Source organism: Gopherus evgoodei, chromosome 4, assembly GCF_007399415.2.
Source record: "Gopherus evgoodei ecotype Sinaloan lineage chromosome 4, rGopEvg1_v1.p, whole genome shotgun sequence".
In the NCBI taxonomy this organism is placed as follows: Eukaryota; Metazoa; Chordata; order Testudines; family Testudinidae; genus Gopherus; species Gopherus evgoodei.
Genome location: NC_044325.1, coordinates 47,242,049 through 47,528,345, shown reverse-complemented (window position 1 = coordinate 47,528,345; position 286,297 = coordinate 47,242,049). Strand labels below are relative to the sequence as shown.

At 42.6% G+C, this 286,297-nt stretch overlaps 2 protein-coding genes across 10 annotated transcripts; one reads left to right on the top strand and one right to left on the bottom strand.

Annotated features, from left to right (window-relative positions):
* Positions 1-33,344: 33,344 nt before the first annotated feature.
* FOXA1 (forkhead box A1) lies at positions 33,345-38,913 on the bottom strand. Its single transcript, XM_030559235.1, is given in 7 exon segments — positions 33,345-34,817; positions 34,820-34,858; positions 34,861-34,938; positions 34,941-35,121; positions 35,124-35,199; positions 35,201-35,979; positions 38,481-38,913. Coding segments are annotated over 7 exon segments (1,323 nt in total). The 5' UTR covers positions 38,556-38,913; the 3' UTR covers positions 33,345-34,722.
* Positions 38,914-42,808: 3,895 nt separating this feature from the next.
* Positions 42,809-196,866, top strand: TTC6 (tetratricopeptide repeat domain 6). Of its 9 annotated transcripts, none has more exons than XM_030559233.1 (32): positions 42,809-43,273; positions 58,643-58,726; positions 79,413-79,496; positions 91,379-91,600; positions 92,759-92,898; positions 97,629-97,838; positions 110,772-110,931; positions 113,595-113,699; positions 116,493-116,597; positions 118,951-119,013; positions 129,809-130,236; positions 132,017-132,509; positions 135,083-135,212; positions 139,777-139,952; positions 141,346-141,482; positions 148,685-148,854; positions 150,156-150,276; positions 154,134-154,284; positions 155,044-155,126; positions 157,163-157,239; positions 158,783-158,943; positions 168,900-169,034; positions 171,705-171,854; positions 175,633-175,773; positions 176,464-176,577; positions 178,393-178,512; positions 182,980-183,053; positions 189,396-189,606; positions 191,457-191,609; positions 191,828-191,998; positions 193,434-193,659; positions 195,546-196,866. In XM_030559233.1, the coding sequence occupies exons 2-32, from the start codon at positions 58,670-58,672 to the stop codon at positions 195,680-195,682; spliced, it is 4,905 nt and encodes a 1,634-aa protein (XP_030415093.1). In that variant the 5' UTR covers positions 42,809-43,273; positions 58,643-58,669; the 3' UTR covers positions 195,683-196,866. The 9 variants fall into 9 exon arrangements, with proteins under 9 accessions (XP_030415093.1, XP_030415094.1, XP_030415088.1 ...); XM_030559228.1 differs by having other exon boundaries at positions 42,811-43,273; positions 57,540-58,726; XM_030559227.1 differs by lacking the exon at positions 42,809-43,273 and adding an exon at positions 56,362-56,584 and having other exon boundaries at positions 57,540-58,726.
* The last annotated feature ends 89,431 nt before the right edge of the window (positions 196,867-286,297 follow it).

Here is a 286,297-nt window from a genome sequence, read left to right as displayed (position 1 = left end):
CGCGACTCCAGGAGCAGGTCCCGACGCTACTCGCCGCACCGGTCGACCTCCCGGCACCGAGCTGGTGGCAGGTCCCGGTCTCGGTCGACCTCCCGGCGCCGAGCTGGTGGTAGGTCCCGGTACCGAAGCGGCGCCCGGTACCGATCAGGATCCCGGCACCGTGACAGATCCCGGTCCCGATCCCGGTCCCGGCACCGATATGACTCCCGGCACCGGTCCCCGGCACCGAGACGATCCTCCGTGCCGGCCCGCGCAGACCCTTACCATCCGGGGTCGGCCCCACCGTGGCCCTCGAGACAGCCGTCCGTATCCTCCCAGACGGACAGCGGGTATGCGCTGGGCACCGACCGGCAGGCGGCGCTGTTCGGTGATCCGCCGCTGCAAGACCAAGGCCCACAACAGTGGGGATTCTGGACACCCTGGGCATACCATCAGGCCCAGGGCCCCCAGCAGCTCCCTGCTAGACCGGCGACTGCGGAGCGTAGGGCCCCTGAAGCCTCCTTGTCTCGCCCCCCTCCCTCCCCGGAAGGGGAGGAAGGGTCCAAACAGCAGGACTCCGCTGCGGCTCCGGAGGCAGAGGCGAGGGCTGAGGAAGACCCTCAGTTAGACACTCTCGTGCCTGGGGTCTCATCATCCTCCTCCCCGGATGAGGCGGTGGCGGGTACCTCCTCCAACAGTCCCCCCCCGCTGGATCTCAGGGCGCACCAGGACCTCCTCAGGCGATTGGCTCAAAATCTGAGTCTGCAGGCAGAGGAGGTCTCGGAGATAGAGGATCCAATTGTCACCATCCTCTCTTCTGATGCTCCCACCAGGGTCACCCTGCCCTTCATACGGACCATCCAGGCCAACACCAATACTATCTGGCAGTCCCCGGCCTCCATCCCTCCGACGGCGAAAGGAGTCGAGAGAAAGTACATGGCCCCTTCTAGGGGATACGAATATCTACATGTTCACCCGACTCCCGGTTCACTGGTGGTGCAATCGGTGAACGATAGGGAGCGTCACGGCCAGGAGGCTCCGGCCCCCAAATCCAGAGAAGCCAGGCGGATGGACCTCCTTGGCCGTAAGGTGTATTCGGCTGGGGCGCTGCAGCTCAGGGTCTCTAACCAACAGGCCCTGCTGAGCAGATACGCCTTTAACTCCTGGGTGGCAGTGGACAAATTTAAGGAGCTGCTGCCACAGGATGCTCGCCAAGAGTTTACGGCCATCTTGGACGAAGGCAAGAAGGTCGCACGCATGGCCTTACAAGCCTCCTTGGACGCTGCGGACTCGGCTGCCCGTACCCTCGCGTCAGGAGTTACGATGCGTCGCATCTCCTGGCTGCAGGTTTCCGGCCTTCCGCCGGAGCTCCAGCACACTATACAGGACCTTCCTTTCGAAGGCCAGGGCCTGTTTTCTGATAAGACAGACCCCAGACTCAAGAGTCTAAAAGACAACCGGGTCATTATGCGGTCCCTCGGGATGCACACCCCCGTGACGCAGCGTAGACCCTTTAGGTCGCAACAACAGCAACAACGTAGGCCGTTTTCCCAGTTCCGCCAGCGGCAGGACCTTTACAGGCGCCGCGGCAGGAACGGCAGGCGCAGGCAGTCTGGGAACCAAGGGGGGCAGAACCAAGGCTCCTCAAAACCCCCGCCTGGTCCTAAGCCTTCATTTTGAAGGTGCGCCCGAGGGCGCGGTAACAGTTTCCCCTATGGATCCTTCCCCCCCATTTTCCAACCGCCTTTCGTTTTTCCTCCCGGCGTGGTCCCAAATAACATCGGACCGCTGGGTCTTAAGCATGGTGCAGACGGGATACCGCCTGCAGTTTGTTTCATTTCCTCCTTCCCGCCCTCCTTCCTCGTCCCTCTTCAGGGACCCCTCTCACGAGCAATTCCTTCGGCAGGAGGTGCAGACGCTCCTCAGCAAAGGAGCTATAGAGGCGGTTCCGGAAAACGAGAAAGGCAAGGGGTTTTATTCCCGCTACTTTCTGATCCCCAAGGCCAAGGGGGGCCTCAGGCCTATCCTCGACCTGCGAGAACTCAACAAATACCTCGTGAAGTTGAAGTTCCGCATGGTATCCCTGGGGACCATTATTCCATCCCTGGATCCGGGAGACTGGTACGCCGCCCTCGACATGCAGGACGCGTATTTCCACATTGCCATTTGGCCGCGCCACAGACGCTTTCTCCGCTTCGTTGTGGGGGCTCTTCATTATCAATTTGCAGTCCTCCCATTCGGCCTGTCCACGGCCCCGAGGGTGTTTACAAAATGCATGGCAGTTGTCGTGGCGCATCTTCGGCGCAACCGTGTCCACGTGTTCCCTTATCTGGACGACTGGTTGATTCGGGGCACGTCGGAACAGCAGGTCAACAGCCATGTCCGCATGATCACCGCCATATTTGCAAGTCTGGGCCTCTTGATAAACACAGACAAGTCCACTCTGAGGCCCACGCAGAAGGTGGAATTTATCGGGGCCGTCCTGGATGCCACTGTGGGCAGGGCCTCGCTGCCTCTGCAACGGTTCCAGACCATGGCGGCGATCGTTCAACGTTTGCGGTCAGCCCCATTGACGTCAGTGAGGACATGTCTAACCCTGTTAGGCCACATGGCGGCGTGCACTTTTGTGACCGACTACGCTCGGCTCCACATGAGGCCTCTCCAGCTGTGGCTTATCAGTCATTACAGGCCGGCAAGGCAACCTTTAGACATGTTAGTCACAATCCCCCAGAAGGTCTTAGATTCTCTCGGCTGGTGGTTAGACCAGTCCGTATTATGTGCGGGTCTTCCCTTTCACCCCTCTCAGCCCTCGGTATCCCTGACAACGGATGCCTCAGATCTAGGCTGGGGGGCCCACCTAGGGACCCTGCGGACACAGGGCCTGTGGTCCCAGGAGGAGGTGGGGCTCCACATCAACATGCGGGAGTTGAGAGCGGTCCGCCTTGCTTGTCAAGCGTTTTGTCATTAGCTTCAGGGTCGTTGTGTCGCCGTGTTCACGGACAACACGACGACCATGTACTATATCAACAAGCAGGGAGGCACCAGGTCCTCCTCCCTGTGCCACGAGGCGATACGACTCTGGGACTTTTGCGTAGCCCACTCCATTCACCTCAGGGCTTCCTTCCTCCCTGGAGTGCGGAACACTCTGGCAGATCGATTGAGCAGATCCTTCCTGTCACACGAGTGGTCCCTTCGCCTGGACGTCGCTCTCTCCATTTTCCGGAGGTGGGGTTATCCCCGGGTGGACCTCTTCACATCCAAAGGGAACAGGAAGTGCCAAGCGTTCTGCTCCTTTCAGGGCAGGGAGCCGGGGTCGATAGCGGATGCCTTCCTCATCCAGTGGTCAACCCACCTGTACTATGCATTTCCCCCGTTCCCTCTGGTCCACAAGGTCCTCCTGAAGGTGCGCAGGGACAGGGCTCTCATGATCATGGTGGCCCCGGCATGGCCCAGGCAGCACTGGTACACCATGCTGCTGGACTTGGCCATAGCCGACCCAGTTCCCCTGCCCCTTCATCCGGACCTGATTACCCAGGACCACGGGACCCTCTGTCACCCAGACCTGCAGTCGCTGCACCTAGCGGCGTGGCTCCTGCGTGGCTGACTGGTTCCGAGCTGCGCTGCTCCACGCCTGTGAGAGAGGTGCTCTTGAGCAGCAGGAAACCGTCCACAAGAGCCACATATTCGGCGAAATGGAAGCGCTTCTCCTGTTGGTGCGTAGAGAGAAATCTCCGCCCTATGGAAGTTTCGGTAACCGAAATCTTAGACTACGTTTGGTCCCTCAAAGGGCAAGGTCTGGCCTTATCGTCGTTGCGAGTCCACCTAGCAGCTATCTCCACCTTTCACCCGGGTGCGGACGGTCGCTCCGTTTTTTCTCACCCGACGGTGTCGAGATTCCTTAAAGGGCTGGAACGTTTATTCCCTAACGTCCGTCCCCCTGCTCCAACCTGGGATCTTAACCTGGTGTTGTCCCGGCTCATGGGGCCCCCCTTTGAGCCGTTAGCTACTTGCTCCCTGCTCTACCTCTCTTGGAAAACTGCCTTCCTAGTGGCTATCACCTCAGCTAGACGGGTGTCGGAGCTCCGAGCTCTTGTGGTAGACCCCCCATATACGGTCCTTCCACAAGGACAAGGTGCAGCTGAGACCACACCCTGCTTTTCTGCCAAGGTGGTCTCAGCCTTCCACGTCAACCAAGAGATTTTCCTTCCGGTTTTTTCCCAAAACCTCACTCCTCAGGCAGGGAGCAGCAGCTCCACTCGCTGGATTGTCCGTAGGGCTCTCGCGTTCTACATAGAGAGGACTAAGCCCTTCCGAAAATCCCCCCAGCTTTTCGTGGCGGTAGCGGACCGTATGAAAGGGCTTCCTATCTCCTCCCAGAGGGTATCCTCTTGGGTTACGTCCTGTATCAGGACCTGTTATGACTTGGCCCATGTCCCTACGGGCCGTGTGACTGCGCATTCTACCAGGGCGCAGGCGTCGTCGCTAGCTTTCCTCGCCCGTGTGCCCATCCAGGAAATCTGTCGGGCAGCGACCTGGTCATCGGTCCACACCTTTGCTTCCCACTACGCCCTGGTCCAGCAGTCGAGGGAGTATGCGGCCTTCGGAACTGCAGTGCTCCGTGCCGCGACTTCTCACTCCGACCCCACCGCCTAGGTATGGCTTGGGAGTCACCTACCTGGAATGGATGTGAGCAATCACTCGAAGAAGAAAAGACGGTTACTCACCTTTGTAACTGTTGTTCTTCGAGATGTGTTGCTCACATCCATTCCACACCCGCCCCTCCTTCCCCACTGTCGGAGTAGCCGGCAAGAAGGAACTGAGGAGCGGGCGGGCCGGCAGGGGTATATATAGAGCGCCATGGCGGCGCCACTCTAGGGGGCGACCTGCCGGCCCACTGGAGTTGCTAGGGTAAAAAAGTTTGCCGACGAACGTGCACGCACGGCGCGCACACCTACCTGGAATGGATGTGAGCAACACATCTCGAAGAACAACAGTTACAAAGGTGGAGTAACCGTCTTTCCTCCAGCGGAGATGGATGCATGGTAGAAAGGTAACGCTGAGATAGAGCAGCGGACCCGCGCTCCACCGGATGGCCTGAAGCGTGGGTGGGAGGGAGCTCGCCTGCCACCCATCCCCGAGCACCAGGCCAGAGCTCTTAACCCAGTTGATCCGGGCGGAGGAGGCCGCCGAGTACACAGCCTGGCAAGCCTCCGCCCCGCGCCAAGTCCGCCCGGGTTCCTGGACCACGAGGAGCACATCGTCAGCGTACGCCGACAGGACCAGCCGCAGCCCCAGCTCCTGAAGCACCAACCCCGTCAACCCTCTTGCAGAGAAGACAGAGTAAGGGCTCGATCGCCAGAGCATACAGCTGGCCTGAGAGGGGGCACCCCTGCCGCACTCCCCGCTTGAAGCTGACCGGTTCGTCAGGGTCCAGTTGAGCCTGACCAGACACTCTGCAGAAGCGTACAGCACCTGGAGAAAACCCACAAACAGGGTCCGAAGCCGAACGCATCGCAGAGTGCCCAGGAGATACCCGTGATCCATCCTGTCGAACGCCTTCTCCTGATCCAGGGACAAGTGGGCGAACGACAGACCATCCCTACACCCCAATTCCAGAAGGTCCCGGACCAGATACAAGTTATCAAATATGGTGCGGCCCGGGACGGTGTAGGTCTGGTCTGGATGGACCATGTCCGCCAGCACGGACCCTAGCCGCATCGAGATGGCCTTCGCAACAATTTTGTAGTCCGTGCTGAGGAGCGAGACGGGACGCCAATTCCGTAAGTCGCGGAGGTCCCCCCTCTTCGGCAATAAGGCCAGCACGCTCGCCTGCACGAGAGAGGGAGGACCCGCCCTGCAAAGACTCGGCCCAGACGGTGACCAGGTCTGGGCTGGAGAACGTCCCAGAACACGCGGTAGAACTCCACGGTCAGCCTGTCCAGCCCGGAGATTTATTAGTGGGCACGCGACGGAGAGGCTTCCGAGAACTCGGCCAGAGTGAGAGGCAGCTCTAGCTGGTCCCGGTCGCCCATGCTGACCGTACGGGAGCCCGTCCCAGAGCACCCTGCAAGCGTTAGGACGGTCGTATCCGGGGAGAAAAGAGTGGCGTAGAAGGCCCTGGCCCTCTGGCACATCTCTGCCGGATCCATGAGGGAGGTGCCGTCCTCCGCCAGGAGGCAGGTGACGTGCTTCTTGGCCCCCCTTCTTTTCTCCAGGGCATAGAGGAAGCGGGAGCCGCGATCCATCTCCCGAAGGAGGTGGATGTGGGATCGAACAAAAGCACCCTGGGCCCGATGGTCTTCGAGGGCCCGGAGCTCCTCCAGCTTCTCCCGGCACGCTCCGCAGAGGGATGGATCCTCGGGGCTGGTGGCCAGACGCCTCTTCAGCTCCTAGACCTCCCACTCCAACTGCCCTATCACCACATCCCTCCGTCGGCTGGCACCCCGAGTGTAGTCACGGCAGAAGAGCCGGGCGCGCACCTTCCCCACATCCCACCACCGCCGCGCCAAGGAAAAGGCGCGCCTCTGCCCTCGCCAGGCCAGCCAGAATTCCCGGAAGGACGCCACAAAGCCCGCATCCTCCAGCAAACTATTATTAAAGTGCCAATAGGCCGGCCCCGGCCTCTCCGCGCAGAGAGAGGCCATCATGGTGGCAAGGTGTTGATCCGAAAAGGGGGCCGGCCGAATGCTGGAGGAGTGGGCCCGTGAAAGGTGGAAACGTGACAGGTAAATACGGTCCAGCCGGGAGTGGCACGACCGATGAGCCTCCACCCGGACGAAGGTGAATGTCGAGAACGTCGTCCGGGTGGTGGTCGTGCCAGACGTCCACCAGGGAGTGGCATTCGACGATCTCCCGGAGGACGTCCACAGCAGCCGGGCACTGCTTCGATTCCCCAAGCGGTCCCGTTCCTCGAGGGTGGTGTTAAAGTCCCCTCCCAGGACCAGGCACTCACGAGGATCCAGGGAGCGGAGGAAGGGCGGACGCCTGCTGATAAAAACGTAGCCTTTCCGAGCCCGATGTTGGGGGCGTAAACATTGATGAGATAACCACAAGCCCCTCCATGCGGACCCGGAGGTGCAGCAGGCGGACCCGGCACAGCCTCGGCGACCCCCAGCACCTCAGGCCATAGTCGTGGGGAGAACAGGTCGCCACTCCAGCCGCCAGACCGAGAAGTGGCTAAAGTAGGCCCCGTCCCCCTACTCCAGCCACCACTAGCTTCAGAGGGCCGATCCGTATGGGTCTCCTGCAGGAAAGCCACAGAGTACCCCCTCCTCCCGAGGAAGGAGAGCACCTGGCTCCTGCGGAGAACCCAGTTCCTACAGCCCCGGGGTGTGTTAAGGGTGGCAAGGACGATCGGACGCCATGAGGACTATTGCAGGGCTGGGGGGGGATCCTCGCCGGCAGACATGCCCACGGCCTCCGGCATGCCACGCAGCAATCCGTGACCAACCCCAAAGGTGAGTAAAGAGTCATGGAAGAGATACTGACCCACCGGTAGCCGCAGCGCTGCCTGCTTCCCGGTCCTCTTACCCTCCCCCATGAGGGCCCTCGGCCCGGAGGACCTGATGGAAATCCCCCCCGCTGGAGCGCAAGATGACTTTGTTCCGGGAGCCACAGACGTCCTCAAGGAACTCCTGCAGCTCCTCCCTCAGCTCATGGGGGGTTGGGGTCACTGATCGATGACTGTCCCGCAATGGGGCCCCCATCACAGCCCCGTGGCCCACCGATGTGGGCAGGCAGGGGGCAGACCCCGAACGTGGCAGCAGATGAACCGACGCCCCGCGACCCGCCCCGTGCCCAGATTCAAGAAGGGGCAGTGGAAGGAGAACAGCAGCCCTTGGTGGGTCAGGACAGGAAGAAACTAATGAACCCGCTCCCTGGGAGGTATTCCCAGGGGCGGCACTGGCATCACAGGAGGTGGGGGGGACAAGGACAGAGCCACAGGAGTAGGGCGGGGATCAGGGAAGAATCCGGGAAGGAGGTAGAGGCAGGAACCGGAGCCTCCACAGTTGAGACACCGGACAGTGGCTCCTCCTGGCCAGGCTCAAGGATCTGGGAAGTGGCAGGGGACCCCTAACGAAGCCGGGCTCAGCCACTGTGGCACGTGCGGCAGCCTCGGCATCCAGAGAGAGATGTTGGTCAATGGGTCCCCGCTGAGGAAGGAGGGCGGGTCCTCCACACCCAAGAGGGGCACCCCCTGGGAAGCGGGTCTCGGCAGCGGGGCACTGGCCGTCGCCCCAAGGGGCTCGGTGCCGTCAACAAAGTGCCACCCACAGCCAGGTCGATAGAAGATTCCAGGGGACCCTCAGAGGTGGGAGCAGAAACAGCGGTTAGGGGAAGGAACCCGGGGAAAGGGGGGCCGTGGTGAGGTCGCCCAGATCGAGGCCCGCCGGCAGAGGGTCGTCCTCCCCCTGCGTGACCGGGGTCAAACCCAGGACCTCAATCTCCTCGTAGATGGGAGGGAGATCACCAGCAACCACCCCAGGGCCCTCCCTCCAGCACCCGGGCGATACCCACCGCGGCGCTCTCAGAGGCGTCAAGTGGGAAGGGGGCGAGAGAGGCTCCCTCGGGGGCTTCCACGGGAAGGGACCCCGGAGGAGGGCGTGGTGTCAGCCTTCCGGTGCTGCCACGGCATCCCCAGCCGGCACCACAAACGGAGTCATCAGGGGACAGGGGGAAGACTCGACATTGGCGTCCCCCTTCCTGCTCTTCTGGGGGGCCTCCGAATCCGAAGGATGTAAGGAAACTCGAGCCTTCCACTTGCCCCGCTTCCCCTGCACTAAGGACCAGCCCTCCATGGCATCATCCGGGGGCTGGCTAACAGGGGTCGGCCCGGGGGCAAGGGCAATGGCTCAGGGACTCGGGGAGGCAGTGGTGGGACAGCAGAAACCAGGGAGGATTCTCCCTGGGACGAGTCCTCTCCCACGTCCGGCGGTATCTCCGCCACACCCTCCTCCACAGAGGTGGACCGAGAAGGAGGAGGAGGGGCAGCTTCAAGTGCCGGGCAGCCAGGGGGACCGGCTATGACAAGGCCGGCACCTTGCCGGGGCTCGGGGGTCCCGGACGCTCCTCCGTGCTGGGCCAAGCGACAGTCCCTCCGGACGTGCCCCATCGCCCGGCAGAGGTAGCACCGGGCCTCCCCCGTTGAGTAATGCACCCGGTAGTGGGCTCCCTGGTAAGGGACCAGAAAGGACCCCTCGAGCGCCTCTCCGCCACGCGCCGCCGGCAGCAGTTGAAGCTGCACTTGTCGGCGGAACGAGAGAACATGACAGAGGGCAGGGTCCTTGCAGCCCAAGGGGAGAGGGCTGATGACGGAGATGGGGCGTCCCAGGGCAGAAAGGGCGGGCAGCTGGGCGGCATTGGGAAGGAAGGGAGGGATGGAGGTCAAGTTTAAGTGGACCCCCAGGTCTTCCAACGGCTCCAGGGGGATGAACACGCCCCCCACTGCCCCCCACCGCCAGGCCGGTCACTACCAGGACGCCGTGCTTCCTGGTCAAAGTGGGAAAGGGGCCCCAGCCGCTGTAGATGTTGGCGGAAGCGGCAGTCGGAGGAGCAGCGGCAGGCAGGGGGGCCGCCGCCACATGGGCGTACGCCCTGGGGACCGGGGGGAGGGACACCTACAGAGCCAGTGGATGGAACAGCAGGGAGGGATGCCGCAGCCGGTAGCGGGGATGCGGCAGCAGGGCAGTCTCCGCCATGGAGGGCCTGGCCTTTTTAGCGGGGCCCTTATCCTTCTTCCCACCCTGACCTTTCCCACTGGCTGGGAGGGCTCCCCCCGAATCAGAAGGGGCGAGAGACGTGGCAGCAACGGAGGTCTCCCCGCTACTCGCCACCGCCGGTGCCCCAGCAGGGGCGGTGATAGGTGGATCGGCAACGGCGGACGAGGTAGTGGCTTGGGCAGTGGACACGGGGGCAGGTGGAGGAGGGGCAGTGGGAGCATCGCGAGGGGTCTCCCCTGCCCGCGTCCCCCGCCATAAGAGAGCGGGGAGAGGGACAAACAGCGAGGGGAGGGGAAGGAGAGGAGGCGGCCACCCCTCCCCACTAGGCTGCAGGCAGGGGAGGAGGGCGCCAGAAAGGGAAAGCTAAAGGGCGTGGGGAGCAACCAAGGAACTAAGGGTGGGAGGGTTTCAGGGCACCAACGCAGAGGGGGGTTCGGCTCCTCCAGTTGCACTAGGGGAGCGGGGGGGCAACGGTTAGAAGGGGGAGTGCAGTGAACAAGGGGAAACCAAATGGAGAAGGGCACAAGCGCCTGGGAGGGGGCGTGGGAAGCACGGGAGGGGGGACCGAGCAGGGCTGGGGAAGCACAGGGTGGTGGGGAAAGGGCGAGCTGGGATTAGGGTAGAGGGACCACGGTGACAGCTGCAGGGCTGGGGCAGAACTATCAGGCTGCAGAGGGAAATAGGTGGGGTGGACAAATGTGGCAAAGGGGAGGGGGTCAGTCCAGGAGGAGGGGAGAGATGGTGCACTCACAGGCACTTGTGCCAAAAAGTCAATGGTTGGCTGCTGCTGCTGCAGGCCCAAATGGTGGAAGTGGGCGTGGTGAGCCAGGCGAGCAGATCAGTCCCAGAGGCAGGAGTCCAAAGCAGAAGAAAAAACAGCCAGCGGGGGTGGTGGAGGGGGCAATGATGGTGGTGGGGGGCGAAGAGGGACACGAATGGACCGGGGGCAGGCTCCACGCCACACCCCCGGTGCCCCAGCAGACACAGTCCAAACCCCCACCACAAGAGCACAGTCCAAAAATAGACTCAGTCCAGAAAAGCCCCCTCCACAGTGGTCTTCACACAGTCTCCAGCAGCAGGCGGTCCTCTTCTCCTTCCTCTCCTCCTCCGGGCACCAACAGTTCCCCAGCAACAGCCACAGCAGCCCCCAGCAGCTCCAGGTGGTGGTGGTCTGGTGTCCAGGCAGGAGGGACCCCGCTCAGAGGGTGGTGTCCTCAGCAACAAGAGCTGGGGACCCTCACTCCCCCCCTCTGGGAAGCAGGCCAGCAGCCCCCCCAAGGGGCTGTAGGTGGGTAGTAACAGCAGTAACTGAGGTGGGGGGGAACCACCAGCAGCCAGCAAACAGACAGCAGAGAAAGGGGGGGTGGCGGTGTCGATCCCAGCCAGGGGAGCAGCAGGAGCAGGAACAGCAGCAAAAACAACAGCAAACGGTCCAGTGCCCAGCAGGAACAGCAGCAATAGCAGCCCTCTCCTCCTTCCTCTACAGAAGAGCGGTCCTATGGCATCCAGTGGGGTGGGCGGGCTACAGCAGAGCGGTCCTATTGGCATCCAGCGGGGGTGGGCGGGCTACAGCAGAGCGGTCAAAGGGAAATCTGCTACTAGCCCCAGAAGAAGCAGGCATCTGCTCCCTGAGTGACCGGAGCAGGGGCTGTACTTCAGTAGTCAGGAACCTGCTAGAACTAATTAAGGCAGACAGGCTGATTAGAACACCTGCAACCAATCAAGGCAGGCAAATCTGGGCACCTGGGTTTAAAAAGGAGCTCTCACCAGTGAGGGAGAGGATGTGCATGTGCATGTGCTGCTGCTGCTTGCTGCTGCTGCTGCTGCTGCTGCTGCTGCTGCTGGAGGACTATAGGAGTACAAGTGTTATCAGACACCAGGAGGAAGGTCCTGTGGTGAGGATAATGAAGGTGTTTGGAGGAGGCCTTGGGGAAGTAGCCTAGGGGAGTTGTAGCTGTTCATGCAGCTGTTTACAGGAGGACACTATAGACAGCTGCAATCCATAGGGCCCTGGGCTGGAACCCAGAGTAGGGGGTGGGTCCGGGTTCCCCCCAAACCTCCCAACTCCTGAATCAGATACAGGAGAAGTTTGACCCAGACTGTAGGGAAGATCACTGAGGTGAGCAAATCTGTCAAATAAGTGCAGGACCCACTAAGGTAGAGGAGGAACTTGTCACAATGTAAAATTACCCTTTTATCTTATGGATTCATATATTATGTAATATTAAATATGATGATTTTCATATTATTTAATGTACAAATACAAAATAAGCCTTGAAAAATTGTTGGTGCCTGTCACACTCTTCTGAAAACATGAATGTGCTACTGGTCACAAAAAGGTTGGGGACCACTGAATTAGACAAACACCTGTGAGGGATAGTCTAGGTATAGTTGGTCCTGCCTCAGTTCAGGGGACTTAGACATGGCTGGATTTCCAATTAGGCCCAGTAGGCATATGCTTAGGGGTGCCTAAAAATTCAAAGCTTGACACTCCTGGGTCTCAATAGTGAGCTGTGCTGGCTGAGGGGAGGCGGTGCCACACAGCCCCCGCCGAAGCGCTCCAGCCAGCAGGAAAGGTGAAGCAGCCTCTGTGACAGGGGAAGAGGTCAGCAGTCCCCTGCCAGGCCTGAAGGAGCCCAGCCTGGCCAGACCCTGCTCCGGCTCCAGCCTGGTGGATCGTGCTGCTTCTGAGGGGCCAGAGCGATCCCTAACTGGCCCCGGCTGTGCTGCCAGCTCAGCCCAGCAGACACAGTCACCTCCCAGCAGGGCTGGTGATTGTGGCCAGGGGGCAGGGGGTGGAGGAGTGGCTCTCTGGGGAAATTTGTGGGGTCATGGTGGGCAGTGACGGGGTGGGAAGGCACTGGACAGTAGGGAGTTTGTGGTGGGTGCTGGGCAGTGGGGGTTGGGAAGGTCCGTTTTGGGGCACTGGGCAGTGGATGGTCTGTCTGGGGTGCTGGGCAGTTGTGGTGGTAGTCTCTGTGGAGGGGTCTCTGGGCCGGGGGGATGCTGAAGATGCTGTACCAGGGTGTGTCTAAAGTGTAAATTCAGCCCTGGGCTTAGACCTCTATGATTCTATGACAGAAGAGAGAGTGGGAGAAAATGTAGAGGTACCCAGGGAACAAGAGAAGAGGGAATCAGAGCACTAAACAGGTGGTGTGCTTGTGCATTTCTGTAGGGGAAGGGTGGGGGTCCACAGATGGAAGGTGAAATGCATTTGGAAGAAGCCAGTGATAAATGTGGTGCTGTATGTTTGTAGAGATGTGAGGGTTCCAAGCCAGACTGGAGATACATATGTGTGTTAGTTAAAGGTCTGTTCCCCAGGTGTGGCGATATCAACATCATCCTCAAGCTGTTCTGAGCATTGGGGGAGAAAATAGAGTTCAAAGAAATTCTGGGAAAAAGAACAGATTAATAGATTTTAAGGCCAAAGGACCATTATAATCCTCTAAACTGATCTCCTGCATAACACAGGCCAGACCTGGAATCAGTAACCTGTTACAATTTTTCAACACCCTTTTTAAATTGTAAACACCATGGGTACTGACTTCTAGTTTTCCCTGGGGGTACTCCACCCCCACTCCATCCCTTCCACCAAGGTCCCACCCTTCCACCTCCTTCCTACACCCCCACCTGCCCATCACTTGCTGCTCTCTGCTCCCCCAAGTCCCTCCCCTAGCCACCAAACTGCTTTTGACAGCAGCTGCCATCTATCAGTTGTTTTGCAATGTTACCAAACAGCTGTTGGCGGCACCCCTCATTAGCTCATCAGGGGCACCGCTGAACAGCTGTAGCTGGTGGGTGCTGAGCACCCACTGGAGCTCCCACGGTGCTAGACTATACAGTACAGATGATAACTGGACAGAGTATTCTAGTAATGGCCTCATCAATGCTGTATACTAAAGCCAACTCCCTTCTATTTGATTTTCCTGGCTTCTATAGCCACAGATTGCATTAGCTCTCTGAGCCATAGCATCGCACGTGAAGCTCATGTTTGGCTTGTTACCCACCATGACCTCCAACTCCTTTTCAGTTCCACTGCATTCTAGGATACAGTCCCCCACCTGTAAACGTGACATACAATCTTTGTTCCCAGGTTCTACTCTTGCATTTGTCTGTCTAAACCGCACATTTACCTGAGCCCACCTTGCTAAGTGATCCAGATTGCGTTGTATAATTGGTGGAGTAAAATTAATTGGGAGCCTGGAAGGGGAAGTAGAGGTTCTTCGCAATGGGTGAAGGGAAGGTAAAAAAGATAAAGAGGACTTTTCAGAAGAGAAGCAGAGGTACAGTTCCCAGCCAATGAACAGAATTGGAAGGAAGGTGGGACAGAAAAAGCACAAAGGCGTGGAGAGGGAATGTAAAGAGATGAGAGAGAGAGGGTGCAAAGGAGCAAAACAAAACAGGCTACAATGAAAGAAGAGAAAACAGATGAAGCGGGTAGCATGTAAAGGGAGACACCAGTCAGCTCGGCAAGCTGGGAATGGGAAAAAATAAACAGAACCGGGAGAAAGGAGAGACAAGAAGATGTGACATTAGCTAGAAAACAAGGAAATAAAATGGTAATGGAGATAACTAATGAAAGAGTAGGATGGAAGGTGGATTGGCAAAATAGGAGCAAAACAACCCACAGTCTAATGACCTTTGTTTTATTTATTGATGTTATGTATTTATTAATTACTACAGATGATTTTTATTTCTAGCACCGCTGCTGTGCCATGGGGCTTCACAAACATGTAAGGATTGCAAAGATCCTACAGTTTAAATAGCCAAAGTCAGAGAGGTGGACAGAAAGGATGCAACATAAATAAGTGATTGAGCAGTTAATCTTGTTAGCTTGGTTTTGGTATTATGGTGATTTTAATTATACTGTAATCTGAGCTAAAGCAAGGATTATTGGGTGACGTATTGTAAAATCAGTGGGTGGGGACTTGCTAGTGGAAGGCAAGCTGGAAGAAGTGATTTCGGGAGAGATCTGAAGGAGGACAGTGATGTTTGCGTGGCATTCTAGGGAGCCTATTCTTGGCATAGAGAACAGGGTTAAAAAGGTGTGAAGATGTAAGCTTCTGAGAGGCAGGCAGAGTTGGCAGGTCATAATGCATCATGGGGGTGTAGTAGGTGAGGAGAGCCAAATGCAGGCAAGAGCCACTGCACAGAGCACTAAGGGTAAGGTCAAGAAGCAAGAAATCGAGGTTGAACCCAGTAGGGAAGCCAGTGGAGGGCTCATAAGGTAGGGGAGGGACATGATCTGAGTGGCAGCCAAGGAAGGTAATGGCAGTGTGTTGAATGGGCTGGAATGGGGAGAGATCAGAGGCAGAAGGTATATTTACGCTGCAGTGTAAGCCTGGGCTCTCATTCAGGCTCAAGCCCAAACCCACTTCTGTCTATATGTAACCCACGCCCCTCTGGGTGTGGTGTTCTGTCCCATCTAGTGGCACTGAGACCACTTAAAGAGAGAGTTAAAGGAGTCTGCTGTACAGCCTTAGCTAACAGCCAGTTGGCTTTTAGCTCATGCTGTAGACCTTCTAAAAAATCTGGCATGTCTCACATCCCCAGAAAGGGCCTCTCACACCCCTAGAGGTGCGTGCACCCAGGTTAAGCACCACTGCTGTAGAGGCTCATGCACTAAGCTCTAGAGGTCCCCGGTTCAATTCCACCTGCACAACCAGGGTCTGTCAGCATTATATACATCTGCATACGCCAGAATCAACATGCATCTGAGCAGTAATCCGCTAACTGTCTTTTGTGTATCTGCAACAGCAAACTGTCTCACAAGGGCAGAGTTTCAGCATGCAGGGAGAGGCTTGCATTGCAGTTTCTGCAGCAGAAATGTTGGCTGAGGGAAGGAGATAGAGGCCTGCAGAAAGACCTGTTTGAGAGGCTGCTTTCACTTATGACATCCAGAGCACAGGCTCCTGCTGCACCCACATCACGTCCTGAGTCCCTGGTGCCACATGCTGCAGACCAAGAACATTCTATTCAGTCCATGATTGTGAGTGACTAGCAAAGCTATGAATTTAAGCTCCCAGGCTTGTCTTTTGAACAATGCTTTCATAAAAGCCCAAATAGAGACACTGGATTTATGGCTTATTAAAACAATCTATAGCCCACTAAACTCCACCTCCCAGTTGTCCTCCCCTCCCACCCATCCCCGCCCAGTCTTTCCTTTCCTCCCTATCACAGGAGGGGTGTCAACAGGCCACTTCACCTTGAATCGTCCCTTGAAATATATATTAACTACCTATGCTAAACAATCTGTTCCATCTTGTAGTTAGCTGTGACGCTGTGAGGCCAGGTCTACACTGCAGACCTATATCGGTACAACTACATCATCTCGGGATGTGAAAAATCTACACCCCTGAGTGAAGTAGTTGTACCAACCAAATTGCCTGTGTAAACAGTGCTATGTTGATGGGAGAGCTTCTCCTTCTGCCAAAGCTACTGCCTCTCAAGAGATGAATTAACTATGCCAATGGGAGAAACTCTCCAGTCAATGTACTAGCGTCTTCATTAAAGTTCTGTACGTGAAGACAAGCCCGGAGTAAGTTTCCCAAACCAGAAGAAGAGCTTTGTGTAAGTTCAAAAGCTTGTGTCTCTCACCTACAGCAGTTGGTCCAATAAAAGAGATTGTCTCACCCACTTGGTCTCTTCTCGAACTGATTGATATGTCAGACTGTAACATCTCCAAGGTTTCAAGATCCATAAAATAAGATGGTCCCATAAGAGGTCTTGTTATGGTCCTATGGACCCCATAGGTATTTTGTGACAATAATAACAACCTATTTTGTAATGGTTTTCCCCCCAAATGTTGACTTTTGATGGGGGGGGAAAAGAGGAAATATTTTTCACAAACATGTAAAATGTTTGACATATGTATATATACAACAAACTGGACTTATGGGGGGTGCTTGAGTGCAGATGTCTGTGAGTGTTTGCCTATGTCACATGTGCATGTATATTTTATTTCTTACAGGGCAAGTCCAATCACATCATCACAAACCACCCTAAATATAGTGGAGCCAGTAATTCCAATGTACAGTGGGGCTTGAACCTGTAATGTTTAATTGCTGTCACTTCTGCTGACTTCTTTGGAAGCTGAGAACACCACAGCACCTTATAGGACAGGTTGTCAGCATCTTGCAGGATCAGGACCAAAAGTCCCTTGTCTTCAGTGGGACTTATTTTCACCAAAAAGGGACACAGGATCAGGCCTATTCCTGCCAGATGCTGAGTTTATTCAGCCTGCTTTGACTGAACTTGGATCTGAGGGTGCTCAAAATTGGCAGGATCAACCCTTAATGAGGAGGAAGACTTATCGGATCTTCCACTGCTGAATGCTTCATTCATATTAATATGTCTAGGTTTGTTTTTTTAACTAAAAATGATGTATTTTAAATCCTCTTCCCAGAGGAAAAAAAAAAAGAAAAGGACACTCCCCTTGGAATGTAACCTTAATTTGAACCAAGATCAGTGAAAGAAAAGCACTTCGGAGTGCATTGTTCAGTTGCTCCACCCATACAGCCCCTTATCTAACCTGAGTCTCTATTACCAATAGCTTTATAACTTTTGCAGTAGTAAACTTTGCATGCTCTTACATGCTTTAAAATGGACTTCTAGAAAAGAACATGACTATATCATATTTGGAAATAATCTATTAACCCTGCTTTTATTAAACTATTCCTTAGATTGTGAACTCCTTGGAGCAGGGGATTTTCTGTCTTAAATGTTTGGAAAGTGCTGAGTACATAATGGGCACTATTGCAAGTAAAATAAAGAACAATAATAATCCCTGATCTGTGGTGAAGGTGATATTTTAAAAGTATAGTTTTGCCAACAAGTACTCTAAAATCATGAGTCAGAGGCCCCAAATCAGGAGATATTTAATAAATCAAGTTTTTAGCCTGACTTCTGGTTGTTTTTCTTTCATCTTTAGGGGAAGCAGCCACCCCCATTTTGTGTGCAGTTATTGCAGTGTCAAAATGTAACCTTACATACATGCCCCAAAAGCAGGCTTCTCTGTTCACTATTCACAGGGAATTCCACTGAATTACTGCTGTCCTCTGGAGCGTGGGGAGCTGCTGTTCTATTGCTGTGCTCTCACTTACCCTTTCTGGAAAGGATAGGCAGCAGCCCCATTCACATTCTGTCTCTGTGTGTCCCTCCGCCCCACCTACTCCCTACATTCACTTGCCTCCTGTATTTCCTTCCAGTGTGCTACCCATTTTAGTCTCTGTCTGCCAAGGCACATTGCCCTGTGTACCTCCTCAGTCTGCCTCCTGCTCCCTATATTTAGCCGTCTGTTTGCTTCTGGTGCTCCTCTGACTCCTAATTTATTGTTCAGTTTCCTAACACATTCCCCCTCCCTACTCTCCTAGTAAACTCATTCCTGGCATCTCCACATTATCCTGCCCTTTTCGTGGCCCTCACGGACAAGGGCCACCATATTTTGTGAGAGCAGCCTGGGCTCAGCCCGTGGATAATAATGGGAGATGGTGGCCATCTTTTCCGGGGGCAGTGTCGACTTCACCTGCAAAGTGGTGACCACCTCCCTGAGGGAATCCTGAGGTGTTGGCCCTATTGCGAGTGGTGGGAGATTGCGGTCATTTTAGATAAGGGCAACATTGAAGGCAGAAATCAGAAATTAATCAGAATGCTTAAAATAAAAGCAAAATCTTGTGAAATGTTGCCAGATATGGGTGGCAATGCTAAAATGCTGTGATAACTGTAACATGTATCAGTTTTTTTTACTTGTGACCGGCTGCTTTTGTTTTATAAACAATTATGTCAAACACTTGTGTCTTTGAAAAAAAAAAACAGTAAAACAAATTTTCAAGGGAATACTGCTGCCTGCAGCATAGTTGTCACACTGTTATATTTGTAAGGGCTTCTTGGAATTGTTAATCACAAGGAAATTGGAAGGAGGAAGAAGGAAAAAAGTCTAAATAAGAAATATCTAAAAGACACTGTCATGCATGAAACATTTGGGGCTTTCAACTGAACCAGAAGCAAGATCAGGTTTCACAACCAGTCCCTCCTCAGACTTGTTTAGCAGTTTTCAGGGACACTCAAAAGGAGAGTTCAGTTGGTTTCATGCTTGTTACAAATGATTAGCTTAAATTTAGCCTAAAAGCTAGGTTTTGTAAAAATGTTTTTGATGAAATTGAAGATCAATAGAAATATTTTTCGCACTAAAAAGCCTATACTGATTATAGGGTTTTTTAAAAAACAAAAAAACAACAGAATACTTTCTTGTAGAGCTTGCAACTCAGACACTAGGGCCCTAAGGACCTGAAAGTGAAACTGACTTCAATGATTTTCATTGTCTGAGTTGAAGGAAAAGCGAAAAGTGACCACAGAGAAGTGTAAGGGGTATTAAACATTCTTTCTGTTTTAATCAAATAGGGTATTATTAACAGAGATGAAGAGCTGTGTGTGTTTACTATATACTCTTTATTTATTTATTCATTTTTACAGGAACTCTTGAGTAAATAAATAACTCAGTGTGCAGTTCTGTGGCCCTTACACACCCAGTGAGGAATTCCTCCCTCCCTTTGCTAGAACTGAGCAGGCTGTTGTCTCCAGGAACAGGAGAGATGAGCCAGACCTGTCTCAGCATCCAGAGACTGAGTGGTGAGGACAGAGCGGAGTGGGACTAGAGCCCATATTTTCCATGGAAACACTTGCCCTTTGGAAATGGAGGAGGAAAAGTGGCTGGGAAGTTGAGCACCATTGAAGGAGACTTCATCACAATAAGTTTCAATGTGTGACAAGCTTAGAGGCACCTCCTCCCCTCCCCCATTGTTTTGCATCCTTGGCTCTATCTATAGGGCACTAGTCTCCAAAACCTTCAGACCAGTCCCCGCCCTCATTTTTCCAGGGCGGATTATCCCTACTGCTGTAGATTGCAGCCCCCATACATTGGAGTTGGGGGAATTCCTATAGTGCTAAAGGCACAGGATGCCTAATGTCCCTTCTGTATTTCAGAGCAACATGCCCACAGGCAGCACTGTGTTCATGTGCGGTGTAAATAAATAACTAGGGGCCAAATCCTCCAGTCCTTACTCGAGCCAATGTGCTAGTTTCACCCTCCCAGTTAGTCTGATTGAGAGAACTCTCTCAGCAGCAGTTTTAGTGAGCCCCCTCTGCAGCCTATGCTTCTCTGAGCATCAAAAGGAGATGAAGCCTGATTAACCATTTTGAAACCGATCGGATGAGGAGCAGTCCTTACAAAACAACTTTTTATACGCTTTAATTAAAAACGTGTTCCGGCAGCCCGAGCTGAAAGGGGTTTAGAGGGGAGGAGGGGTGGACAGGACTGAGCTGGTTGCTATAACTACGCCAAATCTTTTCACTCCTTGTCTTCCCCAGCACACTCCATCTTGCCCTCTCCAGTCATTAATTCACATGTGTATCTATCTATACCCTTCAATCTGTCCATCCAGACATCTACCCTTGAGCCCACACCCGTAGCTGCTAAGCCTCATCTCTCTCTTTTCTTTTTCTGGCCTTTACTAAAAGACCCATCCTGTGAGATGTTGAGCAGCTCCAGCCCCTATAGAGATCAGCAGGATTTGGTGACACTCAGCACTACCCAGGAGCCAGGCCCATACTAAGTGCTGTCCTCCCACACCCTTTGCTTTCCAAGCTTCAAATTCATATTTTGACAGGGACATAATATTGAATATTTATTTTAGACCTTATGAAAAATTACTCTTGAAATGTGATTTCATTTCTCATAGAATAATTTTGAAGCCCTTGTGTTCAATAATCTTAAAAATAATGTTACAATTAAAATGAGGGTAGCATTTTTTTAAAAACCACTTTTTTTCATTATTGGTCTTTAATTTTTGAAGTTTCTTGTTAAATTGATATTGTCTCAGGTGTGGTATATGTATGCATAGTCCACATAGTCAATAAACCATAGGATCTTGTAGATGAGTATATGTATATTAATGTAGATCTGTATATTACTGGGCATATATACTTACACACTTTTATAGGATTTTAGGTGCAATTCAGTGCTGAATATATTGGGAAAATATATTTTTAAAGAGCTAATTACATTGTCTATATTTCCATTTTTATTTAGTGTTAAAGATATTTGCATGAAAACAGGATTGTTGTACTTTAGAGTAGTTAATCTAATCCTGCTGCTTATTGCATATTGCATAGGGCCAGACTCCACAGTTTATGACATAATAATTTCCACAGCAACTATAGGTAAGAAATATTTAGTCTGAAATAGGTATAATCTATGTAGTTAAAAAGTGTTTTGCTGTATGTTATTTACCTGATTAAGTGGAACTTCTCTCTTCCTTTTCAAAATTAAAATCGATTGCAAAGCAATTTAGCTCATATCTAATAACTACTTTCCACAAAGATTATTTTCCTTGTCATTCTGTCCCATAGCTTTTGTTCTAGATAAGCATTTCCACAAAAAGGAATACAAATTTATCCTTTAGAAAAGTATATTAATACATATTTAAGTGTGCCAGGCTATCCAGGACAGAAGAGACATTGTAAAAACTGCCTACATACATATTTACACTCAATAGACCAAACTGTAAATGCTCTGGTTTATCAGATAAATATGTATTTGCCAAGAAGTTCCGGACTCTTGAGCAAATAATCTCCATTTTACAACCTCTCATGAAAGAGAGAGTCTTCTGTTTTTCTTTTTTTTTTTAGATCCTGTACGTTATGTGCAAAACTGGATTTTTATTATTTTCATATCAAGATGAACTTCAGTAATCTATACAGTACATAACAGAAGTGTTTAAGTACAACAGTCCAAGCAGTTGTTACGCATTATTGATATGTGACTTTGACAGCAACATGTATAGGGCTCAATCCTGCAAGGTGTTGATCAACTCCTAGAGAGACTTAGCAGCATTGTTTATTTATTTCACGTTATCATTTATATTATAGCAGTACTTGTATTTGGGCCATTGTGGTACATGCTGTACAAACATACAGTAAAGAGACAGTCCCTGTCTTAAGGAGTTTACAGTCTCCAATAGGACTTGAAGGCACACAGCACCCAATAAAGCCCATTCTACTTCCACTGAAATCTCTTACAAAACTCCCTTTGACCTCAGTGGTAGCCTGTGATACCCATGGTTCTTATCCTCAGAGCCTGCCTTATGCATGAGCAGTGTAACTGAACACTTAGGGTTCTGTGCAGACTTTGCAGTTCCTGGGCTGCTCTGATTCCACCTTGGCAATGGGACAAGATAGGAAGGGAACTCACCACCCTTTCAGATTGCCCTAACTTCCTGAAAACAGCAAATGGAAAAATAAACCTCTGATTTACTCTGCTGGCAGGTAGAGAGTGGAAATTAGTTGCATCACAATCCCTCTCCTGCTCATTCTCAGTACCCCACGGCACCTCTTTGGCTACTTTAGCACTATAGAGGTGAGACCAGTGTATTCCTCCCAGTAATTGGTTTTCTCCCCATATTGTTCTAAGGGGTAGGGGGAAGGATTTTAAAACTTTTGAACCAGGAGGTAGAGGCAGTAAGATACTGTGTTTTCAATCACTGAGATTTTGCTCTCTGTGTATAGCTTATCCATTAATTCCCTATCTATCTAGGTCCAGACATGGTGCCCATCACAGTGGTATCTGAGCCCCTCCCAAAATTATGCAGTGTAAATACATATTGATTTGTTTCCCTATTTTTCTGTCCCCCGCCCCCTCCATTTAGCAGGAACTTAACTTTGGTTACTTTTTAAATGCCAGAAAAGCCAATGTCCATCTTTAACATTACCCTGGCAACAGAAGACACCAAAACAAAGAAATTCCATGTTAAGATGGGAAAATTTGAGGGATATAATGGTGAAGGGGTAATCTATTCTGTAAGTCCAGTGCAGGCAGGTATTTACCATTAGGTTCCTCAAAAGGAACTTATGCCTTACTGTGTATTGCTGGTTTTTTTCATTTTTCTTAATGGACGGAACTGAAAAGATAATGTGAACCTTAATTAGAATCATCTGGCTTTAATCAGGTTGTCACAAACAATTTTAATGGTCATTTAAATACAGGTTGATTGGGCAGGTTGTTTTTGAAAAAGGGAAAATACGTAAAATGCTTTCATACATACTGCATTTTGATTATTATCTTTAGATGAAAATTTTGGACACTAATATGCAGGCAAACTACCAACGTATTTATCAATTCATTTCCATATTTAAAAATCAACAGTATGGTGAAGCCTGAAGATAAGTCATCATCCCACAAACCCTTATTCCAATGGGTATTGCAGGACTTGGGCCTTACAATACCTGTTATTTGGTGGCAGTTCTATTTTACAAGCCTCTGGAATAGGAAGGAACTTTCTGTTTTAAACATTGTGGTTTATAATATTTGGTATGTATTGGTGCTTGAAAACACAGCTATCAATAAACAATGGAAAGAATATTTTAAAATAAATCACCTTTTACTGAATTAATTAAAATAGCAAGTTTCTAGTACAGCTTCGCTCATTCTTTGCTGATTCGTGATTTTTTTAAATAGTGATTAGTTTAATGTAATAGATTTCCCTCTTTCTGTAAAGCTATTTTATTTATTTTCACTTATCACTGCATAGTGTTCTGTGTAACTTGTAGTAATATGGAAACAGGACAGTTTAAAAAAACAGGACCATTGGTGTCATAATTTTGCTTTCAGATATCCAGGAAATGAGAATGGGGTCACCTCCTGCTTTTTATTAGTACAACTGTTGCATGAAACAGAATCTATGTTGCTTAGGAGTCAACTAGTACCTGTTTCTTATTCCTCACCTGAAACATCATAATCCTTGGTTTGTGCTGTGGCATAACACAAAATATTTCTCATAGACAAAGGGCTCCTTTGTAGCAATTAAGGTCTATTGTGTAAATGCCTATTTAGAGAATGTGTAGTGGAATATGACATTCAGGTAACTAGCCTTGTAAAAATACAATTCTTGCACATAAGTATGTGGTCATTTAATATATTTTGGAGGAGTCATTATATGTAATGAGGCAAATAATATGCACAGTAAAATCTGAATTTTACCAGATGAAATATATTATGTTGGCCTGTATATACTTACCTCAGTGTTATAAATGTGAGGTCTGCTCCCATAGAGGACAAGGGGAGTTTGCCACTGCCCTCAATGGGAGAAAGATTAAGATCCTATTATCTCATGTTTTCTTAGGGTTTTTTTGTTTTGTTTTTTAAATATCTAAGCAACTAAAGTGCTTTACAAACTCTGGGAAAGATATTGAACTCCCTGATAGCCTGTACCCCTTCTGAAGTCAAGGTAGGTGTGGTTCCACATTCACACTTGGGCCAAAAAAAAACAACAACAACTCTCCAGGGCATATGAGAACACAGAGTGGGAATCCACATAAAATAATCCTGTTAAAGTCACCCTATTTCATGAAAGGAAAGATGACAGGGCAGTTTTATTGCACATGGGGAAATCCTCACAGGTCTGGAAGAAGCTCTCTCTACCCTGACCTGATCTCTCCCCCACCCAGCCAGGTAACCTAAACCAGTCCTTGCTTAGGCAAAACTCCCCAGAAGTCAATTGGAGTGGGAGGGGTTTTTATGGGGAGAGGTTTGTTTTGTTTTTCTGGAAGGATGCCAAATCTGGCCCTAGTTTAAAGTAGGAACTGAAGGCCGATTCTATCATATTAAACTGGACAGCAGGGGTGGGTGTGTTAAGAAGGTCTTGGTGACCTAAAGTGAAATTTGGCCAGGGACCCCTGCTCTTGTGAAATGTGTCATGGGGTCGTTAATGGACTGCAAGTGGTCAGGACCTTGGTTTTTATGCCTTATCTAAAGGACAAATTAGCCTAAAGAGACAGTCTCCTGTTTAACTAATATGTTTTATAACCTTACATGAAAGATTTAAATACAAAAGATAACTCCCCTCATGAAAATGAATAATATTTTAAAAGTCTGACTAATACACGGAAGCCTGAAGATTCTAAACTGTCCCTTAGCCGTGGACCTTCCCTTCTGTCCGTTAGATTTCCCCCTACACATGCTCACATTTTCCCCCTAGTACTACCATGAAGGTAACTCCCTTAACACTAGAGAAACTTGCCACCAATTATACAATTATTTAAATGTTAACTTCCAAGGCACTGGAATTTTAGCAATGATCTTTCCCTTCTCCCGACCTCCAAACCCCCACACCTTCATTCCTCCCTTCTTTTAAAATTTATAATACTGTGTCCCCTAAAGATTGTGAGGCCTGGCTTGTTAGGGTCCTGTCCTCCAAGATACTAATCACCCCCAAATCCCACGGCAGCTAATGGGCTTGACTTCCATGGGAGCTGGATTACTTCCCAGGGGTGCTCAGTTCCTTGCTGAAAGTACTCAGTACCTTTTGAGGTCTGGTCCTCCCTCCCTCTCTCCATTTATGACTTGACATTGCAATGGGAATGAGTGATGGTTTGTCACATGAACCTTGCTCCAAAGACATCCAAAGAGTGCTAAAGAGCTGTAGAATAAAGGGACTTCTGTGCAGTGAAATAAGTCCTAGAGCTAAGGAAAAGGTCTTATTGTACTATCTATATTTAAGGGGGAATGGCGCAAGGATGCAGAACTCCCCATGGATTCCCGTCAGTTCTGCTTAGAAATCAATGACACCATATAGCCCTGAGGGTGAGTCTTGAACTCTGAACCCTTCTTTATCCTACCACTATCCGCTATGTGGTGGTCTCCCTGACTTATTCCTCAAATATTTTACTTACATATTTACCTTATACAAAGTCATAATCTTATTTAAACATATTTATGGCGGGGTTGGCGGTGTGAACAGTTGATATCATCTGTTCAAACCACCAAACCCCTCACAAATATAATATATACACACACCACACACACACACACTATTTATTTAGACATTCATCTCTATATTGCCTGGCTTTGAAAGGAAACCTGCTTGAATAACATCCGACAGAAAACAGCCACACTGTAAACAAAGAAGCAGGGAACTCTTTTAATCCCATTTTAATCTAGTCCTTAGTCTTGCCCATGACCAAATGGAGCGGTAGCTGAATTTGATCAGAACAAGGGCTGGCTGTTCCTGTTTTCCCTGGAAGTGTTAACGTTTGATTGAGTTTGTTTACAATCGTTTGCCTCAAACTGTGCCGCATTTAACGGTCTATAACGTTTGATGTCAGGCTCTGTGCTTAGGCACATTCCCACTGCCTTGATCTCTCCTGGGCACACTCCTGAGTTTTGCTCTGCACAGAGGAGCAGCATTTTTACAGAATCCAGTTTCTTGGTTCTAAGGCACTTCTGTAAAGTTGGGTGGTAAGATTGGGTGGCTGCGGGCCATCCAGTGCCATGAGCTGTAGATACATTCATATTGCATTTAAATCAGGAGCGGTTAGCAATGGCAGCTTCAGCCGGATAGGATCCTTTCGCCTTCCTCCTGCCTCAAGCCCTCCTGAAGTGCGGTCCGTTTACATAGGAATTGCTGTAAGGTTAGATGAGGCGGATCCACAGCCTGGTCCCAGACCCGGACTGCACCTCCTATCTCTACGAGAGAAATGTCAGGACCCCAACCTGTTTAGCGTCGGCTCCGCCAGCAAAGGCAGTAATGCGCAATCAGACCACCAACGCGCCGGTCCGCACAACACGCCACTTAATACACGTCTGTAATTTAAACTGTCGGGGACATCCACTTCCAAGCCGATTTTCGATATAGGTGTTTTCTGCTTCCCCCACTTTGCCTTTGAAATGTCTCCACACCCCCCCCCCCCGCTTTCTTCTCACCCCTCTCTCTAATTCTAGATGAGTATTACTTGCTCTTTTCGTTGGCCAAGCACAATTGTGTTATTGGAGATAATGAATTCAATCCCCATCAAGAGTATTAGGAGCGCCTTGGCCCTGTAGTGGCTTTTTCAAACTCGGAATGAAAGGCCGGGAGAAATTCTCTGGGTAGCCTCCCTGATAGCGGCTTTTGAAGTGAAGGAGGTCGAGCATTGTTGTTCAAATTTTTGTCCATAAGGCTGAAGAAAGACCGAGGCTTTGATGAGAAGATGAGAACCGCCTCGTAAGTTGAGCAACAAGTTAGATGGCAGTGTCTTACTGCTGCCTACTGCCTGTGGATAACATATGTCCCGCATTAATAGCGGCTCAAAGGAACAATCGGGCAGGGGGAATACTAGCCTGGCTTACACCGGCTAAAGGTTTTTTCTCTGGACTGCTGTGCCACTGAGTATGGATATTGGAGGGAGAGTTGATGAGGTTCTGTCTTGCATGTTGTTTTTGAATCAAGCATTCTACTTGGCCAGCTGTTCTCGTATGGAAGGGCAGAATGTTTCTTACACATGGGGACTAGATCGTATTGTTTCAAGGCAGGACTCGAGTGCACATTATATAACTCACCTTGACGTCTGTAACGCATAGATTTGCCTCAGCTGTCGGGTGGTTGGTTATCAGTTTGGGACCAGAACTTTTTTTGTTGGGGGAGTGGCTTGTGCAGTGTGTTTGATGTCGAGGGTGATCCTGCATTTCTTGGGCGGAATTTGATTTTTGATAGATATGAAATTGAACGTAGAGCCAGCTAGTGTGTTGCGTCCCTTCTTCGTTTTATATGGCATGGTTACACAACTACAGGCTGTAAGGTATCTCCTTAGCTAAAGCAGCCAGACAAGGGACAAAAGGAAAATGTCTTAGTCACATCAGATAATCTCATCACTAGAAAACTTCTTGCATACATTTGAGTTAAGTTCATACATTCTCTTATTCCAAGCCCCACGTTCCTCCAGCCACGGAAAGATCCCCTGCCCCCACGAGTTTCTTATGTTAACCGAGTCCATTATTACTATGGAGAAATCCAAGAGGAACCCCCACCTCCTAGTCACCAATATGCTTACATTTTTCGCCAGGCATAACCAGAAGGCAATGTATGTCCGCTGTCAATGCATGGCTGGCTGTGAGCACAGAGAGGATAAAGGGAAAGATGTATGTCAGTCACTGCACAGTTCGTTTCAGATTTAGATGATTAACCGGCGAGTATTTGAAAGTCTAGCACACAAAGGCAATGTTTACAATGGCTATAGTGCTGCAGCGCCTGGGCCAGATCCTGCTTCTATTGAAGCCGAAAGGGAGTTTGGCAGTTGACTTCAACCGAGGCAGGATCTGCCCCAGGGGGAGTCAGGCTCCCAACTGCACTTTTGTATCACAGTGTTGTCGTGGCAGTCGGGCGTTGCTGCTCGCATGAATTCGCAGATTCACAAGCACAGAATATGCGCGAGCCACCGCTCTGATGCCACTACAGTGCGGGCTTTATAAAGCCTCCTGAATCAGCATAAACGGAGACAGACCTCCGCGGTCACGAGGCACCCAAGTAAACACTCACTGCAGGGACATTTTAAATGTTCATTAATAACGCCTCGAAGAGAAGAGGGAGCCTAGAAGCCCCTGCCTTCAGCTTAGAAGGGTGATTTCATTTTTAAATAGCGACTAATTCTGCTTTATTTTATCGGTATGAAGTAACAGATCCAGGACAGAATCCGCAAGCAGAAATGAGTTCAATTAAAGTCACCTGGAAGCGTTCTCAGGCGGTCTCTGGGAATTATTGACACCTAGTTTACAAGCCAGATATTTCAGCTCTTTCGCCGCAAATGATTCTTAGCGTCTTCAATTTAGCAAATATAGAGCTAATGGGATTTAAAATGGGGGGGAATCTCCTTTAACTAATCAGTTTTCAACCTGATGATAAATCACATTACTTCAATGTAAAGGCTCGACTTCTAGGGGAGTTTTGCCTGAATTGGTTGGTTTCTGGACATTCGATCTAGTTGCCTATGTACTTGGAATGTAATCGTAGTGCGCTGTAGTTGCGGCGCGTTCTATTCGGATTATAGCTGCTGTAGCGCAAAGAGCTGCAATGCATCATTGCAAAGCGGTTGGTTTCCAGAAACTGATGTTCTTGCCTGTCCAGCTTGCTGGTGATCTCTTCCCCCTCTCCCCCCCGCACCGCATCATGATCTCAGGGCTCCAGCGTAAAGTACATAGTACAAGGCTGAGATTTGGGACGAGTAACTATTTAAAATGTATCCCGTCCTCCGTGTGTGTGTGTGGGGGGGGGAACACTTTTTAAAAGAACAATTATCCGTCTGCGAGAAGCTGTTTTGGAGCAATGCGAAGATTTGGGAATGGTGAGACGCGTTCATTTGACAAATTAAAAAATAATTGTACAATGGTCAACAATTGCACCCAGCTTTCTCTTCAGTTGTTCAATTTTGAAAAGCTCATTTGACAAGTGAAAATGGCCCAGTCGTGCCATAACAAGAAAATTGTGTTTACATTATTTAAATTTCATTTCATAGTTTAGGGGAGAGCAGCGTGAGGGGATTGAAGCCCCCCCTTTTTTTTTACCTCAAACCCAGTTGGATTTTGTCAGGAAACTGCATGTGTTTTAAACCCTAAAGACTGAAAACAAAGGTGAGGGCTGGTAGTGTAAGCTGTCCAAAGTTCAAAGATGTGAAATCTCAATGAGTTTCTATTTGAGGCGAAGAGGAGAAACACAAACAGCATGGAATGTCTTGGGCCAGAAAGTTGCACTATACTGAGAATGAAATGTGAGGTTATTTGGACTAATCTGTCTTTAACTGTTACTCTGTCACAAAGGGTAGAATAATTAGTGGGAAATAACCAGCAAGAACAAAGGCGGTGTTTTTCCTTATCACCCTCCCTTTTTAACTCGTTTTTCAAACTTTTGCCTCCTGAAAATTGACCTTTAGACCTTGGAAATTATAGACAATTGTTCATTCTATAGTTATTAGTTATTACACTGTATTTGCTGGGAAATTTAGACTCCCGTGCTTTGGTTAAGGAGAAATTACCTGACTTACAGCATCACCTGATCGGCATCAAACATTCTATACCCCAAAACTCCCAGTTTAATGGGAGTTTTTGCCTTAGGAACGGAAAATCTAGCCTTAACTGTACACACCAATCAGTATCTATAAGCTATTGTCATGTAATGCTACTTTGTTTATTTGTATATGTTTCCATTGCATGTGTTTTTCCAGTGGAAACAAATTCATATTAAATATATGTTACTACATGCAATGCATGCATATGAATCCTATATCCCCAGAGAACATTCCGCTCTCGGTATATAAAAGGGTAATTCTGGCTCAGCATTAAGTCAAATTAACAACCGAACGTGCACTAAAACAAGTGTGTTTTAACAAGTGTCTTTCCTCTCTTGTGTGTTTTTTAAATAAACTGTTTCCAAATTGAGTATTTTAAAATAATCTAGACCCACTATTGTCTCATAGCAAAAGAAAGTTATTATGTACACTGCTGCTGCAATCAGGTGTTTTTGCATATAATATTGCTGCAATATCAACATCCATTCAATTGATTATTTAAAGGCTAGTTATAGTTACAGCGGGGATAGTTCACTTAGTTCAGGATGCATTGGTTTGTATTGACTGATCATATACCAATAAAAAAGAATCCCTCAGGCCATTTTAAAACCAGACATGGACATATGTTAAAGTGAGATGTGTTTTCTAGGATTTGACCATATTTATACTTTATTGGTACAGCAAAATTTAAAGCTAAAATAACAGAAAATTTTATTTCTCTCGTGATTCCATATAGCGGTTTTTAACTCATTTCTTTCAATAGATATCCACTCTACAATGTTTTTGCTGTTACACATACCAATATTGACCTTATAGATCAAACAAAACCGAAGGGATATTGTTTATTCCTTTCCTAATATCGATGTGTCTTTCTTCCTGCCCATTCGTTGATTCTCACGATTTCATTGCCCTTCAAAGAAAAATAAGGATTTCTCCGTTTTAAAAAGTGATGTAAATTTAGGGCCTGATCCTGATCTCGCTGCAGTTACTAGTACATCTCCAGTCGTCTTCCGTGGGAGCAGGATTGGGCCCAAATTGCTTTATGGAGGAAAAAAAATCTGTATTTCCTTTCAGACCTATGACAATCTGGGCGTGTGTGTTTCTTCTCATTGCTTATAAAACTAGCCAAGGTGCGCTTTACCTAGTGTTTTAAAATGATGAAATGAAAAAATTACTGGCACTCTTAGGTTGTGCCACAAGACACAAATCCGAGCCCGTATTTCGGCGAACTCAAAAATTCCCATTCAAGGAAAGCATGGTCGATTTCCAGATTTGGATCTTTCAAACCATCTAAAATCCACTTAGACCGTTTAAGAGGTCTCATAATAATCTGAATTACTCCCTATTTGCATTTAATTAGGTTAAATGAACCTGATTGTTGCCAGTGGTTTTAGCTTTCTAGCGTGTGGTTGATTAAAGATAACAGCATTTTTAAAAGGCAGAAATTCTCAGATAAACTGGAATAAAGTCCGAAAGTCACAGCGAGACTAATCCTGAATTCACCCCATTTCCTTGGCGTCCTGTAAGGCAACAGAGAGTAAGACACTGGACGTTTAACTATAGTAAAACCATGCTCTATGGAATTAATTTGATCCTGGCAGAACAATAGAACTGGCTGAAAATAAAAGCATGAAAGTGGTGCATTCACTCCTTGCCATGCAGTCCTGCCTCGAGTTCATTTTTCTGCTGTTACTGAAGGTTTCTTGAGCAGAGGTGTAAAGAGCAGAAGAAGCAGGCACCACAGAACTTGAGAGCTGAGCATGGAGCAGAAAATACACGACTTTCCTTCCTTTTGGTGGCTCTGTCTTGAACTAAGCACAAAAGCTGTATTCGCTATATTTAAAATATATGTACTTTGTACACGCTGGCAATGAATAATTTCCCCTCTACTCCATTTATATGGTTCCCCCAGCGTAGTCACTGTTGCTCCATTATAGAAAACAGAGATTCTAACGTAATATCTAATGTATAGCCTGGATATATATTACTATTGATAGTATAGACTGAATTATAGCTAGATACCTAGATAGCCAGATATTATTTTGAACCAGAATGGGCTGGTTAATCATTTTACTACACACCCATAGTATTTCTTTCAGGCCAATTACATCCTGGCTGTATTCCACAGCTAAGGTCTGAATCCTGATATTTAACCGCTGTGGGTCAAAGCCCCAAAGCACTGCATCCATGTTTTCATTTTGAAGTATAGTAATGTCTTATAGCACTGTTCTATGGAGGACTAGGTACATTCTACTTAAAATGGGCTAGATTGTGTTGTAATTACTGGGGTAAAACTCTCTTTGACAGTGAATTAGGGCGACAGACTAGGGCTTATCTGGCCTGATTTGCAGTGGTGTTGAGCAGCCTGCAGCTCCAGGCAGCATAGACAGTGTTATGTGGAGGGGCTGCAAAATAATGTCATCTGGATACACCGCTAAAGATCTCATGTTGCCTACCAGGTGTCGGTTTGCATTTCAGAGTGTTCTACAATACATGATATATCATTTGGAAAACTCATTTTGTAAATTTATATTTGACCAAATAAGTATGTAGCAAAAGGTGGAATTTATTTCATTGTGTGTGTCTATGTCCTTACACACCCGTCGGAGTACGGGCTGATCATTCAGTGAATGATCAAACTATTTTTTTAAAGCCCAGAGCTGCTTGCTTTTTACATATTTTCCTTTCCTTCTTGGCTGGGCCACAGGGTTTGAAGAATTGGTTTTGCTATAGGATTTCTGAGGTCCCTCCAAATTTAGTTTGTCTTCAATTTCCCCGACCAGTCACGGGGCAATTATGTGATAATTAAGAGAATTACACAGTTCTTTTATCTCCTGTTCTTGTATGAAGTAGGCTGATCAAAGTAAAATCTGTTCAAGTTCATACCCTTCGAGATGATGCAGTTCACAAACAAGTGCTGCTTGCTGGGGATCAGCGTTTGCCAGAGCTGTTGTTGTTGTTATTGATGTCAATCTGAGCAAGATCTACAAAGAAGTAGGTGGACTGGAAACTGAGCCTAGTATCTAAGGAGATTAATGATTTTTGTGACTTAGAGCAGCATGTTGGTGTGAAGTTGCATTTAAGAGATTTTCTTCAAGTGTAACAATGACCAACAGTTTAATTCCTAGAAACTGCATCTTTAGAAGAATAGGTACAAAATGTGTTTATACAAAACCACACAGCTGTGTTGCATTCTATACTGCAAACAGTTCTGCTGCATTTCAATACAGAGAGGAATGCACGCTGGCATACATAACAATATCAGCTATGACCAATTAATATTTAGGAACAGCATTAAGAGGGACAAGCAAGTTTTGTTAAATTAGTTATCCACAGCTGGACTCGGAAACATCGGCATAATTTGCAATAAATACAGATTAAATATACAGTAAGGGGGCATGAATGGCATTTAAAATAAAAGCATCCTCTGTTGTGGATTTTTACCTTTTAGATATTGTGTAAAATGTTTGTTTTACTTTCCTAGTAAACAGTACACATACTGAGATAGACTTTCAGTTTCTTTCCTGCCCTAAAATGACAAAAGATTCACAGCACCGGTTAAGATAATTTCTAAACTCTGCAATCTTAAAACTCTAAAGAGATGGATGTTTATGCATGAATATATTTGCTATAGAGAGAGAGAGCTTGTGTGATCTATCTATATCTATCTATCTATCTATCTATCTAATAAATAGCTTTCCTTATTAACGCTAGCATCCCCGTTATGGTTCACAATTTTAGACTTCTTCAACGTTGAATAAGTCTTTCGTTTAAAATTATATGCCTTCATATCCACCCTCTATTTTTATATTTTATGTAAGTCTATTCTATCCTTCACACATATGCAATTGAAAGAAAATAGCAGAAATCATTCATTGTTAACATTTGATTTATTTAAAGTCCTTAACTGCAAATGATCAAAAACATACTTCACAGCTGAAATTCTCAGTTATTTTAAATCAAAATATTTTTCAATTACAATCACATTTATAAAATTAACATTTTTTTTTAAAATTCATGTGTAATTTTTTACTGTTGTTTAAAGCAATTTCGGCCTTAAAGAAAGAAAATATAAACCATGCAATAAATTAAGAACATTGAGAAAGCGAACAGGAATAATAATAAGACCCGTCTGTCTATGCTAACACCGTGTAAAACTGTGGAAAGTGCATTAACACTGGATGAAACAAGCTAACAATGGCAATAATTAAACGGCCATAAAAAAATCTGGATGTGTTATTCTGAAACAGATATAAGGATAGAGCGAGCTCTCTCGCGTCTTTCTTTGCGTTGGGCTAATATTCAATATTTTCTGGAAAAAAATAACGTTGTTATACACATATAGGTCTAGTTTGTACACAATGAAGAGACTCAGATTAAATAATCATATCATTCACATGTTGAAGAGAGTTCCTGATGAATGAGAATCTTCAGTAACAGCTTGGGAGGAAAAAAATCCAACTGACTGTGACCTCTGTAACTTTATATTAAATCCCAAGGCAGGTAACGCTGGGAAATATCTGGCCCAAATTCTGCGCTCCAAAGCGCCCATTGACATCAATGAGAGTGCAGGATCCGGCCCACGCATCTGTGCTGATGCCTGTTCTGCTACCCGAAGAGTATTTTGCAAGTATCAAAAGGATAATCTGAGAAAGCAAATAGTTTTCTTGTCGCTTAGAGATTAGTGTTTTGCTACTTCACAGTATTGTCCTTCAAACCTTTTTAATTAAAAAAGAACCTTATATGTCTACTTGCTTGCTTCTTCATCTCCGTATTGTTAAAAGTATTGCCACATACCTGTAAACTTGCATGAGATTATAGAGCACAGAAGTGGGGAGTGGGTGAGGATGGAAAGCACAAACAAATAGTTTTACAAGCTCAGCCACCTTTTCTTTCTCTCTCTCTTTAAGGTTAATAACACCCTGCAAAGGCTACAGCGATCTTTGGAGGGGCAGAGGCGAGGGGCGGGGGGTATGTACAATAGGGGGTTCGCTCAACTTCGCAGGAGGGCCTGTTTCATAATAACATACACGATGCGTTCGAATACAATAATAAAGTAACAGTCCTTTTGCACGGAGCGTGCGGAGACGCGACAGTTTTGTTACGGGCTAGAGAGAGGGAGAATCAGGCTCGCCGTGCGGGAGGTGACTGAGCAGAGCTAAGACGTGTTTAGCACAGGTCTGGAATACACACCTTGATAGTAGGAAGGCTCCAGTGCCGAGGGCTCAATACTACTCCTACCGGCCATGGAGCGCTGCTCAGGGGCAGCCCGCCCGGGATGCCCGCCCCGTAGAAGAATATTGCAGAGCCTGCTCGTAGGCTTTAAAGTCCAGCTTGTGCTGCTGTTCCGAGGAGGACATGAGGTTGTTGATAGAAAAGGGTGGTTGAAGGAATAATGGGGATCGCCTTTCAGGTGGAGCTGGGACTCGTGGGCTAGAGAGTGCGGCGGGTGAGGGACAGGCGCCAGGGCTGGGACTGAGCTAATGGTAGAGGACGCCGCGGAAGCTGAGGTCTTAAGCTCAGTACTTGCTCCATTGTGGTCCATAGACTGGGGCTGGTGGAAGAGTTGGGATTGGAGACGGAGGTCGCGGTTTCCAGCTGGGCAGGTTTATTGTGACCTCTGTGTAAAGGGGTTGGAGCTGGAATTGGAGGCGCCGGAGTGGTCTTTCCTGCCCTCCTGACCGGCTTTGCCGTTCGCCTGCTTTTCGCATTTGAAGCGCTTCTGCCGGCGAAGGTAGCAGCCGTTTTCAAACATGTTGCCTGAATCGGGGTGCAGGGTCCAGTAGGATCCTTTGCCGGGTTTGTCGGGCGAGCGGGCCACTTTGACGAAGCAGTCGTTGAAGGAGAGGGAATGCCGGATGGAGTTCTGCCACCGCTGCTGGTTCTGCCGGTAGTAGGGGAACAGATCCATGATCCACTGGTAGATTTCGCTCAGCGTCAGCATCTTGCTGGGAGCCTGCTGGATAGCCATTGTAATCAGAGAGATGTAGGAATAGGGGGGCTTGGCATGGGGGTAGCTTCGCTTAAAGGTCTTGGTGTCTCTGGTCCTGGTGAGGTTGGACTGGGCATACGCCATGGGACTCATGCATGGGTTCATGCTGGCATAAGGGCTCAGGCCGTTCATTGAAGCTTGCTGAGCCGACATGGCATTCATACTGGTGGGGCTAAGCGCAGTCCCCATGGCCGTCACCCCGGCAGTCATGCTGTTCATGGCGCTTGTGGAGCCAGCAGACATGCCTGCCATGGCGCCTGGGCTCAGTCCTGCCCCAAGCCCTGTGTTAGCGTAGGACATGTTAAAGGAACTGGATGTCATGTTGCCACTGGTAGTCATAGTGTTCATGGTCATGTAGGTGTTCATGGTGTTCATGGACCCCAGTCCCGAGTTCATGTTGCTGACGGGAACAGAGGAATAGGCCTACAGCAGGGACACAAGATTAAGAGAGGCGGTTAGCAGAAGAGAAGGCAGGACACTCTATGAAAGCGACCCAGTTCATTACACAAGGGGCCGGGGCAATGTCTCCAGGCCTTACACAAAGCCAGAAAGCCGCCGAACCCCAGGAAAGTTACAGCGGCGATTCTAGAGGCGCTCTGACTGTCCGGGGCAAGGCAAGACAAGACACTCGGGCTTCATTGAAACTGATTTGCTTCTACACCTCCAGCCTATTTACATACAAAAGTATAATATATAAAAACGAGTATTAGCTGATGTGTCTTACAAATGGCCAGCCAGCGTGAATACCTTGTTGCCTTTGATATAGGTCACTTCATTACTGTAATACTGAAACGATGCTATTTGTATTTTCAGCTGTTCGTGCACAAGGGTAGTAGGGTGGAAAGGCTAAATCTTTTTACTCAGTGCTTATCTGGAAAAAGCGCTTGTATTTGTATCCCCAACGGCTGATGCAGTCAACAATTACATTGCAAAGTTACGCTAAAGTACCCTCACCTTTTTATACTAAAACAAGTCGCACACACACCATACTTACAAATATGGCAAAACAATTGGGCTAAAACAGGATAGATTTTTCTTAGAATGCGCCCATATTGTTAATGTTTTGATTAGTTAATAAAATTAATACAGCTAATAAAAATGAACAAACTTGTGCATTGTCCGATTAAATTTTAGACAAGGCTGAATTAAATTGCCTAGGTTTTGCTACAAAAGAATCATCATACATATGGCTGCTATGTATTTGATTTTTTTGATAAGCAAGCTAATAATATACCATTACAAGAAATCCAGCAGTTCGTGCTCAGACGGTATTATTTTCTTTAAACATGCCTGAAAGATAACGCGTGTACTTTTTTGTATTATCTAATGTGTCACATTATTTAACATTAAAAACACTTCCCATAGTATAACTACTCTGAATTCTATATAGTGTTTCCTTATGATTGTCTATCGTCTTTTATTTTGTGCAATATAATTACGACTCTGGCACATTTCAGAACTGTTATAATCTATCGCCAAACTTAGTAAAGGTATAGAAACCGGTACTAAATCTAATTTAATAGAAATAGGGCAAGGCCTTTTTAGTTCATTTATAGTTAAGAATGAACAAATGCAACTCTGTTAAGTTAAAGCTATGCTTAATTATTTTGTTGATGGACTGTAGTATTTGCAGCTACTTATTATAAACAACCATGCCTTTTTCTCTTGCAAGCCTGATTTTAATTTATATTGAGATAATTATTTCCCAGAACAGTTTAAAACAGGAATGCGTTTCCCTTATAAAATCTGCACAGTGAGTTTTTATAGTAACAAATAAGGACAAGCTATTGTCGCTAACATAGTAAAAGGGAGGCTTCCAGAACTTTATGGTAGTGAATATTGAATACAGAAAAGCTAAATATTTACTTTCCCCCTTCAACATTAACAATCAGTATATGAGAACACATATACACTCACATATGTGTGCAAATATTTAGTATATATCCCGCATTATAGCCCTACACATGTATAATTCTACTGTGAAGTGTCTCCTTTTTATGTACTAATCTGTGCATGACTGTAGATATTCTCTGTTACTTGCCTAATGCTAAGTGGGTTGTTTTTCACAAACATTCCAGTGTGAAAGCTACACGGCCACATCCACAAATGTGCAAACAGCAATCGCTGTTGTGTTTTAATCCATATTCCAAAGGGAGGTAATTCACCCCGTAATGGTGTTTTATTTGCCTTCTATCATTGTTCATTTGTTTATGTTTGATCCTTTCTTTCTGTTCCTTCTGAGCGTATTGTAAAAATAAGAACAACATGGAAATGCAAAGGGAATGGAGAAAGACACAGGTTCCCCGGTGCCAGCCTGATCTGACTCTCAGCAGCGCCACCCTCCGGTCTCAGGCAGAAGCGCACCCGCGTTTCAAAATCTTGTTGCAAAGTACAAAACAACTGATTATTTTGCCCAGTAAACCACCAGAATTAACAGGTGAGGCCATTGAAAACGGTGGGTAAAGAAGGCCTTAAAATTCAGGCTCGCCCACGATGACGGAAGGCGCTAGTGTTTTTCAAGGGTTTTTGCAACTCGTGGCCCTCACACTGCACCATCTGGGGAGCCCAGGGCTGAGGGCGCTCACAGCTCGGTCACAGTCCTACGCACCGAGCCAAGAGTTTACGGGGCGCTTTTGTGTGCAAAAGTACAAATGACGCCCCTTAAACGAGCTCGCTAACACCCCCCCCCCCCCACTCCGACTCACTCCAAGCACACGCAGCAGCCCCATTATCACGGAAACGCCATTGGGCTATTGGAAAGCGTGGCGATTTCTTTATTGCTTGGCTGGCTTCAGTGTTGGAAAAGGCACGTTTGCACTGGCAGGATCTAGAGTGCAAACCTCTTCCCCCATATTGGTCCCCCCCTCCCCTCGCCCGCTACAGCGGCTCAGGGGCAAACAAGGGAGCTCTTATGATTCACTCACCTCCTGATTGTCGGTGTAGTAGCTGCTCCAGTCGCTAGTTTCATGCCCTTCCATTTTCACAGCACCTAACATCATGGAGCCAACCTGCCCGGTGTAACCATCCAGCCTTTTTGCAAGAGACAGGCAGCAGGAAAGAGAGCGTGACACAGCCCCAGCCTAGCAAGAAGCCAACTCGGGGGCGGGCGGGAGGAAGAGGATTGAGATCTAGTCTATAATAAGTCAAAAAGGAGGCAGGGAGCGGTGTGGGGCGAGACACTTGAGAAAGTGAGGAAGTGCCGGCTGGGATGTGAGAGGAGTTGAGCTGATGTGGATCTTACGTCGCAGAAGTGCCCACCTCCTCCTCCTCCTCTCCCCATTTGTCCGCCGCACAAAGACGTTCGCACCTACAAAGCCGGAGATGCACCTGCAAACAAGGCAGTTCCACTCGCTTGCAACTCCCCCGGGCGTCACTTTATTTGCAAAGCAGTGTAATTGGTTTAAGCTACGGGGAAAGAAGGAGAGACAGATGGGAGGAGGGATGGGGGGGGGTTAGAGAGTAGACGCGGAAAATATCCTCCTTTCAAATGGCCAGTAGAAATGCTAGCAGGGATCGTTGGAAATTACACGAAATAGATAAGGAAGGGCAGCCCCCGCTATTTGAATAGAATACAAAAGGCCACCCAGCCTCCGAACTCGGAGATTACCGGGCTGTGTTTACTAAAGTACAGTAGATGCTCCTTTAACTTGGCGACCGGCATATATTTCAAAGTACTGACTGAGCACTGCAGCCAACACACGCCAAGAAATGAGAACTAGTCTTATGATCATATCACACAATACTTTCCATTCCCCTCGCCTCCCGACTCATCAAGGCAAATAACTTTGGTGCTTCCAATTTCAGTCAAAGTTTTCGAACACGTGTTTCCAAAATTCTATTGACATGCTCATGGACTAAATCCAGTCCAGTCCTTCATACAAGGCTTCGATGTAGCTGTATATTTTATTATTCTCTTTTACTGTGTCACACGTTTAGAAATCATGCCATGTGAGTCACAGCGGTGAGGCATGACGCTAAGCCACCCAATAAACACGAACACCGACTTGAATGCGGATCCACTGACATTAACCTATATTTGACAAACATCAGGTGAGTCACTGAAACCATTTTATACTTTGTTATAGAAAGCATTCAGCCCAGAAGCTTGCTTGGAAATAGTCACCCAGTAACAGTGACAATAATGAGTAGCGGATGCCTGATTAGTAACTTAAATTGTGCATTATTCTGACTTCTCACAAGAAATGCGAGTGCCTGCCTGATAATGGCCTTACTTGGCTAAAAGGTGAAAAAGCACGTGAGCGATCCATCCAGCCCTTGTAGGGGGGTGAACTGGGTGAATTAAGATATCAATTTCTAGTTTTTGTGATTCTCTGATCTGATGTCAAGATCACAGACTCTTCTCGGGTTTCTTAGCAACATCCTTTATGTTTGTCCCGATGACAGAACTTACATTACTTCGTAATAAAAAGCCTTCGGGGAAAGGCAGGGGGCCGGGAATAAACCACTTTATAATTTCCTGGACGTTTGGAAATCGATTATATACGAATTATAGCAAACAGATTAAAAATACACAAGTGATCTGAATTTCTTTACCAGTTGTTTATCAGATGGGACATGTACAACGGCTTTTGGTTGCTTCCACATTTAACTGTCCTTGTATTTTTTTATTAATACTGTGCTAAATTCTCATGCATCACACCTTAGATAACTTTCATATTGAAGTACCTAAAAATAATTAACATTCCAATATATAGTCTCATATATAATATCTCTGCTTTGAAGACATAGGTTTTAAGTTGTCTAGTAAATGCGTTGTTATCCCTTTCTTTGTTCTTTTTCTTTTCCTTTTTTCTTTAAATCTGGCAACAGAATTAAGTTAAATCCTTGAAACAAACAAAACTCTGAAATCAGCAGGCGAGAACAAGGGATGAAAATGTGCCGTTAAAGAAATAAAAAGATAAGGTATTGGATTACAATCCGCTTTTTAAAATGGCCACACTGTGAATAAAAGATTTAGGTTGAAACAAAATCCACATGGAACGTACTGAGACAATATATTAAACAATGCAGGATCTATCTATCTATCTATCTATCTATCTATCTATCTATCTATCTATCTATCTATCTATCTATCTATCTATCTATCTACTATCTATCTATCTAGAGTACTAATCAATCTATGAATTAGTGCTTTTTGAGTATTTGTTTATTTCAATATTTTTGGTTCTGTTTGGATAACATACAAGTACCCACAAATGCACTATGAAACTGGCGGGGTTTTCAGCAGCAAAAGGTCCTCTCTTTGTCAGGTGACTTACAAACTACTCTTCGTTTGTGTGAGATAAGCAAGATAGTATCCTATTTTCCGCAGCAATGTAATTCTAGTGAACAACTGTCTAAATATATTAGCTCCCAAAAGGGATCAGCTAAAACCCAGAAAAGAATGACTGTTGACGCCACATGTTTGCTAGATACACTTGCAAAATTATATAGAAAAGTCACAAGGCAAAGTGCAGCAGAAATATTAGCTGGCTCAAAAGTCAACCTGTTTAAATTACACTCTCTCCCTCCATCTAAAACACATAAGCAATGATATCAGCACACATAACTGATTAAAGAACCAGCCCCTTTTAAATAGTAAGGCAACTGAAAGGCAACTGTAAGACAATTTTGTTGCACTGAAATTATAGGTGTACAGGAGACTTATTTGATTAAACAAAGTCACAGCGCCTCCTGTTGTCCAGCTGTTACGTCAAACTCACATACCTGTTTTAAACACAACTACTGGGTGTAATAGCACATGAACAACTGCAGTTTATAATCTTTTTATAACGGTTTTCACTTCTACAAATCAAGCTGCCTGAGGCAAAGAATCGGCCGCTACTGGAAATTCCTGCAATACCCACTCCCCTTTACTGCAGCCTGCTGTTTGAGAGACTGGCTTCCCATACACTTTCCTGAGCGTAGCGGTGGATCTAACCTTGGGGATCAGGGCGGTTATCTTTTGCGGGGATTTAAAAATGGTACATGTCAATCGATCGCTCTAGCCAGCTAGCTGTTGAAACTCCACGATCTGGACGTCAGCTGGATACTTTTAAGTTACTTTAGGCAGGAAAGAAAGGAGACTCTTCTTAAGATGGGAGTGGGTGACTCCAGATAAAACCTCTTGGGATGAGGCTAGTTGCCGAATGTGTTTGCTAGGCTATAACAGTGTAACCCTGGTTCCTTCCCTCTTATCGAACTAGTGCGGATTATGCTTATTTATAACGAATCCCTGAAATCATTTTCTTCAAAGATCGTTTGTTTTGCAGAGTATTAATACAGAAGGGGAAGCGGCTCTGCTTTGAATTGTCTGACGGGGGTCAGAGTCTCAGTTCCTTTCAGTGATTTCTCCGCATCAGAATTCGCAGGATGTTGCAGATGGGGGGAAGGGGAATAACGGGATTACAATTAGAAAAGTCGTTAATGGAAGCTGTTCTTATAAGCGAGTCACAATTTATCCTACTTATTTTACAGAAAAACACAATATTTGAAGCCAGTTTTGTGCACTATTTCTGAGTAAGGGTACTCCCGGCAGGCCTCAGGTAGGCAAAAAATAACAATGAACAAGGTGAAATTGCATATTTTTGGATATTTGTCATCTCATTTACTGAAGAATATAGTTGGGGAAAATTAGTGTTTGCCATTCACACTAACTTGCCAATATAAAAGTTATTTATCTATTCCAACCTCTCCACAGTTTCATTTCTTCACAAACCCTCTAAACCCAGAAACAAGACTTTAAATTATCAGGAATTATTTAAAAAAAGAGAGAGAGAGAGACAGAGGGGAAAAAGCTGTTTAATTGTTTTCCTAGAACAAAATAACTTTGTTGCTTAATTAAGGAGAGAGTTTGCTTTTGAAATGGACAGGACCTGCAGGTAATTCTTCAGGTTTAATTTGAAGTGGCTTCTTGGTTTTAGCCAAATGAGATCGTCTGATCGACATTAAGCAGATGTTCTGTCAAGGGACACATCGCTAACATGTGCAGCTGTTTCAATCATCAGTCGCTTTCCATGCTGCTAAGGATATTTTTCTTCTACGTTAATGTATAGACTTCGTTTCATTTTCCCGTATATAAATTTAATTGCAGATCTGCACCATAGAATTGGTCATTATCAGAAAGGATTTCTATATTATTAGAGTATTATGGGGAAGGGTTAAAGTTTTTGGTCTAAACTTGGTGATCTATCTATCTGGAAAAAGCAGCTTATTTCTTTTCTACAGAAGAGAAGAAGCAGAAACAGGAAAATCCTATTACTTCCATTTCATACAAAAACGCGCACGAATGGCAATACAACGAAAATCCTGAAGTTGCCAGATCGCAGGGTGTAGAAAGTGTTTCTTTTCAATACTGGGCAGACAACACAAACTGTGAAAGCCTGAATCCTCCTTTCTCAATCCCAGAACGTACTTCGATTGACTTAAAGAGCACCTGAATTCCACTAAATACCAAGACAAAATGCCATTTTATGCAAGGATCTAGACCGAATAAAACCACTTCAGCAATGAAATGTCAACAGTGATGAAAAGGTTCACCATAGCAATTGTGGGGCAAAATATAGCTTCGTGCATTTTAACACCTCCCAGGCCAGCCGAGCATATGAAATCTCTTTGTTTTAAAAATGCCTCAGACTCACACGATACCCATTTTCGAATCTGTCTTTGATGTAAGGGTTGAACTCTGAGTCGCTCAGCAGGAGGAGTTCACGAACAGGTGAGATGCGATAAGGTTGCATTTACTTTCCTCTCTTTTGGGATCATTTACCTGCCTAGACAGGTAAGAACACTTTATTGGGTCAACGGTTTCTTTTAGTCTTTTCCACATGAATTTTCTTGCCTCGGATTTTGTCAGTTAAGTAATTTTTCCTTAACTAATGATCTGCCTTGAAATAATGGAGTGTCTCTTCCCCTAGCTTCTGCTTGTTTTGTTTATCCTGCTAAACTGTAAAAGGAATTTTCTTCTCCTTAAAGTGAACATACAGGAAGTAGATTTTAAATGTCTGGTGAATCACTTGTACAAGTGACATTTAACTACACTACATGGTTCCGTGATTCCACTCACACGGGCAACACCCTTTTTCGTTCTGAATTGAATCCTTTATCTCCTCTGGTGTCTACAGGCAAAAGCCCATTTCAAATACAATGATGCATTTGAAAAATGAATCTCGATTAAGCTATTCAAATGAATCGATTTTTCTACCTTTAATTTCACTCTCATGCAAATAAAGAGGTGTGATTGTAAGATACAGGATTAAAGCAGAACGGTTGTCAACAACCAGGACCTTAAGCGTTATTTCCATATCACAATAAATCCAAACGGAATGGGCACCTATAACTATAGACGGTGACAACATATACAGTTCAGAGTCACTCCTTCAAAGAGGAACTATACACAAGTATAAAGGGGACACATTATATGAGAAATTCTCAAAATTATCAGTATTTTGGAATTCACGTGTTATTAATAATGGGTAAATAACTATTACCCGGATCAGGATTCTGGAGAATTGCCAGGAAGTCTGACTGATGAAATCGACACAAATGTCACCAGGGAATTCGGGTGTTTCGCCTCCATCCTCCTCTCCTACCCCCATTTTTGTCGCGCCAGTTGGGTGACTGACTCGCAGATTGTCCAATAATAGAGTAGTCTCCAACATTTAACCTGTTTTCTTGTATTTTCTCTCTCTCTGACACTCCAAACTAAACAGTATGTTTTCCTAATAGAGGAAGCAAAGAATTTGTAGCGCAGATGCACAAGAATTCTTCCCACCAAGCAGTAGTAGGGGTTCCTCGAGTTCTTTATTTTGAATGAAGCAGATAACTTTGCAAGCTGAAGGTTCACCGATAAGTTATTCGCCTACACAGGGCTCGATCCTGCTCACATTGGAGTCGGTGAGAACAGGATCCGGTCCATCAGATTCATGAAGTATCGAGGGGGGAAAGATATAAAAGAAGACATTAGTTTAGAAAACAGTCACTTCTGGTCCCGATCCTGATCGGTGCTGAGCAGCTCCTGAAAGATGTTGAGATCCGCAACAACACCGCTAAGGATCCGGCCCTAACAACTCCGGATTCTTTAATTACTTGATTGTAACAATTTAGTCACGTAACAAAGTTCTTTGTTTTTTTCACAGTCATGGGAGTTATCGCTTTGCACATTGTTGTAGCGATGCTGTACAGCCAGGAATTTGTTTTATCCTATGATTTGTATTGATGTTTAGCATCCATTCTTTTTCTAGATTTAATTCCGGTGTAATTTAGATATCAGAATATATCTGGTTACATCGTCGACATTCCTGCTCTAAAATCGATCAGAGAATATCTGTGTACTAAACCAGCTACAGAGGGGAACAGATCTTTAAAATTAAAACTACAAATAAATAGTGCTGTCCAATCATTACAATTGGACACAAAGACCCTTGGATAATAAGGAAATGTATGTCTTATTTGTTTAAAGCAACATACTTTTTGGTAAATAGTTTACCATCCAATTAAGCTATGTAGTACATACTTTAAGTTAATTTTTGTGAATGCTGCTAGATATATACATGTTATTTGGATAGTTCAAATTGTCAGGATACCCACATTTATATGTGGCCTGGGGTGGATCCTTTTAAATATGGAAACAGGCCTGTTAAAATACTTTGGCTTTTTTTTCACCAGTGTCAAAAATAAGCATTTATTTTGAATGCTGGGTGTAATGTTTATATATAATTTATGGAACTGTAAAAATAAATGTTTATCTTGTATATTGGGTGCCCTGTAACCATTCTCACAAAGCCAATTTTCAAAACACATTGTTTATTTTGAAAGTTAATAGAGTCATAATTGTTGTGTAGTGTGCTGAAGCTCTGGTGGTCTCAGGATATTAGATACAAGGTGGTGAGGTAATATCTTCTATTGACAGCTTCTATTGATGAAAGAGACAAGATTTCAAGCTTACACAAACCTCTTCTTCAAGTCTGAAGAGCTCTGTGTGAGCTGGAGGGCTTCTCTCTTTCACCAAGGGAAGCTGGTCAATAAAAGTATTACCTTACCCACCTTGTTTCTGGAGTTATCATAACATACTAGCAGTAGCTAAGGAGTGAATTTGAGTAAAACATGCACAAATCCCTATGGTTTCCTATTGTGAAATCCAACTCAAACAACAAACATGATCTTTCAGGGTTCAGGTGGGGCTTTCAACAGAGAAGTAAGGAAGCAAAACAATCACTGTTATTGAACTGGACCTTTAGCCCTAACAAAGGACCTATTAAATAGGCAATATATGTGGTTTTCCAGGCAAAATGTTGAAATCCTAGAATTGCAGCAGGTTTACCTATCCTAGAAAAAGGTTGGCTCAACTTTAAAGGCCATAATAAATCAAATAATTCCATACCACTATAGGCACAAGCTGCAGAACTGACGGTGGCTGGCAGTGCATATGCAAATGCTACTAAGTCTAGGTGAAATGGCTCTTCTTGAGGAAGGGTGGGTTTGATAGCTCACATTTTGGGTGATGGGGATTGTGGAAGGTTCTTCCCTCTCACCCCAGGGCTGACCAGAGGATTCATGGGGCCTCGGGCAAAGCAATTTCATGGGCCCCTTCCATAAAAAAAAAGTTGCAATATTATAGAATGCTATATTCTCGTGGGGCCCAGGACCTGGGGCAAATTGCCCCACTTACCCCCCCCCCCCCCCCCGCCCGGGCGGCCCTATCTCACCCCACTCGATAATTCTCCCACCCCACAGGACTGTGTTGGGACCTTTCTTCCTGGGCTGATGGGGCCTATTCTTTAAGTCAGCTGGGAAGACAGATTTAATTCAGCTGTGTGCCTTTAGCTCTCCGTTAGTATTAGAGGGATGTGTGGTAGAGACCAATGGCTGTCATAAATGGTTGTCCTGGAGTGATTTCAGTTTTGAATTCACAGTAATAGAAGGGTTGAATATAACAAAACACAGGGGTGGTTTATTTAAAGTTCCTCCCTGTCTAATGCTACCAGAAATGCTACTCATGCATTTCACAGTTCATAAAACACAAGACTTTCTGCTACAAAAAATTCAGGGCCCTATCACAAATGAGATAAAGATGAATCTCCTTGAGCTGAGTTAGCAATGCTCATGCACTGTAGATTGTGGGGAAGTATGATCACATATGCAGGAGCAGGTGTGACATTTCATCCATCAGAGGAACATCCTCCACCATCACTAGCCTCTGCAGTGGAACATCTGTAGCCCCCTTTGAGCATGCCAGGTGGAGTCCATGGAGTAAAGGACTTTACTGAGGGGAAGTGAATGTCAGTGATATTTCCTTAGAATAGGAGTCCCAATGAGATTCCATGGCATAGTATGCAGAGGCTGGTTTTGCTTAGGGTTCTATCCAGCTCATTATTGCCCCAGTGACTCCAGGGATCTCCAAGTTCTGTGAACCTCCTGAGCACCACAGCCCTGCTAGCTGTTCCCTATTCTGAAGGTTAGTTCTTCCGTGTAGCTGGCTGCATGAAGCAGATTTTGGCTTTACACAGCTTCCCCAAACCAAGGGATGGAGCTTCTTATGATACTCAGGATCTAGGAAATTACATCAGAAAAAGCACTTACCACACTAAGTGCCTTCCGTTACCTCCTCATGCGGCATCAGTTCTTCCTCAGCTAAGAGGCAGTCAGTGAAGAGTCAAGCAGCATAAGACCCTCCCACAGGCCGACAGCTCCAAAAGGGAGCTCTCTTTAAAGCGAGATTCTGGAATTTACCCAGCTTCAGATTTCTTCCTCTTTAAATGATGAGTGAGAGAAAGCACCCAAAACAGTGATGGAGGGAACCCAAATTTCTCATATAGCCCCTAATCGCTGCTGTTGGGAAGGGTTCTATCTCCCCCACACTAGCTGCAGGATTGTGGACAGAATCCTTTCTTATTATCATCTTAGGGTCGGGGCAAGAGGCCCTTTCCCCATCACCTTTTGCAGGATCGCTATCAGGGAGTCGCTCTCATACCAAACCTCAGCCTCTGCAGGCTCACAAACAGAATCTCCATAATTCTTTTTAGTAACTTTGGCCCTGGACTCTCCAACCTCTCTGTAGTGCTGGAGCCACAGCAGATTTAATCCCCTCTATGCATAGGGTTGACCTTTTAATTGCATAGTCTGCATATATGGGGCTTGTTATGTCCCAAAAGACCGAGCATTTCAGCTATGAAGTCAATGAGAACTACACACACATATATATTCAAGGTCAAAATGTGACCCTAAAGGGAGCAGATGAAATGAACTGGGACTGAAGTCTGGAGAATTTGCCAGGATAACACTAAGAAAGTGGAGAGCAGCCAGTAATAAGGTCAACCTTTAAAAACTAAATTAAAAGTTCAGGGCTATATCCAGCAAAGATTTCTGCAGGGGCTTAACTTTAAACTCCTGCATAGTCTCAATGAATCAGTGCACAATTAGAGCCTTAATAGATAAATAGGATGGCATATTACCTAAGTGAAAATGCTTTATTTTTACTTATTGCTTTTGACTTCTATCAAAACAGGAGAGGCTCTGCCCTACTCACTGTAAGGATTACGACTAACTTGTAAAAGTAAATCAGATATTTTCTCTTAGGGTACATAATAATGACACTTACTTAGATTATGAATGGCACAGTTAAAATCTGCTAGATATAAACTTTTGGTTTGTGTTCACTAAAAGTGGTCGTAATGTCTCATTAAAATATTGCTTGAAAATTAAAGGTCATCATCAAATTTGCAACTTCTTAACCAACTCTGCTGCTGTCAAGGATGTGCCAGTGTTTAAAGAATATGTTTAAATTGGCAAACAAATAAAGTAAAGCCTAAACACTTAGGAGGAAGAGATATTTATTTACAAAACTATTTCTATTGGTATCATGTTGGCAAGCACAGATATTGTGGAACCACAGAGGAGCTTATCAAAGAAGAGTGTGAATATTTGTTGTGAGTCAGAGATACGATATAATGATTAGTATCAGAGGGGTAGCCGTATTAGACTGGATCTGTAAAAGCAGCAAAGAATCCTGTGGCACCTTATAGACTAACAGACGTTTTGGAGCATGAGCTTTCGTGGGTGAATACCCACTTCGTCTGATGCATGATTAGAAGAATTACAGTTTTCTAAGTACCATAACTCTCAGAAGGTGATGGTTTGAGCTACTTAAGGTACTGAAACTGTAGACCCTTACTACTTTGTATTGCTATAAGTAATCCCAATAGGAGTTGATCAAACACTCATACACTGACACTGGAAAAGCTACCAACGCCTTATACTTCAATGGAGCTGGAGCAGGCTTTATAGTTAATGGGACAACTCATAATATGTACTACTCTCAAGAGGTAGCATTTACAGGATTGGGCCCTAAATCAGGTAATTTGAATACCACTATGTATTTTTGCCTGCAATATAAAGTGCATTACTTTACAGTCTACCTTCTTGTAATTCATCAATGATTAAAAACTGCAATGTTGTTGCAAGTATACACAAGCAATGACAATAACATTGTTTTCCAAGGATAGTTTGGGGCTTGCTACAATAATGATACAGGCCAAATATTGATTATGAACTTGCAGTTTCCATTAAGGTACCACACAGAAGACATAATTTAGTTCTAAATCAGGCAATTTACAAGTTTATGAGTGAGCACTTTTGCTTGAATTCATGGACTACATATAATGCTATGGTCATAATAAAATCCCATTTCAAGCGATAATGATTTTGAGGCAGAGCAGGTCTCATTGCAGGACAGATGCCCAACTCAGTCCCTTTTTCCAGTACCACAGATACTCCCTTGCACAGCACAAATGGCTTCACTAAAACACTGCAGATGAGGTAGTCCTAAATTATAACTACTTATCTGATCAGTTTCCTAAGGTTAAACTGGATAGTGGTTTGTTTTGGAATTTATTTAGCTAATTACCACACATATGGATTATGGTATTTCAAGAATTAATACTCACTGTATTTATTTATTAATAAGAAGTTGTCTTTGGGATGCTTATGCTTATTTTATTTGTATATGAGAAAACTGAAATATTAAAATAGTTATTGGTTTTTTAAACAGCAAATATAGGATTACAATCTGAGTAATTTTATAACGTTTTTCTAGTTATCTGGGATAGAAGATGTAGAAGAGAAGCACGGTACTAGAAGTTAGGGGAAATGGATTCAATTATTGAGTCTGACAATGACTCTCTTTGTGGCCTTAGGAAAGCCATAATCACTTTGTGCCTCAGTTTTCCAATCTTTAAAATGGGGATAATGTTACTTAGCCTTCTTTGAGATTATGATTGAAAAATATATACAAGTGATAAAGACTTTATTAATTATTATTAGTAATTGGATAGACAGGTGTGTGTCTGTGCCATCTGTGCACAAAGCACAATTTCTTTTCTTTTACTTCAAATATTTTTTTGTCCTCCTAGGAATGTTTCTTTAAAGTGCTTGTGTTAATTAGAAACAAAGGAAAACTGGTTTGCATTTTCTCTCCAGCCAACTGAACACTTTTTAAAAATCACTTTTCTTTTTAAAAGAACAGAGCCTTCCTTGTAATAGTAGTAGCCTGCTAACCTAGAAGGTACAATTTATGAAGTTAGAAAGCTTAGTGATATGGTGAAGTATAATTTAGAAAAATAATAGTGTGTACCCAGGGACTAAACTATACAAGGTTTTCCATATCTAGCTCTATTTATGTGTACTGAGATTCATCTACTGATTAAATCCTTGGACTAGGCAGGCTACTGAGATGAGGGTTAAACTGTTCAACTAAATGGCTTACACTAAAAAAACAACCTCCTCTAGGCTCCAGGTATGACTGGGATGGCTAAGAGAGATTAATAAGTCACACACTAGCACTTGGGGAAAGGGATATCTCCCTCCTAGTGTCCATGTGTATAGGGGACTCTCCATGCACAAAACTGCAATCTAGGGGTAAGGTGGAGGAGTGTCAGCTGCCTCCATGTCCCACATCCCAAAGGCCTTTCATGGGGTGGCAGATCTGTGAGTAGAGTTGAGGTAGAAGGGTGAGGGCTGTCAGGACGTACATCATCCCCCAAGCTCTGCAGGGATGTCTGGGGAAAGAAGGGGGTTCCAGAAGCTGTATTTTCTGGCAGCCAGGGCCTAAGAGCCAGAGCCTCCTGTGCAGATGGCCCTGGGCTTCTGAAAGTTGTATGGGTCTTGAGGGAAAACAGAGAGTTAGGCGGTAAAAACCATTCCCCCTCCTCCCCAGAATCCTGTTCTGTGAGTTTTCTGCAGAAGGGACAATTAGACTCTTACTAAGTCCTGTCTAATTGCCTGATGCTCCCATTAAAATCAATATGAGTTTTGTCATTGATTTAATTGGGAACAGGATCAAGCGTCTTAGTGCCTATTGCAGCCTAACTATTTATAATAAATTACCTCTATCCTATTGCCCAAAATAAAGAATAATCTTAGAGCAGTGAATAAGTCACATCACTTTTTCTAGCTAGCATGTATACCTAATGAGAAAAGGCTCAGTCCTGTTGTCCTCATGCAGGCAAAACTCACTGACTACAGTGGAAGTTCCGCTTGGATTACATGTTTGGGCCCAAATTGGTGCTTTGATATTTTTTTTGAATGAAAATTGTAACAGTGGCTATTGTATACTCTGTCTAGTGTCAACTCATTAGGGCTAGGAAATACAGATCAGTTTCTTACCAGAATATATGTATGTCATACTTTTCCTACAAAAAGCTACTCACAGTTTTTGATGTGATTGTCCTTAGGATGAGTACCATGGAGACAATTCACTGCAATATCTTCAGCAGCTATATTAATCCAAGGCATGGAGAAAACTATTTGCAGCATTATTTACTTCTCCCTGTCTCAGTGAGACTCATCTGTGTTATTGTTTTATATGTTTTTATTTCAACAGACTTGTACTTTTGATAGCCCTTTGTCTTTATTCCCTTTAAAATGAATCAATGGATCAGTTCGGTCACCAGTTGCAGTCATAGCCATAAGATAAATGTCCTGCTCAATACTATTACTAACTTTTCTGGGGTTTCTTCCCATTACACCTCTGACTTTTGCCAGGCTCTTAATCCAGGCATTTGTTCTGCATTTTCTCTTAGCTGTTCCTAGAATCTGTTACATCAACGGTCTCAGCACTATCTGTATCTGCTGCTCAGTGCATTTGGTTAATTTTCATATCTCTGCTCCTTAGGTAAATTCCTTCTCTTCAGCTGAAAGTCAGAAGCTGAAGAATCTTATTTGTCTCATTGTGTCTCAATTTCTAAAGATGCTCCTGACAGCTCTGAATCCCCTACCAGTCATTTCCATTATTTTTTTTTATTCTAGGGCTCATTCTTATTCACTGTTTCATGTCCATGAACATATGTTTTCTTTGATAGAGTTCTTTCAGTGATCATCTTGTTGGGCAGGATAATCTCAGACTGGCAAAGAGCAAAGGTAGCATGGCCACCCTTAAGCAGACGAAGAAAGGCAAGGTGCTCTCAGAAATGAAAGTGAGAGGAAACTAGGGTGACCAAATGTCCCAGTTTTATAGGGACAGTCCTGATTTTGGGGGCTTTTTCTTATATAGGCACTTATAACCCCCCCCGTCCCGATTTTACACTTGCCCTCTGGTCACCCCAGAGGAAACACCTGACCTGATGAAATCACAAGTGACAGCTGAGAGCCGACCGTTCATATTTTTCCTAAACTGCTCACAGTAGGTCAGCTTCTATCCTTGTCATTCCACATGCAGAACTCCCACTGTTATCATTTAGTTGTAACACTACTTGTTTTTTACATCTTGGCATACATTTTCCCATTCCCTGCAAATTTCTCTCTTAACATTTTATTTTAATTGTAGTTTTTTCCTCACTTTTACCTATGTCATATATAAGTGATCCTCCCCAGAACAATCTCCTTTGGATACTCTCAACCAGGCTCAGTGAGCCTATATACAGCTCTTAAATTTAGACTGAGATCTAGTTTTAGACATTGGATTAAATTTGTGTAGACAGAACCTTTTGATACTATTAAAATCACTGGTATAAAAAACAGGCTTAGGAGATTGTCAACATAGGGTTGTCCCCTGCTCCTTCTGCTTTCACCTTCGTAATGGCACTATCTACCTAGAGGATAAGGGACAACCCTAATATAACTGAAACAGAAGACAGAAAATAACAGCCCAATATGTGCATAATATCATGCTGATGACATCCCAACAACCCTCTTTCTTCTGGAGTTAGTCCATGAAATGCAGACACTGTAGTGTCTGGAATTCAAGTAAATCACTAGGTGATAAATTGGCAGTGCTGCCTTTTGGACTAGCCTCTGAGGACAGCCCTACTCACAAAGGAAACTAAATGATATTTGCTATTTAACTTGACATTAGCCCTACAAATGTTTTGCAATGGTCGTTTTCATCTTTCCATCCTAGGTGCCAAGAGTGCTGGCCCCAGCTAGCTTGCATGGCATTGAGGCCAGGTGGAATAAGGGGAAAACATATGCAAAGTAAATCTTGGGCCTTTCTTGCAGCCCAAACGAATACTTTTGAAGGGAATCCCAGTTTTGCTTGAATCAGTCCCGAGAACAGAACAGATACAGGATGGGCAGCATAGAATGCTAATTTTCTTGCAGTGCTCCACCATTGTATCACAATGCTGACCTGGAAGAAGCAATCTCTAAGGTTTTCCCCTCCTTCCTGAAGCTTCCTGATGCAAATACCAACTTCATTCAGTGCCATCTTCCTAAAGCTTCCTGATGCAAATACCTCTTCATGTTCAGTGCCCTCTCTTCCATCCCCTACAGTGACTCCTGCAGAGAAGAACTATCAAAGATAAAGTGAGATGCTGATTTATTATTTACCATTAGGTTAGTCTGGGACTGAGCTGCTTCCGAGAATCCCAACTATATGGCTCAGCTAATGATTCTTACCTCAACGAAGAAAGCAATCTCTATCAATTTTTGCTTGCATTCCTATTGTGCAGAATAGTAGCGTGATGGCTTGAATGATTAACTAGGTTACTGCAACATAAAACAAATAGCTATTTATTAAAGAGTGTATTGGGGAGAAGGGGAAACAAATTACATAGAAAAATTATGGGCTGCAGAGGGCACCCTACACTGATAGACTACTCCATGCTGAAGTCATGCTCCCCAGAGCAAGTGAAAGTTCTTAAAGCTTGAATCACTTACCTTGCTAGTAGAAGGAACCCTTCCAGTGATCCTGTGTATAATGTGACAGGCTCATGTTCTCTGTGCTTTCACATATCCTTTGTTGCCTGAAAAAAATAAAAATCTACCTTCTCGCTTAGTCTAACTTGAACTATTTGGAAGACACACATTTGTTACTCCCTTGAGCTATAGCAACACAAACAGGTAGAAAAGGCTTCTTAAGGCTATACAGTCAGAAGCAGAATAATCTGAAAAGATACTTACTTACCATCAGAATATTGGTTCTGTGCTTTTCACTACCTTTTCACCACTTGGGTCACTAGTTTGAATCTGGTGCAAGTAACTTATCACAAAAGTTCATTATTATCAGACAGTTACTTGGAGACTATGGAGGGGGGATAGCTCAGTGGCTTGAGCCCTGGCCTGCTAAATCCAGGACTGTGAGCTCAATCCTGAGGGGGCCAGTTAGGGATCTGGGGCAAAATCTGTCCGGGGATTGGTTCTGCTTTGAGCAGGGGATTGGATTAGATTAGATGACCTCCTGAGGTCCCTTCCAACTCTGACCTTCTATGATAAGGTGAAATGAAAGCATTGATTTATAGCAACAATCCACAGACATGACTAGATTATGCAAATTTGCTGCAGCCACAAGGCTCCTGGCAAGTTGTAACTGTGGCTCTATGTTACAAAAGTGAGTCACTTGCCTGCTTATATATTGATGCTACAGAGCATCAGGAGGCTAGGGAAAACTGGACTGTGGATCACCTCCCCAGTATTATCTGGTATGTTTAATATCAGGAGATTATTTTAAAGGGAGAAATTAATAAAGGACTATGGAAAAGCAGGTGCAGGGTATACAAGCCAGTGAATTAGCTGAACTTCAGAAATTTGGTGCTTGGAGCAACCCAGTAAGGTAGAAGTGAGTTAATTAGAATCTTTTTAGAGTGCAATGGAATTGCTGCCTCTCAAGGGAGTAGAGAGTACTAAACCCTTCACCTAAATTCAGATTATGGCAAATTATGTGGGGCTTTGCTTTGTATATTTTTCTAATGCATTCGTGATGGCCATCATCTTGGCCGACACTAGAGACTGAGCTCATCTGGAAGTGTAAATCTCTAGAAGTTGGGCTAAAGAGCCCTGTAGCTGGGGCTTTAGCAAACTCAAATCCTCTGTTGATCCAGCACAGGGGGGACCTGTAACACACACTGACCTTCACCTCTGGGTTACCCAGCAACCTGGTTTGTTTTGTACATAAATATTAAAGTGGGCAAGCACTGTGGTACATAGCAAAACCACTAGGTTGGGAGCCTTCCAAATATTTGCACATTAAGTGAAAATAGAAGGAATAAGCATAAAAACTGGAAGGAAAGGGATTCTGCTTTGTATCTGTCAGTTGGGTTTGAGCGTCTCTGAATTAAGTGGATTCATCACCAAGCACCTGATGCCTGTCTCCTGGATGTTGTGAACCAGAAATGTTTCATCTATGATACTTCTAGAAACCACACTTGATGAGGCAGTTTCTTTGGCACTTCTTGTTGGTTTCTTTCCCCTCCCACCTTAAAGCTAAATGCAGTGACAAACCCTCTTAGAGAGTAGAGAATCATTTTCCATCTTGGGAGTAAACATCTTCCTGAAAATAACAAGGCAATTTCTGGGTTTAGATGGACTATCAAAAGAAAATGGAAGGGCATAAGTGTTCAAATTCATTAATCTGTCTCTGTTCTTTCTCTGGGTTCTGTCTTTTGGGTTCTCTTCTGAGAAATATTGCTCTTCTTTCATTCTGAATGATATATAAACCTTGGTGGTGAAGACCATTTAGATCAATGATGGGCCAGCCTCAGAGATACCCAGGTTCAGTTTGGATAAGTATCTAAAAGGTTTGCTGTTGCATGGGGTCTGATTATTTTAAGGAAGGGATCCCCATCCTCCCAAATCAGAAATCTCCAAAAGGATTAGTGTTAACATGGAACTCTCAGATCTTAGCTATCTCAGGTATAGTGGGTACCTGTATGGATAGGTAACTAGGTTATTATCTACAACCACAGGAACAAGGAAGGCTCCATTCACAACTGTTTTTCTCTACTTTTGACTCATGTTAGCACTGCAAAGTGGATAGAGCTTTGGAAGCAGGAGTGGATTTTGTTCTGTCCCACGGGTGCCCAGCCACCTTTTTAGTTAAATTCCAGTGATCAAAACTTTATTTCTGCTGAAGAATGAGCCAGAAAGAGCCAAGTTTGACCTTCAGCTCCAGGCCGAGTTTGCAGGGCTGGCAGTTAGAAAGCGGTATTTGGACTTTATCTGGAAATCTCTGAGAGGTAATAAATATGAAACCCCATGAATGCCATTTTGACAGTCAGTCTCAGAGTAGAAATGTCATGGAGCCAGTGCACAGCATCATCCAACGCGCAACAGAGTTTTCTTTATACAGAGAAGAAAAGAGACTGAAGGAAAATCCAGGATCAGACTGAAGGTTGCTTGCTCTCGTGGCTGGGAGACATCCGACTCTGGTCGCTGCCCCTCAGCCAGCGGGTAACCTCAGGGGACAGTTCCCACAGCTGGATCGCAGCTACAAGGTTTCCCATTGCGTCCCCACGCGGGGCTGGGAGAAACTCCTCACGCAGCCCAGTGTCCAGACCGCTCCGCCTGCCTCGGAAGCCAGTGTCCCCCTTCGTCGGGTGACCCCAATTAGCATAGCAGGGGCCACATTGGGGGCTGGCCTAAGCGGGCGCAGCTGCATCGACTGCTGGAGGAGCTGGACCCGCTCCGCAGTGAGTCCGGCACCGGTGCCCCGCGCTACTCGCTGGATGAAGCCTGGATCTCATCAGCGCGAACTGCTTCGCCTTTTGCATCCCCGCTGAGATCGGCACAGCTACCGCCGGGGAAATGCAGCCGGGGCCGGGTGAGGTTAATGCGGGCAGGGCGGGAACACCCTCCCCTCCGCCCTCCATCGCCCCCGTAAGGCGCTGCGCTGGACCCTCCCCGGCTGCAGGGGGCGCTCTCGGAAAGCAGGCGCCCCGCGGGTCCCACTCTTCTCCCGCCGGGCCGCACGCACCGAGGCCAGCGGGTCTGTTGCTAGGTTCCCGAGCGCGTCCCCCCTCCCCTCCCTGGCCCCGTGTGTGGGCAGAGCCGCCGCCCGGCGGGAAGGGCTGTGGCTGTGGCTCTCCCTGCCCGAGGCACGCAGGCTGTGCCCAGCTGTCTCCCCGGGGGCTGGTGAGAGCTCGGTCTGGGGCCTCACTGGCCCTTCAGCGCCACGGGCTGTCGTTTAGCCTGCGGGCGCGTTATTTTGTGGGGACGTCGGGGTATGGTGGTGTCTTTTGGGGGTGGCTTGGGCCGGGCCGGGGGACATTTGGGGGCTGGGTGCGTGCTTAGGAGGGGTCCCATTTGGGGGACTTGGGTGGTATATTTCATGTTGGGGCGGTCAGGCTGTATCTCTTTGGGGGTAGCTGGTTTCCTTTGGGGTTGTATCTTTTCCAGATACTCTTTTAAAGGGAAGTTTCTTTAGGGGGATCTTTTTCTTTGCTGGGAGAGGGTAGGCTATTTCTGGAGGGGATCATTTATTATTGCAGGTGAAGGCTCCACCTGTTTTTTTGCGTTTAGGACTCTCGTTTTTAGGCCTTCTCTACACCAGATTTCCAGCAGTTGCTGCTAGCAGCGGCAGCAACGGCTGGTGTTGCTGTAGATAAAGTGCTAGTGGCTGGTCAGACATGCTTAACTGCACATACTGTGAGAAGTCCTGTTGAAATGAGTGGAACTATTCGCAGTTCATAAAGTTAAGCATATGCACAAGTCTTTGCAGGATTGGAGTCTATGTTTGTATATAACATATATAAGCACATTTCTGTTTTGCTTTACAGGCCACATACATTAAGAGGAAATGGCTAGAAAACATGAGCACTTTGGACTAAGTTATCTAGAAGAGCTAAATATGATTAAGGAGCGTGAGGTTATATGCAAGGAATCTCGGCAGGATTTTCTTAAATTCAAACAAGCAGTAGCTACTGCTCATACAAATGTGAGCACTCAGCCCTTACTGGAAGATTTAACACCAGATCGGTCACATCAGTTAGAGCACTATCATCTTCAGAGGTCAGAGAGTTCACATAAGCCTATCATTAATATAAATAAAAATATCCCTAATGAATTAATTGTCAGTTCTGAAATTCACAGAAAAGTAAGGATCTCTCCTGAAGTAAGAGACATGAAAAAACAAATTCATGATCTCAGTATGATGACTCAAAGAAATAAATCTTCTGTAAAAGAGGACAGTGCTGACAAAAATCAGAAAAGTTACTCTGAAAAAATAAATATGGAAAATAGTAGTTGTGGTCATGAAAGTACAAGTGTAAAGATGCCAGTAATAGCACCTTTAGCAGGTACCACTAAAAAAATCACTATGTTAAAACAAGCAGCACCACCTCGGAAGCCTAAATATCGCAGACTTATTCTTTGTCCAAGGCTAGTAAATTATAACGCCCCCATTCTGTTACAGAAAGTCAAAGATACTAGAAAAGTGCAGAGTAGAGCCCATTCTATAAAGATAAACGTTCAGACTGTAAAAACAAATAGAACTGAAGAAGATAGCAATGACAGTAAAGAAAGTGATGAATCTAGTTCTACAGATTCTGATTCAAGTGAAAAGGCTTCTAAAAAGAAAAAGGTTATTAGGAAAAAAGATAAAAAAATTGTATGCAGAGAACGTTCAAAAGCAAGTCAACAAGATTCAGTTGTTGAGCCAGGAAGAGTACTGAGTAAAAGAAGCAGTGTCTCCTGCAGTCATCCAAGTGTGAGGTCTGCTTCAGAGCAGTTGGAAGAGGCTACAGACATAACTAGACCAGACACTTCAAAAATATATGAGGAGAACTTCCAGCAGAGCAAACCAGAAGAGCTTACTTCCACACCAAAGTTGCCTGTGAGAGTGGTTGCAAGGTCTATTGATGAAATAATTGCTTCTCTGCAGTCTACTTTTCAGTCTCCCTCAGACCAGATGATCAAAGAACTCCTGGAGAGTGTTCTTGGCCGGAACTACAGCATAAAAATGGAAGTAGGTGAACCAGAACAAGAGCAATATTTTCTGTTGAGTAAATATACTTTTAGAAAAGCTGTATATTTGTTTTTCCGATCCTACAATGTGTTATAACACAGAGGCCAGACAAAACAAATGGATAAAAACACTGATGTGTCATAGAACTTTGTTCATTGTTTCTTACTGTCAATTTGCAGTGTCCTTTAAAAGTAAAATCAAGCCAATATTAAAACCAGTTAAATATAACTTCATTTAAGGGTGTCTTTTTGGACACTGGCCATATTACATTGCTTATAATCTAGATGGTTTTTCTGTTATCCCTTTAAAGGGATAATCTTGATATTGACAGATTAACAGAAGTGTTAAATGTGTTTATAAGATAACAATATTAAGGGTGTCTGTTTTGAGTTATTGCTTAGTATTGTGAAATCACAGTAAAATTGTTAATATGTTACTGTTAGATTTATTAATGTGGCATTAGAAATTCCTCTCATCTAATGTGGTAGTGTTTACAGTAAAAGACTACAAGGCATCAAGCCTTAAAAAAATGCTTCAGAAGACTGTTAATTGGATACAGAGCCTTTTACTTGGCGATTACTGATTCAGTCCTAAACAGGACAGTGGATATTACTGTCAGATGGCTCTTAGGCCTGTGTGAAATAAGTTGATGAAAGAAGATCTTATTCCATTTCCAAGCGGTCAGGTGATCACATAGAATCCAGTGACCAGGAATAAATGGGCAGGGAGACTGAACTACTCTTTCATGCAGAGGTGGTTGCTTTAGAACAAGGTGAGGCAAATCAGTGGAGCTGTGTGACTGTATGCATGTTATGGCTAGGTAGAGAACATCACTCCCTATGGAATGCAATTATGATCATTACATTCACTTGAGATAACAAACATCATGTAGTTTGATTAAATGCAAAAGTTAGAAGGACAGCAACAATAAGTGTACATTAACTGAACTTCAATTTTAAACAGTAATATATGTGAGCACATCCCATTGTGATTTCCTGTTCAATTTGCATGAAAAATTATTAGTTTTATGCTACAGTACTTTTTTACCTATTTATAAGAACTATACGTCTTAGACCCGATTTTCAAAAGGGCCCAACTATAGTTCCCATTTAGGCACCTAAATAAGTGGCCAAGTTTTTAACAAAGGTCAGGCCCCAGTTTGAGGTGGGGAGGAGAGATTCTCCATTGTTTTCAGTGGGAGTTGCTGGGTGAGAGCATTTTTAAAAATCTGTATAGTGATCTTGAATTCCTTTCACTTAAAACTTTTCATTGACAGGTTCAGGTTAAAAAAAAATCTAAAATGGAGGAGAGTTTTTGCAGGTCTGGTTGTTCTTTAGCATTTTCATCATCTAGAAGATCTGAGCCTTAACAGGGGCATGCTGCTCTAACAATTGTTGATTAAGTTACCTAAAGTTAAAGGCAGTTGCAGCATGTATTTTCTCAACTGAAGTGACTTTTTAAATAAGATGAAGAATTTATCAATTATTTTTAATCTGTTATGCATGGTTTATCTAATATATTGCTGAGTTTTAGTCCTTGCCTTTACAAACAAGTTATGAAATTTGTTCTTTTAGGTGAAATGGAAATATCCAAGAAATACATTTATTGAAATGAAAACAAGCTGTTGTAATTAAATGAGATTTTCTTTATTTACATCTTTTTCCCTTCTTATCTCATTCTTGATTGGCATTGGCTGCTTAATGTTGATAGCTTAATGTACTGTTACAAGGTTAACCACAATTTACCCAGCAGCCTTAAAAGGACACTTGTTACCGGGAAAGTAGCCCCAGCCCAGCAGGGACATGACCCATCAACCATGTTTTCTTTGATTCTGCAAGGGGAACTACAATTGTTATGAATAATAGTTCCCACCATGTTTTGTTGATAATAGAATTTAAATCATAATTTTAATCTGATTGTCAGTGCTTGCTAAGTCTTAATATACTGAGTTACCAAGTTACTATGAGAGGGAGTTTATATTCATTTCAGAAATGTATTGCTTTTGTTCAGTATTTAACAATCTGCAGCTGATCATCTTTATTTTTTACAGTACAATAATTCTTTGGTGGTCCAAATAACCTTCTGGGGTATATGGATGGAAGAAAACCCCGTTTTGTTAGTAAAATAAAAATCTTGTAAAATTACCACAAAAATTTGAGCATGCAAATATTGTTATTAAACAAGAACTGTATAATGAACGGTATCAACCCAACACCAAATATACTTTTATCTTTTAAAATTATGTGTGTGTCTGTCTCTGGGTACTGTGAGTCCATGTCAGAGTGATGGCCAGTTGAGATCTTCTCCATTATGCTTAACAGTTTGGCTAGTCACTTACTGTGCTTCAGAAGTGGGTTGATAAGGGTAGTCACTGTTGACCAACGCTGTTTCCCTTGACATTTACATCCAGTCATGCTATTTATGTTATTTTAATGTTTGCTATTTACATTCTTTATGTTCTAGTTGAGGTTTTAAATTATAGTTCAGACATAAATGACTTTTACTTCTTGGATAGATCTATGTATGGTTCACCATTAATGAGAAGGAATTCTTGTGGAAGGTATAAGATAGCTATACCTGCAAGCTTAAGCGGCAGTGCTGAAATTGACAGCATGCATTTCCCACCAATTAACCACCTTTCATGTATTGCTTGCTGATAAAGTGAGAACAGTTTCATACAGACAGGACTATATGCAGATATTTTAAACTTTCTCTTTTCACTGTTTCCTTGAGGACCAGTTCAACTCCCATTGAAGATAATGGGAGGTCTTTTCATTTATATGATTTGGATTTGAATCAGGCCTTTAAGAAGGAAGGTCAGACTCTTCACATCTTCCTTATTTTCTGGTTAGAGTAGATTTGTGGGCTGGCTCCTACTTGGCTCCTCACTGTTCTTCTGTAAAAGAAACGTAATTTTTTTCATTACAAGTTTGATTACCAGGGCTATTTGTCCATCCTTTTCTTCAGTTTTCTACTGCTTCTGCTTTTTTGTTTAAATACTAAAGGAATGGTAACATTATTTTGGAATGCAAATAAGAGCATCCATTTCAGACTGTGTCCAAATGTCTATAACATCTCTAAAATTTAGTCTTTTCACTGTTGTTTAGGCTCTTATTCTTGCCCATCTTGATAATTGCAACCTCCTTTTCTCTGGTCTTCCTGACATTCACCCTCGCTTCCCTGAGGTATATTCAAAATACTGCTGCTAAGATCATCTTCCTGACCCATATATCTGAACACATCATCCTGCTCTTTGAGTCCTTCCACTGGCTTCACCTTCAGAAGTTCCAGACTTGTTAAGGCCCTTCTCAGTTTAGACCCATCTTTCTTATCTGTATTTGTACTTTATTGTGTTGGCGCCCCATGTCCTCTGCTCTACTAATAATGCTGTTCTTTATACTGCATTGGCCAATTATTCACTTGCTTCACAAGCAGCATCACACAATCTTCCATGCAACCCTTATGCATGGTAAACTGTCCCTGAAAGAGTCTGGTAAGCCACTACACTTTCCTCCAAATTTCTCTTCAATACATGTCTGTCATGATGCTATGGAAAATTACCTGGTGATGATGGCCTAGGGACCTCTGATGTTTAAATTATTTGCTTAAATCTTCTTTTAAAAAAAACCCCTAATCAGCTCCAAATAATCTCGTTATGCAAAGAGATGTTCTATATAAACACATGTTCTTATGCATACATCCGACGAAGTGGGTATTCACCCACGAAAACTCATGCTCCAAAACTTCTGTTAGTTTATAAGGTGCCACAGGACTCTTTTCTGTTTTTACATGTTCTTATTACTGTTTCCCTCATCCTTAGTATGCAGGTCCTTTGTGCTGTTGGTGGCCTGTGATACATACTCTTTGGGGAATTCTGTACAGAATTAATGGCCCCTGCAGATTTCTTTGCTTCCCCATAGAAAAATGATTTTCTGATAGGGAAGCTGCAAGAGCAGTCACGCACCACTCCCTAGCTGTGCAGGTACATCATTTCAGGCACATGGAGCAGCCAGTGGAGAGGTAAATCAATACAAGGCTGGGAACATCCCAGCCAGTGGCTTCTACTCTGATCCAGGATCAGGTGTTAATCCTGGCTGGGTGGGAGGCAGGAGAGAACGGGACTTCTTCCCCTGCAAGGAGTGGCTGGGGTTGCATCAGACCCATGCCCAGAAACCTCCTCCAGCTGCAGGAAGCTCAGCATCCTCCCCTGTTTCTTGCCTCCATTGCTCCTCAGCTGCGGAGAGGAGGAGTCACCGTATGGGGAAGTGCTCCCCCATCCTTCCAAATCAATTTGGAATGGGGAAGTTCACTGCTGGGGCTGTATTACTCCAAGCCTTGGTCTACACTATGAGTTTAGGTCGAATTTAGCAGCGTTAGATTGATTTAACCCTGCACCCGTCCACACAATGAAGCCATTTTTGTCTACTTAAAGGGCTCTTAAAATCGATTTCTGTACTCCTCCCCAACGAGGGGATTAGCGCTGAAATTGACATTGCCAGGTTGAATTTGGGGGTAGTGTGGATGCAATTTGACGGTATTGGTCTCCGGGAGCTTCCAAGAGTGTTCCATTGTGACCGCTCTGCACAGCACTTTCAACTCAGATGCACTGGCCAGGTCGACAGGAAAAGCCCCGCGAACTTTTGAATTTTATTTCCTGTTTGGCCAGCATGGCAAGTTGATTAGCACAGGTGACCATGCAGAGTTCATCAGCACAGGTGACCATGGAGTCCCAGAATCACAGAAGAGCTCCAGCATGGACCGAATGGGAGGTACTGGATCTGATGTGGAGGCTGCTAGGGGCAGTGTGCTGGGAGAGCAGCGGAGCCCTGATTAGGGGGCGGGGCTTACCTGATTAGGGGTCCTATATAAGTAGCCAGCCAGTCAGGCAGCGGCACAGACAGCTGCAGCGGCACAGGAGCCAGCAAACAGAACTGTCAACAGGAGTTTCAGTGGGAGTTTCCGGGGGAGACTAAGACAGAGGAACTGACAAGCTAATTAAGGGATAGGGTGGTGCTCTGGTGCCTGCTGGGGGTTTGTGTGGTGTTGACTACCAGGCTTTAGGTGGGAAGGCTATGACTGATACAGAGGTAGCAGTAAAAGACACAATGAGGATGATCGGATGTAGAAGCTGCGGCATGTACATGATCCTGGAGGGGGTGCCTGAAAAGAGTTTTGTCTGCATGAAGTGCCGCCTGATAGAGCTGATGGAAGAAAAGATCCAAGGACTGGAGATGCAGGTGCAAACTCTCGTTGAGTTTAGGAGGGGGTTTGAGCAGATGATGGAGCACAGACACGAGGGGGCTGAAGGGATAAGCTCAGACGTGCAGATGGAAGCAGGACGAAAGAATTCAGAGGAGAGACTGCTGGGTAAGGAAAGTGGACGGTGGAAGCATGTGACGAAGAGAACCAGGCAGAGGAAAAGACGGGCCAGTGAAGGAGAAATAGAACTCAGGAACAGGTTTGCAGAATTGGAAAATGAAGAAGGGGCACAGCAGGTGGCCACTGAAGGGGAGAGAGCAAGGAAAAAGAAAAGAGCTGATAGTCCTACAAGAGGAGGGGAGGAGTCAATGGAGGAACACCAGATATGAGCCCCAGGAGGATTGCAAGGGGGAATAGGAATCGAGAGGACTTGCAGCCAGTGGGTGTGGGGGATAGACGGGAGAATCACACTGTCACCAGGAAAAGGCAGGTCTATGTGATTGGAGACTCCTTACTGAGAAGAATAGACAGGCCTGTAACTAGAGCTGATCGGGAGAACAGAAGGGTGGTGCTGTCTGCCAGGGGGCTAAGATACAGGATGTGGACCTGAGGCTGAAAAGGATACTAGCGGGAAGCAGGGGAAGAATCCGTTGATTGTCCTTCATGTGGGAACGAATGATACGGCTAGATACTCTCTGGAATGTATCAAGGGAGACTATGCCAGACTGGGGAAGACGCTTAAGGAAATTCGAGGCTCAGGTGATCTTCAGTGGGATTCTGCCAGTTCCTAGAGAAGGGCGACAAAGGTGTAACAAGATTATGGCGATCAACAGATGGCTCAGGCAGTGTGCTATAAAGGAGGGCTTTGGGATGTACGGCCATTGGGAAGCATTTACGGACAAAAGACTGTTCTCTCAGGATGGACTTCACCTGAGTAGAGGAGGGAAATAGACTTCTAGAATGGAGGCTTGCCGACCTGATTAAGAGAGCTTTAAATTAGAAATTTGGGGGAGATGGTTGGGAGATGTTCAGGAGATCTCCACGCCGGAATTTAACCTTGAGAGGGAAGTAAACAAGTAGAGAGGATACAGCCGTGGGCAGAAGAATTGGCATAAGGAGGAAGGGTAGTGTAGATAACAGACTAACAGGTGATGCTGGTGGTAGAATGGTCTGTGCCTAACAGGGTACAGAATGTGAGTGAAGCCAAACGGCAAAAATTAAAGATGTCTGTACACTAAAGCAAGGAGCCTAGGGAACAAAATGGAGGAACTAGAGCTACTGGTGCAGGAAGTGAAACCGGGATATTATAGGGATAACAGAAAACCTGGTGGAATAGTAGTCATGACTGGAGTACGGGTATTGAAGGCTATGTGCTGTTTAGGAAAGACAGAAATAAAGGCAAAGGTGGTGGAGTAGGCATTGTACATCAATGAGGAGGTTAACTGTAAAGAAATAAGAAGTGATTGGAATGGACAAGACAGAGTCTGTCTGGGCAAAAATCACACTGGGAAAGAAAGCTACTAGAGCCTCCCGTGAGATAGTGCTTGGGGTGTGCTACAGACCGCCGGGATCTGATTTGGTATGGATAGAGACCTCTTTAATGTTTTTAAGGAAGTAAACAATAATGGGAAATGTGTGATCCTGGGAGACTTTAACTTCCCAGATATAGACTGGAGGACAAGTGCTAGCAAGAATAATAGGGCTCAGATTTTTCTGGATGTGATAGCTGATGGATTCCTTCACCAAGTAGTTGAAGAACCAACAAGGGAGGATGCCATTTTAGATTTGGTTTTGGTGAGTAGTGAGGACCTCATAGAAGAAATGGTTGTAGGGGACAACCTTGGTTCGAGTAATCATGAGCTAATTCAGTTCAAACTAGATGGAAGGATAAACAAAAATAGATCTGGGACTAGGGTTTTTGATTTCAAAAGGGCTAACTTTAAAGAATTAAGGAACTTAGTTAGGGAAGTGGATTGGACTGAAGAACTTGTGGATCTAAATGCAGAGGAGGCCTGGAATTACTTTAAGTGGCAGCTGGAGAAACTATCATAAGCCTGCATCCCAAGAAAGGAGAAAAAAACCATAGGCAGGAGTTGTAGACCAAGCTGGATAAGCAAGCATCTCAGAGAGGTGATTAAGAAAAAGCAGAAAGCCTACAAGGAGTGGAAGAAGGGTGGGATTAGCAAGGAAAACTACCTTAGTGAGGTCAGAACATGTAGTGATAAAGTGAGAAAGGCTAAAAGCCAAGTAGAGTTGAACCTTGCAAAGGGAATTAAAACCAATAGTAAAAGGTTCTATAGCCATATAAATAAGAAGAAAACAAAGAAAGAATAAGTGGGACCGCTAAACACTGTGGATGGAAAGGAGGTTAAGGATAACCTAGGCATGGCCCAATATCTAAATAAGTACTTTGCCTCAGTCTTTAATAAGGCTAATGAGGAGCTTAGGGCTAATGGAAGGATGACAAACGGGAATGAGGATATGGAGGTGGATATGACCACATCTGAGGTAGAAGCCATACTTGAACAGCTTAATGGGACAAAATCGGAGTGCCCAGACAATCTTCATCCGAGAATATTAAAGGAACTGGCGCATGAAATTGCAAGCCCGTTAGCGAGAATTTTTAATAAATCTTTAAACTCAGGGGTTGTACCGTACGACTGGAGAATTGCTAACGTAGTTCCTATCTTTAAGAAAGGGAGAAAGAATGATCCGAGTAACTATAGGCCTGTTAGTTTGACATCTGTAGTATGTAAGGTCTTGGAAAAAATTTTGAAGGAGAAAGTAGTTAAGGACATTGAGGTCAATGATAATTGGGACAAAGTACAACATGGTTTTACTAAAGGTAGATCGTGCCAAACCACATGATCTCTTTCTTGAGAAGGTGACAGATTATTTAGACAAAGGAAATGCGGTAGACCTAATTTACCTCGATTTCAGTAAGGCATTTGATATGGTTCCACATGCGGAATTATTAGTCAAATTGGAAAAGATGGGGATCAATATGAAAATTGAAAGGTGGATAAGGAACTGGTTAAAGGGGAGACTACAATGGGTTGTACTGAAGGGTGAACTGTCAGGCTGGAAGGAGGTTACTAGTGGAGTTCCTCAAGGATCGGTTTTGGGACCAATCTTATTTAACCTTTTTATTACTAACCTTGGCACAAAAAGCGGGAATGTGCTAATAAAGTTTGCAGATGACACGAAGCTGGGGGGTATTGCTAACACGGAGAAGGACCGGGATATCATACAGGAAGATCTGGATGACCTTGTAAACGGGAGTAATAGTAATAGGATGAAATTTAATAGTGAAAAGTGCAAGGTCATGCACTTAGGGATTAATAATAAGAACTTTAGATATACATTGAGGACGCATCAGTTGGAAGCAACAGAGGAGGAGAAGGACCTTGGGGAATTGGTAGATCACAGGATGACTATGAGCCGCCAATGTGATTTGGCCGTTAAAAAAGCTAATGCGGTTTTAGGATGCATCAGGCGAGGTATTTCCAGCAAAGATAAGGAGGTGTTAGTACCGTTATATAAGGCACTGGTGAGACCCCACCTGGAATACTGTGTGCAGTTCTGGTCTCCCACGTTTAAGAAGGATGAATTCAAACTGGAACAGGTTCAGAGACAGGCTACTAGGATGATCCGAGGAATGGAAAACCTGTCATATGAAAGGAGACTCAAAGAGCTTGGCTTGTTTAGTCTAGCCAAAAGAAGGCTGAGGGGGGATATGCTTGTTCTTTATAAATATATCAGAGGGATTAATATTAGGGAGGGAGAGGAATTATTTAAGCTTAGTACCAATGTAGATACAAGAACAAATGGGTATAAACTGGACACTAGGAAGTTTAGACTTGAAATTAGATGAAGGTTTCTAACCGCTAGAGGAGTGAAGTTCTGGAACAGCCTTCCAAGGGGAGTAGTGGGGGCAAAAGACATATCTGGCTTTAAGATTAAGCTTGATAAGTTTATGGAAGGGATGGTATGATGGGATAGCCTAATTTTGGCAATTGATCTTTGATTATCAAGAGATAAGTATGCCCAGTGGTCGGTGATGGGATGTTGGATGGGATGGGATCTGAGTTACTGCAGAGAATTCTTTTCTGAATGCTGGCTGGTGAGTCTTGCCCACATGCTCAGGGTTTAGCTGATTGCCATATTTGGGGTCGGGAAGGAATTTTCCTCCGGGGCAGATTGGCAGAGGCCCTGGAGGTTTTTCGCCTTCCTCTGCAGCGTGGGGCATGGGTCACTTGCTGGTGGATTCTCTGCTGCTTGAGGTCTTCAAACCACAATTTGAAGATAGGTGATCACATTGGTCCCTTCTGACCCTAGAATCTGTGAGTCTATGATTGCTGTATGGGGAGACGAATCCATGCTATCAGAACTCCATTCCAAAAGACGAAATGCCAAAATATTTGAAAAAATCTCCAAGGGCATGAAGGACAGAGGCTATAACAAGGACCCACAGCAGTGCCGCGTGAAACTTAATGCACTCAGGCAAGCTTACCAAAAAACCAAAGAGGCAAACGGGTCAGACTCCCAGACATGCCACTTCTATCAGGAGCTGCATGCAATTCTAGGGGGTGCCCCTACAACTACCCCACCCTTGTATGTGGACTCCTGCAAGGGAGTGTCACACAACAAGGATGAGGATTTTGGAGACAAAGAAGATGATGATGAGGATGAGGTTGAAGATAGCGCACAGCAGGCAAGTGGAGAAACCATTCTTCCAAATGCCAGGAACTGTTTATCACCCTGGAGACATTACCCTCTCAACTCGGGTTCTTGGACCTTGAAGGGGAGAAGGCCCCTTTGGTGAGTGTGCCTTTGTAAATATAATACATGGTTTAAAAGAAGCACGTTTAATGATTAATTTGCCCTGAAGACTTGGGATATATTCGTGGCCAGTAAAGCTTCTGGAATGCAGTCAAGCAACATCTGTTCTTTATCTCTCTGTGTTATCCTGTTTGAAATAGGGGAATTTTATTAAGGGGACATTCAGAGGTGGCCATTCGTGCTGGGCTGTGTGCCTGTGGCTGAAAAGAAATCATCCCCGCTGTTAGCCACCACTAGCTGCAGATGTTTCAACGCTCACACTATCTTCTCCTTCCCAGAGGATAGCGAAGATTAGAAGGCGAAAAAACGCATTCGCGATGAAATTTTGTCTGAGCTCATGCAGTCCTCCTGCACTGAAAGAGCCCAGGGGAATGCATGGAGGCAAACAATGTCAGAGTCCAGGAAAGCACCAGTGAACACAAGGACAGGAGGGACATGCGAGATGAGAGGTGGCGGGAGCAAGAGGAGCGGTGGCGGCAGTGTGATGAGAGGAGGCAGGAGGCAATGCTGAGGCTACTGGAGGAACAAACTGATATGCTCTGGCGTATGGTTGAGGTGCAGGAAAGGCAGCAGGAGCACAGACCGCTGCTGCAGCCCCTGTGTAACCAACCACCCTCCTCCCCAAGTTCCATAGCTTCCTCACCCAGACGCCCAAGAATGCAGGGAAGGGGACTCCGGGCACCCAACCACTCCACTCCAGAGGACTGTCCAAGCAACAGAAGGCTGGCATTCAATAAGTTTTGAAGTGCAGTGTGGCCTTGTCCTGCCCTCCTCCCATCCTCCACCACCCCATTTGGTGCTTCACTCCTCCACCACCCCTCCCAGGCTACCTTGGCAGTTATCCCCTTATTTCTGTGACTAATTAATAAAGAATGCATGAATTTGAAACAACGACTTTATTGCTTCTTCAAGCGGTGATCAAAGGGGGGAGGGGAGGGTGGTTGGCTTACAGGGAAGTAGAGTGAACCAAGGGGGTGGGTTTTCATCAAGCAGAAACAAACAGAACTTTCACACCATAGACTGGCCAGTCATTAAACTGGTTTTCAAAGCTTCTATGATGCACAGCACACCCTGCTGTGCTCTTCTAACCACCCTGGTGTCGGGCTGCATGTAATCAGCGGCCAGGCGATTTGCCTCAACCTCCCATCCCACCATAAATGTCTTCCCCTTTACTCTCACAGATATTGTGGAGCGCACAGCAAGCAGTAATAACAATGGGAATATTGGTTTTGCTGAGGTCTCACCGAGTCAGTAAACTGCACCAGCATGCTTTTAAACATCCAAATGCACATTCTACCACCATTCTGCACATGCTCAGCCTATAGTTGAACAGCTCCTGACTACTGTCCAGGCTGCCTGTGTATGGTTTCATGAGCCATGGCATTAAGGGGTAGGCTGGGTCCCCAAGGATAAGTATAGGCATTTCAACGTCCCCAACGGTTATTTTCTGGTCTGGAAAGAAAGTCCCTTGCTGTAGCCATTCAGACAGACCAGTGTTCCTGAAGATGTGAGTGTCATGTACCTTTCCCAGCCATCCCACGCTGATGTTGGTGAAACGTCCCTTGTGATCCACCAGTGCTTGCAGCACTATTGAAAAGTATCCCTTTTGGTTATGTACTCGCTTTCTTGGTGCTCCGGTCCCAAGATAGGGATATGTGTTACGTCTATCACCCCACCGCAGTTAGGGAATCCCATTGCAGCAAAGCCATCCACTATGACCTGCACATTTTCCAGAGTCACTACCCTTGATATCAGCAGCTCAGTGATTGCATTGGCTACTTGGATCACAACAGCCCCCACAGTAGATCTGCCCACTCCAAATTGATTCCTGGCTGACCGGTAGCTGTCTGGCATTGCAAGATTCCTGATGGCTATCCTCACTTGCTTGTGAAATGTGAGGGCTGCTCTCATCTTGGTATTCTTGCGCTTCAGGGCAGGGGAAAGCAAGTCACAAAGTTCCATGAAAGTGCCCTTATGCATCTAAAAGTTTTGCAGCCACTGGGAATCATCCCAGACCTGCAACACTATGCACTCCCACCATTCTGTGCTTGTTTCCTGGTCCCAGAATCAGTGTTCCACGGCATGAACCTGCCCCATTACCATCATAATGTCCAAATTGCCAGGACCCGTGTGTTGAGAGAAGTCTGTGTCCATGTCCTCATCACTCTCGTCATCGCGCTGCTCTTGCCTCCTCGCCTGCTTTTGTAGGTTCTGGTGCTGCATATACTGCAGGATAATGCGCGAGGTGTTTACAGTGCTCATAACTTTCTTGGTGATCTGAGCGGGCTCCATGCTTGCTGTGGTATAGCATCTGCAGGAGAGTAGAGTGGCAGCGGAAGCGTGATGATGTTTTTCAGCCCAACTGTACCGTCAGCTGCCAGAGCAGGAGAGCAGAATGGCAGCGGAAGCGTTACGATGGTTTGCAGCCCTATTGTACCGTCTGCTGCCAGCAGCACACAGGACACAACAGCGGCGGCTGAGCTGAGCGGGCTTCACGCTTGCTGTGGTGTGGCATATGGGTGGAAAAAATGCGTGAAATGATTGTCTGCTGTTGCTCTCACGGAGGGAGAGGCGACCGATGACATGTACCCAAAACCACCCATGACAATGTTTTTGCCTAATCAGGCAGTGGGAACTCAACCAAGAATTCAAATGGGTGGTGGAGACTGTGGGAACTCTGGGATAGCTACCTACAGTGCAATGCTCCACTAACCTCTGTACGTCAATGCTAGGCTCGGTACTGTGGACGCACTCCGCCAACTTAATGCGCTTAGTGGGGACACACACAATCGACTGTATAAAAGTGCTTCCTAAAAAATCGACTTCTATAAATTTGACCTAATTTTGTAGTGTAGACATACCCCAAGTGTGCAGGGCAATAAATTGCATTCTCCTGCGTAGGATCGTGACTCTGGGAAATGTGCATGAAATGGTGGATGGCTTTGCAGAGATGGGTTTCCGTAATTGTGGTGTGGCGATTGACGGCACACACATTTCAATTTTAGTGCCAGACCACCTTGCCTCTGAATACATCAATAGGAAGGGATACATCTCATGGTGTTGCAGGTGCTTGTGTATCACTGGGGGCATTTCATGGACATCAATGCAGGCTAGTCTGGAAAGGTGCATGACACATACATCTTCAGGAACAGTGGCATGTACAGAGCCGGGGACTTTCTTTCCAGACCACAAGTTCACAGTGGGGGATTTGGAAATGCTCGTACTAATCCTGGGAGACTCAGTTTACCCCTAACAGCCCTGGCTCATGAAACCTTACACAGGGCACCTGGACAGCAACAAGAAGCATTTTAACAACAGGCTGAGCAGGTGCCGCATGGTAGTTGAATGTGCCTTTGGCTGTTTGAAAGCTCGCTTGAGGTGTTTAAATGGCAGGGCTAGACCTTACCAGGGATAATATTCCCATGGTCGTAGCTGCGTGCTGCACTTTGCATAATGTGTGTGAATCTAAGGGTGAAATGTTTGCTCACATGTAGAGCACTGAGGCAGAGCACTTGGCTGCAGTTTGAACAGACTGATGCTAGGGCTGTCAGAGGACCCTGGGGGCTGCTATTAACATCAGAGAGGCTTTGAGGAACCACTTTGACAATGAGGGGCAGTAATGCATGTCTGCTTTGGAGTTGCTTCCCTGTTGCATCCATGTACAATTTTAGGGCCCAAGATCCATGCAATACAATGCTTTAGGAACCTGTTCCCGAGAGTGAATTGATTGCTATATGCTTTTGTAGAACACAGAATAAAAACACTTTACTATTAAATACCTTAGCCTTATTTATTGTTAAAAAGGGTAAAACTTCACAACGGTGTATAGCTTCAGCTATCATTGTGCAAGCTGTGAGAGGGGTGGAGTGATGGGGAAACTCAGGAGTGCTGTGAAGTGAAAAGGAATGTGTGGGCATAGATGGGGGTGCGGTTGGCAAATAATTGTACATCTGCTGCAGTGGTGCTCAAACTGACAGCTGCAGATTGAGCAGACCCATCAGAGACTTGAGCATCTCTGTATGATCCTCCTTAACTTTTATCATCCGCTCTGTCGCTTGCCTAGCAAAAGCAGCGTTCTCTTTTCTGTCCTGGCCTTTTGGCTTCCCAGCAGTCTTTCCATTCCCTGGTCTGTCTCTCATCACGCTGTATAACCTTGTGGAACATGTCTTCTTTGCTGTTCCTAGGCTTTTTCTTATGTGCCGCAGCCAGTCTGTGAGGTTGCGTGGTGTCTTCTTCAAGGTCTGTGCTGAACAGAAAAGGGATTGTTACATTTCAGCAAACAATTGAAATATTTTAGTAAAAAGGGTATTTTGTTAGTAGAAATCACTTTCCCTCTGAGACTCTAGGCAGGCACACAGCTCCGTGCGCACGCCAGTCATGGTGAGTTTCGGGAGTGGGGGAAGGCTGTTGTGCATATGGACAAAAAGGTCATGGCTTGCAGGGCACCTTTGCAGGGATCTCATTCTAAAATTATCCCACCCTTTTTCATAAGTAGCTAACCTGCTGGCTGACATCTTGCTGCTGAGGGTGACCAGAGAAACCATGGCTCAGCTGCTGAATGCTTGCGGCTTTCACCTCGGTGTATATGCAGCCCAGCTATGTGCTGTTTTGGTCCCAGCTCCAGTGCTCGCTAAATGGCATGGTACAGTTTCCAACAGTGGGGGAACTAACAAGGCTGCAATGCCTTGGAATCTGCGGCAGAGAATTAACAAGTACCTCTTGGAAACCTTCCAGAGCTTCTCCCTGGAGGATTCCCTGCAGGTCTCAACGTCCATCGACACCCTGCTTTCATAAAATTTTGAAACTCCTGAGAGACGAACTGTTGTCCGTTGTCGCTCACAAGTTGTTCTGGCAGACCGAAACAACTAAAGAGTCCCCATAGTTTTTGGATAGTACTCTCTGCAGTAGTGAACTGCATTATAGAGACTTCTGGCCATTTAGAATGGGCATCTACCACCACTAAGAACATGCTTCCTTCAAGGGGGCCAGTGAAGTCAATGTGAATACATTTCCACGGGTTTTCAGGCCAGTCCCAGGGGTGTAGGGGCATCAACTGGGGTGCATTCCTGACACCCTGACATAACATATAAATTCTTGCCTTCTCTTCAATAGCACTGTCCAAACCAGGCCACCAAAAATAGCTTTGTGCAATTTCCTTCATGTGATCTATTCCACAGTGACCGGAATGTAGCTGTTCTAACATTTGTGATCTCAGTGGTAGTGGGATAATGACACATCTCCCCCAAAACAAACAACCAGATTGGATTGATAACTCCATTGTCTTGGACATGTAGGTAACAAGGTTGGGTGAGACTGGAGAGGTTTGTCAAGATTTGCCGTGCATCACCAGGTCCATAACTTGGGACAATACTGGGTCAACGTGAGTTGCCTTCTTTGTCTGAGTAGCAGTGATAGATGTATTCTCTCCCTGTTCAAAGTAGAATATTTCCTTTTGGGCAGTATCTTGATGTTTGACTAGCAAAGGCAACCTTGAGAGACCATTTGCATTGCAGTGCGGAGTGGATTTCGTATATTTGATTTTATATATATGCGCTGAAAGTAACAATGCCCAACGTTGCATACGACTAGCAGCTAATGGGGGGATGCCTATGTAGGGTACAAGAATTGATGTCAGAGGTCTATGGTCTGTGAGAAGAGTAAACTTCCGCCCAAACAGGTACTTATGAAACTTCCAAATTCCAAAAACGATTCCCAATGCCTCATGTTCGATTTGGGCATAGTTAGTTTCTGCTTTGCTTAGAGTGTGTGAAGCAAAAGCAATAAGTCTCTCTTCTCCCAAAGGCATAATGTGTGACACGACTGCTCCTACTCCATATGGGGAGGCATCGCAGGCCAATTGTATGGGTAAGGATGGATGAAAGTGTATTAGAATTTCAGAATTTAGCAATGCATCTTTAGCTTTATTAAATGCAACATTACAGGCTTCAGTCCCACTTCTGCCCAAGGAGTTCATGAAGTGGTTTTAACAGTGTGAGATGAACTTTCCATAATGGTTCAATAGTCCTAGAAATGAGCACAGCTGGCTAGCATTTTGAGGTTGGGGAGCCTCCACAATAGCCTTAACTTTTGCAGGGGCCTTATGAAGACCCACAGCATCAATGATGTGTCCCAAATATTCAACAGAGGGCTGGAAGAATTCACACTTGTCTTTGCGGACTTATAGGCCATACTCTTCCAGTCTTTGTAGAGTAGCCTCTGAATTCTTTAAGTGATCCTCTTAATTTCTTCAAGTGACCAGGATGTCATCCAGATAGCACTGAACTCCTGGCAAGCCACACAAGATCTGGTCCATAGCCCTCTGGAACAGGGCAGGAACATACATTATTCCGAAGGGTAGGCGACAGTATCGATAAAAGCCCCTTGTGAATCACAATAGTCAACAGCTCTTGGGACTTTTCATTGGCATGCATCTGCAAATACACTTGACTCAGATCACTCTTACTGAACTTTTGTCCCCCAGCCAGGCCCGCGAAGAGGTCATCGGTGCGGTGAAGCGGGTATTGCTCTGCACGCAACACCGGGCTGACAGTGACTTTAAAATAACTGCAAATCTGGAGGGAGCCATCTTTGTTCACTATTGGAATGATAAGAGTGGCCCATGGGCTATTGGTTACTGGTATTAATACTCCACTGGTGACCAGGTGCTCCAGGTCCACTTCAATGTTTGGCCTGATGGCATATGGCACAGGTCGGGCTTTCAGATATTTTGGTTGACTGTCAGGTTTAATGTTTAATGTCACAATGATTCCCTTCATACTTCCCAGGTCCTCTCCAAAAACAGCAGCATGTTTCCTTAGTATAGTAGTGTGACGAACTGCGACTGTTCTTACTGTGGTCTGTGAATGCTGAGTGGTGAGTGTTGGCCTGGGAGGGCAATCTGTATTGGGGGATGGGAGACTGGCCTTGAGGGACGATGCCTGAGCATGTAACGTGAGAACCCAGGAAGGGGTTAGAGGCCAGGTGACACCTCTGCCCAGGAAGCTGAACAAAAGCTGGGGGGAGGAGACGCTGGGGAGTCAGAGGGGTTTTCAAGAGCTGGCTGGGAAATGGAGAGAAGCATAGACAAGGCTCTGACCGGGGGGTTGTGGTGTTCCTGGGACCCCAAGAGGGACCTAATTGGGGAGGATCCTGTTGTCTGTGCCTGCAAGACCTGTCTTGGAGTGCGTTCCTGTCATCTAAATAAACCTTCTGCTTTGCTGGCTGGCTAAGAGTCATGGTGAATTGCAGGAAGCCAGGGGTGCAGGGCCCTAATTCCCCCACACTCCGTGACAAGTGGTCAGACTAGTTTCTTCTTTAGTCATTCGGTGCACTTCTGCCCAGTTCAGAATCTTCCCAAGCCAAGACCTACCCATTAAGGCTGGGTAATTACCTCTCATCGCAAATGGTGGCAATTTAGCAGCCTGTCCATTGAGCTTCATCTTAACATCTGTAGTGCCCAACATGGGCACAGCTTCTCCTGTATAAGTCTTCAGAACAGTTTTTGTTACTTTAAGCGGAAGATGCTGTAGCTTTTCTTTATACACGGTCTCGGAGACCAGCAAGACAGCTGCACCAGTGTCCAGTTCCATGTGTATAGATTTGCCATCCAACAATGGGGTTACCCAGTATTCATGTGAGCCCACTGCCAAAGACAAAACATGCAGTGGCACTTCTTGCGATGAGGTGTCACCTTGGTCATCCTGGTTCTGCTCTAGGGTATGAAGGGTTCCCCTTTTGGTCGGCAAGACCACAGGCCTCTTTTTCCTTTGTTTACAGGCACACACAATGTGTCCCTTTTTGCCACAGTGCCGACACACCAGGTCCTTACCCCAGCATTCTGATGCCTAGTGACCCGGCTTACCACAGCGGTAACATTCCTGACTCTGCACAGTTTTGTGCGTAGGTTCCTGTGACACTTTATGCACCTTAGGAGATGCACAGATGTATTGTGCCTCCTTTGTAGCCAGTTCCATGAAGACTGCAATATCAACAGCCTTCTGTAAAGTAAGCTGAGCCTCTGTCAGTAGATGCTTCTGTATAGCTTCACTGTACAGGCCACACACTAACCTGTCATGCAGGGCATCCTTTAACATCTCCTTAAATTCACAGTGTTCTGCTAGCTTTTTTAAAGTTGCTACAAATTGTACAACTGTTTTATCTTCTTTTTGGTCTCTTTTGTGGAACCTATTTCTTTCAGCAATTACCAGTGGTTTTGGGGAAAAATGAGACCCCAGGACTTCCACAATGTCACTATAAGATTTGGTCTCAGGCTTAACAGGGTGTAGTAAGCTGCGTAGCAGGGAGTAGGTTTTAGCTCCTACAACACTTAAGAATATTGGCACCTTCTTCGCTTCTGTAATGTCATTTGCAATAACAAAAAGCTCAAAACGCTCAGTATACACATGCCATTGCACTGTATCTTCCTCAAAAGTATAAGTGTAGTCATGGTTTTAGTTTCAGTTTCACAGTTAATGCCAACAAGAAGCAGCTAAAAGAGTTTGGTGGTAGTTTTTTTTTCTTTCTTTACCTTGACTTCTACTTCCTTCTGTTGCTGACGCAGCACAGGTGTTCTATCCTCATTGCCACTTTGTTGTATCCTTGGGGGCAGCAGGTTTAGGAAGAAATCAGTGGAGACCGGAGAGCTGTAAGCCTTAAAAAGCAACCATTTATTTACACACACTGAACTAACCAAACCAGCCAAAACTGGCAGGGCCATCCCCTAATAATTGAACTCAGTTGCCATAGCAACAGCAAGGGGCTATTACCAGGACAACCAAATATACAACACTAAGTATACTGATAGTGGCCAGTAAATGATAGTCCATTATTGACTATGCTTGCAATATGTGCAGATGTTGCAAAAGGAGGAAGGTTGTGTGTTCCAGCTTGGGAAGATGATGTTATATGTGTTCTATCTGTTCTTATATGTCAGGAGCTATTATCTCATTCCACTGCTTTAAGATTCACTTTTTGATCGTTAGTAGGATGAATAGCAACCTCTTTATATACTTTTATTGGAAACCTGAAGTTTTAAGCATACCTACTACTCAGAATGTAAGTGTTAGTGGGATCTTCATGATGTATGTTCCATGTTATGACTCCCACAGAATGCCAACATGTTTTGGGCCAGCACTTCAGCATGTGTAAATCAGTGGAGCTATCCTGATTTAGTACAGCTGAAGCACTGGTCTTTGGGTTTTCAGGGCATGCCTATTTAGTGAATATAAATAGAATATAGATTAAATATAAATACAGATTTTTCCTTAAACTTATTTTAACATTTTCTATCTTACTGAAGAACAAATGTGATCTCTTGGGTAAAATAAAACTGCTATGTAAAATATAAAATTTTCATACATAGTGAGATATATTTATTAAAGGTTGATAACATGAGCATGACTTTAGGAAGAAAAAAAGAACTGGGAGTTAAACAGGAATTTATTTTAGTTACAATAAATTATCTGCACAGTTCAGTTCCTTGCCTTTCAAGCAGGGAAAAACTAACTATTGCCTTGACAAGCATAGTTTTTCCTTTGTTTGTTGTAGCAAGTCATTGGTGAATTATAAAGGTTGTTGTAATAAACATACATCAGGGTCCCTTTCAGAACATTGTATAGCTTTTCAGATTAAATTTGTGGGGTAGAAGCAGACCCAGTTCTCTTTGTTTTGGCCTCTGGACAGCTTTTTTACTCAACATCATTGATAAGTCACAATTTTGAAAATACATGGTCTCTGATGCTTATTTTCAATGTACTCTCAATGAAATGTTACTTGGTGGATTAAAATTAAATTGAGTATTACATGCAAAAAACTATTTTCATGTATATTTTAAAATCTTCACTATGCTAGATTGAAAATGTACCCAACTGCGTTGTCTTGAAAAATTGTACATTTAACTTGAAAATAAGTGGTATCAATCCCAGTAGGAGTTTTGTTGCTGAAGGGTTCTTTTATCTTTTCTTCCATTTATGTTCTCTAACATGTTTTGTTGAAGGCTTTAATGACCTCTTGCATTTACTTGCGGTTATAAATTGTTTAGATTATAAATGTTTCTAATTTCTTGTGATTTTTAAAGCATTTTAAAGAAATGTTCTGAAATAAAAATATAGCTTTAGCTATAAAACTCACACTAGCTAGTGCTGTCTTTAGGAATTGACCCCAAAACAAAATGGCATATGTTGAGCACAGACATGGTATGGACTCCACACCCCAACCTTACAAGAGGATAAGTAGTTCTGCACGGAGCTGAGCACCCTTATAAAACCCTGTAGTAACTCTTTTGCTGGATCTGCCTGCAGAATTCTGCATGTGAGGTGGTTCCTCAAGAAATTACTCAACATCCTGCTCTTGAGGGCTCTGATCCTGCAAATACTTTTGCATGTGCTTAACTTTACTACCATAAGTAAGTGCCTTGAGGGATTACTCATGGTAGTAAAATTAAGCATGTGCAAAAGTGTTTGTAGGATAGGGGCCTAAGATCATTTGTCCATAAACATACTTACCAGTTTCAAATTAATTAATCAGTGTTTGCAGTGAAAAACAAAACTCATGCTGATGAGAATATATCACTTCGTTGGTGTTTTGTTTTGTAGGATACAAATATAAGTCATAAAATCATACTTAATTTTCTTTCTTCTTTGCAAAGCAGACATCAGCTGAATCTCAGGAAAAGAAGACTGAATCTGAAGCTAATGAAGAAATAGTGACAAGTTTTCAGCAACCGAGCATGGTAAAGTTCAGTGTTATCTAGGAATGTTAAAACATAATAACTTATTATACTTGTGTTTGCTTGCTGTGTTGCTCAGATAGGCAGTTCATGTTTCAAACTGATAAAAGTGAAAGGAAATGAAATAGTGTTTTACAACATTTATAATACTGCATAAAAGTCAAATATGCAGTTCTTTTTCTTTCTTACTTTTTCTCTGTCTCCCCCGGGATCTGATTCTCCTACTACTGGACATATGCAAAATTCCACTGAAATCAATGGCAAGTACTTTTGAGGGCCAGGACAGTACAATACTCTGTACAGGGCCAGCACAAGGGGTCCCTGTTCTTGGTTGGTCCCTAAGCACTACAAATAATAAACATGATTAATCAATTATTCGAGTTAAGTGCTTGTATTGAGTGGGCCCTTGAGTAAATAAAAGTTCTTATATATTTGTGTGTATATTTTATTTTTCTGTAACCTACATTCTAGCTATATGTGGTTACACATTTAAGCTTAGACAAGTTCTTAGTGTTGCTCACAGTTGTAAACTGAGCAGCTGAGAGATATATAATGTATTTGAGTAGTATATATCCTTGTTGTATGTCTCTTTTCAAGTTTTCAGGTCACACATTGTAGGAACCATAGACAAGACCATGCCATCAATTTTTGAGCAAAAATCCCCATTAGTATTAATATTTAATACAATTCATTGTAGTTCCTTTTGGTTACTATTCCACCTTTCTTTGTGAGTTCATTTATCCATAGAGGAATTGATTGCTTTTAGTCTTAACTTATCAAATACTGCAGATACTGTGTAAAATAAATATAGGCAATGAAGGAAAAATTGCACAGCAGGAAACATTATGTTGAGAAATTTGTCCTGTAGGATACAAACATCTGTAGCCCTGTGTCTCATTCAGTTCTGGATGCCTGGGCAGCTTACATCTCTCTGCAGCTCATGGAGGATGATCAGTGCTGTGGCGCTGCCTGGTCTGGCCAAACTCACTGTACTTCTGCTTGCCACCAGATACTCTGCCTCTGCATCAGAATACAGTAGCAGTTTCGTTTGCTTCCGTCCTTACTCCTTTTCTTTTAACTTTTCTGTTGAGTTTTCTGGGCAGTGGGGAGCAGCATTCCTCCCTGGGTTGGTTAACTTCTCTGGTTTAACGCTTTCTGAGTTTCCACTACAGTATCTTCCCTGCTGGCTATTCTGACCCTTACAGGCATGGCAGAGCAGCCAAGAAAGCACCAGGTCAAATCCAAGTGGTGCTCTATAGATGAGGCAGCCTTCTCAGGCTCGGAAGATAGTGAGTTGTGTTCACCTGGCATCTAACCTCTCTTAAGTCCCGTGATTGAGTCAGACAGGCGGGTGAGGGTCACCGAGGCAGCCATGATGCTAATTGGGGAAAAATGGACCAGGAACCCCACTGCAGAGCTGGGAGAGGCTCCAAAAGCAAGGAGGACCCGGACCACTTGATTCGGGTAAATACCAGAGTACCACTGCAGAACAAAAAGGGGGAGGCTTTTGGGTCCACAAGTCCCATCCCCCACACTCGCTAAGTAGGTCAGAGCACCACGGGGAAAGAAGCAGGGCTTCTAATCAGCCCCCTCCCTCCCAAGCTCAGGAAGGCTCTAACAATGAGTTTCCCCCTCCCTGCTCTGAGAGGAAATGGGACCCAGTAGGCAGATTCTGAGACAGACTTCTTGAGAGGATTCCAGACAAGCCACAAAAGTCCTCACCAAATCTGCAGCAGAGCTTCTGTGCTACCAAAGAGCACAGAAAGGTTTAAAAAAAAATCTAAAAAGGGAAAGAAAAAGTTCAAAAAATCCAGGTGATATAAGTTCCCTGACTCCTCTTCCTCCTTCACTCCTTCTCTGAAGAAGGTGAGCTGTCTGCCTCTGAAACCTAAGCAGGTTCCTGTGAGTAAGCCCCAGAGTAAATTTGTCCCCTCAAAAACTTCCCCTGAGATGGCAATAGCCCTTCACTCTGCCTTCTATGAAATGTTTAGGAATGAATGGAGTGAGCCTGATAAGGCCAACCACATTAACAAGAGTGACCTCAGGCTATATAATATTCAAGAACTAAAGGGCTCTATTGCAGACACCCCAAAGGTGGATGCCTCTACAACATCCTTTGCCACGGATATGGTATTCCCTTGGGGAATTCTACCTTATGGACCCCACAGATAAGAAGATGGAGACCACTTTCAAAAGGACTTTGAAGCCTCCTCTTGAGTGTCCCTGGCAACTACCACTTTGCAGGTGCATCTTGTTCCTGGCTGAATAATCTCAAAGCTTTAAGGGCAGAGATCACCCTGACTTTGGCTCCACTTTAAAGAAAGTCTCCCTAGCTACAGTATTTGCAGTTGATGCATCAATGGATGCCATGAGGTGTCAGCCTGATTCATGGCTTCCAGCTCACTAGCTGGGCACACCTATGGCTTTGTCCCTTGAAGGTGGACGCTCACTCTAAACAGGTCCTATGCTTGGCTAAGTTTACAGGCTCCCTCCATTTTGGAGAAAAGCTGGAAAAGGTGGTGGCTGATGACACAACAGTATCCAAACAGTGTCTCCCTTCCCCACTAAGGGTCCTCAGGAGAGAGACTATAGACCAGCCTTCAGCGGGAGGCGCTTCTTTCTCTCCTTGTCCCTTTGCTGGTATCTTTGTGAGGACAATAGATTCCCTAATGGAAAACAGTGGAATTGAGGTCTTGGAAGCAAATCCAGAGGGACCTCAGCCCTCCAGAAAAATCCACTTTACTACAAAAATTGCACAGGCGTCTGCCCAAAGTAGACGCTATGGGGCAGGTTTTCCCATTTCCTAGAGGAATTTTTCATTGACCACAGAAAAGTGGGTCAGGGAAATAGTGAACCAGGGATGCTCCCTAAGTTGCAGGCTACACCCCATGCATTCTTCATCCAGTTACAACGATGCCATATAACACAATCTGATCCAGAATTAATTATCTCATCTTCTGGATATCGGACTAATAGACAGTGTTCCCTCAAAAGAAAAGTTCTCTGGGTTCTACTCCATCTTCTTCATTGTGCAGAAGTATATGAGGGGTATTAGAGCTCACCTCAAAAGGCTCAATTAGTGGATGAAAAAAATGAAAGTTTCGGATGTTGATACTGGCATCTATGGTGCTACCCCCCCATACCTATGGTGGAGGGGAGAAGACTTCTTGACTTCAGTAGATCTAATGGTGCATATTTCCATATTCCAATCACACCATGCCACTACAGCCTTCTGAGATTCACCTATGTCAGGAGACATCAGTACTGAATGCTCACATTCAGCCTGTCCTTGGCCTCCAGGATTTTGATAAAGATATTAGTGGTTATAATAGCCAGATTCAGGTTGCAAGGAACTCACCTGTACCCCTTTCTGGATGACATCTAATCAGAGCTCCATCACAGTCAGCAGTGCACAGGCCCCTACGTTGGATGTTGAATTGCCTCCAGGTGCATGGCTTCCTCATCAGTGCCAAGAAAAGTTTTCTTGTTTCACCCAGGAATTTATTTTCTTGCTCCAGATTCACAGGAGGCCCACCATAGAACTATATCTCAACTGCTAGGATTCCTGATGTTATGCATAGGGATTGCTTCATGGGCAGTCACACATCAAAAGCCTTCATACTAAAGGTCTGGGACCACTCTACAGAACACCTGAAAGATCAAGTATGGCTCCCAACATAGGTGTTCAACTCTTACAGTGGTGGTCAGACCATGACAAGGTCTGTAAAGGCATGCTGATCTACCTTCCAGCTCCTTTAGTCCTCACAATCAACGCTAGCGTGGAGAGCTGGGGAGCTCACTTGGAGATCCAAGCAGCCAATGGCCTCCGAAGGGAAGAGAAAAAGTCTCACAGGATAAACTTCTTAGAGCTGAGAGAGGTCAAGCTAGCACTGAACAGGTTCCAGCCACCCTAAAGGGGAACTACATTCTGGCTCAATCAGACAATACAACTACAGTCATGTATTTAAACAGTTAAAAGGGAACAAAGAATCTGACACTACACACAGAAGCAATAGAAATAATGAGGTGGGTAGAACAGTTTCTCCTTTTCCTCAGGGCGATCCATATCATAGGGGACCTGAACCAAAAAGCAGACTGGCTCAGCAGATGTAGGGTCAACAACTCTGAGTGGTGCCTAAATCAATTTTTCTATCTCATTGTTCAGGTGTTTGGCCTCCCTTCAACTGATCTGTTCACAAAAAGAGACTGAAATATTTCACATACAAGGCAGACCCCAGAGCCATGGGAACAGTGCCTTGTCACACAGTTGGCCACCGGGCCTATTTTATGTGTTTTACCCTTTCCTCTACTGTGGAAGATTGTTCAGAAAATAAAATGAGCACAGGAAATGGTAATACTGATAATTCCTCATTAGCTGAGGAGATGTTGGTTCTCAGACTTGATAGAGCTGACATGAAAGCTCCCACTCCAAGTTTAATGGAGACTGGACATTCTCTTGCAAGATCCTCTCCTTCATCTGGATTTGAAACAGCTCACCTAATAGCCTGGCTATTGAAAGGAAAGTACTAAAAGGTCTTGGTCTGTTCTCCACTGTTATTAAGATATTGCTTTAATTTGAGGGTATCAACACAAAAAGCATACTCTTCTATCTGGTCCGGAGTTGTCAACTGGTGCCAAGAGCACAATGCAAATCGCAGAAATTCAGGAATTCCAACTGTTTTGGACTTTCTACAAGAAGCTGTAGACAGATTAGCCCAGTACCAGTGCACATCAGCTGTCTGCTTTTAGTAGCATGCTATTTGCAGGATCCTTGGGCTCCCTGGCAGACAATCCACAGATTCCTTTGAGCACTGGCAGTCGATTAGTCAGGGCACTCTTTCCAAAATGGGACCTTCCACTAGCATTGAGGGACCAGCCAAGGTATCCATTCCAGTGTCTGACTTTAGTGTTAGCCTTTTTTTAAAATCCATTAAGACTTGCTTCCTAGTAGCTGTCACATTCACGAGGCATGTGTAAGAGCTGGCAGCTTTATCTATATAGGAGCCTTTCTGCTTGTTCCATGAGGACAAGCTGGTGCTCCTTTCTTCCTAAGGTAAATTTCTCCTTCCACACTTCCAAAGTGGTTGTGCTTCCTTTATTATGTCCAAACCCACAAGATACAACTGAAAAGGCCTGGCATACCTTAGATATCAGATGAGCGTTGAAAAATCCATCTTAGGCATGCAGAATCCATGAGAGGATCAGGTTCCCTATTTGTGCCCTTTCATGCGAAATTCCAAGCCCTCCATTGCTATGTGGATTCAACTATGTATTGTGGAATCCTTCAAATCAGAGGTTCCTGTCTTGGAAGGTATCAAGGCTCGCTACATGAGATCATTAGGAGCATCATGGGCAGAACGAACAGGTGTGTGCACTTCAGAAATTTGCAAAGCAGCCACTTGGTCTACAGCTAACACCTTTATTATTCACGTAAAGGTGGACCTTCTGTCTTCTGCAGAAGGTCTTCTTTGACAGGAAGATGCTGCAGGAAGTAGCCCATAAATAATACAAACTTTTGCATGACCTCATAAAAAAGGGGATACTTCCTTCCTACCAAACTTTTGTCTCATAACCCTTCCTACATTTGTTCACTGCTCGCTACTTCCCAGTCACTGAGAATTCTGGGAGACGCTGGGCTTCAGAATAGAAAATTTCTTACTGATAATTTCCTTTCTGCTAGTAGTGTCTCCCAGAGTTCTATCCACTCTGGATAGCTCATGAACGAAGGGTCAGAGATTATGTGGAACCATTACCATATGAACAGTCTTCCTTGTTCTAATGCACATAGTTATTTACTTATCTCTGGAATATTTGTTAATAATGATGTCATGCAAGTTTTATAGCATGGGAATAAGTCATCTAGCAGCATGCGGGAGCAGAGTGGGTGTGGTCAGACCATGTGGCACCAAAACACTGAACCCCCTCTGTGAGCTGCAGAGAGAATATTTTAGCATAAATGTTCAGAATTGTGGGAGCTGCTCCTAGCAGAAAAGGAGTTATTGTTAGAAAATTTCCAGTTTCAGCACAAAATACATCTCAAGCTAAAAAAGAACTACTAACAAATTTTCACCAATTGAAACAGGTGAAGTTTAACGCTATTATGGAGGGGCAGTAGAATTTCCATAGTTTAGATTATAGTTAGCTATTATAAAAAAATCCTATTTAGGTCCCCTTTGTAATTTTGGTTTAAAAAACTAGTTTGGCCTTACAATTGTTATGTGTGTTCTGAAGGCCCTATTTTGAAAAAAGAATATTTGCCAGTATTGGCCCTAGCTTTGTAAAATTTTTGGTAGGGGTCAGAGGTCAAAGGGGAGTCAGGGAGAGAGTCCTCTATATTTGGGAGTCTGGGGAAGGGTGAAGCCTCCCAGGTAGGAATAAAATTGGAAAATACTTGCTAGACCTGCATCCATGCTCCAGAAGGAAAGTTGGCAGCTCAGTAACCTGGACACAATCCAGGGGGAACCCTTGGCTTGGCTTCCCACTCCATTAGGAGAGGTCATAGAATCATAGACTCGTAGGACTGGAAGGGACTTGAGAGGTCTTCTAGTCCAGTCCCTCCAGTCCCCTGCACTCAGGGCAGGAGTTAGTATTATCTAGACCATCCCTGACAGATTTTTGTCTAACCTGTTCTTAAAAATCTCCAATGACAGCTTCCCTAGGCAATTTATTCCAGTGCTTAATCACCCTGACAGTTAGAAAGCTTTTCCTAACATCCAACCTAAACTGCTCTTGCTGCAATTTCAGATCATTCCTGTCCTAATCTCAGATGTTAAAGAGAACAATTTTTTTTCTCTCTCTCTCCTCCTTGTAACAACCTTTTATATACTTGAAAACTGGTATCATGTCCCCCCTCAGTCTTCTCTTCTCCAGACTAAACAAACCCAATTTTTTCAGTTTTCCCTCAGAGGTCATGTTTTCTAGACCTTCAGTCATTTGTGTTGCTCTTCTCTGGACTTTCTCTAATTTGTCCACTTCTTTCCTGAAAAGTGGCACCCAGAACAGGCCACAATAGTTCAGCTGAGGCCTAATCAGTGCAGAATAAAGTGGAAAAATTACTTCTTGTGTCTTGCCTACAACACTGCTGCTAATACAGCCCAGAATAATGTTTGTTTTTGTTGCAACAGTGTTACACTTTTGACTCATATTTAGCTTGTGGTCCACTATGACCCCTAGATCCCTCTCCAGAGTACTTCTTCCTAGGCAGTCATTTCCCATTTTGTATGTGTACAACTGATAGTTGCTTCCTAAGTGGAAGGATGGTGGCTTAGTAACATGGGAAGACCCCTGGGGAGCTCCCAAACCTGGCTTCCCGCTCCAGAAGGAGAGATGGCAACTCAGTCACCTGGGCAATTTTCAGGGCAATTCAAGAGCATCCTCAGGATTTGGCTCCCTGCTCAGCAATTACAGGCCAGTAAGCCTGACTTCAGTACTGGCAAGCTGGTTGAAACTATAGTAAAGAACAGAATTGTCAGACACATAGATGAACATAATTTGTTGGGGAAGAGTAAACATTTTTTGTAATGGGAAATCATGCCTCACTAATCTACTAGAATTCTTTGAGGGGGTCAACAAGCATGTGGACCAGGAGGACCCAGGGGATATAGTGTACTTAGATTTTCAGAAAGCCTTTGACAAGGACCCTCACCAAAGATTTTTAATCAAAATAAGCTGTCATGGGATAAGAGGGAATGAAAGATAGGAAGCAAAGGGTAGGAACTACTCAAGTTAGTTAAGTTCAAAGAAGACTGCGAAGGACTACAAATGGAGCTCACAAAACTGGGTGACTGGGCAACAAAATGGCAGATGAAATTTAATGTTGATAAATGCAAAGTAATGCACGTTGGAAAACATAACATAACTATACATATAAAATGATGGGGTCTAATTTAGCTGTTACCACTCAAGAAAGAGATCTTGGAGTCATTGTGGATAGTTCTCTGAAAAATCCACTCAAAGTGCAGCGACAGTCAAAAAAGCAAACAGAATGTTGGGAATCATTAAGAAAGGGATAGATAATAAGACAGAAAATAACATATTGACTCTATATAAATCCATTGTATGCCTATATCTTGAATACTGCCTGCAGGTGTGGTTGCCTCATCTCAAAGTAGATATACTGGAATTGAAAAGGTTCAGAAAAGGGCAACCAAAATGATTAGGGGTATGAAATGGTTTCCATATGAGGAGAGATTAATAAGATTGGGACTTTTCAGCTTGGTAAAGAGACGATTAGGAGTGGATATGATAGAGGTTTATAAAATCATGACTGGTATGAAGAAAGTAAATAAGGAAATTTTATTTACTCCTCATAACACAGGAACTAGGGGTCACCCAATGAAATTAATAGGCAGCAGGATTAAAACAAACAAAATAAAGTATTTCTTCACACAATGCACAGTCAACCTGTAGAACTCTTTGCCTGAGGATGGTCTGACAGTCAAGACTATAACAGGGTTCAAAAAAGAACTAGATAAATTCATGGAGTATAGGTCCATCAATGGCTATTAGCCAGGATGGGCAGGGATGGTGTCCCTACATTCTGTTTGCCAGAAGTTGGGAGTCGGCGACAGTGGATAGATCATTTGATGATTACCTGTTCTGTTCATTTCCTCTGGGGCACCTGGCATTGGCCACTGTCAGAAGACAGAATACTGGGCTAGATGGACCTTTGGTCTGACCAGCTTTTATGTTCTTATGAGTGAGGGCAGCTCATTAAATGAGCCACCATTTCTACTTCTGGAGCAGTGAGCTGAGTCAGAAGTACCAGGCTATGTTCTGGCTCCCCCCAAAAAGTGCTGGAACGCTGTTATACAGCTTGAGCTCTGGTATGGGCCTTTTTCCTCTGAGTGGTGCCAGCTCCAATCCACCCCCAGGATATTGGTGGGGCCTTGGCCCAAAGGCCCATATAACCGGTACCCATTTTTGCTTGCGCTTGTGAAGGCCTTGTGTTCATTTTGATGACATTTGTCTGTCTATCTGTGACACAATAACATTTGAATTCCAAACCTGATCATTTTCCTAATTTCAGGGCATGCTCTAGGCATCTGTAGCCAGCAGGTTTACAACTAGTATAAGGAAGTATTTTTTCACACAACACACAGTCAACTCATGGAACTTGTTGCCAGGAGATGTTGTGAAGGCCAAAAGTATAAGATAAGTTCCTGGAGGATAGGTCCATCAATGGCTTTTAGCCAAGATGTTCAGGGATGCAACCCCATGCTCTGAATGTTCCTAAACCTCCAACTGCCAGAAGCTGGGACTGGACGATGGGATGGAACACTTAATAAATTGCTCTGTTCTGTTCATTCCCTGTGAAGCATCTGTTCACTGTTGGAAGACAGGATACTGGGCTAGATGGGCAATTTGTTGGACTCAGAATGGTCATTCTTATATTCTTCTCTGAATGATTATTATCTATTTCAGTCAGGAGTGGTAACGGTTGTTTATGATTCTCTTTCACAAGCCAGGAAGGGGATGGGTCAGATTCCCAAGTTTTGGGTTGACTCCTTTAGTGTCCAGAACTAAATGAGGGAATGTTCTGAATTCTGGGAATGCAGGTGGGCTGTTGGATAGTGGGTATAGGCAGCATAATCCAGGCTGTTTGAGAAGGCTTCCTGAGTTTGTCTAATCTTTTCAGAGAAGCAAGATGATAGCTCTTTGTGGTGCTTGATGCCCAGCTCTAATGCAGGTTGTGGGCATTCAGGATTGTTAAAGCACTTTACCACCCTTGGTAGCTCCTTGGCAGTGCAGGCGGAAAGAAAAGTTATTTTGGCCTGTTATACAACCTCAGCTTTGAGGAATTATTGCATTTCATCTTGTCAGAATCAGCCTTTCTCCCCCACCATTAGCACTTGAGTTTCTGCTCTTCTCTCTTCAGAAAACCAAGGAGATCTGTGGGTGATGGGAAGAAAGGTGCCACTTGCAGGCAGACATGTTAGTTGTTGAGGCTAGTGTAGAATGGTAGTGATTCACCAGGTCATCAGCTCCTAATCTTATGGCTGGAGTGCTGTCATCCTTTAGCAGGCTTTGTAATTTTTTGGAATCCATGGCTGAATCAGGATAATTGCTCTTTCTGGTTGCCTGGGCACTGAAAGATCTCTGACCAGTACTTTAATTAGGTGATGGTCTGTCCAAGACAGTGACTGAGTTGTTTTGTCATCTATCTTGACATCTAGGCCAAAGATCAGGTCTCAGGGGTAACTAGCTGTGTTGACTGAACCAAAGATCACCAGTGAAAGTCCTAGGGACGTAAGTGAGGAGATGAGTTTTTGGATCCTTAGTAAGCTTTTTGAGTCTTTTTCTTCCCCTCCTTCATTTTGATATTGTTCCTCTCTTCTCTGTTTTACTAGCTACCTCTTTCCTTTCATTCTTCAGTTTTTTGACTCTAGTACCTCTCTACGCTCTCTCTGTTTCATGGGCAAGCATCTGAGGGTATGTCTACATCTAAAATTTTGCAGCGCTGGTTGTTACAGCTGTATTAGTACAGCTGTATAGAGCCAGCGCTGCAGAGTGGCCACACTTACAGCAACCAGCGCTGCAAGTGGTGTTAGATGTGGCCATACTGCAGCGCTGTTGGGCGGCTTCAAGGGGGGTTCGGGGAACGCGAGAGCAAACCGGGGAAGGAGACCAGCTTCGCCGCGGTTTGCTCTCGCGTTCCCCGAACCCCCCTGCAAACCGCAGGGAAGGAGACCTGCTTGCTCGGGGTTCGGGGAACGCGAGAGCAAACCGGGGAAGGAGACCAGCTTCGCCGCGGTTTGCTCTCGCGTTCCCCGAACCCCCCTGCAAACCGCAGGGAAGAGACCTGCTTGCACGGAGGTTCGGGGAACGCGAGAGCAAACCGGGGAAGGAGACCAGCTTTGCCGCGGTTTGCTCTCGCGTTCCCCGAACCACCCTGCAAACCGCAGGGAAGGAGACCTGCTTGCTCGGGGTTCGGGGAACGCGAGAGCAAACCGGGGAAGGAGACCAGCTTCGCCGCGGTTTGCTCTCGCGTTCCCCAAACCACCCTGCAAACCGCAGGGAAGGAGACCTGCTTGCTCAGGGTTCGGGGAACGCGAGAGCAAACCGGGGAAGGAGACCAGCTTTGCCGCGGTTTGCTCTCGCGTTCCCCGAACCACCCTGCAAACCGCAGGGAAGGAGACCTGCTTGCTCGGGGTTTGGGGAACGCGAGAGCAAACCGGGGAAGGAGACCAGCTTGATTACCAGAGGCTTCCTCAGGTATGCTGGGATACCTGCTTATTCCACGGAGGTCAAGAAAAGCACTGGTAAGTGTCTACACTTGATTACCAGCGCTGGATCACCAGCGCTGGATCCTCTACACCCGAGACAAAACGGGAGTACGGCCAGCGCTGCAAACAGGGAGTTGCAGCGCTGGTGATGTCCTGCAGATGTGTACACCTCCTAAGTTGCAGCGCTGTAACCCCCTCACCAGCGCTGCAACTTTGTGATGTAGACAAGCCCTAAGTGAAGTTTAGTAGAATCCTGATTGTCTGTAGTACGATTAATCAATGCTTTAGTAATGACTTTCACAACTTTTCTTCTGCTGTCAGCATATAGTGAGGGGCAATGTGGGAAAACAGCACAAGAACATGGATTCTTAAAATAATTGTTCTGAAGGATCTAGCTCTTTAAAAGAAGACTCCTGAGAAGTCATAAACATTTAGCCTAAACCCGCCAGTACTCTTCTTGTGTACATAAAAAATCATCATGATATCATAGATATGTTCATGGCTAAAATACCTTGAACTGTTCTGAAAATTAATTTTAGGATTTTAATGATCTTTTGATGATTTTGTGTTTACAGTCTATATTTCAGAAAAGTCATATTACAAGTATTAACATGTCATGTCTACAAAAAAATAAAATTTTAACTTTTTTCTCCCTCTTAGACCAAAGAATCACTTAGTGGAACAACTCCTTTTGAGGCACCAGGAACTTCACATCTACTTTCAGAGGATATGCCTAGTTCTGTAGAAACTGAGGAATATAAATTAAAGTTCTCTTCTTCAGACATTTCACGCTTATATGAACCAGCTTTTCCAGTGCCTAAAATTTCAGAGGATGCAGAGAGAAAACAAAAATCACAGACAACTGTAGCATCGTTTTTAGAGGTAATATTTGTATATCTGATTAATTATAGTCTTAGAGGTGGATTGTGTTGTGCCTCTCTGGTTATGTCTACACTGCAGGTGGGAGCATGCTTCCATGTGGGTAGACTGGCGTGTGCTAGTTCTGCTTGAGCTATTGTGCTGAAAATAGCAGCATAGCCAGCATAGCTGAGGCAGTTGGGGACAGACTACTGAGTACAAACCTGCCTGGACCCCTTAGATACATACTCTATGTAATCCCCAGATACTCTGCTGTTTGTAGTGCTCTACCTCAAGCAGAGCTAGCTGGTTTGTCTACCCATGTCAGGAAGCACACTTCCAATCTCAGAGTATGTCTGTGCTACAAACCTAAGTCAACCTATATTAGGTTGACTGTGTAATTACTGTGGTGGTGCATGTCCATACTACCCTCCTTGGGCTGGTAGTGCGTGTCCTCCCAAGAGTGCTTCCACTGACCTAAGAGGGGCAGCATGTGGAGCTGAGAGCCGGGTTTCTCAGCTCTGCTGGCAGCTCCCTGACAGAAGTCTGGCTGCTCCACAGGCTCCTGGCAGGCTCCCCTGCCTCCCTATTCTCTGTTCCTGGCAGGGAGCTGGGGAAACAATCTGGGGTTTCTCATCCCTTCATTTCCCACCAGGAGCTGGAGGGAAGTGCCTGGGATTTCTCTCCTCCCTGTTCCCCACCGTGAAATTGAATAGATAGCTGATGTAACGGATGCAGTGTAGACACTGCGTCTCCCTAATTACACCAACATAAGTCTTACGCCTTTTGTGAAGGTGTGGTCAGCGTAGTAGGTCACTTACATTGGTGGGAGGAAGGCTATAATGAAGACACTGACATAAGGCAGCTTATGTTGACCTAACTGTGTAGTGTAGACGAGCTCTCAGTATAGACATACCCTCAGAAAGTAAAGCCTGGGGAGGAGCATGGCAAATTTGTGCCTCCCAGATTCTGGATTTCCCCTGGAGCTGATGTAACAAATGGAGTAAGTTACAGCAGTCACTATGGCTACTCTAATTTATAGCAACCTTAACTGTCTGCTATGGTTTGCTCTGAAGAGTAGAATTGCCAGAGTTCAGAGTACTTCAACATGGATAAAAAAATCCATATACTATTTAGTTTCTTATAACGTGGTTTTTACCCTTCAGTTTTATTGCTTTTTAGGCTGTAGCCTCAGACATACTACAGGTGAAAGGAGAAGCAATCATAAAGGCTAAACCCTTTGAAGTTCAGCAAAAGCCATCAGAAGATCTCCAGCAACCGCAATCACTGTCTTCGCTGTCCACATGGACTCCAGAGATCAAGTACCTTTTAGAGTACTTCATTGCTATGAAGTGAATGTTATGGAAAATACTAAACACTGTTGGAAAAAATTAGTATAGTACATGTTTAAAGTAGGCATAGGGCCATTTTCTAAACCCTGGATCTGGACACCCAGAACTTTGGGGAAGTTCAGATCCAAACTTTGTAGCTCAGAATCAACTGTAGTTTTAATTTGCTGTTCATCTTCTTAAAATAGTTTTCAGTTAAAACTTTTTAAACATATAGGGCCAAACTCAGCCCTGGCATTGACTCAGCAGGAGTTGGAGACACTTATGCTGGGGTAGAACTTGGTCCATACAATCCTAAACATAATCTAATTAAAATATTAAAAAACAAACTATGGAAAATACCACAAATGTAATATAAACAATTCCAGATTTTAGCCCTCTTCTTTACTTATGTACTAAGAATTTGTTGACTTGTATTTATATTACAATCAGTGCTTATTATTTCAGATTCAGCAGTAGAGGCGGGTGAAATTTTTTGGATGAAATATTTTTAGCTAAAAAATGTAGATTCAGGTTGACTGATGCTTTCTTTAATTCATGTTAAATTTGCCATATTAAACACAAATTCAGAAAAAGTCTAAATGTTTTGTTTGAATATTTTTGAAATGAAACACATCTTCATATTTTGATTGGAAATTATTTTTCATTTCAGATTTTACTTGCATTTTAATTATTTTAAAAAGGCAAAAAAAATCCACCACTCTCAAGCAAAATAAAATGATTTATTTTGGGTCAAATGAAACATTTCTATCAACCCAAAACTAATTTTTTTTTAGACTTTTTTGGTTCACCAAATTTTTTTGTTTTGGGTTGACTCAAAACAATTTTTTTTTTGGTTCAGCTACTAAACCAAAAAATCAGATGTTTATACAGCTCAATTCAGCAGTTTTTAGTTGAAGAGCTGTAATTTGAGGACAGCTCCTATTTATCCTGCTGTTGTCATAGGTGGCATATGTCGTTCTGTAGCATGTGTGCAGGTATAGAAAGAAGTACAGTTTATACACTAATTTGTCTGATCCTGTTCACTGCATGATAAGTGAGATTCTCTGGTTTTACAGTCTTCCCTGTCAATGAGATCTTTATGGCCAGGTTGATTTTGGTGTACCTTAAGTTGCGCCTCCATTTCATTCTTTATTGAGGTGAAAAAAAAAAGCTTTAATTATTAGCTTTTGTTGGGCCCTGAAAGGTTTGCTGGACACAGAAGAGAGCTTTTTTATGGCAGGCCTAAAGTTTGTAAATGGATATTACTTTCAATTAAGTAGCTGAGACTAGACTCATGGGAAAAGAATGCCTAAGTTTATGAAACAGTCAAATTGGTATTTAAGTGACCCTCTGCATGCCATTGCTTATCTACATGGCTTAAAGATCATTTGGTTAGCAAGATTATATATTAAAACAAATAGTGACTGCAGACAATGAGTATTTTACCTTCAATAAATAGTTATTGTCAGATTATCAATGGTGCAGAAACTGCATGATTTTCTAAAAAAACTTTATTTAGTGCATTAGATGAAGGTAATGTAGGCCACACACATAGTATTGCTTTTTCATGTCCTCTTTTCAAAGAATGATAAATAGTCTTCTTAAGGGAGACTGTGTGCTGTAAAAACACACCTTTACCTGCAACATGCCCCAAATATTTTAGTTTTTATTGCTTTTACTTCTAGCTTGTCCATCTAGGGAAATGATGAACTTCTGTACTAGAAGAGTAAGAACATGACCAAATTAAATTTATACTCAGACTGTTTTTATCTATTTTAAATAAGTAAATGAGAATTTCTGATCAATGTTCTGGGACAAATTTTCAGTTTTTTCACTTTTCTTTATTTACAGAAATTACTGAACCTATTATATTTTAAAGAAAATTTAAGAAACTCTTTGCCCTTAGATGTCTTATCTCTCTGTTATTTTTTAATTTGCAGGTGAATTGTACTGTGGGGAAAATGTAGTTTTATTGCATGGATTTAAATGACAGGCTATTGCATAAATTTATGGAGTATGTACAATATTTCCCCCTTTTAGAAATACTGTGTCAAATCTTTCTTCTCTTCTCTAAAATAAACCACTGTGTAAGCTTCTCTTTGAAATATTGGTCTGCAATTTCACTCTCCTGAATCTAAGCTGACTCTGCTTTCAATCCTACTATACTGCAAAACTTATGAAATCTTGTCCTGAAAATGTCTCTTCCACTGCTTGGGTTTCCAGGGGGTATCCTTTAATCCACACTAGCCCATTCATCTCATGTGTGCCATGCCTGTGAATCCCCTTCTTTCATGGATACTCCTTTCTTTTTTATCCTTTTAAATTTTATCCCAAAGGCTTGATCCTGTACTCTTTATGCAGGAAAAGGTCCTACTGAGTTCAGTGAGCTTTTCTTGGGTTGTAGGGTCTGGTGAAATTTTGCATTGTTGCATTTTGCATTGTTGAGGGAACTAAGGCCTTGTCTACGCCACAAAAGTTGCACTTGTTTAACTAAAATCAGTTTTTAAATTATTTTAGTTAAACTGGCCCAAATGCTTTTGTGGGTGTTGGCTGAAAACTATTTATATTTGTTTAACTTGTGCTTGTACATTTACTGACACATGCTAAATCAGTATGAACCAGATTTAAAATGACAAAAGAGTGTCCGCACAAGGTTTTGCATTAATTTAACTAAATCATTTAAAACATTTCTTTAGTTAAACCTAACCTTTTTGCATAGAATAGACATAAATAGTTTGGTTTCCCACCAGAAGTGGTTTCTCTTTCATATAACAATTAATTAAAACATATTGAAGTATATTCCCAAATTAAAATTAAACTATAGTTTAAGGTTTTTCAGATATTGACAAACTAAGTTGGTGTTGCAGTTTTCTTTAAAATCCATTGATGTCATTGCTGGACTGTATGATAACAATTTTCTGGTTCTTGAGTTGTATTATTTTCTTCTGAGTGGTGTTATATGTTATGCATATCACCTTGCCTTCATTTTCTATGGCTTCTTTATCTTTTCTCTTTGCTTTAATTCTTTTTGTAATATTTTTATATTGTAAATATAAAATAGTATTTTAGAACATGACAAATATGGCTCTGGTTTATACTAACCTCTGTATTTTTCTAATTTCATTGTTGTTGTTAGTGCTGCTTTTCCCCTTCATAAAATAGAAAACATTACATTCTAGTTTGTGGAGTTAGGCACAGCTCTGAGCAAGAGGGTGATGTGTAAGCTTCATGACTCCAGGGGTAGCCCTGTGCGGTATCCAGCAAGTTACTTGGTGTAACTTTAACTTTGAATTTCCAGCATTTTCATACAGATATTTCCCTTAAGTAATTGATAATCTGGAATTAAGTTTGTAAATACTTAATAATTTTGTTTGCCTACTAATTTCCTTAGATCCTAAAATGAAAACAAAGGACAATATATGTAAGAACAATTCGGTGAAAGGACCTTTGATAGAATTTGTAACCTGCACAGGGATGGATTCTGCTCCTTTCTAAAAATCTACCCTCTCTAAAATCCACCCTTTCTCTCACTCACTCTCTGACCAAATGCCTCTTCCCCATTAACCCCCTCATGGGTCTCTGCTACCCATTTTCTTTCTTCATAGTGACAGCTTCGTTGCATCTGGAGGATGATGGGGTGCATGTAACGTGGATACGTGGGAGTCTCTGCATCATCACTTGGACCCTCTTTACTTCCTAGACCATCCTCATTCACCCCAGTTTCCTGTCTGTCAGCCCCCCTTCATCATAGCTGTCTGCATCCTGAACATTTATTAACTCTGTGGAGCCCATAAAATGGATGGACATGCCTTTTAGGTCCTGATACCTTGCCAGTTAATTTAGTAGAAAGAGTCTCATTGATTTCAAGGGGTTTTGGATCAGGATCTTAAATGGTGGAAGTAAATAATTTTAACTTTCCAAAGTTAATCAAAGATATCAGGTCTTACAAAGCCAACAGGTGAAAATGAATGTGTAGTTTATGTGCCAGACTGTTTTGGATTTATGAACTGAAAGAAGTTAGGAAAATGTTCAAGTGAAGATAGCGCCTCATTAATATAATTAACTCCAAAACTTTATAAACATTATTTTCAAAAGAGTTAGGGTTCATCTACACTGCAGGTGGGAGCGTGCTTCCCAGGTAGACAGATGCTCGCTTGCTCGCTCTGCTCAAGGTAGTAGTGTGGTTGGGAGTAGAATGGGTAGCAGCTTGGGCTAGCTGCCTGAGGACCCACCTGGACTCCTTGGGTGGCTAGTCCAAGTTGCTGCTCATGCTACTTGCAGCTACACTGCTATTTTTAGCACTCTAGCTCCAGCAGAACTAGCATGTTTTTGTCTATCCACCTTGGGTATACACCCATAGTCTTATTCATGAGTTTGTGTAATGTTTCAGCATATTTACATACGTGTACAATTTACGGGTCTGATCCTAAGTACTTACACAAATGAAACTCTCAATAAAGCTCATGAAAGTTTGCTTGAGTCAAGAGAGTCTGACTTTGTCCTGTGTTATTAATTTCTACTTTAAAGCTGTTGTCAGAGATTTTAGCATCTTCTTTTCTTTTCTGTTAGTTGTACAATAATTTCTGCTAATTATAGGTATTAAAACTTTAAATACAGTCTGTGTAATTCTAATGCAGTAGTAGAATAATCTGTTTATATGAAATCTAGATGTCAGAAGTCAGTGAAAATGCTAAAATAGTTGGGTTTTTTTTGTCCCCCAGAAGTCAACATTATCCAGTTATTCATCATCTGTGTACTGCTTCCCCTAGTTATGCATTGCCTGCTGATCTACAGCTGGCTTCAAGAGTATATCATACTTTCGACAGAAAAGGGCATTATCTTTTATTTACAGCGAAGGATCTGGACCACCATGGGGAAGCATCACTCTGCTCAGAAAATATTACTTTTGAAGAACAAATAGAAAGAAATAGGTATGAATCTATAATCTGTTTTCAGTTTTATCTTTGGAATTATAATTTAGTTTAAATGAATATTAGTTAAAGAATAACTTTTCTGAAGGCTTCCTTATTTTAATATTATTAAAAAATGTTCTGGAAACAAAATATCTTAATAGATTCTGTATTAGGCTGGCACTATAGACATATTTTAATATTATTGTTTATATTAATCTTTAAACCACAGACACCTATAATTCATATTGCTCAGATCATTAAACATATTGTTTTGCTTTTGACTTTTTAAAACAAATCAATTTTTTAGTCGTTTTTTCAGTAAACATTTTGTGGATTTGGCCTCAGTCTTGCAAATGCTTATGCTCATGCTTAAATTTACAAACTTGAGCAGTCCCATTGTTGTTAATAGGACTACTTAAGGCAGTCAAGTTCCGCATGCCTATATGAATTTGGACTTTAAAGCTCAGTCCCACAAACCCTTACTGAGAGAAGACCTTACTCACACAAGTCCTGATTCTGGAAGCACTTACATTTATGACTACCTTTAAGCATCTGATTAGTTCCATTGATTTCACTGGAAAAGCACAGATTGTGAGTCAACAGGATTACTGACGTGAATAAGGGCTACTCATGGGAGAGTGTGTTGCAGGATTTTAACCTTTAATTTGTGAGGAACTTATTTAAAATGAAGTGACTGTTATGTAAAATATTAAAAAAAAATCTGAGTTAACAATGATAGTACAACATACCAAATAACAGGATGATCTGTCAACAGGTAATTTGTTTTACAAGGAACAGTGATGAAATGTTAACAGTACTCTGCTTTGTTGTCTGCCTACTCATGTTTTATAGTGTTGTCACAACACTAATTTATATCTTTCCAGTGTCATTCAGATTAGTTCCTAAATCTCTTTCTGATTTTCATACAGGTTTTTGCAGTTCCTTTCTCTTACTTGTAAAAAAAAAGTTAAAAATAAATGAGAATTATCTTTCACCTTCATTGTGTAGTGATTATTTTAGTTACATTTTTGCTATACTTATTTTTTACTTACTTTGTTCTGTTGATGCTCAGGAGATTTAGGATTGGACATCTAATACTTTCAGATATTCCTTCACAATTTTCAGACTGGTTGTTTTCTTCATATGGGCTGTTTATATCCCCAGATCCAGTCATACTTACAAAAATAAAAGATCATTTCTGATAAGTTTGCAAATGACTCAAACATTTGTTAGAATGGTAAATAATGACGACCGGTCAGTTCTACAGCAATCTGGATTGCTTGCTAAGCTGGGCTCACTTGAACAACATGCATCTTTAAAAATACAGGCACATGTAAGGTTATACTGCTGGGAATAAGGAATATAGATCATGCTTGCAGGATGGGGGACTATTATTTTGGAAAGCAATAACTCTGAAAGGGATTTAATAGGCATGGTAGATAATCAACTGGATTTGAACTCCACAGGAATATACTGGCAAAGACAGCAAACATTATCCTTGGATGTATATGCAAGATGATATTGCATAGATGTAGAGAGGTGATATTACCACTGTGTATGGAATTAGAGAGACTATTACTGCAATACTGCAGTTCGTTCTGGTGTCCACACTTTTTAAAAAGGATGTTGACAAATTGGCTCAGAAAAGAGCTATAAGAATGGTTCCAGGTCTGGAAAACCTCTTGCCTTATAGTGAGAAATTAACAAAGCTCAGTCCATTATTTTTATCCAAGAGAGAGTTAAGAGGTGGCTTGATCAAGGTCTATAAGTACCCGCATGGGGAGAAAGTTTCTAAAGAGAGCCTTTAATTTAGCAAACAAAGGAATGTGAGATTCTCTGTCACTTGAAGTGTTTAAAAAAGACTGAATATCTGTGAAATATAGACTCGAGCTCAACCAGAAATTATAGACTTGATGCAAGAATCATTTGGTGACATTTTATGGCCTGTATTGTGTCAGAGGTCAGACTTGATGGTCATAATGATCTTTTATAGCCTTAAAATCTGTGAGTCTATGAAAACTCTTGTGCTATCAAGATGACAGTAGTCTTCCTTGAGTATTTTTGTCAGGCTACTGTGTTAGGCCCTTTCTTTCATTTTGATCTATGCAGACTTTTTTTCCTCCCAGTAGACTTGTACTGCTCCTTTTGATTTGGGTATTCACCACAGGTGAAGTTGTCTTAGAACCTCAGTGAGTAAAATTAGCAAAATAGAGATTTTGTGTTTGTTTTCCCAGATGTGGATCTGCCCCAATGAACGTGTTCATCCCATTCCAAATCTAATCGATCATTTCCATAAAGTAGATAAAAAATTCCTAACAGTGTGAAATATCTGACTCTGTTTTTGAATGGTGACAGCTAGGATTTAGCAGGCTATCAAATACGTGGAAATATGCCACCTGGTGAAACTTTGTGAAGTAAATGGTGAAGGAGGAAAAACCTTCTGTAAAGTAAGCTCTCTAACACGTGACAGGTGAAACTTCCCAAGCCTCTAAAGTTTTTTTTGACCCCTAAGGGTCATGGCTAGGAAGACAAGTCATGCTTCTTACTGTTGGCTGCATAACACCCATAAACTAAACTCTATCCTTGGAACTATTCAGTCAGTTCCTTTCAGACTATAATCAGAAGGCCTTCTCCAATTAATGGCTTAATTGATGCATGGAGCTGGAGCTGGATTAAGGGTTTGTGGGGCCTTGGGCCAGAGCAGGTGGAGGCCTTGCCCCACCCCTTCTGCCTGAAATCCCCCCTCCCCTGCCTGGCCCTCCTGATGGGGAAATGGGATTGAGGCATAGGGGCAGCATCACCCGTCCAGCGATCCTGCCAGGGAGTGGGGTCAGGATGCGAGGGCTTGCCCACCCCACCCGCCTGGCACTCCTGCTGGGGAGCAGGGTTGGGGTGTGTGGGCTTCCTCTGCTCCCCAGCAGGAGTGCAGAGTGGAGCAGGGCAAGCCTCTGCACCTTCAGACCACTCCCCAGCAGGAGCACCAGGCAGGCAGAGTGCCCATTTTCCTGGGGTCTCCCAATTGGCTGGGGCCCCTGGGCATGGGCCACGTTCGCCCAGTGGCTAAAACATCACTACATGGAGCATTGGCCTTGTCACCAGTGCTGCTGGTACCTTGTATACTGAAGAGCTCATTTCTCCAAGATCTTCCATCATTGCATCATAATCAGTACCCAAATTGGAGCAGAGTGGTGACCAAGGAGATGATGTTTGCTAGCTGTACTCTAATGGGCTGATGTTCTAATCTGTTGCCAAATACAGTTCTGCTGCAAAGAAGCAGGAGGATAGCAACTCTGCGACAGAGGGTCTGACTTTCCCCCAGTTTTTTAAAAAGCTGGCTGTGTTGGCTGACCCAGTTAGCACTGGGCCAGGAATCAACAAGTGTTGCAGTCAAGTGATAACTGAGCCATGCAATAGGATTGCTGTGACTTTGCAAAGTATGTTGCACAGCTGGTGAAGCATTTATAGCTGCCATCTTGTATTGTCTCCAAGGATCTTCCCTGAGGATGCTGCCAGCTATGGGTCCTACCTTCTGCATGAAAGGATAGTGGTTGAAATGGCCGTGGCCAAAGAAAAGTCCAGCTAAGTATGTGGTACCACACCTCAGAACTCTAAATTTGAGTTATAGGATTCATTTGGAGTAAAGGGTTTACCACTCCATAGCTGCAGCCCTTCCTGTTGTGGTCTGTCTTGCCTTCCTGACTAAAAGGCAGGTTGAGATCCCTCAGAACTAGCACCAGGAGCCTAAAAAGCTAGTTCATGAAGGTGTAGACCTGGCCTGACACCAGGCACTGGCACTCGTTGATGGGGGTGATACAGTACAGAAAATTATTGATTCAGTTTGATGCCAGCAGGTGCACTTGGCCTGCAAATGTCTGCATTCCACTGGGAGGTTCAGAAAAATCTCAGAAACCTATTCCACTTCATAGAGCTTCTTTAGTAACAGGTGGAGACCTCTGTACTGAAGGCAAAGGAGTTGAAAATGCTTTATATAGAAAAGCTTTCACATCAATAGCAGTTTCAGAAGACTCATTATTCCAGTGTATGTGGCATGCAGCTTAAAAAGCAGAAGCCAGAGTTTCCTAAGCCACTAGCTATAATTCCTTTTCCTCCCCCTCATTTTCTTTTCAAGCGACTTCTGGAAAGATCCCAACAGTTTAAGATTTATGAGTCAGAGAATGTTAAGTGAAAATATTTATCAATATATGATGCTTTTGTATCTTGGATGCAAGAATCTAGAACAACTTTTGCTGATTTTAATATTTTCAATAGTTGGCTAGTTTTCTAGATTTCATGCTACTCAATTTGTGTTATGGCCTCAGTTTTTCACTTTTTTATTTACTAGGCATAGAAGTGGCCATTGTATTCTATGTTTATGTTTTATCTATATGTCATTGGTGTTGCTGGAACTACTTGCGTGCTCAAATATTTAAGCATATGCCCGACATTGCTGAATTGAGGAAGTATAGAAAATGGAATCCTCTGGAGCACTGCCATCTTGTGGCACCACCTACTGCTTTGAAGTTGCCTGGTTTTAAATCTTTTTAAATCTATGTGCCACGTGAACCTACAATCTCATAGGTACAATTTGTCCTACACTAGATAAGGCTTGTTTCAGAATATAATTGCACACACTGAACTACTGAGACATGACTAGCTTCTGCATTTGACAAATCCTACAAATACAAATACAAATATAATTGCACACACTGAACTACTGAGACATGACTAGCTCCTGCATTTGACAAATCCTACAAATACAAAGAATCAAATTAGAGTAAACATGTTTTTCTGTGCAATGGATAGTCGAATTCAAATTTATACTGATGTCTGCACTTACAATAACAATAGTTTAGTTCTCTTCATGTGTTGGTGCTAGTTTTACGTACTTAGATTGACGTTTGTTTGCTTGTAACAAAGACCAAGGAATTCTGCAGTGGTCTATTATAGAATTTTATAGTGGGACTGATCAAGAAAACTATAGCTTCAAGTTTGCCTAAGATAGTAATGCTTATTTCATTCTTCTGTTTATCTTATGCACCAATATGTTCAATTTAAACATTAAAAGAGGTATTTTGTCACCCCATTTCCAGCAACATATGCTACAAGAATTATAAAAAATGTCAAAGATATAGTATTGTATTTTATAAAACTCCTTTCAGCAGGAATTTCTGTACTTCTCTGGGAGTGCAGATTTTACTTTTTTGCCAGCCGACAGAAACACAATACCTAGCACTTTCCTCAGTTTGTTTTTGTCTCCAGAAGGTCAAGTCTGTAAGTTATTTCAGGTTATATCAACTTTTTATTGTTTGACATAGACTTCTTAATCTGAAAACTACTTTGATCAAAAGTGCAGTTTTTGTTGCTTATTTCAATTACTTTTTAACTCAGGTGTCAAAAGCGGGTTTTACTCAAGGGTGTTTTATATCTTTTATCACTTTAATTTATATTCATTCTACACAAACTCTCAACAGGAGTCAGAACCTGCAAAATATTAGAAATAAAGAGGAAACTTGAACAGATGAAAGGCCAGACACTTGCCAAAAAGCTAGTTCCCCTCCCCCCCAACAAGTTAAGTAACAGATCTTTAGTTAAGACTTCTATTTGAAGAAAGAGAAATCTCAGATATATTTCAGAAACTGTGCAAGATCACATTACTTTTAGGTCCAAAGCCTTTCTCTCTGAGTCCCTAAGTAAGGATTGCAGCTTCTTTTGCCCCAAAGCTACTTTTTTAGGACTCCTTTTAAAAATTAGCAAAGAGTCCTGTGGTATCTTATAGACTAACAGACGTATTGGAGCATGAGCTTTCGTGGATGAATATCCACTTCGTTGGATGTATTCACCCTCGAAAGCTCATGCTCCAATACGTCTGTTAGTCTACAAGGTGCCACAGGACTCTTCACTGCTTTTACAGATCCAGACTAACACGGCTACCCCTCTAACAGTTTCAAAAATTAATCACTCCAAATTAGAAGGCACTTTGTTTTAAACTGATGCTCAGGTATGCTAAAGCCTCTTTACACTGCTCTGGTAGTGTAAAGAGGTCTTAAAATGGGAGTAAATTACATATAGTGTAAATGAGAATCAGGCCAACTATACTGTATGTTAGTTAGATTACAAAGAAATATGAGATGAAATAATAGAAACTTAATTGTATGAATTCAAAGAGAAAGATTGTTGTAGCTGTGTTGGCCCCATGATATTAGAGCAACAAAGTGGGCGAGGTAATATCTTTTATTGGACCAACTTCTGTTGGTCAGAGACAAGCTTTCAAGCTGCACATGGCTCTTCTTCAGGTCTGGGAAAGGGAGTGGCACAGCTAACTACAAGGTGGAACAGATTATTTAGCATAAGTAGTTAACACAAATATTACCTCATTCACCATGTCTCTGCAAAGAGAAATGTCATTATTAGTTTAGTCTAGTGGTTTTCGATCTGTGGTCTGTGGACCCCTCTGGGTTCGCAGACTATGTCTAAGGGGTCCGTGAAAGGTTGTCGTTACCATAGAACAATGGTTTTCAACCTGTGATACATGGGCCCTGGGGGTTTGCAGACTATGTCTAAGATTTCCAAAGGGTTCCACACCTCCATTTGAATTTTTTTAGGGGTCCGCAAATGAAATAAGGTTGAAAACCACTGGTTGAGTCTGTTCAAAAAACAAAACTGTATAAAGCCAGCAGATGTCACTCTGAGTGTGTACTAATGGGTTCAGAATGAGCAAGAGTCAAACATAATATATATTTTTGTGTATACTTAGATATTTAGCAATAAATTCTCTCTTCTCTATATAAATATATATACTATGTTTTATCATTTTCATTTAGTTATATATTTTTTGTAATTATATTATTTTCATAAAGACCAATTATAACCAAAAGGTTGAGTATTCAGTGTGTTATGAAATCATGACGAAAATATAAATTAAAACAAAAATATAAATATAATCCTTGCTTTCTATTAAGTTAATATATTTAAAAATATGAAGCAGAAATTCTCTATCAGTATAAATTATCAAGCTGAATGCCTTTTAAAAATAGCTACTTAGCTGATAAATATTAATCAAACCTGGAAGAATGAAAATGGTAATGTTTTTTGGGCAACCCCATCATCCCCACTCCAAATCTGTTATCGACGAGCTACCAGGCACAAAGTGAATAGAGGTAGAGAATGGCAACAATGGTTGTTCAACCTTTCAGTTGTATATATATTATGTAAGAAGTGGTTAGTAAATTTTAATCTAAAACATTATAAAAGGTGCAAAACGTATCAAGACACATGGCTTTTTACTTCTTATCTTAAATACTTGAGAATGTCACTTTCTAAAGTCAGATATTCCATTTGTGTGGCATTTGCAGTAGGTGATTTTATAAAAAATAAAAAAAACCCTCCCAAAATCAGAATCCAAATGACAGGATAATCACTTAGGGTATAATCCAAAACCCACTGAGGTCCACAGAAACCCTCCTGTTGACTTTACTGCACTTTGAACTTAAATATGTAATGTAACGTAAAGTATGTGAGTAACTCCATTGACTTCAGTGGGAGTTCTCTTTATGTTTAAAGTTATGCATGTACTAGTTAGGCCTCAGTGCTGCAAACACATGCTTAAATTTAATTCTGTTAAAATAAATGGGGCTACTCACATGCTTAAAGTTAAGCATATGCATAAGTGTTTGCAGGCTCAGGGCTGTAGGTCCAACGTGCATGTGAAACACTAGTGTGGCCCTCTCGTGTCTTCACATAATGCACATCATGGGTTTGGTCTCAGAAGCTTTCCTGAAATCACTTATTTGAGTGTTTGTGCATGTCCTTTCCACTGGGTGTGGGCATGCATAGTTGTCAGAACTTTCTCCCTCAATGGTACCCACTGGGGTGGCTCAAATGCCCCCTGTCACCATATACCACTGCATGCTGGTATAAGAGCATGGAGCTGTCCCCAACCCCCTCAGTTCCTTCTTACTGCCAGTGATGGTTGTCGGAGTAATCTCACACTTGTCTTCATAAGCTTCCCTCACTCTTTTGTATATATACTCTCTTTTATTGTTAGGAAGTTGTTAGTTAGTTAAGTTTGTTAGTTTTAGTGATAGATTTTAGTTGTAGGTGTTTTTGGACTAGTTTTTGTCTTTCGGTACTGGGATCGGTACCGAAATGATGCTGCATTTACCAGGATTTAAATCCTGCCACACTTGCACTAAACCTGTGCGGGTCAGTGGTCCACACACCGCCTGTTTGAAAAGTTTGGGAGAATCCCACATAAGTGACGAAAGTCACATTTGTAAGGGATTTAAGCTCCGCTTAAGGAGAGTTAGAGTGGTGAGGCTCAAATGTTGCTGTTGGAGGCAGCACTTTGTCCCCCATCAGACTTGTCTCATGCAGAGAGAACTCCAAGTTCATCAGCCTCGGCGTGGAGCACACAGGAGGTGTTTGCAGCTCCTCAGTCCCATTTGCTGGTACTGAAGAAAAGACTTACACCTAGGGCTGGCACTTCCATTAGGCATCCCTAAGCGGTCGCCTAGAACGCTAGGATTTGGAGGGCGGCATTTTGTGCACTCCCCACGGGGTGCACGGGAGCTTCCAGTTCCGCTCCTGTCGTGTCGCCGAAGAAGGACCTTCTGCCAATGTGTTGCGGAAAACAGCGGCAGGCAATTGAGCAGCTCAATGATTGCCACTGTCGCCTGCGGCATTTCAGCGGAGGGTCCTTCAGTGGCATGATGGGAGTGGAACCGGAAGCTCCCACGCGCCCTGTGGGGAGCACACAAAATGCCGCCCCCTGAATTCTGCGTATGGCGCCAGAAATGCTGGGGCCGCTCCTGCTTACACCCTCCTCAGGCTTGGTACCTCACATGGGGATGTTGGTGCCAAAGCCTAGTAGAAGTAGAGACTTTAAGGCACAGTCAGGTTAGAGTCTCTCACTGGAGCACTCTTCAGCTAAGAAGAAGGAATCACGACCTCCAGAATTGTGCCAGGTCCATTGAGAGCATCCACTGAAAGATCTCTGCAGCAGAGCCATCAGTCATTGTTGCTCCCAACCATCCCAGAGGCATAAGCAATCACAAGGGACCTGCTTAGCCTTTTGGTAGTGGTGTCCCTGGAGCTGCAAGAAGGTTTACAGTCGGTACTGATGCCTGCGTCACCTTCCTCTCCATGTCAGGAACTCATAGTACTGTTACCCCCCAAGCTTCCACAAAGGCTGGTGCAGTCAAAGGGCAAGCCTCCAATGGTATCCTCAATACCACATCCATCATCTCCAAGCTTGGGCTCCCTATCCACAGTCCCAACTGGTTCTGCACCCCCAATGTCAGACATTTAAGATTCTTCCTTTTCATACTCAGAGGTGTATTCTTCTGTGTCCCATCCAAGTCAGAGGACATACCCTCCATCAGACCTTGGGTCATGCAACAGTCACAGCACGGGTCTCCTCCTCCTCCTATGGAGCAATGGCCCAGTCAAGGTTCGGTTCCAGGCCCATATCAGCAGTCGTTTTGGATACTGTGGGGTGTCCCTGATCCTGCAGGGACCTCCCCACAACCATATCATCTTTTGTCATTGAGCTTACTCTGGGGGCATCGGCACCAAGAGTATCATTCTCCAGTACTGAGGTCACAAAGATGGCTTCCTCATCACAAGTCATGGAGCAGCTACCGCCTTAGAATCCTATGCTGTCTTTTCCTTGTTGCCAGACAAGACTGTTGGGGTGCTTTGACTGAAAGCATAAGCTCTCGCATTGGCACACAGATGCCTCAGCCTCCTGGGTCACATGTCAAGGTGGGTTAACACACCAGGCTGCATCTCAGAAAGCTGCATGCATGGCTAGTGTCGTTGAAATCCCCAAGTAATCATCATTTGGACTAGATGGTTCATGTACCAGTGTCAGTTTTGTGTCTTGAATTGGTGGATGAACCCTCTGAAAGTCTGTGTGGAGGTCCCTTTTATTCCCCTGCTACCAGCCCTCACTTTAGTCACAGATGCATTAGCTCTGGGTTGCAGGGTTCACGTGAGTCTCTGGGTCAAGGTCTCTGGTTGCCTTGGGATCTGATTGCTCATAAAAGTATCAGGGAGTTAAGAGTTGTGCGACTAGCCTGCTCAGCTTTCTTCTGATATATAGAAGGAAAGAACTCGTTAATTTTCACAGACAACTCTGCAATTATGATTTACATAAATAGACAGGAGAGCGCAGTCATGCCAGGAGGCAATTTGCTTCTGGGACTTTTGTATAACCAATTCAGTTAATCTCAGGGCTGCTTACTTTCCAAGGAAGCAGAATACATTAATAGTTTGATTGAGCAGGACTTCTCTGATCATCATGAGCGGTCTTTATGCCCTGATATCACCAGATCCATCTTCTAGCTCTGGGGGACTGCTCAGATGGATCTGTTCGCAACAAAGTCCAACAGAAAATGCCATTGGTTTTGTTTCCAGGAGGTGTCAGACCAGGTTTGTTGCCAGGTGTTTTTGGTTACCCTGAAAAGACTCCCTCCTGTATGCCTTCCTTCTGATTCCCTTGCTGTCCAGAATTTGTTCAAAGTCAAACAAGACCATGCTCATCTCATCCTTATAGTACCCAGCGTAACTTTGACAATACTGGTTCTTGACCCTACTGACCTTATCAGTCAAGCCTCTGTCTCTCCCACTGGATCTAGATGTGATTTTGCAGGACTGCAGCTGCCTGCTCCATCCCAGCCTACAAGTCCTCCATCTGACAACATGGATGCTTATTGCTAATGCATTGTTAGCACAGCTTTGGAGAATCCAGTTCTAAGGATGTCTCTGAAGTGTTTCTGAATAGCAGAAAACCCCCAACTAGGGGTGTGTACCTTAGTAAATGGAAGTGGTTCTCCATTTCATCCTGTCAGAAAGGCATAACCCCAGAGCATGCACCCCTGAACCTCGTACTGGACTCTCATCTATACCTAAAACATCAAAGTTTGGAGATTAGCTCTGTAAGGGTACATCTGGCAGCTATCTCAGCCTTCCGCATCTCGGTGGATAATAAATCTCTTTTCTCCAACCTATTGTTACCAGATTCCTAAAGGGTTTGATCAGATTGTTTGGCAGCCGCCTGCTTTGTCCACTAGTTGCAGGAAGATCAGCCCGTTGGAGCTAGCTGGTGGGGGCTTGGAGCCATGGTGGACTGGCAGCCCCCTTATCAGCTTCCCGCTCCCCTAAGTTTGCTGTATGGCAGCCGCCCAGCAGGCTATCAATTGCCGGCAGTTCAGCTGTCCCTCCCACCACTGCCATGTGCTGCTTCTGCCCTCTGCCTTGGAACTGCTCTTTGGAGCCTGCTGCTTACTGTGCAAGGGGGGGAAGTGCAGGGTTACTGTCAAGGTGTCCCCCTCCTCCCTGCTCCTGCACCCCACTTACCTCATTTCCAGAGAGCAGGGGAGACACAACAGGACTCAGGACAGAGGGAGATTGTTGGCAGGAGCTGCTGTCTCAACTTGCTGATCTATTTAAAAAGGCAGTGTATTTAGAGTGGGGTCAGCATACTTAAAGGGGCAATGCGTATCTCTCTCACACATGATGTGTGTCTCTGTCTACCATACTGTCTCCCTTCCCTCCATTTGTGCTACCTTGTAGAGTGCGAGGCTACATTAACAACAGTGGATTAACCCTTGAGGTCTGAGCCGATTGCTAGTTTATCATTTAGCAGTAAGGCATTCCCTTGGGAAATATCCCACCCTCTGACTTCACCACTTCAACCAAGCTTCACAATCATTATCACTGATTAAATTGTTTGTTTAAAACGTAGTGTGTGTGTGTGTGTGTGTGTGTGTGTGTGTGTAGTATAATCTTTTGTTTGGTGAAAAAAATTTCCCTGGAACCTAACCCCCCCATTTACATTAATTCTTATGGGGCAATTGGATTCACTTAACATCGTTTCGCTTTAAGTCACATTTTTTCAGGAACATAACTACAACGTTAAGCAAGGAGTTACTGTAGTCTTTAATTTTCATGCTAACCAGGCAGTCTTTTTGCTTACATTCTTCCTGGTATCCCATGTGCATAGGATGAGGAGAGACTTAATTTGTTCAATGTGAGAAGGGCTTTAGCTTTTTATCTGGAGAGTACTAAGTTCTTTAGAATCTTCACACAGCTGTTCATTACAGTTATGGACAGGGTTAAGTTTTCTCTTAGAGAATCTCATCCTGGATCTCTTTGTGCATTTGTTTATGCTACCAGTCGCTGGAATATTGATGCATTCTACTAAAGCACAGGCAACTCCGATAGCTTTCTTGGCACAAGTACTGACGATAGGTATTTGTAAATCAGAAACTTAGTAATCAATTTACACTTTTGCTTCTCATTACGCCATTTCCCATCAGTCCAGAGAAAATACCAATTTTGGACAGGTTGTCCTTCAATCACTATTCAGGTAGACTCCAAGCTCACCTCCATGTTTGTCTGCTTGTGAGTCACCGACAGTGAAATGGACACATACAAGCACTCAAAGAAGAAAAAACTGTTACCTACCTTTTGGTAACTGTTGTTCTTTGAGTTATTTTGCACATGTCTATTCCATGACCTGCCCTCCTTCCCCTCTCTATCAGAATCACCTGGTACAAAGAAACTGAGGGGGATTAGGGCAGCTCCGTTCTCTTGTACCAGCACGCAGTAGTGTATGCAACAGGGGGAATTCAAGATGCCCCAGTGGATACCACTGAGGGAAAAGGTTCTCTGACAACTAGGCATACAGTGCGCACATGCCTGCAGTGAAATTGACATGTGCGACACATCTTGAAGAACACCAGTTACCCAAAGGCAGGTGACCATTTTATTCTTGACTTCTCCTCTTCTAAAGAAAGAACTTGAGTAATTTTATTTTATTTATTCCTTCACCTTTGGTTTAATCACAAGGAAAATTAATTTAAAATTTGAATTAACATTACATTACTTTTCTTAATATTTCAAGTAACTGACATTTGAGTAGTTTATTCATGTTTTATTCCACTTTAGAATTTGTTGTTATGGAGTTCCTGTTTCAGAACTATACCAGGATAATCAGAAAGATGGAATTAATGTTTTGCCTCCTCATACATCAAAAAGTCTAACAGAATGGCAAAAAGTAGCTGCCTATTATGTTGAAAAGCCACGACTGGAACTGTTAGGAGAGAAAGTAAGAACCAATTTTTATAAAAATGTACACTGTTAGTGCAGTTTTACAAATAATTACACAGAGCCTGAAAACAAATTCCTAAATTATTTTGCTAGTGTGTGTCATTCAGGAATTAAATGCCACACACTAATGCCACATTTTATGTGTCATTTATATGTTGTAATATGCAGTCTTTTATATGCTGTAATAAATCACCCTCATCCCCAGTTCTTTATGTGAAATATTATTACATGGGAACACAGGATTTTTCCTACTCGATCAGATGTGGTCCTAGCATTCTGTTGCAGTCAGTGGCTAGTACCAGATGCTTCATAGGAAGGGGCAAGAGTCCTTGGAACAGCAGATTTTGGGATAACCTTCCCCAAAAGAGGCTTCCTCGGAGCCCCCAATAATTAGAGGTTGGCTTGTGCTCTGAAATGTGAGGACTTGTATCCCATCCAACACTTAATTTTAAAAATATAATATCCTAGTATAACTCTGGATATTATTGTTATCCATACATTTTTCTAAATCTTTTTGAATCCTCCTAAGATGTTGGCCTCAGTTATATCATGAGGCAATGAATTCCACATGCTATTTGTGCATTTTGCTAAAAAGTATTCCTTATATCTGTTTTAAATTTGCCAGCTTGTTATTTAAAGGGAAACTGCACTGGTTTTGGTTGTATTGAACAACAGATATTTAAGATGGTAAGAAATATTTGTGGCCATATAGAAACCAAAATGTTTGCTTTAAAGTGGGGCTGTCAAGTGATTAAAATATTTAATCTTGATTAATCGCATGATTAAAATATTAATCTAGATTAATCGCACTGTTAAACAATAATAGAATACCATTTATTTAAATATTTTTGGATATTTGCTATATTTACAAATATATTGATTTCAGTTACAACACAGAATACAAAGTGTACAGTGCTCACTTTATATTTATTTGTGATTATAGATATTTGCACTGTAAAAAACAAAAGAAATAGTTTATTTCAGTTAACCTAATACAAGTACTTTAGTGTAATATCTTTATCATGAAAGTTGAACTTACAAATGTAAAATTATGTACAAAAAATAACTGCAGTCAAAAATAAAACAATGTAAAACTTTAGTGCCTACAAGTCCACCCAGTCCTACTTCAGCCAATGGCTGAAGTTTGGTTACATTTGCAGGAGATAATGCTGCCCGCTTCTTGTTTACAATGTCACCTGAAAGTGAGAACAGGGATTTTCATGGCACTGTTGTAACTGGTGTTGCAAGATACTTACGTGCCAGATGCACTAAAAATTCATATGTCCCTTCATGCTTCAACCACCATTCCAGAGGATGTGTCCATGCTGATGATGGGTTGTGCTCGATAATGATCCAAAGCAGATGAACATGTGCTCGGTCATCATCTGAGACTGCTATAACATAAAATATATGGCAGAATGTGGGTAAAACAGAACAGGAGACGTACATTTCTCCCCCAAGAACTTCAGTCACAAATTTAATTAATGCACTATTTTTTTAACGAGCATCAGCATAGAAGCATGTCCTCTAGATTGGTGGTTGAAGTGTGAAGGGGCACACGAACGTTTAGCATATCTGGCACATAAATACCTTTCAATGCCAGCTTCAAAAGTGCCATGCAAATACCTGTTCTCACTTCCAGGTAATGTAAATAAGAAGCAGGCAGCAGTATCTTCCATAAATGTAAACAAACTTGTTTGTCTTAGTGATTGGCTGAACAAGAAGTAGGACTGAGTGGATGTATAGTCTCTAAAGTCTTACATTGTTTTGGTTTTGAGTGCAGTTACGTAACAAAAAAAATCTACATTTGTAAGTTACACTTTCATGGTAGAGATTGCACTACACTACTTGTATGAAGTGAATTGAAAAATACTGTTTCTTTTGTTTATCATTTTTACAGTGCAAATATTTGCAATAAAAAAATATAAAGTGAGCACAATACACTTCATATTCTATGTTGTAATTGAAATCAATATATTTGAAAATGTAGAAAAACATTCAGAAATATTTAATAAATTTCAATTGGTATTCTATTGTTTAACAGTGCAATTAATTGTAATTAATTTTTTCCACAGCCCTACTTTAAAGTTTTATAAAGCTAAGTTATTAAGTACATTGATCATGTCTGAGCCAAATGCTGGAACCTGCCATCTTCTGAAAAGTGATATCATTTGTAATATTGGCAGTGCGTGAGCTATAAGAATCTGCTAGTTGGTTTCTTATCTACTTTACTATTGATTTAGCAATAAGAAGGAAAACTTTTAATATTTACAATTGAAAATGTTTGTTTTGAGTATTAGGGTTTCTTTTAATTGTTAAATGATTAGTAAAACAGGTTAGAAACTTGTAGTTCCTTCATATTCTAGTGCCAAAAATGACCTCACTTTTCTGCATGATAGCCAATGCCAGCTTTAGGTTGAGAAATGCCAGTTAACAGTGAATTTAAAAAATTTAGAGAGCTACACTGAATAGTTTATTTTGGAATAGAAGTGTGTCTCATGTCTTGAAATTTCATTATTCCGGTTGCAGCTTTCCTCAAAAGCATATTAAGTGGACTTTGGCATTTTGACACCAAACAGTTATATTCAGATCATAATAATATAAAGACGTTTAATGTTTGGCTTGATTTTAGTAGCTAACTGCAGTTTGTTGGTTTTGAAGGTTTCTGTTTATCCAGGAACTTTAAAAATGTTTTGGGCTCCAGCTCCACCAAAATTTTCTGCTCCACTATCTTTCATGAAGGAAACCTTATTTCCTACGTATGAGGTAAACATTTTAAATGTTTTCTGTGTATTGCTACCTTTTGAAGATACATACCACTCTTACTGTAGTTATTTATACTACTATTTTTATTAGAGTTTCTGTATTAATATCTGCAGATGATAATATGTGTGATCTGTTGTATGTATTGCATAATTTGCTGTGGTTTTAAGTTCAGTTTCTAGAATAATAGAATTTCCAGTAGTATTTATGCTACATGTTGTAGTCGCCACGTTTAATATAGTACAGTGTTTATTTTAATTGCATTTTAATAAATACTATCTTTCCTCCTTAATGCTTTTATATTCTAGTACATTGTTTTTAAATGTGTGTTTTTTCTTTTAGAAAAACTTATAAACCTACTCTTCATGAAGTCTCTTGTATGGTATCCTATCACTGGTTCCTATTAAAATGTGATAACCCCTCCTCCCCACCCCCCCAGCATTTTAGACAGAGAAGACAATTTTAGAAAATGTCAGTGTGTTTTAAAACTTTGTAATGTTGTGCAATAAAATCTTCATAATACAAACATATTTGGCAGCTAACATGCCATCCAAGCTAATGGACATATCTAGTGCCTGGTGCTGGCACTCAAAGTCATTACTCTGTGCCGGGGCCAGTGGCTATAGAGAAGCCAGCAATCCATATACAATACTCCAGTGCAAGAGATACAGTAAAAAGAGACATTCTTTCTTATGCATAGGAGAGTCTACAGCAGGAACAGACCTGGCATAGTTAGCTCAAATGCCACTCCCTCTCAGTCTCATCATGAGGGGGTACAGCCAGAGTGAGCAGTGCTCTGGCTATCCGTAACTGTTACCATTGCCTGCTGACATAAATTACCAAGGCCATGGAGGAACTGTTTAGAGAATCAGGGAGCACTAGCCAGCTTGGCAGTAGCCTCACTCACTGTCACACCAAATAGATTTTGACCATAACAGACACGTGTCTGCACATCTTAAATGTGAACTAAATAGTTATTCTATAAGAACTTTAGTAGGGCTGTCGATTAATTGCAGTTAACTCATGTAATTAACAAAAAAAAAAGTAATCGTGATTAATCACACTTTCAGTTGCGCTGTTAAACAATAGAATACCAATTGAAATGTTTAAAATATTTTTGAATGTTTTTCTACGTTTTCAAATATTGATTTCAATTACAACACAGAATACAAAGTGTACAGTGCTCACTTTATATTATTTTTTATTACAAATATTTGCACTGTAAAATGATAAACAAAAGGAATAGTATATTTCAATTCACTTCATACAAGTACTGTAGTGCAATCTCTTTATCATGAAAGTGCAATTTACAAATGTAGATTTTTTTGGTTCCATAACTGCACTCAAAAACAAAACAATGTAAAATTTTAGAGCCTACACGTCCACTCAGTTCTACTTCTTGTTCAGCCAATCACTCAGACAAACAGGTTTGTTTACATTTTCAAGTAATAATGCTGCCTGCTTATTATTTACAATGTCACCTGAAAGTGAGAACAAGCATTCATATGGAACTTTTGAGGCCGGTATTGCAAAGTATTTAAATGCCAGATATCCTAAACATTCGTATGCCCCTGCATGCTTCAGTCACCATTCCACAGGACATGCTTCCATGCTGATGATGCTCATTAAAAAAAAAGTGTTAATTAAATATGTGACCAAAGTCCTTGGGGGAGAATTGCATGTCTCGTGCTCTGCTTTATCCACATTCTGCATATATTTCATGTTATAGCAGTCTCGGGTGATGACCCAGCACATGTTGGTCATTTTAAGAACACTTTCACTGCAGATTTGACAAAACACGAAGAAGGTACCTATGTGAGATTTCTAAAGATAGCTACAGCACTCGACCCAAGGTTTAAGAATCTGAAGCGTCTTCCAAAATCTGAGAGGGAGGAGGTGTGGAACATGCTTACAGAAGAGTTAAAAGAGCAACACTGTGATGCGGAAACTACAGAACACACACCACCAAAAAAGGAAATTAACCTTCTGCTGGTGGCAACTGACTCAGATAGTGAAAATGAACATTCATTGGTCCACACTGCTTTGGATCATTATTAAGCAGAACCCGTCATCGGTATGGGCACATGCCCTCTGGAATGGTGGTTGAAGCATGAAGGGACATATGAATCTTTAGTGCATCTGGCACATAAATATCTTGTGATGCCAGCTACAACAGTGCCATGCGAACGTCTGTTCTTACTTTCAGGTGACATTGTAAACAAGAAGGGGGCAGCATTACCGCCTGCAAATGTAAACAAACTTGTTTGTCTGAGTGATTGGCTGAAGAAGAAGTAGGACTGAGTGGACTTGAAGTCTCTAAAAGTTTTACATTGTTTTATTTTTAAGTGAAGTTTTTTTGTACATAATTCTACATTTGTAAGTTCAACTTTCACAATAAAGATATTGCACTAAAGTACTTGTATTGGGTGAATTGAAAAATACTATTTATTTTGTTTTTTTACAGTGCAAATATTTGTAATGAAAATAATGTAAAGTGAGCACTGTACACATTGTATTCTGTGTTGTAACTGAAATACATATGTTTTAAAATGTAGAAAATATCCAAAAATATTTAAATAAATTGTATTCTATTATTGTTCAACAGTGCAATTAATCACAATTAATTATTTTAATCATGCGATTAATCACAATTTATTTTTTTAATTGCTTGACAGCCCTAAACTTTAAATTAGCTATAGTATGTTCCTTAGTAATTGGCATATTGCTATATTTACTGTAGCTGCCTAAAATTTTAATAGTAATGTAAAATTAATTTTAAATATGTTAATATTGCAGAGCAATGTTATTGAGGGTGTTGTAACTGAAGACTTTTCTGCTGACCTTCAAGATGAAGAAGACTCAAAGTCTGAGGATGATCTTGACATCTACAATTATATGGTGGTATGTATGTATCTCAGTAAGATAGCTTTCAATTTAAATTATTCCCAATTGCTTCCTTTTCAAGAGTTAAGGGCTTACCAAAAATATTTTTAATCTTTGGATAAATTTGTTACACTCAAAGAAACTTTGTGTCAGTTAACTGTTTCCCTGTTTTTCCCACTTCTGGTCCCAGCCAGGAACTTCCCTGCTCAGCCCCTGCAACTTTTTTTATCTGAGGCTGCTGTGCTCTGATTGGCTTCTTCCCTGCAGCCTTTCTAGGCAGGCCTGGAAGACCAACCTTCACTGCTCCTTTCCTGGGGCAAGGTGTGGTAGGACTGAGAAGCCTCCAGCAGGGAGCCTCAAAGGGCCCAGTTCACCCTGTCACACTATTATAAAAGTATTATATGATACTGTAGGACTCTCTGTAATGCAATGAACAGTTGTTTTGGAAAGAAGTTTAACTGAAAGGAGTTTAACTTCCGAGGTTTGTCTTCACTAGAAAAGCTGCTTGTGTTAGAACACAATTTTGAGTCATGTTAACTAACATGCTGTTAAGCATGGCTTTACAGACAAGGATCTCTGTGGTTAACATTGTGTCCGCTGGTTGTGGGTAAACTACTGGAACCATATATTTAACCACGACAAGCTGACACAATGTTAAAACATGCCTTGTCACTGCCTTTACTGTCTACTTAAAAGCAGCATTTAACATCAGGTTAACGAATACAACTCCTCAAAGGCATGTTCTAACTTAATTTAATTGTCAAGTAAAGAATATCTCTTTAATTACATCACTGCACATTCTGGCCTTACCAGGAGCACAGCAGGCATACATGCTGCTTCTGGGACAATTGCATTAGCTCACTGGAACACACTTACTGAAAAGCAGTATATACCTCAGCTTCATCCAACTCATGCTCACGTGCAAAACTGTGATGGCAATCTTAGCAGAATTAAGACAGAATAATTTCCCAAATGAATGGACTGTTGACCACATTGTAGGTAATGTGAAGGTAGGAAGGAATATTAGAGACTTTAGCTTCTTATTTACGTGCCTTCAAGATTTAAGAGAGGTAAGTGTGTCCTCATGCAACCTAAGCTGTCAAACTAACTGCGTTTTTGTTTGTGGTAATATTTTATGGTATGTGCTTAATAACATAACTAGAGCTATATTAAGCTACATATCTAACAAGAAAACCAAGATTTGATAATAAGAAATAGGTGTGACATGGCTACTTAACGTTTTCCTGCTTTTGTTTTAATTTTAACTTTGTAATCCTAGCATGGTGTTTGTCATAAACAGATAGCTAAGGGTTAATGTTCTTTTACCTGTAAAGGGTTAATACAGTTAACCAAACACCTGACCAGAGGACCAATCAGGGAACAAGACTTTTTCAAATCTGGGTGGAGGGAACTTTTGGGTGTGAGTTCTTTGTTCTTTGTCTTGCTTTGGTGACCCTCTCGGCTCTGAGAGTGATTTTTTCTATCTCCAGGCTTTCTAATCTTCTGTTTCCAAGTTGTAAGTACAAGGATAGTAAGACAATAAGTTTATATTGTTTTTTTATATTTACATGTGTGTAGTTGCTGGAATGTTTTAAATTGTATTCTTTTTGGATAAGGCTGTTTATTCATTTTTTTCCTTTAAGCAATTGACCCTGTATATTGTCACCTTAATACAGAGACTATTTTAAATGTCTTTTTCTCTCTTTTTTATATAAAGCTTTCTTTTTAAGACCTGTTGGAGTTTTTCTTTAGTGGTGACTCCAGGGAATTGAGTCTGCAGCTCACCAGGGAATTGGTGGGAGGAAGAAGTCAGGGGGAAAATCTCTTTGTGTTAGATTTACTAAGCCTGACTTTGCATACCCTCTGGGTGAGGGAGAAGAGAGATTAGATCTCTCAGTACTTGTGTTTCAAGGACTGGAAGCAGGGAATCTCCTAGGGTTGTCCAGGGAGGGGAGCCTGGGAGGAAGTAACAAGGAAACAAGGGGAGGGGGTCATTTCCCTTTGTTGTAAGACTCAAGGCATCTGAGTCTGGGGGTCCCCCAGGGAAGGTTTTGGGGAGACCACAGTGAGCTAGGCACTGTATAATTCCTGGCTGGTGGCAGCAATACCAGATCCAAGCTGGTAACTAAGCTTGGAGATTTTCGTGCTAACACCCATATTTTGGACGCTAAGGTCCAGATCTGGGAAAAAATGTTATGACAGTTTTAACATAGTTTTTGCATGAATTCATAGCATAAAACCAGCTCTAAAACAGAAAATTTGTCAGGAAGAACTTTCATTCTTATTGAAAATTGTGTAATTAAGAACATAGTAAATGAAGACTCCACTTTTACCAGGCATGGACTTTGATAGACCTATTTTCCTTTTATAGGCAAAAAGCACACTAAGAAGATGCCATTCCTGTCCAGATTTTTGTGCTGCTGAAAAATTAAAGGTACTGTAATTTAGTCACTTTTATTTATTTTTTCCTTTAGATTTTATAGACCAACTTTTATCCTTTTGGTGCTTGATTGTTTCGATCTGCAGTAAATTTTAAGAAGAATACTTCCAGCATAATAATACTATATAAAAAATATTTGAAGTTAACCCTGGGGAGGTTGTGGAATCTCCATCTCTGGAGATATTTAAGAGTAGGTTAGATAAATGTCTATCAGGGATGGTCTAGACAATATTTGGTCCTGCCATGAGGGCAGGGGACTGAACTCGATGACCTCTCGAGGTCCCTTCCAGTCCTAGAATCTATGAATATATGCTTTTCTAATATCAGAGGAGTAGTCGCATTAGTCTGGATCTGTAAAAAGCGACCAAGAGTCCTAAGGCACTTTATAGACTAACAGACGTATGCATCTGACGAAGTGGGTATTCACCCACAAAAGCTTATGCTCCAATATGACAGTTGGTCTATAAGGTGCCATAGGACTCTTTATTGCTTTTCTAATGTTTTCCTTTCTGCTTAATTTAAAAAAAATGAGATTAAATCAAAGTTCTCTTTCAAGTGGATTGTTTGGAATCTTTTAATATCAAAACAGGAAGCTGGAGGTCTGTATTGAGGGTCTCCTGTTGACTTCAGAGGGAATTCGTTTGGGCCTTTATTCATGCGAGTAGTCTTTACCTATTTAATCACATATCAATTGGATGAGATTTATGAGTAAAGGTTTGCTTCTTAGATTCTAAACAGATTGGTATAGCAACATTGTGGGTTTTTTTCTATCTGTAAAGTGCCATGCACATTTAAGGTACTGTAGAAATAAATAATATTTCTAGCAACCTCTCACATAGCATAAGACAGCAATAAATTATGCATATTTTGTTTACCAATCATACAACCTGTGCAAAACTTTGACCTTAACAGCATTATAAGGGTAATATTTTATTAAGGCAGATCAGTTTGTGGACTCTATTTAAGATGAACCTTGTGACGTTATTGATATAAACTGGGACCATATAAAACATGGTTTGCAACCAAGGTCCTGTAGTGGCACCAGATCTTATGTAAAGGGGGTCATGTAAGGTGTCTAAGACCAGGTTATGGGTTGCTGGTTATGATTATGCTGTCTGTATGTCTGTATCATTATGTAGTTGAACTTATAAGTATTGACTGTATACTGTCTGTATTCCAAATTGGTGCTGTAGTTCTGGGTGACATCCCAGATAAGTTGGTGTTAGCTCTGCTTAGCCTGCTTGATGGCCCATTAAGGACCATCAGCTACACAATTGACCCATTGAGAGGAGGCAGATACACCTTGTGACTCAGCAAAGTATGCAGGGACTTGCCCATGTAACTCCAAACTCCATTTTGCTGTAATTTTCCACAGTACGAACAAAGAAGTGTTCTTACCCCTGGAAGTGCCTATATAAGGCTGATGCCTCATCTCCATTTGGTCTTCAATCCTGCTTCCTACCTCTGGAGGGATTTTGCTACAAGCTGAAGCTCTACACAAGGGACTGATGACCCATCCCAGCGGGGGATGTTCTCCAGAGACTTGATTTGAACTTGCAGTTTATTCCATCACTGCTACAAGCCTGAACTAAGAACTTTGCCATTACTGTATGTAATTGCTTCCATTTAACCAATTCTAGCTCTCATTTCTACCTTTTTCCCTTTATGAATAAATCTTTAGATTTTAGATTCTAAAGGATTGGCAACAGCGTGATTTGTGGGTAAGATCTGATGTGTATATTGACCTGGGTCTGGGGCTTGGTCCTTTGGGATCGAGAGAACCTTTTTCTTTTACTGGGGTGTTGGTTTTCATAACCATTCATCCCCAGGACGAGTGGCACTGGTGGTGATACTGGGAGACTGAAGTGTCTAAGGAAATTGCTTGTGTGACTTGTGGTTAGCCAGTGGGGTGAAACCGAAGTCATTTTTGTCTGGCTGGTTTGGTTTGCCTTAGAGGTGGAAAAACCCCAGCCTAGGGCTGTAACTGCCCTGTTTGAGCAATTGGTCCTGAATTGGCACTCTCAGTTGGGTCACGCCAGAACCATGCCAGTTCAGGACCAATTGCTCAAACAGGGCAGTTACAGCCCTAGGCTGGGGTTTTTCCACCTCTAAGGCAAACCAAACCAGCCAGACAAAAATGACTTTGGTTTCACCCCACTGGCTAATCACAAGTCACACAAGCAATTTCCTTAGACACTTCAGTCTCCCAGTATCACCACCAGTGCCACTTGTCCTGGGGATGAATGGTTATGAAAACCAACACCCCAGTAAAAGAAAAAGGTTCTCTCGATCCCAAAGGACCAAGCCCCAGACCCAGGTCAATATACACATCAGATCTTACCCACAAATCACACTGTTGCCAATCCTTTAGAATCTAAAATCTAAAGATTTATTCATAAAGGGAAAAAGGTAGAAATGAGAGCTAGAATTGGTTAAATGGAAGCAATTACATACAGTAATGGCAAAGTTCTTAGTTCAGGCTTGTAGCAGTGATGGAATAAACTGCAAGTTCAAATCAAGTCTCTGGAGAACATCCCCCGCTGGGATGGGTCATCAGTCCCTTGTGTAGAGCTTCAGCTTGTAGCAAAATCCCTCCAGAGGTAGGAAGCTGGATTGAAGACCAAATGGAGATGAGGCATCAGCCTTATATAGGCACTTCCAGGGGTAAGAACACTTCTTTGTTCTTACTGTGGAAAATTACAGCAAAAAGGAGTTTGGAGTTACATGGGCAAGTCCCTGCATACTTTGCTGAGTCACAAGGTGTATCTGCCTCCTCTCAATGGGTCAATTGTGTAGCTGATGGTCCTTAATGGGCCATCAAGCAGGCTAAGCAGAGCTAACACCAACTTGTCTGGGATGTCACCCAGAACTACAGCACCAATTTGGAATACAGACAGTATACAGTCAATACTTATAACTTCAACTACATAATGATGCAGACATACAGACAGCATAATCATAACCAGCAACCCATAACCTGGTCTTAGACACCTTACATGGCCCCCTTTACATAATATCTGGTGCCACTACAGGACCTTGGTTGCAAACCATGTTCTATATGGTCCCAGTTTATATCAATAACGTCACAACCCTTTTCTGCCAGCACTAAATAGGGGAGAGTTTGTGAATAGATTGCAGGGGATGTAACATAGTACCTAGAAGGGGTGTGTGTGTATGGTGGGGAGAAGAATGTGAAAGCAACTGGCAAGAGGTAGGGCTTCCCACTTCCTTGGGAAGTCAGCTCCCAAGCTGGCCTGGGAATCTTGGTGCTCTGGGGTACTCAACACTGGGGCAAGGAGACTCAGCAGTTGCTTACTGAAATTGACATTCTTGTTAGTTTCACTGCTGCACTATTGCTGGACCTGGGAATTTATTTCATTTCAGAAACACAATATGTTGCTGTTTCTGAAACATTTTTTAGGGTTTCTGGTTTGCAAGAAATTTTGAAAAATTTGGTTTTGTTGTTCAGAACTAAACCGAATATTGAAATGCTAAAATTTCTTGGGTGTTATGACCCATGGTTCTCAAACCCAGGCCTGCAGGGTTCATGGTAGCAGCCACGTTTCAACCTTCCAACTAGCAGTCTGCTGACAATCGCTTACCTGGAACCATAAAGATCATCCTCAGTGTGAGGTTTGGAACCTGAGGTTGATTGGCGGAGTCCCAGAGCTGCTGATTGGCCTGCTCCACCTTGCTCTGGACTTTCTGCCTTGTGCTTCCTGCAGCTGCTCCATCTGCTTGATTTCCTGGCATCTTGACCTGGCTTGACTCCAGGCATATGACTTGGAAATTTTTGTGGTTCCTGGCTTCCAGTTTCTTTTCAGCCTCTGAACTTCGGGTATCCTGACCCAGCCTGACTCTAGTTCCTGACTCATGATTCTGATGTCCAGTTTGTCTTCTGTCTCTGACGCCAAGGTGACTCTGGTTCCCAACTTGTGGTTCTGATCTCCAGTTGGGCCTTTAGAGAAGAGAACTTTCCCATACCCTAGTCCCTTACTGAGACACACTCTGATCCCTATCCAGGGACTCTTCATTCACAGGTACCTATCCAGCTGCACTTCCTGGAGGACCCACAACAGATGCCCCACAAACAGGCCCGCATCAATTTGGGAGCAGCGGATAATTTAATGGATGCAGGTACAGCTTGGGTCCTACAGATTCCTGCTGCACAAGATCATGCTTGACATGAGTGAAACTCTTAATGAAACTGTCTTTAGGTCCAGTTGTCGAAGATACTCACCCACTGGAGGCCATTATTGAGAGAAACAGAGAAATAATGCAATTCAGTCTGATCCATTGCCTGGATTTTCCCACATCCTTGGCATCTCCTGGCTGAACTTCATTCACTGGCGAGAGTAGAAAGTCATTTTCCTGTCAGAATTTGGTGGACAGCATGGCCAGGGACCAGTGAATGTTGTATCCAAACCCAAGTTGGCTCATAGGTGTAGTTGCCTGCATTGAAACACGTGCTGGGGGAATGATGGAACTTCCCTCTCAAGCACCACAAATATGTCTTTGAGAATAACAATGCAGAAATCCTCCTTCCACGTTGGGACAATTACTGAGCCCTAAATAAGATAACAATATGAAACCATTACCCACTACCCCGATCCCTGAGTTCTTGGACTATGTGGAGACTGCCCGCATATTCACTAAACTGGATCTCCAGACAGTTTACAGTCTCATCTGTATCTGAGAAGGGGATATATGGAATACTGCCTTTCAGACCTGCTATGGCCATTTTGAATATTTAGGTATGCCATTTGGACTGACTAGTGCCCCAGCATTGTTCCAGCACTTCAGTTACAATGTGCTACAGGACCTACTGGACCAGTTTGTGATAGTATATTTAGATAATATATTGATCTTTGATGATCTGGACCAACACACCACTCATGTCTGTACAGTCCTATAGAGACTACAACAACACAGACTCTATGCCAAACTTCACAAATGTGCATTCGATCAGACTTTTTTCGAGTTCCTGGATTTCATCCTGTCTCCAGAAGGAATCAAGATGGATACGTGCAAGGTCCAGGCTGTTTGCGACTGGTTAGCCCCATGATATGTGCATGACCTGTAATATTTTCAGGCTTTGTGAACTTTTACTAGTGATTCATTTTGAAGTTTTCAAAACAAGCCAATCCTCTCACTGTCCTACTCTGGAAAAATGCCTGGTTCCATTGTTTGCTAGAGGCCCAGCATGGATTTGAACAGTTGAAGCTTGCCATCACCACTGGTCCTATATTGGCCCTCCTGGACATGATATAAGCTTTGATTGTGGAAGCCATTTCTAGTATGGCAATCAAGACAGTCCTCTCCCAAAGGCATGCACCTGAAAAAATACTGCACCCCATCTCCTACTGCTTGAGGAAGCTTACCCCTGCAGAGTGAAATTATAAAGTCTTGGACAAGGAGCTCCTGGCAATTAAGACTGCCTTTGAAGAGTGAGGACACTACTTGGAAGGGATCTGTTTTCGGATCCAAGCATTTACTGATCATAAGAATCTGAAGTACCTGTGCAGGGCCAAGGCCCTAAACCAACAATAGCTCTGGTGGACCCTATTTTTCTCCTTGTTCGACTTTATCTTGACCTACCAGCCTGGAACTAGAAATGGCAAGGCCAACACCATGTCCTGAAGATGTGGCTGTGACTCAGGAGGGCACCAGTCCAGAACCAGCCAATGTTCTCAAGTCCCATAATTTCCTCAATGAGAGTTGCTGCCAGAACCTGCTTGCACTCATCCATTTTGGCTGTCTCTGGAATTTCACCCCATCAGATAGCCATTATCAACTGAAAACGACATGACATCCTGGTGGGGATCACATTTAAAAGTGACTGCATCACTAGGACCTAAAAGATGGTGGTTCTTCAACTGTGCCATGCCTCCACCCTGGCAGGACACTTTATGGCAAGATAAAACCTGATAGTTAATGTCCTGTTTCTTCTGCTGGCCCTGACTGTGCTCCTCAATAGACAAGGGCGGCTCTAGGCATTTTGCCGCCCCAAGCACGGCAGGCAGGCTGCCTTCCGTGGCTTGTCTGCGGAGGGTCCGCTGGTCCTGTGGCTTCAGGGGACCAACGGACCCTCCGCAGGCATGCCTGCGGGAGGTCTGCCGAAGCTGCGGGACCAGCGGACCCTCCGCGGGCAAGTCACCAAAGGCAGCCTGCCTGCCACCCTCGCAGCGACCGGCAGAGCGCCCCCCATGGCTTGCCGCCCCAAGCACACGCTTGGCATGCTGGGGCCTGGAGCTGCCCCTGCCAATAGAGATTTTTATAGCTTCCTGCCAGGTGTGTGTCGACACCAAGATTCCATTCCAGAAACTGTGTGGTCTCCTCTAACCTCTGGATATGTCATCTTGGCCCTGGAAGGAAATTTCCTTAGATTTTGTGGTGCAGCTACTAGAATCCAGTGGTTTCACAACCATTCTGACAGCGACAGATTGCTTTGCTAAGAGGGCTCACTTCATTCTCTGCATGGGTTTACCCTCTGTGGGGAAAACCACCTAACTCTGCATAAACTATGTAGTTTGCCTTTATAGTCTCTAGTATCACATCACTTCCGACTGGGGACCACAGTTTACTGCCTTATTCTGACATGAAGCCCTTCATTAAACAGGAGTCCATATGCACCTGTTCTCTGCCTACCATCCTCAGTCTAAGAGCCAAACAGAAAGAAACAACCAGATCCTCGAACAATACTTATGATGCCACATCAACCATTAGCAGGATAACAGGTCTTCATTGTTTCCCTGTGCTGAGTACTTGTACAGTAAGGCAGACCATTCATCCACAGGCCGCAGCTCCTTCTTTATCAATTGTGGGTAGCACCCTTGATGTCACCATAGCTATCCACATCTTCTGCCAACTCTGCACTGGACTTGGTACAACACATCTATCACATACAAGATGATGTGATGGGATACCTTAAAAAGGTGAAGGAGGACTAAAAAAAACATGTGGACAAGTGTAGACAACAGGGCCCTGCATGATCTGTAGGACAAAAGGTATGGCTTTCTAGATAACACATCTGCAAGGACTGATCGTTTCAGAAACTAGGCCACCGATTCCTTGGCTTATACTGGATATGGCAACAAATCAACCCAGTCACCTTTGAGTTCCAGCTCCTTTGATCCCTTAGAGTCCATCTCATATTCCGTTTCTCACTTCTAAAACCATACACTCCATAGAACCTAATCATTGCTCCCAGCGGTGAAAGTATAGGTCAGGAGGAGTACATTAAGTTGTCAACTCTTAGATCGAGTGGGGCAAATTATGGTACTTAACTGTTTGAGAGGATTATGACTCAGAACAATGCACTTTGGAGCCATCTAAAAACATTCATGCTCCCATCCTGGTTTGGGCCTTCCATGGGAGCCACCCTGAGAAACCTGAACCCATGTCACATGGAGAGTGCCGCTAGGGGAAAGGGTGGTGATATAACCTGTGGGTCTTGAGTCCAGCCCACAGGGTTCATGGGAGCAGGTATGCTTCAACCTTCCAGCTAGAAGCCTGCTGACAGTTCTTTACCTGGGACCCACAAATCCCAACCCCAGTGTGAAGTGCCACCTCTGAGGTCCAGCTGGCAGAATGCCAGAGTGTCTGATTGGCCTGCTGGGCCCACTTAAGTCAGCAGCAGGAACAGGAAGCTGTCTGAACAATTGAGCTCCACTCTGCTACTCTCTCCTCCAGCTTGATTTTTCTGGCATCCTGATCTGGTTTGCTTCTTGGCATATGACTTGTGGTTCTTGACTTCCAGTTTTGCTTCTGCCTCTGACACTTTTTTATTCTGACCCTCTCTGACTCTGGTATTCTGACTCCTGGTTCTGAACTCCAGTTTGTCTCCTGCTTCTTCCCTCCTAGTATCCTGACCCAGCCGACTCTTCACTTCTGTCTTGTGACTGCAGAATCTAGTTCTGATTCCTAGGTCTGGCCCATGACCTGGCCATTGGATTGGAGTTCTCAGGGCTTCCAACTGTAGAACCAGGAACTGAGCCCTGGTTAGAATCGGGGCTTCCGGGTTCCTTGCTGTGGAGCTGAGAGCCCTGGAAATCGTGAGAACCCCTGCTTGCGGCAGGTTTCCTGGACTGCCAGGCTCCCATCTTAACAGCAGGAAGCCTTGAACCCCTTGAAGCTCTGGCATATCAGGACTGCCCTTGAGCTGCGGATTCTGGAAACCTGGGGTACCTGGCCCCAGGTCAGTCTGCATAGCCAGCAGTCTGTGTACATTTTTAAAGTAGACCAGTAAATTGGAATTAACAATGTAAATTCGTATGGCAAAGCAGAGTTTTATTATTGCAAATTATACTTGATTTATAATGATTCAGTTGAAACACCAGCATGAAACAGCTGGTCTGTATCCCCGGATGTAATCAAGTTGTGTTTTTTCTGTTTACACAAAGTATAGCAGTGTACAATTCCCCTTACATTTTTACTTTGATTCCCTGTAGCACAAATTGCAATCCCTGCAACCTCAGGGTGGGGAGACTTTGTCTGGACTGGTGGGGAAGAAAGGGTAGTAGCTCCTTTAGGGGTACCCCCCTCCAGATTTGGGTGCGGGGTAGAAGGCATCACCTCAGATGGTGGGCAGGCCACTGGGGCTAAGATAAACCATTGTCTTCTGCACATCTAGTGGAGGGTATATAAACCTTGTCCCTCCAGTCTGAGCCCCCTCTCATGCTCGGTTAGCAGCTCCCCACCTTCCCATCCCTGGGATTAGCAGAGGACTGGATTTTTGGTCTGCTGTGAGCATTGTGCTCTTCACCTTTTTGAGGACAGGAAAGGGATTTTTCTCTCACTGCCAGAGTTGCTAGAATGGGGTGGGCTTTTTCACCTTCCCCTAGCAACTCAGAGACCTAAAAGGGTAGGCCAGGAGATATGGGTCAAGTTGCAACAGTTTAGTAGGTATAAGGTGTCCAGTGCAGGTACTCATCTCAAAGAGCATCCAGTTTCCTGATAAATCAGAATTGGAAGTGGATTTAGGGGAAGGATGTCACAGTTTAGTGCAACTTCTCCTGTATTTACCCTCTGTGGTCCCTCAATGAAACCCACTCTAATCTCTCGGCTCCTCAGCCATCACCTCTCTTCCTCTTGACTGGAGTTTTTCCAGGCTGTACAGCTCCCCGCCTATATTGTGACATCCCTAGCAAGCCAGATTGCCTTACCAGATGAGGGTCTGTTCTTCGTTTTCTTGCCATTACCACACAGCTCTTTCTAAGCAAGCATATTTAATCTTAAAGTGAAAGCATTACAGAGAAAACGTATTCAAACAACAAAATAATCTATGTGCATGCTAATAAGTTTACCAGATATCATGCCCAACTGCAACAAGGGCTCTGATAGGAGCCAGTCTTTCAAAAGGGGTTTTCTGTGGTTACAAGTTCATACCAGCCTTGACTCAGAATGAGAACAACCATGAATAGTCGAGTCTTTTCTTGATACAGCATGGATCTTTGATCTTGGCCTCATGTAACATTCATCTCCCATAGATATTTCCCAGAAAATCTACTTCATATGTCCCAATAGACCAGTGCTTCTCAAAATCGGGCCGCTGCTTGTTCAGGGAAAGCCCCTGGCAGTCCAGGCTGGTTTGTTTACCTGCCGCGTCCTCAGGTTTAGCTGATCGTGGCTTCCACTGGCTGCAGTTCGCTGTTCCAGGCCAATGGGGGCTGTGGGAAGCAGCACGGGATGAGGAATGTGCTGGCTGCCCTTCCTGCAGCCCCCATTGGCCTGGAGCAGTGAACCGCGGCCAGTGGGAGCCGTGATCAGCCAAACCTACAGACGTGGCAGGTAAACAAACTGACCTGGACTGCCAGGGGCTTTCCCTGAACAAGCGGCGGCCTGACTTTGAGAAGCACTGCTATAGACTATTTTTGTCTGCCACAGTGTTCAGTGTAGTCCTTTGATCATCCAGACCCATAATAATACATGAACTTTGCATTAATACAATATACTCAAAGATACATACACTTGATTCAATAAGGTTTTTCAAGGATAGTGCAGGAAATTGCCATATATTTTACAAACACATTCCCTAAAGTAGCTGGGGAATGGGCTTGGGACTCCTAATGTCTGGTACAAGTAGGACACAACCCACTTTCCCTAGCCCATTGATCCTCATACAAGGGACAGTGATGGGGTCACAGCAGTGGGCTGAGACTAGCTGTGGAGGGGTAGGGTGGCTGATGGAAGCACTCCACCAGGTAGAAATAATTAAGGTAGGAATCATGGCCTACATTTTATCTACAGATTATCATCAGGTAGTTGCCAGAAAAGTAATACATTTTTGGTCTAATTAAACCACATTCCTCTCATCTTGCCTCTCTTTCCATGTGTCTAGGATAAACAGTGTCTCACTAGTGCTGATTCCATGACTGTCTCAATACACGTTTCTATGAATGGTGGCACCACTGGTGTAAATCTTTTGGTTTGAATGAAATTAAACTTGAATAAAAGATATGAGTGCTCCATCTTCATCTCTGGTTCCTTGTAATACTTCACTGTTAAGATTAACATCTTCTATCAGCTTCAAATAATGATGTATTACTGCATAGGCTTACATATTTTCAAAAACACGTTGACAAATGTAAATATAATGTAGTTGTGGTTTTTTAGGTTAAATACTATTTAAAAAATGTTTTGAACAGTATAGCTTCTATGAAATTATGTATCTTTTTAATTATTTTTAAATTAAATCCTAAAATCCAATCTATTAAAATTCTGTAAATATAATACATAAATCTTGTTTCAAATGAACATCAGATAAATTCAGCTTTCTTTTTTCTAACAGATAAGTTTTATTAAAAGACCAGTCTCTGCACCAGATATGTCTGCTTTCAAAGGCAAAACAGTGTTAAAGATTTCTGCTAATTTCAAAACCAGCATGAAAGAGTTGAAGGTTATGAAGGAAAAGATATCTGAGCCAGAGGTTGAGACAGAGATTGAGAAAAGCTCCCCTACTAAGGACCTATTGACTAAAAGCTATGTTGAGCCTTTACCAACACTGGTAGACATACCAATGGAAAGAACACCTATTTTCACCGGACAAGAGGATAGTGATGATGACATGGTTCTTGCTGAGAGAGCTCGAAAAGCTGGGATTAAGTACATTATTTTCCCCAAAAAAAAGAAAACAAAGAAATCAAAGAAAATGATAGACCGTGGAAAATTAGAAGCTATGGCTAAGGAATTAAAACAACCCTCGAAGATTCTTAAAAGGTTTCTTTAATTAATGTATACTGCATTTGTAAACCATTTATTTAAATTTGTGGTCATATTTTTGATTTTTGTATTTAATCTTTTTGAATGTGAAGTGTTACTCTGAAACATAGGAATTATGTTCAGTTCATTAAAAAGGGAATCCTATACTTTAATTAATTAACTTATTTATAGAACAACAATAGCCAGTGAATACTGAAGTTTAAAAAGTAGTGTAGCCAAAAGCTTAGTTTAGTTGTTATAACAGCACAATTTAAACTGAGATTTCTTTCCTCTGAAAGAATAGAAAGAAATCCTGAGGTTACAGGAGATTGAAATCCTAGGCTAGATTACCCTCTTGTGTTCTGTGAGGTTGCACAGTTTACATCCAAGAAAAGGGATTCTCTTTTTACTCTTCAGACTTCATGTATCACTCTAAATATATTCATTATCGTTCCTTATTTTTATTCATTTTATGATATAGGATATAGAAGAGATGTGACTTTAGGAAGTAGTCAAGCATTTAAAAGGCTATAGATGCAGTAAAAGAATGTTAATACTCTTACTTAACAGTTTTGTATTAGTATATGAAATGGACAAATTAATTCGTAAGTTTGATGTATATATCTTCACTTTTGGATTAAGTTGTGTATGTGTCGGCTTGGGAGATACTGAAAAAATATATACGATCTGCTTGTGCACTGATTAAAGAAAAATGTGCACACACTGTATATAAACTGGTGCTCAGTACTGGCCTTTCAGTTCAGTTTCTTCTTCCAGCTAATTGTTTTTCTCTGTAGCTATCTTTCATGGGCTGTTACGAGTTTGTGTTTCTTTTTTCCTCATGTTTAGCTCTTAGATGTTTCTCAACTAGCAAAACTGAGTACAGTGTGATTTACTGTGATGGTACGTTGAAGTGTTGGTTTGTTTTCAAGATAACTTTATAAACAGAGATGCTCTGTGCTTTTTGTTGAGACTGAAGTTTTCATAGCACTTTTGCTGAGAGTCAGGGCTTTCTACCGCTGTATGGTGTGCTGCGCGTCCTTCACCCTAGAGGTGGCTACATTTCAGTGGTTTTGTATACAATTAGATATTCTTTTAATTGGGATTTTTAAGATGAAAGAATCTGGATAAATGTAAAATATTATCTCAACATTCAATTTTAGCACTCTGTATTTTGGTGACAGAGAATATTACAGCTACAGATAAAGACTTCTATATTTCTTTGGCATTGAGTGGCTTGAAATAGGTCTTAAAACTGACACAATCAGCAGATTTTGATGTTGAATGTTGTCGAGACTGTCAGCTTGGAGGCTATGTACTGACTTTACAATGAAATTATCACTCTGGGATTGGTTTTGACACTGTCCTCGGCGATTATTAGCATGTTCCATGCATTACAATTTGGATGATGCACCTAGATGTACATTCACTGGCCTCCTCAGAATCCCATTAGTGTGTCTCATCCATCTATTTAATCTAATCTTATGGATTATTATGGAGCTCTTGAATTTGGTCCTTTTCTCAGTTCTAGCTTTGTCCTTACATACCTCTGTTGAGAACTTTCTGAGGAGGTGTGTGTGCTTGAACTGAGCAGCAGGTACTGTTTATTTTGGTGTGTGAACATCATTTATCATACCTGTGCTCACTTGTGACTAATTTGTAATTATATGGTAATAAATGGCTCTTAGACCAAAAATATTATAGTTATTAATTAAACTAGTAAAGTAGTTAATTCCGTATCATCAATATAGCTAAGACCCTGTAGTTAACGTAATCATTTTTTTCCTTCCTGATTCAGCTCTGTATCCCTTGGAAGACTGCATATAGAGAATAAATTCAGTATCAGAGTATCTCCGGCAGTCCAGTGTTATCGAAGTCCCAGTCTCCCTTATTTGTTAGATTTTGAGAAATTTGCAAAAAGTAAAGGTGGAATTCCAAAAGACCTTGATGTTCGTGAGTGGGTCAGGGGATTCTGGAATACCTGGTTCGATGAGGCTTTCCCTCCTAGTAGGGCTTCTACTGAGGAAAAAGATGCTAAAGTACTAACAGACACGAAGAAGGTGGACTCTGCAGACCAAGGAAAACCTGATCTAAAAATAGATCTAATGGACTCAATGAATCCTGTTTTGGTAGAAGATATCGCTGATATTGAAGATTTGGAAACAGAAATCAATAGACTAACACTGCTGATTGAAAATGAAGGAAATTCCTCAGCGTTTCACTATTGTAGACGTGGAGCAATAAACAGGAAATTAGGCAAGTTAAAGTCAGCCATGGATGATTTGGAAAAAGTAAGTTTAATACAAAGTTTGTTTACTGCCAAGAACTAGGTATTTTTTGTTACCTTGTTGGGCATCTGAGTTCTCCCAGGGCTGGTAGAAAGCTGATATCCAGCTCTATTCCACCACCTTTCGCCTCTCTCCCAGAATGGGATGGTCCCAGGTACATATTCAGAGAATGGAGATGCAGGGCTAAAATACACTGTGCTCTAGCACCATAATGTTTCTTTGGAGTCCGTAATAGCTGTCTCAAGCTAGGGAAGTTCCAAATTGGTCCCTGGCTGAGAAGAGAGAGTGTAGAAAGTTGACAGTAAGTTTTTTTTGTTCTCAGCTGCTCCAAGCACTACTCTGGGCACAGCTGATGGTCAAGCCTTTATTTTCTATAAAGTGAAGTATAGTTATTATGCATTATTAAAATAAATGTTCTTACAATAATTAATATTTATAAATTAACATTGGTATTTGGTATGTTTGTTTTTGAAGACTGTTAAGTCTATAAGTAATTTAGAGGGTACCCACTTCATAGAGAAACTCTTCACCTCCACCCAAGAAACTACACAATCTAAACTAAGCATAACAAAAAGAGGATTAAAATAAATTATAAACAGCAAAAATAAAAAGATAAAATCTGAAGTACATTACTTGAAGGTAGAAAGTGTATTTAACGTAAAAATCTTCACTTACAGCCAATAGCACAGTTCTTCATATTTATATTTATCTTTTACTATATGTTTGTACAGCATCTAACATGTAGGGGCCCCAACCTGCTTGGGGTCCAAGCACTATTGGAATATAAATGTTAAATCACAATAAGGTGACGATGATAATCCATCCCAGCCCCCTCAGTATAAATAAATTCTTTATACATGTTTTTTAATCATCTGTGCTGTCCTGCTCTCTCAAGATCTACAGTGTGAGAAAGTATCAGATGAAGTGGGTATTCACCCACGAAAGCTCATGATCGTCTGTTAGTCTATAAGATGCCACAGGACTCTTTGTGGCTTTTAATGTGAGAAAGGTTTACCCTCCAGTCTGTCTTTGTTGGGGGATCTTATTCTTTATTAATTCAAATTTATCCAAGCAGTGCTCCTTCAATCTCCTTATCTATTTTAGGTATTTCTAAGGTGCCTATCACCAAGACATTTCTTGATGAAATAGTCTTCAGATCAGTAATACACCTCTGCCCCGATATAACACTGTCCTCGGGAGCCAAAAAATCTTACTGCGTTATAGGTGAAACCGAGTTATATCGAACTTGCTTTGATCCACCAGAGTGCGCAGCTCCACCTCCCCGGAGCGCTGCTTTACCATGTTATATCCGAATTCATGTTATATCGGGTCGCGTTATATCAGGGTAAAGGTGTACTGTTTATTTTAGATAGGTTCAGTAATTATAAATTCCACATCTCCATTACTCATCTTTCATATCACCTATTCTCAATATGCATAGATCCAAAGCATGTGAGTAAAAATCTCTTCACCTGGTTTTGATACTTCCAGCAAAAATGTGCCAGTTCTGGACCCAATTTATGTATTGTCTCCAGATTCCAGTAAACATTTATAAAACATTTAACTTTAAATTTGACTGTTACTGTTTTATAATTAAGAAACTCGATCTTTTCCCACAGGCTTTCCATGTAAAGTGATACATAAGTGCAAAGTATGTATTTGTTTAATTTATTTTGATTTATACAATAATATAGGCATCTGTTACAAGCTCTCACTCTTTACAGTACATTACAATACACAATGTCACCTATAATCGCTTAGATATCTTCTAGACTGTCTAAAATTACCTGCACAGGATATTCAGTTTATCCTTTTAATTCTCCATCTTTAACATCCTTTGAAGCCTTAGAAAACAGGTGAACTTTGCTGTGTATCTGGCAGGTTTACAAATCCAGACTCTAGCAGACTAGTGGCAGATTTGTGTACTCATGTAAATTTTCCCTACGCTTATGTTAGCTTATATTATGAGCACCATGAATAAAATGCATAAGAAATTATTTGCTTGGTGAGATCTCATTAATGTGGTAAGATCACAGTAAAATGCTTTCTTTTAAGGAATCAGTAATGTTTTTCATAGCAATAGCAATAGTACAGTTCACATTTGGCCAACACTGACATTTTCTTATAAACTTGGAAATGCCAATTAATTATCACCTTCAGACAGGTCAGCAATGTGCAAGATACTAATTTGTGTTTATCCTCTAGAATTCAAGTATGTTTTACTTGTTAAAAAGTGATAAACTCTGATGATTTCTCTGACTAATACGTATTTCAGACTGAATATTTCTGAAATTCAGGACAATCCTGCATACACTTAAACACATACTTAGTGTGAAACATGAGTGACTTCAATAGGGTTACTTGTGCTTAAAGTTAAATATGCACATAAGTGTTTGCAATATTGGGACTTCACATTTTACTTGCATAATATCTGTATTTCAAATGTATAGAACTGTATACTCTGCAGGGCAGAATCTTTGACATCCTCTGTATTCCAGGAGCTCCTAGCTCATTTAAGAAACTCCTATCACTATCTAAATAATAATCTACTATTTATTTCGCATTTTCTTTTGTAGGCCATAAGCTTAGAACCACTTCTACTTAATGCTTATTGGCACAGGCATTTAATTTACCTCTTTCAAGAAAAAAATCAAGCTGCCTTGGATGACCTGAATTTTATAATTAAATGGAACAAAAATAATGCGGGTAAGTATCTATTGAAATATAACCAAGTTTTTAAAAACAGTTTTTTCTCACAAATGCTGTTTCTTCAGTTGTATTAGACCTCAGTATTGCAAAGACTTATGGACATGCTTAACTTTATGCACCGAGTAGTCCCATTTACTTCAATAGGATTGCTTGTAGTTTGTAAAGTTTTGCATGAGTATAAGTCTTTGCAAGATTGGAGCCTAAATCAGTATTTCTAAAATAACTAAATGTTTTATTTCAATACATACACAATTGTCATGACATTATGCCCATTAATATTTCAGGGAAAGCTGGTAACGACCCTGCCTAAGGACTTCTATTATAAAGTATTCTTTCAACCTGTTTTTTTTGTTTGTGGAAGGAAAGGAAAGGAAAGGAAAGGAAAGGAAAGGAGCTGCAATGGATGCTACTCATAGTGCTTGGGAGCTTCCAGAGCAGCTGCAGCAGCATGGGTGAGGTTGGGGGTGTTTGTGTTCTGCTCCTAGCCTTCCCTCTAGACCCAGGCACTACATGCAACAGGAGATTCCTCAACTCCTTTGGTGGGGAACAAAGAAACACAGGCTTCCCCAACTAGCCATCTGAATCCAGTGTGTGGCCCCAACCACCCATCCACTGTCCTACTAGGGCAAAATATGGGGCAGGAGATTCCCCCCTTCTGGGGTGGGAAGTGGGAGAGAGATAAGCCAGACTCCACCTAGTGATTATCTGGATCAGCAAATGGTCCCAGAGGTTCATTTCCTGTTTTGAGGGCTCCACATGGGGCAGGAGCTCCCCAACTCCCATGAAGGGTGGGAGAGAGAGAGAGAAGGAGGTGGACCAGGCTCCCCAAAACCATCTCCTGGCCCCAATAGCTGGCCCCAGTTGCCTGTGCCCTCCCACTAACTGCAATTGCAGCCTTCTTCTGCCACTAACTAATATTATTCTTGTAGTGCAAATGGTAAAAGTCTGTGCTGTGGTACAGAAGGTACAAGGCTCAGAGTAAGTTAGAAGCATAGAATCGTAGGACTGAAAGGGACCTCAAGAGGTCATCTAGTCCAGTCCCCTCACTCATGGCAGAATTATGTATTATCTAGACCACCTGATAAGAGTTTGTCTAACCTGCTCTTAAAAATCTCTAATGATGGAGATTCCACAATCTCCCTAGTCAATTTATTCCTGTGCTTAACCACCCTGACAGTTAGAAAGATTTTCCCTAATGTCCAAGCTAAACCTTCCTTGCTGCAATTTAAGCCCATTGCTTCTTGTCCTATCCTCAGAGGTTTAGAAGAACAATTTTTCTCCCTCCTCCTTGTAACAACCTTTTATGTACTTGAAAGCTGTTATCATGTCCCCTCTCAGTCTTCTCTTTTCCAGATTAAACACACCCAGTTTTTTCAGTATTCCCTCATAGGTCACGTTTTCTAAACTTTTAATCATTTGAGTTGCTCTTCTCTGGACTTTCTCCAATTTGTCCACATCTTTCCTGAAATGTGGCACCCAGAACTGGACATAGTACTCCAGTTGAGCCCTAATCAGTGCAGAGTAGAGCGGAAAAATTATCTTCTCATGTCTTGCTTACAACACTCCTGCTAACACATCCCAGAATGATGTTCATTTTTTTGCAGCAGTGTTACAGTGCTGACTCGTATTTATCTTGTGGTTCACTATGACCCCCAGATCCCTTTCTGCAGTACTCCTTCCTAGGCAGTCATTTCTCATTTTGTATGTGTGCAACTGATTGTTCCTTCCTAAGTAGAGTACTTTGCATTTGTCCTTATTGAATTTCATCCTATTTACTTCAGACCATTTCCCCAGTTTGTTCAGCTGATTTTGAATTATAATCCTATCATCCAAAGCACTCGCAACCCCTCCCATCTTGGTATTGTCCACAAACTTTATAAATGTATTCTCTATGCCATTATCTAAATCATTGATGAAGATATTGAACAGAACGGGACTCAGAACTGATCCCTACAGGACCCCACACATTATGCTTCCAGCATGACTGTGAGCTACTGATAACTACTCTCCAGGAATGGTTTTCCAACCAGTTATGCACACCCCTTATAATAGCTACATCTAGGTTGCATTTTCCTAGTTTGTTTATGAAAAGGTCATGCGAGACAGTATCAAAAGCTTCATTAAATTCAAGATATACTGCTTCCCCTATATCCACAAGGCTTGTTACCCTGTCAAAGAACGCTATCAGATTGGTTTGACATGATTTGTTCTTGACAAATCCATGCTGACTGTTATTTATCACGTTATTGTCTTCTAGATGTTTGCAAATTGATTGCTTTATTATTTGCTCCATTATCTTTCTGGGTACAGAAGTTAAAATGCTCTGTAATTCCCCAATTATCCTTATTTCCATTTTTATAGATTGGAAAAGGGCAAATATAGTGCCAGTCTTATGGAAGACAGGAGATTCCAGGACTTTTCAAAGATAATTGCTAATGGCTCAGATATCTCTCCTCAGTCAGCTCCTTGAGTATTCTAGGATGCATTTAATCAGGCCCAGACATCTAACTTGTCTAAGTAATTTTTAACTTGTTCTTTCCCTGTTTCAGCCTCTGATCCCAACCTTCTTGATTAAAACTGAAACAAAGAAGTCATTAAGCATCTCTGCCATTTCCACATTTTCTGTTGTTTTTCCCCCCTCATTGAGTAATGGGCCTACCCTGTTCTTGGTCTTCCTCTTGCTTCTAATATATTTGTAGAATGTTTTCTTGTTACCCTTTATGTCTCTAGCTTGTTTGATTTCCTTTTGTGCCTTGGCCTTTCTAATTTTGCCCCTACGTACTTGTATTATTTGTTTATATTCATTCTTTGTAATTTGACCCAGATTCCACTTTTTGTAGGACTCTTTTTTGAGTTTCAGATCATTGAAGATCTCCTGGTGAAGTCAGGGTGGTCTCTTGCCATACATCCTGTCTTTCCTACGCAGTGGATAGTTTGCTCTTGTGCCCTTAATAATGTCTCTTTGAAAAACTGCCAACTGTATTCAACTATTTTTCCCCTTAGGCTTGCTTCCCATGGGATCTTATCTACCAACTTCTCTGAGTTTGCTGAAGTCTGCCTTCTTGAAATCCATTGTCTTTATTTTGCTGTTCTCTCTCCTACCGTTCCTTAAAATCTTGAACTTTACCATTTCATGATCACTTTCACCCAAGCTGCCTTCCACTTTCAAAATCTCAACCAGTTCCTCCCTACTTGTGAAAATCAAACCTAGAAAACCTCTCCCCTAGTAGCTTTCTCCATCTTCTGAAATAAAAAATTGTCTCCAATACATTCCAAGAAGTTGTTGGATAATCTGTGCCCTGCTGTGTTATTTTCCCAACAGATGTCTGGGTAGTTGAAGTCCCCCATTACCACCAAGTCCTGTGCTTTGGATGATTTTGTTATTTGCTTAAAAAAAGCCTCATCTAACTCTTCTTCCTGGTTAGATTCTCTATAGTAGACCCCTACCATGACAGCACCCTTGTTTTTTACCTCTTTTATATTTACCCAGATACTTTCAACAAGTCTGTCTCCTATTTCCATCTCAACCTCAGTCCAAGTGTACATTTTTAATATACAAGGCAACACCTTCTCTCTTTTTGCCCTGCCTGTCATAGCATTTCGAGCTCTTCCTTCTTATTCCCCATACTTCTCACATTAGTTCACAGACATATAAGATCCTGATTTGATTTCCCCTCCAAGTTCTGTCTTGTCTCTCCCTTATCCCTGCTATAACAGCCCATGCTCCGCCCCACATTCCGACTCTTCTCTCTGGTCTCCATATTTTTAACTTACCTGTGGGGTTTGGTCACCTGCCCCCTTCAAACCTAGTTTAAAACCTTCCTCATGAGATTAGCCAGTCTGTATCAAAATATGCTCTTTGCCTTCCTATATAGATGGACCCAATCTCAGCTTAGCAGGTCTTCTTTCTGGGACAGCTCCCATGGTCAAGGAACGCGAAGCCCTCCTGGCAACACCATCCTCGCAGCCAGGCATTCACCTCCTGGGCCCCTACCTTTGACTGGAAGGATCAAAGAGAACACCACCTGTGCTCCCAACTCCTTCACCCTTGCTCCCAGAGCCCTGTAGTCACTCATGATCTGCGGAGGGTCACATCTCACATTCTAAGGAGAACTAAGGAAACATGCTGTGTTTGAAATAAATTGGTGTAGTAATTTTGAAGTTGCTGGAAGTTTTTTGTGCATGCATAGGTTTTTTTATTTGATCTTTTTGCTCAAGCTACAGATTAGAATGTTGTCAAGAAACATTCAGAATAGGCCTGTTAGGTTATTTTACTCAGACTAAAAGGGCTTTGAATATTTGAATCACTTTGAAGTGCTTTATGTTAATCTGAGTTTGTAAAGACTGAGAAATCTTACACAAACTATCTGTCAGGAGGACTTCGGAGTTAGAGGACTGAGCACAGAGCTGAAGTTCCAGTACTTTTGCAGTGTATCATCCAGAGTGAAAAAGAATTGGTCATGCTTTACTTTCATGCTTGTATTATTTTTCTGCAGATGGCAGGTGAATTGTCAATATTTTGTGCTGCTAAATGTTGTATTTTATATTTTATTGGTTCTAGATGCATATCTGTCAAAGGCTGAAATTTACAGAAATCAGGGCAATAATGGATTGGCAATCATAAATTGCTCTTTAGCAGTGAAATGCAACCCCACAGATGATGACATTTATTTCAGGAGAGCTGAGTTGTTGGAAGAGGAAGAGGAATTATTATTGGCAATGGACGATTATGCCAAAGTAGGTTTTTCTTTTTCTAGTGTAACATTATTATAGTAACATCACTGAATTACAGTAACTCCTCGCTTAACATTGTAGTTATGTTCCTGAAAAATGTGACTTTAAGCGAAATGATGTTAAGCGAATCCAATTTCCCCATAAGAATTAATGTAAATGGGGGCAGAGGGGTTAGGTTCCAGGGACATATTTTTAACCAGACAAAAGACTATATTATATAAACACACAGTGTAAGTTTTAAACAAACAATTTAATACTGGTACACAGTGATGATGATTGTGAAGCTTGGTTGAGGTGGTGAAGTCAGAGGGGGGGATATTTCCCAGGGAATGCCTTACTGCTAAATGATGAACTAGCAATCAGCTGAGCCCTCAAGGGTAAACTCATTGTTGTTAATGTAGCCTCACACTCTACAAGGCAGCACGAATGGAGGGAGGGGAGACAGCATGGCAGACAGAGACAGAGATATACACCTGTGAGAGAGAGATGCGCATTGCCCCTTTAAGTACGCTGACCCCACTCTAAGTACACTGCCTTTTTAAGTAGATCAGGAAATTGAGACAGCAGCTGCTGCCTCCATCCTGAGCCCTGTTCATGTTCAGCCCCCCATGGAGATGGGCTCAGTGGTGTGCAGGAGCAGGGGGGAGAAGGAAACCCTGACATTAGCCCCTCTCCTCCTCCCTCCCTCCCTGCACAGCAAGCAGGAGGCTCCTGGAGGGCAGGAGCAGCACATGGCAGTGAGGCAAAGGACAGCTGAACTGCCTGGCAATTGATAGCCTGCTGGGCTGCTGCCACACGGGGAACTTAGAGGAGTGGGGAGCTGATGGGGGGCTGCCAGTCCACTGCCCCACCAGCTAGCTCCAACCGGCTGCTCTTCCTGCAAGTTTTGGACAAAGCAGGCAGCTGCCAAACAATGATATAAGGGAGCATTGCACAACATTAAATGAGTATGTGCTCTAATTGATCAGCAACGTAACAACAAAACAACGTTAACCAGGACGACTTTAAGTGAGGAGTTAGTGTACAAATATTTGGATTTATCTGGCACATAGCTTTCAGAAACTTATATCCTTTTAATCAAACAAATCTTCTGTGTGATGGAGTTAGTACATATTTTCTGTAATTTATCCTGGACAGTGCTTCATAGCTAAATTAAGAGTCAGTTTATAAGGTTGCCGAGTTGGTTATGTGTTGCAGTTTTACAACTGCAGGGAAAAGATTGGCAAAGGAAATTAAAGGACAAGGGAAATATTTAAAACAATGGAAGATAGTTTATACTTTTTAAAAAAAATAGTATATATTCTTTGGTACCTTTTCATTTCAGATTTTTAATTTATAGGGAAATAAGGATAGCTATTATGCAAATATTATGTTCTTCTTACATTTTTCAATGTAGTGTTTTCAATATAATCCAAAAAGAACAGATGCACTTATGAAACATGGAATGCATTTCTTTGAGAAATCAATTTGGACTATAGCTCTTCAGGATTTTACAGCTGTGATTAAGGAAGATCCCAGCAATGTTCAAGCAAGGTAAAATATATAGTCTGCAATTATTATTCGATTATTAAAATAGCATTAAAAATAATATGGTAGCATCTCATCTGCAAACACAAATTAAACTACCATCTCTATGCAGGTGACTCACAGATCTCTGTCTCTACTCCAGACCGGTCTCTGTCTATCCAAACTAAAATCTCAGCCTGTCTCACTGACATCTCCTCATGGATGTCTAGCCATCAGCTTAAGTCTGGTCTACATTACGAGTTTATGTCGAATTTAGCAGCGTTAAATCGAATTAGCCATGCACCCGTCCACACAACAAAGCCATTTACTTTGACATAAAGGGCTCTTAAAATTGATTTCTGTACTCCTCCCCAACGTGGGGATTAGCGCTGAAATCAATATCTCTGGTTTGAATTAGGGTTAGTGTGGACACAATTTGACAGTATTGGCCTCCGGGAGCTATCCTACAGTGCACCATTGAGATCGCTCTGGACAGCACTTTCAACTCAGATGCACTGGCAAGGTGTACAGGAAAAGCCCCGTGAACTTTTGATTCTCATTTCCTGTTTGGCCAGTCAAGCTCATCAGCACAGGTGACCATGCAGAGCTCATCAGCACAGGTAACCATGCAGTCCGAGAATTGAAAAAGAGCTCCAGCATGGACCGTACGGGAGGTACTGGATCTGATCGCTGTATGGGGAGACAATTCAGTGCTATCAGAACTACATTCCAAAAGATGAAATGCCAATACATTTGAAAAAATCTCCAAGGGCATGATAGAGAGAGGCCACAACAGGGACTCAGCACAGTGCCGCATGAAAGTTAAGGAGCTCAGGCAAGCCTACCAGAAAAACAAAGAATCAAACAGATGCTCCGGGGCGGAGCTGCAGACATGCTGCTTCTACGCTGAGCTGCATGCAATTCTAGGGCGGGCTGCCACCACTACCCCACCCCTGACCGTGGATTCCGAGGAGGTGATACTCTCAGCCATGCCTGAGGATTTTGCGGGCAGGGAAGATGATGATGATGAGGAGGAGGACGAGCTTGAGGAGAGCACACAGCACACCGTTCTCCCCAACAGCCAGGATCTTTTTCTCACCATGACTGAAATACCCTCCCAACTCTCCCAAAGTGGTATCCCGGACCATGAAGCCGTAGAAGGGACCTCTGGTGAGTGTACCTTTGTATATATAATATATGGTTTAAGAGCAAGCGTTTTTTAATGATTAATTTTCCCTGAGGACTTGGGAGGCATTCACGGCCAGTACAGCTACTGGAAAAGTCTGTTAACGTGTCTGGGGATGGACCAGAAATCCTCCAGGGATATCTCCATGAAGCTCTCCTGGAGGTACTCTAAAAGCTTTTGCAGAAGGTTTCTGGGGAGAGCAGCCTTATTCCATCCTCCATGGTAGGACACTTTACCATGCCATGCCAGTAGCAAGTAATCTGGTATCATTGCATGACAAAGCCTGGCAGCGTATGGTCCCGGTGTTTGCTGGCAGTCAAGCAACATCTGTTCTTTATCTCTCTGTGTTATCCTCAGGAAAGTGTGTGGAGGAGTTAGTTTGGTTTCTGCTGCTGTACATTAACACGAAAACTGCAGCACTCAACGGGCTTTGCTTGGTATGGGAAAGGAGGGCACTGCTTTTATGAAGGTTGCAGAAGCCGAAAGACTATGGCTTACTATGGCCGCCTGCAAGCCAAATTCTGTTGCCTGGCCCTGCATCTGTGATCTCTAACACCAAAGCTGCAGGCACTCAATATAAGATGCAAAATGCGATCTTGTACTGAAATCACATGTGATATGTAATGTGAATAGTGTTGTTCACTGTGAAAGAGTATACCATTGTTCTGTAAAATATCTTTTAAAATACTTCTGTAAAGTATCTTTTTAAATACTTCTCTCCCTTTTTTCCTCCCGCAGCTGCAAATTTTTCAAGCCTCCCTCCTTGTCCCGAAGGCTATCTCAGATAAGGCGACGAAAAAAAACGCACGCACGATGAAATGTTCTCTGAGATCATGCGGTCGACTCACAGTGAAAGAGCTCATTTGAATGTGTGGAAGGACACAGTATCACAGTACAGGAAAGCGGCCAATGAACATAAGGACAGGAGGGACGAACGTGAGGACAGGAGGGACGATCGAGATGAGAGGTGGTGGCAGAAAGATCAGAGGAGGCAGGATGCAACGCTGGAGCTACTGCGGGATCAAACAGACATGCTCTGGCGTCTGGTGGAGCTTCAGAAACAGCAGCAGGATCACAGAGTGCCGCTGCAACCCCTGTTTAACTGCCCTGCCCCCTCCCCAAGTTCCAAAGCCTCCTCACCCAGACGCCCAAGAACGCAGGGTGGGGGGAGGCTCTGTGCACCCTGCCACTCCACCCCAGTGGACAGCCCAAGCAACAGAAGGCTGTCATTCAACAAGTTTTGAAGTGGCCTTTTCCTTCCCTCTCCCCTCCTCCCACAGCCCACCCGGGCTACCTTGTCAGTTATCTCCCTATTTTTATAATCAATTAATAAAGAATACATGGTTTTTAAATGATAGTGACTTTATTTCCTTTGCAAGCAAGCTGTGCTCAAAGGGGGGAGGGTGGGTGGCTTACAGGGAATGAGTCAACCAAGGAGGCGGGTTTTTATCTAGGAGAAACAAACAGAACTGTCATACTGTAGCCTGGCCAGCCATGAAACTGGTTTTCAAAGCTTCTCTGATGCGCAGCGCTTCGTGGTGTGCTCTTCTAATTGCCCTGGTGTCTGGCTACGTATAATCAGTGACCAGGTGATTTGCCTCAACCTCCCACCCCACAATAAATGTCTCCCCCTTACTCTCACAGAAATTGTGGAGCACACAGGAAGCAGCAATAACAATGGGAATATTGGTTTCGCTGAGGTCTGAGTGAGTCAGTAAAGTGTGCCAGCGACCCTTTAAATGTCCAAATGCACATTCTACCACCATTCTGCACTTGCTCAGCCTATAGTTGAACAGCTCCTGACTACTGTCCAGGCTGCCTGTGTATGGCTGCATGAGCCATGGCATTAAGGAGTAGGCTGGGTCCCCAGGGATAACTATAGGCATGTCAATGTCCCCAACAGTTATTTTCTGGTTTGGGAAGTAAGTCCCTTGCTGCAGCCATTTAAATAGACTCGTGGTCCTGAAGACACGAGCGTCAGGAACCCTTCCTGGCCATCCCACGTTGATCTTGGTGAAACGTCCCCTGTGATCCACCAGTGCTTGCAGCACCATTTAAAAGTACCTCTTGCGGTTTATGTATTGGCTGCCCTGGTGCTCTGGTGCCAAGATAGGGATAAGGATTCCATCTATTGCCCCACCACAGTTAGGGAATCTCATTGCAGCAAAGCCATCTAATATGACTTGCACATTTCCCAGACTCACTACCTTTGGTAGCAGCAGCTCAGTGATTGCTTTGGCTACTTGGATCACAGCAGTCCCCACAGTAGATTTGCCCACTCCAAATTGATTCCCACTGACCAGTAGCTGTCTGGCATTGCAAGCTTCCACAGGGCTTTCGCCACTCACTTCTCAACTATGAGGGCTGCTCTCATCTTGGTATTCTTGCACTTCATGGCAGGGGAAAGCAAGTCACAAAGTTCCATGAAAGTGCCCTTATGCATGCGAAAATTTTGCAGCCACTGGGAATCATCCCAGACCCGCAACACTATGCGGCCCCTCCAGTCTGTTTTTTTTTCCCGGGCCCAGAATCGGCGTTCCACAGCATGAACCTTTAACACCATGATCTCCAAAGCACTGGGACCTGCGCTTTGAGAGAAGTCTGTGTCCATGTCCTCATCACTCTCATCACTGTGCTGCTGTCGCCTCCTCCTCGCCTTGTTTTTCAGGTTCTGGTTCTGCATAAACTGCATGATAATGTGTGAGGTGTTTACAATGTTCATGACTGCTGCGTTGAGATGAGTGCGCTCCATGCTTGCCGTGGTATGGCATTTGCACTGAAAAAAGGCGCGAAATGATTGCCTGCCGTTGCTCTGACAGAGGGAGGGGTGACTGACGACATGGCTTACAGGGAATTAAAATCAACAAAGGGGGTGGCTTTGCATCAAGGAGAAACACAAACAACTGTCACACAGAATGGCCCCCTGAAGGATTGAACTCAAACCCCTAGGTTTAGCAGGCAGTTGATTTCACAGAGGGAGGGAGGAGCAAATGAATACAAAACAAATCTGGTCGAATTCTTGTTTTGATCCACTCCATCTATCTGATACATCTTAGGCTGGCAGCAGGCGGTGCAGTATAACTGCTTGCCATTGTCATCTCGTGGTGCTCAGCAGAAGATGCTGCATTACATCTGCTAGCCATCATCATCTCCTGGGTGCTCGGCAGAAGATGGGAATGACCTGGCTGAGTCACTCCTATGTCTGCCCAGGTGCCCTGACCGACCTCACCGAGCTTGGCTAAAAGAGCACCCAGGAGTATGATGACGATGACTACCAGGCGTAATGCACCATCTGCTGCCAAAAGGCAATGAGCTTCTGCTGTGTAGCAATGCAGTCCCATGTCTGACAGCACCCAGGAGACATATGGTGACAGTCAGCTGAGCGGGCTCCATGCTTGCCGTGATATGGCGTCTGCAGAGGTAACCTAGGAAAAAAGGTGTGAAAAGATTGTCTGCCGTTGCTTTCACAGAAGGAGGGAGGGAGGGAGAGGGGGGCCTGATGACATGTACCCAGAACCACCTGTGACAATAGTTTTTGCCCCATAAGGTATTGGGATCTCAACCCAGAATTCCAATTGGTGGGGGAGACTGCTGGAACTATGGGATAGAATACTCCTGGGAAAATCATTTTCCAAGCCCATCACTTTATTATGTCCCCCCCTTTGAATTCATTCACTACCTCCCTCTTTATTGTTTCAAACAGAAGCTTCTTGTCTTCACTGTCAAGATCTTTAGTGAGCTATCCCCACCCTACCTGTCATCACTCAGTCAGTATCTAAATGTCTACTCTCACCTCTGATTGACCCATGAAGTTAACCTCTATTGCCCACTTGTTAAATTTGCAAATAAGCACATTTGTGCTTTTGCCCATGCTGCCTCTCATGCCTGAAACAAGCTCGCTGTAAACATCCACAAAAAACCTCATGATCCTCCTTCAACATCCTCCTTAAATCTCTCCTTTGCCATGAGACATATGAAAACATAGACGATGGTTTGACTGCTAGTGTGCTGAGACCATAGCCTACCATGCTGACCATATTGTCTCATTGTTTCCTTGTACTCCATCATCTATCTGTATCCACCTGTTGTCTTTTATCTTAGACTGTAAACTCAATGGAGCAGGGACTGTTTTTTTGTTTCATGTTTGTACAGTGCTTTCCACAGTGGGGTCCTGGTCCATGACTGTGGCTCCTAGGTCTTACAGTAATTCAAATAATAATATAGGATTGACCAATATGCATTAAATAATAAAAATAATTTAGTTTCTAAAGAGATTTGTCATAGAAGTTGAAAAGTAAGTCTTCTAGGCTAAGATGTTCCTTAGGGAGTGTGTCCATAGATTTGATGGACTTTGAATCCTGATTCAGTAAAGCACATAAGCATCTGCCTAAATCCAGTTGAAGAGGTTACTACAGAGTCAGCTGGATTTAACCAACTGCTGAAGTGCTGAATAGGGATGGATTTAAACACCTGGTTAAAGTTAAGGATGTACTTTCAGTTTAGTTGTGTACCTAATTCCCATAAGTTACCTTGAAAATTCCAGTGTTAGTGCTTTTGCTGAATTAAGGTCTTAGTTCTTTAGTATTTCTTTATATGAAGCATCAAAACCTGAATTAAGTTTTTTCTTTGTTTTTAAGTTGTAGTGGTATTTGAGGTTTGAGTTGTGTGGATTAAGGAATAAGCCCTATGTTTTTGCCAACGTAGAGTTTGCCCTCTGTTTTAGGTACCAATCACACTCTGGAGCGGACTCTCCAAAGTGGATATATGCTTGCAAGAAATATCTAGCAGAGAATTCTCCACCTGCAGAGGGGAGTTCTCCAGTGGTGGAAGTGGCATAGCTGCCTCCTGCACCAGCCACTCCCCATCCCCCAGCATAGGAGACATGGTAGAGCAGAGGTCCCCTACACCCAATACTCCTCTGGCATATGTTCACTGAGAGACCTTATGACACTGATTTAAGTTACAGTTGCTCTTCAGCAACTCGAACTTACTCTGGAGTAAGACTGTGCAGGATCAAGAGCTACAAGATCCTTGTAATCCTCCCCCTGCCCCTCAAGTTCAGAGGCAGATGAGAATTTAGCCCAATGGCTAGTCCAATTGACTTCAGTGGGACAACTCACTGTATGTACGTAAAGTTAAGCACATGATTAAATCTTTAAAGGAACACAGTCTTAATCTGTGTGTCTTTTTAATAGGTCAGGGTTAATACATATTTTAAGTGACCTTTTTGAATAGAAGTAATGTACTTTTATTATGTTTTATGGAATGCAGCATAAGTCCCGCTGGATGACATAGCAATGGAGAACTTCCCAGAAAGAATCTTAACTGCAGGGCTTTCCAGTCAGCTCTGTTTCATCTGAGCCTGCAGTTTACTTAAGTATGTTGCTAGTTAATTGAAATTAAGGTAGTAATATTGTGAAATTAAGAGGCATCGATGGGTACCAATTCTATAAACTGCATTACCTGAAGGAAATATTGAATGACCATAAATGTTTATAGACAGTTTTAGTGGTAGTAAGCAGAGCTCCATTTCTTTTCTTTTAAATCAGTGTGAACTGAGTAAATCTGTATGGGTCTGATCCTGCAAATTGCTCTGCACAAGTGTTCAGCTGCATTCACACAGAGCCCCATTCGAGTCTGTGAAGCTCCATGCAGGTGCAAGGGTCCATTATGCAGAGCCCCATCGACTTCAGTGGGGCTTTGTGCTGGTGCAGTAGTCTGCCCATATGAATCCATAGGCAGGATTTGAACCTTTCAGAGTTGTTTTGTCACTGCTGATTTAAACAAAAAAGAAAGAAAATACTTCTGACAAAAGAAATTAAACTCTTAATACCACTAAAACTACCATTAACTCTTATTCTAGCCTTTGACTTTTTCTTTAGATAATTACTTTAAGACTATGCAGCAAAGAAACAAATTAAGTACTATTAATGCTGAGATGATCCAAATATTCATATTGTAGATAGCTTCATATGGCTTCATTCTGTAAGTATAATTTTTGTATGGAAAATTGTAAATTAAAAAAATATTTTCTCTGTACTAGGATATATCGAGGAAGAACATACGCTAAAAGACAGCAGTATAAAAATGCAATGGAAGACTTATCTGCTGCAGTTCATCTAGACCCTTCTAATTGGTTAGCATTCTATTGCAGAGGTTGCATACTGCGAAAGATTGATCCAAAGAAAGCTCTGCAGGACTTCAGTGTTTCTGGTATTATTTCCTAGTGTCAATACTGAAAGGGAGAGAAGTTCTGTACTGGTGCCAGTGCTGTTAAACATATTCATAAATGAGCTGTAAAAGTGGATCAACAGTGAAGTGGCAAAATTTGCAGATGATACAAAATTAGTCAAAATAGTTAAGTCCAAAGCTAACTGCAGAGAGTTACAAAGGCATCTCACAAAACTGGGTGACTGGGCAAGAAAATGGCAGATGAAATTCACTGTTGATAAGTGCAAAGTAACACATATGGGAAAAATAATCCCAAGAAATCATACAAAATGATGGGGTCTACATTTAACCATTACCACTCAAGAAAGTTCTTGACGCTATTGTGGATAGTTCTCTGAAAATATCTGCTCAATGTGAAGTGGCAGTCAAAAAAAAGCTAACAGAATGTTAGGAACCATTAGGAAAGGGATAGATAATATGACAGAAAATATCATACGCCCACTATGTAAATCCATGGTACACCCACACCTTGAATACTGTGTGAAGCTCTGGTTGCCCCATCTCAAAAAAGATGTTAGAATTGGAAAAAATACTGAGAAGGGAAACGAAAATGATTAGGGGTATGGAACTGCTTCAGGGATGACTAGAGGAGCGACATTATAGAGATTTATAAAATCTTGAATGGTATGGAGAAAGAGAATAGGGAAGTACTATTTACTCCTTCACATAACACAAGAACTAGGGGTCACAATGAAATTAATAGCAGGAGGTTTAAAACAAACATAAAGAAGTACATCTTCATACAGTGCACAGTCAACCTGTGGAACTTATTGCCAGGGGTTGTTGTGAAGGCCAAAAGCATAACTGGGTTCAAAAAAGTATTAGAAAAGTTCCTGGAGGATAGGTCAATCAATGGCTGTAAACCAAGATGGTCAGGGATGCTGTATTCACGCCGCACTTTGTGATGACTTTGTCTCTTTTAATTTGTATTAATTTAGTGTTAGCATTGGATATTGACTGTTAGCCATTTTCAGTTATTTCCCACTGTTTCCAAATTCCCCCTTTGTTTTATTTTAATCATTTGAGAGTAGAAGTAATTAAGAATTATAATTGTATACTTGTATGTACTTGCTCCATTTTATACATACCATTTTCCATGGTATATAAACTGGTTTCTTTGCATGGTGGTCCCACCAGTTAGTTTATACTTCACTTATGCTATTAAATATAACACTAAGAAAGCTAGAATAAAAGTAATATGCAGATAAGCTATATAATAAACAACTAAAATTTAGATGTGAATATCGAAAAGTTACAATTAAAATATATTCTTTTTCCCCCAGTGCTCCTCAATGACTCTTTTGAAAATCTCAGTTCTTTCATTCACCGTGGGATCTTATACACAGAACAATGTCAATGGTCACTAGCAATCTGTGACTTTGAAAATGTACTGGCTCTGGACAGGTGATTGGTTTTCTAATATAGATTGTATACCACTTTGAATTAGCTAAGGGGGAAAACTTATGTTCATATCCATCCATCTATGCCTGTCTGTCTAAGTACTGCTATGACCCCCATCAGTGTAGACTTACAAACATTTATGAATTTATCCTTTATGAAACAGGAAAGCATTATTATCCCTGTGTTAGAGATAGGGAACTGAGCAACAGAGAGATTGAGTGGGATTTTCAAAAATGTCTAAGTGACTTAAGGGCACTTTTCGAAAATTCCACCCTCATTGACTTGCCAGAGATCACAAGAGAATGCTGTGCCACAGCTGGAAATGAAATAGGGTCTCCTACATCCCAGTGCAGTTCCTTAAGCACAATATTATTCTTCCTCTTATTTGTTGGAAAACTATACGTATTTTCTGCAGCCCACCATCTCCCACAGTTCTGCACATCTGAGCTGCTCACCTCTGTCTGCAGCTTCACAGAGAAAGAGCAATGTTTTGGCTCCACATCCCTCTGCTCCTACTTGTTATCAGAGTCTCTGGCTCCATGCCATCAGACAGTGGCAGTTTCTGTTGCTCCTGCTCTTACCTTGCAATTTGAGCTGTTTCTGCCCAGCTTTTGGGCAGGGATGACAGCATTCTCCCTCTCCAACATTCCTCCCCCTCCCTAGGTTAGTTAACCCCTGAGGGGTTTAATCCTTTCAGAGCCTCCACTTCAGTTTCTCAGGGCTTGTCTACATCAGAAAGTTGCAGCGCTGGTGAGGGAGTTACAGCGCTGCAACTTTGAAGGTGTACACATCTGCAGGGCACCACCAGCGCTGCAACTCCCTGTTTGCAGCGCTGGCCGTACTCCCGTTTTGTCTCGGGTGTAGAGGATCCAGCGCTGGTGATCCAGCGCTGGTAATCCAATGTAGACAGTTACCAGCGCTTTTCTTGACCTCCGTGGAAGGAGGAAGCCTCTGGTAATCAAGCTGGTTTCCTTTCCCGGTTTGCTCTCTCGGTCCCGGAGCCACCCAGCAAACCGCAGGGAAGGAGACCTGCTTGCTCGGGGTTCCGGGACCGAGAGAGCAAACCGGGAAAGGAGACCAGCTTCGCCGCGGTTTGCTCTCGCGTTCCCGGAGCCACCCAGCAAACCGCAGGGAAGGAGACCTGCTTGCTCGGGGTTCCGGGACCGAGAGAGCAAACCGGGAACGCCGCGGTTTGCTCTCTCGGTCCCGGAGCCACCCAGCAAACCGCAGGGAAGGAGACCTGCTTGCTCGGGGTTCCGGGACCGAGAGAGCAAACCGGGAAAGGAAACCAGCTTCGCCGCGGTTTGCTCTCTCGGTCCCGGAACCCCGAGCAAGCAGGTCTCCTTCCCTGCGGTTTGCTGGCTGGCTCCGGGACCGAGAGAGCAAACCGCGGCGTTCCCGGTTTGCTCTCTCGGTCCCGGAACCCCGAGCAAGCAGGTCTCCTTCCCTGCGGTTTGCTGGCTGGCTCCGGGACCGAGAGAGCAAACCGCGGCGCTCCCGGTTTGCTCTCTCGGTCCCGGAACCCCGAGCAAGCAGGTCTCCTTCCCTGCGGTTTGCTGGGTGGCTCCGGGACCGAGAGAGCAAACCGCGGCGAAGCTGGTTTCCTTTCCCGGTTTGCTCTCTCGTCCCGGAACCCCCCTTGAAGCCGCCCAACAGCGCTGCAGTGTGGCCACATCTAACACCACTTGCAGCGCTGGTTGCTGTAAGTGTGGCCACTCTGCAGCGCTGGCCCTATACAGCTGTACTAATACAGCTGTAACAACCAGCGCTGCAAAATTTTAGATGTAGACATGGCCTCAGTGCTGACTCCTCTGTCCCTTGCAGGTTTGGTGAACAGCTAAGAAAGCACAGGGTTAAATCCAAACAGTGCTCTGTTTGTAAGGCAGGCTCCAGGGTGAGTGGTGTCCAGCCTGCACCCAGCCTTCTGTCCCTATCTCTGTTAGGATTCAGGGCTACGAGTCAGACAGGCAGGTAGGGTCCCCAACTCATCAAGGCAGCCATGACTCCATTGCACGAAAATGGACCAGGAACCCTAGTGCAGAGCAGGAAGAAGCTCTAAAAGCAAGGAGGACCCAGACCACTCAACAAAGGGGGTAAGTCCCCAGGGACCCCAGCACAACAAAGAGGGGAGTCTGTGGGTCCACAGATCCCCCAAGTTGTAAAGTGGATCCCAAGCACCCTGAGGAAAGAAACTGGCCTTCTAATCAGCCTCCCTCCCTCCCAAGATGACCCAGAAGGCTCTGACTGAGGAGTTTCCCCCTCCCGGGGGGTTGGACACAGTAGGGAGGATTCTGAGACTGACCTCTTGAAGGGGCTCCAGGCACTAAGGAAGGCAAACAGCAAAAGGCCTCATCAGAGCTGCAGCGGGGCTTCTATAATCCCAAAGCACACAAAAAAGGTTAAAAAAAAATTAAAAAGGAACAAAAGAGAAAGAAAAAGCCCAGAAGGTCAGGAAGTATGAGTCCTCTGTCTCCTCTTCCTCCTCATCCTCCACCAAGGAAGGTAAGCTGTCTGACTCTGAATTGAAACAGGATGGGGGAAAAATGCAGGAAAGATTTCCCCCCCACCCACAAGAAATGTCAAACTATGTGCAATCAGATTGTTTCCAGGCTTCAAATGCAACCTGAGCAGGCTCCTGTGAGTAAGCCTGAGTAAGTTTCTCCCCTCAGGCAGGACACTCCTTCAGAGAAGTGATTAGTGATGAATGGAACAAGCCTGATAAGATATTAACAAGAGTCACTTCAGGCTATATAACATTCAGATGGAGACACTGGCCTCTGTGGTGTCATCCCTGTCTCAGTGGGACTTCTTGATGTCAGTAGATCTAACGGATGCATATCTCCATCAGATCATGTCTCCTCATATTTCTGAGGTTTGCTTATGGCAAGAAATGTACTGAACACTTCCATTCAGCCTATCCTTGGCTCCCCCGATTTTTTTTATGAAAGATGTTTGTAGTGATAGTAGCCATTCTCAGGTGATAGACCCACCTATACCCTTTCCTGGATGACATTCTGATCAGAGCTCCATTGCAATTAGCAATGCACTGTGTCACATCTTGGATGTTGCATCTCCTCCAGGAGCATGGCTTCATCAACTTTGCCAAGGAAAGCTCCCTGGTTCCATTCACCAGAATAACCCATCTCCTATTACCCCCACCCCCTGTCGTGATTTTTCACACCTGCGTCTGGTCACCCTACTTTGAAGTGACCTGACTGGAGGGCCAAGTCACCGGAAGAGGCAGGCCACCACAAAGGCGGAGCAGCCATTGGCAGGAGACGCTCTGTGGGGAGTGAGCTGCTATCCCATGCTCAGCCACAAGGTGGTGCCTGTGGTGAGTCAACCCCTTCATATACCCCAGGCGGTGCAGTGGAACTTCATGGTCTATAGCATCAAAGGCAGCTGATAGAATAACATCAGAATGGAGATGTGGTGGCAAAAAATCAACAACCAAAGAAACTAATGATCCCTCTGTACTAAATTCAGCCTTGAAACCAGACAGACAGGGATCTAGGAGGAAGTCAGGGGAATGCTGATGAAACTGGACTTGCATATCTCAGCCTTCTAATAAACATCCTCCAAAAAAGGTACAGTCCGTATTTTGGAGAAGTCACTAATCATGCATATATACAGCTACCAGTGTTCAAAGGAATTAAGAAGGGAATTAGTAATGCATTTGATGTGTGTTATGCAAACAAATAGGTGTAACTCAAAGCCTACCTTTTGACTGCTTACAGATGTGTTTTTATAATACTATAGTAATTAGATGAAACATGTTGTATTGGACATTAATGTATATAACAAAGTGTTTCATATTGTATGACAAAATGAAAAATAAGATAATCTTTATTCTTTTTTAGTGGTATTGCCTTGGCTTACATAAATATTGGTTTGATATTACTGTTGCATCTGGATCATTACTATGAAGCTATTCGACAGTTCTCTAAAGCCATTGAAGTTGGTCCCACAAACGTTAGAGTTTATTTATGTAGAGCTCAAGCATATCATCAGGTATTTTATTCTTTTTGGTCTTAAATATTGTAACACTACTTTTACATTTTAGAGTTGCTATGAAAAACATTTTAATAGATACTTATGCCCTGGTCCTTCAAAGATTTACATACATGCTTAACTTTTTGGACAATAAGTACCCATATTGATTTCTATGGTATGTGCAATGCATAAAAAGCATATATGTAAATCTTTGCAGGGTTGGGATCAAAGACAATAACAGATAATCCTATCTGTAGTAACTGTAGTTGTAAAGCCTTCCTCCATGAGCTGAATATTTAGAGCTCTATGGGTTTTTTAGGGCCTTACCTTGCCATCAGTCAATCCTCAAAAAGTGGAATAGATAAAATAATAGTAGTAAGAGATAAGATTAATAGATAAGCTTTTGTAAAATATTGTAAAAGCCGTTTAGGAAGTTTGCATATTTGTATCTTTTGTCAGGATTAAGGATCTCTGTGCTGTTTTAGGCATTTGTTTTAGTGTCACCATTAGATGTAGGGAAAATAGAAAATCCTGAAATTGGGTATTGGTATATAAGTAAAGCAGAAGCTGAGTAGCAAATACTTTGTTTTAAAATGTATGTGCAAGTCACTCTATGTATTCTACTATTATTTAAAACTTAAAGAAAAAGACAGTATAGCCATTAATTTGCATATTTTATTACAAAGAAATCTCTTGTAGGGAAGAATACACTCAATGGGGTAGAAAAAGTGATTAAAGAGTATGTATGAGTAACTGAATTTTTTTTGTAAATAACAGGTGCACAATTTACAGCGTGCATTAAGAGATATAAATCGAGCCATTCATCTTTATCCAACTGAATCCTATTTATACATAATAAGGTAGGAAAATTATCATTTAGAACTTAACAAGTATTCCACTTTACAACTGTTGTTTGAAACACAGTAAAAACATCAGCTATATTAACACATCTACTGAACAAGCCTAGTTAATGATAATAATTAGAGGTAATAATATTTTAATAGCACTTTTCATCCTTTGCAAATTATATCCATGTAATAGCACCTCACTGGTGTTACCTCTGGGATGGAGAGAAGGATCCAGCATGATATACAGGATGCTGCATGACAAAGTACATGCAAGGTATGGGGAGGGTGAGGGTGAATATGAATAGTGACAACAGAACACACCTGTACTCTTCTAAATAATTTAACTGTCCATTCAGAGTGGATAAATATTTCCGTGTCCTATCTGAAGAAATGACCTGCACAACTCCACTCTTGCTATTGAGGTAACAGAGGTGGGACTGACTGAAACTTAGTAAACCACTCTTTTGATGATAAACAAGAAGGACTAACTTTTCTCCTATTCCCTCTTAAGTTTGTTGCAGCTCTGAAGTGCTGAGTGAAGTGCTGAGTTCAGCCTTTCCCCTAGACTTGAACCTATAAGTTCCTATGAACAGAACCTATGAACCTAGAGAGTAAATATTTCAAACCTGATATTTAGCTGTTCTCTTCAGCTTAGCCTAAAAGCTCCATTTCTGTGTCGCTTTAGTCATTTTCTCTGTAAATCTGTTTCTCTCTTCACAGAAAATAATTTTGGTAAAGATCTTCCCTCTCATAGTCTTTTTTATATGCTCGGAGAATCTCAGGGTTCTACCACCATTTGCTCTTTTTTCCTTTTCTGGTCTTTATTTGGTCTCAAAAGCCAAATATGAGCTTCCCAGACTGTTCATGAATGTCTTTAGTATTTTCTGCATAGTTGGTAGTTTTCATTCAACCTTCTTATGGCTTGTCTAGAACCAGTGCACCATTTGGCATATGTAAATCCTGCCTGTCACTGCAGGCAGGTGCTGTTTGAGAAACTCTCCTTTGGCTGGTGTGGAGTTCCAAAGCTCTGTGAAAACTGACGTATTGACTAATGAATCCATATGGTTCCTAATGTATGCATAAAATACATTTTTAATCATGAACTAATTCCTTCACTCCACTCCTCACAAATTAGTGAAAGGTACCAGCCCTTACTAAGTCAAACAGATATGCCAGTTTTCATCTGAGGGGAGCCAAATACACTGTAGGAAATGTTTAAAAAGTGAGGACATCTCATTGTCATCTCAGTGAAAAAGGCCCATTCACTGATCTATGCATCAATTAAAACTCACATTAAGGACTTAAAGTGAGGCTGTACTCTAAATAGTAAATATATAAAAATGTAGTCTTCATCAATGTTCCTTGTGTGCATTTCAAGTCCTGTCTGCTTACCTTAGGAACAATAAGAAGTTTTTACTGCTTTTTACTCTTATCAGTACTATAGAGCTGCAACAAACTTAAGAGGGAATGGGCGAAAAGTTAGTCCTTCTTGTTCATCACCAAAAGAGTTGTTTACTAAGTTTCAGTCAGTCCCACCTCTGTTACCTCAATAGCAAGAGTGGGCTTGTGCAGGTATCTCTGAAGGCCTGATTTGGCTTGCAAGTACATTTACTACTAATGGTGATGCACGGGAAAGAAACAAACCTAGCTTGGCCTTCAGAATCAGATTGAATTTACCTACAACCACTCTATGGCAAAACAACATTGATTTTAGAACTAGCATTATTAACAATATGTGCATAGTTCTAGTAGTGTGTGTGCTGTTAGCTGTGGATCCCACAAAAAAATGTGGGCCTTGCAATTGAATAGCTATAAATTTTTAAATTTTCTTGGTGATAGTGTTTTAAAAAGGTATGTGCAGAAGGAACAAGAGGAAAAACCTGGATTGTATTCCTTTGAAGATGTGATTCTTACTAGAAACTTTAGACTTTTACTTACTCCTGCATTATTTGTACTTTTTAAAATACTGCTTAAATAAGAATTCTCAGCCTGAAAAAATGGTTTTACAATGAGCAAATTACATACAACAAAAATTTCTTTTGTTACAGGGGCCAATATTTAATTGAGATGAAGGAATATAAACTTGCAAGCTTCTGTATTCTTCAGGTAGCAGAAATGGGCGATGGTAAAGTCAGTTTAATTGTCTAGGTTCTTATTAACCATAGTATCTGAGCCCTAATGTAAGGAGTGATTTAACTACTGTAATTTATTATAAGGAACCATGACACTTCCTTATGCTGCTTGCAGTTTTTTCACTTACATTTCTTTACTTATGCTGTTTCTGTTTATAGTTTGACTATAGTTTATAGTTCTGTTTATGTTTAAAATAAGGCTACGTTTTAGTAACATCTTTGTAAAAGTCATGGACAGTAAACAAAAATTCACAGCCTGGGACCTGTCCATGTCTTGTACTATAGTACTATAGAGCCCTGACTAGATCTCAGAGTGGGGGCAGCCCGAGGGTGCCAGGGTTGCTCGTGGAGGGGTGCCACGGTGCTCAGGGGTGGCCCAAGACCCCTGCTGGTGCTGGGGGGGAGGAGGAGGGCGGGCGGGCAGTGGTGCACAGCCCAGGAAACCTGCAGGTGCTGAAGAGGAAGGTTGGTGGGGCTGGCAGGGTCCTATCTGGCTCTGTGCCTCCCTGGAAGCAGTGACATCCCCCTCTCTCAGTTCCTAGATGGAGGCACGCCCAGGCAGCTCTGCGTGTTGCCTCTACCCTGAGCGCCGACTCCACAGCTCCCATTAGCTGGGAACCATGGCCACTGGGAGCTGCAGGAGCGATGCCTGCAAGCGGAGGCAGCGTGCTGAGATCCCTAGCTATGCCTTTGCCTAGGCACTGAGGGATGTCACCGCTTCCGGGAAGCCCCCTGAGATAAGCGCCACCCAGAGCCCTCACCCCCTCCTTCACCCTAACCCCCAGCCCTGAACCCTGTCCCATACCCAAACTCCTGCTGCTGCTGGAGGAGAGGGGTGTGGTGGCTCAAGACTGCCCCAGGGGCGACCAGTGTGGCTGGCCCAGGGGCTGCCTGAGCTGCTCATGTGGCCCCCGGCCAGCCACACCAGCCGCTGCAGGTCACGGGCCTCGACGACAAATTTGCAGCCTTGCTTATAAATATTGGTAATAGAATGTTATGTGGAATTTGTGGTTATACTTTGTATTTACTTAGGACCTTGCTTACTGAGATATCAAATGGCTTTACAAACATTAAGCTTCATAATACACCTGTAAGGTAAAATACTATGGCTATAGTAACCCTTGTGGGTTATAATAGTGGTCTCAGAGTGGCAGAACAAGTGCCCCATGCCCTCAGTGGAGGATGATTCTGTTGTTCAGTTGACGCCTCAGCAATTCCTGTGTAGTTGTTTGAGGTTGTCTTTTTCCTTGCTTTCTTTGGAGAGGGGAAGTTTGCAGATGCCCATGATTTGACCCTAACTTTGCTGCTTATAGTTGGAGTTTTCTACTCCAGGCTTTGATGTGAAAGGTTAAAACTCAATTCTTAAAAAATTGTTTGTGTTTTGGTATAGCAGTTAAGGCAAACAACCTTGGAGCCTCATGGATTTTTGAACAATGTAAAGTTTGTTTATCCTATGAAATTACCTTATATTTAGAACATGCAGCGTGAAATAATATAATATTGTGACCATTATTTGTTTGTCTTTCTTATTTTCAGTATCCTTTAAAACCTCTCCTGTCCAGCAAGCGCTCGTTCTGTCATTTTGTCAAAATCACAGTAAAGCTATAGAGTGCTTACTTGAGGTTATTGCAGATCAGCCTGCGCCTTCCATGTTTGTTCTGCTAGGAAAAATACAAATGAAAGCCAAGAAAACCAAGGTTAGAACATTTTTTCTAAACTATTTACAGCAAAATGCCAAACAATAAAATATCTTGGTTTCTATAGCCTTGATGCTTTACAGAATATCTCATTTTATGAAATATTCCCTGCACTTCAATGTTTAAATTACAAAAGGGAATAGTAACTCTCTTTTCGCTTAATGCTTCTGCACTAATGTTTCAGTAAGTATTATGCAGTGTTGTTTAAAACCATGTACAATTTAATTAAAAGAAATAGTTATGTAGGCTGGAGTTCAACTAAATTTAATAATGTTGCTTTTTTCAAAACATAAAAAGAAAGCAGTGTGCAAATACTGTAATATCTAATTGAGCTAGAGGCAATACAAAAGTTTGGTTGCTTCATATTCGTAGAATGAATGTATAAGAATTTTCAGAGTGATTACTGTATAACTAGTCCCTCAACTTTGTGAATACAGTACTTGCTTCCCATTGTATGTTACCAGTAGAAATATCATACTGTTGCTTCTTTTGACCCAAGCAGTTAGACAATAATCATGGCCTTGCAGGGTTATTTTCATTAGGAGGAGAAATAGATGATAAAAGTCAGTCATTTCTTTTGGTGTAATCCTGTTTATTTACAAAGAATGTACAGCAAGCCCTGTTTCCTCAAACACACTGGAAACAAACTGTACCTGGCAGTTTCCTTGTTCAGAAATTCCCAAGTCTGCCTCTCTAGCAGGTTTTGTGTCCAAGAAACTCCATCCCTCTACTTCGTCTCAGGATCATGCTCATAACTGCTTCTCTGGCTTTCCCTTGTATTGCACAAACATGCACATACAAAACACTTATCCTGTGTTTCCACTAGGCAGAAACCCTTGAACCACATCATCATGCAGCCTAGTGCCTTAGGCAGTAGCCTCCATTATGACATCTATTTCACCACAGAAAAGGGGTTTAATTTTTCCTTATATTGCACCTGAGAAAAAGGTGATTAGCTCATAGAATCATAGAATATCAGGGTTAGAAGGGACCTCAGGAGGTCATCTAGTCCAACCCCCTGCTCGAAGCAGGAACAATCCCCAGACAGATTTTTGCTCCAGATCCCTGGGTTTAGCAGGCTAATGCTCAAACCACTGGGCTATCTCTCCCCTCATTAGCATGGCTGTGATAGTTTTTGGATCAACGGCCCCTTGATGGTAGCCATTAGTAACTTCCAGCATAAGAGTACTCTAGGCATTAGGGATAGATCCTGAAAACATGCTGTCATGGTTGCAGATCTATCTGTACCATTATCTCCTTTCTGGTCTTTCTGAGTGCACTACCTCAGATGTCAAGCCTTGTGCCTTTACCCCTCCCAGAGTGGAATTCTGCAATTCTTCCACTCTTAGCCCTGGTCTACACTACGAGTTTAGGTCGAATTTAGCAGCTTTACATCAATTTAACCCCACCTATCCACATGACGAAGCCGGTTTTTTGACTTAAAGGGCACTTATAATTGATTTCTGTACTCCTCCCCCGACGAGGGGATTAGCGCTGAAATTGAACTTGCCGGGTTGAATTTGGGGTAGCGTGGTCGCAATTCGACGGTATTGGCCTCCGAAAGCTATCCCAAAGTGCTCCATTGTGACCGCTCTGGACAGCGCTCTCAACTCAGATGCACTGGTCAGGTGGACAGGAAAAGGCCCAAGAACTTTTGAATCTCATTTCCTGTTTGGCTAGCGTGGCAATCTGCAGGTGAGTGCAGATCTCATCAGCAAAGGTGACCATGATGGAGTCCCAGAATCGCAAAAGAGCCCCAGCATGAACTGAAGGGAGGTACAGGATCGGATCGTTGTATGGGTAGAAGAATCCATGCTATCAGAACTCCATTCCAAAAGATGAAATGCCCAAACATTTGAAAAAATCTCTAAGGGCATGAAGGACAGAGGCTATAAGAGGGACCTGCAGCAGTGCTGTGTGAAACTTAAGATGCTGAGGCAAGCCTACCAAAAAAACAGAGAGGCAAACAGCCACTCTGGGTCAGAGCCCCAACCATGCCGGTTCTATGATGAACTGCATGCCATTCTAGGAGGTGGCCCTACAACTACCCACCTGGTGCTTTGACTCCGTCAATGGAGTAGCATGCAACAGGGATGTGGGTTTTGGGGACGAGGAAGATAGCTCATAGAAAGCAAGTGGAGAAACTGTTTTCCCTGACAGCCAGGAACTGTTTCTCACCCTGGATCTGGAGTCAGTATCCCCCGAACCCACCCAAGGCTGCCTCCTGGACCCGCCAGGTGAAGAAGTGACCTCTGGTAAGTGTACCTTTGTAAATATTATATATGGTTTAAAAGCAAGCGTGTTTAATGATTAATTTGCCCTGTCATTCGCGGCCAGTACAGCTACTGGAAAAGTCTGTTAACATGTCAGGGGATGGAGCGGAAATCCTCCAGGGACATCTCCATAAAGCTTTCCTGAATGTACTCCCAAAGCATTTGCAAAAGGTTTCTGGGGAGGGCAGCCTTATTCCATCCTCCATGGTAGGGCACTTTACTATGCCAGGCCAGTAGCACGTAGTCTGGACTCACTGTATAACACAGCGTATGGTCCCGGTGTTTGCTGGCATTTAAACATCATCTGTTCTTTAACTCTCTGTGTTATCCTCAGGAGAGTAATATCATTCATGGTCACCTGGTTGAAATAGGGTGATTTTATTAAGGGGGCATTCGGAAGTGTCCGTTCCTGCTGGGCTGTTTGCCTGTGGCTGAACAGAAATGTTTCCCTCTGTTAGCAACGTGGTGTGGGGAGAGGTGAAGCGATCATCCCAGAGAATTGTGTGTGTGTAGTGGTGGTGGTGGGGGGTTAGTTGGGTTTGTGCTGCATGTTAACCCGAAAACCGCAGCTCCTCCTTTTAAATTGCCAACCCATTTTAAATAGAGTCTACCCATTATTCTCTAAAATGTGTCTTTTTGATTAACACTTTCCCTTTTTTTCCTCCACCAGCTGCAAATGTTTCAATGCTCACACTATCTTCTCCTTCCCAGAGGCTAGCAAAGAGTAGAAGGCGAAAAAAAAACGCACTCGCGATGAAATGTTCTCTGAGCTCATGCAGTCCTCCTGCATTGAAAGAGCCCAGCAGAATGAGTGGAGGCAGACAATGTCAGAGTCCACGAAAGCACAATATGAACGCGAGGACAGGTGGTGGGCTGAAGATGATAGGTGGCGTCAGCTTGGTGACAGAAGGCAAGAGGCAATGCTGAGGGTACTGGAGGAACAAACTGATATGCTTCGGCGTATGGTTGAGGTTCAGGAAAGGCAGCATGAGCACAGACCACCGCTACAGCCCCTATGTAACCCACCGCCCTCCTCCCCAAGTTCCATAGCCTCTTCATTCAGATGCTCAAGAACATGGTGAGGGGGCCTCCGGGCACCCAACCACTCCACCCCAGAGGACTGCCCGAGCAACAGAAGGCTGGCATTCAATACGTTTTGAAGTAAAATGTGGCCTTGTCCTTTCCTCCTCCCACACCCCACCAGGTGCTTCCCTCTTCCCCCACCCCTCCCAAGCTATCTTGGCAGTTATCCCCCTATTTGTGTGATGAATTAATAAAGAATGCATGAATGTGAAGCAACAATTATTTTATTGCTTCTGCAAGTGGTGATCGAAGTGGGGAGGGGAGGGTGGTTATCTTCCAGGGAAGTAGAGTGAACCAGGGGCTGGGGGTTCATCAAGCAGAAACAAACAGAACTTTCACAGCGTAGCCTGGCCAGTCATGAAACTGGTTTTCAAAGCTTCTCTGATGCGCACCAAACCCTCCTGTACTCTGCTAACCACCCTTGTGTCTGGGTGCGCATAATCAGTGGCCAGCTGATTTGCCTCAACCTCCCACCCCGCAATAAACGTCTCCCCCTTACTCTCACAGATATTGTGGAGTGCACAGCAAGCAGTAATAACAATGGGAATATTGGTTTTAGTGACGTCTATCCGAGTCAGTAAACTGCGCCAGCATGCTTTTAAACATCCAAATGCACATTCTACCACCATTCTGCACTTGCTCAGTCTGTAGCTGAACAGCTTCTGACAACTGTCCAGGCTGCCTGTGTACAGCTTCATGAGCCATGGCATTAAGGGGTAGGCTAGGTCCCCAAGGATAACTATAGGCATTTCAACATCCCCAACGGTTATTTTCTGGTCTGGGAAGAAAGTTCCTTGCTGCAGCTTTTGAAACAGACCAGAGTTCCTGAAGATGCGAGCGTCATGTACCTTTCCCAGCCATCCCACATTGATGTTGGTGAAACATCCCTTGTGATCCACCAGTGCTTGCAGCACCATTGAAAAGTACCCCTTTCAATTTATGTACTCACTGGGTTGGTGCTCCGGTGCCAAGACAGGGATATGGTTTCCATCTACCGCCCCACCAGAATTAGGGAATCCCATTTCAGCAAAGCCATCCACTATGACCTGAACATTTCCCAGAATCACTACCCTTGATATCAGCAGCTCTTTGATTGTGTTGGGTACTTCGATCACAGCAGCCCCCACAGTAGATTTGCCCACTCCAAATTGATTTCTGACAGACCGGTAGCTGTCTGGCGTTGCAGGCTTCCACAGGGCTATCGCTACTTGCTTGTTAACTGTGAGGGCTGCTGTCATCTTGGTATTCTTGCACTTCAGGGCAGGGGAAAGCAAGTCACAAAGATCCATGAAAGTGCCCTTACGCAGGCAAAAGTTTTGCAGCCACTGGGAGTCATCCCAGACCTGCAACACTATGCGGTCCCACCAGTCTGTGCTTGTTTCCCGGGCCCAGAATCGGCATTTCACGGCATGAACATGCCCCATTAACAGCATGATATCCACATTGCCGGGGCCTGTACTTTGAGAAAAGTCTGTGTCCATGTCCTTATCACTCTCATCACTGTGCTGCCACTGCCTCCTTGCTGGGTTTTGCTTTTGCAGGTTCTGGTTCTGCATATACTGCAGGATAATGCATGTGGTGTTTACAGTGCTCATAATTGCGGCGGTGATCTGAACGGGCTCCATGCTTGCCATGCTGTGGCGTCTGCGCTGAAAAAAGGCACAGAACCATTGTCTGCCATTGCTCTGATGGAGGGAGGAGTGACTTGGCTTACAGGAAATTAAAGTCAACGAAGGGGGTGGCTTTGCATCAAGGAGAAACACAATCAACTGTCACATAGAATGGCCCCCTCAAGGATTGAACTCAAAACCCTGGGTTTAGCAGGCCATTGATTTCACAGAGGGAGGGAGGAGCAAATGAATACAAAACAAATCTGGTCTAATTCTTGTTTTGAGCCACTCCATCTCTCTTATACATCTTAGGCTGGCAGCAGACGGTGCAGTACGACTGCTAGCCATCGTCATCTCCTGGGTGCTTGCCAGAACATGATGATGTACGACTGCTAGCCATTGTCGTCTCCTGGCTGCTCACCAGAAGATGGTGCAGTACGACTGCAGGCAGGACTGAATCTCCATGAACGGGCTCCATGCTTGCCGTGGTATGGCGTCTGCATGGGTAACCCAGGAAATAAGGCTCAAAACGATTGCTGTTGCTTTCATGGGCGGGCGGGGCTGACGACATGTGTCCAGAACCACCCATGACAATGTTTTTGACCCATCAGGCATTGGGAGCTCAACCCAGAATTCCAATGGGTGGTGGAGACTGTGGGAATTGTGGGATAGCTACCACAATGCTACACTCTGGAAGTTGACGCTAGCCTCAGTACTGTGGACACACTCCGCTGAGTTAATGGTCTCAATGGCCTTGGAATGGGGACACAAACAATCAACTGTATAAAATCGATTTCTAAAAAATCTACTTCTATATATTTGACCTAATTTCATAGTGTAGACATACCCTTAGAATGGTCCCTGGGCTACCATACCATTTATATCGACCATGCTTGCTGATCAGGTCTGACTGAATTCTGGCATCTTCCAGTGCATGTGACCAGTGGTATACAGTGACCAAACAGCCTTCTTAAAACCAAAGTATTGTTTATTTTAACAGTAGGAATAAAATATTTATATATATATATAGAGAGAGCAAGAAAGTGGTTTGAGCATTGACCTGCTAAACCCAGGGTTGTGAGTTCAATCCTTGAGAGGGCCATTTAGGGAAGAGGGGTAAAAATCTGCCTGGGGATTGGTCCTGCCTTGAGCAACGGGTTGGACTAGATGACCTCCTGAGGTCCCTTCCAATCTTGATATTCTATGAAAACAACAAACTCTCTATATGCTGTCTGTCCTACCACTCAGATATTTACAGAATTTACTCCAAGGAGAAAGTTCAGGATACACACCTTAATGCACTTACAGCTGCCTTCACCAAACAAGGACACTCCACCAGAGAAGTAGATTGCATCATGGACCAGGCTACACAACTATACCAAGAGATCTTAGTTCAGAAATAAAATCCCCTCTGACTTGTCACCTTCCACCTCACACTGGAACCCATACCAGGTATCATCAAACAACTACAACCCATACTTGATGGGAATCCGTTCCAAAATAAATATTTTCTGAACCCCTTCTGGCATTCAAACAACCCTCAACCTCTCCAAGATCATCATTAGAAGCAAGCTTCCCTCACAGCAGGACACATCATCTCAAGGTGGCACCAGGCACTGCCACAACAACAGCTGCAAAACCTGCAGACATATCTCACTGCTATGATGATCAACAGCCCCCACATGTGGTATACCTCATTCAGTGCATTAAATGCTCCAATAGCAGCTATGTGTGTGTCACCAGGCTATCACTACACTCTTGAGAGAACTCACACAGGAAAATAATAGAAGACAAAAACACCCTATCACCTTTGGATGAACACTTTTCACAAAGTGATCACTCTATATCTGACCTGTCAGTCCTCATCCTCAAAGGAAACCTAAACAACAATTTTAAAAGCTGAGCAAGGAAACTTAAATTCATAATTTTGCTAGTCACTAAAAATCATGGACTGAATAGAGACACTGGATTTATGGTTTATTACAACAATCTATAAACCCACTAACAACTGCCCTCAGCTGCATTTTCTCCCCCTCCTTTCCTTACTATGACTGCAGGCTACTTCACCTTGAATGGTCCATGAAATATGTGTTAATTACTTATGCTAACCAATCTATTCAATCCTTGTATTTAGCAGTGCAGCTTTGAATTAGGCTATGGCTGCACTGCAGAGCTTACGGTGGCCACTGTAGCGCTGTTAGTGCAGACACTCTAAGCTGACAGGAGAGAGGTCTCCCATCAACTTAAACACTCCAGCCCCACGAGTGGCAGTAGTTATGTTGGCGGGAGAAGCTCTGGCGCCTAGGTCAGCATAACTTATGTTGCTCAGGGGGTGGCTTATTGACATCCCTGAGTAACATAACTTATACCAACATAAACTGTAGTGTGTAGATTAGTTTCCCAGACCTGAATAAGAGCTCTGTATAAGCTTGAAAGCTGTCTCTTTCACCAACAGAAGTTGCTCCAGTAAAAGATATTACCTCACCCACCTTGTCTTACCCTCCCCTGATGATCTGGTTCCTCAGTCTGGTTCCTCCAGACAACTCCTTCACTCTCTTGAGAAAGTCTTTCTTTTAAAACTGCTATATCTCTTTTTGTTCTTCTGAGTACCTAGGCTCTGGCCCTACCTTCTGGACCAAACCAGTCTGTATGCTCAGCAGGAGATAGAGCCAGTCTTCCAAACCAGTGGCTATGTCACTGTCCCTTAGTAACTTTCAAGTGTTTTCTGAGAGTTGGCTTATCTTGTACCGTTCTTTAATTTCCTGTTTGTTTCTCCTTGTAGCCCCCCATTAAATTAAACCAACATTTTCAGACAGTAAACATTTCAATAACTGTCAACATACAGTATTCATAAATTATTACAGAATAGCTCGACATCCATCACACATGTATGTGAGTAGCTTTATTGAGTGAGATTACTCACTTGAGTGAAATTACCTCCATGTATTTGTGAGATTAGCCCTTAACCGTTGTATTATAACTGAGATGTTTCATGGGTATAAATTACATATTATACATAGTTTATCATTGTTCGCACAGAAAACCCAAAAGCACATATTTAAAATGTGACCTGACAAGAGAGGGACACATTGGGGTGTTTGCCTTTGCCTGATATATAAAGAAGGCCTAAAAGGTTTGGCTTTTTAAAGTTGCTTGTTTTGCTTGTTTGCTTTAGAAATGCAGGTGATGTCTCACTGGAAGATTCTCCGTTGACCGGAGCATTAGTTAAGTTATGATATCAAAGATTAATAGATTCCAAGGTCAGAAGGGACCTGTAGCGAAGCGACGATTCACCGGCGCAGTGCCTCCCGCTGGTCTTCTTGGGAATTAGCTCATCCAGCACTCGGTGTGGCCTCTGCTGGTCAATGTCTCGCTTGCCTCAGGCCCCCCGTGTCCCTCCTGGACCATGGTGCCCCTTAGCTTGGGATTCTGCCCCAGCGATACCCCACCATGCTCTGCGTCTCCCCTCCCAGGGGAGCCCCCAACCCTCTTACCCACCTTGCCTCAGTGGCTACTGCCAGTCACCATCTAGCCCCCATTCACTGGGGCAGACTGCAGTCTGTAATGGCCACTCATCATTGGCAAGGGGTTCGGACCTCTGCCTAAGCCCGGGCTGCAGCCTCTGCAACCCCAGAACCTGTTTTGGCCTTTTTCCAAGGCCTGCAGCCTGGGGAGTTGCCAGGCTGGAGCTCCCCAGCTCCTCTTATCTTTCCCCAGCCCTGCTCTGGTCCTTGTACCCTGAGCTCCCAGGCAGCCAGGTCCTTCTCCCTCCAAGGCTGGAGAGAGACTCCTCCAGCTTCTGTCCTACAGCCCTCTTATCAGGGCCAGCTGGGTCCTAATTGAAATGGCCACAGTTGTGGCTGCTTCCCCAATCAGCCTAGCTTGGCTGCTTTTAACCCCTGTTCTGCAGGAGTGGGGCAGTCGCCCCACTACAAGACCATCTACTCTGACCTCTGTACTACACTGGCCATAGAACTCCCTCAAAGTAATGCCTATTGAACTAGTATATATATTAAAAAAATCCAATCTTGATTTTAAAAATTGCCAGTGATGGAGAACCAACCATGACCTTCAGTAAATTATTCCAATGGTTAATTATCCTCACTGTTAAAATATTACTTGGCTAGCATCAACTTCCAGCCATTTTTCTTGTTATACCTTTGTCTGCTAGATCGAAGAGCTTATTATCAAATATTTCTTCTCCATGTAGGTCCTAATAGACTGTGATTGATTCACCCCTTTTGCCTTCTCTTTATTAAGCTAAATATATGGAGATCCTTGAGTCTATCACTTTAAAGCACGTTTTCCAATCCTTTAATCATTCTTGTGGTTCTTCTCTGAACCCTGTTAACATCCTTCTTGAATTGTGAACACCAGAACTGGACACAGTATTTCAGCAGCAGTTGCACCAATGCCAAATACAAAAGTAAAATAACCTTTTTACTCCTACTTGAGATTGTCGTTTATGTATCCAAGAACTCATTAGCCCTCTTGGCTGTGGTAGTCACATTGGGAACTCATGTTCATCTGATCATGCACCATGATTTCCAAATCTTTTTCAGAGTTGCTGCTTCCCAAGATAGAGTCCTCCAAAAGAGTCAAGAGGCTGAAAGTTGCCAAGCAACTGCAACAGGAAGAGATTATTAGTCAGACTGCTTAAAGTTCTACTTTTTGTTTTTGTTAACACTTATTTAAACCAATGACTAATGAACATTTTGAAAACAAGTTGTACTTAGTCATGCCCACACCTTCAATTAGAGCAATTCAGAACTTCCAGCAAAACCAAGAAAGATCAGCCTTCACATTTCTTAAATGTATAAGGCTAAAAAAACAGAAGTACCTTCCAGGCCTCTTTTACATATAATAAAAAAGCGAAAAGGGCACAAGCCGATTTAAAAAATTCTGTGTATGTTGCTTTTAAAACTCACAGATTTTTTTTTTTTTACTAACTGTTTTACAAATATTGGAATAATATCCTTTGTTATTACAGGATGCTGTGGAAAGTTTTCAACAAGCATTAAAGATGCTGACTTCTTCTGCAAAAATCTTGCCTAATACATTTGAGGCTGCAGAAATTTATTATTTCTTGGGCCTGTGCTATATGGAGCAAGTCAGTTTATTACAGGTATGTATTTATTATTTAGAACATATTAGCGTTGTGGCTTTAAGAGCTGGAAAAAAGTTGACTAATAATTTTAAATATTTTAAAGGTTACTTTCCACTATTTTTTACATATTTTTACTCTTTAGTTGTTATCAGACCTTCTTGCAAATGTGCGAACAATTTTTTTCCCATTCCAGTATTACCATGTTTAATTAGTTATGCATACCTTTTACTGTGTTTCTAATGGTGATGAAATCAACATGAATATCTTATCTGTACATTAATGTGCTCATTATTGTTGTTATAAGCAAAGTACGCCATGCTGTGGATAGCATCTTAGTTATCTGATTGCTGTACTTTTACAGAGGTTAAAAAAATCCCCCAGCCAACCAATCCTAAACTAGTTCAGTTTTTGGCATTTATTTTACACATTATAGAAATCTTTTTTTTTAACTAGGTATTTTTTTGTTATGTAATTTAATACATTTTTCTAGGTGCATTTTAATATTAAAGGGCTTTTTTGTTCTTTCTATGTTTTTAACTACAGTTACAGGCTTGTTCATTAACAGTCTAATTCGAAGTCTATTGCAAACAATGGGACTCCTTCGGTGGGCTTTGGATCAGGCCTTATATGAGTAGGATCCATTTTATATATTAGTAATGCCAACTTCAGAAAGCTTATAAACCATAGCCTTCCCCTAATTTTGAAGCATTGCAAAATTGACGTTAGAAAATCTTTTTAAGAGTGCCTTTTTGATTATTGTTGCATCTCTTTTCACCATTCTTTCCTATATTCTATTTTTAGAGCCTAGTCCTGCAAACATTTATGCACATGTATAATGTCTTTGACCTCAGTAGCATTAGTTATCATCATGTATTTGTATTTCAGTAGCACCTAGCTGTCCCAAGCAAGATCGTAGTACATTGCTAGGCACTGTTCCAAAACACAGTAAGAAATAGTCACTAGTCTGAAAAGCTTACACTCTTATGTAAACATGAGATACAAGCATGGGTGAAAGGGAATATTATTATCATGCTCATTTTACATGTGGGGAACTGAAGAACTGAAAATTTAAAGCCTTGATTCAGGAAAGCACTTAAGCACTTGTTAAGTTCATTCCTATTCAGCAAAGCACTTTAGCGTATGCATAAGTCCCATTGACATCAGTGGGATCTAAGCAAGTGCTTAAGTGTTTTGCTGAGTAGAGATGGACCTATGCATATTTACAGTAAAGTTCATTCCTACCTGCTTTGCTACATCCGGGCCTAAATTTACTTGCCAAGGTCACATAGAAAGACTATGGAAGAGCCAGGAATGTATGCAGAGCTTCTGAGTCTCAGTTTGGTGCCCTATCCACTAGGCCAGGGGTCGGCAACCTTTGAGAAGATTTCATGAGCCAGTAATACATTTTACATTTACAGGGCAGGTGGACGGAACCCCAGACAGGCAGCACGGGTGCCAGACGGAACCCCAGACCGGCAAGCAGGGTCCCAGCTGCTGGCTCCGCTTAGCCCGCTGCTGGCCCGGGGTTCTGTCCACCCAGGCTGGCAGCGGGCTGAGCGGGGCTGGCGGCCGGGACCCCAGCTGGTAGCAGAGTGCCACTAAAAATCAGCTCACGGGCTGCCTTTGACACATGTGCCGCCGGTTGCTGACCCCTGCACCAGGCCAACCTTCCTCTCATATGAGTAAAGTTAAACAAATGTATAAGAGTTTACAAGACTGGATCTTAGACAGATAATCTTAGGTAGGAATCCTATTTTTGAATAGTGCCTAGCATGCTTCAGGCATTATTTCAACAATAACAATATAAACATTAATCATTTCTTTAGTCACAGAAGACCAGTGAATAATATCTACAGTATGTTCAAAGTGTCACTATTATATATGACTAAAATTTGAAATGTCATCTGGAATAGGGACTTCCCTCATACTAACTGTCCTGTTTTGGATAGAGAAGGGAGTAATATTTGAGCTGAATGGTCCTTCTGTTTTATGGTTTACCTCCAAAATGGATCTGTTAGCCCAGGTTATCACTAAATCTTCAGATCATAGCCACTTTAAATTCCCTGTCTGACTTGATGTTTAGTTGTGAAGACAAAAGCTTGTCTCTGTATTACAATGTTGAGAGACTCACCAAACATAGTAGTATCACAATATTATTTTTATAACTCCGTTAGCCTCCTTTTCCAAGACAGTTATAAATGATAGTGAAGAGTGGCTGAAATACCTGATGTGGCATACCCTGACCACTAGGAATAGCTTTCTTTCCCTTTAGAATATGTGACTGCCATCACATTAACAGATCCCAGAAACACCTGTGTTTTTATACTCCAGTATGAAGAAAAAAAAAATCTGCAGAAGGACCTTAAAGAAATCACATTTTAGGTATTCTCTAATGTAGCAAATAATTTTAGTATGTTAAGTATTTATGGTCACAAGACCAAATTCTGCCCTTGGTTATACCAATGTAGTCCCACTGAAGAAAATGGAGTAAGATAAGTATTAAACGAGGGCAGAATTTCACTTATTGTGTTTGTTTCATATGTTCTATTAAAATTAAAAAAAAAAGTAGGAGTAAAATAGTGAAAACACAAGCAAAAATATTACTGGGTTTTAAAAGTTGATATTCTGCCTATGATTCCAATTGTGCAAGTGGATTACATTAATTCAAATCATTATGTCATCTTTTAGGCCTATGAAGCTTTTAGTCTTGCTGTCAAAACATACTCAAATTATTCTGATGCTTTTTATCAGCGAGGGCTGTGCAGAATGCAACTCAACCAAGCTAAGTGCATCCAAGATTTCAATCGAGCACTTGCCATTAATCCAAAACATTTTCAGGTAATACTAAATTTACAATTCTGATGGTTTTATTTTGGGTAGGCTTTGAGAGCAGTTTTAAAGAATTCTGAAATCAGTGCCAGTTAGGCAGGCAGAACTGCAGGGTCTCAATGCATGAATGAGATGTTGGTGTAGGGAGGAGGGGTTTAGATTATTAGAAACTGAGGAACCTTTTGGGAAAGGGGAGCCTGTGCAGGAAGGTCTTTTATACTAAGGGCTGGGGGAAAGCCAACAGGTCTGGAGGAGCACGTAGTTCCAAAAGAGACATCTCTTAGGGGAGGATCTATTAATGGAGATTCTCTTCATCCTAGTAAGGAAGAGAGGATGGAAGATGATAAAATATGGGTTGGATCTGATGAAAAACAGTAAAATGAAAAAGAGTCCAATTCAATTACATCACGTAATGGCAGAATGCTAAAAAGAGACAATTTTTTAAAGTGCTTCTACACAAATACTAGAAATCTATATACTAAGATAGGTGAACTTGAGTGCCTCATATTAAATGAGGATATTGATATAATAGGCATCACAGAAACTTGGTAGAATGAGGATAATCAGTAGGACATAGTAATAATACCAGAGTACCAAATATATTGGAAGGGCAGAATAGGTTGTACTGCTGAGAGAGTGGCACTATATGTGAAAGAAAGTGTAGAGTAAAATGAAGTAAAAATCTTAAATGAACCAAACTGTACTGTAGAATCTCTATGGATAGTAATTCCATACTTGAATAATAAGAATATAGCAGTAGGAGTATACTACTGACCACCTGACCAGGATGGTGATAATGATTGTGAAATACTCCGGAAGATTAGAGAAGCTATAAAAAGAAACTCAATAATAATGAGTGATTTCAACTATCCTCATATTGACTGGGCACATGTCACCTGAGATGGGATGCAGAGATAAAGTTTCTTGACACCTTAAATGACTGCTTCTTGGAGCAGCTAGTCCTAGAACCCACAAGAGGAGAGGCAATTCTTGATTTTGATGGCACCTTAAAGACTAACAGATTTATTTGGGCATAAGCTTTTGTGGGTAAACAACCCACTTCTTCAGATGCATAGTGTGAAAATTACAGATGCCGCCATTATTATACGTGACGAGAAGGGCATTACCTTACAAGTAGAGAACCAGTGTTGACAGGGCCAATTCAATCAGGATGGATGTAGTCCACTCCCAATAATTGATGAGGAGGTGTCAATACCAAGAGAGGGAAAGTTGCTTTTGTCGTGAGCCAACCACTCCCAGTCCGTTCCAGAGGCAAAAAGGCATCCTTTAGAAAGTGGAAGTTAAATCCTATTGAGCAAAAGTGAAAGGAGCATAAACTCTGGCAAGTGAAGTGTAAAAATATAACTAGGAAGGCCAAAAAAAGAATTTGAAGACTGGCTCTTTTCAGCTTGGAAAAGAGATGCCTAAGGGGGGGATATGATAGAGGTTTATACAATCATGACTGGTGTGCAGAAAATAAGGAAGGAAGTGTTATTTACTCCTTCTCATAACACAAGAACTAGGGGTCAGCAAATGAAATGAATAGGCAGCAGGTTTAAAACCAAGAAAATGAAATATTTCTTCACACAACACACAGTAAATTTGTGGAACTCTTTGCCAGAGGATGTTGTGAAGCCCAAGACTATAACAGGGTTCAAAAAAGAACTAGATAAATTCATGGAGAATAGATCCATCAATGGCTAATTAGCCAAGATGGGAAGGGATACAAAACCATGTTCTGAAATATCCCTAGCCTCTGTTTGCCAGAAGCTGGGAACAGATGACAGTGAATGGGTCACTTGATTATTACCTGTTCTGTTCATTTTCTCTGAAGCACCTGGCATTGGCCACTGTCGGAAGACAGGCTACTGGGCTAGATGGATGATTGATCTCAGCCAGTATGGCCATTCTTATATTCTTATGAAGTTCTTCATGTGTTAATCACTCTTGTTTATTTTTCCGCTGTGCTTCTAATCGAGAAATAATTAAGATTTAAGGATTTTGTTTACTTCTCTGTCTATACACCAGCAGCATAATTTCCATAAGAATACGTAGTGCTCTCGGTTTGTTTTAGTTAACTATTTGAAGCAAAGTGGCAGAGGGAGTTTACACATTATTTTTTGTTGTGTTGCACAAAACAGTTATTGTTTTGTTGCAATAGGGTGATGGATATTAAAAAATCTGGAGTACATTTTCCATCAGGTTATACCTGTGTTGCTCCCAATGGAGATGCAAAAATGTGAGTACCAACCTCAGGGCAAACTGTGAAAGAACCAGGACACAAACCCCAAATTGGTCATTAATTCTAAACTTAGATTTCACCAACCAACTGCACCAAGTGCAAACTCCTCAGGCATATTAACAGCCTGAAATGAAGTCGCAGACAGTCTCCTAGGGTCCTCTGGTCTCTCTTGTCACTCAGCTGAGCATATCTCTGCTATATATGGCCCTTAAGACCAAGAATTACAGCAATATTGAGGTTACGTCTAGTCCCAAAGAACCAGTCATTTACCCCAGATCATTTGTGCCTTGGATCTCACACAAAGGACAAAGCTTGTAACCAATCCTATAATAAACTATATGTAGATTTATTAAATAGGAAAAAGGTAACTAGAGTGTTATTTACAAGATTAAAGCAAGCGAATATAGACACACAAATGAATTACAGTCATAGGTTTTAAAAGGTAATAGAGGCTCTTCTAATCAGCATGCTCTTTTTGTCCTTTAGGGTTATTCCATGCTAACGGCTGATGATCTCTATGCCTAGAAACCTAATTGTCCCTCAGAGTCCCAGCAACATAGAGATCCTTAGTTCCTTTTGCTTGTGGTTTTGATTCCTGTCCTGCCATATGCTCTCAGCTGCAAAACTCAGCTGGTGGGAGGACTTCACTTGCATGACTCATCTTCACAGGGAGGAGAACAAAACAACAGTAAATCTTTAGACCTTTTGTTGACGATTCCTCAATCCAGATATAGGGAGTGTCCAGTTGTAAGAGCCAATCGTAGCCTGTCTGGTATCGATAGGGCTCCTCTTTTGGGAGGGGCATAATGATTTCTATAGGAGAGCAGCTCTTCACACTAATTAATGTCCCTCTCCTGTATGGAGAGTCATACAGTCACACAGGCTCCCACTACACCCATTCAAATACTAGATTACAATATGGAATACAGAGATTAAAAGGAAGATCTGCGCATGCAGCAACTCATAAGCATTGGACAGAGTCCAAACACTAAGCACTTTCTTATAATTCTAATATTTATCATATTAATATTAACCCACAAGTGAGCCAGAGAGATTCCAGCTATTTATCTGTCAGTGTTCATTTGAGACATGGGGACCTTGGTGTGAGCTGGTGCTTGGTCTGCCCAAGTCACAATAACAATTTATAAATGGTAATTTTTGTTCTTAAACGGCTTAGTAGTTTCCCTTTAAGGGATAACTTGGACATCATTAGTATTGTTTTGTTAAAGTCTGTTTTATTTGTGTCCTTCCTTTTGTTTTTGTTTTTTTCTTTTTGTATTCCAAAGATCATTTTTCTGCATTTGATTTTTATGTCTAATAGAATATAAGTTATTTCTTGTTTCAATATTCATGTTGTTTTCCATGATTATAACCAAGGTATCCAGTGTTCATTTAATTTGCTTGGTTTTATTACCACTATACTTAGAAGTTTTAAGTTCTTTATGAAAAGAGTCATTTCTTACCTTTACTCAGTGGTTGTCAAAAATAATATCAAAGTTTTGTTAGTATTTGTACTGCAACATGTTTCTGTCTTCATCTATAAAGGCATATTTAAGTCGTGCTGCTTACTATGGTAGCAAGGGAAGATATTCCAAGGCAATTCTGAATTGTAATGAGGCTATCAAAATTCATCCTAACAGTGTGAGAGCCTATCTCTACAGAGGAACTTTGAAATATCACAATAAGGTAGAGACATATTTTATCTTTTGGACGAAGTACATGAAATGTTTTTGTTATTCACCTGTAGAGAGAGCTAGAAGCTGGGGGACCAATGCTATCCAGGCTTGTGGGGAATTTCACCAATATAACATAATTCCAGTTTTCCCAGTGCCTTGGAAGCCACTTTGTGGGAGATGCTGTGGTTCTGGAAAGGGTATGGTGGGTTGGGTTGGTTAAGCTAGCTAGATTTATCTCGATTTTATCTCTCCAGAACTCATGGAGGAAGCTCGTATAAGTGAATTTGGCCACAGGAGCAACTGCAGCCCATAATAAACTACCCTCCATGTTAGGAGATGATACAAAGTGATCATGAAAGAGTCAAAGAGAGGGTAAAGAATAATATAACTAGATAACATTAATGATTGACTAAGTAATACAGCCATGATAATGACAAAAACATTAAGTAATAAGGCTCAGTTGTGCAGTCTTGGTCCAGTCAAAATCCTATAGAAATCAGTAGAAATCCTACCTAAGGGAAGACTGCAATAATTGGCCCATATTGACAAACTGATATGAGAGAATGCCTTCCAGTACTGATGAAGAGACAAGAAATGTAAAACTGTGTGGTCACATTTTATACTATTGTGTTCTTTAGGACAGAACATATGATGCTGTGAATTATACAGTGTTTTTATATGCAGTGTTTTTTATGTGCAGACATACAAAAATGCCATTGAAGACTTAACCAAAACTATTGACTTGGACAAAATCTGCATTTTTGCATATTACAACAGAGCAATCTGTTATCACCAAATAAAGGACTTTGGAAAGGTATTATGTCCTTTTATTCAAGAACACTTGATTATGCAGTTATTCAGAAATGCTAATAAACTGTTTCTGAACATTAGTAGCAAGCTTTCCTTTTTGCATCAACAATCCTTTACAACTGCATTGCTGTCAGTTGAAGATCTAAGTACCTGTTTTGTGGGTACGCTTGGATGTATACATGACAATAAATTTACTCAGTGAAGGCTAGGTTGAAAATCTGGCCTTTATATCACTAACATTTGCAGTGCTTATTTTGGATGTAGTGTTGTTCAGATTTATGCATTTCTGCTGTGATATGCATGTCACACACACATGCCCATCCACCCACCCACCAAAATCTTGCAGGGGAGTTCAGAAGGGGAAGGAAAGAAGGGGAGCATAGAAGCAGAACAGAGCAAGATTAAGGCAGTAATGGGTACTGTAAAAAATTGAGTCCATCTCTATCTTGTGGGATTGATCTGGTCCTGGTCCCCTGTGGCCCTGTCCTTATCCACTGCTCAGAGGAGCAGGATTGGGACAGAAGCTCCACAAAACCCACTTCATTTGGGAAAAAGACAGATGGCATGTCCACAGAGGTGGGGTTGGAACTTCATCACCATAGAGGTGGGACTTGGGTGTCAACAACCCCACAGAGCCTTTTGCTTGATTACTTCCTCCCTGCAGATCTTTTTGCTCCAGAGGGAACTGTGTTACCCCTATATAGCTTCTAAAGGTGCCAAAACATTACAACCCTGAGCTCCCTGCTATACTTATTTGCCTCTTCAGGCTTCCCAAATACCTGTTCCAGCCTACACGTCTTCAGTCTAGCCTTCTGCCCCCAATTCTCTTTGCTACCCAGAGACACCTCAGTCCCCATCCCTCACCTCCAAGGGACTACACAATTTTTCTTGTTGAATCACTATTCCAGTCCTTGAAGCCCATCCCAATAGGCATCAGGAAGTAGCAGAAATAGTATTGAGAGTAGAGATGACCCATCAACTCATGTAGACTCACAGGAATTAGGGATGGGAAAGACCTTTTAGATGAATCCAATGTTTGCTTAGTCTAGTTTTAAATGTCACTAGCAGTAGGATTTCCCCTGGGAGTCTATTGTACAGCCTAATACTATCAGGAAGCCTTTCATGATATGAAGGCCTAAACTGTCCTAATTATCCCACACTAGTTATCACTTGACTTCAGGCATCTACTTTATTTTCTGATTTAGGGTTGATGAGATACTGTCCAATTCTGATAAGTTTGTGAATTGATACCTGCATTTCCATTCCACTTATTCATGCCATTGTGCTCTTGACTAAGATTTAGTTAATAAAACTAGACTAATAAGACTTTCCAGTAGTCTTACATTAATTAATTTTCAGAAGTTTTTTAACTTTATATTAAAAATGCTTGATGCATCTAAATTAAGTTAAAAAATTAAAATAAAATTTAAACACAAATATGGGAAAGACCAAATTAGATACAGAAAGAATAGCAGTTTTATTTCTAAACATAAAACTTTTGTAGCCTCAATGCAGACTTAGTCTCTTTGCTATTGTGTTCTGCAGACAGGGGTATATCTAGGTAAAGAGTGAAGTACGGAGAGGTATAGGCAACACTGTGAGAAGAAAATAACTGCTGTGTTGTGTTCCTCTTTGTCATTTAGTCCCTAGTCCAGTATATGCTTAACTTTTAGCCTCTGAGTAGTCACACTGAAACAGTAGGACTACTCAGGTTATTAAAATAGGACATAAGTGTTTGCAGTATTGGAACTTTAGATTGTAAACTTAAGTATCATAGTATGCTTCTCAGTAAAATTAAATATTTGTGAATTTTTTTTAGGCTTTGAAAGACTATGGAATTATTCTTCTTCTTGAATCGAGTAAGGAAATTGTCTTGACAGTATTAATTAACCGTGCACTACTCTATGTGGAACTGGAAGACTACTCTAATGCATTAGAGGTAGAAGATTCTCTTTGTACATACAAGATTTCACATTTCATGTTTATTTTATGACTCATATAGCTGACATGAAGAATAATGTGCAAATTTAGCAGTATTTCTAAGGGCACATCTACACTACAAAATTCGGTCGGCTTAACTACATTGCTCAGGGCTGTGAAAAATGTGACAGGAATGATTTCAGCATGGGCATACTGCAAAATTGGGTAGTTTATTTGTTTCAAAGATAGATATCCTACATAGATGCAAGAATGAAGATGAGTACTTTTGTGATGACCCAGAAATGTCCCACTAGAAATGCATGGAAAAAGCCCTTCACACTTGGTAGACCTTGCATAGCAATAGCTGAAACAGAACAATTACTGCATAGATATCTGTCTTATGCTTCAAAATGTAATTAATCAGAGAGGCTCAATGGAGGGACTCAGATGGTACATATTTTGATGTGAAGTAGCTCCCGATAGGAGAATAGGGACTCATAGTAATGGGGTAGAACCAACATGATCAGGAAAAAGTGTTAACTCCTGAATGAATTTTAGAAAGACTGATTTATAAAATGAGAGTTGAACGTTAGAGACTCAAAATCCTAATGCATCCCATGTAGCTAAATATTTTCACAAGATTATATTCTTCCTACATGTAATTTAGAGAATCTGGTGTACAAATCAGTTTTGTTAGTGTTCTGCTGGAGGGAGCTTTCAGAGCACTCACACAGGAGCGCTGTCAGCTTTTTTGTCGCCCTAGGCAGTGGAAGGTCCCTTCCCCAAAATGCCACACCCCAAATGCTAGTGCCCTAGGCGACTGCCTAGGTCGCTTAATGGGTTGCACCGGCCCTGCACCCACATGTACTATGGCTATTGTGTCAGGAGGTAATCTTTTAGGTCTCACTCCTGGAAGATGTTTTCTGCCATGATCTAGCAAGAGAAACAAGGCGGATGAGGTAATACTTTTTGTTGGAGCAACTTCTGTTGGTGAAAGTGAAAGAGAAGCTTTTGAGCTACACAAATCTTTTCTTCAGGTTTGGGAAAGGTACTCAGTGTATCATAACTACATACACTGTGGAACAGATTGCTTATCATAAGTAGTTAACACATATTGTAAGAGACTAATCAAGGTGAAGTGGCCTGTTAAAACCTCTGCAGTCATAGGACAAAAAAGGGGGAGGAGAAGTTAATAGATTACAGATTATTGTAATAAGCCATAAATTCAGTGTCTTTATTAAGACCATGCTTTTAGTGTCTAGCAAAGTTATGTATTTAGGCTCCCAGGCCTATCTTTTGAAGGTATTATGTAGGTTTCTTTTGAGAATGAGGACTGCTAGATCAGATATGGAGTGATGGTTTTTTGAAAAGTGTTTGCCCACAGGTGATATGGTCTTTTTATCATTTTTCTATGTGAGTTCATTCAACGGCATAGTGACTGGTTTCACCCAAATTGTTGTTGTTGTTGTGGCATTTAGTGAACTGGATGAGGTACATCACAGGTTGTGATAGGCATGTGTAGGCCCAGGCATCTTGAAAGGTGTGTTGTGGGGTTCGTTGATTATAGTAGCAGTGAAGATATGTCTGCAGGTTTTGCATGTGTTGTGGCAGGGTTTGATGCTGCTTTGTGTTGATATGTCTTGGTCTGCAGGGAGCTTTCTTCTTTTGATGGATTTGGCAAGGTAAGGGAGTGGTTTGAAGGCCAGGAGAGGGGGCGTTCAGGAAAGATTTATTTTAGGATGTGATCCGCATAGAGTATGGATTGTAATTGCTTAATGATACCTTGTATGGCTTCCAGCATGGGCTGGTAGGTGACAACTAGGGGTGTGTGGTTGGAGGGTTTTTTTCCCTGTCTTGAGGCTTGTTGTCTTGGGGTATTTGGGTGGCCTGTTCCATGATGAAATCTACTTCTCTGGTGGAGTGTCCTTGTTTGTTGAAGGCAGTTTTAAATGTGTTAAGGTATGTATCCTAGACTCTCTTCTTGGAGCACAATCTGTGGTATGTGAGTGCCTGGCTGTAGATAACAGGTCTCTTGGTGTGTTTGGAGTGGTTACTGGATCTGTGAAGGTAAGTGTCATGATCCAGCAATTAGTTAAGCATGTGCACAAAATTAGTAATGTGAGCAGTGCCATTGACTTCATTAGAACCATTTGTGTGCTTACAGCTAAACACGTTTAAGTGCTTCGGTAGATTGGGACAGAATGTCCAGCCCTGTAAGGAATGGGCCTTTATTTTACAATATTTTAGTTACACAAGTAAAAAAAATTGTCGCTACAAAAGAGAGGTTTGTACTAACATAGTACAGTAACTCCTCACTTAAAGTCATCCCGGTTAATGTTGTTTCGTTGTTACGTTGCTGATCAATTAGGGAACATGCTCATTTAAACTTGTGCAGTGCTCCCTTCTAATGTCATTTGGCAGCCACCTGCTTTGTCCACTGCTTGCAGGAAGAGCAGCCCGTTGCAGCTAGCTGGTGGGAGCTTGGAACCAGGGTGGACTGGCAGCCCCTCATCAGCTCCCCGCTCCGCTAAGTTCCCTGTGCAGCAGCTGCCCAACAGACTAGCAAAATTGCAGCTGTCCCTCCTAGGGCCGGCTCTGGCTTTTTTGCGGCCCCAAGCAAAAAAAATAAAATAAAAATAAAAATGCAGTGCGGCCGGAGCAGCAAAGTGTGGGGGGGGGAACCCTGCAGCACGGCCAGAGCGGCAAAGCAGGAAAAAAAACAAAAACCTGTGGGGTGGCCGGAGCCAGGGTGCAGGGGGACTCCCTGCACTGCAGACATGCTCCAGTTAGTGGAGGGGAGAGGGACAGAGCGGGGTGGAGAGAGAGAAGGGGGGCAGCCAGGGCTTCAGTGGGGTGCTCGCCAACCGCTGCACCGCCTGCTGGGCGGGCTCCGAGCTGCTCCGGGCGGTGGGGAGGGAAGGACGTGGGCTTCCGGGCTTGCTGCAGACCTGGAACCGGCTGGGGCAGACGGAGCGTGCAGCCCGCTCCCAGCAAGGCACTCCCCTCCTCTGCACCACAGGCCCCTACAGCGTGGCCGTGAACCAAAAAAAAAAAAAAAAAAAAGCGGCCATGCTGCCCTAGGATTGAGCGGAATGCCGCCTCGTAGAATCTGCCGCCCCAAGCACGAGATTGCTCGGCTGGTGCCTGGAGCTGGCTCTGGTCCCTCCCCACAGTGCCATGTGCTGCTCCTGCCCTCTGCCTTGGAACTGCTCCCCAAGACTCCTGCTTGCTGTGTAGGGGGGAGAGGAGGAAGAGGGGGGATAATGTGAGAGTGTCCCCTCTCCCCCCTACTCCTGCACCTCGCTTACCCCATTTTCCATAGAGCAGGAGGACACATGACAGGGCTCAGGACAGAGGGAGCTTACTGGCAGCAACAGCTGCGGCCTCAGCAAGCTGATCTAATTAACAAGGCAGTGTACTTTAAGGAGAAATGCCTTATACTGTCTCTCATACACACAGTGTTTGTCTCTGTTTCTAACCCCTCATTTACATTAATTCTTATGGGGAAATTGGATTAACTTAACATTGTTTCACTTAAAGTCATATTTTTCAAGAACATAACTACAATGTTAAGTGAGGAGTTACTGTAGGACATTTCTGTACCTATGTGTACATCTCATTACAATGTCTATAGAGAGTGAGATATTTATTTTTTCAGTTTGAAGAGCTAGAAAATACCCTCTGAACTATTTTTCCATTGAGTGCATCAGTACAAGTGCTGTTGCAAAGCTAAACTGTTCCTGTCTATATGTTGATGGGAGGTGCTGTAGACTGTATAAAGCCTACTTTCCCTTGCAAGGACTTAAACTATTTCCTTATTATAAAGTTAAAAGATGTTTTCCCTATATCAGAAACATTGAAACAACGTTTTCCTTTTAAATCTCATATATCAAAACCACACAGACAAGGTATTTCAAATTTTGGTTAAAAGAAGAATTAGAAATCTCTAAACTAGTGATTTATAATGGAAATATTGACACATCTTTAGCTGGAAGCTTATGAACAGGATACTCTGACCAAAGAATCACTCAGTTTAATCCTATCATTTATTTTTAAACTACTTCAGTTTACTTGTTGACAAATACATTAGCAGAAGGGAATGAAAAAAGGTTATGTTTTTATTACTGAATTTTTTAATGAGATTGTGTATCAGAAAATAACATACCCTTTAATATGTATATTTAATTGCAATAATATAGGTGTTTCTGTAAAAATACTGGAAGTAATATTGCATCCAGCTCTGTAGGAAATACCCAGATATCAAATATATTGTCTGACTAGAAAGGCTATGTTCCCCCAAGACCCTGAGCATTAATTATGGAATGGAAAACAGTTAGTGCATTAACTCTCCAATTCTACTGAAAACATACTGTGTTCTTGTTTAGGTTTCATCCCCTTGTTGATAAAAAATTGATTTGCTAAGGCCACGTTATTGAAGCAAAACAAAACAATACAAACATATATAATTTAGTATCTTTTTTTCCAGGACTTTCAAGAGGCTTCATTGTGTAATCCAAGAAATAGTGAGATCTATCAAGCTATTGGAATCTGCTACCACAGGTATGATATGTGGTTTGGTATGGCATAGGGTAGGAGAAGAGAAATAGAGGGGGAGCTGGATCATGTTCCAATGTATCTTTTAATAACACTCTGAATGAGGACTGGATAAGAGAAAAGGAAGAAGGGAAAGAGAAAAGAGAGATGAGTGGGTGTCAGTGCCGGCTCCAGTGTTTTTTCTGCTATCGGCAGCACTTCAGTGGCAGCTCTACCGCCGCCATTTCATTCTTCAGCGGCAATTCAGCGGCAGGGACTGAGGGACCCACCACCGACCTGTGGCCGAAGAGCTGGACCTTCCACCTCTTTCTGTTGGACGCCCAAAGCACCTGCTTGCTGGGCTGATGGCTGGAGCCGGCCATGGTGGGTGTTTGTCAGATTTACCACTGATGTTCCAGTCTGGGATCATCCATTATCTGGCAATAAGACGTTTATAGTAGCAGAGGAAAAAAAAAAAGACATGACTGAAAAAGTGAAGCTGAGAAGGGAACCAAGAGGGATGAAATAGAATGAAAGGTGTGAGGAGATAGAACAGAGCCAGTACTGCCTGTAATTGTGGCACCATGTTAGTGTCTCCATAATTTTAGTAGTGACACAATTTCCATTCTAAGTCTATGCCTCTTCCTTTTTACAAAACCACCTCTGACTTTTTAACTTGAAATTTTTCATGTTTAGTCTCAGCTAGCAGAGATATATTCTGAAAGCTTGAATTAAACCTATTAATCATTTAAAAAGTATATAATTTAGAGGTATTAGAGTGTACACTTAAGTTATTCTATTTTATCACAATGATAATCAGTAAGAATGGTAAGTCTCTACTTTTTAATGTGGAAAGGAAGGTAGGTTATAGTGTGATGTTGGTTGATGAACTATGTATTAATTTACTCTTATCTGTTGTATTCTAGGGTCTTCTCTAGCACCTATCACTGTATTATATAAGTGCTGCTTAGGCAGTCTTTGGGTGGGCATATTTGAGATCTGTCATCATGAGTCTTGCCCAGCTATGGCTGATTTGTGCTGCTCTGGTGGTATAACTGGCTCCCTGATTCTCCTTTGTCAGAGGAGTCCTGAGAGAGCATAGACCTGACACAGTGGCACTGTGTTTTCTGGGGTACCCAGGTACAGTGGGTATGACTGGGGTGTTCCTATGACTAAGGTATCCCTATGACTAAGGGATCCTCAACTTCTGAAAGAGCTTCTCAGGGCCCATTATCAGCTAATGCAAATTAGAAGCTGTTCTAAATTGTGTCTCGATGCTGATCCTATAACTCCAGAATCAGGGAGTCCCCCTCCCTTGAGCTTACATGAGTGCAAAAAGGGCCATCTCAGAGATTGGCACTATGGTTTTAATACAGATTTTTAGTTTTAAAAAATTATTTAGATTTATAACAAAATCCTTGTCCTGAATCCTTGTAGTTGCATTTTAACCATATCTGTTAGAGCTGTTTCTGTGTAGTAAAGAATTCAGTCTGTGCTTCTGGTAGAACATGGACATCTAATATATCTTTCAGTGTCTCCTTGGTAAAATGACTACACACTTTGGCACAATCTTGATCTCCATACATAAAAGAACTTTTGACATAAATTAGAGCTCCATGCACAGATTGTTTGCAGACCTGATCCCTTTAAAATACATTGATTTATGTCACCATCTGAGTACACATTTTTGCCATATGCAGATAGGGTAAATATGTTTTGTATTCATATGTCACTGTTAAAGGCCTAGCTGCACCTCTGTCTCTTTTCTGGTCTTTATCAGTGCACCTCCTCAGCTGTCAGGCCTCCTGCCTTTACCTGTTTTGGGGTGAAATTCAGCAGTTCTCCCACTCTTAGCCCAGACCCTGGGCTACAGTATCCTGTTTGTTTATGGTGCTTACCCAGAAGGTCTGACACAGTTCAGGCTTATGCAGTTCTTCCCTTCTGGAATCTGTGACCAAACAACCTTATTGTTTTTTGTGCAGTGGCAACAAAGCTTTTAAAGATTTTTTGAAAAATAACAACAAACACTCTCCACACATGTCCATCTTATCTAAAGACTTACCATCCCCATTGGTAACTTAGGCAGGCCTATCTTTTTCAGTGGGATCTTTTGAATAGGTCTGGTTCCCCCCCCACCTTCTTCTTCCCTCAATAACTAGTGCCTCTTTCTTGAGAGAGTGACTCTTTTTATTCCTGCTATTGTTCTTTTGTTCTTCTTTGTTTGTCGGCCTTTTCCTGCCATGATCAAAATCAGCTTTATAGGTTTGCTGAAGACAGAGGCAGAATCTTTAAAGCACTAATAGTTTTGTCATTGCCCCTTAACATCTCGTGTATGTTTGCCAAGAGGTGGCATCTTGAGCCATTCTTTTCTTTCCTGCGTATTTTTCCAGACTCTAGTTGCATTAAAACAATATAGCCGTACAGAAAACCCATGTTCAGGAAAGATGAATTCAAAATGGAACAGGTGCAGAGACGAGCTACTGGTATGATCAGGGGAATGGAAGACCTATCTTACGAGTGGAGACTTGAAGAGCTTTCTTGTTTAGTTTAGCAAAAAGAAGTCTGAGAGGGGATATGATTTATCTCTATAAATAAAACAGCAGGGGTGGGGGTGGGGAGGGAAAGGAATACCAGGAGCTATTTATGACAAAAGACAATGTTGCCACAAGACAAATGGGTATAAATTGGCCATGAACAAATTCAGGCTAGAAATTAGAAGATTTATAACCATCAGTGTTCTATTCTATGCATCTGAAGAAGTGGGCTATAGCCCACGAAAGCTTATGCTCAAATAAATTTGTTAGTCTCTAAGGTGCCACAAGTACTGCTGTTCTTTTTGCAGATACAGACTAACATGGCTGCTACTTACAAACTCATCAGTGGAGTGAGATTCTTAAACAACCTCCCAATAAGAGTTATTGGAGGGAACAACTTAATTAGTGTGAAGAGAGAGCGATTTTATGACAGGGTTGCTTGTGATAGTAGGGGGCAGTGCCCAGTAGCCCTGGGGCTCACTTCCAGTTTATATATTATGTTCCCAAAAGCTCATGCTTCAGGTTTTCAGCCAGCCACCTGTGGGGCTAGGAAGGGACTCTCCCTCTTACTCCCCAACCCAATGTATTCTTTTCTCTTTTATCTCCTTTCTTTGAAGCATCAGGGATGGTCACCACTGAGATGGATGCTGGACTGGGTGGGTCAGGGCTCTGAGGTGGCACCAAGCATTCTCATTCTCTCAGGTGCTTGGCTAGCTAGTTCTTGCTCACATGCTCCAGTTAAATTGATAATCATATGTGGAGTTGGGAAGGAATGTTCCACCAGATCAGGTCAGTGACCTGGGTGGGTTTTCATTTTCTTCTGTCCCATTTAGGTGCGGCTCACTTGCCATATTATGTGGGTGTATCTCACCTAATCATTTCCATGCCATTGCTGGGGTCTTGGGCATTGGTGCACCTCAATTCCTCCTGTTCTCTGCCTTTGGCATATAATAGTCTAGTCTCCTTTAGACTTTAATACTGTAGTTTAATTTTGGTTGCTGGATTTAGTGTGTGGGTGGTGTCGGTGGCCTATGTTATACAGGAGGTCAGACTAGATGATCTGGTAGTCCCTTCTGGCCTTAAACGCTATGACTACAAAACACCCAATAACCAGGCCAACATACAGTATTTATAAATTATCACAGGGAAGCTCCAAATCCATCACATCATCTATACTAATAAGAAACACGTAAGACATCAAGTGTTGGTTTTGAGCAACAGCTCCAAAAGGTTGCTTTAAAGTTACTAATATTAATATATTTGTATTGCCGCAAGGAGTGCCTACACTTTGCTTTTTTGGCTCCAAATTTTCCATGGATGCTTATACTGTTTTAGCTCTGGATTAGCACCAAGGGGAGGCCTAATGTAGCCTGGGCTCCAGGTGGCTACCAATGTTTTAAGTATTGTGTTGTCTAATCCTGCCCAGCGCAGGTCTGTGCAACACAAGGCTTTGAAATGTTAGCTGACACCAGAGCTTTGTCTATACTAATGCTCCCACTATTGATGGCACCAGTGGAGCTGAAACTCTAGTGCCAACGCTGCAGAATGAATTTTAAGAAAATATTCCACACAGTGGACAAGAGTTAAGGGTGAGGACAGTATAATCATTGAAACGTCTTTTGTAATCATAAAATGAAAAGTTTTCCTGTTTGGTTCGCATTTATTTCCCCTTTACATTTTTTTTTCTTGGAACTTTGGGAATAATGACTTCGAACTATGCGGTAGTGGTTTCTGGTCATTTTCTTGTGGTTGCTAGGAGGCAACATCCCTTAGGCAGCATATGTGACTCATAGACAACTCATGCCTCTTGATAATACTGCGGGGGGGTACAATCTAAAGGGGAGGACACATGACTGCCCCATGTGTCTCTTCTGCCCAGCAACCCCCCTGCCCTGTGCCCAGCCTGAGGCTGCTGCACTCTACCTGCTATGCCAGAGTTTCCTGCAAGGGGCAGGGAAGGGAGGAGCTCTGTCCTTCTCCCACTGCACCTCTCCCCATCTCCACACACCCTGGCACTTTTGGCCGCTCTCTCTGGCAGCCAGGCCTGGAGAGCAGGATGGAGCTACTTGTCACACAGCTGAAGCTGGCTAATGTGGGTTGCTGACTCTGTGCAATGTGGCGGCTTCCTGAGCAAGAGCCTGGCTGGGGCGGCAGCCCACCCCACTGTCTCTGCTCCCTGCCTAGGCTGAGCTGCCAGGGACAGGGGCTGAGTGAGCCGGTGCCTCCTCACTCCCAGCACGTTTCTGACTTGCTTGTCCCCTGTCCCTAGCAGCTGGGCCCAGGCGGGGAGCAGGGCCACTGCCCCAGCCAGGCTCTTTCTCAGGCAGCTGCCACATGGTGCAGAGCAGTGATCTGGACTGGCCCCACCCCTTCCACTCTCCGCCCAGGCCCAGTTGCCGGGGATAGAAGGCAAGTGTACTGGGGGATAGGTGCATCTGGAGAAGGGAGCCCCTCTGCCTCCCCCTTGGCAGGCCAAGCAGAAATCTGGGGTGGCACTTGACCCCCCATGTTCCCCCCCACATGTTGCTTATGGTGTAACTGGTGCCAGATTTGGCAAAGCAATAGGCTTGTTATACATGTGATTATAAAGTTACTTTGACAAATCATAGAAAATGAAAAATCTCCAAGCGTCTATACATGTGTCTCTGTGCACCAAGTAAAGGTCCTCCTCTATAAGCACAATAAATCAAATGTTTCAGTCATACACATTACCTTTCTTAAATAAATAGGAAAGCATGCTTGAAGAGTTTTACTCTTGAATGCTGAAGATCAAATTCTGTGCTTTTGGATGTATGTGTTCATAACAAGTATTTTGATGGATCTCTGCCTAGGACAGTTGCACAAAAATGTGTGGCACAGCAAGGAACTGAACCCAATTCTCGAGTCCCAGTGCCTTAAATGCAATACTATCCTTCCTCTCTTTTTATTATTTGAGAGTTTTGTGCTCACCCAGAGCTGTGCAGTCATATCAGAAGGCACAGCACTTACCCCAAAGAGTTTACAGTATAGTTTAGAAATAGATCAAACAGTTCAGACATTTTTAGTGCACTGGGAAATTGTATTTGTTGAGATGGTGCAGATGTTATAGCTGAAAGTCTTTGCATAAAGTGTATTTGAAGGAGAAAAGGTAGTCTGAGGAACAGAATAAGTGGGAGTCTTGATGGGCATTGGATCAGGACTAAAAAGAGGGAGTCAGTTCCAAATTTTACAGATTGATATGAAGAAGGGGCAGAGATGAGATTGGGAGAAAAATGAAAGGAATTGGTGAAAGTGAGTCTTGGAGGCGTGAAGGGAGTAAGAGGAAACAGGAAGAAGAAGGTTTATGGTAGAAGTAAACTACACTTGGTTGAAACAGCTGAGTCTGAACAGACTGGCACAAAGTGTGTTTAGTATTGAAATTGGGCTGTGTGAGTGGATCAGCTGGAAATCTGAACCTGAACAAACCAAGCTACATTGGAATCTGCTGAGTGTAATCCTGGCTCCACTGATGTCAACAGGAGTTTTGCCATTGACTTTATTGGGGACAGGATTTCACCCAAAGTGTTTACAAGCTCACAGACTGACAGCATTGGCCTCTGTAATAATTAAGGAAAGGACTGTGCATGAAGAATTAATCATAGTCATATTTTTTAACCATTGTCCCTAAAAACCAGGATTAATGTACTTTCTCAGGACAGATTGGGGAAGTGTGCACTGCCAGTGCTTTCTGTTTTGTGGATGAAATGAGAACCTACGTTTCTAGAGCTGTAAATCTGGCTCATTTTGTTAGCAATTAAAATCACTGATTAAAAAAAATAAATAAAACACTGACCATCAAGTGTATATTTATTTTTAGACTTGAGCTGTATGAAGAAGCTGTGAATTCATTTACCCAAGTGCTTAAACTAGATCCCTTTTCTCTGGATGCCTATGTTGCAAGAGGAAATTCATACATGGAATATGGTCATGAAGTTGGCAACACCCAAGCACAGAAAGACTTCCTGAAAGCACTGCATCTTAACCCACAGTGTGTGAAAGCCAGAATTTGCTTAGGATACAATTTACAGGTAATACACCAAAGATCATAGTCTGTAATATCCTGTGACAAGCCATTATTTTTCATATATAAAATTGTTTAGTCCGTACTCCATACATAGTAATACTGTAAGTTAGTTAAACACTATTCAGCCAGATAAAATAACTTGTATCCTTAATGGAACCCTTTGTTACTCTCTATTTTTTCCCTGCTCACTTTTAACTATCCTTTTCAATTAAAGGGATAGGCTGCAATTCCATTTGAAATGTGTCTGTGCTGCATCTTACTTGATTGGTGGATTTACAGTTGAGTACCAAGAGACTTGATCTCCTTAGTCAGCCCAGAGAAAAATAGAGTCGTACTGGTAATCATGCCTAGATACCTTGTATGGTATTGTAATCAATAACACTAGACACCAGGCTGCTACATACAAAGTGACTTAGATATTTTTGGTGAATCTATGTAAAGGAAAATCTTGTGTGTTAAGTCAATCCAAAACAAAGTGTTAAAAAATGTAGTAAGCCCCTTCAAAAAGGGCTTATATATAATGAAATCTGAAAATCACTTAGCTATACCCCAAAAAGAACAATCCTGCATTAGCAAAGTCATGTATGAATTGACATATTGTGTGTTTTTCTCCTCTCTAATTCCCATGATTTTACAACATTGTTACTATGCTTTGTTGTTATATTTATGAGTTAATTTCATGCCTGTGTAAATGAGGGACTAATTTTATCAGCCTGCATCAGGTTTACTTGGGTAGACCATGTGCAAATTTCCTCACACAGCTCTGCCAATATGTTTTAATTCTAATTAATTGTTTGCACTGTGCTTTATAAAGTACTAAGTACTGCATGTTATCATCAGTCTTACAAAGCAGCCTTCCTGACATTGTTTTCAGTCATACAAGGAAGTCTCTTTCAACAACAGAGTGCTGGTTCTGCTGAATGGATCCAAATTGTGTGACTGTTTCTTGGGGAATCAGATAAGATTACTAAATTTATTTGTACTTGGTCAAAATTCAAATCCAGGTCTTCCAAGGTAGAATGTTAGTGAACCTGTGAATCAGTCATCAGAACTTGAAGGAGTGGGGTCTAGCCATTTACTTCTCTCACATCTTTCTATTCCCCCTCACTCAACAGCTTATCCTGCCCCATGCATATTTCCACCCCTCTTTTAGTCTCACATCTCTTACTCCTCCATAACCAGTGGGGCTGGGCCTACTTCCAGCCTGGGGATAAAATATCAGATCACTTGTCCATGGGCAGCTAAGACCTCAAATTTGGCTACATGACAGTAAAATATAGCTGTCCCAATGTTAAGGTTATAGGCTCATATTCGCAAGTAAATAAAGGTGAGATATTGTTGCTGTCTAACAGAATTTCTGTGCTTTCTTCATATACTGTTTTGAACAATTATGATGGTGTTTCTCATTTTTATTCTCTCGTATTTAGTGAGTGGCTCTCACTAGGTCTAACATATTTAGTTTTTGATAGTGTGTAACCCAATGATTATTATTGTTATTATTTCAATATCTCCAGGGAGAGAGGGTCACGACAAGATATTCTGATGTTATTGTGGGAAGGCAGGTGCATAGAAATGAGTCTTCACTTCATTATATTATCATACAGGGCCAGAAGCCCAGGTACAACAGCAATTGCATGTGTAGTTTCTGCAAAGGTAGCATGTAAATGCAGTGGGTGTGTGGATATCTAACTAGCTATTTGCATGCATCTTTTTCCAATTTGTGCACAAAATTAAATAACTGAATGTGGCAACCTAGAGGCATGTGCAATTTTTCCATATGCCTATAAATTCTGAAAATATGGCCATTGGTATGTGGTATGTTTAATAATATTCATATGTTAAAACTCTTTTTAGGCCTTTGGAAAGTTTCAGAAAGCTTGGAATCAATTTACAGTTGCCATTGACATTGATCCAAAATGCCATATTGCCTATGACGGACGAGCTGTGATCTCTCTTCAGATGGGTGATACTTTTGCTGCATTTCAAGATACAAATGCAGCCCTAAAGGTAAATGTTGGTTTTCAATTGATTTATAAATACGAACCTGCTATTATTAGGCTACTGAATAATGCACATAAATTTGAAGAACTGTGTATGAATAATTGTAGATTTAGATTAGGAGGTGCTTTCTATTTGTATATGTTTCCTTTAAAGAAAGAGTCTTGTTATTAATGTAGAAATGTGGACTTTGTTCAAATAAGAGTGCATATATTATTACATTTCAGTTCACTACCACTGCTCAGCTGCTTACAAACCGAGGTGTCATTAACCAGTTTATGGGTTACTTAAACTGTGCTATGAAAGATTATCAGCAAGCAATTTCCATCAACCCTGGCTATGCTTTAGCCTATTTTAATGCAGCAAATATCTACTTTCATCACAAGCAATTTTCACAGGTAGGTCTTATGTTCTATTTTCATACCATTCTTAGAACACTTTTCCTTGACTAAGGAATAATGTCATTGATACAAATTAGTGTATAAATGTAAGATTTTCCTTGAATCTTTTAACGTTTAATTTAATAATTTAGCTGTACTCTGATACATAATACTACTATGTTCTATTACTGCCCATTTTATCTGACGATCTCAAAGTGCTTTACAAATATTTGTGAATAAAGACACACACATTTTGTAGATGGGGGCCAAAATCTTCAAAAATTCCTAAGTAATTTAGAAACCTGAATCTCACTGACTTTCAATGAGACTTAGGCTACTGAATCAGCCAGGTGCTTCTGAAATTTTTGCCCTGGAGACAGGGGCAGCTCTGTGTTTTTTGACGCCCCAAGCACAGCAGTCAAGGAGCCTTTGGCGGCGTTTCTGCAGGAGGTCGGCCCTGGTCACTTGTATTCGGTAGCGTTTCTGCGGGAGATCCTCCAGTCCCGCGCCTTTGGTGTACCCGCCGCCGAATTACCACTGAAACCGCGGGACCAGCAGACCTTCTGCAGAAATGCTGATGAAGGCTGCCTGACTGCCGCCCTCACAGCAACTGGCAGGCCGCCCCCTGTGGCTTGCTGCCCCAGGCACTTGCTTGTTGGGCTGGTGCCTGGAGCCGCCCCTTCCTAGAGACTAAGGCAAAGAGAAGTCAAGTAATTGTCCTAGTTTACAGTAATTTAGTGACAGAGTGAGGAGTAGAACCCAAATCTCCTGTCTCACAGGCCTATGCTTTAACTACTAAGCCAGGTTTTCTCCCTGTTGTAATACCCTCAGAGTCTGAATCACTCCCTTCTGAAAAAATACTCTGGGGAGGGCCTGAGGTAATCAAACACCGAAGTTCCCCTTGCCACATTTTCCTAGTAAGCTCTTTGGAGGCAAGGACCATTTCATACTCTCTGTACAGCCTCTAACATAGTGGGGAATATGGTTGCCACCTGTCTGGTTTTCACCTGGACAGTTTGGGTGTCCAGGTGCCATTTAACAAACCCTGATGTCTGTTTTTTTTTAAATCGGGGGTGGAAAAGGTGGAGCAGGGGTGGGTTCTTGGGGGAAGATATGGAGCAGGGCCAGGGCCTTGGGGGAAGAGGCAGAGCAGGGGGAGGGGGCTTGGGAAGTCCAGTTACCAGCCATTAGAAAGGTAGCAACCCTAAGTGGGATCCCAATCCTGATTGAAGCCTTTGGGTGTTACCATAGTACTACTAATAAATAATATTAAATCATTCTGTTGCGAACAGCCGCTGCATTCTTCTTCTCAGTGATCCTTGCAAAAACCTTGTCATTCTTGCATAAATCCTGTGGATTTCTGCTGCCTTGATTATTAATACAATATAAAAATATATACAGCATTTCAGAAGTTTACATGGTGCATAATATCTTCATTTTATATATTTCACAGGCCAATTCCTACTATTCCAAGGCATTACAGCTTGACCCACGGAATGAATCTGCAGTCCTGAATCGAGCTATTACAAATACATTATTACAAAATATTGAAGAAGCAAAAGAAGATTTTGAGAAGGCAATTTGTCTCTGCCCTTTCTCTGCAGCAGTGTACTTTAACAGGGCAAACCTCTATAGAACATTAAAGCAATATGAGCTAGCTGAGAAGGATATTTCAACAGGTACTTTTTGTTTAGTACCTGGCATAGTTTCAGTTTTAATAATAAAACAAATTATTTTGCCTTTATTTCACAGTTCAGAAAGTATTAGCAACTATTTCCATTTATGTGTTTAATATATTTATTTAAGTTCTTAACTTCTATAGGAGTGGCTATGAGATTGAAAAGGGAGTTTGTAATGAAAATGCCAGCTAAAAATTACTATTGTTTTTCTAATGAAAATTAACTAGTAGAACTCAGCAATATTTTTTTTTGGCAAATAATTTTATTTGCCAACAAATGCAGTTTTGGGTCAACAGAAACAATTTGTGAATTTGAGTTGAATTTGACTAATTAATTGTGGCCGGAAAAAAAACTTTTTTGAAAAAGTCTAAATGTCTCCTTTCATTGTTTTCAAAATTAAACATTTTGACTTTTTGTTTTTAAACAAAGCTTTGTTTTGAATGTATCTAGATTTAATTACCCCTCCACAAAGGATTATAACTCAAAAAGCCTAAATGTGTGGGGGGGAGGGAGAGGGAGGGAGGGAGTATTTATTTATTTATTTATTTGGATGGGGGAGATGGTTGCTTTGGTTAAAAAAAACAAAAACTATTATGGGTTCACCCTAAATGAATTTTTTGAGAGGGGGAGGAGGGTTCAGTTCAGCCATGAAACCAAAAAATTCAATTATCTGTTTATTTCCATTTCCTGATTAGAAGAAAATGTGTCATATGTAATATGTACCATAGCAGCTGAACTCTGAGTTGTAGCAGAAAGATGTGAACTCATGCTACTCTCACAAACTCTGAGGGCATCTGAGTTCATTACCTACTCAGTCACTACTGGTTTAGCCAATTACAGATAAAGCTTTTTTTTTTAAATTAATTTTATAATATATACATAGAGCTAAATTTCATAAATCCCACATTTGTGTGTGCAAACCAGCTAAATGCATCCCTGTTTCCACCCATCTTTAACCACCCCAGATTCAATTCCTGTCTTTTGATCTCAGCTACCAAAGCCATGGACAGGTTGTTTGACCGTTCCTAAGATGAAGTTACTTCATTGGATTTTGATAGCAATGTCCTTGAATCACAGCCCTATGCAAACTAGAGTACCATTGTTATGCTACTATCTGTACTTTGAACCAATTAATAGTTGATTGCAAGTGCAATAATTTTTCCACCAACAATAAATATGATCAAGTCTTACTGAGAAGTTAACTGGTACACGCTTACAATATAAGTTTGTCTAAATTATATTAAAACATGACTTGGGTTAAGATGTATACAATTCCTTATTTTCACTGAATTTTTTCCATTAAAAGTAGATTTTCATGATGTCAGAACAGAATAATTATGAAATCTTGTCTAAGGAATTGATTACTGTAAAATAGGGAGTTTGCTGGGAAGTAGACTCTTTAAACAATAGATTAAACACTTGCCAACAGTTAGTTATTTAAATACCTTTGAACAAAAGGAAATCTGACTCTGAGACAATGTGCATTGCTGGCACCAAGGAATAGATTGGTAATGGTTTCCTACTGCTTGATTTTTGTTTTGGTGTTGACCCTGATTTGGGAGGGAGAATGTGGCTTCTGATGCTTTAGCAGTTGCTAGAGTCAGATTTATAAACATGCCAGGATGATATCTAACATCAAGAGGAGAAAAAGGAGAGTCAAAGGGAGACAGTAAGAGTGTAAGTATCTTAACAAAACTACTTAGCTCCTGCTATAAAAATAATATGAATTGGATATATGTATTTCCTTTTGAGAGCATATGGGTTTTGAAATATACTTTGTCTCAGCTTTCAGATGGGCTTTTGGCATGGGCTGTTTTTTATAATAATAATCCTAACAATCTTTTGAAATTGAAAAATGCCTTAACATTTATTTTTCATTTTTACAGCATTGTCAATTCAACCTAATGATGCTTTGATGTATAAACTTAGAGCTGATGTTCGTGGTAAAATGGGATTCAGTGAAGAAGCCATTGCTGATTACAAGCAAGCAATCAGCATTCAAGAAATGATCGATGCAATGTGAAAAGATTCCAGATCCTGCAAAACATGATAACAAGTTAGGTCTATTTACAGAGATTTGCCTTATTTAAATGAGAGATATTTGTTTAATTACATCTCAAATACTATTTAGAAGAATGTATTATGTTAGCACTAGGCTTGACACAAAAGGTTAGTTTTGTACACAAGAAAAAATTGTTAATGCTGTAATAATCTGTCTTCATTTTTAGATGAATTTCTGCATGTTATCTTTCTGAATAATTTAATTGCTTGATTCAGTGCAAAAATTGAACAGAACTATTTAAGAACAGAATGCTAACATTAAAGAAGTAATTTCACAAAATGAACATTAGATTTTCTTTATTGATTGGCACCAAATGGCAGCTGGAGAAAGAAACACAGACAAAGGAATAAATATAATCGGGGAAAGCCTCATCTTTATTTACTTGGGTCCAATGTGGCGTTAAATGGCAAAATAACCAATATTTAGGTTTGGCCCCCTTTCATCCAACCCTTAGGATTCAGCCCACCTCTGATTCCTCTCTCCCAGTGAGAGGGAATGAGCGTACACACAAAGTGTACCTGAGTCTTTGCTGATTTCAGGTCTTCCTTTCTACCTTAGGTTAATATGGTCCACCTGCCATCTCTTGGACCTCTTACACATTTGCCCCTGAGAGCTGTGCCCTTTGAGGTTCTTACCTACACTGGACACCAGCTATAAATTGCAACAAAATTTACAAACTCCACTGGTTAAATTTACAATGTGTAAATTACTGTTCTTTCTCTATACTAACCTAGAACAGGCCCCAGGATGCTGATGATGATCTAGTCAGACCCATTGCAGTATTGTACATAGTTTGAATTGTATTTCCCTCAGTTAGAGGATGGGGGAGCAAAGCAGCAACAGCAACAGGATGGCTGCTGCATGCCAGTGAGAACTGTGGTATATGAGTGCTAATCAGCTATCCCTTCCTCCTACAGTCCAGCAAATGGGTGGCAGGAGGAAGGAGAGAAATCTGTCCTTCCCTGCCCTCTCCAATCTCTGCACAAGCAGTGTCCATGTGCATTATGGGCAGGGAGGGTGTGGGGCAAAGTTCAAGAGCAGCCAAGCCAGCCCCTCCCTTATTGTGGAATGCTCATGCTGTTGAACAGAGAGGGAGGCAGGCAGGCAGGCGTGCGTGCGTGCGTGCGTGTGTGTGTGTGTACACACTGTCTGTCCCCCAAAACACACTATCTCTCCTGCCCCTATACACACACTCCCTGTCACACACTTTCCCCCTCCTACCTCAGTTGAAAAGCAGCTGGCAATGCAGTAGGATGCCCATGGAACAATGGGATTGGCAAACCTGCATCATGTGACGCTGTCATTGCAAACCCTTCCCAAAGCACCCTGCAGCCAGTTGCATGGTAGGATTGCTACCCCAATGCACTACTCTCTTTGCCATTGTGACAGCTGCTAATGTGGAGCACAGTGTGCACGTGCAACAGCGGTTTAATTTCAGTGCTTTAGTAAAAGTGGTATAACTTGTTGCGCAAAAACATTGCAGTGTAGGCATACCCGTACTCGAGTGTCGTCAAATCCCACTGTTGTCCCTGCACTCCCACTGAGGAACAACTCTTGCAAAGTCTGATATAATGAGAGTGACTGGGTAGATCAAAACTGAGGTCTTTAAAATGTAGAGACAGGAGTTCCTAAGAAATATATTGTATTCCATTTCTTTGAATATTCATGACTGATATCACACTATTATATTTTTAAAACAATATTTATAAATAATTACTAATGTTCCTATAGGCTGCTGGAAACATTCTCCGTTTAGGCATCTTAGCCTTCTAAATTTAGAAGGAGCAAAATTTTGGAGGCAACCCTTATCTATTAGGTAATAAATATATCAGCTAAATATATTTTAATCCTCTTTTTATAGTAACAGCTTCCATGCTTGTCTTATTTAAAATCCACAAGAACAAATTGGTCTAAACTGGATATGAACAAATTCAGGCTGAAAACTAGAAGGTTTCTAACCATCAAAGGAGTCAGGTTCTGGAACAACCTCCCAATAGGAGTTATGGGGGAGAGAGAGCTGGACAATTTTTTGAGTGTGATTGTATGACAGGGTGCTTCTGATGGTGTGGGGCAGGGTTTGGCATCCCTAAGGTCCCTTTCGCTTTATGTCTCATGTTCCTAAAAGTTCATGCTTCAGGACTTCGGACAGTCACCTGTAGGGATCAGGAAGGGATTCCACCCCTGTCCCCCAGTGTATTCTGGGTTGTTGGTTTTTTTGGTATGCTTCTTCTGAAGTGTCAGAGATAGCCATGACTGGAATGGGATACCGGACTGGGTGGGTGAGTGCTCTGAGATGGCACCGAGCATTCTCTCTCTTAAGTGCTTGGCAGGCTGGTTCTTGATCACATGCTTAGGATCTAACAAATAACCATATGTGAGGTCAAGAAGGAATTTCCCCTCGGGTCAGATTGCAGTGGGTTTTGGTGTTTTTATTGCCTTCCTCTGCACCATGTGGGTGCAGGTCACTTGCTGGTATTATCGGGGTATATCACACTTAATCAATTCACTGCCTTGCAAAGGCCTCAGGCATTGGAGCACCTCCATCTGTCCCACTCTCTACCTGTGGCACATAATAATTTAGTCTTCTGGGCTGTAATATTTTGGTCTAATTTTGGGTTGCTGGGTTTAGTGTGTGGGTGCTGAGTGGTGCTGGTGGTCTGTGATATATAGGAGGTCAGACGTGATGATCTGGTGGTTCCTTCTGGCTTTAAGTTTTATGACGGTGACAAAACAAATGGTGAAACTGTTGCTTATTCCAATGCAAGGAAAAAAGGATTTTTAAGTATGAGTTAAATTTAGAAATAACATGTAGAACCTATAAAATATTAGCTAGACTTTTGTTCCAGTAATCTTCAGCAGATACAGTCCACATGATGGACAACTGTTGTTTTTAATCGGTGAAATCCAAGCTCCACTGAAGTAAATGGTAAAACTCCTATGGACTTCAGTGTTTCAGCTGTACCAATACGGTGTCTCTTTGTTCTGTACTGTGGAACTTCACGATACAGAGGCTCTAGAATATTAGAAGCATAATACTTGATGTCAGCAGCACATCACCATGTATAGATAGTTTAAACTGGTTTCCACTACACTAGAGCTTTAAATAGTGGACATTTATTTGATGGAGAAGCTTTGTCTTAAATCTAAGAAAGAATATATGCCAGAGAGGTAAAAGTGGCTGTCAGTCTAGTTTATTAGAAAAGGGGAAGCTCAAAGAGCAATTCCTGCCTCCAACTCTGCAGTAATAAATGGGAGATTTATAGTATTTCTACAATAGTCTGTAGAATTCTTAGGTTTCTGACAGATGACAAAGTCAAACAGTTTTCTCTAGAGTTTGTAACCTCAATAAAGATAACTCCTGAGACTGACATTACAAAAGACAAACTCTTTGTGCCTATAGGAAATAAATTATCTGCCCAGCAAATTTGCTAAAACATCATAGTAACATAGCTTTCTATGGCCAGTTCTACTCTTCAGAAGTTTCACTTTCAGACTCAGTGACAATAGTTTTTTTATTACTGGTTGTTTGCTCAGCCCAGCATGGGCATGCTCAGTTCTGGTCACTTGGGGGGGAAGGGAGTTGCACCATTTTCTTGTTTGTTTTCCCTTCTCTACAATCTCCCTACTCCTACTTTACTTCCTTTTGAAAAGTTGAATATTGAGTGATGGGATAGAGACCGAATTTGTGAAGGTAATGTCCTCCATCCTCCACTCCCCCCCTCTGAGTTTACAAAAAGTGTGAGTATACTTGTGCCCCTATTGGTATGTACAATTATAATGATTGAATATGCAAATAAGGTTATTTTGCACTTAATTAACCATATATACACACATTCTCAATGTAACTGTGGTAATGGGGTGTACAAATAAACATTCAAAGGTATTTTTGCATGTTTTATGTTACCGTAACAGCAGTTTTTGGCTGGTGGGATGTTAAATCATATGTGATATCATAGCCTTGTCCCTTCTTACTCTCTTCCTCCTTCCACACTCCTAAGAAAGGCTCAATTATGGGTCATGAGATTGTGACAGTCTCCTTGAGAAAATTGCAACATTAAATCAAAGTGAACAGAACACAAACCTTTCCCTTGGATGTTTTCTTTGCACTATCCACAGTAGATTTTAAAAAAAATGTAGTCTTGCCATCACCTTGGAATGAATATAGACATGGACATTTTATAAGCTCTTTGATTTACATTTAAAAACTCTTAAACCAAACACTATCATTTATGATTAACTGGACAAATCTCCCTTTGCTTAATATTGGCAGGTTCCAGCTATTTTAAATAATGCTGGCTATGTGCCCTGTTTTTCCATTTGTTCTATCCTTTATGGTAGTTACTGTAGATTGTACAAAACCTGAATACTGAAATATTTTCACTTCTATAATTGGCTGAGTAATGATTCATTTCAATACATTTAATCTATCACACAGTACTAGGGGGATGGGTTAGCCTTCCTATTTCTATTTTCTGTATTTGGCATCGCTGCCATATCACTGACAATTAAGGAAGTATATCAACGGCCTTTAAAATTAAACAGGAAATAGTTGATGATCTTATTTGCACAATAGAGCAGCAGTTCTCATATTGTGTGTTGCCATCCCAAAGTGGGTCATGAAGTCATTTTAATGGGGTTGCCTGGGCAGGACTGGCATTAAACTTGCTGGGGCCCAGGGCAGAAAGCCGAAGCCTGAGCAACTTAGCTGCATCGGGCTCTTTTGGTGTGGGGCTCTGGGCAATTGCCTTCTTGCCACCCCCTAATGCTGGCCCTCTTTCTAAGCATTTTTTATTTAAAATATTAACTATTCTGGGGTCATGTAGTGATTTTTGTTGTTAGGAGGGGGTCACAGTGCAATGAAGTTTGAGAACTGCTTTAACAGGGCATTAAAACCTTGAGCTACATGAATCAAAGCTCACTGGCTCATTTGAAGCAAAGTGGCAAGTTTCTGGTAGCTCTCAGGTTCTTTTTCTTCAGCTCTTATTTTGATTTTCTTTATGTTCCAAAGAAAATTTTTTTTAGAACATTTTAAAAAATAGTGGAAAGGTTTATATGAGAAAACTAATTTCAAATCTTTTGAATTCTCCTCTAAATGAATCATTCATTTTCTGTTATCCCAACACTTGGATGCAAAGCTTATATCTGAGGTAAAGATGTGGGGGGTATTTTCTGTCTCTGTTGATAAATTATAGGTCCAGAGATTTGCTTATTGGAAGCATCAAAGTGATTTTGCTTTTCAGATTTACTTAGTATAGGAGAAGATGGTGATCATCACCAAATGATCGTAACGGTCCCTTCTGGCTTTAAAATATATGAATCTCATTGTGATTTTATTTTCCTGCTTCTTCATTCCTTTTTATTTTCTCCAAGTAACTAGAAAGCCAGATTTACTAAGAAGCTTTGCCTTTGATCAGATAGATAGGGAAACTGCCACTGTAAACATTCTGCCTCACTTAACTTAAGAAAAGTGAAGATACATAAGTAGTGGCACACGCTTCCGGTTCAATATCATATTTATTCATTGAGGATTGCCCTTACCTTTTTTCCAAGATATTTTACTAGTCGTTTTGTGGTTATAATGCTGTAATTTTACTTCATTTTGTAGTTGATCATTCAGCAGAAATAACTCAAAAACAATTTTCCTGTGTAATATGCTTTATCAAGGAAATGATATGAGAGAGGTATTGCAGGTTATTGCTTCAGAAAAATGATCCCTGTGATTGTAAGTAACACTGGGGGAAAAAAATAAAGAGTTTTCAGCTTTATATTGACAAAGAAAGACAGAAATGTCAGCATTCTTCGGTTTTACATGCATGCCACAGTCATGGTGGTGTACAGGCCTTATAAAAATCAAAGTTTCAAGTAGAATAATTCCATGCTCACTTATGCATAAGTGTTCAAGCACTTATATCAAATTGATTGGAAGAATTACGGAAAAACATCTTTGTCACCTAAATATAGGTCTATGTATTTAAAGGACTGAAGCATCTCTTCACCACCACCACCACACACACAGTCTTCGCTTTAACACACTGACAGATATATCAGCAGAAAGTCAGTTGCTCTGAATTAATGAGTGATTGAAAATTAAGTTAGGTAGTACTGGAAAGAAGCAGTGACACCAGCAGAGTAGAGAGGAGGCAAATAAACTTGCACTTGTTTCTTAAGTGTTGGCCAGACAATACAAAATGTCATTACAATCCTGGATCAATGCCTGCCTCTGAATTTAGGTGATAGAAGGATCTCATTGATATGATTCAGGAAGAAGACCTACAATGTTTTATGATAGATAAGCTACTCAAATTTCATAGAAATATCAGTCTTCAGCTCTACAATCCATCATAGTAAACTAGGAGACTAAAATTAAGGCTCCAGGGTGAGGCTAAAGGGTACCATGGGTGCAGTATTAATTTATTGTATTGATTTATAAAGTGCCTATTGCTGAAGCAACTAGACCAAATCCTCCATGGTGTTGAAATCAATGGAAGTTAGGAGCCTAAAAATCTTTGAAGATCTGTGCCCTGGGTACTTATTTACAAAACATAATTACAATGGCTAGCATTAAGGAATTACTGCTGCATTGTGCAGAAGTGTAAGCAAACTCCATGGTCATTCTGGATATTAATATTTTCCCTAACTAATGGGCAGTGCCTTAGTCTGCATGGATGTGGGACATACCTTTGTCATGTGGATTTGTGCACTCATATTTTATAGCTACTTTACAACATAAGAAGAGAAATATCATCAGTGGCTATCTGGGCAAACAGGGCCGGCGCTTCCATTTAGGCGACCGCCGCCAGGATTTGGGAGGGTGACAGACTGCTCCGGTGGACCTCCTGCAGGCATGCCTGCAGAGGGTCTGCTGGTCCCGTGGCTCCGGTGGAGCATCTGCAGGCATGCCTGTGGCAGGTCCACCGGAGCCGCAGGACCAGTGGACCGTCCGCAGGAATGCCTGTGGGAGGTCCACCGGAGCCGCGGGACCGGCGAGCCGGCCCTGCGCCTAGGGCGCCAAAAACCCTGGCGCTGCTCCTGTGGGCACATGGGAAATCCCCATGAACATATTTGGATATCTGTATCTCCTAGACTATTTTAAAAATAATTGAATCCTTGGTTCCGCTTGTGGGTGCCTGACATTTTGGCTGTGAACAAGTGCAGTATTTATGATTTTATACAACACTGTAAACCAAAGAAAGAATATTGACTGATATAAACTGCCAAGGATGCATTAACAGTAATGATTGTAGTATGAGTCACACTTTGATTGTAGTTAAGTAGACTACCCAGACATCTGTTAGTTGATATCAGCTAACAGATCAGGATGAGCTTGTGGTTAAAGTGTAGAATTTGGAGACAGATATGGGTTCTCTGTCCAAGATTTACTGTGTGACCTTGGTCCAGTCACTTAATATCTTTCTGCCTCAGTTTTACTGTTTGTAATATAGGGACAATAATACTTCACCAATTCTCCAGGGGCATTGTAAGTCTTAATATTTTTAAAGCATTTTAAGAACTTTGGCTGGAAAGTGCTACAGAAGTGCTTTTAATTAGAGCTGATAAAAATGGAATTTCCATTGACCAGGAAATTTCAGAATTTTGAAATTTCTTTTAATCTCAAATTAGAATAAGATGGTGGAATATCGAAACTTCAAGCAGAACAAAAGAGTTGAAACAGAAATTTGATTTTGAAATGTCAAGGCATTTAGTTTCAACATTTTTGATTGAAATGAAGCATTTAGACATTCCTTAATTATTTAGATTTTCCTGGTGGAAAAAGCCATCAAATCTGATCTTTGACCACAAAAAATTTCAGCTTCAACAAAATCCCATTTTCTGATGAGAAAATATTTCATTTGAAATTTTTCCAAGAAGCCCTACTTTTAACATTATCAGTTAGGCTAGAGTCACATTTTGTGAACATAATTTTAAGACTGTAACTCCAACATCTAATTTATTCTGTAGTTTTATTTAAACAAACAAATAAACAGCAAAAAGAATTTTTTCTTCATTGGGGAAAAAAATCCAGTTTCAGAGGGAATATCACTTATATTCAGTGACAAATAGCAGCCAGACTCTCTCTGAGTAAAAGAAACAGGACTCACAATTTCTGCTTTTTCTTTCTTCACAGTACACAAATGGCAAACATTGGCTGTTTTTCCTGTCCAGTGAAATAAAGTGTATAACATTTCATTCAGAAATCCTTTCAAATATCCCTCTTGGTGAAAATGGTTCAGGTTCATGGCAGTTTAGCTTGAACAGAGGGATAAGTTGATATAGCTGACAGAAATATAGCTGTCAAAGGGAAATGGAAGTTAAAGAAACAAGCCAAAAACTGCCAACATCAACAAACAAGGCAGAACAAAAGCCAAACAGAATGTCACCGCTCTCTCTATGGGGCCATTTGTTGCTCTCAGGTGATTTGGATTTTTTTTCTAATGAAAAACATAGCTATAGGATAGGAAACATGAAGAATAAAAAACAGGTCCCGTCCCACCCATACATCTGTAATAGGAAACCTAACAACTAACAAAAACAACAATGTAAAATTGGTAGCTGGCACATAGAGGTGTCAGCTCTGCAAGATTGCCAGACCGATCGAAGTGAAAAACATGAAAACGTACTAAAAACACACTGACTTGGCATGAAACAAACTTGTGCAGGATAATGCTGCCCTGGGGAAAACACCCTTATTAAAAAAAGCATACCTGGCAGTGGAAGAGTTTTACAAGATCACCTGAGCAACACAGTCACTGTTTAATCAGCTAGAGCTACAGCTAATCTAGTGCTGGATTTGAACTTTTTGTTTATTCCAGCCTGTGACCAACCACATTGAGAATCATAGAATATCAGGGTTAGAAGGGAGCTCAGAAAGTCATCTAGTCCAACCCCCTGCTCAAAGCAGGGCCAATCACCAGACAGATTTTTGCCCCAGATTCCTAACTGGCCCCCTCAAGGATTGATCTTATAACCCTAGGTTTAACAGGCCAATGCTCAAACCACTGAACTATCCCTCCACCCTTCTGAGACTGCAGCACTCAGGGCAGATTGCAAGAAATAGGGCAGACAATCCCCCCAAACTGGTGGTTTATTTTATAATTAGATTCACTAGTGCAGTAACAAAAGAGTTTCTGCAATAGCACACTGGTTAACCAGAAGCCAAACACAATCCCCTTTAGGCCTCCATCCAGACAACCCAATCTAATATAGTGAGAGGTTATTGAAAACCCTTTTCCTCGTATGTGAGGTTCTTTCTAATCCCAAAGCATCAGACACGCCCAGGTCAATATGCATCTTGGATCTTATCCAAATATCACGCTGTCAACCAATCCTTAGTAAACTACCTAAAGATTTATTAATAAATGAAAAGAAGAATTATAAATGGTTAATAGATCATATACATACAAATAATTGCAAAGTCCTTATATGAGGGTTTGTAGCAGTGACGGAAGAGACTTCTGGCTTGTAAAGTTTTTCTGGTAACTTCCAGAAGATTGGAAAGTCCTCAGGCCATAGTTCAAGAGGCTACTTTTTGTTGTAAATCCACAGTCCAGAGAATTAGAGCAGGAAAGAGGCAAAATGGAGGTGTCTCAGATGTCTCTTGTATCCTCTGCCATGTGGCTGGAAATGTACTATCCCAAACAAAGCCCACACCCCAGATGCATGGAAAATTACTGGCCCAAGATGGAGTCCAGAGTCACATGTCCTTATCACATGTCCTTACATGGTTTGCTGAATCATAGGGGGTGGACACTGGCTCCTTGCTGTCTGAAGCATCCTTTGGAAGAGCTATCTGGATGGGATGAGTTTCTTCAATGGCCCATTGTGAGAGTGGAGTGTCCTTGATGGGCCATCCACACATAGCTACCTAGCCCTAATATAAATTCTATCTGGGGGTGTCACCCAAGAACAAACATGTTTAAGATGCAAGTACATAGCAAATATTCATAACTTCAGGTACAAAGATGACACATGCATATAAACAAGATAATCATACTTAGCAAATCATAACTTTTCCATTGATACCTTACATGACCCATACTTTGTATAAGATTTGTTGCAATTATATAACAGTGGTAATATGAAAATGTTCATCTTTAATCATACAGCATCACACAGCTTCCCTAAAATATACAGCAGGCTATAATGTACTACTTGCTTTGTGTGTATGAGTGAAGGAAGGACGTTGCCCTCTAGTGGCTGTCTCACAAGAAGCAAAGGGATTTATTACAACTACAGTCTTCCTATAGGTTAAGTAGTAAAGGTTTGTGTTTTCAGAGTGAACAGGTCAGCATTCTAGTCCCTTCTCTTCAACAATGCCAAATTAATGCATAAGCTAACTAAGCTACAGCTTAGGGCCTCACAATATGAGGGGCCTTTAAAAAAGAAAAAAACTTACGCCATTTCAAATTTTATCAAAATCAGTTGATAAATAAAGAGAAAAAGAAGATTTTCTCTAAATATAGACTTTTTGCTCAAACATGACAAAAATACACATATCTGGTAACACAAATACTCTTAACCTACCCTTACCCTTCTAAAATTGTTCATTATTGACAGGCGGGAGACCAAAGCTGAGAAAAAAAAGCGTAATTGCATTATGCTATCAGTCTCCTAAAGCAGCATTTTGTTGGCCAGTTGCTGCTGGTAAAATTCTGACTGTGCCTTCATAATTTATTTAAATAAATAAATAAATAATCCCACTGCTGATAAAATCAAGAAAAATGTGAGGTTGGAGACGGCAGTGTCATGAAGCAATCCTGCTAAGTTCATACTCGTATGGGAGTCGTACTAGGAGTGACATCATGTATAGCATCCTCCTTGGCTCGTAGTAGATGGAAGGCTGCCATCTTTTGTTTACAGTCCAGCACACTCAGTTGTATAGTGCCTTTGCTCCTGTTTTTCTTCATTTTCTTAAGTGTTAGTTTCTTCTTTTGATCTGTACATACGTGCCACTATGTATTTTAGTGCACATGCTGCTTTCTGCTTCATGCACTATCCATCCTTCACATGATTAAGTTTGCAGGTGATCGTCTTATGACCTTGGATTGAGTGGATCTAGAGGAGAATAAATTTATGTTGGCTTCCCTCTGTCAGTTTCAGGAACCTTCACTGTAAATATCAGAGAGTGCTGACGAAAGGATAAATAGAAGGTTTTGAGAGAAGTGAAGGAAGATATACATATATATTAAAATATTCTGAGTACTTGGTGAGCAAGTTATTTCAAACTATGTGTATATATGATTTATAGGCTATTAAATATTCATTATATAATCTTGAATATAGGCTAGGTTTTCTCACTTTCTCAATGATTGTCTAGAGAATACCCGTCTTTTTTCTGGTAAATTCTTTTTTTCATGCATATAGTTTGTTGTTACTCTGTGTGTCCAAGGTGTTCACTCGAGATTAATCAATGGTCATGGGGGACACAGAGGACAGAGAAGTGAACACAAAGAGAGATGTGTGCCTAGAAAAAAGACTGTGATTTTTTGCTTGGCGGGTTTGGAGTTCTTAAGATAATATTTTATTATAGGTTGTGTGCTATATAAAAATTCTTACATAGACTTATAAATCACATATCATATACATAATATATTGTATTTTTATAGTATGGCAAAAGAAAAACCCCAACCATTCAATGTTTGTAGCAAAAATTAAATCAGAATAAACATTTGTAAATATATTTAATAATATAGTCTCAATAAACTTTGTATTTCTCTAACAAAATTAATCAAACATTTTTTCATGTATTCATATGAAAAGTAAGATAATTTTCCTTATTTGTGGTGTAAAAAAAAAAAGATATATCCTCAGGCATATCAGGCATATTGCAAGACATTACATTATTCTATTTTTACAACTTCACCTTTGGATATACGCAAATATAAAGCTTTCGTGTTTATATATTCAATGTCCTTTCTGCGAAAATAATAAATTCATTTTTTTTCTAGTATGAGGCCTTTTACACTTGACATACCTTAGGGCTTAGAATGTCATAATTCAGCCCTGCTCTTCAGGTCTGTGCATGTGATTTGTCTGCCTCTGTCTGTTGCACATAGACTTTTTTATGACGCTCCCTGGTAAATCTACCTGAAAGTATAATGGAATATTATCTTAAGAACACTTCCTTGACATGAAAGCTCATACTTGTCCAAAGATTGCAGGATGACAGTATTTATTCTGTGGATGCTTCCAAATACTAGTTATATACTTGGTAATTCAGCATACCCAGCTCTTGTGCACTATCCCCTTGGGACTGCTTGCAATATTTTGTTTCATGTGTCATGCACATCAAAAGAGCTAGAGATATTTCACACACATGCTTGAAAACTGTAGTAAATCACCTATGCCTGTATCATGCTACTGCTAACTTGGAACTTGACACATTCTAGGTGTCTGCCCAGTCAGAAAATATTATGTGACCTCACGATAGATCCACTGCCATGCATGCCATGTTCTAATATACAACCTCGTGGATCTTTTTCCGTAAGCAGTTTCCACTGTGGTGTGTTTGTTTGCTCCAGGGTGGTGTTCTAAAACAGCAAAAAGGAAACTTTATTCATTTTGCTTATTCCAAATGAATAAAGTTCCAGAAGATAATGATAAATCCACTCCTATATACAGTGTTCTGTTTTTTTACTGTTTTCATGCTTACACTTCAGTCTATACAAAGCCTTTCCATGGCGTATGAAGAACATAAGTAAGCTTTGAAAATGTGGATTGAAGAATACAGTGTGAGTAAAGGACAGAGTATTAAACTTAACTCTATGAAAGTTACATACTGTGACATCCATACAAAGAGTGAATTATAGCAGAACCACCGGTAGTGGCAATGTGGAAGCGCTACTAGTACAACCTTATGAGCTGTATAATAAGAGATGCTGGAGTCATAAATATCAGTTGTTGGTTCCGTAATTATTCTTAGTAGAATGTTACAGTATAATGTCTCCAAGTCGACTGAATATATGGTTCTCTCTCTGTGTCTGATATACAGGATAACATTATTCGATATTTAAAACCAAACCCAAAAACAGAAATGAAGGCACCATAAGTCTGACATAGCTACTCATTTCTTGCTATGATTTCCTCTGCCTAGGTTGGATATTGGTCTTTCCAAAGAGAGGGATTCAGAAAGGGAAGGAAAACAGCATAGAATCTTCTAACCGTCTCCAGCAGTTATATTTTCCAGGCTGTTCTTTTTGATTCATTGCCCCAGTGGCTGTTTTATTTTCACAGAAAAAGAAATTGCATATTGCACCCGAAGGAAACATAAACAGAAAAAAACCCCAAAAAGCAAGTAAAAAGAAGAGAAAGACAGCCCCTTGTCTGTGAGGCAGCCATGCTCCGTCTGAATTATCCATCCTCCCTTTCTTGCCACTCCCTCTCCAAAAGAGATAATTGAAAGGGGGATGAATGTTACTGATTGCTAGTAATGCTATGCCAGCTGCAGTTGGTTCTCCTTTATTTTACTTTACAGAAACAAATCTGGCTTAGTAGTTGTCACGGAGTCCCTGGGCGATGCTCTGGAACTGCTCCCCACAAAGCCAGTCAGGACTTTGGGGATCCTGCTCTCCCTTGGAGCAGACTTTCTCAGGGCAAGAAGTGAACATGTCTTCACCTCCTGGGTCTCTCCTTGGAGCATTCAGCATCCTCTGCCCCTCCATGTGCTTCCCACAGCAAGCCCACCCCGGCGGGGTCCTGGGGAAGCCACAGGGTCCCACACCCCCATTTTGCAGTCAGACGTGACTCTCAGCCAACCAGTAAAACAGAGGTTTATTCAATGACAGGAACATGTTGTAAAAGAGAACTTGTAGGTACTGCGAACCGGACCCCTCGGCCAAGTCCATTCTGGGGGGCAGTGAGCCAGACCCCCACGTCTGCGCTTCACTCCTCATCCTCAGCCAGCTCCAGACTAACCACCCCCTCCATCCCCTCCTCCTCTGCTCAGTTCCTTTCCCTGGCCAGGAGGTCACCTGACCTCTTTGTTCTCCTACACCTTTAGCATCACCTTGCAAGGGGGGAAGGGCCTGGCCATTAGTTGCTAGGTGACAGAGGGTCAGCAAGGAATGGAGGCCCCCCCCCACAGCATTCAGAGAAAACATTAAGAACATTCCCAGTTTGTCACAGTAGTTTCTCTTTTAAATAAAAATAAAAATCCTAGAAGGAAGCAGAGTTTGAGACCTTCCATGAGAGTTGCTGTCAGTCCCTATAAACAAAGGGAAAGCAAGCATTGTACATATTAGAGGCAGCAAGACATTCAGGGACCTAGTGTCCCTGCTGAACTTTTAGCTGTGCTGCATGTCTCATCTTTTTGTAAACAGGCACACACACACAAACCACCTCTTAAGATCCTGATCCAAAAGCTATTGAAATCAATGGAAAGACCCTTAATGACTTCAACGATCTTTGGATCAGAGCCACAAACTGCAGATTAACAACAAATACCCACCCACACTTTTGAAAGTGAAATGGACAGATTGAACTGTCAGTTGAAATGAGAACGTTATCTATCCTCTGCCCATGCTAGCATGATTGATTGTGGCCCAGTGTTTGCTGAGTGTTTTAATCTCTGACACAGTCATCCATGAATGGTGGGTGTGCATGTGTTTCAGTCATCAGCTCAGGAACTCTGGAAGGAACACTAAGGTCACAGCTGAATGCAAGTGAATGTTAAAAGCCTGATTCTTCTTAATGTTACACCAATTTTATCCCAGTGTAATGCCATCGATTTCAACAGAGTTATACTGATGTGATAACACAGTGGAGAGTCAAGCCTTCTAACTCTTAATTAATCCCCAAACGTGGTAGATGGGGCCATGACCCCATTTCATTTTGCATCACCCAATCAAGCAGAGCCAACATAGGTTTAGGAGAAGGCGTACAGGCTGTGCTCTGTTCAAAGAGTTTAGTTCTGGCAGCAGCTGTGTGCACTGCACTCCTCCAGCAGCTCCCAAGTTTCAGGCTCAAAGCCTCCAGGAGCTGTCTCTGGTATGGAGCCCCTCCTTCACTCTTACCCTCACCATGGGCTCTAGCTTAAAGGACATGGTCAACTGAAAAAAAAATCACACTTCTATCTGAAAATTCAATACCAAACTGTAGTAACAAGTAACAGCTCAGATGACAAGTGAAAGAGATTAGAGCTAAGAGATGAAGTTCTTCAGTTCTGTATGTGATACCAAGTGGCTTTAAAATGGCTGGATATGGCTAGTGGAGTATTTTCCCTGTGTGATACATTGAGAACTGTACTGGAACTGCAAGCTCTCACTTTAAGGGTGGGAAGAGTTTCTGGCCATGCTTGTGGGCTAAGGGTCTGTGTCGGAAAGCAAACGGTAAGAGTCATTCTGCCTCTTGGAAAGAACTGACTTAAAACATGGTGGGGTGAGTTGTGCCTCACTTCCTTAGGGGACTGCCTGTTTTCTTTCTCTCTCTGCTTTTGGTTCTTGTGAGTAATCTTCTGAATTGTAAGAAATAAAGTAATGTTTTGTTGCAAACTTTCAGCAACAGTAGTATATGTTTTTATCTAACTTCCGTATGTGTATATCATGAACATAACACCTTGTGTAGGTGACCTCACCTGCAGAAAACTGGTGGTGCAGGAGGTGGGTATCCTGCCTCCAGCTAGCCACCCTCCCACCACCAATGCTGGCATAAGGGTAAGAAAGGGTGTTGTTGAGAACATGACTCTGCTATGCCCAGTCCTCCCCTAACTTTCACCAGAGCCAGTGTCTACAGAAGAGAGAGCCACCCCATGCAGCTCCCCATCTTCACTCACTCGTCCTCCGTCAGGAACCCTTCATACCATTGATAAAATATTGATACATATTAGATGATCCAGTATATTTTTGAACTGCTTAGATTTCATGTTGATGGTGTTCCTTTTAAAAAAAAATCACATATGTCGAAAAGTAGATGTTTAGGTTAAGTGCAGATCTCCTGGCTGAAGTTTTCTGAGATTTAGTTGGGGGTGGGGGGAATGACCCTGGGAGCCCCTCTAGGCCAACTGGGAGGCAATCCATCACATTGTAACTCAAATCGGGCCTGACACTAGGGTGATCAGATGTCCCGATATTATTGGGACCATCCAGCTGTTAGGGGCTGTGTCTTATATAGGCAACTATTGCCCTCCCCCTGAAAAAGAAAGTGTCCTGATTTCCCATACTCACTATCTGGTCACCCTACCTGACACACTTATTGCCCCAAACACATAATTGCCATAATATGTAATTCAAAGGTGTTATGTAAGGTACCATATGTAAACTGGTGACATGCTGGTCTCAAAAAATCAGTGTGATGTATGTATGGGTTGTATATGAAGAGTTATATAGATGTGTGCTGGAAATATATTCTTCAAATGTGCTTGGGAGGTAGAGCTTGAATCGAGGCTGCTCGAGACAAAGGAATGTGTATTTACCTGTTTGACTGGCTTGATTATTGACTGAGGACAATGAAAGTACATTGATATATAAGGTAAATAAAGCCATCAAGCTAAATGAGTTGAGGAGATGGCAGCTTAAAAATCATGTGAGGGGACAGAATCTGCACCCCTGGAAGACTTCCTGGCTCTTGAAACAGAGACAATGGACTTTGACTAATATAAGGGGTATCCATCACTGGTGGGACATAGGGTACAGCACCCTCCGGGCTTGTGAAAGTTAGATCCCATAGTCTAGATGGCTAGAGATGCTGATAACTTGATGTAAGTTAGAAAACTGCTTATGTAAAGATTGTAACTTGCTAAGATTACTTTGTAGTCACTGGAATGTGTGTTTTGTTTTGTTTTTGTTTGTAACAATACCTGTCTCTTTTTATCTTGCTTAGTATCATTTTAAATCTCTGTTCTTTGTTAATAAACTTATTCTTGTTTAGGACAAAACCACCTCAATGCTGTGTATTAAAGTGAAGTGTGAGTCTTCAGCTAACCTCTCAGGCTGAAGTGTTTTCTGTCTCTTTGGAGGCAGCAAACTTAATAATTTCTGTGAGTCTCCAGCGAGAGTGATAGGACACTGCAGGGAGACATCTCTAGGGAACTCAGGAATTGGGGCTTAGTGATTAAACCTTGCCTTGCAGGTGACAGACTGGCAAAGTCTTGAAGAGTTTGCTGCCAAGGCAGACAGCCCGGTGTATCAGGGAACTGATACACAGCTTAGCTGCAGCAGAGCTCTTACTCTTGCTAAGGCAGAGAGGTAATACAGTTGCTCACAGTTCTAGGTGTCCTGAGCATGGCATCATAAGGGGGTTTAAAGATGAACAGAAACAATAAATTGAAATTCATCTGTCATAAACAGATAGTCAAGGGTTAATAGAACAGAAGTACTTCATGTCTCTTTTGCCTGTAAAGGGTTAAATTCAGTGACCCTGGCTGTCACCTGACCAGAGGACCAATCAAGGGACAAGATACTTTCAAAACTTGAAGGAGGGAAGTTTTTGTGTGTGCTGTTAGATTTTGGTTGTTGTTCACTCTGGGGGCTCAGAGGGACCAGACGTGCAACCAGGTTTCTCTCCAATCTCTCCGATACAGGCACTTATAAGTTCAGAATAGTGAGTACTAGGTAGATAAAGCAAGTTAGGCTTATGGTTGTTTTCTTTATTTGCAGATGTGTATTTGGCTGAAAGGAGTTCAAATTTGTATTTTGCTGAAAGGATTTTACTTTGTACTTGTGTACTTAGGCTGGGAGGGTATTCCCAGTGTCTATAGCTGAAAGACCCCGTAACATATTCCATCTTAAATTTACAAAGATAATTTTTACTGTTTTTCTTTCTTTAATTAAAAGCTTTTCTTGTTTAAGAACCTGATTGTTTTTTTTATTCTGGTGAGACCGCAGGGGACTGGGTCTGGATTCACCAGGGAATTGGTGGGGAGAAAGGAGGGAAGGGGAAGAGAAAGGTTAATTTCTCTCTGTGTTAGGATTACTTTCTCTCTCAGGGAGAGTCTGGGAGGGGGAGAGAGAAGGAGGGGGGAAGGTAAATTTTCCTCTCTGTTTCAAGATTCAAGGAGTTTGAATCACAGTGATCTTCCAGGGTAACCCAAGGAGGGGAAGCCTGGGAGAGGCAACGGTGAGGGAAAGGGTTTACTTTCCTTGTGTTAAGATCCAGAGGGACTGGGTCTTGGGGGTCCCCGGGCAAGGTTTTGGGGGGACCAAAGTGTACCAGGCACTGGAATTCCTGGTTGGTGACAGCGCTACAAGTACTAAGCTGGTAATTGAGCTTAGAGGGATTCATGCTGGTATCCCATCTTTTGGATGCTAAGGTTCAGAGTGGGGAATTATACCATGACATCATCTGAGCCCAGTTTTATGTACTGAACTCTCTCAGTAATGGAGCTGTTCAGCATAGAATACATTGTAACTTCTGACATTTTTCTATATTTACTAAAGGTATGCCAGAATGTGTCATTCTGTGACATCACTGACACCCTCTGTTGGCAAGGACTACTGCTACCAGTGATGTCACAGAATTGTGACATCAGTCTGGACTATGAGGAAGAAAAAGTGGTCTCTAACTTAAATACTCCCCATGGTCAATAGACAGCACAAAGTTAGAAGGGACACAGAATAAGCTAATGCTTATGCTTACTAAAACGAGGCTAGTTTACACATTGATGGAGTTGATAAGCTAGCATTAGAAACAGATAGGAAAGGATACTACTCAATCATTATGCAGGCCTTAGTTGTCCATAAAGGGAGATTTTTGAACACCATTGTGTTGGGTTCATGACACCAGGGTGTTCCAGAGATCTGGCAATTATCTATTTGGACAATGAAGGGACTTTATTCCCTCTTGATAATATGGATCTCAGTGGGGCATCTGTGCCCACTGCTGTTTTAGGGAACCCAGCCTATCCTCTAATGCCTTAGCTTATGAAGCCCTACCTTGATGTGAGGACACCTGGCAGATGAAACTTTAATTAACCACTGAGCAGTTGCAGGATCTTTGTGGAATGAGCATTAGGTGGACTGAAGGAAAGATGGCACTTCCTACAAACCCATTTGGATGCCAATGTGCCCAATGCACTTCATATTATTGGGGCATGCTGTGCACTGCACAACATATGAGAGATCAGAGGAACAAATTTAATGACTGGAACTGTGTAGTGATCTACAAGGAAAGCTGTAGTAAATTTGTCCTTCTTAGGAACCTCATGGATCATCTGGAGTTCCTCCTCTATGAAAAGTTCTTCTGCATCATCATGCAGGAGTGGAGTAAACTTCAGGGAACATAAACAGGTTGCTGAACTAGGATGCAGAATCTTGCTTACATGAGATATGCCTTTGGAACTTCTTTTCTGATCTTTACAATTCCACCTATGATAATCAGAGAGTGGCCCAGCAGTACCAAGAGACTTTGAAAGTGCTCTGGACTTAATACAGCCACAGGACATGCAATGGGACTTAAAATCTAAGCTTCCTCGGATAATGCCAGTGTCAGTGTGAGGAAAAGCACACTTCAGCATATAGAGATATGCACATATGTGCATGCATCATGTAGCTCCGTGTCTGCAAGCATTGCTTGGCTTGTGCTAGTGTTCTCTGCTTTGAATGCATGCAGCAGTGCATGGCAGAATAAATAAGTAGTTGCATGTTTTCCCCTGGTTGAAGTCCATTGTGGTTCAGATGTGTCTGGGGAAAGGGTGTCGGAAAAAATGGGGAGCAGAGATATGGCGTTTCTTTCATCCTCAACTAACTTGGCCCTCTGGCCAGGTCACCATTTAGTCCATCCCTTCTGGGGTAAGAAGTCCAAGAGGACACCCGTCCAAATACAAGATAGGGTTCAGGCTCTTTTCAGGCTCTATGACACTATATCAACGGCTGGCAGGAGAACTCAAGCCTGCCCATTGCATGAGTTCCAGCCCAGGGATCCTACAACCAGCAATCCGGGTTTGCTCATTCCCAATCCCTGTTTCCTTGGGCTCCTACCTGTTCAGCCTCTCTACCTTCTCTTGCCTGCTTCTGGGTATACCTCAGGCTCTACTCCCTGTGGCTGCTTCACTCCCCACCCCTTATTACATTCAGGGCAGGTTCCCAGGACTTACTCTCCCCCTAGACTTCCTCCTTGTTCCTGGAGGCCTCCTTCCTCCCAGAAAGCAACTGCAGACTCATTCCCCTTCAGCCCTCTTCTACTTTCAGCCTCTGGGCTTTACAGTGCTGGGCTTCACTCTCAATTAACCCAGTGTCAGGCCAAAGGAGGGGTTGGATACACTCAATGAAACCACACCAAGTATATAAGTATAACCAGTTTTATTGCCAAAGTATAATAAGCGTCCCAGCCTTCCCACATTACTAAATATGTGCTTTCCAGCAACCAAGCAAGCAAGCAAGAATCAATGCTTATGCCCCTTCTGCTATGAACAGTCCCAGACCCTCCAGCTTTGTCCTTGAGGGCTTGTAGTAGGCACTGCTCCAGCATGGGGAATTTCTGGGTACCCGCAAGGCCAAGGTCCGCAGGTGAGACTGTTCTTCTAAAGCAATTCTTATAGCCGTTTTTATCATCATCTCTTTTTAAGGGGGCGAATTCATCCACAAGCAGGAAACACTATTGCTTTCTATTCCCACACTTACCACTCTTAGGCCCTCCTTACCTCTTTACTTGTTTATCCAGTCGGAATGGCTGCAAGCCAGCCCAGCCAGTCAAAGCCAGTTCACCACTAGCTCCACCTGGACCATTCTGTAACAACAGGCCAAGGTAACTTGCAGTCAGCCCCAACACCCCTGGCCCTCCTTCTCTGGGTTGATGCCAGGTGATCTAATTGGCCTCTGAGGCCCTGGTTTACCCTATCAGGGCTGGTGTGGGATGCACACCCCATCATAGGCTGTTAGAGCTAACATTTGAGTAAAAGCCCATGCTAACTGTGCAGTGAAGACATACACTTAGAGGCACAACATGGAATTTCCCCCTCTCTCTTTCTATTTGGTTTTTACACCATGCCCATCACCATGGTATCTGATTTGCCATAGCAGTGGCTTTTTGTAGAACAATATATTGGTATTGATATTTCTATTTTGAAACGATTGGAAGATGCGGGATTATTATGAAGATGGGGCCATATAAGTGCTTAAACAGATGGATAAAAGTGGCTCTCCCAGGTACATCTGCAGTGCTTTCTGTCAGTCACTGAGAACAAAGCTCACTTATAGATGAGCCCACTCAATCTTGCATGAGGCTTCACAGTTCACTAGATCTTGCTGCTAATTCTTCCTCTGCTTTCTGGAAAATGATAACAGATGGATAACTGGGTTAGAATAAACAGCGAGGCCAATAACACTTCACCGCCAATAGTGTTGATATTCTAATTATCTCCTGGCAATCTATTAGGTCAGTTATTGACATGACTGCTTTGCCAACTGGGAATGGGCTGTGCAGTCACATGTGGATGGTGAAGCTTTACCAGCTTCTGTTTTGCAGACTAAATTGTCAGGATTCCCCCAAATAGTTTATTTCCTCAAACAAAATGTAGTGACTAAAAAAGTAAACCACTGAATTGAAGATTAGAACATTTTGCAGACCCTCTCTGGAAGGGAAGAGAAAGGAAAGTTCAAAATGTGGTGACAAATTTTGTTTTAAGGTAAAATTTTCAAAAGCACCTACATGACTTAGAAGCCAAGCTCTCATTTTCAAAGGTTCTTACGCAGGTAGGTATGTTTGAAAATCCCACAAGGGCCTATCTGCAACTTTAGACACGCAAATATCTTTGAAAATCAGGTCATTAGACGCCTAAGATCCTGGCTCACTGAAAGTCAATGAGACTAGATCTGGTTGGGAATTTTCGGACAGAACTTTTTTCCACTGTAAAATGCCAATTTATCAAATGTGAAACATTTTGCGGAAGGGTCCATTTGGAGAAACTTTCATGTTGAAAAAAATGACCTGAAATGTTTTGACAATGTTAACATTTTCAGAACAGAACATTATAGTTTTTCATTTTGAATTTTTTTGTTTAGAAATCTTTTAATATCTTTTTATTTAAAAAAAACTTTTAAAATCTTTTTATTAAAAAACTAAATATTAAATATGTTAAAATTAGAATGAAATATTTTGAGTTGATCAAAAAGAAATATTTCAATGGAGTCACTTTTTTATTATTATTATTTTTAACATTTTTGCTTCACAGGAATTTTTTGTTTTCATTCTCTTTTCATTTTGTTTTCATTTTCTGGAAGAGAAAATATTTTCAAACCCATGGAATTGCCCATGTAACAGAAAATCTGTTTCCTGTCAGACATTTTTAAAAATTTTACCTTTAAACTTTTAATTCTTTGGCTGCATTGTTGACAAGTCACTAGTATTGTTGTTGTCTTGGCCCACGCTACGTCCTCCTCTACTATATATTCTGAATACTGTACATTCCTTTTCTTTTTAAAAGTTATTGATGTATTTATAAACTATACCTGTGTGCATAAAATTATTATTGATTCTATTATTTCCATTCCCAATATAGTTTCTTTTTGTGGATTGGGACAAACTGCAGTGTATAAAAGAGCCATTAGAACAGAGGAGTCTGTATCAGGAAGAAATCAAGTTACTATGTGACCTTGGGCAATATGCTGTTCCCCCCGTACCTCAGTTTCCCAATCTGTAAAATGGAGTAATAGTTTCCATTGAAAGCACTTTGCATCTGTATGGATGTCTTTCATCTTAGCAAAGTGATAGCATTATTATTTATAGATTGCCTCCAATGACAGTTATGGGGGACACAGAGTGATGAAAATGCAAAAAGATTAAATGAATTTGTCTATGATTAGGCTTAGGGGAAAATGGTAAAGAACATGCTACCCAAAATCTTATTTACATAATAGTACCAGACAGCAAAGTGTCCTGATATTTTTGTTATATTATCCAGGAGAAAGAGATAAACTGCCTAGAATAAACAAAACAAGGAAGAATCATGCCTCACAGGAAGTAATCACTATGGGGAGATCAAAACAAACTACCGTAGTTGTGATAATCATAGCTGATGTCTCACTATGATGAAAACATTCATTTTAATTTGTTAAACATTATGAATAAAGAAGTCTTAGGATCTAGCACATTTATTTTTGATGCTAACTGAATTTTACTTCCATTATTTCAATCACAGACAGAACCCAAATTTGATGAAGTTCACTGGCCATCCACATAACAGTGGTTTTTTTAGCTGGTTGTAATTCTATTGTTTCTTGAATACAAGTTTATTTAACCTGCTGATGAATATTTTATTAGAATTAGTGAAAGTCAAAGGGCATTGTGACCATAAAGGCAGATTGCAAAGTAGCTTGATGGTGTTGCACGCTGTACATATTTGTGTCAGGCTGAGGTCAGTGTTTGCATCCTGTATTTCTTGTGCCACAAGCTGGCACAATGTTTATTGCAGAGATAATGCATTCGGCTTCTGGCAGTAGAGAAGGTAAGAATTGATGATTTGTACATGAACCACCGATGGTTGGTATTAAGGATTATTAGATGTATGTGCTACCTGAAAAAAGGAGTCACTTATCTAGAATAACTTAATGGTAAACACAAAAGGTGCTTTCAGCTGGCGGCTAAATCAGGGAGATAAACTCTAAATTTAGTATCTAACCTATTTTTTAGAAAAAACATTGAGAAACTGGATATCAAACATATTAATGATAATTTCCCTTGTGATTTGTTACGTCCCTTTTTTGTTTTTCATTATAGGAAGTATCTTTAATAAAGGATCAGATTACCAAATGCCTTTAGGTAATTGCAGAACACATTAATGTTAACTGATTCAAAGATTCTGGTTACAAATATCTAAGAAAACAGAAATATTGGATGTCATTGGCAAGTAAAACAGGAAACAGTTTTGCATTTTAGCCTGATTTATTCGTGGCAATGCAATTCTTTTAATTATTTATTTGAAGGTCATTCCCTTTGTTTGACAATTCACAGTTCTTAAATCTATCTTCCTTAATAGACATCCACTGTCCCCTGCATAGCTATAGGAAATAGTCTACACAATATAAAATATGTTATTCTCCACTTTCAGTAAGCGGGTGGTTCACTGGGCAGTTACCAAAGAGAAGGTTCTGCAAGTACCCGGCTTGCAGAGACCAAGAGTGTTACCATAACAAGGATTTGCCACATCAATTTAAAATGTGTTTGGCATTTCTGGGGAATAAGATTGATCATGAAGATTCATATGCAAAGCCGGCTCTATGTTTTTTGCTGCTCTAAGCAAAAATAAAACAAAAAACCCTCCGGGAGCGCAACTGCTGAAGCAACAACAACAAAAAAAAAAGGTGGCTGGAATGCTGGCCCTGGAATTGTGCCACCCCAAGCATGTGCTTGGTTTGCTGGTGCCTAGAGCCAGCCCTGTGGACATGCATCGTGTTTTTGGTGATGCTTATAGTTCTTTAAGTGGCTCTGCATGGTCCCACTTATTGGTTTTGAGCCACCTGGTGGTGCCCAACGGTAGAACCTTCTCCAAGCAATGTCTGTTAGAATACACATGTTGTACCCCTCTTACCACTCCTCTCAGTGTCATCAAATGTTCTCAGCCCAAGGCTATTTAAGGGGGCAGTGCATCTCATTCTGCTTCAGTTCCTTCCAGCCTCTGCAGCAGTTGGAAATGAACTGGTCTGGGCCATTTGGATCTCGGATTTTTCTCCACTGAGCCTGTCTCAATAGTCTGTAGTTTATAGCTGTTAATATAGTTTACTGTTCATTATAAGATAGTGTTAAGTTTAATATAGCTTGTGGAGTTGGTTCCGTGTGATGGCAGAACTATGGAAAAAGAAGTTGTGTTTTAAGTGATGCTTTTCATGCCCAGATGTCTTCCTGGTATTAGATGACCATGTGAAGTACCTTAAATGTCTGGGTGAAGGCCATTCTCCCTGTGGGTGTTCCATTTGCCAGACTTTCACACCCAGCACTCACAAGGAGAGGCAGAACAAACTGCAGGTGCTTCTGCTTAAGGAAACTCTTGCTTCTGAACAGTCTGGTTCCAGAAGATCATTGGATCTGAAGTCCAATAGGCCTGTTTCAGCTCTAGTAGCTTCCTTCAGCAAAGTTAAACTGAGTAAAGATTCCCAGTAATTGGGACCATCATCTATTCTGGCTCTGGATCCTTCTTTCAAAGCTGCCAAGTCTCTGAAGGTCCCAATGTTGAAAAAAGGATGACTGCCACATAGTCAGCACAGAGTATATTATTTTCCAAGAAGGCCAGGGAAAAGAGAGATACTTTTTGTAGTAACAGATCCTGTGCGTCAGATTTACTAAAGCTCTCTGATTCTGATATGACCTTTGTGGTTCCACCTCTGAAGCCCAGGTCAGTTCTGGTTTCAACTTTGAAAAGCAGAGGTGCAGTACTGAGTATTTCACCTGATCTAATACTCTCCAGATCTCTTGGATGCCAAGAAAATCTGATTCCCCACTTTTAGCTTCTGTTTCCTCTGTTTTGGAACATTTAATGTATTTGAAATCTGACAGTTTATCTAATGCTTCTTTAAGAGTTCATTTGGCAACTATTTCCACTTACCACGCTTGATTTAATGGTAGATCACTGTTTGTGCATGGTACAGTTAAAAGATTTATGAAGCAGTTGTCCAATTTGTATCCCTTTTTGTGGGATCTGATCCCGCCTGGGACCTCAGTTTGGTCTTGTCCATCATTATGAAAACACTATTTCAACTCTTCACAGAGTGTTCCTTATTTTATTTCTCTATAAAGATGGAATTTATTATTCCTATATAACATCAGCCAGAAGTGTGAGAAAATTACATGCTCAGATGGTGGATCTGCCATTTACTGTATTTCATAACAACAAAGTGATTCTTAGACCTGACCATAGATTTCTACCAAAGATAGTATCTGAATTTCACATCAGTCAAATTATTAATTTACCATTTTTACTAAGTCACATACTAATAGAGGGGAATTATTGGTGTTACACACTTCAGATACTAGAAGGATTCTGGCACATTATTTAAAAAGAATTAAGATTTTTAAAGGGATTTTATTGGTCTCATGCTAAGAAGCATCTGGTTAATAGTGTGTCTATTCAGACTAACCTTTATTTTTAGTATGGTGATGGAGACATTAATTTGAATTAAAAATATGTAGCTCTATCCCCTGAATGGCTATGAAAATCTCCATCAAGTTTGCTTTAGACTCATAGGTATTGTGAATTTCTTGTTCCAGGGTCAGAGTTAAGGATGTTTGGGTGCTGCTCAATAAGAATTATTTCCTCTTTAATCATCTGTGTCTCTGAACGGAATATTAAGGTTTGTGTCAGAATTGTTTCTGTAACTTAGCTTATGATCTTCATACTTTTTAATGTTTGCACTTTTTAAATAACACGTTTAATGGGAAATCTTTCTTAAATAGCATACAGCAAACTGAACTCTAATTTTAAAAGGTTCCTGGTGTGAGATGTTGGCTCAGTTTCCTATTTTTTAAAAACGTTTGAAAAACATGTTAGTGTTTTAAATGCTATTGTGATGCTGTATAGAAAGAAAAAAACCTACGTGTTCACTAAGATGTAAATGTGTAACTGGTGATGTATTGCCTCTGTTACACAATTCTGATACATTTTATATAAAGTATTACTTGTAAGGTGTCAATGAAAATATTATAACATGCTACGTATTATTATAGTGTTTAAATCCACGTGTTATTATTGCATCTGAAGTTATGAATATTTGCTATATGTTTCAAATGTGTTGTGTTTCTGGGTTACATCCACAAGACAGATTTGCATTAAGGCCAGCCAGCCATGGTTGATTGGCTATTAAGGAGAATCAACTCTTCCAGTGGGCCCTCCTGAGGATACCTTAGAGCAGGGGTCCCCAGTGTGGTGCCCCTGCAGGGGCATCTAAATGCGCTCGCGTCCTGGCCAGCAATCGAGCATCCACTGAAATGCCGCTGAATTTCTGTGATATTTCGGCGGTGATGACTCTCGATGACGCCGCTTGCCGCCGACAAGCGACATCACCGAGAGTCGTTACCACTGAAATGCCACAGATGAAAGATTGGGGAAAACTGCCTTAGACAGCATATGGACAATGGAGGCCCAGTGGCTCAGCAAGGCACATAGAACATGTGATCCCTGACTCCATGTTTGAGACAGTATCTTTCCATGCATATGGCCCAGGGAAATATAGCAGCATTGACGGGGGTTGCAGAGGAGCTATTACAGGGTCCCTGGGGTGGGGCCCAGGGTAGAGGGTGGGCCCAGATCCCCACAACTCACCACTGGGAGAGAGGCTGGACTGTTGGACAGAGATATGCCCTCCCCCACCCCGAAGGAGGAAACACAGATGACGACATGGCTGGAGGACTGCATTGCAAAGAGGCCGCTGCAGTTCTTGAAGGAGAGAGAGGATCCATAGGTGGGAGTAGATACAGAGTGCCGATGTGAAGACTGCAGATGTGGGCATCGGCCTCAAGCTAATCTCCTGCACGACCAGGAGGAGGCACCAGTTCAGCAGTGAGGGCTGCACCCCATGACAACGTGGTGGAGAATGCAGGTATTCAGTTGCCTCTGAGGTAAGGGTGTGGCACAAAGGACTGAGCTCTGTATGAAGAATTGTATAGGACAATTGACCCTGAGGAAAGGGAACTGAGAGAGACAGTACTGCATGGTCACTGCTGACACAAGGGAGGAGTGTGGCTCATTGCAGGAGAGACTCCTTGAGGTGAGGGAGGAAGAGAAAAGACATACTGAGTTGCTTTGGGCAGGGGCACTCTTTGCAGAGGGCAGCAAAACCTTCCCAGGCTGGGCTCTTCATTTGCTACCTCCAACAAAGGGGATAAACAAGTAGCAAGGGCGGATTCAGGCCCTGCCGACGCAGGTGCTGGAAAATCAGCGAAGACGTGGGAGGCGAAACAGTACCTGTAGGAGTACTTGCTGGAGATTATGGCACAGCAGTGATACTTATTGAGGTGTTGGAAAGAGGAAAATAGGAAAGGCCATAAGGGTGGGGAACAGGGAGGAAAGCCCAAGGCCTGGAGCCCAGCCAAAATTATGGTGTGTCTGTAGCCAGAGTGGATGCCTATAAAGGCAATGCCCCTATGTGAGTTGTAATAAAGAAAGTGCCCAGGAAGGGAAAAACAAGAGTGCCCCAAAGAGGCCCTCCTGCTAAGAGACTGGGGGGCAGGTTCTGGTTTTTATGTGGGGAGCTGGGGCACAGAGAAAGGAAATGCCTGCATAAGAAGAAGAGGAATGGCTCAGAGAGGGGTAAAGTTCCCAGGAAGGGGGAACTGGAAGGACATACTGACAGTGCAGAGAAAGTGGGTATAATCACAGAAAGGGCAGAGGCTCCATCCACACACTTGGCTGGGAGTAAGAAAGAACGGAGATACAAAAACATTGAAACAGAGTGGGCCCAGAAACTTGTAGGGGTGAACCCAGTGGCACAGCAGGCTGCTGTGGGGACCTAGATTCTGGGGGAAAAGGGACTGGGGAACCCAGAGGTGCAGGTGAAGGAGCTGTGGGAGAAATTGGTAGATGCTGAGGAGGCCCTGCAAACAGTGGAGGGGAACTTAGAGTTCCAGAGAAACCAGGTTTGACATGCCAAAGAGGAGAAAGAAATCGTATGTTTCCTGCTGAAAGGTGTAGAGCAGGAGAGGGATGACCTACTAGCCCAGCTGTGGCAGATACAGGGCTGGAGGCATCCTTACCCTGATACTGTCTTCAGAATTCTTGGGTAAATAACATCTGGTCCTGGTGACTCATTACTGTTCAATTTATCAATTTGTTCCAATACCTCCTCTAATCCACGACAGTTCCTCAGATTTATAACCTAAAAAGAATGGCTCAGGCGTGGGAATCTCCCTCACATCCTCAGCCATGAAGACCAATGCAAAGAATTCATTTAGTTTCTCTGCAATGGCCTGATCTTCCTTGAGTGCTCCTTTAGCATCTCAATAGTTCAGTGGCCCCATTAGTTGTTTAGCAGGCTTCCTGCTACTGATTACTTAAAAAATATTTTGCTGTTACTTTCTGTGGCTACTTATCCATCCTGCTTTTTACTAGTTCATTCATAAAAATGTTCTTTAATAGCAAATGCTTTACAGATTCTAGAAGCAGAAAATTCCTGCCAGAAGTGCTTCTACAGATGTTTAGGGTTTTTTAATTTTTTGCCCAATAGATTCCTCAAGCAATTGTGAATATTTGCAGATAATCAAAAAACAAACACCGCGCCCCCTTCCCAACCCTTTGAAGCTTATTTTATCCAGGCCTGGAACAGAAACAGCACTATGTAACCTAAGTGACCCAACTGCAAAATAACAAATATCATAGTGATGGTCACTCACGTGTTTTCTCACAATTACCTAAATTAAGTGCCTGTGTTTCTGTCTCGTTCTCTAAAATGATATAAAGTACATTCAAAGAAAAATCATTTCAGTAAAGGCATGTATAGGACTATTTAACATTCAATTTGTCTGTTGTAAAAAAAAATCAGTGTGCTTTCAAAATTGCAGTACACATGTTTATGTCTTCCTTTTATGATTCACATAGTTATGTCACTGCTTCTTTCGTGAATGACTTTTGGGAATAGATATTTTGGAAAAGATATTTCCTCAGTAAAAACCTAAATTATCCTTTGATAACACACGAAAATTAACTCAACTTCTGATCTCTGAAGGTTTCTCTGTCTTAGGGGGGTAATTTTAGTGCAATAACAGATGTACCACTTAATAGAACTGCTGGATAGTTACCCTAAGGTACAAATATACCAAGATGACTCAGGAAAAAGGGCAGAAATGTAGACCTTTATAAATATCAAAGCGAAAGAATTGTCTGAAGCATAATTACATGCAATCTGTGTGTGCTCTTCCATTCACAGTATTTCTAGGTATTTCACCATTATGGTGCTTATGTTACCAGACACAGCCCCAAAAAAAAAAGTCTTTCTGAAACTAATCTCTTTTCATTATGCTTGTTGCATTATCTGGCAACTTTCTAAATATTAGTGAGGATTTGGGGAAATTAACGAGCAGTCTAATTAGATGAAATTTGGAGGCCCTATCACTTAATTACTGCTGCCATAAACAGTCTGTGGAGCATTACGAATTCAAAGGAGTCTCAAATGGCCTCTCATAAGAACATTTCATAACGAACAAAAAGAGCATTAGGAAAGTACAGCCATAGACACAATTAAATGAAAACATTATTTATTACTGTATGATATAAAAATTATAATTTCAAAGCTTAGTGCAGTGTATTCTTAAATTGTCCAATTTCTCAGATGCTGCAACTAAGTCAAATGCAATAGATAATCTTTGAAATCTACTTTTCCTTCACCTTCCTTGAATTTTCACCACATTGACAGTGTTGTTCTGGCATGTTTTGCTGCTGGAATATATCCATGTACTTGATCACTCATTAGGGGAATATTAAATGTAGCAAAATTGATCACAGCTGTTTTTCTTGTACAGAGTTTTCACATATTACAGCTAGAACTATTTTTCAAGCCCCCACAAATTTAAGAGGAATTTATCTCTGCCTCTTTCACAGTCTTTCATATATAGAGCAAGAAACCCAATTGCATTCAAACTTGCAATTTCTGAGTAGCAGTGAGCACTGTACTGTAGGACAAACCTGGAGACCTGCCCTGTCCAGAAAAATGAGAAAACAAAGATGAACCAATGTATCTTTTAAACCATTCCCAGCTGTTAATTTAACAGAATGGGCTTCTAGATGTAGAATCCAGGATGGGCCAGAGAGTGTGAAAATGAGCATAGCCTGATGGTTAGGGCACTCATCAGGGAGATGAGACCTTGCTCCAATGAAGAGTTAAGTATATTATACAAAGTGGAAGAGCTTCAACAGGAGAGGCTGAGTGAAACTTACCCCAGAATGCCCAATAACGCAGTGGCTAGGGTACTGAGGTGGGAGATCTGAGTTTGAGTCCCTACTCTGAATCAGACGAGTGAGATTTGAAACTGGGTGTCCCACATCCTGGAGGAGTACACTAACCACTGGGATACGGAGCATAATACCAGCACCATTGTTTTTTGTGAGAAAGGGCTCACCTGATTTAGGTGCCTAATTCTAGGAGCGGGTTCATAGCTGTAAATGTCAAGCAGAGCTAGGCATCTTCCTCCAGTCTGGAGTTAGTGGCCTAAGTCCCACCTCTGTTCGGGGATTAGGCCATATGCCTCTCTTCAGCATTTCCAGCTGGCTAAATTAGGCATCTTCATGTTCTGCGTGCGGCTTCTGTGACACGTATCCCTAGGAGCCTAACTCTCCCCTATATTGATTGGGAGCCTGGGGGCCTGACCAGGGCACCGAAAGTTAAATGTTGCAACACTGAAACTAAGTCATCTTTTTGGATGTAGCCCTGAGGTTCTAAACCACCAGAAGTGGCAAAAGTTTGTTGAACAGCCTCGAAGCTGCAGCAGAACAGCGAGCGGCCACAAGAAGAATCATTCTCAAAAGTGCCCATATGTACTACACATAAACACATTCCTCTAGGTCAGTGTTTCCCAAACTTGGGACGCCGCTTGTGTAGGCCGAGGGACATACCGGCTGCCGCTTCCAGCAGCCCCCATCGGCCTGGAGCAGCAAACTGCGGCCACTGGGAGTCTCGATTGGCCGAACCTGCAGATGCGGCAAGTAAACAAACCGGCCTGGCCTGCCAGGGGCTTTCCCTGCACAAGCAGCGTCCCAAGTTTGGGAAACACTGCTCCAAGGGGTTCCAAAGCAGCAGCACAAAGACATCCCTGCACTGCCTGTTGGGCACAGCAAAAGCACTGAGGGGCACTTTCAAAAGTACCATTAGTAAGTTCATGTGGAAAGTCACAGTGCTCAACCCAAAATTTTAACTAAGAGCAGCTATTCTTGGGTGGGGACAAAACTAGGCAATACAAGTTCACTCAATCCCAATCAAACCCACCCCTGGTTTTGGATAGCTCTGTTTGAAACAGAATGGCTCAGATCAGAACCAGTTATCCAGATATCTCCCTTGTCCCAGAATTTTGGGTCTGGCATAAATGGGACTCTGGTTTGGGTTTTGTACACTGAACCCCCAAACTGAGAGCCAGTTGTCTCGAGTTCTGGCTATCTCCTTTTACAGCTCTGCATTATGAAACCCAGATTCAATCCCCTGCTTTGCCACAGGCTGCCTGCGTGACTGTGGGCAAGTCCATTGGGTCCAGATTTTCAAAGGGCATTTAGGCGCTTAGGAGTCTGAATCCCATTGATAGTTAATGGGATTTTGGCACCTAAGTGCCTAACTCGCATTTGAAAATGAGAGTCAGGCTTCTAAATGAATTAGGTGTTGCAATGCTGAGCATAGCAATGCCTAAATACCTGTAAACTCTGGGCCTGGCTGTATCTTATCCTCTCTGTAAAGTGGAGATAAACCACTTCCAGTGTAAATCCATTAAAGACTGTGAAGTGCTCAGACACTGTACTTTTGGGGATCACATAAGTGCCAAAGATAGAGCTAAAATTTTACTTAAATTGTAAACTCTCAAGATATGGATTGTCTTTTTGTTATATGTTTGTACAGTGCTTAATACAATAGGGCCCAGGCCACTAGGGGCAACTATAATACAATTAATAATAATCAGCACTGGCTACAATACAGGATAAGAGGGTAAAATGTTTATATTCTTAACATGTATATTAGAAATAGGACAGCCCGACTATTACTATTTGGTTTCTATATGTAATTTCTCACTAGGTGTCCTCACAGGATCATGGTTGTTGGATATTTTCATGATCATGGTTTGGGGGCAGTTATATTTGTCCTATGCTGGATGGTTATGAGCTATAAACTGATACTAGGGAGGTGTATTTGTCAGCAATCAAGTTGGAAGATTTCGAAAGACAGATGGAAGGGCCCAGTTTTACATTAACATTTATTAAATCCTTTGTGGCTCTCTCTCGCTTTGCACAGGCTCTGCTGCTGTGTAAGATACTGAACTCAGATAGATAAAAACGCATTCAGTCACTAACAGCACAAAATAAGTAGTTGAGAAGTTGGTGAATATACTTTAGATTACATGTAGAATAGCTGAATCATATTAGTCTCAAATTAAACGTATTAGTTCTTCAGGAAAATGTTTTACATTACACAATAATAATAAAACAATTTTGCTTATATAGTAAATTAATACTTACTCATTTTCTGGCTTTCTTGATTACAGTGGCCAAAGTTAACTCATTTTCTAACTGAAAATTATTGCCAGAATTGCTAGCTTATTTCTGACTTCCTCAATTTATGCTGCTTCTGAGACCATATCTTTAAGCTAATCTGCTATATAATATAGATCCACAGATTTCAAAGCCAGAAGGGATCATCTAGTCTGACCTCCTGTATCACATGGGCCATAGAATTTCCCCCAGTTACCGCCGTACTGAGCCCAATACTTTGTGTCTGTCCGAGGTCAGACCGTCAGACCAGCTAGGACAGTGGTCCCCAAACTTTTTATATTGCACCCCCCCTTATTCTGGTCTCCACACCCACACACCCCACTGTGGCTGGGAGCAGGGCTCTGGCTCTTTGAGGGGGGCAGACAGGGGTAAGGAGGGGCAGGGCAGGCAGCGGAGCCACAACTGGGGATGGTAGCCGGGGCCACGACCAGGTGCGGAGCTGGGGTGGGGGAGGGGATACGGCTGAGGGTGCGGCTGCAGCAGAGCTGGTTTCAGAGCTGGGCTAGGTGGCACTGCCTCCCAGCCCCCTCATGGAGGCTGGCCTGGGCCTGCCTGCTCCCCCCCCCACAATGTTCCTCCATGATCCCCTAGGGGGGCAAACCCCACAGTTTGGGGACCACTGAGCTAGGACCAGCTACTGACCTGCTTCCCTGCTAACTTCACTGCTAGGCAGTTAATAGGCCCAACTGCACTGCACTGGAACTGCCTGATTAATCACGGTGCCTGATTAGCTGCAGGGCCAGCAGCCTGATTTATAAGCCCAGCAGCAACAGCAGAGCTCTGGCTGCTCAATGCACTTCTTGCCTGCAGTTGTTCTTGGTCCTGTCCCTGCCTCTGCTGTCTCTAGCCCTGCTCCGGTTCCAGCCTGTTACCTGTCCCAGTCTCCAGCCCCGTGCTGGCTTCAGACTCCTAGCCCTGATCCTCGGCTACACTTCTGACTGCGAAGCCAATTAACCGTTTGGCTTCTGACTCTGGCTTCTGACTCCCAGTCTGATTCTTGGCTATACATCATGACTGCTACTCTGGCTTACCCTTCACCTTAGGCTTTGGCTTTGACTCCTGCCTCTCACCCTGGGCTCCACTTGAGGACCTGCCCCTTCTGAGTTCAGGTCTAACTGGCTGGCCAGACTCTTGCTGCAACCATTAGTCAAGATAGCCCATAAGATGCTCATTGACAGTGTTCCACTAAAGTATATCTTCCAGAAAGATATCCGTTCTTGATTTGAAGACATCAAAAAATGGAGAAGTCATCATTTCTCTTGTAGTTTGTTGCAGTGGTTACAGTGTTGTAAACAGTCAATAAATGGAAGTTATAATTTCACTCTTTTGTAGGCAACTCTAAATGGATATCTGGAAACCTATATCAAGAAAGAGCACAGGAGTCCACATTCTTTGGTATGGCCAAGATGTATTCAGTACATGACTAATGTTAGGTGACAGATAAAAAGGTGTCTTTGTACCACATTTGCAACGCTTGTTCCTGAGTCCAGCTAAAGACCAATCTTGTCTTTGGTATACATTCAAACAGCCGAAAGACAGTCCAAACTGTGGTGTATTGAAAATTGTGTTAAAATTACAAGCTAGCACTTTAAATTCTCAGGTACTTTCCTGGGCCTGCTTCCAGACTAGGGGATTCTGTAACAAAGCCTGCAATCTGGGTCTTTCTACCATCCATCTACGAAGAACCAGCCTAGAGCAAGTTAGGGTGAGTTATGTATCTCTGCATTAAGATGCTGCCTGCTTTTTCTTTCTCTGTTTTTGGTTCTTGCATGTCAAGGTTCTGGATTTTAAGAAATAAGGCAGTGTTCTGTTGCAACATTCACAAAGCATATTTTATGTTTTTATCCAGCTTCTCTGTTTACATGCCATGAATATAACACATGCCAGCCATACTCTCTATGCAGAGGCTACGAAGAGAGTTGGCGCATTGCTGCTACACTGGCTCTTGCTGCCTGGAGTCAAGGCAGCTTTGTATTTGCTTTTAGACCCTTAGAATAGGGACCAGAATTTGCCTCCTTGGGACACTCGATTACTACCTATTGGTGGCTGTCAGCACAGCATCAGCCATAACAGAATTAGGACTAGTGCAATAGAATTGCCCTCAGTAAAGTTCTTAATTATTTACACTGTCTGACAAAGTCCCTGGGGTGCCTTGAAAATTGTTTCCGGGAAATATCACTAGTATAACATACATATATTTTTTAACGAAACAGCTGTTTTACATAATAGAGAAGCAAAACAACTGGCCTTCAATAAATGTAATTCTATCAAAGTTGATTTTGTTGTATAAATGTAAAAATACAATTTGTTGGAGAAGTCAAAATAAGTAGCTATTTTAAAAATGCAGTAAATAGTGACATCTCAGTTCTTATAAAATGCAAGGATTTTCTCTTCTTTTCTACTGAGGTTTTTTACCATGGCTCATACTAAGGTAGCTGATCACCTTCCAATGATTAATTCAACAATATGACTAGCATCTGTCACATGTAGTTCCTTCTCCATCCTCTCAAGGGAGAAAATTGCATTTGGCTTTTTACCCCATGTGCTGTGTGCTTTAATTTGAAAAGGCAAGGACAAAGTTGTATTAGGTCGCTTGGATTGAAACTCTTGACTTGAGATATAAATCTCCAGCGGGAACTGGGCCTGATGAGGGTTTGCTGAAATTGAAAAAACCAGTAAAGCACTTGAGTCACTGTGCACTTTTCAATCTAATGCTATAGCTCTGTCTAAAAAGTAAGCTGGATGTATTGGGCACAACAGTAATAGCTTCTGAGGGGCTTCTTTATAGATCAGCAGTACAATATTTTAGATTACAAAGGCAGTATGTAATATTTTTAAATACAAGTGTTGGTAAAAGATTTTAAAATCACACGTTAACAAATAATAATTATACTTTGTTCTTGTCTAGTAGGATCTCAAGACATTTTATGAACATTAATGAATCCAGCTACAAACCAAGTCTGTGAGGTAAATAACTATTTCATTTCCAATATGTAACCAGAACTAGTAATAGTGAGAATGGACTACTAAATCGATTGGTAACTTCTTAAAAACAAACCATAGGCTATGTATTGGCAGTGATTTATACTGGTCTTCTCAAAATCTTACTAGAGAATTTAATTCAAATTGGCTGGGATATAAGCCTGGTCAGTTGCATCGCAGGGGAGCTGAGAAAAGGAAACAAAGAGTAATGATCAGTGGCAATACCTTCAACTAGGGCAATGTACACAGAGGATGCCATAGGGAGCAGTATTAGGCCCAGTTTCATTGAAGAAATCTGTAAATGATCTGGAAGTAGGAAACAGTTCATTAATCCTCTGAAGATGACAGACATGGCTAGTTCCTGGAAATCAGTGCACAGGCTGAGTAAACAGGAAGTGCATTCAGGAAATTAAAAACAAAATGGTACAGAGCAGAGGTGTTCCACGTTCAAGCATAAAAAGACAGAGAGCTAAGGCAGTGCACATTCAGGTTTTATTCCCTTCTCCACGTGTACTGTCCTGTCTCATCAAGCCCTTCCTGAAAGTACAGATCTCTAAGCTCTTAAGCATTATCCTGTACACAAGGAAACTATCATGTCTCTTATGGGGAAGCTACTGTAGCAAGAGGGACAGAATCCTTGGTTCCAACATGCACTAGCCAGTGCTCATTGGGCTTACAGCTGCTGTTACAGGACTCAGAGAAGGGAGTAGTGGATCCATCCCATTGCTTCCCACCTTCATGGGGTTTGGGTTTGGCAATTTAAATTGTACATGGACTCATTTACCACCCTATTGCCATTCTCCCAACATAAACACCCTTTCCTCTGAAGTATAGAAAGACTACTGTAGTGCACAGGAAATGGTGTAGGCTTATGTACTCTCTGTTACCTGGACCCTAGTGTAGCAGGAATGAGGAATTTCTACTATATCTGGGCTTTGTGTAGTTGTACAGGGCCACTAATGTAAGTATCAAGTACCAGAGGTAGCCCTGTTAGTCTGTATCCACAAAAACAACAAGGAATTTGGGGGCACCTTAAAGACTAACAGATTTATTTGGGCATAAGCTTTCGTGGGTAAAAAACCTCACTTCTTTGGATGCAATGTAATGTAAGTATATGTATAGTATGGCCTACTAAATGTTAATGTAACCCCAGCCCTGAGATGTGGCTGCAGCCTTCTCTCTTTTCTCCTCAGGGTCATGGATCCTGGGTTCACCTATAAGGGTGCCTTGTGCCTCCAAACAATGAGACCCCTCCTAATGCAGAGAACACAGAGGGCTTGTTCCTTGGAAAAATATTTAACACACAATCTATTACAGAGGCATGTAAGTAAGAGCACAAAAATAAAATAGCTATCACAATTCCTAGAGTAAGACAGCTATAACCAGGGCTTTATTAGGTATAGGGAACTTGGGATAGGGGATAATGGAAGAAGGGATCAAAATTATAAAAGACAAAAATGACAATACCTAAACTCAACCCTTCCCAAATGTACAGCCAGTACAAACCACCCTGTGCTCCCTCCCAGCACCAGCCCAAATAGTGAGTTTAGGCTAAGTCTTTGATAGGTGGTGCAGAGCTGAAGTCGGTGGCTGGATTAAAACAAAATAGGAAAACAAATAAAAAGCTGTGTTTTTTACAAAGTATCCATGCCAAGGATAGTAAGATTGTCCTTGTGGATATCTTGTCTGGATTCCAATGTGAAGTTAAACTGGCTCTTCATAGCTTGACCATGACTCTCTTTAGCCTTCCAAGTTTCTGGTCTCTGCTGTGATGACACTTTTCAATGGCCCAGAAATTCCAAAGGGACTCAAGATCTTTTGGTAGGAATATGGCAAGTATAAGGTCCTTCCTGGGTGTGATCCTTCTCTCCTTGCTACACTCCAAATGCAGCCAAAACTGAAAATGAAACCAAACCATTTGTCTCTGAGTACTGCTTATGATTGGTTCTGGTAGTGTAGTCCCTGGATCCTAGGCAATCTGGGAAACGGAGTCCTAAACCTCTGTAGCTATTGCTGCTGTAGTCCAGGGGTGAGTCACCTAGAGGGTCAATGTGGTATTTCAGGTGCACCATCTCCAAAGAGTTTAATAAATTTGGCTAGAAATACAAGTAATTTCCTTTAAGGGTTAATTATATTCACAGATAAGCTAACTGGGAGGTGTTGAAAACATCAGGAATGATAGAGCAATTTTACAAAAATAGAAAAAATAAATTGAGGTACTTCCAGGAAACAATATATTGAGGTACTTCCTGGAAAATGCAATTAGAGAAAAATATCATGAATCACAATGGGACAGCAACACCTAGGCAGTAATGCTTGATGACTCTCTCCTCCCCGCTAACCCCCCGCCCCAAAACAACAAACAAACCAGAGCTGATAGTGATTGACAAATTAATGATAAGCTTGGAATGCAGTATAGTATCGAATATAAGAAGAAAACCCTATGGAAAGTTTGAGTTGCAGATACCAAAATATCCCATAATGCTAAAAAAGGAAATTCCATCTGTAGAGCTGGGCACATTGATTCCAGAAAGATGTAGATGTTACATTCCCAGACCAGGGACAGTTTTAAAACTGGAGATTTATTAAATTTAGTAGATTAAAAAAAATACAGCTTTCACAAGCCCCATTGCTGCTCAGTCCTTTCAGGGCACACAGAACTCTGCAGCTACAACCAGTCCAGAACTGCTCTTTTGTCCCCCACAGCAGACCTTCATTCCTCAAAAGGGACAGGGCACAAGTAAATCTTACCCTGATATTCCCTTATGAGCGCTACACTCCCCGCTTTGTAAATGTAATGTCAGCCTGACATTTCTATTAACAAAATATAACGTATAGTGTATTTATTTGACTTATTAGCAGTAGTCCATGAGTTTCACAAGCTGATAACTCATTTTTAACTGAGTCTTTAGGTTTCTCCTCTTTCACAAGTTCTGGTATTGATGGTGAAAACATCTGCATCTCTTCCCAGTTTATTTCACATTAAGCAGAAAGTTTCTGCAGCAATTATAGTTCTGCTACCCCCCAAAAATGTAGCCAGTTCTGAGTAGCTTAACTTCCAAAATATATTCCTATCTTATGAAATAACAGTTCTAATATGATCAATGATATAACTACATAATTCAAAGTCAACGGGCATATGGCAAGCTATTAAAAAAAGCATCTACTAATTAAACATAATAGCAAACTACCCAGAACTACACAACACTTTATTTTGAACAATATCATTAAATCAATAGCACATCATTTACAAATATTACATCAGTCTTGGATAGAAATCAGGATAAAGTGTAAGAATAGATATTAGGCATGTGACAAACATTAGGACAACCCCATGGTATATTCACCAGTCCAGTTGTTAGATTTAGACATTGTCTCAAGTCAAGTGCTCGAAGTAGGAAATCCTAAGGTGTGTCTTCTGGCTCTTGTGCCGCTCTTGAGAGCTGCAGGTAAAAGTTCAGATGTACCTTTTTCCTGATAATAGGACCTAAAATACACCTCAGTTTTGGCAAGCTCAGATTAGTTTTTCCTTCCAAGTAGCTCCTGGGGTCAGCCCTGAACAAACTGCCCTGATTACAGTTTCCATTACCTCTGCCTTGGTACACTCCCTTTCACATTAGGTTTAACCTGTCCTTTTGGTGGGAGTTCCCAATCTATCAGGTTACTTTAAAGCCTTTCTTTAAAATTGGTTCTGTTTTTGGGGCAGGGCCACAGGGATAGATTTTCCTCAGTGGTTTGGCTTTTAATTTCTTCCATGCTTTCCTGAAACTGTATTTCAAGCAATTTGAATTTTTCAGCATACTGTCTTTGAATTTTCTTCAGTTGTTTTGGTTTGCTCCTCTTTTGCTGTAGCAATGAAGTATAAGTGCTGTGTTGGAGATCAACCCATGTGTGTTATAGTTTTCAAAGGATGTAAAAGTTGTACGTTAAAAGCCCAAGGCTGATGGCAATTCATGTGTCTCTCCCTGAGCTTTGTTCTGGACTTGTATAAAACTCTTTTTTGTTCTTTTCAACTGTCTAGATACATTTTTATCAACTATAAACATTTTTCACAAAAGTAAACACTCACACTAAGTGCTGTGTTGGAGATCAACCCATGTGTGTTCAGCCTACTCTCCTTCATCGCTTTTCTTATCTTTTTATCTCTGGTGCAGTCATCAATTTGGCCTCAGGAAAAGTCTTATTTTAAACCGAGATCACAATGTACTAACCTAATGATGAACATGAGTTTTCATTCCAATGGCTTATAAGACTGAAATGTTAAAAGTTAGTTTTCACCAACTCAGAATCATGATGTTTAAGGTTTTCTTTATGCTCTTGATTAGGATCCTGGGGGATGAATTCTGGCTTGAAATGAACAGTGCCCACCCAGTGACATTTGCTGAGCAGATGCTCACAAGTTTTATGTGATGAGTTTGTTTGAGATCACTGGTGTGCCTAATAAGGTTTACCAAATGGAATTAGATATAAACATAATAATAAGGCTAATGTTTATTTATTCCATTTGCAATATTTTATAAACATTCTAGTCAACTGCCAGATATTCCACAAGCAAATTCTCTAATAGCTACATACTCTGGTCCCTTCTCTCCTTCTAGAGAACATTGTTTTCCTTTGGTTTACAATATTAGCAGTTAGTTACTTCCCATAAAGTAATATGGGAAACAAGCATAAAATACTGCATTACAACAGCAGAGCTTATTCTTTGAAATAGCAGAATTTATGACCTTGTAGGTCACCAAATGGTGCATGTTTTGAGTTTTGGGAACATAAAAATCCATCACTGTGTCATAGGAGACTATCTGGAAAATGTGACTCAGAAGGATAAATCCCCCTAAGCACCTGTCTGCATATTTAGGTGCATAAATATCCCCCTCAGCTGTGCTGTAATATTTTTGAGCTGCTCGATTGGCACTAAGTGACCCTTAAACTGTCCTACTAAGACTCAGGAAAACTACCTTAGGCGAAGGAATACCCCAAAGTTACAGAGCCAGCCTTGTGATTCATATATCACTCTACCTCCTTGTAAAATAACGAGGAGTCCAGTAGCATCTTAAAGACTAACCAATTTATTTGGGCATAAGCTTTCGTGGGTAAAAAACCCACTTCTTCAGATGCATGGAGTGAAAATTACAGATGCCGGCATTATATACTGACACATGAAGAGAAGGGAGTTACCTCACAGGTGAAGAACCAGTGCTGACAGGGCCAATTTGATCAGGGTGGATGTAGTCCACTCCCAGTAATTGATGAGGAGGTATCAATTCCCGGAGAGGCAAAGCTTCTTTTGTAGTGAGCTAGCCACTCCCAGTCCCTATTCAAGCCCAAAGTAATGGTGTTAAATTTGCAAATGAATTTTAGTTCTGCAGTTTCTCTTTGAAGTCTGTTTCTGAAGTTTTTTTGTTGAAGTAGGTATTCACCCATGAAAGCTCATGCTCCAATACATTTGTTAGTCTATAAGGTGCCACAGAACTCTTTGTAGGCTACTTTTAAATCTGTTATAGAATGTCCAGAAAGATTGAAATGTTCTCCTACTGGCTTTTGTATGTTATCATTCCTGATGTCCGATTTGTGTCCATTTATTCTTTTATGTAGAAATTGTCCGGTTTGGCCAGTGTATATGGCAGAGGGGCATTGCTGGCACATGATGGCATATATCACATTAGTAGATATGCAGGTGAATGATTCCCTGATGGTGTGGCTGATGTGGTTGGGTCCTCTGATGGTGTCACTAGAGTAGATATGGGGACAGAGAAGGCAACAAGGTTTGTTACAGGGCTTGGTTCCTGGGTTAGTGTTTCTGTGGTGTGAGGTGTAGTTTCTGGTGAGTATTTGCTTCAGGTTGGGGGGCTGTTTGTAAGTGAGGACTGGCCTGTCTCCCAAGGTCTGTGAGAGTGAGGGATTGTTTTCCAGGATAGGTTGAAGATCACTGATGATGCGCTGGAGAGGTTTTAGTTGGGGGCTGTATGTGATGGCCAGTGGTGTTCTATTATTTTCCTTGTTGGGCCTGTCCTGTAGTAGATGACTTCTGGGTGCCTGTCTCGCTCTGTCAATCTGTTTCCTCACTTCTCCAGGTGAATATTATAGTTTTAAGAATGCTTGATAAAGATCTTGTAGATGTTTGTCTCTGTCTGAGGGATTGGAGCAAATTTGGTTGTATCTTAGGGCTTGGCTGTAGACAATGGATTATGTGATGTGTCCTGGATGAAAGCTGGAGGTATGTAGGTAAGTATAGCTGTCAGTAGGTTTCCGATATAAGGTGGTGTTTATGTGACCATCACTTATTTGCACTGTAGTGTCCAAGAAGTGTGTCAGTATATAATGCCTGCATCTGTAATTTTCACTCCATGCATCTGAAGAAGTGGTTTTTTTACCCACAAAAGCTTATGCCCAAATAAATCTGCTAGTCTTTAAGGTGCCACCGGACTCCTTGTTGTTTTTGTGGATACAGACTAACATGGCTACCCCCTGATACTTGCCTCCTTGTGGCCGCTATGGGTCATGGCTGGGAAAATGGGTCTGGATAGAGTTTCCCTGTGCCCTGGCTGCCTGAACTTGAGTGGACTATGCAATGCCCATTAAAGAATTCAGTGAATACTTTGACCCTGGGGGGCGGGGGGTGTCCTCTGAGCCCCCACCAGCCCCCAATTCAAGTTGTTTATAATATTCCCCCCTTGTTCATGGCACACAAGGGGTCTCCAAATAAAAAAAATGTCCTTTTCTCTTTCTTTCCCTTGAGAGAGTGGGGAATAAGAGTAAAAGAAAAGAAAGGCAAAGGTGGTATGCTTCTGAGGTAATCTTTTGAGGTTACCCCTTTGGGGCTTGGATTATCAGCAGGCATAGTGGCTTTAATTAGCATCTATCTCCAGCCCTGCCTCTTGGGGTACCCTGCTTTATAGCTGGTCTCTGCAGTTCCAGAGGCAGTGAGGCCTGGGACTGTCTCCCTCTTGGCTGATCTGTATCTGTGATCAGCAGTCTCTGAGGAACAGAAGTCTTCTTCCTGTTCACCAGCCCTTCCTGTGGCAGGTTCTTCTCTTTTAAGCTTCCCTCTGCTCCAGGCACAGCAAGCCTTACAGATGCATCTGGCTAGTCCTGAATGAGCCCAGAACAGTTTGTTAGTCTCCTTCCTACTAGAGTGAGGGTGGGCTCTTCACAGACCCCAAAACTAACACTGATTATCAACTGTATGTATACTTACAAGCAAGACAATACCACCACCACACAAAATATTAAACACCTTTCACATCTGGCTACTCTAGCTAGCTACTGTGTACATCTTTGCTGATGTGGACATGCAGAGGAAATCTCAGAGAGTCCTAAATTGTGCCTCTTCAAGCCTACACATGGTGGGCTTTAAGAGAAGAAGCCATGATGCGCCAATGACCTCCTCAACATTCCCTGTGCTTTTGGAATGTTGTGGCAGTGTATGCACACCCCATCCCCTGCCAGGGTGGATTATGTGTGTGTAGACGCCACAATTATTGTCTACCTGACTGTCTCAGACCTCACCACACTGAAGTCCAAGGGTCAGAGTGAAAGCAGTGTCCCTTGTGTTCAGAGTAGCATGACCTAGTGGCCAGAGTAAATACAGCAGCCCTTGTGTTCAGAGCAGCATGGTCTAGTGGCCAGAGTCAATATAACAGCTCTCGGATATAGGGCAGTATGGTCTAGTGTCCAATACCTGAGGGGCCGCCACCAACAGAGTGGTGGCCCGGGTAGGGGGCCTGGGCCCACTGACTCCACCAGGCCCCGACTCAGAGCCGTATCAGTGGCGGAATGGTCTGCTACTGGGCCAGTGGGGAATCCCACCGAAACATGCTGACCTTACATGGGTGGGAGATACCACTTGCTCACCCTCTCTGCATCACTTTCTACTGTGCTTCCTGAAGCTGTATTCCTTGGGTTATCAGGGTCTCTGGGTTCCTCAGCATGGGTAATTCCCTGAGGCTCCATTGGCCAGAGATATCCTGTCTGGTTCCTGGGATCTCCTACTCCTGCAGGCAAGGGCTGTGATGGCTTCTCAGTTGGAGACTCCACCAACAGTCCTCCCTCTCCAGCGGTCAGTTAGACTGAGCCGGGCTGCTCCCTTTTATAGTGGCATAGCACTTGGAGCATGCCCACTATGGTCTGAGGGGTGAGAATTCCTCCACCCACAGCGTGGTGTTAACCCCTTCTGGCCCAGTGTGGGGTATGCACACCCTGTCACAAATGTCAAAACAATGTAAGCATCTGGTATCAAGAACAAGCCGCAATCCTTAATCAATATGACATAAGCAGCAAATTTGAGAGGGAACAAAATGGCTCACTACTAAAGGCTGTACAGGTCTGGGCAGTAAGTATGTGCTGAAATGTTGTGGTCCCTCTCCTCATCTAGGAGGACATTCCTCCTCTCTAGCAGAGGAACAATCTGCAGATCCCATGGCAAGATCAAATACGTTGTATGACAGGTTTCAGAGTAGCAGCCATGTTAGTCTGTATCCACAAGAAGAACAGGAGTACTTGTGGCACCTGAGACTAACAAATTTATTTCACATAAGCTTTCATGGGCTACAGCTCACTTCTTCGGATGCATAGAATGAAACACACAGACAGGAGATATTTATGCATACAGAGAACATGAAAAGGTGGAAGTATGCATATCTCCTGTCTCTGTGTTCCATTCTATGCATCTGAAGAAGTGAGTTGTAGCCTACGAAAGCTGAAATAAATTTGTTAGTCTCTAAGGTGCCACAAGTACTTTGTATGAGAGTCTATAAGTCTCAAGAAGCTTGGAGAAGATGAGGTGAGTTGTACCAACACTGAGGTTCCCCCATATTTGGAAAGGAATGTCAAATTTGACAAGTAAAATTACTCCATGATACAATGTTTATCCCAATGACAGAATCCTAACCCAAGTCAGGAAAAGGGAAGCCATCTGCTTGGATGAGACAAATATAAAGCTCAGGTACAGGAACTCCAGGCTGGTCTGGAAATGGTGACAGAAGATCATGATACTGACTCAGAGGAAACCAAACATATTATCTTACAACTAAAGGAGAGGTTGTGGCCTGCCAGAACTGCAGAGCTCTGAAAGCAGAACTGGAAGAGAAAGGGAGCTTTAGGTATGTCAGCAGCATTATCTGGACTATGCTCATGTGAGAGATGAACGCAAGAACAGTTATGCTATGAAGAAGAAATTGAAGAAACTGGAAGATGCTGCTACAAAGCAGAATAGAGATTTCAAGCAGTTGCAGCCTGAACAGAAAGTGTTTGAAAAAGTAGTCAAGAAGGTACAAGAACAAATTGATCAAACAGAATAATAAAAATATGTTAAAACATGCAGAGACTCAGAGTGCCAGTGCTGCTGCGTGGGTAAACACAGACAGAAAACAAATAACACAATTGTTAGAGCAATGTTGGATGTGCATTAACAGTAAAACAAAGAAAAGGTAGAACCAGGAAGACAAATATATCCAGCCTTCCATTCCATGTCATTAAGGGAAAACAGGGAAAAAGGGGGTCAGATCCTCAGCTAGTGAACATCAGTGTTGCTTTATAAGTTTCAACACTGTTACTTTTTAAACCAATTATTACCTTATTTGCTGTGGAAATAGAAATCATGCCCACAAGCATAGGCTCCCATACAATAGCATAATATTTGGAGGAGGTAATTTGGTGGATATTTTGCATCCCAAATGGCATGCACGTGTTCATGTAGATTGCTCACAAAGCAGCACTGGTTTCTTCTGCACTGTTGATATGCTCCCAAAACAGACTTTTCAAATCAGAATGGAATCAAGTGAACAGTTTCCTACCGATTATTTGTGTGTAATTCCTTGAAGATGATGGAAAAGAAAAAAAAATCACTTTGATTTCTGATATGTGGGTTCAGTCAGATGCTCTCTGAAGATCCGGGCCTAGATCCTCAGCTGTGTCAGAGTTCTGCTCAGCACAGCTGAGGAAGTGAAAGTGGGGGAGCCATGGAGCTGCTAGGGGCTAGTTTGACCTTTGCCATAATTTGGAGCTGCCTCAGATCTGCTCTTCAGATACATCTATACTGCACTCTTCTTTTTGGCAGCGTGTAGTGTACGTACACAGGTAGATGCTCTAGTATGGGTATAAATAGCAATGGAGATGGTGAGGCACTGTTTCGGAGAGTAAAGACACCCCTTAAGCCTATCAATATGTACATGAGTACATACCCTACACAGCTCTCTACTCACCTCAGCAGTCTAGTATCCCACTGCCTCCCACGTCTGGAGTCTTTCCCTGCAGAAGGGAAAGACTCCAGCAGCAGGGAAAGGCTTGGTAGGCAGGAAACAATATAGAAAGGGTCCTATGGCTCCTCTCCAGCGGCAGCTTTTCCCCACTGCCAGAGCTGTTCACTGATATGTAGCTACACTCCAGTGTGGATGCAGCTTGCTTTCACTGCAGTGTGTTGCTACACAAATTCTATATGCTGCTGGCACTGGTGTGCAGTGTAGTAGCCTAAATTACACTTCACAGCACATCCACCAATGGGTCATTTCACAGCTATGAGTACTCAAAGCATAGTGTGTGTGTTGTGGCTCCAACACGCCTCGTATATCCAGCTGTAAGAATTTCCATTACAAAGAGTCAAGGGTCAAGTATCTGAGTCCCTTTGGATATAAAGTGCATGGTAGAAAGATAAATTTTTATACTCTGTTCCAGATTCCTCCTTCGCTGTCTAGTCAGCATTCCAAAACTGCCTTTGATCTAATTGGATTCATGTTGCTAACACCAAACATGTGCCCTCATTACTAATATATTAGGAATGAAAAGGGCAGATGTTTACTTCACTGAAATTTTGCAGCAGAACTGAACGTGTGAGGCATTTATGAAACACTGTTATTGCACGAATTGGCAAAATTCCTTTTATACATATCCTCTATGATGTACAACTTGCACGTACCCTCACTGGAAAGTCTTTCAAAAGCTAATTTCACTGGCACAAAGGGTGCTTCACTTATACCAAAATAAGAGATACTGAAGCTTGCAAATTTGTCAATAAGCCAAAGGCCAAAACGGTTGTTGTATGTTTCATCTTTTGAAAACCACCTCCTGACACTAAACTAAATCTGAATCTTTCCTGCACTGTCAGACATTGCTTATGTCACGAATGGGGCTCTGCCATCCTTGTCTACCCTTGGCCCTTCTCTGCAAGTCCTCTATCTTGTTAAATCCCATACGTTTCCGCACACTAAGTACTGTTCTATGGAGGAATTCTTTCGGTCGGCCCCTTTTGTGTGTTCCTCCAGCTGCCAAATGGTATGGGAGGCACTCTGGCTTCATTCTTAACGCATGTTCCAGATATTTCCTTCTTCTCTTCTGGATACTGTTAGAGATAGGGGGTTGTTGGGTTCTCAGATGAATCTCCTCAGTTGTTATAAATTCATTCCATTTGATAGCTAGGATTTCTCCAATTTTTTTACACAACAGAATAATGTTCAACTGTATCATTACATGAATTTGTTTCTTCTCTCCAATTACTTTTATTGAGCATTGGTGCTAACATTTCTGTCTCTGTCCTTGATCAGGATGCAGTCATATGAAAAGACTGATTAGCTAGACTTCACTTATATCTGCAAGAAGGTAAAGTAGCAAGAGAACAATGTCAGTAGTATGAAATGGGTTCTTTTCAAATAAACACTAGTGTGAGAGTCTGGAGTGAATTTGGAACACTGTGGACCAGATTCTTTGTGCTGCTCCAGTGTCCTTGCAGATGCATAGGTAAAGAGACAGTCTGTCACCACTCCTGGAGGGAATTCTTTTCCTGACAGGACTTCTACAACGTAGACTGAAGTTTTCTCACTGTATGTATGTCTTTGTCTGACAGCCTGTACCCCTATGTTCACCATTTTTTCAAGTCTACGATAATTTTTGTACAAAGTATGCCTGGTAAGGCATCATTTGAAAATTCATACTTCACTGATTATTATTGTCCTGATAAAATATGTGTGGCAATATTGTGTGTAAAGTTATAAGATTCTACTGTATGATGTTACTAAGACATATTCCAGATTTGGGGAAGCATCCCAGACCAGTTCCTCAGAGATAAAGACAAACTGACGCCAGGTGTCAACAAAATCAAATGAACTATCATCTTGGTAAGTGGCTTCTCTGGCAGGAAGAGGGGTGTGAGTGAGAAATCTACATCGTGGCAACAGAACAGTTGGGGGTTCCCATGTAAACAGACTGGTTGTTGCCTGAATCCCAACTGCAGATGATTCTCAAAGAGGAGGAAAAGATATAAAAATGAGGAACAAAGGCCTCAAATCACCTCTCTTCCTTCATCTTTACTCACAGCATCAACAAAGTTTGAAAGACAAAGGAAGCATCAGTGAACTGGTGGAGCGGTCCTGACTCAAGAAATCCAGCCACATCGCTGTGAATATATGGTTCACTTACCTTTTTAAGTTAGGTATAACTTTGTGTTATACCTTTTATTTCTTCATAACCAATTCTGACTTTTATGCCTCATTGTTTGTAATCACTTAAAACCCATCTTTCTGTAGTTAAAATGCATATTTTATTGTTTTAGCTACATCAGTAAGTTTGGATTGAAGTGTTTGGGAACCTCCAATTGAGATACTAGGGTTTTTGCATATCATTTTCTATTAATGAAATGACAGACTTTCTATGAGCTTGTATTGTCCAGAAGGAGAGAGCTGGCTGGTACAAGATGCACATTTCTGGGGACAAGTCTAGGACTGGGAATTTGCTGGTGTGTCTCTGCAATATAATTCAGACGTGGCTGGCTAGAAGCACTCATATACTCAGTTGGGAGTAATTTACATGCTGGAGGCTGTGTGTGAGCAGGCCAGGAGTGGCTCCTCTCACAGCAAAGCTGTGTAAAAGGCACCCATATTGGAGAATTGAGGGGATGCAGCTGTTCAACAATCTGGATTGTACCCTGGGGAATGTGACAGTTTGTGAGGAGAATAATCTTCATTATAACAAAGGTCTGTTTTATATGTGCCTGGGTATAGCACCATACCTGACTACGGCCTTTATGCAGGGTCTCTGGGGCAGATTATTTCTGCTCCCCACAGGAATAATCTGTGATGGGTTGGATCACAGAAACCCCTTTGGGGCTGCCAACCAATGTGCCAAGACTACTTCTGCCCCTGCTTGTCTGCCCTAGCAGCTTGGGACTTCAGTGCCCTGCCTGGTTTGAGCCAGACCTGCTAGCCTGCTGCAAACCCAGACCCAGGTCTGAACCATGTCCCCTGACAGCTGTAGGCTTAAACTGAAAGCAGCTTAAGAAGTATTCCTGTTCTTAACACTCAGAATCCCAATCCCCAAATAAATCCATTTTACCCTGTATAAAGCTTATACAGGGTAAACTCATAAATTGTTTGCCCTCTATAACACTGGTAGAGAGTTATGCACAGCTGTTTGCCTCCCAGATATTAATACATACTCTGGGTTAATTAATGCCACAAGTACTCCTTGTTGTTTTTGCTGATAACACGGGTACCATTCTGAAACCTGCCAAAGTTCTTGGTAGGATTGCATGTTTAGGGACATCCTTCCAGGCAAAAGACTCCCATTGATTTCAATAGGTTTAGATCAGACCCTTAGAAATATGGATTTTTAAAATATTTTTTAAAGTTGAGAGAGCTATTCCAAACTTATTAACAATTTTAGTTGTTTGGTTTATTGGTCTCTAAAAAGTATGGGACCTCATTTGGGGGAGATTTTCAAAGACAAATTAAAAGTAGCAAGTCCATCTCCCACTGACATTCCCTTAATTTTTTCCACTTTAAATATCCATGTCTCCTTTAGGAGGCTTTTTTCTATGAGGTATCATGCATTTCCTTCAACCAGGGACAATGGTTTTACTGTGTTTTCTCTCTATATATATTTTAGATCTTTAAACTAAAAGAAAAAGAAAAGAAAAATATTAAGGGTCTGATTTTCAGTTCCTGAGCGTACGAACTCCTTCCTTTTATATGGCAGCACCCCTGAAAATTAGGCCCTAAATGAATGCTCCACTCGGTGTCAGCTTTTTGTAAGATTATTATGACATTGACTATGAAGTGGAAATGAGAGGTAATAATAATGGAGAACTGTGGAACTACCACTTCTATGTCAACTAACATGTAACCTGCTAAAAGGACAGGACACACTTTGTGAACCTTAAAAATAGACTTCATGGGTGCTCACCTCAAAGTGTAAAGTGGCACAAAATGCCTTCTAGTCATCACCCTTTTTAGATAATTTCTTTCCTCTCAGAAATAATTAGTATTCATCTCCCTGAGTTGTGCAAAAAAATTGTGCTACTTACTAGCTAGGGATTTCAATCTTTAGTCAAAGCCTTTGCTGACAGATCTCTAAGAGGAGCATCTTAGTTACAATACCTTCCATTTATATAGCAACCGTCTTCTGGGTGGAAACCAAAACACTGTAGGAAACACACAAAGGAATCATTTTTTGTCCACCACTTAAATGCAGCTACCTCTGATGAGGAACTTGGCAGCTGTGTAACAGCACACAACGAAACTATTAATGGGTCAAGGAGTGAAGATAGGCGTACCCCATCCAATTAGATATACAGAGAGCATTTAGGCAGGCGGGATGCAGAATTGAAACTTGGCCACAGAGGCAGATTAGTGTTTTGTGGGGGCCTGGCCAGAGCAAATGGGGGCCCCTCCCCACCCCTTCCACCTGCAGTCCCCTCTCCATGCCCCCTGATGCTCCTGGGAGCCATGGTCAGGGTGTGGGGGCTTTCCCCACTCCCCAGCATGAGTGTTGGGCAGGCAGAGCAGGGCAAGTCCCCATGCCCCAATTCCACTTCCTGGCAGGAATGTCAGGAGGATGAGGGAAGCCCCTGCATCCCAACAATGCTCCTCGGCAAAAGTGCTGGGTGGGCAGAGGGAGGCAAGCCCCCACGCCCCAATTTTGCTTCCTGGCAGGAGCACTGGGCAGGTGGAGAGGGTCAGGGCACCCATTTTTCTGGGACCCCCCAATTGGCCAGGGCCTCTTTGCATGGGCCTGTTGGTCCAGTGGCTAATCTGCCACTGCTTAGCCAAAAAAACTGGTGGTAAAAAACTCTGTTCTTGCAAACAGTGCAGTGGAATCTTTTTTTGACCACAAGTGGTCAGGACCTCTCTGGATCAGTTTGCCGTTGCTCTGAAAGAACACAGTGCCGCCTTTCTACACTGTCCAGGAGCATTGGTTCAGTACTTAGTGAGAAGACTGCCAGCACCCACATATGCAACACCCTGGATTTTCCAAAAACTTTCCTAATACTTTGTTTAGATTGCTATATTTGAAGAAGTCACAGTACAAAACGGTGCATAACCTGGAAATAAACTAATAAACTCCTGGGGGGATTACACTAATATAATAATTTGACAGTAATGTGGACACAGAAGAAAAGTGAAAAACCTCTTTCTTGCCTCTCTTTTTAACATTTTCATTCCAAGAATAAGCAAATGTGTTATGGAAGGTGGCAGTGTGATGATATACTTTACTGTGTTGAAATTTGAAATGGAGACTGAAGAAATGGTCACCAAGATGCTACATATATTTGGGTAAATTTACTAGGTTTTGTGTTTTCTATACTGATATTTTAGAATTGTTTTTTTTTTCACTGTTCTTACTGCAAAGCCTTACAAAACTGAATCAATGATGCCATAGCCGAAACACAGACGTGGTGCAAGTGGGTGCAACTCTGCTGGTATCAGTGAAGTCAAGCTATCTTACACTAGATCTGAATTTGGCCCCATGAGTTCACTATGGACTATGGATTATGAATTCTGTATTTCCATCGACCTCAGTGGAAATGCTCATGTGAATAGCTGCTGACCAGTAGCAGTAAGGGATTCAGATGGCTGTTTGTAATCTGATCAATGGTGACATATTATGACATGTTGGTTTTATTTGATTATATCAATGGATACTTTAGTTTGTTTTGTTTGCAAAGATGTTAGTCATTTTAGATTTTTGTTTTAATGATTAAACTAGTTCTGGTTCAAGTTAAAATAGATGTGGTTTTGTCTGTGCCACAAAGTTTCTGAAGTGCTGTAGAATCTTTTGATATGTTATGGGTCTCTAAAGTACCAGTCTTCCCTACCAACCTCCACACTTTCATCCAAAGTGTATCATCATTATTTTGGCACTTCATTACAGAACCTGCTGTGTATAAAGAATCATAGAATATCAGGGTTGGAAGGGACTCGGGAGGTCATCTAGTCCAACCCCCTGCTCAAAGCAGGACTAATTTCCAACTAAATCATCCCAGCCAGGGCTTTGTCAAGCCTGACCTTAAAAACCTCTAAGGAAGGAGATTCCACCACCTCCCTAGGTAACCCATTCCAGTGCTTCACCACTCTCTGAGTGAAAAAGTTTTCCTACTATCCAACCTAAACTTCCCCTACTGCAACTTGAGACCATTACTTCTTGTTCTGTCATCAGGTACCACTGAGAACAGTCTAGATCCATCCTCTTTGGAACCCCCCTTCAGGTAGTTGAAAGCAAATCCCCCCTCATTCTTCTCTTCTGCAGACTAAACAATCCCAGTTCCCTCAGCCTCTCCTCATAAGTCATGTGCTCAAGTCCCCTAATCATTATTCTTGCCCTCTGCTGGACTCTCCAATTTTTCCACATCCTTCTTGTAGAATGGGGCCCAAAACTGGACACAGTACTCCAGATGAGGCCTCACCAATGCCAAATAGAGGGGAATGATCACATCCCTCTATCTGCTGGCAATGCTCCTACTTATACAGCCCAAAATGCCATTAGCCTTCTTGGCAACAAAGGGCACTCTGATGACTCATATCCAGCTTCTCGTCCACTGTAACCCAAGGTCCTTTTCTGTAGAACTGTTTCCTAGCCATTCGGTCCCTAGTATGTAACAGGGAATGGGATTCTTCTGTCCTAAGTGCAAGACTCTGCACTTGTCCTTGTTGAACCTCATCAGATTTCTTTTGGCCTAGTTCTCTAATTTGTCTAAGAACAGCAACATGGTACATTAGTGAAGCGTTTGTGGCAGTAGCACACCTCCTTGGCTCTAAAAATGGAGGGATTTTTAATGTTACACTGGGGAGATGATTCAAAAACTCTAACCAACAATGTTGGTTTTAGTAATTGCAAAAGGACTTTACGTTTTATAACACTACTATTTAGCCAAAATAAAGCAAAACGCAAAAATGTGACAAAGCTTTTTGCTATATGTAAGGTATAATTGGATCACATTTCATGAGGCATGGCCAATTGTTACTGACCAAAATAACAAACACGTGCAATAATATCATTTTATTTTCCTCCTTGAGAGGAATGTTTTACCTGTATACATCAGTTTAAATCATCTGCACCAGTTTGTTAGCAGACCAAGGGCCAGTTTAAACAGAACAGCAGGTAACCGTCTCTGTACATCAAGGCAGGACTGGCGTTAGTGTTTTTAGTGCCCTAGGCACATGGCCATTTTGCTGCCCCGCGCACTGGTCCCGCAGCTTCGGTGGACCTGCCGCAATAGTGCCTGCGGAGAGGGTCCGCTGGTCCTCGACTCCGGTGGAGCTGCCACAGCCGTGCCTGTGGGAGGTCCACCGGAGCAGTGGACTGTCCGCAGGAATGCCTGTGGCAGCTCCACTAGAGCCGCGGGACCAGGGGACCCTCTGCAGGCACGACTGTGGCAGGTCCACTGGAGTCGTCTGCCGCCCCCCCCCAGCAAAATGCCACCCCCCAATAATCCTGGCACCCTAGACGATTGCCTAGGCCACCTAAATGGAAGTGCCGGCCCTGCATCAAGGCAATGTTCAAGATCTTTTAGTTTTCCATTTCAGTGTATTGTGCTGTTGGCAATGTTGGGCTTTTCATTGTATTGTTTGTGTGAAGCATTTTTTATTGTTGTTTTGGTCTTACAAAGAAGATTTACTTAGGCATTTGCCCTCAGTTTTAGAGCTGTTAGAAATATTTGCAGCTGGAATCTCAAGTGGGTTCATGTTTGCTACAAGCTTTGAAACATGAATCATGTTTGTTGAAAGATTAATAAAAAGGACTCTGAACTTTTGAGTGAACCTGGACAAATACGAGCGAATGTAGGGATTAGTAGGAAGGGGCGAGCTGTGATCCAAAAGGGCATGGGCTGAGCAACCCATAGGGATGTTTACTAGCTCTGGGCCCAATCCAATTCTTACTGATGTTAATGAGTGCCTTTTTATGGGTTTCATCGGGAGTTAGATTAAGTCTTATATCAGGGGTGTGGATTTCCCCCTTGTTAAGGTTTCCTGGTTGGCTGGGTTCAGTTCAGGGAGTGGGGTCTAACCACTATCAAAACCCTGAGGCGCAGTCCAAAGCAGATAGGTGGGAGAAGAAGACAAGAGTGAGATTGTTGTCAGGGCTGAGCCTGGCAGGAGACAAGAATATACATCTCACTTCTGGTATTTACTGTTTTTTAGGGACTTGCAAGTCAGCTACTTAAGCTTTATTTATAAATAAAAAGCAAATCAATTGAGAATGGATAGTTTTCAGTTCATCATTCTGACTATCCCAGATAGAGCCCAAAGACACCAGAGTCTGTGGTTGACACATGATGAATCATGATTACCTAAAGTTCTGTTTAGAAATTAGTTCTGTGCAGTGATTTGTCTGACTCCATTTTTTGACTGTCCACGTTATGTATTTTGTATCGTCTGTATCCCAATGAATCAAGTTATTAAAAATCACTTTTGGCTCTTGCCACCTCTCATCACCTGGTTATTTGTGTGGCAGAGGTGCCTCTTTGTTAGTAGTGGGTTCTGAACTCCCTCCCACCCCTCACCTTGGAGTAGAGATCCCGCCAAATGTCTTTGTGAAGGCAGGAATTCCCCCAGTTACAAACACTCAGCTTTATCAACAAGTAATCTTGATCAGCCACAAACAGTGCCAGTGTCTCTCACAGTCTCAATCCAAGGCAAAGGTGCCTTCACTTCCCTGCTGTGTCTGGGCTGCTTTCTGTGGGACCTTTCTTTAGCAGCTTTCAGCTGCCCCCTTCTTTGCTGCCCCCTTTTCCCAGCACAAAACTTCAGCCAGCCACCGCCATGTCACATTCAGCTCCTGTGTCATCCTCAGCCCTTCAGTCATGGATCGGGGCATCTCCTCCCCTCCAACCTCTGGCTGATTCTTACATGCAGTGTGATACAAGCTTCATGGGACCACACGCTCAGTCTGCCCACTGGGTTTGTCCTCCATCCCAGAGCTGATTCTCAATCAGCTGTGTCACTGGCCACTGCTACAACCATCTTATGCTTGCGCAGCCACATGCTCTTCCTTCTGCTCCCCAAAATAACATGCCACAGGAAGCCGGGGCAGGGCTTCCTGCCCCCATTCTGACAGCTCCTGTTTACTGGTCCTTTGTGTAGAGATGTGTTTGTGGAAGATTATAATTTAGAGACGCTCCCTCATAAGGGACAGTATTATGAATATAGGAATTTAGAGATGTGCCCTGGAAGCTGGGGTTGAGGACACAGTGTAGCTGTGTACAGCAGTTCACCACAGATGCTCTCTAGTTTGTTTTATTAAAATTTTATTCCTATCTCATTCGCTGGTTCGTTATTTAATGAACCCCAAGATCATTACACTCCTCCTACCTCCATCTTTGGCACTGTTCTGTTGAGTGGGACTTCACACCTCCACAGTGGGACTTTACACATCCACAACTGCATTGTGTGGTGGCATGGTACTCCCAGTATGCTCAGGCAGTCTACATGTTGCAATTGCACTATAGTAGCACTTAGTTTTGTATTTATTTTCTGTGGGATAGAAAAGAAACATAGAGCATGGAATTCTTTTGGTTTTTCGCATACAGCACTCACAAGTCAGAGAAGGATGATACTCTGAAATCAGAAGACCATAATAAAAAGATAGTGTTTTATTTACTTCAGCAGAGAATGTGGCTTTCAATATTGCAAGAATACAAAGGACATTGTTCAGAAATTAGCGTTTCTAAAAAGACATGAGAGAAAATTCCAGCTACACGGCTTTTCGCAAGCAGGTTGTTTTAAGTTTAAGAAGGTCCTGATAGGACTGATGATATATAAAAATTTTCGGTGTGGAGCCATTACAAAGAGGTTGCTGTAGGTGGTATCAGATACTCTCTGGTGAAAGAAGACATCAGAAAAATAAGAGAATGAGAGAAAAAAATCAGAGCCCCAATTTTAAATTTAAAGCCCCAATTCAGCAGAAAATGTAAGCACCTGAGTAATTCCACTCCCATTCAACAAAGCACAAAGCACTAAGCATCTAGTAGGTCATCATGTGCTTTTTAAAGCTAAGCATATGATAAAATGCTTTGCTGAACGGGCCTCGGTCTGTATTTAAGCCCCAAATACTGCAATCAGATCTGTATTACTGAAGCACCATGCCCATGTGGAAACGCACTGGCTTTGATAGGGTGCTCAGCTGCACCAGAGGACTGAGCCCTAAATCTTTTTAGAACACGTGAATGATACAGATATTGGACTGAATCCTGCTCCCATCAAACTCAATGTGAGTTTTGCTATTGATTTTAGTGGGAGTAGGATCAACCCCTCAAATCAGGAAGCCAGCTTACAAGTGTGATTCGATTATACTGCTTACAACACTGAGGTACTTTTACAATTATATGACAAAGCATAATAAAACAAACTTAATATGGAATACCTGAAATATAGAGCAGTGTGATGGATTGTGGCTTTCTAAGTTACAATATAGTGTTTTAGGAAGTATCACAAGCACTCAGAAAATATTACTCACTAAATCCATGATTAAGTAAAACATTTATTGAGTAAGGTATTCTGATGCTTAAAATATGAGGAAAGTGGTGGATGTGATTTACCTTGAGTTTAGCAAAGCTTTTGATACGGTCTCCCACAGTATTCTTGCCAGCAAGTTAAAGAAGTATGGATTGGATGAATGGACTGTAAGGTGGAGAGAAATCTGGCTAGACCGTCAGGCTCAATGGGTAGTGATCAATGGCTCGGTGTCTAGTTGGCAGCCGGTATCAAGTGGAGTGCCCCAGAGGTTGGTCCTGGGGCCAGTTTTATTCAGTATCTTCATTAAGGATCTGGATGATAGGATGGATTGCATCCTCAGCAAGTTTGTTGATGACACTAAGCTGGGTGGGAGAGGTAGATAGGCTGGCGGGTAGGGATAGGTTCTAGAGTGACCTAGACAAATTGGAGGATTGGGCCAAAAGAAATCTAATGAGGTTCAACAAGGACAAGTGCAGAGTCCTGCACTTAGGACAGAAGAATCCCAAGCACTGCTACAGACTAGGGACCGAATGACTAGGAAGTAGTTCTGCAGAAAAGGACATAGGGGTTACAGTGGACGAGAAGCTGGATATAAGTCAACAGTGTGCCCTTGTTGCCAAGAAGGCTAACGGCATTTTGGGCTGTATTGGTAGAAGCATTGCTGGCAGATCGAGTATTATTCCCCTCTATTCGGCACTTGTAAGGCAACATCTGGAGTACTCCATCAAGTTTTGGGCCCACCACTACAGAAAGGATGTGGACAAATTGGAGAGTCCAGCGGAGGGCAACGAAAATGATCAAGGGGTTGGGGCACATGACTTATGAGGACAGGCTGAGAGAACTGGGCTTATTTAGTCTGCAGAAGAGAAGAATGAGGGGGGATTTGATAGCAGCCTTCAACTACCTGAAGGGGGGTTCTAAAGAGGATGAAGCTAGGCTGTTTTCAGTGGTGGTAGATGACAGAACAAGGAGCAATGGTCTCAAGTGGGGAGGTCTTGGTTGGATATTAGGAAAAACTATTTCACTAGGAGGGTGGTGAAACTAAAGAGATGGTGGAATCTCCACCCTTAAAGGTTTTAAGGCCTGGCTTGACAAAGTCCTGGCTGGGATGATTTAGTTGGTGTTAGTCCTGGTTTGAGCAAGGGATTGGATTAGATGACCTCCTGAGGTCTCTTCCAATCCTAATCTTCTATGATTCTATGATACTGTGACAAAACTCCCATCACTTATGTCATTATTGTATTCAAAACGGAGTGAGCAATAAGAAGACAGATGTTGGTATAAAATGATTAAGACCATTTAAGACTGAGCATGCACACACACAAATCCACTAGATGAATTCAGAAAAAAAAAAGATTTCTTACACATAATTGTTGAACTGAGGAGAGATTAGTAAACTGGGACTTTTCAGCCTGGAAAAGAGAGGACTAAGGGGGGATATGATAGATTATGACTGGTGTGGAGAAAAGAAGTGTTATTTACTCCTTCTCATAACACAAGAACCAGGGGTCACAAAATTAGATTAATAGGCTGCAGGTTTAAAACAAACAAAAGTAAGTACTTCTTCACACAATACACAGTCAACTTGTGAAATTCTTTGACAGAGGATCTTGTGAAGGTCAAGACTATAATAAGGTTCAAAAAAGAACTAGATAGGTTCATGGAGGAGGGGTTCATCAATGGTTATGAGCAAGCATGGGCAGGGATGGTGTCTCTAATCTCTATTTGCTAGAAAGTGGGAATGGACAACAGTGGATGGATCACTTGATGATTACTTGTTCTATTTGTTCCTTCTGAATTACCAAGCATTGGCCACTGTCGGAAGTCAGGATACTGGGTTAGATGGACCTTTCTATGACCAACTATGGCAGTTCTTATGTGTCAAGTTAGTTTCATTCTCGCTTCATAATCATAAAAGGAGACCTATAAGAATTACACTTCAATCTGAGGCATAACATTGATGGGCGGAGAGATAGCTCAGTGGTTTGAGCATTGGCTTGCTAACCTGTGAGTTCAATCCTTGAGGCAGGCCACTTAGGGATCTGGGGCAAAATCAGTACTTAGTCCTGCTAGCGAAGGCAGGGGGCTGGACTCAATGACCATTCAGGGTCCCTTCCAGTTCTATAAAATAGGTATATCTCAATATATTTTTTTTAAAAAAAGGCATCTGGGATTGAAATATTGATTATGATGTTATGACTCCTCATAGATGGTTTTGCTATGAATTGAGAGTAAATCAACCTTAATTCAATTTTAATGTATAACTTAACGTCTCATATGCTATCTGCTAACTGGAATTTAGTGTGTGCCCGCAGACTCCCATTAACTGGCAGCCCAAAACAAACAGCATCACCTGAAATCTTTGGAGCAACTAATGCTTTGAATCAGAAATTTTAATCTTTAATTGTGATTTTCACTTTTGCAGTGGTTCTTTTGCTTGCTTTAAAAAAAAGGAATAGTGAAAGTGCTTGGTTCACAATCAATTTGAAAAATAAATTAAAAAGAAATGTATAAGACAGCTCTCACCCAGGATAATCTTCTTAGACTAATTTTATTCATGGCCCCTGAAATGCCTTAATTCTACAAAAAGACACAGTGCAGCCTCCATTACACACCAAAACAAAAAAAATCTTGTTTTTGAGATACTGGTCTATGACCATTTGTTAGTGCTTTACTGTCATATGCCATAAGCACATGAACTTTTCTTAAAATTTCAGGCTATAAATGACATCAGTCAGGATATTTCACTGGTTTAAAGTCTGAAATTTAGCCTTCCACTCAATGAAAATGATGCTGTTGGCTTATTGGTATTGCAGCAGCATTCAAACGGCCAAATCAGCATCAGGGATCTATTGTGCTAAGCGCCGTATAATGAGAATCTTTTCATTGGCTATTCTGGGTTTTGGATCAGGCCCCAAAGGAATTGTCAGAGACTGTCCTGAACCCAAATGCTGCCCTAGAAATCACCATCCTTTGATTTTGATTAGCCTATTGATTAACATCATTCTGAATGAGGGCTGAAAGGGAAGTACAGTATATGACCATATAATCCAATATACTCATTTCATATTCCAGACTCTGGTCAGTTCATGTACCAGAGCCATCTCTGATTTTCTGCAATGAAAGGTACAATATATGATGTTCTGTGCATTATGCTGATTGATATAATTATGCTATTTTGTTATGATATTGAGCTATGACCTTCCTTAAAGAATGTGATTTTTACATTTGACTGGTATACATCAAAATAATTAACTAAATATGCTAAGAATCAAGATGGATAATAAACTGTTCATCACCCTATGCAGAAAACCAAAAGAAAAAAGTAACTGCTGTTACAAGGAAAATTATAATTGTAATAAAAAGAGCTCCTTTGTATTTGGTGGGTTCAAAATGAGTGACCGCAATTGTAGAGACAGACTGCAGGACTTGATAAGTACTGGTGACAATGCATTGTAATGCAGATCACCTCCAGGATTTTGCAGCTGCAATATGATTGTGATTTTTTAAAAAGAGATGACATTCATCTATGGGAAAAGCCAAAGGGAAAAATACAGCAGAAGAATGTAGAAAATCTAGACAAGAGAATTCTGTGTCATCTAGCAGTGCATTTTCATTTGAGATGAACAAGATTATAAAGATCCATTGGCATGTCTGTAAACCAACAATATATTAAATGAATTTTCTCACTCCCTCTTCTGATTTCATATAAAGGTTTCCAACTCTTGGGATAGTCTGACATGGAGATGCACACCCCCCTTCCACTTTTTAATACATTTGATTAGATGAAGTGTTACATGGCATAATTTTGTCTGTCTAGGGGCCATCATTTAATTAAAAGCAATATAGTCCATCACCTCTGCCCTGGCAGGAAGTATGGCATGACTCAGAGGATGGACATTGTTTATATCCCTGCAGTTTAATTTAGAGAATGAAGGTGAAATGTTGAAAAACCTGCTGGGTAGGATTTCAGAACACAGGAGTGAAATAAGAAGGCTTGTTAAAAAGTCATCCATAGTGAGGCATTTTAATGATTGGGAACATTCCTAGAAGAAAGGCACATTATATGGTGAAGGAATGACTGGATAGATTGTAGAACTGTCATTTAGGAAAAACATACCTACTGTGATAAACTCAGGACAGATAGCTACAGGGGAGAAGGGGAGGAGGGTTAGAAATCAGTCTCAGAGGGTTAAAAGGCCCTCCTCTTTATCAGTTGTGGAGCGGGAGTAACTACAGGTCAATCAGGGTCAGCTGAGAAGAGGTTACCAGAGTATCAATTAGAATCAGCTGAGGGAGCTACCTGAGGTTAATTAGAATCAGCTGATTCCAACTAAGGGCTGCCTGAGACCTTTTTAAATCCTCCCCTGAGGGAAGAAGGAAGGAAGGAAGGAAAGAAAGAAAGAAAGAAGAAAAAAAAAAAAGGCAGGACGGAAGGAAGGCAGAAAGGAAAGAAAAAACAAGAGAAGGAGAAGGAGTCCTGCTGCCAGCAGATTAGGAGAAGCATGACAGTGAGTCTCACCAGGAGAGGAGATCGTATTCCATACCGTAAGGGAGAAAAACAAACTTAAAAGACTAGTGGAGGGAGCGAGCGGACTTCCCCTGTGCCACCAAAAGGGATTATTTTACCAAGCCTGTCTCACCAGGGCTAAAAGCAGCAGAGGCTGGGGAGACCGAGAAGGTGCCTTGCCACAATACACACTTCTGGGTTGCTTTGAGTCTAGCGCAGTTATGTAGGGAATCCAGAATCTGGACCAACTGATAGCTAGGTTTGGTAGTATAATGAACTGAGTTGGCAGTCTCCACCCACTTCCTAGTGAGCAATTGTCTCTATAAAAAATACTGTTGTCTCAATCAGCCCTCCCTTAGAAGTCTCTGTAGAAAGGCCTAGGAGTGACAAGTATTGGCACTATACTGAGTTTTCACTCTTAAAAGTGGTTTCTGCCAAACAGAGTTAAGGCTCAAATGCCAGCCAGTTTAATGGATCCTGCACTTCAGCTTCCTCTGCTATATCTATTTTACAAAGGACTTCGGTCTTTGGTGATGGCAACTTGACACGTCATTTCATTTTAAGATCAAGCATTCTGCAATTACAATGACATTTATGGGGTTAGATTATATCCCAGGCCAAGAGGGAAGGAAATAAAAATTGAATAATGTATAGGAAGGTTGCAGTTTGGATTGTCTCTTTAGTACCTACAACATCTTCAGGACTGAATGAGAGTTCAGTTGCAAACTCCTATTTAGGTAGTGGGTAAAAAGAAAATATCAGAGTTATTGTTTTTGTGTTTATCCTATGGGAAAAAAACCTAATGTTTTCATGGTTTAAACATAGTTGCTAGAAAATGGGCCAGTGCAAAGGCGGAGGTCTGAGGACATGTACCCCTGCGTTTGTGCATTCGAATCCATTAACTGCATAACCAGTTAATTATGCATGAAAATATCCATTTGCATCTGTAACAAATCATTTACACTCACAGCTAATGGACATTTTTGTTCATGAATCTCAGCCTTCACGCTTTAAAAATCTGACCCTTTGTGTGTAAGGAAGAACCCCCATTGATAATACTTTACATTCATATATTAGTTTGCCTTCTGTAGATCTCAAATTGCCTTACAACCAGGGCCAGCTCCAGGCCCCAGCGCACCAAGCGTGTGCTTGGGTGGCATGCCGCAGGGGGTGCTCTGCCGATTGTTGGGAGGGCGGCAGGCAGCTCCGGTGGACCTCCCACAGGCATGCCTGAGGAGGGTCCGCTGGTTCCACAGCTCCAGTGGAGCATCCGCAGGCACGCCTGCGGGAGGTCCACCGGAGCCGCGAGACCAACGGACCCTCCGCAGGGACGCTTGCAGGAGGTCCACCGGAGCCGTGGGACCGGCGAGCGGCAGAGCACCCCCCGCGGTGTGCCGCTGTGCTTGGGGCGGCAAAATGGCTAGAGCTGGCCCTGCTTACAACACTGAGCAAATATTATTATCTCTATTATAGAAATGGGTTAACTGACACACAGAGAGGCTAAGGTCTAAATTTTCAAAAAAGTCTGTTGATTTTTGTTATCTCTATTTTTGGATGGCCTATTTATGACAGATAGAGTCTGGTTTTCAGGGGTGCAGCTCCAATTGAAGTCAATTTGAACTCCAGTGGGGTTACTCACATATTTCAATTAAGCATACACTTAACTGCTTTGCTGGACTGGGGACAGAGTGCTCAGCATCTTCCTTTATGTAGCAAATTTTCAATAATAGGCACCTGAATTTTACCTCCAAATGTATTTGCTTGGTCACAGCATATAGGTGTTTATATACCTATCTTCTCTTTTGCACAAGCAATTACTTGTTTGCAAGGCCACACACACATTTTTTGGAGACGGGCAAATTCGGAAACTGAGGCCACCCACCCTTCCAAAAGATTACCACTGAGGAGAGGCTAGAGGGTGGGGTTAGCTGGACAGCAAGCCTGCATTCACCCTATAGCAGCAGATTGGCTCGTGTCCTGTGGGGCGGGGCCCATCTCCCTCGTCTGGGTATTGTGACCAGGTTGCAGCACCACTCAGTTTGGGAGTCCCTCAAATGGGTCCATGGCAAACTGCCTTCACTCCCGCCTGGGGGCCCCTGTCTGTTCAAATCCACATATGCACATTTTATGGGTGCAATTTGCAATAGATGCATATACCTGAAAGCTTGTCACTGTAAATCAATGTATTAAAATACACCGTAATACACCATATAAATATCTGTGAGAGTGCTGCCACTGCAAGAATGCTTCCTGTTTCATGTTATCAAGCTGGGATTTCCTCTCTTCAGGGGAGCAAGATAACATGGTGAGTCTCATAACCCTTCCTAATATTATTTCTGTTACTGGCTTTTCATGAAATATGACCATTTTGAAAGGAAGATTTTCAACTGCAAGAATGAGAAAATGCGGTTCATTTAAAGAAATACTTTATGATGTCTTGATATAATGTGGCTGTCTTAAAATGTAAGGCAGTGAGATATTTATGAAGGTGACAGTTGAAATGTGTAATTCCCTGCAGTGAAGGATTTATGAAATTCTACAGGGGGTCAGGAAAGTCTGCATTACAATGTAGTGTTTTCCACAGAGAGGGATATTACAAAATGTAATATAAAATTGTAAAGTCACTCTAAGAGGCTAGCAACATCTAAAATAAAATACACATATTTTGTCTGTAGCAAGTATCAGGACTCTTGTTTTCATCCTGTGGGGATCACATGAAAAACCCAGTAGAAAAAGTAGCACATTTCCTATATGTTCGATATATGTTGCCATACCACTTTGGCTTGGGGTCTCATAGGCTAAGCAGAGTTTAGCCTGATCATTACTTTAACTGGAGATCTTCAAAGAAAAACTATATACCCTGGTTTGTTTTTTTCCAGATTGTTTACTTTGACAACACCCTGTATACAGTCAATATAATCAGATGGTTAGTTTCCTCTGATGTTTTGTGGGTATTTCCTTCAGCAACAAGAAAGGATTTTTTTTTTTAGTAAGACAACATAAGTGTAAAACTGGCAGGGGATTAGTAGATTCAAGTTGACACTGTCCCCTTAATTTAGATCAATAATTAGTAATATGATCACTTTAGAAAAAAATGCATGATGAATAGAATGAAGTTATTATATTTGCAAGTTCTACATTTAGTAGTAAGCTGCTTATCAAATAACTGCTATATATAAACTGTGTTTGGCAGTTCTTGGGCTTCTGGTTTAGTATCAATATTGAAGTCAACTTTGAGCAACAGGAGCTAGTTTATTTTCAAATAGTTCTGTAGAGTCTCACTGTCTACTTGAGACCAGTTTATAAATAACATAATTAAGACTAAAAAACCAAAAATGTTTTTGGGAGCATATTGTACCTGCAGTCAAAAATATAATTCTACACATATGAAAAGAGTTTATGATGGACTAGTGGTAGTTGCTTCATAAAAAAGGAGATAGAAAAGGCACAAGAAATATTTTCTACAAAAGTTGAATTTGACAAGGGGCTCCTAAATTATGAGTCACTAAAGACTACTGTGTTCATCAGATTTAAAAAATACTCTGATTTTCTTTTGCCACTTTGCAGTGCATGCATGCATGCTCAAACACACAGTACTGCAGGAGACAAATAAAGTTTAGTTTATTGGACTCCCCTAATCAAAAATCTGTTATTATGCTTTTTTGTTTGATGCCAGTTGCAGCATGTGCAGCAGCATTGGGTCCTGAGTGTGCCTGAAAAGGAAATTTGGCTTTCACTACATCCTCATCCCCATTAGGGAACCGCTGGATATCCTGCTTGGGAAACAGGTTGGGCGAGTCTGGAGGCATTTATCAAGACCTTGATTCAGCAAAGCACTCAAGCATGTGCTTAACTTTGGAACTTTAATGGGACTTAAGCATATGCTTAAATGCTTTGCTGAACTGGGAACCCCTTTATTCAGTGGTTTGGTGAGGATGCTGTTTGGGATGGTGGGTTGTTGATAATAGCTAGAGTTGGATGAAATATTTCACACACAACTATTTTTGGCAAAAAAAAATGCAGATTCAACAACACCAAAACATTTTTCAAATTTATGTCTGTTTCTTCAAATTGTTTGCGTTGGAGGGAAAAATAATCAGAAAAAGTGAAAACATTTTGTTTGGTCATTTTTTAAATGAACATTTTCAATTATTTTAGTTCAAAATTATTTTTCATTTAAAACTTTCCTTCAATTTCATTTGCTAAAAATTCAAAAACACTAAAAAAAGCACCCAGTATTGAAACAAAACATTTTGTTTGACCCAAATCTATTCATTTATTTGTTTTACTTTTCAATTCATGGAAAATTTTTGAAAAATGTAATTTTTGGTTTTCCCAAATGAATATTTTTTTCTGGAATTTTTTGTGTGTGTGGAATTGCCAGTGAACCAAAAAATCCATTATTCACGAGCTCTAGTGATAACAAGGGCACTTACAGGTTCCAGTACCAGCAGGACAGTATTCTTCTTCACCTTAGGCACCTGAGTTCTAGAAGCAGAAAAGGAGCCATGAGTAGGTGCCTCTCCACAGCAAGCAAGTCTGAGGAGATGGACTTTCTTCCCCCTCACAAGCAATTCAGCCATAAGCAATGATCGTGGCATAACTTGGGTATTAATGCTACAACAACCTACAAGAGAAGGGTTGTAGAGGTAGGCAATGTATGCATGCATCCGACGAAGTGGATATTCACCCACGAAAGCTCATGCTCCAAAACGTCTGTTAGTCTATAAGGTGCCACGGGACTCTTTGCTGCTTTTAGTGGGAAAAAGGTAGCCTGATGGCAAAAGCAGACACAGCTGTGGCCAGCTTAATCAGGGCCCAGCTGGCCCTTATAAGAGGGCTGTGGACCGGAAGCTAATACACACTCTCTCTCTCTCTCTCTCTCCTTGAGAGAGAAGGACCCTGGCTGCCTGGTAGCTGAGAAGGGTACCTGAGGTGAAGCAGTGCTGCGGAAGGGCAGAGGGAGCTGGGGAGATACAGCCTAGAAAGACCCCAGGCTGCAGACCTTAAAGAGGTCCCCCAAATAGGTACTGGAACTGCACAAGGGCAGCCCAGTGATAGACAAAGGCAACAGGTCCTAACCCCCTTGCTGATGATGAGTGGCCATTACAGACTGTGGTCAGCCCCAGGGAGTAGGGCTAGATGATGACTGGCAGTAGCCACTGGGGCAAGGTGGGTTTAGAGGGTTGGGGGTTCCCCTGGGAGGGGGTACTCAGAGCGAGGGGGTACCTTGGTGGGCACAACCCCTGGGCAAAGGGCATTGGGGTCTGAGAGGGACATGGAGCCAGTGACAGGTGAGACACTGGCCCACAGAGGGCACTCCGAGCTGGAAAGAGCTAATTCCCAAGATGGAAAGAGCTAATTCCCACCATGCCGGTGAGTCGTCGTCCTGCCACAGTGTGATAACAGAATAGAATTAAACTATCATAACAATGATACACATGAACAACAGCTGGAGTTAGATTTTTTCTTAGTGTACGGCCCACTGACATTTCCAATTTTAGAATTAATAGGCCTGACACAGCGAACTATTGAGTAGGAAGACTGCATACGTGATTTGCTACAAAAAGGACTATGGTGCTTACACTGAACCATTTTCAGACTTACAGACATCGCTCTGCTTTGAGCTCCTCTTACACAGATGACATGTGCTGGGCAAGATGAAAGCAGTCAATGTCTTTTTGTGACCTTTCAGGAGAAAATATCAAAAATTTTTCACAGCCAATTTTGCAGCCCCAGAATTTTTCATGAGCAGATGTGATGTCTTTGATATCATTTAATTTTTTTGATTTTTGAGCAAAACACTCCCCCCTACACTTTCACAGATCTTCACCAATACTGAATTGATTTTGTGACATCAAATGAAAAATGTTATTTATTGTTTGTTGTGAATATTTCCCGTGCCAGTTATGCATATCTGATAACATTCTCCCCTGTACTTGCTCTGCCTTTTCCTGTCAGGAGCTCCAGGCATATTTTATATCTATGCCCTGTGACTAGTCAGAGCTTTAAAGAAAACTTCAGTGCAATACTTCCAGCTAAATATATGGTGTGAGTCTTTGTAAACTAGTTCTGATACTGTGATTCTTTCAGAGAGAGAGAGATTTTGGACCTTTTAGCATAGTAAGAAGACAGGGGGAGGGAAGAAGCCCACCCATATAGTTTTAAAAACATTTGAATCTTTTGTGAGTCAAGTTTTATGACCTTTAGGCCATTCACAAAGAATAAAGATCAGCTTTGCATGCAGGGTAACTAGACAAAAGGATATGGATTATACACGAGTCCTTAACAACAACCTCAAAGTTCTATAAAATATTTTCATTTACTGCCAGTGTCTACAATTTCATGTCAAAACTCTACCAATGGCACGATTGCTGTGATTAATGTTAAGTACACATATAAGTGTTTGCAGGATCAGGACATAAAAACATTAGCTGATTTGACAAGAAAAAGTAACTAAGGAGTCTGGCAGGGCAGACATCTTGTCAGCCACATGTCCAGGAAGGGGCCTTCTCTCTTGCACAGCTTGGCAGTTCCAGAGACAGTTCCCCTTGCACACTTTAGGAAGAGTGTATGTCCTGCTCACACTTATGAGGTTGACAGCAGAAAGAGTCCCCGTTGCATATCTCCAAAGTAGGGGAGCCTTGGTGCTACAGACTTTGTAAGCTCTGCAGGGGAAAGACTCAGCATCTGAGCAGCTTGAGTGAAATTCATTCCTGGTGCTCAGGGCCAGTGCAAGTTCTCCACACAATTATGCCCTGACACCATGAGGCTGGAGAGCGCAGGGGCATCAGTCAGTTAATATCTGAATAGAGGATAGTTTGTGCTCAGGCCTATGCATAGTATCCTTAGTTTAGTGCTTATTGAAAGGGTAGGCTATCCCTTTAAAGATAGACCTCAGACCCCCACTCTTTCTAGTCTGCTGGTCCAGGACTAAGCATTCTGGGAGGGGTTTTGTTCCCAGAATGACTGATGGGAGCTGTTATCTGGGAGTAAAGCCTGATGATGGGAAGGCTAAGCATCATAGAAATATGCTATCTGTCCTCAGAGGAAGCAGAGACATGAAGCTGGAGTGGTGTCCTGGTGAGCAGGGGACCAAGGACTGAGCAGCAGAGGGCCTGTGGAAGGACTATGAAGGGCATGGTCTCTGCTACTATGGTACTTGGATGTGGTGGGGAATACCCCAGACTTCAAGAGGGGTTTACCCTTGTACCCAGCAGCTGGATGTCACACAGGCCCTAGGGAGAGTCGGAAGCTCAGAAAGGGTGAAGTTCTGTATTTGAAGCCTTTTGTTTTGTTTGGTCTTGTTTACATTAGATGGGGAGAGTGGTTGTACCCTAGCACCCGAGAGGAAAATGAAGGTAAGGCAAGAAGGATAAACTGAGGTAGTGGCTGTATGTGATAACAAGAAAGTAACCTGCCTACCTGCAGATGGGCTGGGATGTTTTGGGAGGTGGGCCATTGTGTCCAGTGGCCCCAATATTCTAAATGATCAGTGAGTAGGAAAGAGGATGCTATTCCGTCCCCTAACATGACATATCAGCTATAGAGGAGCTGTACAGCAGCCTTACAACCTGTTCCTGGGTTGAGAGGGGTGCTGCACCTGCTTGGAGTCCTAATACTTGTAGGTGAAGAGAGAATCACCTTGTATGGGGTGCACCACAACAGAACAACTGCTTGCTCTTCTTGTTCACCTCAAGAGGCACACAGGTGGGGAGTTCCTATTTTACAGAACATAAGTCCATGGCAATGGGCCTGCCCTGCTGAACACCTGCTAAGATTAGGAACACTAGCGGTTCTCTACTGCTGACTTTATGAAGCCTGCAGAGAAGAATAGAGCACTTGCATAAAGACCATAACTGATCCCTTCCATCCCTTTTAATACTTAGGGTTTATTTTTCATACAGCACTCTTCCTCTAACTAATTAGATTATAAGATCTTTGGGGTAGGGACTGTCTTTTTGTTCTGTGTTTACATGGTACCTGCCATAATGGTCCACGATGAAGGCTCCTAAGTATTGTAACAATGCACTTCTCCTATTTTAGAATAAGGATTATGTTATGTGTTATCTATACAGTAAAATGTATAATGCACTTTCAGGTACTGTAGATATTACTAGTGGTATCTTATCTGTAACTTTATAGGCTCTTTTGAATGTGAAGGTATTAGAACTTTAGAACAGCTGTCCAGATTTTAGGAATAGACTTAAAACCCATTGGTTTGTTTTAACTATTTAATTATTTATATTTTAATATAAACTTTATTCAGAAACCTGGGGGCACTCCATCAAGGGTGCTTTAGAAATGCACAGGGAATGAAGTATTTAATTTGGCAGAGCATATTACAAGCACGAGAACAAAAATTAAGTAATCACCTTGATTTTTTTCCCTCACATAAACATCAATTAATATGTTAAGAGCTTTAATGTATCATTCATTATGTTAATGCAGAAGCATCTCATTTCACAAGCTCAATCTCCCCACTCAGAAACCACTATTATATATTAATTTTGCAGAAAAAGTCAAAGTATGCAAAGAAGAGAAGTTTATAATACCTGGGAAAATACAACTGAAGCAATACACTACCTGGCAAATATTACTGAGATGAAGCTCACTTTCATTTAGGCAGAACAATCACAATAGAAAGCTTCAAGGTGTCATGATATATTATCAGCCATCTGTTTAAAGAAAAGTTAATTGCTGTGGAACAAAAATTACAGTCCAGCAAATTAGCTGTTAGTAAAGCAACTGGTAAATCATTCATATGATATTTCAGACTGAAGTGTAGCTGGAAATTATTATTGCAGACAGTCCACCTGGCACACAGTAAAGCAAAAGTTTATTAAAGGCCAAAGAAAATGAACAATTAAATGCAGCACAAATTGCTTTACAACTAAGGGAAAAGGGGAAGACCATGACATTTTGCTGACAGCACAATATATTTGCCCTTTTTCTTTTTAAACTTCATCTAAGGCTTAGTTAGGTACAATAGAGCTGTAAAATACAAAGGAAATTGTACATGTTTACATCTAACAAATATAAAAATGACAATGGCTTGATAAAAATGTGTGTGTGTGTATATATATGTTAATATGGTGGCTTACACTTTTAAAATGTGTGGATAAAGTATAGAACTGCTCCAACTTTCATATTTGAATAGTTTTCTTTAAAAGTCAGATTTAACTGCCAGTTGATTAACTGTCCAGCTATATTAGCAGAGTATTTGTGACTTACAGTGGCTAGTAAGGTTTGTCACAGATCCTAGGGAGTGCCCCTTCCTGGCCACCCACTAGGACTGCTGTGTGGAGAATCCAAGCCTTGGGGGCTCTTGATCATCTGGAGTGTATTACATGTATAGAGCCGGAACAGAGTCTAGGCACTGCCCTAATCTTGGGGTCCCTAGGCACACTCTCAGGGTGCAGGCCTATCTGGCACCCACCTTCTGAGTGTTGGAACCCACTGTCCAACTGCCTACCCCCTCTGAGCAGAGCACTGACCCCTCTGATTCTCCAATACTTAAACGCATCCCTGTCTCAGAACTGCCCAACAGGTGTGAAGATTCTGGTTTACAGTTTAATTCCCCCAGGGGCACACTAGTTGTGAAGCAGACAATACACATACACACACACACTTCAGTGTATCCACTTTATGCTCTTTATATTTAATAATATAAAGCACCACAGAGTACAGATCACACGAAACAAGAAAACATCCTAAACACAGGTGTCCCTCACTAGCTCATCCTTCTCTTGGGTGCTCATCTCTGTTCCAACAGGAAGGGTCTTTCACCTCATTGCCTACCCTGCCCCTAAAACAACCTCTGTCGCCTTACTCTGGTGCAAGATGGCACTTGTTCCCAGTTCCCCCTTCTGAGTCCCTTTATAGACTCCTCCTGGGATCCCCTGCTTATTTTGTTCTCTTCCTGGTAACTTTCCATTACTTCCAGCCCACCTCCACCCTTCAGACAAGAGCAACAAGTGTCTTTTCCAAGATAGAGCAAACTCATTGCCCTAGGGTATTTTACTTTGAATAGAAAATGCTGATCACTCACCACTGTCTCTGGCCTTTCAGAGACATGATACAGCCCTGCTTACTCATGGGGGATCCAAATACATGTAGACTTCCCATGACAATAATTTCATAATACAATTTCATTAAATCATCCACAAGTTAGAAACAGGACCAGCACTAGGGGTTTGAGCACCCTAGGCGGACGGGAATTTCTCCGCCCCGCGCGCTGGTCCCGTGGCTCCGGTGGAGCTGCACCAGTGGTGCCTACAGGAGGTCCACCGGAGCCATGCAAGGAGCCAACCATCCGCAGGCACGACTGTGGCGGATCCACCGGAGCCGCGGACCAGCAGACCCTCTGCAGGCACGACTGCAGCAGCTCCACCGGAGCTGCCTGCCGCCCCCTCCGGCAAAATGATGCCCACTAATTATTCTGGCACCCTAGGCAATTGCCTAGGCTGCCTAAATGGTAGTGCTGGCCCTGGTTAGAAGTGACACAGACAGAGCCCCCAATTTGTCGCAAGATTCATAATAAGTACTTGTTTGCTGTATAAAGTGTATATCTCTGCAGATATGTCAAAAAGGCATCTTTGGTTTTTTAATGCATGCCATTCTGACTTCATTTTTTCACAGCTTTCATTCCCAGAAAATAATTTCAGAGGAGACATTAGAAGTGGAATTAGAAGTGAAGAACTCAAATCAATCTTTTGTTCTTCTAATTTAACTGCTTAATCCATAGTGCAAAGAATTCTTTACAGTACTGTGATTATTTTTTTACAACAGCGTATCAACAAAGACTGCCAGGGAAGCTTCCTTACTGCTATTTCTTGAACTGAGTCGTCTTTATTGATCTGCTATCAAGCTACTTCCAATAATGGAAATGCACAGAGAGGCTGTTACCTAGCACATTTTAGACCCCTTGAAGGCTCTGAATGAGTTCTCCTCTGACAGCTAGTTGGGGAGGGGGAGAGATTTCAGGAGCAAATGATATTTACATGAACACCTACTCTGCCAAGATATCCAGGTGATAGAGCTGTGTTGCTCAAAGTGATTAACTTTGGCTGGTGTTGGGTTACAAATCACTTTAATATTGAATGCAGGGGTAGTGAAATGTTATCAGTGTTATTGTTTTTATTGTATGAATAAAGGGGAGCAGAACAGAGTTTAACCTGTCCCAAATGAGGGGAGTCATCCTCAGCTGAAAGGACCTCATTAAGCAGGGGCTCGAATGCCAGAGGCATGTGAAAGTAAGAGGGGTGGGGACAGATATTCCAGCCAGGAAGTAGAGCCTCTAAGGGTCCCCAGGTCTGGTTTAACTTGTTCCTCCCCACTATCCAAAGCTAGAGCTAAATAGGCTTCCTAAGGAGCCTTTTTGTTATTTTAAAGTACTCAAATGAGAGCTGAAATAACTTGTGGAATAGTATTTCTGCCCAGTCTGCAAAGAGCAGAAAATTACTAAGAGATTGATCTGCTGGGATCACAGCAGGTGACTGACAATCAGCTGGCAATGCAGCCAGTGACAAGCAGGTGGCAAGGCCAGTGGAGAACACGAGGCACAAAGCACTTCCCCAGATACTCTGGGGCAGGTGTCCTGCTCACAGTTTTATGATCATGGATCCTGCTTGTGGTATTTTCCCTCATTAATGTCAGATGACTTCCCTCCTTTCATTAAAAGTTTCTTTTCTACACTCAGACTCTGTGCTTGTGAGTGGGGAAGTATTGCCTCTCAGAGGCACCCAGGGGTGGTGTGTAATTTTCCCAGGTTACTAGGTGAGGGCTCAAACCAGATCGATTGTTGAAAAGGAACCCCTAGATATTGAACCCAGCCCTGGTTGCTGCCAGCTCCACCTGGCATTTTTTTAAACCTAAACCAACCCTGTGCTGTGTTTAAACTGAACTGTTTGGTAACTCCGGTGAAAGTGGCAAACTGTTGAATGTTGACTCTTTACAGGAGCAACAGACATTAATATCTGAACTGTCCAGGAGATGGCTGGGAAAATTTGGGACTGGAAGTATGTTGGGGTCACCTTGCAAGTAGTAACTAAGGCTGATGGAAGCTAGAGTCTGACTGGCGTGTTGCTGACAGGGTGCTCGGGTCAGACCTGCTGAAACAGGGCTGCAGATGTACACAGACACTAATGGTGTGACTTATATGCTATTTGGCTGTTCTGTGAGTGGCCCAGGTTGGGAGCTACAACAGCAAAACATTGTGAGGCACCCAAGGTTGCAGGGCAGGTGGTGACGGAACCTCTCACAGGTCTGGATGACATCCCAGAATGTGACAGTCTTACATATAATTTTATACCATGCATTTGGTGTCTTGAAGGGAAGTTGCAAAACAGATGGTCGCAGTCTGGATCCCCTGCTATCATATATACAGACCCCTAGGAGGCACTGTGGAGGGAGTAATCCTTTGAAATCTGCCTGTATCCTATAAGATACCACAAGACAATGGTCATCCACAACTGGTGTGGGAGCACCTGTCCACCCTTCACCTCTTAGGGAGAGACCCCAGCATCAAGGTTGCTCTCTGCAAAAGGTAGCACAGCTTGAGGCTGTGTGTCTTCTGGAGTGGAGTTACAGATGAGCAGAGAGATGCTTTCCCCAGCTCTGGTCCTGCCTCAGGCTCTTTCCTTACAGAGGAAAAGGCAGTAGTGTCAGGGAGGTAGCATATCCCTGCACTTTGACAGAGACTTGGGAAATCTGCAAACAGTTCCTTCTGTATGTAGCTACTGAGGATACATCCAAGATGGATATGACTCTTCAGAACCTCCAGCCATGCAGTGTGGCATGCATTCCCCCTGAGACCAATCAGAGAGGGAATGTGCAAACCATGGTCCTGCCTCTTTTTCTCCTGTATGAGTGTCTAAAGCTCAGGACAGCACATGGACCGTAATTGGCTGCTGCTTGTGCAAAGGATGGGAGAAGGTTCTTTGAGCATTACCCTTTGCAGGATCCAGCAACAACCTCTACTAAAGAATTCCATTAATGAAAGGAAAAGGATCCACTTAATTAGAAATAAGGACAACTACTAATATAACCTTGGGGATTGTCTGTATAGGTGCTGCATTGAGTACAGCAAACATCTAATAGAGGGTCCTGATTCTGAAACCCCACTCACGATTAGCATTTACTTGCTACTCACTGTGAGTAAGAATTGCAGTATTGGGCCCACAAGTGACAACATGTATGATGGCTGATCAAAACTGAAAGTGGCATCTTAATAGATTTGCCATAGTCAGTGATGGAAATATTACCTGTCATGCTTTGAAAGCAGCCTCTGCCTCTATGGTAGTCTGAAAAGCACTAGAACACTTCCATGTGGTTCTAAAATTAATCTTGTCCCCAAAGATTTGAATTTTTGTGACTAATCCCTCTCCAGGCCTATTTAGAAATTCTCACAAAATTACTTCCTTTTGCCTGTGCGGCTGGGGATGAATAGCAAACTGTGCTAAGCCTTTGCTGACAATTCAAGCTGCTCTGAGTCTGGGAACGAATAGAGTAATTCCCAGTCTGCTGACACAAGGTGACAGAAGAGAACTGAGAATGAGATTACTGTATCCTACCTAATCTCATTCTGATGGCGATTCACTTGCTGTGCAGGTGTATGGAGTCTTAAAATTAAAAGCTTACAAGTTCCTAAATATTTTTTTAAAAATTTAGTTCTTGGACCATGCCGGCAAGAGAAGACCTTGGACTGATGATAGGCGCCAGGGCAACCCAAATTCTCTGGAGCATCAGATTTTGGGTATAAATAACTGTAGTGTTACAGTCTTCCAGAGGATGTGCTGGCCTTCATTTTAATATTCGGAAGGTCCCCTATGACCCTTGGTCTGAGATCCCATCACAGATAAATCATGCCCTTTCTAATTTAAGTTTGTTAAAAACAGGAGAGAAATCAGAAACTCAGAACAGTATTTAAGAAATGTTTTCTTAAATCTCATATATTTAAAATGTAAGGTATTTATGAACAAAACATTTTCAGTGCACTCAGTTCTGATTGGTTCTTTATTATTTTGATAAAATAAAGCATTTACAATATATCTACATTGAAGTTTTTTTCTTTCCCAACTACTTCAACACTGGAGAAATCCTATAAATTCACTTTAGATGATATTATATTTGAAAACGTGTGTTTACACAGATACTTTCTGGTAAACATGATGGGCTGGCTTAAAATCTTGCCAATTGCCTGAGATAAGACTCAATACTGTGAGGGACTGAAAACTCATGGCGGGGTGGGAGGAAAGAGGGTAAGAGAAGTGCCAAGCAGCCTCCACTCCCATTGAAGAACAAGATACTACTCCATGTGATAAGGATGGCAGAAATGAGTTGTAAATGTGCCAAATTTTCAAAACCGGCCTACTTCTGTGTCCTTGAAAATATCAGGATGTTTTAAGGAAATGATAGAAGTCTCCAGATACCACAAAGAAGGTTGTTCCTGCAGAATTTCCAAATGGACCAGAATTGGGAAGCACTGGAAATTTCAGGAGCTTCTGTTTATGTGAAATTTGCAACTAAGTTTAAAGACAATATAGTTGGCAAAGCAGTGGGATGCTTATCTGAAACAGAGCATAGCTTTGGGCCAGATTCTCTGATTTTTTGTATCCTTTGTATATGAGTTAACTTTTGGGGGAGGAGGGGAGGAGTTCCCAGCAGGGGTAGAGCTGGTGTAGTTCACTTCTACGTGCCCATTGCACCAGTGGTTGGAGAGAGATGTGAGGGCACGGAGGAAGTAGTGAGGTAGGGGAATAGCTGGAATTCTTGGCACTTTGCCTATCCCCAGTTGATGGACTGTCTTTTAGGGGCTTTTGCCAGCTGGCATGAATTAGAGCAGTCTACAGGCTTAGATTCTTGAATGAAAGGTAATACAAAAGTACAAAGCATTATTATTAATTATTATTATTTTATTCAGCTAGTTTTGTGAGCAGCTTAATTTTTCTCCATTTTGACATCTCCCCAAAATACTAAGTGCAGTCTTGTTGAAAGAGAGTTTCCTCAAACTTCAAATGCATTTTAAATCTCTGAGTTAGCTCCTTTGTTTTCCTAGTGGTACCATTTTTTGGTCCATGGTTGTATTAAGGCAATTATCAAGTTGTCTTTACTCATGTATGTGAGCCATTAAAACAATGCCATTTCCTGCCTCTGATACAATGGGCACTCATCAACAACTTTCCTATTAATTACATACCTCAGTGGGCACTTCTTGATTGAAATATTCTCTCGCTTTTTCCTTTGTTCTGTGCTAGCTAAATTACTACTCCGTTTTGAACAAGTTATGTGGAGAACAATAGCGTCTGTTCCTACAACATGCCTTCTACATTTTTGTACCCTTTGAAATGCTATACTCCAGGGCCAAAGATTAGCTTGGAAGGGGCAGGGATAATAGTAGGTGCTTCATCTGCTCCTCAAATTCCGCAGGTGAGGGAGCGTTTCCATGGGGCAAGAGGTTAGGTTATGTTAGTTCTCATGCTGTCTGGATAGCAGAGAGGCCACCGAATGCGTTATGTGCCTCCTTGATGTTCTGATCTGAGCCAAGTCTGTCACGTTACACAGTAGGTTGCCTGTGAGGGACAAGTGTCTGATGCCAACCAGCCATCATGTTTTAGGTCTTCCGGGAGATGGCTCTGGTGAAAGCAGGATGGAAAAGTTGCGGATGAGTCTCGCAGGGAAGTGGGTAAGCATTTGGAGCAATACAATTGAGTGACAGTTTGAGAGATCAGGACCTGTTTAGTTAGAAAATAGATCTCTAATTCAACTTATAGGTGTACCATTTGATGTTTTAAATTACTTGAAGATGCTTCAGGTGGATGGTGACCAAATGCTTTTCAATTCTGACAGTAAAGGGCCAGGTTTCAGTCCCAGAGGTCAGGACACTGATCGCTGAAGCACTATATATCCGCAGCTCTGACTCTCTACTTATCATGGGCAATAGGATAGATGGGAAAGATGTGCAGCAGGAAGCAATGTGAGGAGGCCCCAGATAGTGTATAGTGCTCACTGAAGCGTATCTGCTAGACTTACTATTTTTATTTATACTATCTATATTTATTAGCAGCTAATGATTCCAAACAAAGACTAGGGTTCATTGTACTAGGCACTGTACAAATAAACTACACATATTTCCTGCTCCAGAGGGCTTGTAGTTTACAATTTATACCATGCACACTAGATGAATAAACAGAGAAATAAGGAGAGGAAAGGCAACAGCAGGGACAGCTGTGTTACTATGTTAGTAGTCACTAATTGGTGGTTCTGAACTTTATTTAGTCTATGACTTACAAGATGGCCTATCCCACAAGCAGGCTGCAGAGCCCCTTGACACACAGCTTCCCTTGCCTCTCACCTGAGCCCTGTGAGCTTGGTGGGGAGGAGAAGTGAGGAATGTTCAGCTTAGGGTGGTGTCAGCAAGAGGAAGGGGAAGAGAAGCAGCTTTTCCTCCCCCCACCTCTCCACCTTGGTTCCCATTAGGTCTTAGATGTAAGAATTTTGCAACTCTGAACACATAACTGCAACCCACACTCTTGGGTCACCTCTCACCAGTTGAGAATTGCTGAGCTGGGCTGTGGCAGGCTCACAGAACTGGCTTCTGGTGGCCACAATTGAATATGCATGGTCTGGTACAGGAGTTGGATTGTTGCCATTGCTAGAGTGCTAGAGAAAGCGCCTTTCTGCTAAAATGCCTCAGGAGATGCCTGTGGCTTGCTCGGGAGGGGAGAGGAGGCTGACGTTGTGACTGAAATTAGGAGAACTCCTCTTCAAGAGTAAAATACTTTAATTCACTGACATGTAGCCCTATTCAGCGTGCATTTTTATGTGTCAAAAGAGATAGCTCAGTTTCTATTAAGAAACCTTTCTGCCCCTTTCAGATTGTTGTAGTGTGTTATGTACATTTTCAATGATATGTTATGTACTTTGCTGAGCTTCATACTTACTCTATTTTACCTGTAACAGTTTTAAAATCCTTCACAGCTAGTTAGTTAGTCAATAGTATAATTATTTTAGAAGCTTGGAGGCGGTAGGCCATGGCTTTTGTTTTTTGTCTTTTGGGAGAAGATGTTTGGCCCCTTCATTCTCAGAAACTGACATCTTATCCTATGAGGCTATAGTAATATCTGCTTCATATTAAGGGTGGGATTCAAGTCTTAGATGTCAGTTACAAAATTTTATATAAAAAAGTCAGCATTCACCAACAATTATGACACCGTGGTATTTTAAATATTGTAGTTATTTCCTGCTTTGAGTACAAGGGAAAACTCTAGTATCCCAGATAACAATGTAGGCAAACAGTAATAACTTCTAATGGCAACCTGTGTACTTAACAGCTATTGATACTGGAAATCAATGAATTGTGAAGTTCAGTAAAAACTCCTCTAAGCTGAGAGTGGTGGTTTAGTCCTATGGTTTGGTTCAGGTTATTACAGAATTATGGGTAAGCTGAAAAGTTCTTTACGGTGGATAGTGATTTTGCATGTGTATAGGGTGCCTGCAGGACTGGCGCTAGGGGGTTTTAGCCCCCTAGGCACACAGCAATTTCACCGCCCCACGCGCTGGTCCCGCAGCTCTGGTGGAGCTGCCGCAGTCGTGGCTGCAGACGGACGGCTGCTCCTGTGGCTCTGGTGGAGCTGCCGCAGTCGTGCCTGTGGGAGGTCCACCGGAGCCTCGCGAGCAGCCGACTGTCCGCAGGCACGACTGCGGCAGCTCCACCAGAGCCGCGGACCAGCGGACCCTCCGCAGGCACGACTGCGGTAGGTCCACCAGAGCCGCCTGCCGCCCCCTCTGGCAAAGCGCCGCCCACCAATAATCCTGGCACCCTAGGTGATTGCCTAGGCTGCCTAAATGGAAGCGCCGGCCCTGGGTGCCTAGAAGAAAGTGGCCCTGCCTATAACTGGGTCCTTTAGACACTAGTGCAATACAAATAATAAAGTTCAGACCCAAGCTTTCCCAGAGGTATATGGGTCTTTGTTCTCAGAGTTTCTTCATTTAGTAATGCATTATGTATAGTTCTGTAAGACACACCCGAAGACAGAGGTGGGTAAACTATGGCCCTTGGGCCACATCTAGCCCACAGGACTATTCTGCCTGGCCCCTGAGCTCCTGGCCTGGGAGGCTTGCCCCCAACCCCTCCCTCCGCTGGTCCCCCCTCCCACAGCCTCAGCTCACTGCGCAGTGGGTGCAATGCTCTGGGCAGCAGAGCGGCGATCTCCTGGGGTAGCACAGCTGCAGAGCCTGACCTGACCCAGTGCTCTGTGCTGCATGGTGCGTGGCTGGCTCCAGTCAGGAAGGGGAGGGGGGTTGGATGGGTCAGTGGGGGGCAGTCAGGGCGGGGATTCCGAGGGTGGTTGCGGGACAGAGAGCAGGAGGGGTGGATGGGGCAGGTGTTCCAGGGGGGCTGTCAGAGGGCGAGAAGTAAGGAGGGCCAGATGGGGGCAGGGGCCTGGCCACGCCTGGCTGTTTGAGGAGGCAAAGTTTCCCTTAACCGTCCCTCCATACAATTTCTGAAACCTGATGCAGCCCTCAGGCCAAAAAGTTTGCTCGCCCCTGCCCTAAGAAAAGGTTTCCCATAGTTTGTCACAGCACATTCCTACCCCATCCTTATAAGCCCAACAAAAGTACTTTGGGTTCTTCTAATGTAAAAGATTTTTTTAAAATCAATCTGCACTTTTATCTCATGTGTTGAAGACAAAAAACCTAGAAACCTCATCCACCAGCAGTGAAAAGTATTTTTGAATTGTCCTTCATTTCTTAAAGGTGGAACGAAGCCAATCCATATGTATAGTTCAAAATGAGATACTCACAAATCCTTGAATAGTGAACTTCATTATGGAGATGGAAACCTGCCAGCACCAAGGAAGGTTGTACTAGCCTATATTAGTTTGTTTGAATTATTGGAGTCACTTTCACAGTGATTAGGATCTATGCTTCGGGCACTAAACAGGATCATGTTTCCATCTTAGAAGATGTAATGTTGGCCCTAAATTGGTAGCAAATCATACAATTGGCTCAAAGAGGTGAGTATATGATACTGCCTTTTAATTAACAAATTTTCAACTAGCTAAATAAGTATGCCCTTGATGTTTTTCAGTAATAATGCCATTAACCTAACAGCTTTTTCTTAGAAAAAGACATCATGCATCCACAAATATACTCACCACTGTAGGAGGAAAATAACATCAAGCAGACGGATTTGCTTAACAAAGCCAATGATAAACTGTTACATGTTTTCAGTTGTCAGAATTCAATCTTTCTCCTAGCTGAGGCATTATTCAGGGTACCTGTGACAAAGAAGCTGCAACAGACCAAAGCTGATCTATAAGAGTTAGAAAACAATTGCCAGAATGCATATTCAACAATCTATGTGTTGGCAAGTACTAACCTTTTAATGGCAACTGCTGTACTTGCCCAACAGTTATCGCGGTTTTCAGAATCCAAAACAGTGGTAACTTAACTGTTTCATTCAAGGCGGTTTCAGGAATAAATCAGTTTCCATCTGATAAATGATTAATACTAGTAAGTGTGCTTTTATCTAAAACTACAATTTATTAGATTTAAGCACACACAGACATAAGCAATAGATAGTTTCAGAGTAGCAGCCGTGTTAGTCTGTATTCACAAAAAGAACAGGAGTATTTGTGGCACCTTAGAGACTAGCAAATAAAAGCAATAGATAGCTACCCACAGTCTGAGATGGTTTTGAGTAATCACCAGCCGGACTTCCAGGGGCCCTCTTTCCGTCCAGCTGATGGGGATTTTAGATGTCAACTCTTTTCCTGGAGAAAGCTCCCTTGGACTGCTCTGAGGTATTTACTTTCACCTAATCTTTTACAGCTAACTCTAACAAAACATATAACCTATAGTGACTCTTAACGGGTCAGCATAATAACTTCTACTGGATCACCAATTCTCCTAATTTCAACAAACTACTCATTTTCTCAGAGAATTTCTAATATTTCCAGCCATAACAATATGTCAGGTTTTGTTGCTATTCACTTACTCTCTTCCATAACTTTCCATCCCATCCTCCCATTCTGATTAACAAACTGAAAATATGCAGCTGTCTCACCTTGTCTCACAAAGGCCTAAGATTATTCCTAGCTATGTGATGTTTGGTTTTCAGATAGCAGTGGCTCAGTATACAAAATGGCTGACTGCAGTACTGTCAAGTTCTGGAACACATACAGAAATGTCAAATTCCGAGGCAACAACTACATGGAAGTGTTCGACGGGCTGGAAAAAGCATCCACAAAACAGTTATGCCAACCTGACTGAAGTCTGGTTAACAGGGGTTTCTGGGTAGTCCTGAGTGGAAAAATACCAAGGTGCATACTCACAGAGAGCTGGAACAAGTAAGATAAAGAGTTTTAAACTGCATTCTTGTGTGCCCTGTGCTGTGTTAACAAACAGTTTGTTTAAAGAACGTTAAGGAGTCTCCCTGTTCTCAGTCCCTGGTTCTGTTCTCTGCCTGTCCTTCTTAACTTTTGGTGCTTGAAGCCATACTGATATGAGGTTTGTTAAGATGTCAATAATCACTTAATGTTGTAGAATGTAGGAAAGTAGGTATGCATGTATACAAAAGGCTTTAGTTACAAGGGGATGGGAGGGGTTCTATAAATTAATCTATGACGCGATGGAACTGTCTATATAAACTCACGTTAGTTGTAAAGAGTATGCTGGTTCTCTCTGGAGACGGGCTGCTCTCTATTGTTGTGTGCACCCTTCAATAAAGAGCTTTTGATTGGACTTTGCTGGTGTTGCCTGTCTCTCTGCGGTCAGACAACGAACCTTGCCATCTGGGTTCAAGTCCCCGACAGAAGGTATCTGGTATTGCCAGTTTCCCCCCTATATCTATAAACTTCCTGTTCTGTAGTATCTGTTGGCAAATGCAAACATTAACGGGGATCACTCTGAATGCCCACCTGCCTGCCTGACCATAGCTACTCCCCTCCAGGTTGGAATCTTGTTCCAATAGACACAACACTCCCATTTTAAGCTAATGAAAAAGAAGGTGCAAAAATAACCTTAAAGAAAACCTCAGATAATTTCTTACTTATATTCTAGTACAGCCTAGAAGCCTCAAGCAAAATCAGTCTTGTTGTATTAGCTGATGTATGAATACATACAAAGAGACAGTTTCTGCCCAGCCTATAGGAAAGAATGGAGATGCCAAAACAGTTCCCATAAGGTACTGCATGTAGAGGGAAGTGCAGTTTAGTGGTTTATTGAACTGTTTTGAAACTAGACATTTTAGGTCAGTTTTTTTTTTAAAGAAATATTCCTAACTGGGTCAAACCAACCTGATATTAAATATCCAATTTCAATTTTCCTGACTGAAAATAAATTAAAAAAAAAAATCCCCCTATCTGTGCATTGCCTTATGGAGTTGTTTTTTTGGGCCCTCATTCTCTCCGACAGGCCTGGCTTCTTTGGAGGACTATATCTTCCCAAACTTCAATGTAAATTGTCCTCTGACTGAGTTCCATGGTGCACCACTGGAGTTACATAACGCTGCACATATTGTATGCTGGATGTAGTCTGACCAGGGAGCATGATCAAATAGGGGAGAACGGGGACATCAGACTCCTGAACTACAACTCCCATGAGGCAATGTGTCCTTAGGGGAAAATGCAATTTAACATTTAACTGACTTAAAACAAAGCACTTATGGTCACTTCAATAAACTGAAGTAAAACTTCTTGATTTTAGGAATGCTGAAATTTTTCATTTAGGTCCAAAATGTTGAAATGAAACACTTTGGCATCTCTGAATCAAATTTTTTCAGTTTCTGTCCCACCAGATTTTTGAAATTTCATTTTTTTGGTTTTAATTTTGTATGAAAACAAATGGTGAAATGTGCTGTGGAAATGCTAAATTTTGCTTGCTTCTAAAAAATCCCACCCCAAATGGCTCTTCTAGGGCCACAGAGGAAGCCTGTAGTAGAGCCAGAAATTGATCTCAGATCACGTAAGCTCCAGGCTACTAGTGACTTAACACAGGACCATCCCTTCTCCCTGGAGTTGTACATCTTCTGCAACACCTGGTAGAAGTTCTACTTTTAGCACTGAAGATCCTGGATTCAGACCTAGCTCTCCACCCAAGTGGGGTCATCGTGCTCATTGCCAACCACATCATGCAAACTTTGGCATGCACCCTATTGAAATTCTGGGCAGCGTTGTACTAGCTGGTCATGTAAAGCAGTTCTTCATATGTGGCTTCCCCAAATAAATTGTGGATTTTTTTCCCTATTGAATATACGTATGTGGACCAAAAAAGAGTTAAAATTTTGAGGAGCAGCAGAGCCTTGAGCTGCATACTTGAAACTGGTAAGTATTACTAAATGATCTGGGCTGTGGCATGTTTTTGTAGGTCAAGTAATCAGCAGCACTGAGATAGAGTAGCTGGCTATTGCAGCTCAGAAAAAACAAGTCTACGTGAATTTCCTGTGATTGAATCTGGAAGTTTCTTAGCGGTTGCTTACATTTTACAGGTAGCTGAGTTATTGTTGTTTTGGGGCATATGCTGACAGTCTTGTTTAAACACGTTCTAAAATGAATAACTTATTTGGTAAAAATGCTAATTATGAGCATAAAATTAACTTCATTGAATTTCTACAAACTTTATCTACCACTGCAGTTGAATTGAAATGCTTTCTAAGTGGCACTTAATATAAAATAGACTTTTCAGAAATATGAGATATTTCAGATAGTTTGAGTTATTGAGCATGCAAATGCTTTTTTCTATATTTATTAGCATTTCTTTTTAGCCTTAAGAGCTACAGTATCACCTATTAATAATTATGACAGTTTTTCAATTGTGTCCTGGAATTTCTTACCGGGTGTCCCTGCCCTACATCGTTTGTTCATTTGTTATGTGCTAGGATATAGAAATAGAATTACATGTTCAGTGAGTTAAGACGTATATTTTATTAGGTGGATATTTCAGTTTTCTGCGGCCCTTGACAAAATAGAACAATATAGTTAGCAATTTTCTGCCCTTGGAAAATGCAAGACATGAAACTGAGAACTAAAATGCCTTTGGCTCAGTTACGCAACACTGGGAAATAAAGCCTCATTGACTTTCACTTTGAGTGATCACCTAACTCTTTAAATCAACACCAGTTGGACAGAGCTAATTTTTCACACGCAAGCTAAAGTTTTCAGCGTGCTCTATATGGTACAAGGACAATGAATATGAATCTGTTCTCCCAGCAATGTAAATCAGGAGTAACTCCAATGAAGTCAACAGAATTATGATAAGTAACCATGGTGTAAATGAGAGCAGAATGTGGCCTTGATCTTCCTTTCAGTGATATATTTATTACCTGATGCCCACCTAGGTTGACAGCATGGAAGAGTTCCGTCTCTCCATTGCAAACTGTGTCATGCCACCCCTGAGAGCTCCATGTGCCTCCCAGACTTCCTCTCTGCAACAGAATATGTGCCTACTACTACCGATTGCTTTGTGTTTGACCCAGATACTGCATCTGTCCACTTCCCTAATGAAAGGTCTGCAGTGAGGAACCTCACAGAGGCCCAAGAGCCTCATATACTGTCTCCATCTTCTAAGGGCTGGTCTACATTAGAAAAGCTACACCAATATAACTATGTCGATTGAGGTGGAGGGATGACTTTACTGATTATAGTTATACCACTAGAGGCTCCAGTGTGGATGCAGTAATAGTGGTATAAAGTGTAGCCTATAGGTCAGGGTTTCTCAAACATCATTGCACCACAACCCCCTTCTGCTAACAAAAATTGCTACATGACCCCAGGAGGGAGGACAAAAGCCTAAGCCCTGCTGCCCAGGCAGGGGGGTCAGGGACAAAACCAGAGCCCCACCGCTCTTGGTGGTGGGGCCCAAAGCTGAATCCCAAGGGCTTCAGCTACAGGTGGGTGGGGGAGGGCTGTAATCTGAGGCCCAAGGCTGAAGACTTTGGGTTTTGGCCCCGGGCAGTGGGGCTTGAGCTTCAGCCCTGGGCCCCATCAAGGCTAATGCCAGCCCTTTGCAACGCCATTAAAATGGGGTCAAGACCCACTTTGGGGTCCCAACCCACAGTATGAGAACCGCTGTTATAGGTATTTGTTAGGTCAGGCATAGGTATAAATTAAGGCAATAATGCAATGACCTACAAGCCTCAAGGCCTATAAAACGATAGCTTAGCTAAACTAATTAAGGCATAAGACATCAAAAGCCTTAAGTAGCTAACCATGAGTAACCCTAGATCATAAGATATCACATGATAAAATGCTGTAATGACTCAACTGCTGACAGGTAAACAACAAGAGGCTAGTTTATACCAGCTTGGGATATTTTATGCTAGGGACATCAGCAGATGTCCAACCACAAGAATGTTGTGGTAACTAATAGATGTATATTTTAATGAACTTGAGGTAAAGGAACTAATAATCTATGGGAGAAGGGCACCCCAACATTAGTAGGATGAGGAACTGCAAATACAGAGAAGAAGCTGAAACCCCTACTGAGTATGCATTAGGCTTGGTGGCATTAATATAAGACGTTATAAAAGTTTTATCCTGGCCTATATGCCTGGGGCAATGCCAGGATAATGACTACTGATGATGGTGAGGAATGGTCTAAGTATATAGATGCTCAGCTCATTCTATACTAGCTCAACCTACCTTGCTGGGTTGGAGTGTCTATATCTTTGCTAACTGTGCAAATACAACTATTACATTTACAGAAGGTTTTTTCTAAGTGTGAGTGTCGTCATTTCTATGCATATAGGGTCTCCCACCTGAGCAGTAATTCAGATAATACTGGGCCTGATCTTGGGAGAAGAACTTACCAAATTTCAGCGTGCTAACTGGGGAAATTAAATCAGTGATATCATCAATAGAGTAGGCAACAAAATATGCTTTATTAACTTATTTCATTCCCCAAACTGTAATAAGCTATACTGGTATAAGAGTACTTATACCAGTATAGCTGCATCTACTCAGGAGTTTTCTGCTTCAACCATATCAGCTATTGTTAAAGTGGCAAAACTTTCTAGTGTAGACAAGCACTAAGGAAGATTACCCAGTATTGCAAAAGGGTATAGTCTATCTCATAAGAGCACCACTCCTGTGGACTATCTTTCTCCTACCTGAGCTTTCCAGCAGCCCATCCCAAGTCATCTTATCCTTGGAACCCATGAACACTCAGTCTGAGGTAAAAACAATAGCTTTGACTCCGGAACCACTTATCAAAGAACAAAATTCCTCTTTATAGGACTGTGTAGCGGGGCCGTCACCCTGCTCCAGTTCTGAAAGGGTTAAAAGCCAGCCCTTGGAGAGGGCTGGGGCTGAGAGCCAACCAGGAGGAGCTGGGAGGCAGCCAATCAGAGCAGGCCAAACCAATATAAAAGAGGGCAGACCAGATGGGGTAGTCAGTCTTGCTCCAGCTTTGGAGAGAGATGGACCTAGATGCCTGAAAGAGCACCTTGGACAGTGCACTGCTGGGGAAGGGCAGGAGGAGCTGGGAGGACTCCAGCCTGGCAAACCCCTAGGCAGAAGCCTTGCTGTCAGGGCTGGAAGAGCTAGGCTGTAGTACTAGGGCTGTGAGGAGGCAACTAGGGGAGGAAGAGGCAGCAGGTCCAACTCCCTGGCTGATGGTGAGTGGCCATTTCAGACTGCAGTTTTCCTCTGAGGGAAGGGGCTAGATGAAGACTGGCAGTGGATCACTAAGGCAAGGTGGGCTTAGGGAATTGGGGTTCCCTGGAGAGAGGAGGACCCTGAGTGTGGGTGCTGCAGGGCAGTACCCAAGAGAAGGGGCACTGCAGACTGATGAGGGACGTGGGGCCTGAAGTACCGTGGTGGAGATTGATTAGGATGCCACAGGTAAGATAGGTAGTGACAGCAGGAGAGACACCAATCAGCAGGAGGTGCTTTGAGGCTGGGATGAGCTAATTCCCAAGGTAATAGGCAGGAGATGCCGCAGCGGTGAGTGCCTGCTCTGGTACAGACTGACTACTGTACATTTGAATGTGAAAAATTTGCTTTTCCTACCTGTAGTGATCACCCATGAGTAAAATAAAATAACATGTCTTTAGTCCCCGCAAATTAGTAGAATTACCTATTCTTAAAATCAAAGGTAAACTGTTCAAAGGCTGAAAGTAGAACTATATGAACTACTTGCAGTGAAGAATATTTCTGAAGAATTGAGCTCCTTTTACTGTTTGAAACGAATCCATAAATGGACTTGGATTTTTAGGAATTTGTTAAATATTGAAAATTATTTGAATGGTTTACGTACAGATATTTCAGGGGATAATCTTTTCACAAAATATTCAGTATTGCTTCAAGTATTCACTCTTTATAATTCATTGTTTACACTGTGTGACTGGTCAGCAAAGGCAAATGGTTGACTGGATGACTCCTAAACACAAAGCTGTCAAGTTAACTGCTGAACACTTACAAGTGAATATTCATGCAAATACATATTTGCATGTCTTCAAGTATTTTTTCCTCCCAAAAACATTCTTGTGAACAAAACTTCAGTACTATGAATGTCCTTGAAGTGAATAAAAACAGTCATGAATACCATTAACGAAAATTGATGCTTTGTATCTAAAGCAATGTTCATGACAATTTCAGCACTATTTCCTCAGATATATGGGAAAGTAAGTTTCAGGGTTATTAGAGTACATGTACAGTGTACTGGATTTAATTCCTTTCAGGCTGAATTTAGATTTTTCTCCCAGTATTTTTTGGATTGGGGAACCTTTTATATTTTTAATTAGATCTTTAATGTGGAGAACAGAACAATCTGGCAGACCATAACCAATATTAACATAATGTAAACACAGGCAATGTGACACATCTTGGCTCCTTACAAGCAAGAATAAGAAATACGATCTTCTCACCAGATCTGCAAGGCATGCTCCTCCCTTGTCAGTGGGTTTGCTAATGGCAGCATTCCATTTCTCTGGCTGTGCCCTGACATCCTCCTTCCCTCTTTAAGAAATCATTTGGAAGCTCTTTTTTCCTCCTGTAGCATGTTCTTTTGCACCTGCTATAGCCTCAGGTTCTTAGATTATGGGACAGTTCCTTAGTCTATATCAGAAAAGGTAAATTGGCAAGGACTTTTGGGTGGTTCGGGAATTAATCCTAGTAGTCATTGGCCCAAGTTTCAGAACGTACATATCAGAAGCATCTTTACTGGGACATGATTGAGAGCTTCCCTTTCTAAACTATTGCTCGGTCTCGGTCTCATGATCTGAGCTTAGGAATTCCATAGACCCCACTGCTAACTGGACAGCTCAATAGTTAAACAAAGAGGCAAGGTACAGGAACCGAAAACAAGCTAGGGCCCCAAGATCTACCAGGTAAGGATGTTGCGAGAGACTTGGGGGAATTCTGAAGCAGGCGAAGGCTTCTGGGTGGGCAATGGTTGTTCGGGGTGGAGAAGAAATGTTGTGTTGCCATCCTAGGCATTCCAGACCCCTCGGTTATCAGACCAGCAAGCCTACTCTTCCCAAGCCCAAGTGACAAATCCCTGAATAGCCCTCCCTATTCTAGTTGTGATCTTCAGCATTCTTCAAGTGACAGCACCTATGTGTATTCCACAGCGGGTGTGCATGCACCTAAGAGCAGAAGATTGTTGCTAGAAGTGCTATTGTTCTGTACCTGTGCCCTTCTCTTCCTTGTGCTCTGAACTGAGGGCATGAGGGGTGGTGCAGACTGACTTCTCTCCAGTTCCTTTCTATTGCCCATCAGCTGAGATGGAACCTCTTCAGTGACCACATTGTTAGTTAGCTTCTTCTGTATCTAACTGCAATTATCTGTTTTTTTAAAAAAGAGTTTTAGATAGGTTGGGGTTTTTTTAGTTAAAGGTAGTTTTTAGTAGTTTGTGCTGGGGGGTGGAGAGGAAGGAGTGACTTCTCCAGCCTGAATCTTCTCCTGCCTCATATGAGGTGACTAGTATGCTTAAGATCCTTGGAATCAAGAACTGTGTATCCTGCCTGCAGGCCTTCCTGGTCAGCAACAACCACCTCAAGTGCCTTTACTGCCTTAGAGAAGTTCTAATCACCTCAAAGTGCAGCATTTGCTGATACTTCCCAAGCCAAACCCACCAGGTCCATGAATATAGGTGTCATATTCCTAATTCAAGTATCAGAGGGGTAGCCATGTTAGTCTGGATCTGTAAAAGCAGCAAAGAATCCTGTGGCACCTTATAGACTAACAGACGTTTTGGAGCATGAGCTTTCGTGGGTGAATACCCACTTCGTCGGATGCATGTAGTGGAAATTTCCAGGGGCAGGTATATATATGTAAGCAAGCTAGAGATAATGAGGTTAGTTCAATCAGGGAGGATGAGGCCCTGTTCTAGCAATTGAGGTGTGAAAACCAAGGGAGGAGAAACTGCCAACTACAAAACCAGTTTCTCCTCCCTTGGTTTTCACCCCTCAACTGCTAGAACAGGGCCTCATCCTCCCTGAATGAACTAACCTTGTTATCTCTAGCTTGCTTGCATATATATACCTGCCCCTGGAAATTTCCACTACATGCATCCGATGAAGTGGGTATTCACCCACGAAAGCTCATGCTCCAAAACATCTGTTAATCTATAAGGTGCCACAGGATTCTTTGCTGCTTTTACATATTCCTAACTGATCATGCTCTGAGGCCCTAGTCTGACTCTGGCCCACTGGAGGTCAGGGCATTGGGTAAAGCCATCAAGAAGTGCCTGTCTGAGCACAGTGATCTCTGGCTCCAGGGCTTATAGGAGCAGAGCTAAGGACTCACCCTCCTCCTGTCCCTGATCGGAGAAGAAACATTCTCACAAGAAACTAGAGAAATCCCCCCCTCCAGTTCCTCATCCCTTATACCCTCCAAGTCAGGTGATACTCTTCACCCCAGTATGGGACTGCCAGGAGCTCACAAGGAGCATGGTACTGTTTGTCTGACTCTGAAACTGCTGCTATCTACCAGAGCAGGCCCATCCCCAGTACTGGCAAGAGAAAAGTAAAAGTGGATATTTCCTAAACAGATGGTGCCAATGCACTATGAATAGAGTTGTTGCCTGTACCAAGATTAGAATGAAATTAATTCTGCTGGTGCTGCAAAAAGAAAGGAGTCCATTCCGTCCCCTTGCATCTGGTGATAGATGTTCACATCCTCTTAGCCTGGAATCCCCAATCCTGTCGGAACTGATGCTGACCAGGGAGATCCCTGCATCCTCAGTCCAGGGCATGAAGGAAAGGTAGTCACTCTCCAGTTCCATCGACCAGCGATGGCATAATATGGACCCCAATATTGATGGCTACA

Excerpts from the sequence above, each read along its gene's own strand:
- TTC6 (XM_030559228.1), top strand. The coding sequence starts at position 57,560 with ATGGCTAGAAAACATGAGCACTTTGGACTAAGTTATCTAGAAGAGCTA. Across the intron at positions 116,598-118,950 it reads ACATCTACAATTATATGGTG|GCAAAAAGCACACTAAGAAG; the intron begins GTATGTATGTAT and ends TTCCTTTTATAG. Across the intron at positions 158,944-168,899 it reads TGAAAGCCAAGAAAACCAAG|GATGCTGTGGAAAGTTTTCA; the intron begins GTTAGAACATTT and ends TTGTTATTACAG.